The 212,828-nt window shown below is 33.6% G+C and overlaps 17 protein-coding genes, 6 long non-coding RNA genes, 2 other non-coding genes and 1 pseudogene across 39 annotated transcripts; 11 read left to right on the top strand and 15 right to left on the bottom strand.

The window, feature by feature from the left end:
• Nucleotides 1-2,155: 2,155 nt before the first annotated feature.
• On the bottom strand, nt 2,156-9,345 carry LOC146941328 (prolyl oligopeptidase family protein). Of its 2 annotated transcripts, none has more exons than XM_085755103.1 (7): nt 9,219-9,345; nt 9,092-9,131; nt 7,733-8,199; nt 6,710-6,904; nt 6,164-6,193; nt 3,652-4,761; nt 2,156-2,915 (listed from the first exon to the last, which is right to left on the bottom strand). In XM_085755103.1, the coding sequence occupies exons 3-7, from the start codon at nt 8,156-8,158 to the stop codon at nt 2,364-2,366; spliced, it is 2,313 nt and encodes a 770-aa protein (XP_085611229.1). In that variant the 5' UTR covers nt 8,159-8,199; nt 9,092-9,131; nt 9,219-9,345; the 3' UTR covers nt 2,156-2,363. The 2 variants fall into 2 exon arrangements, with proteins under 2 accessions (XP_085611229.1, XP_085611228.1); XM_085755102.1 differs by having other exon boundaries at nt 7,733-8,204.
• Nucleotides 9,346-12,333: 2,988 nt separating this feature from the next.
• On the bottom strand, nt 12,334-13,958 carry LOC146941329 (uncharacterized). Of its 2 annotated transcripts, XR_015032327.1 has the most exons (3): nt 13,684-13,958; nt 13,435-13,547; nt 12,334-12,712 (listed from the first exon to the last, which is right to left on the bottom strand). It is a non-coding gene; the product is annotated as an uncharacterized LOC146941329 (long non-coding RNA). The 2 variants fall into 2 exon arrangements; XR_015032326.1 differs by having other exon boundaries at nt 13,435-13,958.
• A 324-nt stretch (nt 13,959-14,282) lies between these two features.
• LOC146941330 (uncharacterized) lies at nt 14,283-15,907 on the bottom strand. 2 transcript variants are annotated; one of them, XR_015033523.1, is made up of 3 exons: nt 15,633-15,907; nt 15,384-15,496; nt 14,283-14,661 (listed from the first exon to the last, which is right to left on the bottom strand). It is a non-coding gene; the product is annotated as an uncharacterized LOC146941330 (long non-coding RNA). The 2 variants fall into 2 exon arrangements; XR_015033522.1 differs by having other exon boundaries at nt 14,283-15,496.
• Nucleotides 15,908-16,152: 245 nt separating this feature from the next.
• On the top strand, nt 16,153-17,368 carry LOC146941331 (uncharacterized). Its single transcript, XR_015032331.1, has 3 exons — nt 16,153-16,276; nt 16,413-16,525; nt 17,248-17,368. It is a non-coding gene; the product is annotated as an uncharacterized LOC146941331 (long non-coding RNA).
• Nucleotides 17,369-23,862: 6,494 nt separating this feature from the next.
• SOS3 (Calcium-binding EF-hand family protein) lies at nt 23,863-36,357 on the bottom strand. 3 transcript variants are annotated; one of them, XM_085755107.1, is made up of 9 exons: nt 36,230-36,357; nt 25,499-25,688; nt 25,292-25,374; nt 25,131-25,190; nt 24,830-24,938; nt 24,630-24,682; nt 24,465-24,545; nt 24,256-24,368; nt 23,863-24,155 (listed from the first exon to the last, which is right to left on the bottom strand). In XM_085755107.1, the coding sequence occupies exons 2-9, from the start codon at nt 25,581-25,583 to the stop codon at nt 24,092-24,094; spliced, it is 648 nt and encodes a 215-aa protein (XP_085611233.1). In that variant the 5' UTR covers nt 25,584-25,688; nt 36,230-36,357; the 3' UTR covers nt 23,863-24,091. The 3 variants fall into 3 exon arrangements, with proteins under 3 accessions (XP_085611233.1, XP_085611232.1, XP_085611231.1); XM_085755106.1 differs by lacking the exon at nt 36,230-36,357 and adding an exon at nt 25,920-26,058; XM_085755105.1 differs by lacking the exon at nt 36,230-36,357 and adding an exon at nt 25,920-26,046 and having other exon boundaries at nt 25,472-25,688.
• A 6,392-nt stretch (nt 36,358-42,749) lies between these two features.
• LOC146941333 (pentatricopeptide repeat-containing protein At3g49240, mitochondrial-like) lies at nt 42,750-46,542 on the top strand. Of its 4 annotated transcripts, none has more exons than XM_085755094.1 (3): nt 42,750-42,867; nt 43,767-45,708; nt 46,525-46,542. In XM_085755094.1, exon 2 carries the CDS (start codon nt 43,802-43,804, stop codon nt 45,704-45,706), a length of 1,905 nt encoding a protein of 634 aa, XP_085611220.1. In that variant the 5' UTR covers nt 42,750-42,867; nt 43,767-43,801; the 3' UTR covers nt 45,707-45,708; nt 46,525-46,542. The 4 variants fall into 4 exon arrangements, with proteins under 4 accessions (XP_085611220.1, XP_085611221.1, XP_085611218.1 ...); XM_085755095.1 differs by having other exon boundaries at nt 46,521-46,537; XM_085755092.1 differs by lacking the exon at nt 46,525-46,542 and adding an exon at nt 46,142-46,512.
• On the top strand, nt 46,538-48,578 carry LOC146941334 (zinc finger CCCH domain-containing protein 54-like). Its single transcript, XM_085749943.1, has 7 exons — nt 46,538-46,679; nt 46,860-47,011; nt 47,112-47,291; nt 47,496-47,720; nt 47,777-47,781; nt 48,106-48,196; nt 48,441-48,578. The coding sequence occupies exons 1-7, from the start codon at nt 46,677-46,679 to the stop codon at nt 48,544-48,546; spliced, it is 762 nt and encodes a 253-aa protein (XP_085606069.1). The 5' UTR covers nt 46,538-46,676; the 3' UTR covers nt 48,547-48,578.
• Nucleotides 48,579-54,998: 6,420 nt separating this feature from the next.
• On the top strand, nt 54,999-59,775 carry LOC146941335 (uncharacterized). 3 transcript variants are annotated; one of them, XM_085755098.1, is made up of 4 exons: nt 54,999-57,689; nt 58,777-58,906; nt 59,202-59,352; nt 59,451-59,775. In XM_085755098.1, exon 1 carries the CDS (start codon nt 55,112-55,114, stop codon nt 57,500-57,502), a length of 2,391 nt encoding a protein of 796 aa, XP_085611224.1. In that variant the 5' UTR covers nt 54,999-55,111; the 3' UTR covers nt 57,503-57,689; nt 58,777-58,906; nt 59,202-59,352; nt 59,451-59,775. The 3 variants fall into 3 exon arrangements, with proteins under 3 accessions (XP_085611224.1, XP_085611223.1, XP_085611222.1); XM_085755097.1 differs by having other exon boundaries at nt 59,223-59,352; XM_085755096.1 differs by having other exon boundaries at nt 58,777-59,352.
• A 4,669-nt stretch (nt 59,776-64,444) lies between these two features.
• LOC146941336 (E3 ubiquitin-protein ligase SINAT5-like) lies at nt 64,445-66,806 on the bottom strand. The gene is made up of 3 exons (XM_085755099.1): nt 66,248-66,806; nt 65,194-65,580; nt 64,445-64,967 (listed from the first exon to the last, which is right to left on the bottom strand). The coding sequence occupies exons 1-3, from the start codon at nt 66,476-66,478 to the stop codon at nt 64,608-64,610; spliced, it is 978 nt and encodes a 325-aa protein (XP_085611225.1). The 5' UTR covers nt 66,479-66,806; the 3' UTR covers nt 64,445-64,607.
• Nucleotides 66,807-73,079: 6,273 nt separating this feature from the next.
• On the bottom strand, nt 73,080-79,070 carry CLPX (CLP protease regulatory subunit X). The gene is made up of 14 exons (XM_085755108.1): nt 78,289-79,070; nt 78,058-78,164; nt 77,650-77,729; nt 77,038-77,088; nt 76,470-76,544; nt 76,315-76,392; nt 76,081-76,137; nt 75,729-75,799; nt 75,536-75,635; nt 75,327-75,431; nt 74,918-74,980; nt 74,299-74,421; nt 73,589-73,741; nt 73,080-73,503 (listed from the first exon to the last, which is right to left on the bottom strand). Exons 1-14 carry the CDS (start codon nt 78,891-78,893, stop codon nt 73,435-73,437), a joined length of 1,737 nt encoding a protein of 578 aa, XP_085611234.1. The 5' UTR covers nt 78,894-79,070; the 3' UTR covers nt 73,080-73,434.
• A 1,482-nt stretch (nt 79,071-80,552) lies between these two features.
• LOC146941338 (En/Spm-like transposon) lies at nt 80,553-86,073 on the bottom strand. Its single transcript, XM_085755109.1, has 8 exons — nt 85,965-86,073; nt 84,799-84,942; nt 84,522-84,636; nt 83,729-83,966; nt 83,334-83,525; nt 82,926-83,246; nt 82,163-82,385; nt 80,553-81,051 (listed from the first exon to the last, which is right to left on the bottom strand). Exons 1-8 carry the CDS (start codon nt 86,001-86,003, stop codon nt 81,022-81,024), a joined length of 1,302 nt encoding a protein of 433 aa, XP_085611235.1. The 5' UTR covers nt 86,004-86,073; the 3' UTR covers nt 80,553-81,021.
• Nucleotides 86,074-86,388: 315 nt separating this feature from the next.
• On the bottom strand, nt 86,389-86,460 carry TRNAD-GUC (transfer RNA aspartic acid (anticodon GUC)). The gene has a single exon. It is a non-coding gene; the product is annotated as a tRNA-Asp (tRNA).
• Nucleotides 86,461-89,337: 2,877 nt separating this feature from the next.
• TRNAD-GUC (transfer RNA aspartic acid (anticodon GUC)) lies at nt 89,338-89,409 on the bottom strand. The gene has a single exon. It is a non-coding gene; the product is annotated as a tRNA-Asp (tRNA).
• A 3,916-nt stretch (nt 89,410-93,325) lies between these two features.
• Nucleotides 93,326-97,555, top strand: LOC146941341 (protein IQ-DOMAIN 21-like). The gene is made up of 5 exons (XM_085755110.1): nt 93,326-93,547; nt 93,718-93,825; nt 95,267-95,557; nt 95,960-96,286; nt 96,818-97,555. Exons 2-5 carry the CDS (start codon nt 93,739-93,741, stop codon nt 97,433-97,435), a joined length of 1,323 nt encoding a protein of 440 aa, XP_085611236.1. The 5' UTR covers nt 93,326-93,547; nt 93,718-93,738; the 3' UTR covers nt 97,436-97,555.
• Nucleotides 97,556-101,558: 4,003 nt separating this feature from the next.
• SS1 (glycogen/starch synthase, ADP-glucose type) lies at nt 101,559-109,374 on the top strand. Its single transcript, XM_085755111.1, has 15 exons — nt 101,559-101,958; nt 102,781-103,139; nt 103,276-103,353; nt 103,451-103,575; nt 103,889-103,970; nt 105,725-105,898; nt 106,326-106,407; nt 107,077-107,168; nt 107,251-107,313; nt 107,387-107,476; nt 108,074-108,198; nt 108,346-108,454; nt 108,536-108,606; nt 108,759-108,798; nt 109,016-109,374. Exons 1-15 carry the CDS (start codon nt 101,652-101,654, stop codon nt 109,169-109,171), a joined length of 1,953 nt encoding a protein of 650 aa, XP_085611237.1. The 5' UTR covers nt 101,559-101,651; the 3' UTR covers nt 109,172-109,374.
• A 16,338-nt stretch (nt 109,375-125,712) lies between these two features.
• LOC146941343 (SNARE-like superfamily protein) lies at nt 125,713-127,060 on the top strand. The gene has a single exon (XM_085755100.1). It carries the CDS (start codon nt 125,953-125,955, stop codon nt 126,649-126,651), a length of 699 nt encoding a protein of 232 aa, XP_085611226.1. The 5' UTR covers nt 125,713-125,952; the 3' UTR covers nt 126,652-127,060.
• Nucleotides 127,061-134,794: 7,734 nt separating this feature from the next.
• Nucleotides 134,795-135,948, bottom strand: LOC146941344 (uncharacterized). The gene is made up of 4 exons (XR_015032328.1): nt 135,810-135,948; nt 135,554-135,672; nt 135,192-135,246; nt 134,795-135,091 (listed from the first exon to the last, which is right to left on the bottom strand). It is a non-coding gene; the product is annotated as an uncharacterized LOC146941344 (long non-coding RNA).
• Nucleotides 135,949-136,691: 743 nt separating this feature from the next.
• On the bottom strand, nt 136,692-137,243 carry LOC146941345 (uncharacterized). Of its 2 annotated transcripts, none has more exons than XR_015032330.1 (2): nt 137,162-137,243; nt 136,692-136,923 (listed from the first exon to the last, which is right to left on the bottom strand). It is a non-coding gene; the product is annotated as an uncharacterized LOC146941345 (long non-coding RNA). The 2 variants fall into 2 exon arrangements; XR_015032329.1 differs by lacking the exon at nt 137,162-137,243 and adding an exon at nt 136,999-137,136.
• An 11,281-nt stretch (nt 137,244-148,524) lies between these two features.
• LOC146941346 (uncharacterized) lies at nt 148,525-149,389 on the bottom strand. Its single transcript, XR_015032332.1, has 3 exons — nt 149,354-149,389; nt 149,177-149,269; nt 148,525-149,083 (listed from the first exon to the last, which is right to left on the bottom strand). It is a non-coding gene; the product is annotated as an uncharacterized LOC146941346 (long non-coding RNA).
• An 8,352-nt stretch (nt 149,390-157,741) lies between these two features.
• On the bottom strand, nt 157,742-168,851 carry LOC146941347 (protein FAR1-RELATED SEQUENCE 5-like). Its single transcript, XM_085755112.1, has 3 exons — nt 168,773-168,851; nt 167,164-167,792; nt 157,742-162,287 (listed from the first exon to the last, which is right to left on the bottom strand). The coding sequence occupies exon 3, from the start codon at nt 161,457-161,459 to the stop codon at nt 160,134-160,136; it is 1,326 nt and encodes a 441-aa protein (XP_085611238.1). The 5' UTR covers nt 161,460-162,287; nt 167,164-167,792; nt 168,773-168,851; the 3' UTR covers nt 157,742-160,133.
• On the bottom strand, nt 161,469-162,269 carry LOC146941348 (protein FAR1-RELATED SEQUENCE 5-like). Its single transcript, XM_085749944.1, has one exon. It carries the CDS (start codon nt 162,267-162,269, stop codon nt 161,469-161,471), a length of 801 nt encoding a protein of 266 aa, XP_085606070.1.
• Nucleotides 163,793-165,308, top strand: LOC146941349 (uncharacterized). The gene is made up of 2 exons (XM_085749945.1): nt 163,793-164,692; nt 165,231-165,308. Exons 1-2 carry the CDS (start codon nt 163,793-163,795, stop codon nt 165,306-165,308), a joined length of 978 nt encoding a protein of 325 aa, XP_085606071.1.
• A 904-nt stretch (nt 168,852-169,755) lies between the features above and the next one.
• LOC146941350 (RING/U-box superfamily protein) lies at nt 169,756-173,096 on the bottom strand. The gene has a single exon (XM_085755113.1). It carries the CDS (start codon nt 171,245-171,247, stop codon nt 170,168-170,170), a length of 1,080 nt encoding a protein of 359 aa, XP_085611239.1. The 5' UTR covers nt 171,248-173,096; the 3' UTR covers nt 169,756-170,167.
• Nucleotides 173,097-175,420: 2,324 nt separating this feature from the next.
• Nucleotides 175,421-179,102, top strand: TAP46 (2A phosphatase associated protein of 46 kD). The gene is made up of 9 exons (XM_085755115.1): nt 175,421-175,588; nt 175,679-175,801; nt 176,632-176,718; nt 176,857-176,961; nt 177,144-177,305; nt 177,597-177,632; nt 177,714-177,785; nt 178,139-178,419; nt 178,639-179,102. The coding sequence occupies exons 1-9, from the start codon at nt 175,493-175,495 to the stop codon at nt 178,886-178,888; spliced, it is 1,212 nt and encodes a 403-aa protein (XP_085611241.1). The 5' UTR covers nt 175,421-175,492; the 3' UTR covers nt 178,889-179,102.
• A 4,358-nt stretch (nt 179,103-183,460) lies between these two features.
• On the top strand, nt 183,461-187,576 carry LOC146941352 (Ribonuclease P protein subunit P38-like protein). 3 transcript variants are annotated; one of them, XM_085755117.1, is made up of 4 exons: nt 183,461-183,620; nt 184,045-185,202; nt 185,612-186,528; nt 186,904-187,576. In XM_085755117.1, the coding sequence occupies exons 2-4, from the start codon at nt 184,071-184,073 to the stop codon at nt 187,246-187,248; spliced, it is 2,394 nt and encodes a 797-aa protein (XP_085611243.1). In that variant the 5' UTR covers nt 183,461-183,620; nt 184,045-184,070; the 3' UTR covers nt 187,249-187,576. The 3 variants fall into 3 exon arrangements, with proteins under 3 accessions (XP_085611243.1, XP_085611242.1, XP_085611244.1); XM_085755116.1 differs by lacking the exon at nt 183,461-183,620 and adding an exon at nt 183,693-183,839; XM_085755118.1 differs by lacking the exon at nt 183,461-183,620 and adding an exon at nt 183,865-183,975.
• Nucleotides 187,577-189,888: 2,312 nt separating this feature from the next.
• Nucleotides 189,889-196,734, top strand: LOC146941353 (uncharacterized; annotated as a pseudogene). Its single transcript, XR_015030032.1, has 5 exons — nt 189,889-190,049; nt 190,158-190,259; nt 190,824-190,949; nt 191,389-191,621; nt 196,157-196,734. The product of XR_015030032.1 is annotated as an uncharacterized LOC146941353 (transcript).
• The last annotated feature ends 16,094 nt before the right edge of the window (nt 196,735-212,828 follow it).

Consider the following 212,828-nt stretch of genomic DNA (forward strand, 5'->3'; position numbering starts at 1 on the left):
CACTTTTCTCAAGTAAAAACTATAGTTGGTCTCACGAAAATTAAATTTGAAATTTGGATATGATTTGATCATGTTTTTACGGAATTTGTACAGTATCGTTATTTTTATTCATGCTCAGTTTATATTTGATTTGTGTTTGGTTGTACGGTGAAAATTAAATTTGAATGAATCAATCTTATAATTTTTATTTGGATGTATTTCGTGAGTTTTTAGTATGAGGTTTCATGTTCCATCCTGAAAATTAATATGCGTGGTGCTAACTTATTTTCTTAAGGCACATGTTAAGAAACTTAAAACAAAAAATATTCCATAAAATTGTTAAGAAACTCAAAAGAATAAATATTCTCTAAAATTTATTTAATTTATTAAAAAACTAAAGATTAAATGTAATGCACACATTACAGTAAACAATTTTTATTTTTGATTAATTAACTTGTATTTTAAGGCACAAGTTAACATTTCTCAACTAACAATCATAAACTTACTAACATTTGCTATGCATTTAGTAAGAAATATATTATATTCACATTTGATTGAATATGATATATAAAATGTGTTATACTAATCAATAATCTCCAAGGTGTGTGAAGATTGCGTAGAAATCGTGTGAGAATATCAGCGGTTAAAGTTATATGCATAATAATATCTAATAAATTATGAATCATAGATTGAAATATCAACTGGTGGTATATTTATCACAACTTTTTTTTTTATTACTTATTTACACCAATTAAGATTACTTAGTTTATTTCTTTTAAAAAAAATTAAAAAAAACTTTAAAAAGAATATGACTTACTTTATATAAAGTGAAATGTACCCTACAAGAGCTATAAACATTTTGACTAAAAAAAAGTTATGAACTTTTTTAACATGATTGTTTCTATTAGTACGCAATTTTTTAACTTTTGATTAATACGTGCATTGTTCATGTTAAGCATGACAAGAGTTCCTATTAAAAAGCCAAGGTGCTCCGAGCTTATAAAGCAATACGCAACAAACAGAATGCTTGTTTCCCAAAAAGATTAGGTACTAAAGCTATACGCAACATTCAGAATGCTTGTCTGCAAATATGCCTCATAGTCATAGGAAACCTCAATCAACAGTGAAGGTGAAATGCATATATGATCTTGGATCACCACTTGGCTTTGGATCCCTAATATACTTGTAATCCGTTCGATGTATAAGATTCATGTTATTAAAACTTGTCTCTTGTTACTAAATTTGGAATAAGTTTGTCAACATCAATGTATCTAATAATTTACCTAAAAAAAGAAATTTTGATCATAAAAAAAATGACTTTTAGCCAATATTTATTATAAACACATAAGGAAATGTTTAATACTTTCTAAAAATGAACTTATGCAAGTGGAGCACTTAATCTTACTTAATACTAGTATTTTAAAGGGGCTGAGGGAATAGGAAAAGATAAAAAAAAAAAAAAAAAAAAAAAAAAGGTCTTTGGGATAATTTTATACACCGTATGATATGGGTGTACAACTGCACACTCTAAATTTTGAAAGTTACATAACAAATAAAATTTTCCATTTCGACCACTCTAAATACTAGTTTTACAAAGGTTAGTTACTTCCCTCAAAAACAAAGGTTAGTTACTTCGTTCATATTAGTTATTTTTGAAAAAGTGGGATCTTCAATATCTTATTCCTCCTTCAAAGAAGTCATTTCCCCTCTTTCATATAAGAGAATCATGTAAAGACTTAAAGTACTAAAATCCAAATTAAATGTGAAAATATGGGTGTGATCACTTATACAGAGAGTTTTTAAGAGTGGGTTTGTCTCGACCGGGTTTATATGTGTGAATTCATTGACAGAATCAATGACTTTAAGGCGGAAAATCAACGTAACTTTAATGTAATTTTGTGTGTTTTATGAGAAAGATGAAAAAGAAATAATAGAAAGATGAGAGAAAAAAAATATAAAAGAGATAGATACAGGGTCACCAGAACTTTCCTGCCTTAAAAATCGTACGAAACATTGAAATTTCCAATCCTAGTTATACTAACCTTCGATTCATAGGAAGTCTTGACCAATCATTAAATGAAGAGAAGCCAGCAATAAAATAGAAGTACTAGCAACACACTTTACCACGAGCTAAAAGCAATGAGAGAGGAAGCATTAAAGCTAAAACAATTCCATGTGAAGACTAATAAAATGTGATGATCGGAAGTTTTTTATTTTTCCTGTATAATGAAATGAAAAGCCCCAAATGGCCAGTTATCTTGAGTAAAGTAGCTAATCAGTTATGAGACAATTGGAAATAATTGTACATGTTGTGTAAAAGAACTTAAACTACACTGGTCATTTGATTGAACAGAGAAAAGAAAGATGCATGAAAATTTATGATGTCACAGATTCCTGTCAATGAATTCCCACATCCTCTCTTCCATATAAACTCGATCGCTATATCGCCGAGGCATGTGGCGCTCATCTGGGAAAATTATCAGCTCATACGTTTTTCCAGCCGCCACAAGTGCATTGATAAGCCTTGCAGTGTGCCGAAAATGTACATTCTCATCAATCATTCCATGCACAATCAACAACCTTCCCCTCATCTTGTGCACATGGTTCATGACAGAAGCTCTTGCATACCCTGATTTATTTTCAGATGGCAATCCCATGTATTTCTCTGTGTAGAATGTGTCGTATCCATCCCACGATGTAACGGGTGCACCAGCTATAGCACACTTGAAGAAATCTGGATATCTTGAAAGGGTCATAGCAGACAGATACCCGCCATAGCTCCAACCGTACAACCCAATGTGACCAAATTCTGCAAGCCCATTTTTGACAAGCCACTCTGCTCCAGTAAACTGATCATCAGCATCAATTTGTCCAAGTTTGTGCTTTAAATAGCCTTCAAACTTCAACCCCCGTCTAGAAGTTCCTCTGTTGTCTAACTGTCAACAAGGAAAGTAATAATTAACATGGAATGATAACTGACAATGTACAAAATCACTGTTTGATTTGCGGAAATGATTTTAAATGAATTGATTCAATAAAATAGGTTCTTGCTAAAAATGAGTTGAATTTAAAGTGACTTATGTTTGGATACATTCATGTAAAAGTGAATTGGACAAAAAATTATAGGCAACTAATCAATAGCAAAAACAAAAGATTCAAATTCTAGCTTCAACTTAGAATCAATTCTACTTGAGAACATCTTAACATATCAAAATCAAATTTACACCCTTAGAATAAATTTTGCCTCCTTCAAAAGTGAAACAAAACTTAACGTAAAAGATGGGACAAGAACCTATGAATTTAAGGCATCAGAGCCGTTCAACAATCATTGAGTATACAAATGGAAATATCAAATGCAGGGGTGAACATATTCAAACAAATTCTGTCACTGTTAGGCCTGAACATTTTCCATGTATAAATATGGATTTTGCCCATCTTAATCATATTTACATCAATCTCTCCGTCTTTGAGCAAATACTTTAGTATCCCATTTAACCACATCTAAGTAAACCAAGGTTTAAAGGTTGCACAAATTCAATGTATTGGAACCATGCCAACACATGTATGTGTTTTATCATGTGAATGAACAACAAGAAGCAAGATGCATAAAAATTTAAAAGCAAGCAAGACAGACAGGAGGGATCATAATCAAGTAAAATTCAGGGAACTGACCTTCCAAACTAAGATGCCTTTATTTCTCAAGTATTGCGCTCTCAGGTCTACTGTATTAAGCCAAGAGTTAGAAACGAGCTGTACACTTGGACCACCATAAACATTAATCATGGTTTTGTAAGGTGGAGGTCCGAATCTTGAAGCATCAGGCTTGTAAAGAGCTCCATACAAGGTAGTACCATCGTCGGACTGTATTTCAACAATCTCTGGAGGCTCAAGGTGAAGCTTTTTGGATTTTGGAATTGGTATTTGCTGCTCATACAAAGGCATGATTATGCTTCCATCCTCTAACGAACATAGTAATACCCTAGGTGGACAACTAAGGGAGTCGTGTATATCAACAAATGTTCGCATGTGATGATCAAGGACAACAATGTGCTTTCCCTTGCCATGTGTTAGTCTGGTAGGGGCTTGAAGTGGTTGAGTTCCATCAATGAAAAGTTTAGCACAGTATAAGTTGGATTCAAGAGGACTATCTAAGGTCCCAGTGAAATATATTAGACCTGTGGCCTCATTCACACCGGCGATTTGCTCAACCATCCATTCACCTTCAGTGATGGGTCCTAAACAAGTCCCGTTTGCATCATGAATATAGAGATGTCTAAATCCTGATTTCTCACTAGCCCAGATAAATCCACCTGAAAACTTGGTAACTCCTTTATCAAAAGGTGTGAAACAGTCATGTATGTTGATCCAAGTTTTGTTCTCTTCTACCAATATATCTCTCCTTTGTCCTGTTCTAATATCAAACTTAATGATCTTTATTTTAGTCTGGTGCCTGTTTATGATCTGAGCAGTGAGAATGTTTCCATGCATCCAATTAACTCTTGCCAAATATTCATCCTCGTTGTCTAGTTCTTTCACACCCCCACAGACAAGATCCATCCAAGTGGTGGAGCCTCCAGCTACCGAAACAACCCCTAGGCGCATTTTAGCATTTGAAGCTCCTGCAAAAGGATAAGGATGGTCTTCCTGTGCATCTGTGCCAACTGAGCTTCTACCTTGGTGCATAATTCTGAAAAGCGGTATTTCAGAATAATCAACTTCAGTAAAAGCAATATATTTACTGTCCAGTGACCACCAGTATCCAGTTTTCCTATCCATCTCCTCCTGAAATCAGAAAATTACATGTTAAAAGACACAAACCATTCACAGGGCTGCAAAAAATGCAAGATTGTTAAAATAGGAAAGTAATGAGGATCGTAAGATCCTACCAAAATGAATATATATGTGTGTGTGTGTGTGTGTGTGTGTGTGTGTGTGTGTGTGTGTGTGTGTGTGTGTGAGCGAGTGTGTGTGTGTGTTCAAGTATCCATACATAATATGCAATAAAACCTGTAAATGACATCATCAAAGTAAACTTAAAGCTGCAATTCCATGACTAAATTATGAATCATAAGGTACAGTATCAATAATTAACGATAGAAATATATTTTCACATTAGTCAAATAAACAAGCAACTTTTTTTTTATATAAACGAGCAATTGATTGCATAAACTAAACTAAATTAACTATTTTTCATTAAAGAAAACATTTTATTTTCAAGTAAAGAAGAAAAATAAATTTTTGTAATCAAGAAAATATTTGATTTTAAATTATTTAAATTTATTGAGAAAAGATTTTGTTTTAATTAATTTATAATTGCTAGGAAATATAGGAAATTAACTCAACCATTTTTAAACCAATAAAAAAACTCTATCATTCTTTAATTCAATACTTGTTAGTGCATCCGCATGCTTTGCCTTTGTAAATGAATGTCAAAACTTAAAATTACATGATATCAATATCCTTTAAATAGAGGACAGATATATTTGCACTCAGCCTAATCTGAATAAATGAATACAAAACCTGGGGGCCTAGTACGGTGTTCCTAACATCAGATTCATAGTTATAGAAGAATTGGAAAGAATATCATTCGAAAGAAATTGATACAAAACAATGTGGATGGCACCCGGTACAAATCAATCATAAACAAATCGTTAAAAAAAATTATTAGAAAGAAAGAAAAAAGACCCTTTCGAATCAGGATATGTCATCACTGAGAGGGGAAGATAGAAAACGAGAGAAAGGGCAGAATGGAGGAGTCTGTCACACCCTAGCAACGTGACGGAGCTGAGACCATCACAAGACAAAAACTGTTATATTTCGGATCACAAGAGATCAAATGATCTCATGTTCTCTACGAACTAACACAATCTCACTCCGATCTCACCAGAATCCGATTTTGTATGCGATCCAACTCGGACAGAGGGGGAAAGATCACAAAATCATGTGATCTTATGATTTAGCTCGTGATCTTGACAACACGCCTTGGTACTACAAAACCTAGGTAAAATATTCACAAAACCAGCAATCATAGAGTAAATAATATCATCATTATAGACTGAAATATTATGCAATTTTCCCAATCAAAAGTAGAAGGAAGGACTACTTTATACACACATGTGAGACAATGCACCCAAAATAGATTAAAATACACGTAGAGAAGATATAATTTTGAAAGAAGTATCACCTGTGCTATATATTCGGCAAGCCCGTGAGTCTGCAATACACAAATACAATGTCAAATTTCCAGAAACGAGACTATCTAAAAGTAAAACATAGAAAAACTGTCATTGGATGGATAACCATGCATAACTGATTATTTAAAGCTCCAAATGAATTAACACAGTCGAGCTTTGTTTTAGAAATAAGAAAAAAGAAAGAAAAAAAGCATAGAATACTACTAAAGATTGACCCTAGAATTTATTCAACAAGGATGGAAGAACCAAACTTAATGAAATTTAGCAGGATGCTTAACCAAACACTTTTGAAACTTTTGATGATGTTAAGATAGGAATGTGCAGCTGATATAAAGTATGTATACGTCGGGATATTTCAAGATCCACAACACATCAAACAGACCATCTAACTTTTTTGTTGTTAAAAAATACACGTTAGCTACAAAGGCTACATTTGGTTGTCAGGGGCTATATAAAATTCATTAACTATTTTTCATATAACACAGATGCATTTAGTAACACAAATAAATTAACAACTAACCAACTACTGGACTTACAAAGCCATTTTCCTTTGCACCATGGGTCAACTGCTTTGATTCATCAGATAAGAGATTCATAACATGCAACTCACAGTCTCTTACATAAGCAAGCATAGATCCATCTGGAGACAGATGAGGGTCAATAATGGGCGAAGCTGGTATACTAGGAAGCTTGAGCTCTGTTTTCGAATGGGAAATATCATGGACATAAATCTGTTTGTGGGACAGAAGAATAACCATAACAAACTTGAGTATAAGATTTAATAATGAATGCAAAATACAAAAAGGCAAGCATTATGGACAACTACACAAAACACAACAAAATATATTCATTTCAGTATACATTGCTATAAATAAGACTCTTACAGTAGTATCACAGTGGCACAAGCCTAGTCACTACCCGTGGCACTGATGGGATAAAAACTACTGTAGCTGCCATGGCATTTATAAATCAGGTTGGGCTTAGGCCCTCTTTCATTCCAAAAATAAATAAATAAATAAATCAGGTACAAGAAGCTCAATGTTTAAAAAGAAATTGCTAGCAAATTATACATATTTCACAAAAATGAAATCAATTGCCAGCTGGTGTAGCAGTAAGTGGTTAGTCCCTCCTCTTTTTAATGAGGTGCAGAGTTCGATTTGTGCCAAATTCATTTTTCTAAAGAAAATACAATAAAATTCAGAAAGGAAACAGTAAGAATTGAACCATCGTTAACACTTGGTATGTACTAGGAAACATAATTCATATAAACGAAATTAACATGCTACAATGTGTGTATAAATATCTATATCTATTGAAAAGGGATAAAAAACTGGGGAGGTCATGGTGAGATTAATGGAGTAATATGTAGATATGTGTCTGCATATGCTTCGATAGTTTTCCTACCAGACTTTAATTACAAATGTGCAACTTATTTTCTTTAGAAGCTATTATCACTTCTTCTGTTCCGAATAAAAACAGAAGACAGTATTTTAATTAATTCATAAGAAACAACTAAAAAACAATGCTATAACTATTTTGCATGATAGAAAGTAACTAACCCCAGCAGGTAACGGCACCAGGACTGCTTTCCTTTTTGAGTTCGTCTTCACCCACTCGTATCGTGTCACTCCTAAACCGCGTTCCCTCAACCTCTCCCTCCTCAATTTTTCTTCCGGAGAAATATTACTCTCATCAAGTCCGCCATCAGGCGGGCTAAATAACAATTCTTGTTTATTGGTCTTCAGATCAAAAGTGAAAATCTTTCTGTTTAATGTATTATCAGGACTAAACAAATAAGAAATCAAACTATCATCTGGACTAAAACTTATTGAAGTTGGTGATACATATCCCGGCAATGGATATTGCGCAATCTCTTCAACCGGGAAAAGAATGCCGTCGTCAAGATTTTGCACATCATTGAAGTCTGTCACAGGCATTTTGAAAGGAAGTGGTTTTTGACGCTTCGGGTTCCTCTTCTCATTCATCAACTAATCGATCGCATTACACAAACACCTCCGGTATAAAACTGAACTGCAATAATAGAGCACAAAATAAGAGTGATCCCAAGACAACGCCTACCGTATTAATAACATTCATAATAAGATTCAATTACAATGAATTTAATCAAAGAAATTAAATGACTTTTCAATGCTTAATTATGATTTATGAATAATTCATCTACCATTGGACCTGACTTAAATGTGTTTGTAAGAGGCAACTTATAGGATTTTTACTTCAAAATTTATTGGAAACCTAAAATACTTAGTGTATGTTTGGTTTTGGGGTGATAAGAATTGATTGAGTGAATTGATTCTAACTAAAATTGAGTTGAATGTAAAGTGATTTTGGTTTGGATACATTCGTGTAAAAGTGAGTCAAACTATAAACTTGTGTGTAAAAATCAATTCTATAATCAAAAGCTATAAATTCTAGCTTCAAGTAAAATAAATTCTAGAGTTAAAATTAATTCTATTCGAAAGCAACCAAACATGTCAAAATCAATTTTGCTATTCTAGAAGTGGAACCAAACATACACTTAAAAGAATTTGATTCACATGAATAACAAAAATGGATGCCCAAAAAGCTAAAAAGTTCCCTTTGATATTGACAGACATATCAATTTAAACTGGTTTAAATTCTGTACATTAAATCAATAGTACATCATAACTTTTTCAAAAAAAAAAAAAAAAAAAAAGACTTTTTGGGATAATATGGTTTCCAGTTCATGCCACAAAAAAGTACCCCAAAACCCATTTCAAAGTCTCTTCATAATAACCATAAAAGAAAAAAAGATAAAGAAGTCTAATTAACCACTGCAATCGGATCCAATCGTAAACAGTTTATGGAAGTATAAACCACACGCAAAAAATTGATATTTTGAATTGAATAACGGTAATCAAAGATAATTGAAATCTAACCTGAGTTCGTGGTGGAAGATGGAAATGAATTAATAATAATCTGCGATGAAAATGAATAGAAGAAATGGTTAGTTGAAGAAACATAAGATAGTTTGATGAAAATAAAAGGAATAAGAAGATTACAGACATGTTGAATTGGATTGTCTTCAAGTGAAAGGAATGAAGAGAGCGTGAAAATGAATTTAACAAGTTATTTATTCAGTTGGTGGAGTTCAACTCTAATCGATAGATAGATAGATATGGAAACATGAAATGAAACATATGTAGAACCAAATTTCCCTTATTTATTTATTCAATTTATTATTAGTTTTATTTTTTTCTTTTTATGCGGTAAATACAATGTTGACCCCATCTTTTGAGCCCCATTCAAGGTAACAATTTGATAACGATGAATGAAAATAGTAATACTCCATAGAGATTATTATTATATTATACTAGCGTCCAGACGGGCACTCCCGTGCCCGTCTGTCCGCTCTTTCTACTGCGCTAATGTATGTATATATTTTTCTATGTTTCTTTGTTTACAATATGCTTCATACTTGAACATTTTATTAAGCTACATTAATCTATTAAATATTAACAATGAACATAACACAAAAACATATCATGAACTAATTGATAACACAAAAGAAAAGAGAGACTAAGGATATACGAAAATGAATAATTTTACCAAAGTTTTCCCTTTTACATGCTACCAAAAACTCTAAATATCTTCATTTTTTCTATAAGGAATTAAGGATGGACCATATAAGTTTCTCTTGAAGCTTCGTTAACTGTTCCAAGTAATAATTTTCAATGTTATGCTTTAGTAGAGAAATCTTATGTTGCATGACATTAGATAGAGGTACTTCTTTTGCAGGTGGTCTCAAATCTTGACGTTAGATAGAGGTACTTCTCTTTGAAGGTGGCCTTCAAAGAAATTTTAATGTGGCTGCAAGTGTTGTAGCCAACTCCTACCATAGTCTACTTAAACAAAGACTAAAAACCATCCATTTATGAATGGCAATCCACACTTTATTCAATTCAATTTAAACAATAATCAACTAAAAAGAACACATTGTTCAATCAAAGGGAGCACATGGCATAACTACGAATATTTTTTATTTACACAAAATTGGCATAGCAATACGAATTATTTAATTTTGAAGATCAATCAACTTATTCTTAAAAAGTGTAAATCAAGCAATAAAACAAAAAGATGAGCACACTGTTGAAATTGTTGAAGGGGTTTCTTACCTTTTTACCAGAACCATGTGCTCAAAGTATAGTCCTCCCCTCTCCATGTAGAGAAAATAATTTTAAACAAAAATAGGAGGGAAATGATATTTTTGCTTTTTGAGTGTGGTTGCAACAAAGAGATATCATCTCAAAGAGAGTAGTATCATAAGACCACTATAGATAAAAGCCACAAATAGAGTGTACCAAATTCCCATATAGAACATCTCAAAGAGAGTAGTATCATAATACCACTATAGATAAAAGCCACAAATAGAGTGTACCAAATTCCCATATAGAAAATATAGAATACACGAAAGGATTAGAGTCTTCATTAATGTATTAACTTTTCTAGGTTTGAACTAAAGAAGTTTTGTTTTGGGGTCTATTCACAATGTTCAATTCAAAAGGGCAACGCAACACCAAAAGTATGTGATTTGTTTAGTTAAATAGTTATACTTTAATGTTGTACATTTATATTTGTACTAGCGTCCAGACGGGCACTCCCGTGCCCGTCTGTCCGCTCTTTCTACTGCGCTAATGTATGTATATATTTTTCTATGTTTCTTTGTTTACAATATGCTTCATACTTGAACATTTTATTAAGCTACATTAATCTATTAAATATTAACAATGAACATAACACAAAAACATATCATGAACTAATTGATAACACAAAAGAAAAGAGAGACTAAGGATATACGAAAATGAATAATTTTACCAAAGTTTTCCCTTTTACATGCTACCAAAAACTCTAAATATCTTCATTTTTTCTATAAGGAATTAAGGATGGACCATATAAGTTTCTCTTGAAGCTTCGTTAACTGTTCCAAGTAATAATTTTCAATGTTATGCTTTAGTAGAGAAATCTTATGTTGCATGACATTAGATAGAGGTACTTCTTTTGCAGGTGGTCTCAAATCTTGACGTTAGATAGAGGTACTTCTCTTTGAAGGTGGCCTTCAAAGAAATTTTAATGTGGCTGCAAGTGTTGTAGCCAACTCCTACCATAGTCTACTTAAACAAAGACTAAAAACCATCCATTTATGAATGGCAATCCACACTTTATTCAATTCAATTTAAACAATAATCAACTAAAAAGAACACATTGTTCAATCAAAGGGAGCACATGGCATAACTACGAATATTTTTTATTTACACAAAATTGGCATAGCAATACGAATTATTTAATTTTGAAGATCAATCAACTTATTCTTAAAAAGTGTAAATCAAGCAATAAAACAAAAAGATGAGCACACTGTTGAAATTGTTGAAGGGGTTTCTTACCTTTTTACCAGAACCATGTGCTCAAAGTATAGTCCTCCCCTCTCCATGTAGAGAAAATAATTTTAAACAAAAATAGGAGGGAAATGATATTTTTGCTTTTTGAGTGTGGTTGCAACAAAGAGATATCATCTCAAAGAGAGTAGTATCATAAGACCACTATAGATAAAAGCCACAAATAGAGTGTACCAAATTCCCATATAGAACATCTCAAAGAGAGTAGTATCATAATACCACTATAGATAAAAGCCACAAATAGAGTGTACCAAATTCCCATATAGAAAATATAGAATACACGAAAGGATTAGAGTCTTCATTAATGTATTAACTTTTCTAGGTTTGAACTAAAGAAGTTTTGTTTTGGGGTCTATTCACAATGTTCAATTCAAAAGGGCAACGCAACACCAAAAGTATGTGATTTGTTTAGTTAAATAGTTATACTTTAATGTTGTACATTTATATTTGTATAATTGGTAATATATAAAAATATATACTTCAAATTCTATTAGGTTATTAGTAATTTTATGAAAATTTATACAAAAAAAAAACAGTAATTTAAATCATAATCAAAATTTTGCAAGAAAAATATTGTTCAAAATTTACATAAGTTAGCGCAGTAGAAAGAGCGGACAGACAGGCTGGACATTAGTGTCAGATAAAAAAAATAAAAAGCTAATTGAAATTGAAGTCACTAAATCACAAAGCATAAGCAACATATAGATAAACTCATAGCAACCAAAACATTTACAAACATCTATTTGAAAATCAGCCCAAAAACCCGACAAATGTCGGATATGATTGATAAGCAACATATAAAACACCCAATTCTTATATTATGCATGTGAAATATGTTATTCGTTTGAAATAACAAACAAAAACTGAAGGAAAAAAAAACAGAAAAGAAACATAACTGAAATCTCAACTTAAAAGAAGATAAGAAATGAGAGCAAAGTTAAAAATTTTGTACTATTTGTTGGCCTCGCACCGGCCTGATGCACCATATCCATCACAACCTTTGCTCTCTTTTGCTTTTAGTATCAATTTTGTTATCCCGTCTTTGTTTTTATTGTAGCGGCTCTCATCCATACTTCTTTTTTCCAATTGTTTTCCTTTTTTCTATTGCTGATGAAAGGACAAAGAGAAACCACTAATCTTATCCATACACATAAGTATGATTCTATTTGTTCTCAAAGATGTACATGTTTTCTAAAACGACACTTTTTGTTCAGAAAAGAGAAGTGTAAAAGTTAAAAATCTTGATTTGAAAATACAAATTAGAAGAAAAAACAGAAACAAACCGAGACATGAGAAGGGGGCAAACATAGATAATTAAATTGAACCAATGAATTCAACAATCAATCACATAGCATAATATCGCAGGATTTGAATCAACAAATGAATTGAACATTTTTTTTAATAAATCTAACTAAACAAACAAATATATAAGAGAGATTAAAAACCGAATGAGAATCATAGTCACAGGGACCAATAAATCACATGTAATTCCTTCAAATCAATTAATCAGAATCAAAACTAAATTGAATCATCAAAACTAAATTGGTGTGGCTTATTTTTGTTCAAAAAAATACCCTCAACTTGAAAGGACACGGTTGGAAAATAGGGGTGGTTGTCTTTTTTACTCTTTTAAAATCAAGTTGTTCCATTGTTTTGCTAGAGGAAAAAAAGAACATAGAACCACAGTAATTAACATAGGAAATAGAGATACATGACAAACTAATGTAGAAAATTTGAAGAATATAATCGATGTTAGTAAAATAAAAAATTTGAACAATAAAATTGAAGCATATAATTTATACCAGTGAAATAGATGGATTGAACAATACCTTAACTCACTGCATGTTGCTCCAAATTTTATAGAAAAGCTTTTGAATCCTGACCTCATTGGATACATCAATGCCAAATGCCTTCAAAATTTGAAGTGTGTGATACCCTAAAACTTAAACAATATTAAAGGAAGAAAAACATATCGTTAGGGAAAAAAACCAAACAATATATGAAGAACCAGTGTAGCATAATGTTTAAAAAAATGGAGAATGAAATTGATGAAGATAATAGAAACAAACAATTAATACATAAAATGGACAAAGAATCGTTCATTTGCATTGAAATGTTCTTCTGTTGCACATAATAGGTTTCACCGTCAAATCAATCAACCAAAAAAATGGCAGTGATCAGTTACTTTCTCCATTTAAATTTGTATGTTATTTTAGAAACCATGTTAAGAAGTGAGTCTGAGGAATTATCGATGGTTATATTATGCAGTTTAGATTTTTAATTCAATTGGTTAACTGCAATTAAAGGGTAGTTTTGGATAAAACAAAACTATCAAGGGTATTATTGGAAAGTAAAATAGGCTACACCAAAAGAAAAGTATTCCCTTTATAATAGGTATAGATAATTGGTAATATATAAAAATATATACTTCAAATTCTATTAGGTTATTAGTAATTTTATGAAAATTTATACAAAAAAAAAACAGTAATTTAAATCATAATCAAAATTTTGCAAGAAAAATATTGTTCAAAATTTACATAAGTTAGCGCAGTAGAAAGAGCGGACAGACAGGCTGGACATTAGTGTCAGATAAAAAAAATAAAAAGCTAATTGAAATTGAAGTCACTAAATCACAAAGCATAAGCAACATATAGATAAACTCATAGCAACCAAAACATTTACAAACATCTATTTGAAAATCAGCCCAAAAACCCGACAAATGTCGGATATGATTGATAAGCAACATATAAAACACCCAATTCTTATATTATGCATGTGAAATATGTTATTCGTTTGAAATAACAAACAAAAACTGAAGGAAAAAAAAACAGAAAAGAAACATAACTGAAATCTCAACTTAAAAGAAGATAAGAAATGAGAGCAAAGTTAAAAATTTTGTACTATTTGTTGGCCTCGCACCGGCCTGATGCACCATATCCATCACAACCTTTGCTCTCTTTTGCTTTTAGTATCAATTTTGTTATCCCGTCTTTGTTTTTATTGTAGCGGCTCTCATCCATACTTCTTTTTTCCAATTGTTTTCCTTTTTTCTATTGCTGATGAAAGGACAAAGAGAAACCACTAATCTTATCCATACACATAAGTATGATTCTATTTGTTCTCAAAGATGTACATGTTTTCTAAAACGACACTTTTTGTTCAGAAAAGAGAAGTGTAAAAGTTAAAAATCTTGATTTGAAAATACAAATTAGAAGAAAAAACAGAAACAAACCGAGACATGAGAAGGGGGCAAACATAGATAATTAAATTGAACCAATGAATTCAACAATCAATCACATAGCATAATATCGCAGGATTTGAATCAACAAATGAATTGAACATTTTTTTTAATAAATCTAACTAAACAAACAAATATATAAGAGAGATTAAAAACCGAATGAGAATCATAGTCACAGGGACCAATAAATCACATGTAATTCCTTCAAATCAATTAATCAGAATCAAAACTAAATTGAATCATCAAAACTAAATTGGTGTGGCTTATTTTTGTTCAAAAAAATACCCTCAACTTGAAAGGACACGGTTGGAAAATAGGGGTGGTTGTCTTTTTTACTCTTTTAAAATCAAGTTGTTCCATTGTTTTGCTAGAGGAAAAAAAGAACATAGAACCACAGTAATTAACATAGGAAATAGAGATACATGACAAACTAATGTAGAAAATTTGAAGAATATAATCGATGTTAGTAAAATAAAAAATTTGAACAATAAAATTGAAGCATATAATTTATACCAGTGAAATAGATGGATTGAACAATACCTTAACTCACTGCATGTTGCTCCAAATTTTATAGAAAAGCTTTTGAATCCTGACCTCATTGGATACATCAATGCCAAATGCCTTCAAAATTTGAAGTGTGTGATACCCTAAAACTTAAACAATATTAAAGGAAGAAAAACATATCGTTAGGGAAAAAAACCAAACAATATATGAAGAACCAGTGTAGCATAATGTTTAAAAAAATGGAGAATGAAATTGATGAAGATAATAGAAACAAACAATTAATACATAAAATGGACAAAGAATCGTTCATTTGCATTGAAATGTTCTTCTGTTGCACATAATAGGTTTCACCGTCAAATCAATCAACCAAAAAAATGGCAGTGATCAGTTACTTTCTCCATTTAAATTTGTATGTTATTTTAGAAACCATGTTAAGAAGTGAGTCTGAGGAATTATCGATGGTTATATTATGCAGTTTAGATTTTTAATTCAATTGGTTAACTGCAATTAAAGGGTAGTTTTGGATAAAACAAAACTATCAAGGGTATTATTGGAAAGTAAAATAGGCTACACCAAAAGAAAAGTATTCCCTTTATAATAGGTATAGATATACCTATTATAAAGGGAATACTTTTCTTTTGGTGTAGCCTATTTTACTTTCCAATAATACCCTTGATAGTTTTGTTTTATCCAAAACTACCCTTTAATTGCAGTTAACCAATTGAATTAAAAATCTAAACTGCATAATATAACCATCGATAATTCCTCAGACTCACTTCTTAACATGGTTTCTAAAATAACATACAAATTTAAATGGAGAAAGTAACTGATCACTGCCATTTTTTTGGTTGATTGATTTGACGGTGAAACCTATTATGTGCAACAGAAGAACATTTCAATGCAAATGAACGATTCTTTGTCCATTTTATGTATTAATTGTTTGTTTCTATTATCTTCATCAATTTCATTCTCCATTTTTTTAAACATTATGCTACACTGGTTCTTCATATATTGTTTGGTTTTTTTCCCTAACGATATGTTTTTCTTCCTTTAATATTGTTTAAGTTTTAGGGTATCACACACTTCAAATTTTGAAGGCATTTGGCATTGATGTATCCAATGAGGTCAGGATTCAAAAGCTTTTCTATAAAATTTGGAGCAACATGCAGTGAGTTAAGGTATTGTTCAATCCATCTATTTCACTGGTATAAATTATATGCTTCAATTTTATTGTTCAAATTTTTTATTTTACTAACATCGATTATATTCTTCAAATTTTCTACATTAGTTTGTCATGTATCTCTATTTCCTATGTTAATTACTGTGGTTCTATGTTCTTTTTTTCCTCTAGCAAAACAATGGAACAACTTGATTTTAAAAGAGTAAAAAAGACAACCACCCCTATTTTCCAACCGTGTCCTTTCAAGTTGAGGGTATTTTTTTGAACAAAAATAAGCCACACCAATTTAGTTTTGATGATTCAATTTAGTTTTGATTCTGATTAATTGATTTGAAGGAATTACATGTGATTTATTGGTCCCTGTGACTATGATTCTCATTCGGTTTTTAATCTCTCTTATATATTTGTTTGTTTAGTTAGATTTATTAAAAAAAATGTTCAATTCATTTGTTGATTCAAATCCTGCGATATTATGCTATGTGATTGATTGTTGAATTCATTGGTTCAATTTAATTATCTATGTTTGCCCCCTTCTCATGTCTCGGTTTGTTTCTGTTTTTTCTTCTAATTTGTATTTTCAAATCAAGATTTTTAACTTTTACACTTCTCTTTTCTGAACAAAAAGTGTCGTTTTAGAAAACATGTACATCTTTGAGAACAAATAGAATCATACTTATGTGTATGGATAAGATTAGTGGTTTCTCTTTGTCCTTTCATCAGCAATAGAAAAAAGGAAAACAATTGGAAAAAAGAAGTATGGATGAGAGCCGCTACAATAAAAACAAAGACGGGATAACAAAATTGATACTAAAAGCAAAAGAGAGCAAAGGTTGTGATGGATATGGTGCATCAGGCCGGTGCGAGGCCAACAAATAGTACAAAATTTTTAACTTTGCTCTCATTTCTTATCTTCTTTTAAGTTGAGATTTCAGTTATGTTTCTTTTCTGTTTTTTTTTCCTTCAGTTTTTGTTTGTTATTTCAAACGAATAACATATTTCACATGCATAATATAAGAATTGGGTGTTTTATATGTTGCTTATCAATCATATCCGACATTTGTCGGGTTTTTGGGCTGATTTTCAAATAGATGTTTGTAAATGTTTTGGTTGCTATGAGTTTATCTATATGTTGCTTATGCTTTGTGATTTAGTGACTTCAATTTCAATTAGCTTTTTATTTTTTTTATCTGACACTAATGTCCAGCCTGTCTGTCCGCTCTTTCTACTGCGCTAACTTATGTAAATTTTGAACAATATTTTTCTTGCAAAATTTTGATTATGATTTAAATTACTGTTTTTTTTTTGTATAAATTTTCATAAAATTACTAATAACCTAATAGAATTTGAAGTATATATTTTTATATATTACCAATTATACAAATATAAATGTACAACATTAAAGTATAACTATTTAACTAAACAAATCACATACTTTTGGTGTTGCGTTGCCCTTTTGAATTGAACATTGTGAATAGACCCCAAAACAAAACTTCTTTAGTTCAAACCTAGAAAAGTTAATACATTAATGAAGACTCTAATCCTTTCGTGTATTCTATATTTTCTATATGGGAATTTGGTACACTCTATTTGTGGCTTTTATCTATAGTGGTATTATGATACTACTCTCTTTGAGATGTTCTATATGGGAATTTGGTACACTCTATTTGTGGCTTTTATCTATAGTGGTCTTATGATACTACTCTCTTTGAGATGATATCTCTTTGTTGCAACCACACTCAAAAAGCAAAAATATCATTTCCCTCCTATTTTTGTTTAAAATTATTTTCTCTACATGGAGAGGGGAGGACTATACTTTGAGCACATGGTTCTGGTAAAAAGGTAAGAAACCCCTTCAACAATTTCAACAGTGTGCTCATCTTTTTGTTTTATTGCTTGATTTACACTTTTTAAGAATAAGTTGATTGATCTTCAAAATTAAATAATTCGTATTGCTATGCCAATTTTGTGTAAATAAAAAATATTCGTAGTTATGCCATGTGCTCCCTTTGATTGAACAATGTGTTCTTTTTAGTTGATTATTGTTTAAATTGAATTGAATAAAGTGTGGATTGCCATTCATAAATGGATGGTTTTTAGTCTTTGTTTAAGTAGACTATGGTAGGAGTTGGCTACAACACTTGCAGCCACATTAAAATTTCTTTGAAGGCCACCTTCAAAGAGAAGTACCTCTATCTAACGTCAAGATTTGAGACCACCTGCAAAAGAAGTACCTCTATCTAATGTCATGCAACATAAGATTTCTCTACTAAAGCATAACATTGAAAATTATTACTTGGAACAGTTAACGAAGCTTCAAGAGAAACTTATATGGTCCATCCTTAATTCCTTATAGAAAAAATGAAGATATTTAGAGTTTTTGGTAGCATGTAAAAGGGAAAACTTTGGTAAAATTATTCATTTTCGTATATCCTTAGTCTCTCTTTTCTTTTGTGTTATCAATTAGTTCATGATATGTTTTTGTGTTATGTTCATTGTTAATATTTAATAGATTAATGTAGCTTAATAAAATGTTCAAGTATGAAGCATATTGTAAACAAAGAAACATAGAAAAATATATACATACATTAGCGCAGTAGAAAGAGCGGACAGACGGGCACGGGAGTGCCCGTCTGGACGCTAGTTATATTATATGGGAAAATGTCAATTTCATGGTAAACAAAATTTACACGGATTTTTATTTTTACCCACACAAAACTCAAACATTTCATTCAAGATAAGTTAATAAAAGTCACCTTTCAACATTTTTTTCAACGTTTCTTCATTACTCACTTTTTTATTAGTTAAAATTGTCATGGGTCTCGCACTTTATAAATAGCAGTTCATCAATTGGTTCCATCTATTAAATAACAATGTTTGAATTGGATTCAAGGATTGTATTGTAGTGAATCTTAACGCCTCCCTTCACTCCTAGTCCTAGAAGCTGCTGCAAGATCGGAAGACATTGGTCGCTCATGTTTATCATAAAGCCAATAGCTATATAGATATGAGTCATGAATTGATGGCACCTTTGTGCGGTCCTTGTTTGGCACTGTCCCTTTATGTTTAGGGATGGGAGGGAGTTATCCACTGGCCTCTTCCGTAGCTTGTTTTCTTACCTTTTTGTTTTATCATAAAAATGTGTAATTCAATTATTTAGGACGTGTTTGGTTAATTGATGGAGTATATCGATACAATACAAATTTAAAGTTGTTAAAAACAAAATGGATGAATATGCAAACAAACTCGCAGCATCCATGTTAATATCAAAAAACGGCAGAATACGTATGCCTACGAATATAACTATATTCAAGTCTTCAGAATATTTGTGTCTTCCGATATGACGTTGTCATTAATTGAATCTGTATTTTCTCAAAGCTAATGTTTCAATGTGAATCAAATAAACACTATACTAAGATGGGAAATCAAAAACACGGTACAAAGACCGAAAATCAAAACAAATATGACAAAATCACAAAAACAAACGAGATAAATTGAAAATACATGAAAATCACTTATTTAACTACAGGAGAAAGAAAAACAATTTGGAATGGTGATTTTATGTCAAAATTGGCCTTAAATCGCCCATTTTCGGTAGATCAATAAGAAGAAAGGTAGTGACTTAATATGATTGAATTATTTTAAATTTAATTAGCTCTCAATATTCTCTCTATTTGTCTCTCTTCAGAAACATTTCTACTTATTCGACTCTTTATCTGCATGTATTAAGAAAATTATTATTGTGTTGCTTATGTGTGTGTTATTTAGGTTTTTTTTTCGCCTATTGACCTAGTGATCAATACATACCTTAAATAAATACACACAAAAAAATGAAATATGGTGACCCGAGTACAAATCTAAGATTCCACATCAAAAGTTTTTACAAGCAAACCACTATGTTGTAACAACGAAGATGTTGTGGTGTTGATTTGTATGTTACTTGATGTCACTTGATAGTATGTTTGGTTTGGTGTTACTGTGCAAAATCTCTCGTCCCAGTGCTCATAAAACGTGAAAATAAGAAAGCTCATATTTGCAGAGTTTGGCCAAATGCACATTGTTGGGTATCCCACCGTGTAAACAAACACATAGTTAGTCTTAAAAAGATTGTGTTTTTTCCATAATCAAATTAACCAACTCGAACAAGAGCAGTGTTTAAAAAAAATACGAGAAAAGAGGCTCTCAAATTTTTATGGTTAATTTAGTTTATTCTTGCATCCTTAAGAACCATTCTTTGACTAATTAGAAGTATAATTTAGTGTCTTATTTCTTCATCCCAAAAAATGTCAATCATTTATTCTATAATATTTTTTGAATAATAATAGAAATAAAAAGAGTACATATAAAGAGGGGGACAAAAGCCAAAACCCTCGAGCAAAAAAGAAAACAACAAAACCCAAAACATAAAGAACTAAATAAGAGCATGAGCAACAACATCACACCAAAAGACTGGCGTGGGATTCAGTTCAACCCACCTACCTTGAATCTTTTGTCAGCCTTGGTTTGCCGCTTCTTTAACTTGTTATTTGACTTTTTTGGAACCATTGTTGATTTGTGTTTTCAACTAAATCAACACTCTCATCATTTTGAGCCATGTTAGACCAGGATTCACACAAAAATTACATAGCTTGTTGCACCTCAGCAGGAACTAGCCCTAAAATTTGCATACAGTAAATTACATTTGAACTGAAGTTTGACAATTTAGAGTTTGTCACCACCATGGATCTACCAAAATCCTCTTGACTTGAAAGAGAATTTTGAATATAATTCACATCAATGACTGCATCACCTCAAGGACCAACAATATGGATATCTTGGAATTTGTCGTGATGTTTGTCTCCCTCTGTGTCTCAGCCAGAACATAATCATCAACCTGCAAAGGTTGCACGTGAACAACTTCAACGTAGATATTATGAACTTCTTCCTCATGGTTTAATATCAAGGACACAAAATTTGTAACTTCTCTAGACCTTATTATATCCTCAATAAGCGGGTCTATTTTTACAACAGTTTTATTGTAACCTGCTACCTTGTTTAGTGTACCTGCAGCTTGTATGATTAAAACACGAACCTTCTCCATATTTAAGGCAGTACGCTTAGCAATATGTTGCACTTTGGATTCTAATACTTGTCGTTCTTAACAGAATGTCCAACAATCTGACATGAGTTACACAATGGGGAAGTTTTTCAAACTCAACATCCACATGAAAATCAAAATCCTTCCTTTCAACTAGGATTCTTTCATGCATCTCTAAAGTTAGACCAACCTCTATTAGAACTCTAGCATAATGACTAAAAGTTATCTTGTTAGTCGCCTCGTCAAGAGGCAAAGGAGTTCATAGAGCCCTTGCAATTTCAAACAATGTTTTTTCCGCCAATATTCCCGAGCATGACCATGAAGACGAATCCATGTTTGAGCAATTGTTTGTTGCACCTTGTGAAGGTTGAAGTCAGCAGTCCAAGCAAATGTTTGGAGGAAGCCTGATGAGAGATTCCAAACACCAGTAGATCGAACTGCACTTAGATCATCCAAGAATGAAAAAATAAATTCAAAGTAACTTTTACCTAATAAAACCATGGACCATTAGTTTTCCAAAACTTTGAGATTCTTTCCTTCAAGTCCAGCATACACACCGAGGAAGAACCCTTTGGAAGAGTGAATCTCCTGTTAAGGACATTTTGCAGTTTAAGATACATGCCAAATATTCATCTTCTGAAATTATTATTGAGGTTTGCTCACCTATCAAACAAGGCTTAGGCAACTGTGAAGCAGGAATGCTGCAAGAATTGGTCAGAGATTGAGCAAACAATTTCGTTACCCTCGATTGTAGAGTGGTGGAAACCATCAACAACTCACACAACAAAGACGAGGCAACGACAAAAAAAAGCCACACAAAACGCAAACGACAAACCCAACTCGGAAATGAACAAGAATACGATCACCGTAACGAAAAATACTTGTGCAAAATTGGAGCAAACTCTGAAGTGTTCAACAGATCCACGTCGCTAGATCTTGTCTCCTTTATGATAAGTTTGAGCCACGATCGAAAACTACAACTGAAGCTTTGATTTTCTTCAAGATTTGATTTTGATTGTGAAATGGGTTTGGCGGTTACTGTTCATCTCCATTGTCAATTGAAAATTGTCTTCCCTTTTATGTTAATTTTTAATTTTCACCAACAAAAATTATATATCCATAAGTTATTTTTTTGAAAAATGTTAACTTGTGCCCTTGATGCATAAGTTAAGAAGGCAAATGTATAAAGTTTTTCTTGAAACTTGTGCATTCAATATCTTAAAAGTTGCAAAAGTTATCCTTTTAATATAAAATTTATTTTTAATTTCCTCTTTAGGCTTCTTAACTTGTGCCCTTAGGGCACAAGTTAACATGACCCTATTTTTTTTCATAAACTATGTTGACTAATAATACATAAAAATGGAAATAAATCAATCAAAAGATCTTATATTGTCATCTAAAAAACGGGGAATTAGTCACTTTAGTCCCTGAATGGGGAACAATTCGTCAATTTAGTCCCTGAATGCAGATAAATTGCAAAATAGTCCCTGAATGTAGACTTTGTTAGTCAATTTAGTCCTTGAATGCAGACTCCGTTAGTCAATTTAGTCCCTGAATGTAGACTTCGTTAGTCACTTTAGTCCCTGAAATTGACCATGCAGGGACTGTTTTGCATATTATCTGCATCAGGGACTAAATTGACGAATCGTTCCCCATTCAGGGACTAAAGTGACTAATTCCCCTCTAAAAAACTAATGATTTCGTATAAAGATGTCAAATCCCTGGTCACCATTAACCCTTTAAATCCAAGTAGCTTTATTTACATGACCCATTTTTACTGCTACAAAATTGATTATGCCGATCTTTTCTTTAATGAAGACAGCTATAGAATCTGGAGTTCTGAATTATCAACCATATCTTTTTGTAATTTTTCTTTCATTACCTCCTTTTTCTATTTCATCACATGACAAATCAGAGTTTCCTACTTTTTTCTTTTTTCCCATCTCCTTTTTTGCTGCACCTCAATCACTCAATTAGTCATTTTCCCTTGAAGATTTGTACACCCTCCGGTCACAAATATAAGCAAAAATTCATATTTTAGATTCATTCAATAAATGGTGTATGTTGTCTACAATAAAGACCACATACATCATTTATTGAATGAATCTAAAACATATGACTTTTGCTTATATTTGTGACCGGAGGGTGTATGTCGTGAGGAAGCACTAGAAATAGTCTTTTACCTTTTTTTTAAAAGAATGTCTTTTGCAATAATAATAACCATATGGTATTTCAAAATTTTGGTGCTGCAAATTCAAACATCCACACAATAGACAATAGTCTTACTTATTGTTATTGGAACAAGGTCAATATCTTACTAGCAAAATTAATCTCTTATATCTAAACTCTTAAGTTGAAAGATGGCCAAGTTTTACATTACATGGTCCCCTTCTCTTTGATAACGTCTCTCCTATATATATATATATATATACATAAATACATAGATTCGAGTGATTAAAGTGTAGTCACTATTGGCTCCTCCCTAATTAGTCAACCCTCTGAGTCTTCAACTTCTGTTCTTGCAATAAAACTGGGAAATGCTAAGGTAATATCCCTACAAAATGTGGAGGAGGCATATTTAAAAAGAAATTTATATGTTTTTGTAAATTCCAGTCAATAAAAAAAATGGATTTTCATTAAGAGGTTACACTTACTTTAGATATGGAAGGGTCATGTTCTTTATCAAAGATGGATGTTGAGAGACAAAAGCTTTCCACTCATCTTGATCAATCCTTCCATCATCTTTTGTATCAGCATCTTTAAAAGTCTTGAACAACAAAGAACACAACTTATAATAAGAAACACTAATTTCAGTAAGCTTTTAAATGTAACAATCGTAATGGCAAGGTAAAATGCAATGAACCTTATCCACAATAGCCTCTATCATATCATCTGAAAGCACAAGATCTGATTCATGTAGAAGTGCCAATACCATTTCCTTTAACTGCAAATAAACCATGATTCCAAGTTCTAACATAAGATTAAAGACCTAAAGTTTAATATTAATATAGCTAGTAAAAAATGTTACCTCTTCTCTTTCAATGTACCCCGTTTGCCTCAGATCATACAACCTAAAAGCAACTGCAAATATCATTATTCCCAATTCAATAAATAACCAGAACATATTATAACTCTTGCTTAATATAGGAAACTCCAAAAACTTAGGGAAAGGACAAAAGACGTTAATATAAATGATTTATGTTAACTTGAGAATGAATCTTATCTTACATGCAATTTTGTCTTCTAAAGCCGCATTTGGATGAAAAACACCAAGAGATCGAACAAATTCACCAAACTCAATAACGCCGTTGCGCTTAACATCAAATAAGTCAAAAATCTATAGAGGAGAAACAATTGTGAAAAGGCATTAGAATGAAATAATGCAGGTGCTAGACATGTAAAAAGAAATTATATGACTGTTAATGACAAAATATGCTATAACAAGTTATAAGCCTATCAAAAGATCCTAGAGCTAGAACAAGAAGATCAAACAAGTTTAGACCATAAAGTATGGATGAGTTATACATACCCTGTCTGCAAACAGATTTTTCTCATTTTCATTCCTGAAGAGTGCTAGCTGGAATTCTTCCTAGAAGTAATAATATTTTTGTAGAAGAGATTAGGCACCTGAATTAAGGACATTTTATCTAAACTAATTAAAAAAACTTTAAAAGAAAATACTTAACTAACCTTGTGAATAAGACCATCTTCAATAATTGAATTGCTTAACTTCAAAAAGAGTTCATATAACGCCTCTACTTCACTCACAGTAACTGTGAAAACAAAAAGAAAGATAGAAAATTTTGTTTTAATCAACTTTAAAGCTTTTTAACATTTCATAAATCTATTTATTAGGTGGAACAGAATTACCGGTTAATGATGAAGATGGATACTCACAAGGTGTTTCAGAAGCAAGAACTGTGGGATCCTCATAGCCTGGTGGTGTTTTAACATTCTTTGAAGTTGAACAAAAGCAGCCCATTATATTGAGTTACCACAAAATTCTCATACAGTTTTCTCTACAAATTAACAATATATATTCATTCATTCCAGGGAAGCTATTGGACCAGAAGTTGCATTTGTATATCTGCAAATATTGTAAAAATTCCAATCAAAATCAATTAACTTGTCATCATTTGAGGAGGGGCAAAAGGTACAATAGTAGTATTAATAAACAAATCAGTCACACATCATTAAATCAAAGAGGACACTACAACTTGATCATAACAAAAAAACATACACATATATATTAATGATTCATTTCTTTGTCAAGTTTCATATAACAAAAATAATTTAGTAATGATATCAAAATGCTTACAATACAAGACGAGTGCACCAACTTGGTTGTAAATAGCTACAACTGTATACAAATTCAGGAGTACCAAACTTCACCGGCATTCGGTTATTATTTATATGAACATGTGAAAGCAACATTAGGCCTTAAATACACGTTTGCCAAAGGTAAGTAGAGTTTCTTATATTATATGGAATTGAATTGACATGCTTATCCCTACTGACCAATACCATACAGCTCACAAGTCATACCTTAATAATAATATTTAGTTTGCAGAAAAAGTCAAAGCAAATCAAGAAAGAAATTAAAATACTGGTTTCTTCTCCCGGTTTATTTTATTTTGAAGAAAATAACAGAGAAAAAAACACGAGGCAAAACAACTTTGATGACTCAACCATGATACAATATTTTCTTTAAACTTGATATCTGATATATTGATTGATTAATAGGAGGCACCAATCCATGATGCAAGGGTCACATCTATTTCTTAAAAAAATTACCCGTGCATGTTTTGATTGATGATGAATTTAACGAAATTACGGTGTGATGAAGTCGGCTAATAACACTATAAGGGTCTTGTTATCTAGTGCCCTAAGGGCACAAGTTAAGGAATCCAAAACTAGAAGTTTTTTATAGAAAAGAACAAAACTTTGACTTTAAAAGGTTGAATAAAGTTAAATGCACAACTTTTAAGACAATTATTTCTATTTTAAATTCCTTAACATATGTCCTTGAGGCACAAGTTAACATTTGTCACACTATAAATATAATCCAAAAAACACGTCTCTGTCCGAGTCTTTAAATGGAGTCGGCTAAATTTGTTTGATTGCTCAAAATTGTTGCTATGTTCATTTTCAAAATAAATAAAAAAAAAGGACACGATAAATAGTATAAAATGTCAAGTATCACTCTTATGCAGGAGACATATATAAAAACAACGAAATTTGTTTTATTTTACTAAATTTTACTAAAACAAGAAAGGAGATCCTACTCCATGGTCTAAAGACACCATTCATTACAGCCTCGTATAATTTGGCCACGTTATTTTGTAGTTTGGCCACGTTCTTTTTTGTTTGATTTGTAGATGAAGTGAAGTGATACACATTATCTAAAGTTGACGTATAACTATGATGTTTTTTTTTTTTGACAGATGTATAACTATGATGTTCTATGTTAGAACTTTTGGTGTCCGATTTAATAATATCGACAATTACCAATTGAACTATAACTTACGGATTTCACACAACTTTTGACGACTCTATTATAAGTTTTTCTATCATGTGCAAATTTACTATTTTAAACTTTTTAATATGTGCAAATTAGCACATGAAATAAAAACCATTATATATTAAAGGAAAATCCGTCAAAAGAAAGGTTGTCATGTGCATGATTCACGCAAGAGATGGAGCCTTAATAACACAGTCTGAGAAAACTTAATTAGGTGAACAGATTATGGGCCTCCCCCACTTGTTATAAATAACACAGCCTTAATTAATAATCAGGCTTTTCTAATCAAGTACAAGTAGGAGAGGTTCATTTAGCCTTTAGAGCCGTTAGAGTACATGGGTAGTCATCCTCATTAGTCATTATCCCTACCTCATCCTACTTTGACCATATTTGGTTGGCAGAAAAGAAGAAAAAGAGGTAAGAGATGACGGATTATACTAAATAACTAGTCGAGATACCCGTGCTACAGCACGGGTAGCGCGGCCGCGTATTGTGTCTCGGCTGCGTTTGGTATAGTGATTTTTTTTATGTCTATGGTGAAAATATGTAAAGTATTTAAAGCATAATAATGTATATATTGATCGGTAGTAATGAAAAATTATAAAATAATTAAAATTTAATATGAACAAATATATATTAAATTTTAGTATTGACGATATTAAAAAAGTTAATAAATAAAAATAATCATAGTTTTTATTTACTAATATGTTTTAGTGTGAAAAATACTAATAAGCATCCCGTGAAAAATCATAATTAATGTATTATATAATATTGTTATCGTAAAATATATTTCATAAATAAACATATGCTAACATATTCCCGTAAAAAATACTAATTAAAACCGGTCACTCGTTGTAGTTACTAAAATGGATCCCGTGTTACAATTGTACACTCCAATCATTTTTTTAGTGATACATTTTCAAAAAAAGAAAACAACGAAAAAAATTGAATTATGATTAATCATAGTATATTATAATTTTTTTGTTTGTTTTAGTATTGACGATATTAAAAAAAATGAAAATACATTTCACAAATAAGCATATACTAACATATTCCCGTATAAAAACATATAGTGAGATATATTTTTATTAATATATAGTACATACACTCATAAATATTTATCAATATATAGTTCCCATTAGATTTCAGAAATAAGAATATACTAATATATTCCCGTAAAACAAACATATACTCACATATATATTTTTATTAATATATAGTTCATACACCCACATATATTTTTTGAATATATTAATAAAACTTAGGCAGTCGCGGTGTTTAAATAGAGATATTAAAAAAATACTAATTAAAACCGATCACTCGTTGTAGTTACTAAAATGGGTCCCGTGTTACAATTGTACACTCCAATGATTTTTTTAGTGATACATTTTCAAAAAAAGAAAACAACGGAAAAAATTGAAGTATGATTAATCATCAATAGTATATATATAAAGTAAGGTTTTTTATGTCACGTGTCGCTTCCACGTTTATTCTTAATATTTTTATATTTTTTCTATATTTTATATGACGTAAAAATCTTAGCAAACTTTTGATCTTATCCACTAAATTTTTTATTTAATTTTATATTTACTTCATAATGTTTTATGTAGCCAAAATATCTCAACAAACTATATATAATACTTTCAATACTATCCATTAAATCTTCCTTTATTTTTTTTTCTTTTTTTTTTTTAGGAAAAGAAGTTTCTATTAGTTTTTTTCATTGAGGAAAAAAAGGTTTCGATTTTTTTTTTTAACTATAAATAAAGGAGAATTTTTTAATCACGTAAACACATATCTTGAGCAGAAACTGAAACTCAAACCTTCTTTTGATCTAAGATTTTTCTTTCTTCAGGTTTGACAAACACCTATACTATTGTTTCTTTTACTTATGCTTAGATTTTTATTTTTATATATAATATGAGAGGGAACTAACACCTACGAGTGAGTTTACCAATTGTTTTTTTTTCTTTCAGGTCCTTGAACAATTGTTGCTGGCATCCATTACAAACACCTACGAGTTTCAGGTCCTTGAACTAACACTTATACTATTGTTTCTGTTTCAAGTCCTTGAACTAACACCTATACTATTTTTTTTTTCCTTTTCGTTTCAACAGTAGCGTTTTAATATTATTAATCACCTATACTATTATCACTTATACTATTTTTTCAGGTCCTTTTCGTTTTAATATTATTAATCAGTAGTGTTTTGATTTTAATAATAATATTTCAAGACCTGAAATATTTTTATTTAATCTTATATTTAATTCCTAATATTTTATGTAGACAAAATGTCTCAACAAACTATATATAATACTTTCAATGCTATCCATTAAATATTTCTTTTTTTTAGGAAAAGAAGTTTCAATTAGTTACTATCTCTTTTAGCACCATATTATTCAATTAGTTTTTTTCATTGAGGAAAAAAAGACTTCAGTTTGTTTTGTTTGCTTTTTTTTTAACTATAAATAAAGGAAAATTTTTTAATCACATATTTTGAGCAGAAACTGAAACTCAAACCTTCTTTTGATCTAAGCTTTTTCTTTCTTCAGGTTTGACAAACACCTATACTATTGTTTCTTTTACTTTTACTTATGCTTAGAATTTTATTTTTGTATATAATATAAGAGGGAACTAACACCTACGGGTGAGTTTACTGATTGTTTTTTCCTGGTCCTTGAACTATTGTTGTTGGCATCCATTACAAACACCTACGAGTTTCAGGTGCTTGAACTAACACCTATACTATTGTTTCTGTTTCACGTCCTTGAACTAACACCTATACTATTATCACATATACTATTTTTTCAGGTCCTTTTCGTTTCAATATTATTAATAAGTAGCGTTTTGATTTTAATAATAATATTTCAGGTCCTAAAATATTATTATTTCACCAGTAGCGTTTTAATATTATTAATCACCTATACTATCATTTTATGATAACACCTATACTATTATTTCAGGTCCTTATTTCTAAATCAATCAATCAATCAATAGTATATATATAAAGTAAGGTTTGTTATGCCACGTGTCACTCCCACATTCATTCTCAATATTTTTATTATTTTTTCTATTTTTAAAAACCAATATTTTATTTTTTGTAAAAAAAAAAACCATTATTTTATTTAACATCAATATCTCAACAAACTTTTGATCTTATGCACTCAGTATTTATTTTTATTTTTATTGAATTTCTAATATTTTATGTAACAGAAATATCTTAAGAAACTACACATCAATCAATCAATCAACAGTATCAATAATATCAATAGTATTTATATAAAGTAAGGTTTTTTATGCCACATGTCACTTCCAAATTCATTCTCAATATTTTTATTATTTTTTCTATTTTATTTAACATAAATATCTCAACAAACTTTTGATCTTATGCACTCAGTATTTTTTATCTCAACAAACTACACATCAATCAATCAATCAATCAATAGTATATATATAAAGTAAGGTTTTTTATGCCACATGTCACTTCCACATTCATTCTCAATATTTTTATTATTTTTTCTATTTTATTTAACATAAATATCTCAACAAACTTTTGATCTTATGCACTCAGTATTTTTTATCTCAACAAACTACACATCAATCAATCAATCAATCAATAGTATATATATAAAGTAAGGTTTTTTATGCCACATGTCACTTCCACATTCATTCTCGATATTTTTATTCTTTTTTCTATTTTATTTAACATAAATATCTCAACAAACTTTTGATCTTATGCACTCAGTATTTTTTATCTCAACAAACTACACATCAATCAATCAATCAATCAATAATATATATATATATATATATATATATATATATATATATATATATATATAAGTAAGGTTTTTTATGCCACATGTCACTTCCACATTCATTCTCAATAATTTTATTATTTTTTCTATTTTATTTAACATAAATATCTCAACAAACTTTTGATCTTATGCACTCAGTATTTTTTATCTCAACAAACTACACATCAATCAATCAATCTATCAATAGTATATATATAAAGTAAGGTTTTTAATGCCACATGTCACTTCCACATTCATTCTCAATATTTTTATTCTTTTTTCTATTTTATTTAACATAAATATCTCAACAAACTTTTGATCTTATGCACTCAGTATTTTTTATCTCAACAAACTACACATCAATCAATCAATCAATAGTATTTATATAAAGTAAGGTTTTTTATGCCACATGTCACTTCCACATTCATTCTCAATATTTTTATTATTTTTTCTATTTTTAAAAACCAATATTTTATTTAACAAAAATCGGGTTTTCGGGCTACTTGATCGGATTGCTCCGAAACATCCCCAGAAAATCAGAAAAAATTCAAGGACCATGACTCCCATAGAAGGTACTTCTTACGAGACTCCGCCCCTCAAAATCCAAAATTCCATCGTTTAGACCCATTTTTCATTTTTATTAATTTTTAAAATTCTCAGAAAAATCCGAAAAAATTTCCATTAGTTTTATTTGATCTTTAGAATTTTTTGGTCCTATTTTTATATTTTTATGATTTTATTTGACAGGTTTTTAGCATTTTTTACTTAGTTTTTTGTTGTTTTTAAAAGGAAAACTCAAAACTGTTGAAATGTGAGAGAGTCTGATGGCTGATTATACATTAGAATTTTCCGGATTATAAAATCCAAAATAGTAAACATGAATCCGAATTTTAAAATCCGGAATGCACAAGGGCATTTTTAGAAATTTTACAGGGCGCGAGAGAAGGCAATAGGGTGGGAAAGTAATAGTTCATGTTTAAAGGGACCCAAAACTATTACCACTTGGACTAATTCATTATTGATTTTGTTACACTTTTTATTCTTGCATTGGACATTCATCTCATCATTTATATTTATTTTTAATTTTTTTTGAAATATTTATATTTATTTTTATGATATTATTATAATTGTAAATTTAAATAAATTCAATCTAATATACTGACACGTGTATTCGTGCACACAAACTTATAAAACTTATTTAATATCTAACCCGGGCAACGCCGGGTCGCTAAACTAGTATATATATAAAGTAAGGTTTTTTATGCCACGTGTCACTTCCACTTTCATTCTCAATATTTTTATTATTTTTTCTATTATTAAAAACCAATATTTTATTTAATATAAATATCTCAACAAACTTTTGATTTTACCAATATTTTATTTAATATAAATATCTCAACAAACTTTTGATTTTATGCACTCAGTATTTTCTTTAAATTTTTATTGAATTTCTAATATTTTATGTAGGAGAAATATCTCAACAAACTACACATCAATTAATCAATCAATCAATAGTATATATATAAAGTAAGGTTTTTTATGCCTCATGCCACTTCCACATTCATTCTCAATATTTTTATTATTTTTTTCTATTTTTAAAAACCAATATTGTATTTAACATAAATATCTCAACAAACTTTTGATCTTACGCACTCAGTATTTTTTTTATTTTTTATTGAATTTCTAATATTTTATGTAGCAGAAATATCTCAACAAACTACACATCAATCAATCAATCAATAATCAATCAGTAGTATATATATAAAGTAAGGTTTTTTTATGTCACATGTCACTTCCACATTCATTCTTAATATTTCTATTATTTTTCTATTTTTAAAAACCAATATTTTATTTAACATAAATATCTCAACAACATTTTGATCTTATCCACTCAATATTTTCTTTAATTTTTTTTTTTGAATTTCTAATAATTTAAGTAGCAGAAATATCTCAACAAACTACACATAATACTTTCAACAAAGTTTACATGTATGATCTTATTTTATGATTAAAAGACTTCAATTTGTTTATTTGTTTTTAGGAAAAGAAACTTCAATTAGTTATTACTAATCTTTTAGCACTGTATCATTCAATTAGTTTTTATGTTTGAGGAAAAAAAGGGTTCGATTAGTTTTTATTTTTGATAAAAAAAAGGTTCGATTAGTTATTATGCTATCTTTTAGCAGCATATTCTAATGCAAATGTTAATTATAAATAAATAAATTTTTGTTAATCACGTATATTTACATATTTTAAGCACAAGCAGAAACCCCAAACCTTCTTTTCATCTAACATTTTTCCTTTTTCAGGTTTGTCAAACACCAATTTTATTCTCTTTCAATCGATTTTTTTCTCTCATACGCATGAGCCACGAAACAAACCCATGACCACATGTTTAAAGGGACCCAAAACTCTTACCACTTGGACTAATTCATTATTGATCTTGTTACACTTTTTATTCTTGCATTGGACATTCATCTTATCATTTATATATTACTATTTAATATCTAACCCGGGCAACGCTGGGTCTCTAAACTAGTAGTATATTATAATATTGTTCTTGTTTTAGTATTGACGATATTAAAAAAGCTAATAAATGAAAATACATTTCATAAATAAATGTATAATAACATATTCCCGTAAAAAAACATATAGTGAGATATATTTTTGTTAATATATAGTTCATATACTCATTTGTATTTTATCAGTATATAGTTTCCATAAAAATTTCAGAAATAAGAATATATTAATATATAGTTCATACACCCACATATATTTTATTAATATATTAATAAAACTTAGGCAATCGCGGTGTTTAATTAGATATATTAAAAAATACTAATTAAAACTGATCACTCATTGTAGTTACTAAAATGAGTTTCGTGTTACAACTGTACACTCCAACAGGTTTTTTAGTGATACATTTTAAAAAAAATACAGAAAAAAGTGAAGTATGATTAATCATAGTATATTATAATATTGTTCTTGCTTTAGTATTGACGATATGAAAAAAGCTAATAAAAAAAATAATCATAGATTTTATTTACTAATATGTTTGAGTGTGAAAATATTAATATGCGTTCCGTGAAAAAACATAATCAACGTATTATATAATAGTGTATCGTAAAATACAAAATCATATTTTGCTATAACAACAAACAACACTTGTTAGTTTCCTCTAAAAAAAAATTGTTAGTAAAACCAAATTGAAAATTAGTAGACAAAATGGAGTTGAAAATGAAGAGAGAAAATGAAAAATGTAAAAAGTTGGTAAGAAAAAGATAAGAGAGGAGATTTTTTTTTTGTTACAAAAAAGTTTAGGTGGATTCGGCTCCGGTCACCACCAGGGTCAGGGCAGGCCTCCGGGCCCAAAGGGCACTTACAGAGGTACTTACAGATCACCCACCAACACCGTCCTCACATCGGCAGCGAAAATCGAACACACAACCTTCTGAGGGGAAGTTGCCCGTTCCTTACCAACTGAGCCAACGTGTGTTGGCGATAAGAGAGGAGATTGAGATTGAGAGAGAAAAGTTTATTATTAAAAAATAAAGGTGAGAAAAAAGTTTATTATTAAATAAATAAAGATGAGAGAGAAAAGATTATTATTATAAATAAAGAAAGATGAGGGAGAAAAGTTTATCATTAAATAAAGAAAGGTGAGAAAGTGAGTTTTAGTAAAGTGAGTTTTGATAGTGGATATGACAAAAATAACCCTAAAGTTAAAAAGAAAAAAGTTTGGAAGAAAATTAGGTATGGGTAGTTAAGTAATTATGGTAGTATTCTGTTTTCATACATTGAGAGTGGAAGTGGAAATAAAAATGAAGTCACTCCCTTAATATTCACAAAAAAGATACGAAATTCAAGTTGCTCCTCGAGGATAGGAGACATGGCCTCAAACAAGAAGTGAAGGGACAAGTCACTCATAGTTTTTGGCTGACATCATTGATATGAGAAGGGATACGTCCTTTGATAAATATAAAAAATCAAAACAAAATACTTTAAAATACGAGCACTCAGAGGCCAGAGAAAGACCTGCTATATTTCTTATGTGTCTTTGCAACGATCAACATACAATTTTATGGATGAGGAGTCTTAAGAACACTCTATAAAACACTTTTTTTAATACTTACTCTTTTATCGAGTGAAATTTACGTGGGTTTCGTCATTTTATATGTCGGCGTGTCAGTGTCTGTATCATGTTCGGTGTTTGTGTCCATATCGGTGCTTCATAGTTTCTAACATAAGAACTAACACACGTGTAAAAGGAATTAATGTTTTTTAATTAGAGTTCTTTTAAGATCGTTTCTATCGGACCACTTAGATCATGTTGTAAATGCTCAACGAACATTGGATGATGGGTTTAGAATCTCACATTAGTTGAGATAAGACCCTTAAAATATGTGTCTTTACTTCGAGCCCTGCCTCTCATACCCCTACGCAAAGCCAGCACTCTCCATTCCCTCGACGGCTCCGCTAGTAAAAAACCGCCGGCTGTGAAGGCTGCCAGAATAGTCTTTGTCAGGCCACTTTATTCATTCACGTGAAATGCGGGAAGTACAAAAATGGGTGCTTCTTTCTTTCTATTCTTTTCTTTGTTGTTTAGTCAGCATTATAAAAAGCTGTGGGGCTCACTTCACAATTTTTGGACGAGAAATGTTATTTATATAACTAATTTTGGGATAATTTTTAGATAATTCTCTATCATATCTTTACTCTCTGTCATTCTAATTCTGTCTCTATTGTTTTTTTTTTTTTTTCTGAATATAAAGATTAATAAAGAAGGCTGTCACAAAAATTATCAAGTGTCATACAATACAATTATCATTGTTCTTCTTGATGTCCCTTTCTTTGTCAACCTGACAAACTACACACTATTCTCAGGCAGCAAGCACAATTTGAATTGTCAAATCATTACTCATATAGAAGGAAAATCAAATATGGATTTCATAGGAGAGTGAGTGTTTCTAATATTTCTCATTGTAAAATTTATGGCTAAATTTATTACTTCCAATCAACTATAGAAACAAAATGCACATTTTATTTCATCTAATTCAAAATACCTAAAAGGGAATGATACAGCACACACAGACTGAATTGTCTCTGTCCAGGGATATTGAAATTTTGACAATGCACAAAGGACAAGAACAAATGTTTGTTTTAATATAATAGATAGACAATTAAATGACAATAGTTATAGATTGAGTTAGAACTCATATATAACAAGATCCGATATTAGGTGAAGATAGTTTAATATAGTAATGAAAGTGCATGAACAGAAATAGAAAAAGGGGAAAAGGAGATACTGACCTGTACAACATAACAGGTGCCAAAGAAAAGGTGAGCTCTGGAGATATTTGCTTTCTCGTATAGGAAATGGAATTGGAGATAACGTACGTACGTAGGTCCTATGTGTTGTTGCCGGAGAAGTAGCGTCTATTCTAAACGGTTATAGACTCTAACCTCGGGCTGCTTGCCACATTTTGAACAGGAAATTAAATTTCGAGGCGCACCATTTTCAACTTTTCTTCCATTAATTATTAATTAAATGTATCTTCCAGCTGGCTAATTGCCACACATCCCCATAATTAATTAACAAAAACTCTAACCACTCCATCCTATATTAAGTGAGTTACACCTCCGGTCACTAATATAAGCAAAAATTTGATACTCCTTCTGTTCCTTTTTAATTGTCACATTTTGACTTTTTACACAAATCAAGACTACAAATACTTTTACTACTTTTGATACAACAATTTATCTTTTTCCTATAATAACCTTAATCATTTAATACTCCATTTCATACATTTCTCTCTTTGCAATAAATATATAGGGGTAATATAAGTAAAGTCACATTTAATGACACTTTGAACTTTGAAAACGACAATTATTTAGAAACAAAAATTTTATGCAAAAGTGACAATTATAAAGGAACGGAGGGAGTATTTAGATTCATTCATTAAATGATGTATGTAGACTACATACATCATTTAATGAATGAATCTAAAAATCAAACTTTTGCTTATATTAGTGACCGGATGGTGTATTTGTTTATTTCAAATATAAGAAATGTTAACAACTCTCACTTTTTATTGAATGTAATTAATGTATGTCAAGTTGTCAGTTAATTTGTGTGGATTTAATTTTCAAAGTGTAAATTCACAATTATTTAAACCAATAAAATAATAAGTATTAAAGAGTGTTAAAAAAGTGATGCTAGCATTACATTTTCACACATATTATTAAGAAAAAAAATATTAGTGAAGAAGAGAGAAATTTTTTTAAGTGCTGAGGAATATATTTTAAGTGCTCATTCATAGTTATCATTAATGTAAAGTGTAATATGTTGAATTGAAAGTGTTGAAAGTAACATTCATTAAAGTTATAAGGCTTAAATGCACTTTTGGCCCCCTATGTTTCAAATAGTTGCGATTTTGGCCCCCTAAGAAAAAAAATGGATATTTTGGCCCCCTATGTTTTGTTTCTCTTTTGGTTTGCTGAAAAGTCAATAAAAAAATCGAAAAAATCAATTTTTAAATAAAATAAATGAAAAAAATAATAAAAAAATATTAAAAAATTCTGGAAAAATGAAAAATAATAAAAAAATATTAAAAAATTCTGGAAAAATGAAAAATAATAAAAAAAATAAAAAAATTCCAGATTTTAAATTTAATAAATGAAAAAAAATCCAGAAAATCAATTTTTAAATTAAATAAATGAAAAAAAGAATAATAAAAAATTAAAAAATAATGAAAAAATTCGAAAAAAATAATGTCAAATTTTCCAGATTTTTTAAAAAACGAAAAAAATAATGAAAAAATATTACAAAAAAATGAAATAAATTCTGGAAAAATGAAAAAATAAAAAAAATTTAAAAAACGAAAAAATATTACAAAAAAATGAAATAAATTCTTGAAAAATAAAAATATTAATAAAAATGATTAAAAAAACGAAAAAATTTTGACAAAAATTCATGGACAACATTCATTTCCCTAAAGAAGAAATATGTACCAAATTTGTGGCCAAGTTGTATTCTCGTTGGTGTTTTTGTGTATACTTTTTTCGTTTCCTTGCGCCTTTAGAATGTCAAATTTTCAACATTAGAAAATTCTGGAAAAAATTTGAAAAAAAAATTTCGAAAAAAATTCTGAAAAAATTCGAAAAAAATAATGTCAAATTTTCCAGATTTTTTAAAAAAAATTCCGTATTTTTTTCGAATTTTTTAAAAAATCTGAAAAATTTGACATTATTTTTTTCGAATTTTTTCATTATTTTGTATTTTTTTATTATTCTTTTTTTCATTTATTTAATTTAAAAATTGATTTTCTGGATTTTTTTCATTTATTAAATTTAAAATCTGGAAAATTTTTATTTTTTTATTATTTTTCATTTTTCCAGAATTTTTTTATATTTTTTTCATTTATTTTATTTAAAAATTGATTTTTTCGATTTTTTTATTGACTTTTCAGCAAACCAAAAGAGAAACAAAACATAGGGGGCCAAAATATCCATTTTTTTTCTTAGGGGGCCAAAATCGCAACTATTTAAAACATAGGGGGACAAAAGTGCATTTAAGCCAAGTTATAATTAACGTACATAAAAAAGATTAAAGTTATAATTGGAAAAGGTAATTAATATTGCATTAAAAAGTGAAATATGTTGGTTACTTTTGGACAATGTTTTTTTACAAAAGGGTCACTTATTATGGGATGGAGAACGTTTTTTTTTAATGTGAATTAGTGTAGCGTACGAAGTTCAAACCTTGGTTTGATGTATAACAATATATTGTTAAAAACAATATATTATTCCTGTCAACTGAGTTATGCTCACAGTGACAACTAAAACTCTTTAGATGGGTGGAATCAAGATAGTTCCTCTTAATATACGTTAAATAAATCGTATTATCTCGTTATGATATACTTCATGTGATTTTGAATATAAGCAAAAAAAAACTAACAATTTAATCCATTGAATAATTGATGTATTTGGTTTATAACATATACCACATATATCTTTTATTCAATTAATCCTAAAAGAAAAATTGCTTATAATTTAGACCAAAATGAGTACTCTATATACCAAGAAAATACACTGCATCTTATTATTTTTGTTTTCGTTTTGACTTGGCTTTGATTAAGCTATGGTGAAACGGTCCCAGGGTTAGCCAAAATAACTTATCCACTTGTTGATTCCATCATTTTCAGAAAATGTCTTCCGATTAGTATTTGTTTTTCTCTGTGTTTGGTGTTTATGCATTGAACAATAGGCGAGATCTCAAGTTGCACCTAAAAATTATCATAAAAAGTCAAGAAAACATCACACAGACATTCATACACATAAAAATCAAAGAAACAAATGAAACGATGAGCTCACGATTTGTTTCGTATAAAATGAAATATACGTTTCTTCCTCTTTTTTCCACTTGTGTATACAATCTGGGATAATAGACTGATAGTAGTCTTCGCACTAAACTCTAATAAAAATAAAATCTTTATATCTGCAACGAGAAATGATATTTTGACAACCACTTTTTGACAACTTTTGAACAACTTTCTCTCTCATACTCACATGATGTTGTTATCCTCTCTCTTCCTTTTTCTCTCTCCATTGTTTTTGACCAATAAGAAGCGAGAAAAACAAGGTTGTCAACAAAGTTGTCATCAAATGGATGTCAAAATATCATTACTCATCTGCAACACTTAGGCTTTGTTTGGATCCGAAAAGAAAGTGAAAGGACAGAAAGTAAAAGGAAAGATTGTTTAAGGAAAGAAAATAAGAAGAAAGTGAGTAGAAAGTAAGATGATTTATTGATTGTTTGGTTTGAGTGAAAGTGAAAAGAAAGTGAAAGGAAAGAAAGAGTTTTATTTTGTAAATGACATTATTGTCCCTACATAAATTATACCATATATATTAATTTGAATACTATACATTTTCTTAAAAATAAATAATAAATACATATCATAACACATACGTATATTATATATAGATAATAAGTATATATTATATACATTTATATATTTATTATATATTTTTATATATTATAAGATAGGTAAGGTTACGCTTAGAAATAGTATTAAAGTGCAGGGTTTTTTTTGTCTTTTTGTTGAAATCCTTGCTTCCCGAGACTTTCTCTCCAATTTGGAGTTGATCAACTTTATACATGGGACCCACCAAAAAGCAATCCTTCCTTCACTGTTTGCGGAACAACCAAACGACGGAAAGATTAATTTCTGTGAACTTTCCATGCTTTCCCAATCCGTTCGCTCTACTTTCTGCGGTACCAAACAGCCCCTTAGGGTTTGTTTGGAAGATCAAAGAAAGTGAAAGGAAAGATTGTAAGTGGAAAGATTGTTGAAGGAATGAAAGTGAGTAGAAAGTGAATGGAAAGTGAGATGATTATTTAGTTTGTTTGGTATTGATGAAAGTGATAGGAAAGTGAAAGGAAAGAAAGATGTGTATTTTCTAAAATCACATATATAGCCTCACATTTAAATGAAATAATATATAATATAGTAAGAGTTTTTCTATAAATTTATGAAAATGAATGTGCATCTCATACTTTCCTCATACTTTCTGCGCATATTAGAAGAGAATGGTTTTGGACATGGGACCCACAAAGATTCTTCTTTCCCACCTCTCTGACATTGCAACCAAAGGGTGGAAAGAACACATTTCCATACACTTTCAATCCTTCCTCCTATCAATCCATTCACTTTCCTTGAAACCAAACAGCCCCTTAAGGAGAGAATAAACATATATCCGCAACACATGTGACGACGCAGCTTTTGCAACATTGACTGAACATATATTTTTTCTCTCTGATTTTTACGAGTAAAAATGTACATGTACTTCAAATATACCTATTTTTTTTTACTTTTGTAAAAAACTATAGTATACTACCCAACTAAATTTGGCGACCAAAGAATACATTTATACAAACTATACACATGTTTGGATCCACGACGGTTTTGAAAAGTTACGGCAAGACAAACATTTGTGTCTCTTTGTAATAATATTGACTTCCTCCAACACGAACAGAGTAGCAAGAGTGTCAAATGTTTCTCTTCCTCGCCAATTTTGCGATGGGAGAGCTATGAGGAGTAGATTACAAAATTGACAGAGGTGTTGTAGAGAAAGGTGGGAGAGACATCAACAAATACAATATATATATATATATATATATAGAGTCAGGATCCGTTGACACCAGGTGTCAACGAATTCGTTGACACCAAATCTCAACCATCGATTTTATTTAATCAAAAGGCTCGTAACTAATTCATATTTCTATTTTGTGGATATCCATTTTCTCAACCGCAGAATAGAATTTTGTTCAATCATTGAAAAATGTGAACTCATGACTCATGATACTCCCTATTCTCTTTTCTTGAATTCTTTTTTTACTATCTGTCAAACGCACAATAATAATAATAATATTTTTGCGTGCATCTTCATCCCTTTTGGCTTATTCCTCTGTCGATCATAGCTGGTTAAGCCAGTTTATGTCAGATTTATGAAAACGATTGCAATTGAATTACAGTGAATTTAGGATTCCTGGCGTATTTTGGATGGGATTTATTTAATTTATTTGTATAATTTTAGGTGTGACAATTGTGTTTGATCTGATCACAATTTTGAATCGTAATTTGGTGGAATAAATCATAATTGTCCCTTACTATTTCAATGCTCAAATTTGAACCCTTAAAAAACATTGAAATGGAGAAGAAGCTGTGAATTTGATTTGGGAAAAGAGAACCGATGGCAAAGAGGAGGAAAATCTGAGCATTAAATAATATTAATAACAATAATTAAAACGAGAAAGATAAAGATTGGTGAAACTTGAAAGGGCGAGCAAGAATCCGATAAAGTGATGACCACGTGAGATTTAATTAAGTAAATATGAGCCTTTTGATTAAATAAAATTGATGGTTAAGATTTGGTGTCAACCAATCCGTTGACACCTGATGTCAACGGATCCTAACTCATATATATATATATATATATATATATATATATATATATATATATATATATATATATATATATATGGGTTTTGTTACAAGCCACCCTTTGGTGGTGTCTTTTAACAAGTCACACCTTAAGGTGTGATTTTCACTTTTTAGTTGTAACTTTACTAAAAGACACCTTCATAAAAGTAAGTTGGTGTCTTTTCGCAAATGCTCATAGAGTAACTTGATAAAAGACACCTTCATAAAAGGTGTCTTCTATCATAACCCTATATATATATGTGTGTGTGTGTGTGTGTTTTTTTTTCTTAATCATTTAAAAAATATAACAAACTAGATTAGTGTATCTTTATTTACCTTTTCATTGTCCCAGTTATACCTTTAAAACAACTTTTTCTATAATAAAGATTGTCGTTGGTGTCATTAAAGAAATAAACATTTAAATTATATTTTTTTTTGTTATATCGTTGATGTCATTGAAATAGATAATCATGGTTAGTTTGATTCGTTATAACTTGAAAACAATAAACATTTATTTTTTAGTTTTAATCAAAAGCAAAATTTAATAAATTATACCGTTCATAAATTTCAATCGTTAGCGCAATAAAATGAGCGGAAAGACGGACACGTAAGTGCCCGTTTTTTATAACAAACAATATATAGTATCGCTTCACCATAGCATCGTTTCATAGAAAAAATTGTGAGCACAATTTAAATCTTCTGAATTTCTATCACCACAGCATTGCTTCTCCCCACACCCCCCAAAAGTACTAGTTCAGTTTTACGTTTGAGCCTGAGGAAACCCAATAGGCCCATTTAAGTTCACTGCATCATTATCATCACCTTCTTCTAAATTCTACAACTCTAAGCTAAACCCTCTCTGAACCCCATTTCACTGTTCATCGCACTTCTCGCCGTTAAATCTCCATCTTCGCCGTCAACTGCTGTCGATCCCCTTCTTCTTCATCGACATCAAACTCGACCGTAAAATCTCTCTTACCATTCATTTTCATGCTTACACGCTCTTAATCTCTCTGATTTTTTGTTTCTTTTTCTATGTATGTGGTCATGTATGTGTATGAATATTTTGTAAATTTAGGACTAAATTTATAAATGAATTCGTGTAAGTCTAACAATTCAATGAATTTCACTATTGGGTATCATTATTTCAATCCAATTTCTAAATTTCACTATTGGTTCTCTCCCTGTTAAACGATTGTGTCTTTTCAAATCAATAATTACAATAAATACATAAGGTGTGACTGTGATTCATAATTTTAGTGTGTTAAACATATCATTTTGTGATTCATGTTTGTAAAGAAAGGTTTTGATTTCTGAACACACTAATGTTATTTTGTTGTTCAAGTGTATAATGCAAAAGAAGAATTGCATGCTCAAAGCTTAAACAATTATTATCCAAGCTTCTTGGATTATCAGAATGAGTATACTCCCTCCGGTCACTATTATAAGCAAAGATCAACTTTTTAGGTTCATTCATTAATGTATCTGGTCAATAATATAGACCAAATACATCAATTAATAAATGAACCTAAAAAGTTGATTTTTGCTTATAATAGTGACCGGAGGGAGTATTTTCTATGTGTAGACAGGGATCTTGACTTACTTAATTTGAATGGCTGCATCATATGCATTGTTGAAAGACCATTTAATCATATTTGTTTTCCAAATATCAAACCAAATACACTCTTTCTTGTATTATAATAGTGTTTGAGTATTTTGTTATGCCTTAAAGCTTGGTGGTTTATGAAATTAAATGTTGTAACTTTTGTTGTCAAACATAACAGAATAGTTATTTATCCTAATTGTCATTTGTTTCTGTCTTTTGTTTATCCCTTGACTATGTTGTTTGTTTAAATGTGCAGGTGATTTATAGTCTATCTTCCTCTCACACTCAACAATGGCTCTCTCAAAAGCAACGTTCCTCACCCACCTGAAAACCGTTGCACAACCGCACCGCCAAATCCGAATCCGACCACCTTATTCACTCTGCCCACGCTTTCTCTCCTTTGCCTCACCAGAAGAAGCCGCCGCCGAACGTCGTCGTCGCAAGCGACAACTCCGCATCGAACCCCCTCTCTCCGCCCTTAACCGCAACCAACAACAATCACCCAATCCAAACCCTAAATCACAATCCCCACCCTACTATCTCAACCCCAGTGACCCTAACCTCCCCGAACACGCCTCTGCGTTAACCGGTAACCGTGTCAACCTTCACAACACGATTCTAAACCTAATCCGCCAAAACGATCTCGATGAAGCTGCACTCTACACGCGCCACTCCATTTATTCCAATTGCCGCCCAACCATCTTCACCATCAACGCTGTCCTCTCCGCCCTCCTCCGTCAGTCTCGCTATTCCGATCTTCTATCCCTCCACCGTTTCATTACACAAGCTGGTGTAGTTCCTAATATCATTACTCACAATCTTATCTTTCAGACTTATCTCGATTGCCGCAAGCCTGATACTGCTCTTGAGAATTTCAAGCAGTTCATCAAGGATGCTCCGGTTAACCCTTCGTCTACCACTTTCCGCATTCTTATTAAGGGTTTGGTTGATAACAATAGGCTTGATCGTGCTATGGATATTAAGGATCAAATGAATGCTTCGGGTTTTGCACCTGACCCTCTGGTTTATCATTATTTGATGTTGGGTCATGCTAGGAGTTCTGATGGGGATGGTGTCTTAAGGGTTTATGAAGAGTTGAAAGAGAAGTTGGGTGGGGTTGTGGAAGATGGGGTTGTTTTGGGGTGTTTGATGAAGGGGTATTTTCTCAAGGGGATGGAGAAGGAAGCTATGGAGTGTTATCAAGAGGTTTTTGTAGAGGGAAAGAAGATGAGTGACATTGCTTATAATTCGGTGCTTGATGCTCTTGCCAAGAATGGGAAATTTGATGAGGCAATGAGGCTCTTTGATAGGATGATCAAGGAGCATAATCCTCCTGCTAAGTTGGCTGTTAATTTGGGAAGCTTTAATGTCATGGTGGATGGTTATTGTGCTGAGGGAAAATTCATGGAGGCGATTGAGGTTTTCAGGAGCATGGGTGAGTCTCGTTGTAAGCCGGATACGTTGTCATTTAATAACTTGATTGAGCAGTTGTGTAATAATGGGATGATTTTGGAAGCTGAGGAGGTTTATGGAGAAATGGAGGGCAAAGGAGTAAACCCTGATGAGTATACATACGGCTTGTTGATGGATACTTGTTTCAAAGAGAACAGGCCTGATGACGCTGCTAGCTATTTCAAAAAAATGGTGAAATCGGGTTTGAGGCCTAACTTGGCTGTTTACAATAGGTTGGTTGATGGGTTGGTTAAAGTTGGGAAGATTGATGATGCTAAGTTTTTCTTTGACCTAATGGTGAAGAAGCTCAAGATGGATGTTGCTAGCTATCAATTCATGATGAAGGTGTTGAGCGAGGCAGGAAGGTTGGATGATGTGCTTCAGATTGTAAATATGTTGTTGGATGACAATGGTGTCGACTTTGATGAGGAATTCCAAGAGTTCGTTACGGTGGAGTTGAGAAAAGAAGGGAGAGAAGAGGACTTGTCCAAACTGATGGAGGAGAAGGAAAGATTAAAAGCTGAAGCCAAGGCTAAGGAGGCTGAGGCAGCAGAAGCTGCTAGAAATAAAAAAGGATCTGGAATTTTAATAACTTCCAAGATGTTAGGTTTAAAGGAAACAGAGTCAGAGAACACTGATGCCACTACTACTGAGTCAGAGTTGGCAGAGAAAATCAATGAAGCTGGTGGTTCGGACGAAGGAGAGGTTAAAAGTGATAGAGCAAGTGAACAACTAACAGCTTGAAGGTGCCAATTCTTGTTACTTTGACGAGTACGTGTATAATAAATTAATGATGCTTTGAAGAGGATTTTAAAGCCTGAGTTTCTTTCTCAAAATAGTTTTAGATCATCATCCTGTGTCGGCAAATATCTGAATCATTGTACATGTAGCTATGTTTGTTAAAACAGATTGTGCAATTTATGATTTTCCCCATTTTATGATATCTTATTGGGTATTGCTCTATTCCAACCCATTTCAGAATCTTGGATACGGTAGTAGAAGCGTTTGAGTTATTTATCTCATACAGATTTAGACAAGTATTATTTATTAGTGAATTGCAATTGTTAGGCTTTGGTTGTGTTTTATTTTGGATATTTTGTTGGTGAACTGCTGCTTGATTATCAAATTCTGTATTTTGTTCTGTATTGAGGTCTCTGTATATTAATATTCTTTTAACAGGTAATGATAGAAGGAAATGGGGAGAATGTGTTACACGCAGGGGCAGGGCATTAAATGCCTTCTTGATTGATTAATGCAAGGCACTGATAGAAGATTTTTTTATTACTAGGAGACGAGTTAATGTTTTGATATTAATTAGGTCACTACATTTTTTTTTTTTGCGTTAGCAGTTGTGCGGATACCAATATCTTGTCATTTATTGGATGCGTTTTTATGACCACATTTTCGGTTTCCTCTTATTTCTACCATGTCAGCAAACAATTAGGCAGTATTATCTTCTGTAAAATTTATGTTGCTGATATACAAATTTGACACTGCTTTTTTATGGTTCTCATTTGGTATAATTTATGGTTATTATGGTCATTCTGTCATGCGGTAGCCAGTACCTGTCCTAATGGTGTGCATGCAATACAACATATTTGTTCTTTCATAGCTATAGTCTCTCATATGTATGGAAACGATGCTTCTGCTAACGACGAACAAGCGATTTCGCCTGGATCACTGCCATAAGGCTACCTAGCTGAGAGCCAACGATATGGTAAGTCCGGCTATAATTTGACTAAGCTTCTTATCCGATTGAGAAATAGTATTCGGCTAATTGACAGGTGAAGACTTAGATTTAGAAGTTTCAATATTATTGTTAAGAAATAAATTGATTTGAGTTTTTTTTTTTTTTTTGTTACTTTAATTTGATTCTTTTTATGATGTGATTAATAAGCCTCATGGGCAGCATGCGGTGGTTTTGGCAGAAGATGCGCCGAAATTCATGGGAAAGGCAGATTGTCAAAATATTAGTGCATCACAACAAATTTACCTGACATTTCCAGCTGATAGCACTTTCTCAGAGGAGGATGTATCAAACTACTTCGGGTAAATTGTTATATTTTGGCTGTAATGTGACGTTTATCGCGCTTATTATCAGTTTTATGTTAGAAAAATTGAAATGCTTGAACATGTTTTCCTTTTGTAGTACTTTTGGATCTGTTGAAGATGTAAGGATTCCATGCCAGCAGAGAAGGATGTTTGGATTCGTGACATTTGTTGAACCAGAAACTGTTAAAATGATTTTGGATAAGGGAAATCCTCATTATGTTCGAGGATCTCGGGTTCTTGTGAAACCATACAAGGAGAAGCCGAAACTTATTGACAGGTGAATTCATTTATTCTCATTCAACATGTTTGTGTGAATCTGTGTATAAAGCAGAGTTAATATTTAATAGACAATTTCAAGTTTTATTTTCTTTGATACTTGTACGCGCGTTTGTGTAGCATGGCATCTACTAATAAGTCGCATTCACTATTAATGTTGTTTTATCTAATTTCATGTTCATTTCAATTTTCAATATGGATGCAGGAAGTATCCATATAGAGTTGAGCATCATGTTTGTTATTCACCGCGCTATGTAGACATCGACGCTGAAATCCCCTCAAGTCCAAGAAGCTGTGGCAATCCTCGGTATCTGACAAGGCTTCTCCTCGAAGAACAAGACCGAATCTTTGAATTGCAGAGAAGGCGTCTTGCACTGTTGCAAATCGCCCAAAAATCTTTGTTTAGTCCACCCCATTTTGGCTTCAGATGGTATGCATTGAATATTTTCATAACTACATTTTCTCCTGCCTATTATTCCCTCTAAGGCAATGTTTGGAATGATTTATTTGAATTATCTATTGGCATACACACTAGTGAGACTATTTAGTAGAACTAATGGAAATAGCTTATGACATGTCCATAAACTGTTTTCAGCTTATTTGCATAATCTCTTCAGGATAGCATAAGGAAACTATTTATAACTTAACGAAAACAGTTTAACTTCATATTATCTTTTGGTATAGAAATAGATTAAACATAAGCAGTTACATGATAAACATTTATGCTATAAGCGCTTAGGTAAGTTATTTATCCAAACAGAATCTAAGTCTGTGTTTCCTTCTACTTGTACTGATCATGATCATTTTTCCTACAGATAATTTCAATGTCCATGCTACTGAATCTTTTAGTTATCTGGAAAACGAGCAAGCCAAGTACACAGATGCCAATAACTCCGATAAGGACAGGTTTGAATCCATTCCTAATAACTTTATCTTGATTCACAACAATCTCTTACCAACCAATCTTCAATATATAGATTACATCTCTGACATTTGATTCACAACCTCTCCGCTCAAGGGGTTAAGGCTGCATACATCCACCCTCCTCAGACCATGCATTGGACCGCACTGGTCGCTCTTCTCGCATTAGAAAAATGAAATTTCTTAATTTTTCACATCTATTTATTTTGTTTTAACTTATTTTCTGCAGCAGTGAAGGACTGAATCTCCCGGACAGCCCGTTTTCGTTTCGAAACACCAGCAATAGACATCTACGGTCTGTTTGTTTAAGATTCTTAAAAAAAAATAATTTATGATGTTTTAGTTATGCTAATGTGTAGGGTTTTTTTTAAAAATCATTTTAATATATATAATTTAGATATCATTTTTCATAGATTTTTAAGAAAAGTATACAATTTAATGTTTTTTTAAAATTATATATAAAAAAAAATCGTATTTCTTTCTTCTGTTAAAAATTACTTTCCTCAAAAGCTAATCCAAATAACTTTTCATTTTTCATCATAAAAATCATTTTTAAAGAAAGCTTACACACAAACATAACTAAACATTGAAACGATTTTTTAAAAAATCTTAAACAAACAGTCCCATATAGCTGACTCAGTTTCATACATAACAGCTGACCTCTTTTCTCAACAAGCTATTCAGTTTACTCAGAAGGCTCTTTTCGCGCAACTGAATCGTTGGAATTAACAACTTATTGATGTAAGATCTTCTTACATGTTATAGTTTTTAGTTACAGAAGCAAAAGGTTTGGTTTCTAGGAGATTATGCAATTTTTAGTAGTAGCTTTCATTACAAGTTTTATCACTGGATGAATGGAACTAGGTGGTATATTAATTATCTTTATCTATAGTTTTCATTAGATATTTTAGGATATTTTGGCAATTTGTGCCTATGGACTATGGAGTGAAAGGGGTAACCAATTACTCTGAGAACATGCTTAATGATAACAATAATTTTTTCAGTAAGATAACAATAATCTATACTTAGATAGTTGTGTATTTTTTTTTATTATTTAAATGTTTTTTGATTGTTAATTCTATGTCATTGTCCTGATAAAATGCTAGGGGTTATTATTCAGAATATCTTGGCTTGGAATACCTTATTGTTATCTGAAAAGGCAGAACCGTTTTCTCAATAGACTAAATATCTTAGTTTAATTATTATATATAGAATTTGAGGTCTTGTTATATGAAAATGTGTGTGATTACTTGGGATATTTATTGTTAATGGCTTAATGCAGTGATTGCTGGAAAGTGACATAGAAAATAGAGACTTCTAAATGTATTGTAATCTGAATTAGAAAAATATTGATAAATAAATAGTGATGTTTATCGTAATATTAAAAATGTTAAATGATTGTGAAAGAGTCTATTAATGCATATGGTAGCTTTCACACAACATCGTTTTTCTACAGCATAGTATAGTATTAGGTCACCATTTTTTTTTTGTATTAGTAGTTGTGGGGGATATCAAGTCTTAACTATTAGAATGCGATAGAAGCTACCTTTTCCTTTCATTTCTGCTCTGTTATGCAAAATATTATTCTGTATCAGTGTTGGTTAGTTTTATAGCGCCGATACACAAACTTGACACTGGTTTTAATGATTTGTACAATTTATGGATTTTAAGGCTGTCCTGCCATGTGGTAACTGTCATAATGGTTTTCAATTGCATAGTTGTTTTTTAATAGCTATGCTAATTGCTAATGTAAACTCTGCGTGTGCTATATTAAAGTATAATTATGGAAAAGGCCTGGAGTCGGGAGTTCTGTATTTTGCTGTTCATGCAAATGATGTGCTGTTCGTCTTTCTTTGATGTTTACACTTTACTGGTAAAGTCTTTGCTACATGTGATGAGTTAGCAGATTAGGGGCGTGTTTGGATTGGCTTATGTAGAGCTTTTTTGGGCGTATCTACTAACATAAGTGCTTATAAAACTGTTTGGCATAACAAATCATAAGAGCTTATGGACTCTCGTAAGCTTCCTTAACAAGCTTATAAATTTGGGCTTCTCAATTGAAACAAAAGCTTATGCAAAAACAAGGAGCTTATACAAATTGAAACACAGAGCTTTGCGACCCGCGACCCGTTGTAACTCGCTTTATCTCCAGCGACTCCGCAACTTGCGTTCTCACTTAGTTCTCTCCAGGAACCCTAGCACCATCTTCGCTCTGAAACTTTGTTCGTTCTCTCCATGTATTTTGGATTGATTTTCTTGCTTCCTTCTGTTGTTATTTTTGCTCTTGTTCCTTGTATTTTTTATTGCTTGTTCACGTGGTGATTTTTGCGTTGATAATAGTTACTGCCCGATCTTCCATCCGTGTTGGATTTGTGATAATTGTTGTGATTTATTCTTGTTCTTGTATCTTGTTGATGTTGCTCGTTGTGATTTCTATTTGAGTATTCTTGCGATATACGAACATTCATCATCACTGTGAACACGCTGTTTGATATAATGCTTAAGTTGTTGCATTTGGAAGAAGAAAAAGTGCTGGTTTAAAGCGATCTTTTAGAACCATGTATGTTGTTAATGTTTTCACTGCTTTCTGATGTGGCTAGTAAATTTACCGAAGCTTAGAATTGCTAATGTTTTCACTAAATTTTGATGTGGCTAATAAATTTATGTTAAGCTTGGTTAATATTTTTCCATGCATTTGTGTGTTGTTTTATTTGTTCTGCAAAATAGTTAGATATTGTTTGTGCTAGTGGTTCAATCTTTAACATAGTTGTATTTTGCAAATTCCAGATCTCTACATTTGGAATATAACCAAGATCAGGTATTGTGATGGTTCATCATTTAACACTGATGTTGAAGCTGTTGATCCTATTGTGAAACCTATGGCTCTTTCATGTTAACGGCGGAGAGCCGTTGAAGACCACCAGAAGTTCAGCACTGGCAGAAAGAAAGAAAAGGACGAACCCGAACCGTGATGTTCGCTTCGCAATGCGTGATTTCGTCTCGCTACTGGAACCGGACGCTTCTCTCCCATGGCCGTCTTCATCAATCCCCACAGCGGTGACCACCAACAACTCACGGGCAAAGAACAGGTGCTCCTCGCTTTCCTCCTTTTCCTTCATGAATTTTATTGCTCAGCGATTTCTGTTGCTCATGTTTGTCAAAATCAAATGTGACTAAACAGATTGCATCATGACATTTTTCGTTGTTGGATCTAGTAAAAAAGGTTCTAATTCTTCGATGATGAATATTGTTTTGAAGGATTCTGGTAGTGATTCAAGTTAAACTCTGGTTTATGCTTATGTGTGTTCATTGTCCTTGATATGTGGAAAAAAGTGTTGTTGTTAATGAATGTAAAAATCATGTTTTTGTTTATTAAGCTTTTTTATTTTATTTTGGTGGGGCTGCTGAAAAAGAGAAAATTGTCTATTCCCAGAGTTTTTCTTTGCAGTTGGAGAAAACTAGCAGCTGAAATAATTAAACCTTAGAATACAAGTATAAGTGGACAGTTACAAAAAGCATTTATAGCAGATACTAGTTCAAATCTGTAAATACAAACTAGTTTTTAGCATTATTGTGTTGAATGTTGACACAACAATGTCATCTCTTGTTATGTTATCAAATGTAGGGGTTCCCAAGTTGAATAGAGCAGAACTAGAGACACCTTGTGAGGATTTCATCAATATTGTTATTAGTTTTGAAGCATGCACCATGTACAAAGGAACACTGTCCAGTGGAGTACAGCTCATTAACTACAGGAAGTGTGGATGGAGAATATTTGTGGTAATAGTGTTGGCATAGTTGATGGATAAATAAATGGGAGCGTACATTGACAAATTTAAGTGTTTTGGCACACAACAACGCCTCCATTAGTATCAGAAATTTACATGTAACATATGACTTTTGCCTACCATCATTTCTAAACTAATTGAATTTTTGCAATGTGTGCCTGTTGAGCATGGTTGAATTTTGTGCATATGATAATTTATTTATTTTTATTGATAAAGTTATATAAGAACGGTATACATACCATCTGTTTTATAGAAGAAAGGTATACATAACATCTGTTGCATGAAATTATGAATGTTTTGAAGTTTATATACCCCTGACATTTGAGACAATCGAGATTTTTCTTTATTGCATTACCAGCGTGTCTAAGTCGAATTATATGATTGTACAAACGTGTGATGTTATTTCTTCAAAGAAAAAACAAACATGTGATGTTCTGAATAATTTTGTTTTCCATGTGCTATTTGGTTTCATTTATATATCATGATTCAATATTTTAGATGGACGTGAGTCTAATGTATGAACCAGAACCTGTTAGTGCAGCTCATCAATTGCAGGAAGTGTGTTGATGACAGCGAATTGTGGTAATAGTGTTGGTTTAGTTGGAGGGAAAATACCTTTGCGATTGTTGCCCCCCGATTTGATGTTGGATTCAGAATTGAACATCTCAGAATTTAAAATGTGCTTGGCAGCAGTTAATATAGCCCCTATCTTAATTTAGTGAATGTTTTATGTGCATGGCAACAGTTAATATAGCCCCTATCTTGTTCTAGTGAATGTTTGGATTGACGGTGAATATAACACACTCTAATTCTGCTGTGTTATGCGAACAATTATGCTGTATGAGTGTTGGTTGATTTTATGTTGCCCATACACAATTTTTTTATTATTTTTTGACGGGAAGATAATTACACCATTTCATTCTCAATAATATGCAAGATACAATCAGGAGCTTGGTTAAAAACCTGAGAACAAGACTGTAATGCCCCTAGCTAAATTATGAAACTTATTTTCTTTGCCTCTTTAACATAAACAACATTGCTTTGTTGAAAAAAAATACGAAAGTAAATTTTTGCATTCCAAAACCATTGATCCAAACTCGTCATTTCGTGTGCCATTGATGCTGTCCACCATTGTTTTGGCGTCTAATTCAAAGATAAACATCGTTGTATTGCAACTTTTGTATTGAAGCCCTAGCTAAATTATGAAACTTATTTTCCCTATTAACATAAACAACATTGCATTTTTGAAAAAAAGACGAAAGTAAATTTTTGCATTCCAAAACCATTGATCCAAACTTGTCATTTTGTGTGCCATTGATGCTGTCCACTATTGTTCTGGCGTCTAATTTAAAGATAAACATTGTTGTATTGCAACTCTTGTATTGCAGCCCTAGCTTAATTATGAAACTTATTTTCCTTGCCTCTTAACATAAACAACATTGCATTTTTGAAAGAAAAAAAAGACGAAAGTAAATTTTTGCATTCCAAAACCATTGATCCAAACTCTCGTCATTTCGCATGCCATTGATGATTGTCCACCTTTGTTTTGGCGTCTAGTTCAAAGATAAACATTGTTGTATTGCAACTCCTGTGTCCATTTCAGGGATGCCAAAGAGCCAAAACCTTCCCTTTGTGGACCTCAAAAGCTTGAGCACAAAATACTGTTTTCGTGCTAACATATTGGCCATATTTGTTCCTAATGCAGATTCCCAATCCCATGCCTCCTATATCGTATGAGAATGCAACATCAGTACTGCATTTCACAAACCTGCTAGTGGCTTCTGTTTTTGCCTGTTCCAGCCTGTCCAATCTGCTAGAACGCTTCTCATAATCTGATCATCATGGTCCACCGTGCCCTGCCAGAGTTTAAGGTTCCTGTTGCGCCAAATGTTATAGCTAACCATTGCAAAATGAGTTCTGCTATGTTGTTTCAGTTTTGTAAACAACAGAAAAACTAGCTCTTTGAAACTGTTGCACCTGATCAGTAATGGTTCCATCTTGTCCCACAATTTGCTTTTGATCCAACTCTCAATACTTATTGGACATGGGATGTGATGAATAAGTGCCAGTTGTTCTCATATCCATTCTCACTAGGACAAATGATATCCTTCTCTCTCAACTGTGTTGCAATTGGTTTAACATCTCTAACGCCCTCCACATAAAGTGCTTTACCTGCACTCTCACTAGGACAAATGACTTCCTTCTCTCTCAACCGTGTTGTAGTTAGTTTAACATCTTTACACGCCCTCCATAACGTATGCAAATGACAAATCCAGTTCCAATTACCTTCAACACATAGATGATTGGAATCGACTAAGTCATTGATGCACAGTCAGTAATTTATTTTAGGCTTAATTGCAGTTTTAACCCCCTAAGAAAAAAAACTACAAAACCGCCCCCTATGTTTTGCAACTGTGGCAGTTTTGGCCCCCAAGGTCAATTTTGACTCGGTTTACGCTGACGTGGCACCCTAAGTGAGGTGCCACGTGTCATTTTTTTTATTTTTCAGTTGCAAAACTTAGGGGGCGGTTTTGTAGTTTTTTTTCCTTAAGGGGCCAAAATCGCAACTTTGGAAAAGTTAGGGGGCTGAAACTGCAATTAAGCCTTTATTTTAAGGTGTCATATTGTATTGTTGCTCAATTTAACTACTTCTAGTGACGATATCTCGAGTTTTTTTTTTTTTTTGGATGAAACATGATTTATATGAAAGTTAGAAACATCACCTATAATTCTTATTAAAATACTTTGAATTTTTCTGTAATAAATCTACTAAAGTGAAAATTAAAAAATCTTGATTGCAATTTGCAAAAAGTTTAACGGCTAGAGATTTGTGTTATACATCTTGGTTCAAACCTTCTGTCAAAAAAAAAAAAAAATCTTGGTTCAAACCTAAATTATGATAACATCACAAAACGACCACTTTCTTTTTTAATTTTTAGTAAACAAAAGTCAATTTGAAACATGATAAAATAACTTAATCAAAACTATTTTTATTTTTTGACAAAATAAAAAACAGTGACTTAGAATGTTTGTTGAATTCTAACCTCGCCGTCAGCCTCCGCCAAACCCCACCGGAGCCTCAAGCTCAGCCGTACGCATCACCACCACCGGTATGTTGTTTCGTCTCTTCAATTTCCCATCTCATTTTCTTCTCCCTCTCTTCAAAAATTCATTCTCCAAAACCAAAACCATTCACAACAATAAATTCAGGTTTTCATCTTCCACAGCACTTGCACATTCTTCTACCTCAGAAACCCATTTCACAAAACCTTCCAATTCTTCTTCTTTTGATCCTAACACCTCCCAAATCCTCCAAAAACTTCACCTTTATCGAAACAACCCTTCTCTAGCACTATCATACTTCTCTGAACTCAAAAACCAACATGGGTTCTCTCACAATATTCAAACCTATGTTGCCATCGTTAGAATACTCTGTTACTGGAACTTGAATAGAAGGTTGGATTCTCTTTTCCGTGATATAATAATTTCTCATTCTAAACAAAACCCATTATTTGAAATTCATGACTTGTTTGAGAAACTATTGGAGGGTGTTCATGTTAAGGATAAAAATCATTACTTGCTTAGAGCTTTTGATGGGTTTGTTAAAGCTTGTGTTGGTCTTAACATGTTTGACGATGCTATTGATTTCATGTTTAAGTTTCAAATTAGGAGGTTTGGGATTCTTCCAAATATTTTTGCTTGTAACTTTCTTATTAACCGTTTGGTAAAATGTGATAAAGTGGATATGGTTTTCGAGATTTTCAACCAAATCAAGAGGCTTGGTTTGTGTCCTAACCATCACACTTATGCCATTATCATTAAGGCGTTGTGTACGAAGGGCGGTGATTTGAAACAGGCGTATGGTGTGTTGTTCTATGAAATGGAAGAAGCTGGGGTGACTCCGAATTCGTATTGCTATGCAGCTTATATTGAGGGGTTGTGTAATAATCATCAGTCTGATTTGGGATATGACATGCTCCGAGCTCTTAGGGAGCGTAATGCTCCTATTGAGGTTTATGCCTACACTGCAGTTATTCGTGGGTTTTGTAATGAAATGGAATTAGATAAAGCCCAGCAAGTATTTTACGACATGGAATGGCAGAGACTTGTTCCTGATTGTCATGTTTATTCTCCGTTGATTCGTGGATATTGTAAGACCCATGATTTGGTTAAAGCTTTAGACTTATATGAGGACATGATTTCAAAGGGTATAAAGACAAATTGTGTGATTGTTAGTTGTATCCTTCATTGCCTTGCTGAGATGGGTGAGGATTCGAGAGTTGTAGATACATTTAAGGAAGTAAAGCAATCGGGTGTGTTTCTTGATGGGGTAGCTTACAATATTGTATTTGATTCTTTGTGTAAATTGGGTAAGATGGATGAAGTAGCAGGTATGCTGGAGGATTTGAAATCTATGCATATCGATTTAGATATCAAACACTACACAACCTTTATTAAAGGTTACTGTCTTCAAGGTAAACCCGATAAAGCCTATATCATGTTCAAAAAAATGGAGGAAAACGGATTTAAACCTGATGTTGTTGCTTATAATGTACTAGCCGCCGGTTTGTGTAGAAATCGTCATGTTAGTGAGGCAATGGAGCTTTTGAATTATATGGATAGTCAAGGTGTGAAGCCGAACTCTACTACACATAAGATTATCATTGAAGGTTTGTGTTCAGAAGGCAAGATTGAAGAAGCTGAGGGATATTTTAACTCTATGAAAGATGTTAACTCTATGAAAGATGAAAGTGTCGAAATCTATACTGCCATGGTTAACGGTTATTGTGAAGCTGACCTTATTGAAAAATCATATGAACTTTTTCATGAGCTGTCAAAACGAGGAGACACTGCACAAGAAAGTTCCTGTTTAAAGCAACTTAGCAAAGTATTGTATTCTAAAGTATTAGCTGAATTGTGCCAGACAGAGAATATGGAACATGCTCGCTCTTTGTTTGATTTTTTCCTTGAGAGAGGATTTACGCCAGACGTTGTAACTTACACAATCATGATAAAAAGTTATTGTAGAATGAATTGCTTGCAAGAGGCTCATGACCTCTTCCAGGATATGAAGAGCAGAGGGATCAAACCTGATGTAATTACCTACACAGTTCTACTTGATGGGCAATCAAAAAGGCATTTCTCTTCTCGACACGGAAAAGGAAAGGATGCACCGTATGATGTTTCGACTATCTGGAGAGACATGAAGGAAAGGAAAGTATGTCCGGATGTTGTTCTTTACACTGTTTTGATTGATGGACACATAAAGGTCAATAACTTTGTAGATGCAATTAGACTCTTCAATGAAGTTATTAAAAGAGGACTAGAACCAGATAATGTAACATACACTGCTTTATTTTCGGGCTTGTTAAACAGTGGGCACTCAGAGACAGCAGTTACATTGTATAACGAAATGTCTTCCAAGGGAATGACACCACCCTTGCTTATAAACCAGCGAATTTTGAAAGTTAGGAAGCTGCAGTTTAGTAGCGGCGAATTTTGAAATTGCAGTGAATCAGTTTTGACTGTTGGTTCTTGGAGTTATCCCAACAAGTTTGAAATTCTATCTGGTTGATACCTAAAGGTGAAGCATAATCACACGTGCTTTGGGTTATTTTGCTAAAACTTCTTGTATAGATATGAAAGGGAGTAGAGACACAGACTGATTACCAGAATGTCATTGTATGTAGGTATGTATCTTCTTTATACTGAATTAAAATGATATGCAACTATGAATGTGTAAGTAGTATAAATGAGACGGATTCAAAAAGGTTTTTCTTGCTGCTACTTGTTCAATATAACATGAATATTGTATTTGAACTTGAGAAGTTAAATTTTTTGCAAGTTAAATTTGGATGTCTTTTTTTAATTCTTTTGGATTACCGGGTATACAAAATAAAGTTGTAGAAATACCTGCTAACAAAACATTGAAATTATAAAAACAATAGTTTGTAAAGTCATTGAATTATTCTTACTATATATCATACAGAAGCTCTAATGCTTAATTACAGGCCATTTTTTATTGTCACAATTTATGATTTACACTAGGTAGCCTGTTATCATTTTGCTTAATTGATACTCCATCTGGGTTCAGTTATTAGCAAAATTAACTAACCACACACACATATTAAGAGTAGTGGTTAAATTCATTTAATTTTCTTGATGTAATCCAAAACTTAATTTTATTTCCCAAAATACTCTTTCTTTTCATTTAGTTTTGTATGAGAACTTATTTCATTGAAGGGTATTTTGAGAATAATAGCATTAAAAATGATAGAATTAGTTAGGTTTTGCTTATATTTAGAACCATCTGATAAGTCTTATTTTTGTCTTATATTTGAGACCAAAGTAGTAATTGAAAAGGATTTGCTCTTACTGAAATTTAGGTTTTACACTTAATTATCTCAAGCTAACTCGTCGGCTTTTTTGAGTTTGCAAATAGGAGTATCTGATCTGACTGCATATTTAGTTGCATAGCTGATTTGGACTAATGTGAAGCTGCCAAGCATTGAATGCAGTTCAATTAACATCGGAAGACTCTTAATCATATTCATGTTTCGCCTATAAATTATGTTTAATATTATTTTCACCGTTGCTAAGTGATTAGTCAGTTTTTTGTCGGTATTTTTTTTTATTAAGCCTCTATTCTTGCTAAATTGGGATTTTTCATGTTATACCTTCCATAGCTAAGTGATTTTTCAAGATTTTCTGTAATTTTTTTGTTAAGGTCCTTTCTTTCATTCCCTTACCTTCCATTAACAAAAGTTTGTTATTCAGATGGTAGCATCATTGCAGATATTAATGCGGCAAAGAAGCTTGGAAGCATGTAGTCCAAGTAGTAAAGCTTTGGCCTGTCCAGATTCCTCCCGTATCTACTACAATGGAAATGCTTTTGATGGATGCTAAGGTATGTATTATTTTTCTTTCTCCCCTCTTTTATTCCCATCAATATAATATTTTACTTTACTATTTGTGTCGTGTTTGTGTATGACACCGACATGACACTGACGCAAGTAATAAAATCACTTCTTTTTTATAAAATTATTATTTGTATCTACATATCACTGTTAGGGTTGTTTTCGGAGTCTGTGTCAGTGCTTTATGACCAAGAATATGATTACCACATTTTAAGTCTTAACTGCAACATAATATAAAATTAATGACCTAGAACAAGAAGAGACATTTATTTAGTATTTTGGCAGTTTTATGCTTTTTTTTTGCAGAGTCACAGATAAGCATCAAAATTCAAAGGATGCAGAAGGTGCTGCACGTTTTAAGAGACGACGGGTCCTGATGGAAAAACATGCGAGTAGGAGTGAAAATGAACCCTTACCTAAGCAATGCATAATAATGGTAACATTAGGCCTTATATTGAATTATAAGATGAGACTAATTACATTTTTGGCTCACTGATTTCTCACAAATGTTTCTTTATCACGATCTTGAAACAGCTATGGATAGACATCAAAGCTCAAAAGAGGATGCAGCTGATGCACACAGGTTGCGGAGAAGAATGGTTATGATGCAAAATTGTGTTGTGCTTACAGTTTAAGGTGTCAAAGTGAAAATCAATACGCTGTCGCTGCCATGCAACTCTATAATGGTCTGATTAGGCCTATGACACTATTCTAAATGTCATTGATTATATTTTGTTAAAATTCATTATCGCAAAGCTAATTGTCTATCTTCATGCCGTTTTAGTGATGTAAACCAACTTCTGACAGCAGAGTATGAACTGCTTCTTAATCAATACATGGGTGCAGATTTTGTTCTTTATTATGTTGACATTTAAATAATGTAGAAATAATTTGTAAATATACTCTAGCGCATTGTAGAATGTTTTCAGTATAGCATATTTCTTAGCACATTTCTTGGTATATTCTTTTTGTAATTAATGTTATTTATTGTAAAATTGCCTATGTAGAATTTTCTGATGTCATCCAGAAACATGGTTTCAGCATTTTTTTTTTCATACATATTTCTCTCAATATGATATTGAGAGCCTAATGAGTGACAACCCTACATTGTGCTTGCCCGGTGAACCCCTGTGTTTTAACTCTGGCTTCCCGCTTCTCTGTTGCCGCAACCTATTCCGACACTTGTTTCGAGCGTATCTTGTGAAATTTGCCATTGTCGTGGTTGTAACTACCAATCTTGTGACCTTTTCGACAAATGACTACCACCATCGTCCTCGTATCTTATTTATATGAATTCTCATAATCTTATTTCTTTTATGCTTCTACATCTCTTTTCTCTCCTTCCCCCTTTCTCTCGTATCTATTGCTCTCCCAAATTAAGCTAGATTTTTCCACCGTTTCACTAAAGTCGCGGAGTTCATAATTTATATATGTTGTAATCATGTGAGGATATCTAACTTTATTGCTCTAAATATGGTGCTTACTGTTTGTCTTTCTGTTTTTGGTGCTTTATAGGGTGGTTATCTTGACCAGATCCTGATACATATATGATAATGACTAGTTGGGTATTCATCACAAAGCTAACGAGGGTGTATGTTTGGTGAACATGAGATTAGTTATGTTTGGTGAACATGAGATAACTTATGCAATGCAAAATGGATGCTGTCATACTTTTACATAGTTGGTAGTCTGCATCCTAATGCATTTGGTGTACCGTGCCATTTTGTCTTGGCACTTTAATAGTTTATGTTCAGTGAAAGAGGAAAAAGAATTCATAGAAGAAAAGTTGGCGCCATTTCCGGTAGGAGACTTAAATAGGTCTCCTACGGTAGGTGACATTATAAAAGATTGATTTTTTTATTTTACAACAAAAATGACATGTGTAACCATTAGATTGTTGAAGAACAGTACTGTAATCCCTCCACATTGATTTTTTTTTTTCTTCCCATTTTCTTCAACCTCAGCGAAAACAAGCCCAGGAAAAGAAACATTTTCTGCCTCTTTCCGTTCTCTCATCTCTTCCGCCGACGAGGACATCCTCCGTCCCCACCACTGTATCCTCCATCCTCGTCAAATTATATACTTCATATTCTTCCTAATTAATTTATTTATCTTCACGTGTTCTTCCCAAATCCAATATTCTTTCATCTTCACCAATATGTTCTTAATAATCCAAATCTAAAATCAATCACCAATCTTTCTTTAAGGAATTTAAAAATGAGTTAACTCTTTCGGTGCATCCGACTTGTCGTTGCTTTCCACCCATTACACAAACACCAAACCCCATCATTTTCTTAATCAAGAAGACAACCTTCCCACTGAACTCTCTCAAAAAAGCCCAATATTGTTTTGTTTAATTGAATTATTTTTTAATGACTTTCTTGTTCAATTGATGTTTGTGGTATTCCTGTTCATAATTTTTTTTTCAAATATATCAATGGTTAACATTTATTTTGCAAAAAAAAAAAAAAATCTTAAATGTGTCATTAGTCCCTGCACTTTTACCATATTTTGGGATTAGTCCTTGCACTTTTTTTTGTTTGGTTTAAGTCCCTGTACTTTGTAAAAGATTTGATATTAGTCCCCTGTTAAAAAAAAAGCAAAACTAACATAGTGCTATGTGGGCCAATTATATTACGACACGTGGCACATAAAAATAATAAATTAAAATAAATAAAAAATAATCTCTGGACCAATTCCCCGTTGCTCTTCCTCCCTCCCATCTCTCTTCCAAATCTTTCTCAAAACTAGTTAGATTACGAAACCGGTAAGAATTAATCAAAAACATTCAAAATCAAAATACTCCGTCCGTTTCAAAATATAAGCAAAATTCACTTTTTAGGTTCATTCATTTAATGATGTACGTGATCCATTAATATAGACCACATACATCATTAAATGAATGAACCTAAAAAGTGAATTTTGCTTATATTTTGAAACGGATGGAGTACTTGATAATATTAGTTTGTCAAAAAATTATCTTTTCCCCTAAAACTTCTTAGAGTGGTGCAACCTGTTCCATTCATTTCATACATTCCAAAAGCCTGTTTAAAACCTTGCCCTTTATCTTCCTTGTTCCCTCGAGCTTCCACAAAGCGGGTCCGTTTGGTTCGAGAGGGGAGGGGAGATTTTTAATTTGAAGTGTTTGGTTCAATTTTTAGAAGGGGAGGGGAGGGGAGGGGAAGGGAGCAAATTTTACTGCACTGTCAAAATTATCCTTATATTAATTTAAAATCTCAATATTATCCTTGTAACAACATTTATTATTATTATTATTATTATTATTATTATTATTATTATTATTATTATTATTATTATTATATTATCCTTGAAACAATTTTTACTATTATTAGGTTATAGGTTATATTATCTTGGAACAACTTTTATTCCATATTATTAACAATTTTTCCTTGTAACAACTTTTATTACTCCTTGTAACAACTCTATTACTAATCCATTATTCTATCGTCTACAACATGTTGTTATCGATTACATCGTTATTGTTTCGTTACTTTATTATCCTTATTTAATTAAGTTTACGGGTAAAACAGTAAAATAATTTTAAAATCCCTCCCCCCCCTTGTGAACCAAACACACTTTTAATTAAAATATCTCCCCTCCCCTCCCATCCGTTAAAATTCCTCCCCTTCCATCCTCTCCCCTCCCCTCCTAATTCTCAAACCAAACGGACCCTAAGAAATTCATCAAACCCCAACAGTCCATCACCGTCTTGAAATGCCACAACCGCCTCTAGATCCTCCACAAATAACTTCTCATAGATGACCTTCAAGCACTGTTGTAACTCTGCCAACGATGTCTTCCCATCTCCATTTACATCACAGTAATTGAACAGCAGCTATATATCATGATTATTTAACATCCAACTTAGATCATTAGTTGCATGCATAATTTATTACATAATAACACAACTCTAGCTGTATAATACGTATATCATATCAGAATGCATTATATTTGATGAATAAAAATGATAGAATCAAGTAACATATATTTTAATTTATTATTTTTGTCATTAGTGTGCCACGTGTCGTAATATAATTGGCCAACATAGCACTCTGTTAGTTTTTTTTTTTTTTAACAATTTGATCAACAGAGGGACTAATACCAAATCTTTTACAAAGTGCAGAGACTTAAACCAAACAAAAAAAAGTATATGGACCAATCCCAAAATATGGTAAAAGTGCAGGGACTAATGATACATTTAAGCCTCCTACAGTACGAGACCTAAAGAGGTGGCCTACCGTAGCCTTCGCCAGAAAAGTTGAGTTGAGCAGTATGAATCAAATTCTCATAAATCAATATACGGAGAAATACTACTACAATATATACGAAGCTTTTTTTTTTTTTTTGAGAGAAATATATACGAAGCTTGTTAAAAAATTCAAAAATTGTATCGTTTATTTACATCATGAAAACCTTATAATTTACTGTATTTATTATCTTTTTTAATTCAGTCTTGTAACTTTTAATCTTTGCAAAAATTCCACAGGGTTCTTTCAAATATTATAAATTCATATACTTTGAAATCTTAAAGGTTGTGTTTTTTTTAGGGATTAAAGTTTGTGTTATAAGCACATTATAATTTGAACTTTAAATTCGTGATTGTAAAAAGTTTTAGGGTCTTCCTAACGAGTTTTTTAAAGGCATTGAATAAGAAATCTTAATAAAAACTTTATTTAAGAAATACAAGTTTTTACTTGAGAAATGCTAACATGTGCCTTTAAGGTACTACTCCCTCCGATCACATTTATAAGCAAAAAAAAACAACTTTTTAAGTTCGTTGAATACCTAATGTATGTGGTTTATATATAGGCGAGATACATTAGTAATTCAATGAACTTAAAAAGTTTTTTACTTATAAATGTGACCGGAGGAAGTACATGTTAAGAATTGTACCTATTTATTTCTCAAAAGTTTTTTTTTTTGACCGAATTTCTCAAAAGGTTGAACATTCATTTTTTCAATAAATTCTTGCAATTAATGAAATCCTTAACATGTGTTAGCATGACCCTTTTTACTGTTGTCGTAATAATAATTACATAACTGATCTCAATCCAATACACCCTTAAACTTAAACTCTATTTCATTTTATTTTTTTTGGTATAAAGACTCAATTTTATAGGGACCAAAAACATATTTAAAATTTTGTTAAATAGAATAGCGTCTCTTTAAAAAATATGATATAGACTTTCTTAAACTGCAAGTGAAGCGATATTGATATTGGGGTAAAAGACACTCTTCCAAACATCTCTTTATAATTTGAACAAACCACAAACTACCGTAGTTTGTCTAAGACAAATATCTTACAATTCAATCTATGTGAAGAGTATAACACACATAATTATAAATGGAGCAAGAGGGGACCAATCAGCCATAGTTCTATGAGTTTTTGCTTCTACTACTTGAATCTTGAAGTAATGCAATTGCATAGATGACAAGTGGCAGCAAATTTCAGTGTTTAGACCAAACAAATTTTAGTTTCCAGTAGTGTTAAATTCTGATCAGGCAAATTTTGAAAGAAGAATTTTGTTTATTAAACAGCTCAAGAAAACTGAAAAATACAATGCCATTTTAGTGCCTTAATCTATTACAACAAGCACAAAGTTGGTGTAATTAAGCTTAAAAGAGTCCACCAAATACACAAACAATAAAAAATGCTCCCCAAATAACATGTCAACTACATAGATTAGGTATGCACACTGCAGCATCTTGATTCTGTTCCTTCCATATTCTTCCGGTGACTCTAAGTTTCAGCTCCTTCCTATCCCCACCAGAGAAAAATAGTGCCATATTTCTTTGAATGATGAGACCATCATGGCTATCCCTAACTTTACGGTGGCTATCTCGAACACTTCGTGGCGTACCCTCCCAAATTAGTTTCCTGCCATTGGCCCCAACTTCCAGGCTATAGCTGTAGTTCCGAGCTTCGTTTTCGTCGCCCATAAACCGAAGGAATGCCATGTAAACAGGGGCCATGCCGAGCTGAAAAGCTTCGAAATGAAGGCAGAAATATTGGCCGAAACAATGAAATACCTACCAAACAAAAGTAAAGTCGGCAAACAGAAGAATCAGAGAAAGTGAGGAGTATATATATACTGAGATAAGATTACATGTTGCAGCGAGAGGGTGAATTGATATGAAGTTGTCCTCATCTGTCACCCGTCAACAGAAAAATAATATAAAACCATTTAACCAATCAAATGGTACACAAATATGTTCCGGCCATCTAAAACGATAAAATACTAGATTAAACACTTACTGTGAGCATCCAGGTTGCATTCTCTACTTCACGGGGATTTGACTTCACATAACGATGGTTGAATGTGCATCCGGTGTGCATGTCCACCTTATGATCATCCCTCAAATGAGCAACGAGGAAGGAAATATCGCCAACAGTGGAACACTCTGATCCAGCATAAGGACAACTATAAGGTCTAAAATTACATACTGTCTCATGCTTAAGCTTGCTGTAGTACGGAAAGATTTCTGGACATCCGAGGGAGTAGTACTTGCACGGTAACTCAAGTGATTCAGCCACCTTCTCCAGTGCTAGACACCTGATATCTCCAAGCTCTTGTCTACAAGTCGGACATCGGTTATGCACCCGTGTTTTGCATGTGGAACATAGTGTGTGGCCATTGTGACACTGCAAAGAAACTAATTGTCATATTTTATCCTCACCTTTTGGCAAACATACACTTTTTGTAGCTTAATCATGGCAAAGATCAACTTCCTCACAGCTCAATTAAAGATACTAACATGAGTTAATCAAAGACTGGCTAAAGTTTCTATGACATGAATATATTTCAACATACAACACCCCATAGATTTAATGGTTAAAATTTCGCTGGATTCACTATTGTGTGGTTGCAGTCATACGTGCACACAAATATTGACAACTGGACAATGGAAATGCACAGACATCAGAACATAAAATAGATATTCTAAGACTACGCCTTATGGTGTTGTCATTGAATACAATTTGATTAATTTCAATAACCTCTTCAACTTCACTTAGGTTATAGTTTAAGAAATAGAATTTTCCTTGAAATACACTTCTGGGGTGCATTAGGCTTGAGTGCAAAATACATTGAATGAATCAGTTTCAACATTATCAATAAAGATATCCAAACTTGACATAACCAACCTGAATCACATTACAGACTCAGAAATTTATAATTTCACAATCATATTAAAGACTAATCCATTCAAATGTACCCCCCTCTCCTAATTTTTTTTATGAAAACCCTAAAATCTTCCAATTCAAATGAAATCATGATAATTAAATAAATAATTCAAAACAAAAAACAGACCTGATGAATTGGAGGGTACATTGAATTAGTACAAACAGGACATTCAAGCAATTCATGAACACTAGTTGCAGGAGCAATGGCGGTAGGACCCAAAATATTATTGATATTTGCACCTCCATTTCTAGCCTTTGTGGAAGAAAATTCAGAGTGATGATGATGATGATGTGAATGGATCTCATCCTCATCCATACCATCAGAAGATGATACACACTCAATGCTATCCAACTCCATCAACTCTCACCAAACCGTTAAAACAAAAACAACCCACTAATCAAAATCGCAAATTTCACCAAATTAATTATCTGGGTATTCCCCTTTTTCTCAAAATTTTCTCCCCCCAATTGTCTCCCTTATTTTCTATCTTTTTTCCCAGGAAAATTTTAAACGAGAAAATAGAGGAAGATTGAAAGAGAGAGAAACAAAACACGGAGAAAACCAAACTCTGTTCTGGGGAAGAACAGAACAGAACAGAACAGGTTCTTTTCTTCGTTGTCTCTGTTTTTCTCTTTCTCTCTCTTCTCTGTGCAACAACAAGACAGAGAAAAAGAGAATGAAAGATGAACCGTTAAATTTCTGAAATTAGATACTTGATGGATTAATCCAACGGTAAGAGATTTAATATTTTTTTTTTTTGAAGGAACGTGTTTTTTGTTGTTGTTGGTTTTTTTTTTTTTGGTAATTTTTCTTTTTGGGTAATTTTGGTTGGTTGTTTCAATTTCAAGTTAGAAAATCACAATTAAAAGAAACTTAACTGACTCCGGTAGAGCACACAATTTCAATTCCAATAAATTTACCTGTTAATAGTTCCTCCACACTCTAACAAAATTCACAAATTTAAAAACAGAAACAAATAGTTTTTTGAGGGAAGAAACAGAAACAAATAGTTGTAACAATAAATTTGTTTCAAATATGGATTACTTTTATTTTCATTGGTTCTTTATTGTAAGTTTGTTGGACCAATTTCGCATGTAATAAAAAAATTATTAATGCAAGCGAAATTCTACAAGATCTTGTATTAAAAGACAAAGAAAAAGTGAAATATATATATATATATATATATATATATATATATATATATATATATAGTCTTTGTTCCATTTTAAATGACTTAATTTGAAAATGTGCATTCTTCATATAACATAATTTGATCATATTTTTCAACTAATATACTAATGTAAATTGTAAAATATAGAGTAAATTACACTCCTCTCCCCTCAAAGATGTTTGAATTACACTCTCCTCCCCTCTTATGTTAAAATATACACTCCCCTCCCCTCTTATTCAAAACATATTAGAAAACTTTTCACTCCCCTCCCCTAAGAGAAGCTTGAATTACATTCCCCTCCCCCCTTATGTTAAAATCTACACTTTACTCCCTCAATATTTATTTTTTATTTCAAATAATCTAGAAAAATAATAATAATCTAACACACTTCGAAAAAATAGTATTACGGGTCTATTTTAATAGAATAAAAAATTAAATACATATTTTTCGCTATTTTTTATTCACAATTTCATTAACATGTAGTTTTAAACCCTATTATAAAATATGAAACAACCAAAAATAAAATTAAAATATGTGAAAAATTACTAAAGACAATAAAGCATGGTTATTTAAAAGTTAATTTTATACTCTAAATTATCAAATCAATAGCAAAATATTTAAATTTAATTATTATTGACATTTAAATTATAAAGAAATGAATTAATTTTTTTTAAATGATGGTTCAAAATTATTATATATCATAAAAATATTTGTTTATGTTAAAATAGATTAAAGTGTAGTGCATATTTAATTATTAAGGGAGGGGGTTGTAATTCAAGCATCTTTGAGGGGAGAGGAGTGTAATTTACTCTAAAATATAAGATGTTGGATTTGTCTCGATAAATATTTTCAAAATATCAAATTTTTATAATTTTTTTTCCTAGTAGTATAGATAGATATTGATGGAGTGTTTGATTTATAGTGTTACATGGGGTTGAGATCCTCTTCATTTTCAAATTAAAATGAAAATGTCAATTATTATAGTTTTAAACTAAATAAATTATATAAATATACATATTTTTAAAACTGAAGACATTGATTTAACCTTTATACATCAAAACTTTGATGATGAAACAAATAGAGATAATACCAAGTAGAAAGAATCTTAACTCATTATTTAGACACAAAATTGCTAATATTGTATCTTGACGTCAGTCATCATTAATTGTGGATATTGATCTCGAAAGAAAGAGAGCATATATTAGAAGAGGAGCAATGCTAGCGACAGATGCTCAACCACTCTCTTTTAGTCACATGCTTTTTAATTGGTGCACGTCATCTAAATTTTGACTAGTTTATTTGGCTACCTGTTAATCAGGTTTTGCTTATTTTTTAATTTTATTTTTTTAACCACTTCAACTTTTCATCCTTTACGACGCCGTAAGCCTGTAACAGTGAGAAGTGCCTTCTCCATCCAACCACCGCCACTATCCACCATTCTTTCTAATTAAAACTTCATCATAACCTACACATGTTCAATTTAGCAATGGGTGACCAAATAATCACAAAATTAACAAGTTGCATAAAACCAATATAAAGCCAATTTGCACCAATTTCAATGGTTTCGTAAATTGAAAATCTTTGCTCAAGAGTCAAGGATCTGCTGAAAAACATCCTCTGTTATTTACTCAATGGAAACCATTGTTTGGAATTTCACTTAGATGGGTTTTAAATTATAAACCATTTGGGTCTTTGTTTCTACCATCAAAACCAGAACTTGGTAGGTTTGAAGATGGGTGTTTCAAAGAAAACTTATTTCATGGGTTTGATTTGGATAGTGAGGATCTTAGTGGGTTGTGGATTTTGAATGAGTTATGGATTTTGGTTTGTGACTCTGCTGAAGCGATATATGCAGTTATGGGTTTTGATTTTGAATGAGTTATGGATCAGAAGGTTTAAGATGTTGAATCTAGAAAGGTGGAGCTAAATAGTACAAGGATATGCAGTCATCTATGGAGTCCAAAGACCATCCGCAGTCGTTGTTTTTTTCTTTTTCTTTCAGAAACCAAGTCATAAAAAAAAATTACACTAACTGGTTTAGCCGGTTATCAAGTAATAGATGAAAAAAAATGTGAATACGTGGCCCTGTGAATGGGCGTGTGCTAAAAAGCGACTGTACAAGCGGTTGTTATTAGCATTGCTCATTAGAAGAGATATAAAATACTAATTGAGATATATTATTTGAACATTCATTTGTGGAACAACTTTTGTGACAATCAAGGATATACAAAGAAGAATAGACATGGACACAAAAACTAAAACAATAGAGAGAAAGTAAAAATACAGTATGAATTTAAAAAAGAAAATTATCATAAGATAGTTATACAAATATCATTTTTCAAAATAATTTAACTTAAATACCTCATTTCATGTTTAGTCTCAATCCTAATTCATTTTTTTAACTCAATGATAAAGGGTCCAAATGATTGCAAAGTGAACGAGAAAACCTAGTAGTATGAAATGATGATAGGCTAATAGCTGAATTGGTGCGAAGTGTAAGCAAATCATTCAAGCTCACTATCCATATTTTACAGGTTTTAGCATAGTTTTCAGACTCGGCTCGGACCGGCCGGTCGGACCGTGAACCGGTGGGTAAGCCGGTTCGAGCCAACATTTGGATCGGCCATGCAGTTAACTCGGTCAAACTCGGTCAAAACCAGTCAAAACCGGTCAAAACCGGTGACTCGGCCGAGTCATGGGTCATACTGGTTTTTTGCTTCTTTTTTTTTTGCTTTTTTTTTTTTGCTTAACTGAAAGTCTGAAACGACGTCGTTTTGCTCAATCAATCTTGACTCCTTGGAATTAAATGTTATTGATGATAATACTTGTGTTGGAATTATGATTTTTTGGGATCTTTTTGGATTTTTATAACTGGGGCAATCTCTGCTTACTTGAATTTATGTTGGAATTGGAATCATACTTTTTTGGGATCTATTTGGATTTTTACTACCAAGATGTATTTTGAGTTATGACTATGTTTTGAATTTGAGCAATTAGCCTATGAAATTATTATTGTTGGATAGTTTTTATCTTATTTTACAGGGGTCATTATTTTAGTTTTTAAAGTGACCGAGTCACCGATTCAATCCGAGTTAATCCGGTTAAATAACTATATAAATTTAATCTAAGGACCGAGTTATCTAACCGAGTCATCCGAGTGGTTCCGGTTCAGTCATGCGGTTCGACCAACGACCCAGTGGTTCGACCATTGACCCAGTGACCCAGTACCCCTGCCGAGTCGATGACCGAGCCGAGTCTGAAAACTATGGGTTTTAGTTTAACCACAAGCGTCGGATAAGATGACAACACAATATCTTATTTTTAGTTTAATTTTGTTTATAACGACGTTGTTGGTGTAAACGTCATCTTTATTGTTACTTTTTCTTTTTTTAAAAAATAAAAGTCGATATTTACCTTAATGACTGATTAATCCAAACTACTTATCTTGAGTTTGATTTAAAACGATAACAAAATTTCGTATGGACTAACACATAAATTAAAGGGTTTTGCTAGAAGACAATTTTTTATAAAGGTGTCTTCTAGCAAGTTATTCTATGAGCATTTGTTAAAAGACACCAACTAATTTTTATGAAGGTGTCTTTTAGCAAAGTTGTAACTAAAAAGTGGAAATCACACCTTGAAGTGTGGATTGCTAAAAGACACTTTCATGGATGACTTCTAGCAAAACGCTAAATTAAAACTATAAGAATTTTAACTTGAGACTTTGAGATTAGCACACTCTAACATCTCAAATCTACATATTACCAAATCAATCAAGGTTGGATTTGTTATTATTAATCTTTGTTAAGAAATTTGATTGTCAGCCTTTAACATAGTTTCAAGTTTATTTTTTTCATTCACAAGTCTCGAACCAAAAATTTGGCGAGAGATACAAAAATCTCAGTTATGTTTTACTCTACTCAATGTAATGTAATGGTTATATAAGTATCTCTTAATTTAACAAGAGTTTTTAACTTTACACCCTACAGATTACAAACACAACAACATTAAACATGTTTTGCGGTAGGATAGAATAGAGATACAATAAAATATAGAGTTGGGTATTTATAAGATATGATACCAATTAGATAACACCATTATTATCGTGTGTTTCAAGCCACGAGACAAATTGGATAACATTATTTTATTTCACCATGTTTTTTTATACATACCTCATGATGACACGATAAAATATATATCATGATAGGACTAAGATATGATATGATATGATAAATTTTTGGGTTAACTTATAATATATTATTGTCTCATCAAACATTTACTTGATTATGTATTTTTGATTAAGTAGTCTAGTAAATAAAAATTTTCCTTTTATAGAGAATAAATAGCGTGTTCGAGGTTCGAAACATCAACCCTATAATATTTTAAGCTCACGTGAACATCTTATTATGTATTTTACCTTGACGACCAAACTGATAGAGTTTATCACAAATGTGATCCTACCCAAATTTAAAGGTTGTAATATCGAAATCATAACAAAAATAATGATATTCTCATCAATTGAAATAATATTTACATATTAATTCTATATTTTAATTAATAACATAAGTAAAAACAATGCTTTAAGTTTTAATAAAAAATAAAATAAGACAAGAAGATAACAACAAAAAACACAAAGGCAACATGCCTCAAAAATAAAAATAAAACTTGAAAGGCAACAAAACCATTTTTTTTCTTAACAAGTAACAAAACTATTGTTGATAAAACTCGAACCGTAAGAAATCGACCAAGACAAAGCTTGGCAAGATATCTTATTCAAGTCGATGGAAGGCTGTAATCACAGGATGAAGCTCCATCTCAATAATCACTACGTACAAATTCACACCAAGAATCTGATGAGGTGTATTTATTTAGCTCTCATTTTTCCATCACTGCTTTTCTATTCAGCCACGCAACTTTTTATGGTTCTTTTTTTTTTTTTTTTTTTTTGTGTATAATTTATGGTTCTTTTCTAATACCATTAAAATATCGACATAGTTAGAGTACACATATTTCAGGTATGAAGAGCGTTAACAACATATTCTCTAATACACACTTTTTAATATACTCTTTTTTATTTGTTATATTTATATGAACCCCAACAAATCATAGATATCTTGTAAATTGCTGGAACACAAATTTAATCAATGAAAAAAGAAGTAAGTGTTAGAGCTATTACAATAGCAACTGGTAAGTTCAGTTGAAATACTTAAATGCTTAAGGCAGTGAGCTGAAAAATTGTTGTAGAAGCAATAAAACCCACGACAGCTTAAATGTGAAAAAAAAAAATAGTTTTTACAATCGCAATGTAATCAATATCCAAAAAGAGTACTGTTCAAAATTGTAAGGAAAAAAAAAATCACTTATTAAGAAAACTAAAACATAAGAATAAGAATTTGAAGTATAGTTTTTTTGTGTTTTCTTTGTAATAAGTTTTATAGAAAGACGTAAAAACAATTTTCATTGGCTATTAGTTATGAAAAAATGGAAGAGAGAGAAAATTGAATGTAATTTACATTTTTAAAAAAACAAGATTAAATAGGATAAATGTTTGCTTACATTTTGGGACAAAGAAATTGAGTTTTTCTTTTGCTTACATTTTGGGATGGAGGGAGTATATACTTGCACCCTATGATAAAAACTATATAAATATCAAATAATTGCCACTGAATCGTTAAATTGTTGGGGTTGGCCACTTATTTTAATTTTGTATGACTGAAATGCTGATGTTTTATCTCGTAAAAGAAGGCAGTGTTGAATCTATGGGCTGTTGCTCTATTGCTCAATAAGTTACGTCAAATGTCCGAGGAGATTGGATAAAATAAAAAGACCAAACAGGAATCAAATAAAGTGATGTACATTTTTGGTTCCTTCCACCAGTATTGCCCCAAAACTACATCAATGAATAAGGTATTCTCACATTTAGAAAACGTATGCGACATTTGGTTTACCTCACCATGATTTGTAATTATGAAACTGACCATGGGAAGTCACTATTGAACTACTCTTATGACTTATAGTACATTGATTTCAACCCAATCCACATGGGAAAATCTGAATCTAACCCTTTATATTATTTTAACAAATGTATCAACTAGTTATTATGTACAAAGATAAACTATAATAAATATCAGCAACGGTTTGATTACATGCTGGCCACAATGGAAGGAAGCTCTGTCTCTGCTTCCTGATCACCACCAGAAACCTCCGTAGTCTATAATACAGAAAACAAACATGATTATGAACTAATTTGATACAACAAAAAAGACAATATTCATGTCATTGCAAATTATACATACCTCCGACCCGTTCTTCTCCTTGGAAAGATAACGATCGAATGCACCCCTGCCATAAAGGATTTTAGCGCCTCTCACTGAAGCCTCACCTCCAACGGAGTCTTCATCAACAACAACAGCATCTATAACATCGTCGCCTGTTCTGATATCGGGAATCTGCACAAAATTTGACCCAATCAAGCCAATAATCTTCGTTGAGTAATATGTCCTTAGTGTAGTGGAAGTTAGGTGAAATGAATAATTAATATAGGGTAGTTGACATACAAATCAATAAGAATATTATTGAAAAATTATAATCGATATTCTAAAGTGACAAAATAAATTAAGACATGCATATATTCCAAGAAGACACTTAAATATGAGGATGAGGAGGAAGTCAATTAATTAATTAATTAATGCCCTGCTTCAATATTGGCCAGTTGTGGAACCTAAAGAAGAGCATTTTTCTGATATAAAACGGCCACCAGCAAACAGCAAGTAAACTCATGGTTTGTAGGTAGGGGTGTGAAGTTTTGAATGTCTATTCTCTATGTTATCTGATATTTAAATAAACATAAAATATAGGTTAATACACACATGTGGGTACAAAGATCCGATGGGTAATTATGTCTAGTCTTTGATGTTATGCACCCTCTGATCAGAGGCTACACCTTCACTCCATATCGCACTATGAAAAAATTGTTCATCTGAAGAAAATAAAGATAAAAGCATACCTCATACATGGCATCTACCAAAATACTCTCTATTATTGCCCGTAATCCCCGAGCACCAGTATTTTTAGACATTGCTTGTCTTGCAATTGACTTGCGAGCGCTTTCCGTAAAATGTAGTTTCACCTGAAAATGAAATGCACAACATATTGTTGTCAGAACAGCCATTTCCATCCCAAGAAAGCCTTTGCCAACAATTCAAAATCTAAATGAGCAACCAATTCCACTACTTTTTTATTTGGTTGATCCTCAATCATTAAAACTACCACAAAGGCATAAACAAACAAGAAATAAGTTTTATTTATAAGTGAAAAGACCCATAGACCTAGAGCCCGTTTGGATTAACTTCTTTGAGCTTAACTACTAGCATAAGCACTTGTTACACTGTTTAGGAGAACTTATAAAAACAACTTTGGACATTTTCATAAGCTGTTTTCAGCTTATTTCCTTAAGACCTCTATGATAGCTTATGAAAACAGCTTATATATATACTAGAACAGTTTAATTTGTGTTATAGATATAATGTTAGGTTGCTATTGTAGCTTCCCGTGCTTAAACTATTGGAGAGAAAACTTGTCAGCAGTGAAATGTACAAGGAATTAGGAGCCTTGTGGAAACTTACTCCATTAATTTGGAATGTCTTCTTGTATTGCTTCTCTAAAGCACTCTTTGGTTCTGTGAGGACCTGTAGAAATTAATGGTATCAGGTGACATTAAAAATGACTTGTAAAGTTAAAAAAACAAAGCACTTTTACGGACATAATTCGAGTAAACAGCACACTTTAACTGAATGAAAAAGGGAAAGACAAAAAACGAAAAACAATGCCAGATCCGAATGCTGTTGCACACTGAGAATCAATAGTCCCTCTGAATTCCTCACCAACCAATTCAATTTCACTATCAATAAATAAATACTCAACCCACTACTGACTACTTCATTCAATAATGAACACACAAAAAAGAGAAATGCATTTCAAGTAAAAAAAAAAACTTGAGTGACCAAGTTTAATGATCACAAATATATAGCCTACCTGAATGAGTTGATTTTCAGTTAACGCTGACAGACTAACAAGAATAGGAAACCGTCCAACAAATTCAGGTATTAAACCATATGCTATAAGATCACTGCTTTCAACCTGTCAAAAATAATAATTTTCAATGATGTACAGATCAAACTTGAAATTAGCTTGGATAGTACTAAAAGCCAGTATGCTTACAAGATTGGTCACAAGAAACTTACAGTTCCTAATAATGATGATGCAATTGCAGCCTCTGTGACACTTCCAGCCTTCATCTTTGCACGTACAGGTGCTCCAAATCCAATAGAAGAATCTTGGCGCCTGAAAGGTGATCAACAGATTGACTGGTTATAGAAACACGGCGCATACCACATTATAAAACTGCTGCTATATAATTTTCAGGATTTGTTCAACCTTTCCGAAATTGTTTTCTCTAAGTCAATGAAGGCTCCTCCGCAGATGAAAAGTATATTCTTGGTGTCAATCTACGTAGATAGCACAACACTTATAAATAAAATGAACACCACAGACAGCTCTTTGCAATTAAAAAGAATTCAAGACGTGAAATTCAACCAATCCAGAGTGCACAGATACAATGATACATATAGACATAAACTTACTTAAAGGTTTAAATAATGAACATTCTTAATTATTGAAATATAATTGCACCCATGTATCAGTTCCATGAATATATCTGATAGCCCCTACAGGCTACAAGCAAATAAATACCTGAAACTGTAATTCATGAAGAATAATGTACATGTACCTGAATATTGTCACCTCTCGGATGCTTTCGGGCTCCCTTCTCGGGAACATTGACAATCTGGATTGGAAAGAATGGAACAAGATCAACATACAAAGGACTGCTAAAAATACTAAAAATAAAATTTCAACTATCTTAGACTTTGCTGTTTCATTGTCATGTTATAAGCAGCTTCATAAAATTTCAAATCCAGCTGTTCAGTTTTTTTTGGTGTTGGTAATCATGAAAAGAACTAACCGTTCCCTCAAGCATCTTCAGTAATGCCTGCTGAACACCTTCACCAGAGACATCTCTACTGATATTAAGGCTCTCGGCCTGAAATGACGAGAAGTGATTTAGAACAGTGAAAAAATACATAGTCGGTAGGGAAAATATAGAAAATAATGGGGAACCTTTTTGGTAATCTTGTCAACTTCATCAATGTAAACAATGCCTTGCTGTGCAGCTGCCACATTATAATCTGCAGCCTGAAATAAATTTATGCAATGTTGATTCAGACTATAATTTATTATGCTATGCTTGCTAATTTATGTTTCTTTCACCGAAGAGTAGCTAGTTACATGATTTCATGAAAGAAACACCAAAAAATTCAAAATTTGATGAATCACACATTAAACCAGGTGAATGTTCTAAATAAGTTTACATCTTTTGTTCAATAACAAAAAACACTCAAATATTGGATACAGTAACATGGGTCGTGTTTGGGTTGTCTAAGGAAAAACCACATTGCAATAAAAGGGCAACCTTGTGCACTAAAGCTCCCGCATACGCAGGGTCCGGGAAGGGGTCCCACCATTTTGGTGTATTGTACGCAACCTTACCCTGTTTTTTACACAAGAGGTTGTTTCCAGGACTTGAACCTGTGACCTTCCAGTCACATGACAACAACTTTACCAGTTGCGCCAAGAAAAACCACATTGTAATATTGTCTAAATTTAACAGTTGTCACAAATTATTTACCGCAAGGAGCTTGTATAATATGGACTCCACATCTTCTCCAACATAACCAGCCTGCAAAGGGCAATGTTAGAGTTAAGACCTTAAACACAAACATGAAGCTTTCACATAACATAAATTAAGATAAAAAACGATATAAATGCAAAAAGACATGCTGAATGTGTCTTATAAATTCCAACCACCTAGAAAAGGAAGTGATAATTCCATGAGGTACTTTCGGTGCTTTTAGTTCTATCATAAAGAAATGCTTCTTATATATATCTACATTTGTTCATTAGGAATTTACATAAATTGTCCATCTATGTACATTTAAATTTGTTCTTATATATAAGAAAATGGCTTTAAGTCCATAAGATTAGATGATGGCAATGGCCCAATTATGTGCATTCTTCTTTTTTTCTGGAAAGTCTTTCAATAGAGGGGAAACAACAACAACAACAACAACAACCAAGCCTTATCCCACTAAGTGGAGTCGGCTACATGGATCAAATGACGCCATAGTGTTCTATCAAAGATCATATTTGGATCCAATTCATTGACCTCTAATTTTAAGTTATATTTATCTACTTTAACATATGATAAATCAGAAAACAAGAATAAAGTGTTCTAACTTGCCTGAGTGAGTGTGGTTGCATCTGCAATAACAAAGGGAACATTTACAAACCTAGCCAAGGTTTTGGCAAGTAATGTCTTCCCTGTCCTTGAAACAACATCAAAGAAAAACAAGTTAAACTGGTTGCCATGAGAAATGAGGCATTAACGAAATTTCAAGGAAATGATCATGGAAAAAGCAAAAGTCCCAAACTCAATTGCCTCCCCCGTCTATTTAAGAAAATGACGATTTCTGGATAGAATTTTAAACCAATGCTGAGCACAAAATTCAATAATATACTAACTCAATCCATTAGAACAATTTGTGATTTAAAGAACAAAAGCATCACACATTAACATCTTACAACACAGAAACGCGACAACACAGAACCATAAGTACGTCGAGAGTGGAAATGGTAAAAACCCGTTTACCTGATCCTGTTGGCCCCATTAGAAGAATATTGCTTTTCTCAAGTTCAACATCGTCGTCATCATCAACAACATCGGCTTTACCATCAATATTTGAATCTCCTGCATGCCTAACATTCCAGATAGTAAGAACATTAAAAAAAAATCATTTTACATAAGCAACAAAAATAAAATAAAAAGTGTACAACATGTGCATGAAAGTAATAACATAACATGCTGAGGTAATATACCAACCACAACTTTTCATGATATATTCTCTTATAGTGATTATAGACTGCCACAGATAGCACCTTCTTGGCCCTTTCTTGTCCAATTACATGTTTATCAAGCCCTTTACAAATCTCCTTCGGAGTAGGAAAACTACCTCCCATATTAGACCCACCCCAACACCAATCTTTCGAATTCCCCGAATCACCAGAGCTAGCAGCACCACCACCTCCACCACCACCAGAGACATCATAATTCCCAGGACGAACAACAATTCCACCACCAGACCAAACTTCAGGAGGATCAACAAAGGAAGAAACAAGAACCCTATAAGCGGTTACATCATAAGGAACATGATTAGGGTTTTGATTAGAGTCTTCGACAAGGGTGTTGGAAGTGGAGGCAGTAGAAGGAGTAGTATTACTACTACCCTTATGGATGAAATCGCCGCCGCGGAGAGAAAGGGGTTTGAAGGAAGTGAAGTGATAAGGGGTGTTGATTAACGGTGAACGTGGTGGAGAGTGTGAGTGACCAGCGTGGGTGTAATTGAATGCGAAGTAGCGTAATTGAGATAACGCGAGGGTTGCTTTTTCCTTTGAAGGTTTTGATCGAAACGCAGCAGCAGCAGCCATAGGGTTGAATTAATTGATTAGATTTGAGATTTCTAGAGAGATGAACAGAACATTGATTCGTGTGGGTATGTATTTTTTGTGTTCAAGGATTTGTGAAGTGAATCTATTATCTATGAATATGGTGTTGTTGTCTTATTCTGAGAATCGAGTTTGCGGTTGCGGGAAGGGATTGAACACATTTTTCATTTTCAGGGTTTTTTATTTATTTATTTATTTCCTTTTATCTTTTGGATTTTTATTTACAGTGGTTCATGTCCAAACTCGAAACTGCAATGTTGCACCACTCATGACTCAACATCAAAACCGCCACAACAACTTGCTAATTAAATAACCACTACCACAATACAATATCTTTTTTTTTTTTACTAAATAAAGAAAATATTTGGTAGACACTCAACTTCTTAGATGGTTGTATGCTTGTATGCACTTTGATAAAAATGGATGAAGAGAGTGATGGAAAAGGATAAGAAGAGTGATATAAAGATAAAATAAAGTTTTGAATTTGTGTAGAAGAAATTTGAGGTGTTTAAATATCATTGTTGATAAATAAAACAACAATGTTGTAATAATGTTTTAAATAAGGATTTTCTCCCGTCAAATAAGAAAAGGATTTTCTTTTTCCTTTTGATCTATAGAGGTTAATTAATAGGAAAAATACTAGTTCTATATGATACTGATATATTGAAGTGAGGGTTTAAAATTATAAACTCTGCTGAAGAGTTTGTGTAATTCGTTAAAATTATTTTCATTCGGGAAAATTTACTAGAAGAAAAAAACCAAAAGAGGAATGTTCTATAACTCTCAATAGTCTTACACTCATAATACTCTATATAAATCAAGTATACTTTCATTTTTATATTCAGTTTTGACAAAATTTTATATTGGTTCATACAGCATCTTTTTTTAATGAAAGTCCTTAATTAATCTAGGTCTTTGTGGATCACGTAAATCCTCAATCTATCTATATTTGTTAACGGAGGTAAAGCGTCTTAGCTATCCATCAATGTATCGGCACATTATAATCATTATTCATTGGAATATTACGTTAGAATTATCTCTGAACCAACTTTGGTGAAGGAGGAACGATCTTGTTTTCAACGATACTTGAGTTTAGAGATAAATGTCACATTTGGAGTAATACATAGATTAGTTGATGTGAACCATAGGTCCATAGCTGTGTGTGGAGCAAGTCTTGCATCCTAAAGAAGAGCATTCAAGAAATATCTACCTTTCTTGCTACAATGTTTTTCTGAAGTGTGTCGTTTGTCTCGCCAGAGGGAGGATGAGCACTGGTATCATGTTTTTGGTGAAAACAATGGAGGTCTTCTTTTGGAAGAGAGTTTCACATGCTTTGGTGTAGCCCTAAAGTTTTGTATCTTTAGAGTTTTCACATGCTTTGTGTTTTTCTACGTCTTTCCGCTCTTCATCAAAAAAAGAAAAAAGATCTGCTGCTTTATTTATCTCCAGATTATCATGATCATTTAACTATGGGAACAGGAGAAATAAGGAAAAAAAGACTCACCCTGCTTTTTTTGGTAAATTAAATTACCCATTTTTATCAAATTAATGATTTCCAATCTATAAAGATTTTTTTCCCATTTCAAATGATTCAGACTTCATGAAATTCTCAACCTAATCTCTGCGAGAAGATAAAGACGATTGTTCTCCAAAAACTGTATAGAAGAATAACTGAATTTCTACGAAGAGCCAAGGTCAAATGAAATTATAGAGCTACAAGCAAAAAAAAAAGGCTTGACAAAGATCTACAACATTAACGAGCTAATTCATGTACAGGGAACCAAGAAAACGGTTGTACCACCCTTTAAGTCTTTTGGGGAAGGGGTAATCATGCATACCATTGGATATAGCTCATATGAGTGTCTTGAAGGCAAATGTGATTTTTCTTTGCAACAGACCTTGAAGAAGAAGAAAAAAGGAAGCCTTAACTGAAGAAAGGACTCTAGCTTTGAAAAACAATGTGCTACCTTTTTTTGACCTTCATCAGAATGAGAACATTCTCCTTCCAGAGCCAGTCTACAAAATGGATATGCGCTATATGCTCAATAACATAAATAAGTTGTTAGCCACAGGCTATGTTCTTCATAGCTTTGCATCGGCCTTAATTTCATCATTGATGTAGGTAAGGAGCAGTCTGAACCTGATAGTGTCATTAGATTAAAAAAAAAATCAGCAATGGTGAATTATATCATGATTCAAGATTTACTGGAAAGCTTTAATCAATCATTTAAAAATGGTGATTGTGCCATTATATCACAATCGGCAGCAATCTTATTGGAAAGCTCCATTCATTTGAAACAACTATATGAACTAGATGTTTGCACAAGTTTGCAATTTGATAATGTAATAAGCATGCATCAGTCAGAAATTCAATTGTTGATTAATCAATAGCTCTGAAGCACGGGTACTCCAATTTGCAAAACGTACCCGTACCGGGTACTCCGCGGGTACTGGTACTCGTACTGTACGCACCCATGATGTACCAATTTTTTTTTTGTTTGTTTTTAAACCTTGGTACAGTTACGGTACGGCGGTGGTACTCTTAGGGTACGCATAACTGTTTTTTTCCTTGAGAAAATGACGCTTTTCATGAAAATTAATAGCAATTATAGTTTTTTTTTTTTGTTTTTTCATGAGAATTATGCAAGAAAGGCATGAAGGAAAAGGAAATAATGCAACCTGGAACTGCAACTATTGCAATATATCATACAAGGGTTCTTATTTTAGAATAAGATGTCATTTGCTCCGAGAAAAGAAAAAGGGATAGCTATTTGTCCAAAAGCGACAAATGAATATCTTGCTGAGATGAAAGAACTTGACAGAATTGCTAATGAAAAAGCAATATAATTTCTGCCGGTTGAGCGATATAATTTCCTCATGCTATGTTATTTTAAATTAAAAAAAAAATTATCCTAACGTACCCGTACCTTTGTTTTTTAAAAAATGTCGTATCCCGTACCCGCACCCGTGCAACACAGAATCAATAGTGAATACCCATTGCTGAGTTTGGTAATAATTTCAAATATAATTACCACAAAACAAAGTTACCACAGAGAAAAAGGATTTTCAGTGCTCTCAAGAGTAGAATAAATTCCTAAAATATTAGAAGTCATTTCAATGTAAACTGTTCTAACACAGTCAAAATGACTAGGATAAGGTTGAAACATAAAATAAATAACAAACTACATCAAACTACGCCCAATGTCTTATAAACCACCTAGGCTTAAAATTCAAATATCCAGAAAGATTACCTGAGTTGCGTATGATGAACTTGAAGCCAAATACTTAAGAAAGTCGCTCTTCTTCTTATTGAAACTGAACTTTGCCATGTCCAACATTGTCTTTTCTCTTTTTAAATCGTCAAAAACTTTGTCCTTCTTCCATTGGGTATTCATCATTTGCCTTTCCATTTCAATGTGCTGATCAAGCCCCAATGTTTTTTCTGGTCTGGGGAATCTCACATCAACAGCTTCCCTGCAGACCCCAACAGTTTTTTCAGTTTACAACAAACAGCAATTTGATGTTTTCTAAAATGAAGCTTATATTTTCTTAAAGGATTTTTAAACACTATATATATATATATATATATCAAGTCAAAAACCTACAAAATATTTTATTTCAGAAGTTACAATTATTATTCATTGAGGTGCCATTTTGTACAACATATCAAACTTACATAATTCATATGGTACGAGTTGCTATACACATTATAAATGTAGTAAAAGATTAAAATAATTGGCATTGTCAGACCCTGTTTAGGATGGCATTGTTCCAGTAAACTGTAGTTAATCTAGCAAAACCACTTGAAAGATTAATGAAAATATCTCTACATGATACAGTTTCAAGAAAAAGTATTCTCCCATTTATCTTTTCTAGCTTTCTTGTAAAAATAGAAACACATGTTATTTCCTATCCCAGGATGGGCAAAGTTTTCAACCTGTCATAATTATCAGAAGATAATAAAAATTAAGTTAATAAATAATTTATAAATAAATCGACTTTTCATATTCTTACCTATTACCCAAGGAAAATACACCACAACTCCTAATCATTCCTCCATCTAAAGAAAGAGCTCCATCACTTATGCAAGGAAGTGCTCGTATCATTTCAGCCCTTGTCTTGTATACTTGTAGACGAGAAAAGAGATTATAAAACAGAGTTTCTCTGAGGCCATAACCACTTGGCGTTAGACAAAATAGGTTCCGGTTGTCTATATTAATCATATTCACAGCAAACCCAATAAATCCAGCCGGACACTCCCCATTGGGCAATCTTGGATTTAAGATGTCCAACTTTCGTTGTGAGTCATCAACCACATATTTACCAGCATAAGGCCTAAAACAAAACAGGAAAAAAGTTTAAAAACACTAATTTATCCACAACCACAAATAAAAGACAAAAACATGATTCTTGTATTCATGCCTTAGAGATTCAAGACATATCACTAGAAATCGACCATCCAAAGGCCTTCCAATAGAGGCACCTAGCCCGTGAAGGCCACAGCTTTTATTTATGCTGCCTTCCTTATCATACAATTCAAGAGCTTTAACTCCTTCATAAGTTCTACAAACAATTGCCAACATAGTCTCCACTCCAAGATACTCCGAGAAAAGTCTGCATTCCAAATAAGTCGAGTGAAACTATCGGTATGTATACTTACAGTTCATAGATATTAACAAAGCAAAAAAATAAATCATTTTGCATCTTGCTTAGAGATAACATGACAGAGACCGAAGAAACAAAGTACCTATTACAAGACTGTGAAATAAGTGCAGGATTTCGTAAGCCAAAAAGAAAATAATCTATACAGAAAGTACCTGCTAAGATTGTCATCCTCAACTTTTCCTAGCATAGCAACAACACCAACAACATCCTGTGTTAGTGCAAGAAGAGAAGCCTGTGCTCCATGATGAGTCTTCACCTGGCACAGAATACCAGCAGCAGATTTTTCATGCTGCATTATCTGTTTATTTACCTCCTCCTCAGTTGTAATGTGGAGATCGTCCGCATTACCAATCTTGGTTGTACTTGAAGACTTTGATTTCCCAATAGCAACTATGAATAAGAAAGGAAAAGCATATAAGACACCTACGTTTGTTGATAGAGAAATATTACAGAACGACGTTTGTTGATAGAGAAATATTACAGAACGAAATGAACAAAATATCATTTCCTTAAAAAAATGAAGAGCGGCAATTTGAAGTTTATTGCATTCTTAATAGTGATAGTTAACACTTGAGATATGCACTTCCCTTTTCAGCCTATACATACGGAAACATATTAACAATGCCCCATCTAAAAACTCTGGGTCAGCCAATCTCAACCTCCAAAGCTAACTCAAGCGGTGAGGATTGGCCCAGTCTTGTAAGAATTATTCAATCTCTTGCTGATGGGGGATCTCAACACCGCATAAACTTCATAATCAAAAGATTAATGTTTCGATAAACCGATAATACTCGTGCAGCCTTCAGAATCAAGAAAGCTTAAACCATTGATTCAGTGAATGAACTCTACAGAATCGGATTGTCAATACTTTTCATGATAAGTAGCTTCTTATCTACTTACCAAACAAAGAAGAAAAGTCATCTTAAAAAGTACAAACAAATTTACCTTGCAAATGAAGAATGGCGTCATCTAATTGGCTTTTTTCAGTTGTCAAAAGACTCAGTTTGTCCTCATGCTGCTTAATTTTCATCCCAAGCGAGCGTAGATCATCTTGTAGTTTCTTCAAATATTATTTAGGTGGAAGTTAATATTGTACAAATCATCATCATTCATTTGAAATACAGAAACTTAATAAAACAAAATGTCTATATAGTATATACTATACACACACAGTTCACAAAAGCAACATTTTCTGTTTATAAAAACATCAAATATAAGCAACCTGGGACTGTCGGATGATCATATCTGCTTTTGTAAATTCTCCATTTTTCACATTGTCCTTTGTGTCCGTGAAGTTTTCATTCAATTCCACTGGCACCAATGCCGAAGACCCTTGGACAGATAATGGCTTTGTATAAACCAAATGCTGCACAAGAATAACTTATTCACACACATAATAAATACAGCTAATGCTTGCACACATGAAAAATAATTACTAGGCACTACTTCAGCAGGTAGATTTCCCAAGATACATGTCCATCCCCAAATGAATGATCATTATCCAGTCTTTAATTAAAGAGGGATTGGGATGTTTAAACACATAGAATCATACTATTGGTGTGTGCATCAATTTCTTATTCACTTTATCCTTCATTTCACTATTTCTTTTTCATTTTAAAATTTAATTGCTTCCATGTAAACCATGTCAAATTTCGAAGGGGAAAGAAGAGAAATTAGGCTAACTTTACTTTGCGAAAACATTTTCATTTTCTAAAACTTTTGTTAATTTTACTTGCTAATAAACAGATAATAGACCAATTGTGTACATTTTTCGAAAACAATGAAAATGCCGAAAAATATTTTCACAAAGGGGGTAAGAAAAGTAAAATAATTCATCAAATCATCTGACACACTCACACAGATGTATGCATCTTAGGTAGCATATTATATTATATTATATTAATAATAATAATATGATACTTTTTCAGCAGTTTTTTTTTAGTTTCCCCTAATTTTATCACGTTGTGAGAGTCTAGCCCCTTATGTTAGACTCAACCCAGTTCGTCTTGTTCCCGCAGTTCTAATGCGTACTAAAAAAAGACTGTAAACCAAATTTCTATCATAAAAGAGCTCTATCTAACATGCAATATCACATAGTAACTCCAATGCGAGTGAAATACAAAAAAAAATGTAGGTTATATGAGGAAAATTTAATTTTCTTTTTTCATGCTAAAAAAAACAGCTACAGACCCTAAATTAAAATACAACCGAGTAATTAAAATCGCTATTCCATAACAATTCTCCGACTGATAATTTCAAGAGATTTTGAACCCAGAAAAATTAGTGAAGAAAAACTCGGTAAATCACGAAGGATATGGTTAGAGAACATTGGTGTGATGAAAATAAAGCAAACGATTAGAGGAGGGAAAAATGCAGAGAGAAATTGACCTGGTTGTTGCTGTTACTTGGTGGTGGAACTGGAAACATGACTCAGTGAGTTGGAGCTACGAGTGAGTCTGTGGAAATGTGAAATTTCAGAAATGAATATGGACAATGTGAGTTTGTGAAATTAAATGAAGCATATGAATGAGAGTAATTTGACTCGTCATTTTGGAATCTGGATCCCTGCGTTCGCAATCACGTACTATTTGCTGCGGTCATGTAATCTGTACCGCTAGATTAGAATCATACGATTGACGTTTTTATTTTGTAAATTAATTTAAATGAGAAATATGAAGCATAACGGGAGTGATCCGTTGGGTTTAAGATCGGACGGTTTAAATCACTTTACTGCATATCTTTCCAACCGCAGGGAATCTTTAACCCTTGACTTTGACCTGCGAATGTGTATTTTTTAGCAAAAATAAAAAACCGCCGTTGCCGGGGATCGAACCCGGGTCACCCGCGTGACAGGCGGGAATACTTACCACTATACTACAACGACCTGCTTGATGTTAAAGGTGATTCTTATATTATTAAATACTTCAATGAAAAGTAAATAAATCAATAATTTTTGCATGATGGTCCTACTCCTATCAGTTGCGCTATCCTCGAGTATATACTAGTGCTAGTATATAGTACTGCTATTTTATTTTGTTTTTTTACAGATTGCGTTTGTTATTTTGGCTCTCTTTAGAAAATATGATACACTTTAAATTATAAACTCTGCTTAAATGTTGCAAGATTTTGAGAATATAACATTACCAAACGGCTCTAAGAAAATAAAAAAGTCACTCATGGGTTCTTCAATATAAGAACCATACGTTGCAAACGAAATTGATGCTTGCTTGACCTCACCAAAAAATATGCCTCGTAGTGAAATGATGTAGTTGATGTAGAGAATCTTGGATTAGATACACCAACGAGAAACACGACACTTGTTCAAAACACAACCCATAATCAGTAGGAAGTTTGAATCAACATCGATGGATCAAAAAAAAAATCGGTGGATCAAAAACAAACTTCAACCAACTCAAACCTTTGAGCCCTTCAAAATAGCTCAATGCCCAATCATTGTTATAGTACACACTCCAGTAAGGTCATAAGAACCAAACAATATTTTTTCATTATAATCACGACGAACACCGCCACAAGTTGGTATGTCCCCATGGTTAGTCAATGTAACATCCCCATTCAACTTGATCTAAACTAAATTATGACGGACCCAACATACGGGAGATGAATTGTCGTTAACATGAAAGATATTTGTCTTGATAAACATAGCATTCGTGATGGGAATCTTCAAATGGCTTATTTTCAAAACAAGAGTGTTGGCTAAGTTTTACTTAGTAACCAAGTAAACTTAGCCACCGAGATAGGAAACATGGTCATCAAGGATGGAAGCTTAACCATGAGGTTTGCTTATAGAGGAATGCTGGTAACACTCACTTTTTAACACTCTCTCTAGCACTCACTCGTTTATTGGATGAAATCAATGTATGTTGCACCATTTTGTGGGGGTTCAAATTTCAAAGTGTAGACCCACAATGATTTAAACAAATAAAAAGAGTGAGTATTACAGAGAGTGTTTAAAAGAGAGTGTTGCTAGCATTACTCTTACTTATAAACCAACAAGCAAAGAGAAGGGAGTTTCTTACCCATCAAAATCACTCAGTCACAAAGATACTTTACTCTCGAAGCAAGAAAACTTGATCATGAAGTAAAGAAAGATAATCACTTATAAATAGAGGTGATATATAAAGGTTTAATTCATTCAAACTTTGAGAAAAATAAGTACAACTTTGAGAAAGTCTTGAGTGACCTAAAGAGATTTTTAGTTTGTGAAATCCATGGGGTGTAATTGAGTTGTTTTCGAGAGTGAGGGATTGTGAGTGCTTGTAAACACTTGTGTAAATTTATATTTTTAATAAAAAGGTGTACAACAACTCGTAGACATATGCATATTTAGTTGAATTATGTTATCAATCTTCGTGTTTTATTATTTCACATTTATCGCCTTTCGCTAATTTGAGTACATGGATATTCAACGTAGTTTACTAAAAATCAGTACGAGATCTTTGGTTCCATTATCAAAGACTATCACGATGAAGTTGTATTTGTGTGGGAGTGATGGTCGCAAACGAATGAAATGTAAGGTAAAGATTAAGTTGAATGTGCATGTATGGGGAATGAAAAATGTCAGAAATGTTCTCGACCTATCAAAGAATTTAACCCTGGTAGACTAGTTGTCCAGTGAAGGTTGCACAACAATCTTCTACTACAATGGATGGAATATTCCAAAGAGCAAGACGATGATTGTCTGTGGTAAAAAGAGTGGTACTCTTTACAAGACAACAAGAGCATGTCAATTGATCGTAAGTACAACAAATGAAAATGTCGATATATGGCACAAAGTACCAGGCCATATGAGGTTTTTTAAGGGAAAATACTATGCCATATGAGTGATAAAGTATTCTTGGGATAATATATAAGTGATACCTTGTTGTTGGTGTATCATGATCATGGTTTGAGAATGAGTGTTTATGGGGTAAAAGGTGGATGCATTTAGGGTTAGCCTAGGTCATGGTATATACATGAGATGAGATAATGTGGTATCGAGATATTCTCGTCATGCTCATTGATGTGGCCCGTGATCTTGAGTGATTGCAACCACCACCAACTCAAGTCTTATTCATGAGCTCTTTCGAAGCCTCGAGTGTTTAAAACGTGAGATTTTGATTTTTTTTTTGGGTCAAGGTTAATTGAAAGGGTTAAGCTTCAATTTTTTTAGTGGTTGAAATATGCCACTTTCGACTTCGATTACCACTTTTGGCGTCTTAATCCTCTTCCCTGTTTATCTGTTATCATGTAGATTGTTTATCTTTTTGCGCTTAGTCCGGGTGGTTGTAATTATACCTTTATCAAGTCTACTCCGGTACAACCTGTGCTAGTTGGACTTGTTTTGATTGTATAATAACATTTCTCTTTTTGCTTGTTAAAAAAATATATATTTGCAAGCACTATCATTTTTTTGTTTGTTATTGATCTAGGTGTTGCAAGATTGTTTGCAGATTTACATTGTTCAATTTTTAGCAATCTTTAATGATCTATGTATTTGTCCAATTTTTGAATAATCTATGTATTTGTTCGATTTTTGTGTGAATGCATTTTTTAGTAAATAAAAAAAAGGCTAAAATGAGTTTGTAAAATTAAATGAAGCATATAGATGAGTATTGAAACAATCATCACATTTAGGAATCTGGATCCATGCGCTCGCAATCATCTTGCTACTGCACCGCTAGATTAAAATCATACGATTGACGTTAAACCGTGACTTTGACTTGTGAATGTCTATTTTAAAGCGAAAATTAAAAAAAAAAAACGCCGTTGCCGGGGATCGAACCCGGGTCACCCGCGTGACAGGCGGGAATACTTACCACTATACTACAACGACTTGATGTTTCTTTCCATGATATTTGTGTATTTAATTATTCAAAATTGAGTTCTATAAGATTCAAATAACTAAATCAATTAATTTTGTTTCATGGTCCTACTCCTATCAGTGGCTCTATGAATTTTTCAACCTAGACAGCGCCCAAGACCAGTGACCAATCTAAGATGTGTTGTGTTTTTTTAGTTTTTACTGCAAAATATGTGTTGTGATACTTACTTGGCTCTCTTCAGTAAAAAAAATTACGAATTATAGATAACATAAAAAATCCTCTCAAAGTTCTCCAAATCAAGTCATGCTTCACAAGATAAATTTGTTGCAAAGATCTTAATACTCATAGTCTTTATGATGAAAATTCAGTAATGGTTAATCATCATAAACAAAGCTTTCACAATTACTTGACAAACATAAAACTTTCACAATCAAACTAACATTGTTGAAAACCTTCTCATTTCGAGTCATCCATATGCAATCCATAGCCACCACATAGGTAATCAGACAACCATCAAAAAGAGGACAAATAGATGCATTAATTATTTGACAAAAATATAGACCTACGGAGAGCAAGCGAAAACTCAAAATTATGTCCTTGAGCAGTCTTCAAAACACACATTGGACAAATATTTACCTGTGGCATTTTGCGATGAACATGATTGTCATAAGTGAGGAAGTAATTGTGAATAATCTTCCATAACAACACCTTTAATCGACAAGGACCCTTCCATCATGATATAGCCGTGACAGTCAACAAACGTGTCTGGTAATACCTTCGAGAAGAAGATTAGATAATCCATCATCATAATAGTTCGAATCTTAATTCACAGTGTTGTAGAAAATTATCCCTGTTTGTTGTACTCAACATCGAGTTGATATAATGTTAACTTTATTTTTAACAGTTCCATGTTGTCTATGTCAAGCCATTATTAAATAACAATTTAGATTTTTCCTAAAATAAAATTTTATCACCAATTATTACTAAATGAACAAGAATATACTTTTAGATTTTGGATAAAAACTATTAAAAAAATATATGTTATTTACAATTGTTTTATATTTATAAAAAGAATTTTATTTATATATAGAGACACGTAAAGAATAATTTGAGATGAAATTTTGAATAATTTCTATCATATTTTTAAAATACAAAGACACATAAAAAACAATTTTAATTTGTAGATGTTGATGAGTATTTAATTTTTTTTAATATATAATAGGATAGTATTTATAATCCTGAGTATTTTGCTCAATAATAATGATAATAATAATAATATTATTATTATTATTATTATTATTATTATTATTATTATTATTTTTATTATTATAATATCACTTTTGCATTGCATTAAATTTTCTATAAATATATATCATATAAAATCTTGTCCCCGCAAGCAGGGCCATTCCTACGAAATAAGAGGCTCGACTCTCCTTTTAAAATAGGTCCAGTAAAATAAAAACGCAATTTTTTTTGTGTAGCTAAGCTTCATTAAAAAATCAGTATCAGAAGAACTTCTAATCATAAACAAAATAAAATAAAATAAAATAAAGTGAAAAAGAGGTGAAATTTACCTAACAATGTCGTTTGAAATGTCATTCCTACGCGAGAAAGAGGAACACAAATGGTTTATGCGAAAAAGAAATGATTGTTGTGATTCTTTCAAATAAATAACTTTTCAAATTGATGGTGGTTTGATAACATCAAATTTATGTCTAGAAAGTAGAACTAAAGTATAAAAAAAAACTCATACGTGTACCGAAGAAAGAAAAAGAAGTGACATGTAATTTTTTAATTTAAATGGGGGTGGGTATTATACTTAATTTTTTTTTAGGCCCATAGTTTTTAGAGACCCGGCTTGGTTGAGCTCCTTACACTTCCCAAGGTCCAGCCCTATCCATAAGTCAACATTTCTGAATCCGCCACAACTCAGCCCAAACAAAAATTGGTATGATACAAGAGGAACAATCACTCATTATTGTGGTGGTTTGGCAGATTTTTCTTCAAAGGGACTTGTCGTGGGATTATGCAAATTGATTGGATATAAAAAAATAAAATTAGACAGGGCTACAGTGGGGTATACAACGTGCAATGCAAGTAAGGGTACGATGAAGCTCATGGGTGGTGACTCGTGAGTCACATGAACGAAGAAGTTGCCAAAATAGGTTTTTCCTAATTTTTTTTCTTTGTCCATGTTTTATTTCTAGAGCACAACATCATACGGTGCATTGACCTCTTAATTGAGTTTATATGGTTTGCTACATATTGCGATAAAAATTAATGGTCTCTTAAAGATGATTCTAGTTAGACATACACTAGCACCACATAGCAACTTCAAGATGATTCTAGTTACACACATACACTTTGGTAGGGATTTTACGTTGAAGCCTCGTGAACAAAAGAAACAAAAATCAATGGCTGGCTAGTAATAGTATATATTGTACCTATCGCAGAAAAAAACATTTTTTCCATTTATGATACACACGGCTACATGAATTGTTCAACTACTACGACTTTTCTGTTATGAGTAGTAACCTTCAACCCAAATCTTGCCCAACATTGTGCCATCATAGCTAGGCCGGTAGGCCCTTCCTTTCTCCGCAAGAATAATTAATATCGTGCTAAGATCACCAAGAGTAATGTTTTTTATTTGTAAATAGGAGAATTGTAAATAACATTAAAGAGATAATTGAAAATGAACTATTGTAGCAGATTGTGAGACTAGCATCGAGTATGGATGCTCTATATAGGCTACGAGCCACTCTTCTATTTCGATAACTCTCACACTTTATTTGTGTGAAACTGTTATTAAATGGATGGATTCCTTTTGGGTCAAGTGACTACGAGAGTGATATCAATCCTTTACAAAATCAGAAGCTCGAAATGTTGATTTTTATTTTTCTTTCTAATTGTTAAAGATTGTTCTGGTACACCTTAAAGTCACACATTGCTTGAGAATCGAGACAAATGTTAGTTTATATAGAACACTCACACTTCTCAATTCAACGAGACACATTTTATAAATGACAATATTGTGAATGACTTACACCCAAAGCGAACAATATCACATAAGGTGGTGTGACGTACTTAAGGGTGAACATTGTCAACTTCAATGGTAAGGATATCCATGAACTTTCCCTTAGCCTCGACTAGGGTACACTTGTTCCGATACAATTAAAGTCTCACATTGCTTGGAAATTGAGACAATGATAATTTATATGCAACACTCACATTCCTCTTTCTAACAAGACACTTTTTACAAAGGACAAAACTATGAATGACTTGCACCTAAAGTAGACAATACCTAAGCACATGATGTGGTGTACTTAAGTGTGGAACGAAATAAATATCAACTATTTGAACTTTTTCCAATAATCTAGTTTTACTTGATTGTCTAAATTTATGATTCATTATCTTAAGGAAAATATTTAATGGACGTGCATTTCTATTCTACACGTTGAGAAGAAAAAAAGGTGATGTGATAGATGCAATATGTTTACAATAAAAATGATACATATATGATTATTGCTTAAGTAATCCAAAACTATTATTAGGATAATAAAGTGACACCCTTGAAAGGTGAAAGCGAAGTGTAAAGTGGTGGGATGAGAAATAAAGTGAAGAAATTCAAAGAATTTGACTCAAATGGTTAATGAGTTTCAACAAAGAACAAATTATTTAGGAGAATTCAAGTTTAATTTCTAACGAAACAATTCTTGATTAGATCGAATCTCAGAATTATTAGTCTCTATTCCTCTAAGAGTTGGAGGGTAAAAAAAATAATAATAAAAAGAAGAAAGAATGAGACAAATTTTTTTCTAGTTAGGAGTAAGGTTAAAATCTAAAAGAGTGAAAGCTACTTGTCACTCTAATATAAAAATAATAATATAATTTTCTATTTATATGGATTCTATTTATTTGTAGTGTACCACCGATGAGAGTTACTAATAATCAATCTCTTGACTTTATTATGTACACACGCTCTGTCACAGTATCCTCACCATCCTCATCTTCCATAACAACAATTAGGATTTCAGAATTCTCACACTTTGCTAAATGACCAAACATTACTGTCCCATGAATCTCAAAAATGCCACCACACACCATACATGAAGGACCAGTAACTACCAACATTCATCTCAGAAACAGGTTTGTTTCACAACTCATCTGCCTCAAATTTAGATACATAAACATTCTCTTCGTAACATATAAGGTGTACGTACGTGTATGTCCTAAAAGACAAGGTAACAATCCTATTTAATTTTTAAGGTTTCCTCTAACATGTTGTCTGAATTGTTGTTGATGCATGTGATGTGAAGAGACATAGCCTTTCCTCTCAGATGGGTAAGAAAGGAAGCAGTTGGTTCTCATCTGTGAAGAAAGTTTTCAAGTCTTCTTCTAAGGACTCAACTCTACAAGAGAACAAGGTATTTTTCAGAGCCTTTCTTTCTTTTTTCTTTTTGAAAACATTTATCAGGACCAATCAATGTTATTTTTCTTCCCATTCACCAAAATTTGTTTGTTTACTGAATTAGAATTTTCCATTTTGATCAAGTCTCAAAAACATAATAATCAAATGCTCATTATTTGAGTTAAAATTTCTTTTGGGACATATTTTATTATATTTCTTTAGTCATTTGCACATTAAGTGACACTTTTTTACAACAAAAGATTTTACATTTATATGTTAATTGAATTTCATCACTAGCTAGCATTTGTTTAAAAAAAATGTTTGTGTTTTAATTTATTTATTTATTTTTTACCAAAAAATAGATTTTTCTCATAGACAATAAGAATCTGGTTATCTTTGATGACTTTAATCTGCCATAATAATCAGTATTTAGTCATAATGAGTCATGCATGACACTTAATTTGTTCAATCACCAAGAAACCAAAAGAAAGCATAAATTGCTTACCTGCAGTATAAGTAATGCTACATATTATGGCAGTGTACCTTTCACAATAAAGGATAACATCTCCTACATATAAGTACAGTAAATGAACTTTTTAGTTGTAGTTGTTGTCTTTTATGGAACCACATAAAGGATGAATCTACCTTGCCTTTAGGACCAGCAACCCTATACAGTATGTAATTATATGTGTATATGGTCCCCTATCATGTGAACTTAACATGTATCACATAATTTTGTTAGTATTTGTTTCTGTCACATAGTTATCATACAACCTAACACATCACATCATTCATCTTGATTATCATGTGTTTCCCAATGTTAGATTTCCATAGTGCTAAACAAATCCATCCAGCTGGTTAATCACTTAATTATTATGCATGATGATTTTCCAAATGATTGTTAATTATGAGTGAAGGATTATTTGGATCGGTATGTTTAAGTTTATTTACTGATATAAACACTGATGAGACTGTTTGGGAGTGTAAATAATATATGATATGTTTGTATGTTATTTTCGACTAATTCCATTAGCTCTCTGGATAGCTTAAGAAAATAGCTTACAGTTTATATGAAAACAATTTAAATTTATCTTATATTTTGTTATTGAAATAAATTGTGTTCGTTCGGATAAATAGTTTAAATAAGCTCTTATAAAATAAGCACTTATCATAGAAGTGATTATGTATACGCTATTTTTATAAGATAGAATAAGTTCAAACTGTTTTCATATAAGTTGAAAGTCGATTTCATAAGCTATGTTGAAAAATTTATGAAATAAGTTGAAAACAACTTATATATCATTAGCCCATTTCCGTAAGCTCTCGCAGACAGTCTCATAAGTGTAGTCTGCAGATAAGCTCAAATTAGTCCATCCAAATAGACGACTATATGCACTTAACTAAGTTGTTTATCTAAACAATGACTTAATCTATGTTGGGACTTTTTTCACTTTCAGAAGGAAAAGGAAGAGAATTGGCAGCATGAAGCAGCAGAGGAGGTATCTATGGAGCATTTTCCTGCATATAGTTCACCAGATATCACGAATGAAGGAAGCACCACATCAACACCCTTGACTGAAGAGAGAAATCATGCAATTGCCTATGCTGCAGCAACAGCAGCAGCAGCTGAAGCTGCAGTGGCTGCGGCTCAAGCAGCTGCTAGAGTTGTGAGATTGGCAGGTCATGGACATAACTCTAAGGTTGAAAAAGCAGCAATACTCATTCAGTCCTACTATAGAGGATACCTAGTAAGTCTTCTTTTATCTGTTTTGGTAAAGTTGTTGATCATTATTTAATACTACTCACAGTGCAGCATCATATTAATTCTGTGGTTCAGTATGGTCCATAAATATGTCATACACTCATACCTACTTTCAAACTTTCAGTTACATGTATTAATAGCATATGAATGACACTTGCAATATATGATCGGTTTTATCTGCTTCCAACATTAAAGTCACATTGATTTTTATCATATCATTGTAGTAAACCTGCATGGAAAATATTTGTATTAGATTGTACGGATTAACTAAAAATTAACCCTGAACACACTCAATCAATTAAACAACTTATTTTATTCGCATTTACCTATGTTTTTCTGTCATTAGCTTTTACTTAGTTTTTCATTAGCTGTTCCATTTCGTATATAGGCTCGACGTGCACTGCGTGCTTTGAAGGGATTAGTGAGATTGCAAGCACTTGTGAGGGGACATAATGTGCGGAAGCAAGCACAGATGACAATGCGATGCATGCAAGCATTGGTAAGGGTTCAGGCAAGAGTAAGAGCTCGCAGACTCCAATTGACTCACGACAAACACGAGCGGACAGTAGAGGAACAACATCCTACGACAAAGTTAGACACAAATGGTTGGAACTATAGGCGTCAAAGTAGCCAGAAAATTAAGGACACTGATTTCAGGAAACATGGAGCTACAATGAATAAGGAGAAAGCTCTTCCATACGCTTTCAACTGCCAGGTTATTCATTTTTTCTTAGAAATCACGTTTTGTTAAATACAAGAGAATTGGGCCCATCTAATTAAAATGAATAGAGTGTAGAGTGGAAAAAAAATGAAGAACTGTTATTTCAATGCATATGTATTCATTACAGTGTACCAACTCATATTACTTGTTTTATACTCTAAAGTTAGTTGCTCAATTTAGAGGAATCGTATCGAATACCTTTCATGTAGATCCCGATGGTGTACTGATGTAGTCGGTCGTTAGGATGCTAAGGAAGTATTGTGAAGTAGGTGCAGAGATCTCTATATCTAATCAATTCCACCCCCCTAACAAATTGACCATTAATATTTGTCTGTAAAAATAAAGTAAAAAATCATTCATGTACTTTGCTTAACCTTTTAACATATTTGATGCTTGGTGACTACACAAAAACGGACTCAATTCATGCATTGCATAGAAAACCACATGCAAAGGAATCAATTCCATCTGAAGAATCATTACCACAATATATAATATAGTTTTGACTGTTTACAATTTTGTTTGCAGCAACTGCAGAAGCAATATTTGCACATAGACCCAAATGTTGATGATAGTGAAAGTTACAGCAATGAGCGTGAAAGAGCCCAATTGGATTGGAACTGGTTGGAGCGTTGGATGTTATCACAATCAAACAATGTTAGGCCTTTAGGGTTGGGGCCACTTGAGACCCCACCATATACACCCACTGATGATATGTCTGAAGAAAAAACAGTTGACATGGACATGGTTGCACCAAGAGACTCAATCCATGCAAACATGGGCCTCATGAACCAAGAATTTCATGATTTAAGTCCTATCTCTAAACACCACCAACGACACCACAGTGGAGGTGTACCTAGCTATATGGCCCCAACACAGTCTGCAAAGGCCAAGATTAAGAGTCAAGGCCCATCAAAGCATCGGGCGTCGTTTGGATCTTACTGGAGCTCGTCAGCACGGAGTCCTCCGACTGGGATGGGCTATGATTCATCTGGCTCTGGTGGGGCCACTGCTGCTCATCCAATTACTAGAAGCCCAAGCCCAAAAATTAATGGGATTCGCCTTCAATCTAAACGGATTTCGGGTGCTGGTGTTGAGGATTGGCCAATTCCCCCTGGAGGTCATGGCTGGACAAGATTTGATTGATTTGTTTATAAACCTCCTTATAATTATACTATACCATGTATTGTGTGTGGTCTAAACCTTGGGCATGTATTTGTAATAGTTTAATTATTACTATTTATGGAAAGTGTGATGTCAATGAAATTGTATAACCCCACACCAAAAGACACCCGAAAACGAATATTATGATTCCATATGTTTTGTGTCACTGTCACTTAGAAAAATGTTATAAGATTTTGTCTTTTAGTTACAAAATAAAAAAGTTAATGTATAGTTTTTTTTTCGCCCGTTGATTAATAAAATGTGCATTGCTGACTTAGCCTCTTCAATATTAACCCAAGATAACATAGTAGGTAATATTTATTGAATAAAAAAGCCTAAATTTCATATTGAAAAGAGGTGATATTTGAAAACAGTTTGTAAGTATGAATTAGTCTCTCTTGCAGACTGGACATAAGCTCAATCTGCTAATGAATTGGATCACTGCGCTGCGAAGATGCACCAGAAACACATTTTAGCGAGTTTGGTGATCACATTAGTGGTACATGATGACAATCAACCGTTGATCCACAAACATGATTGATACAACTCAACATATTTCACTTAAAAACATCACACCCTTGATCACAAATGTGTGTGTGTTTGTTGGTACACCACCACCTCCTTCAAGGAGCTACTATCGTCCTCATTCGTGCTTCCCCAACTTCAATTATTGTACAGAGTCCACTTCAGATCATTGGTGTCGTATGTGGAAATCAAACCACACCTCATTGTCAGAAGCTAAATAATATGGGTTGTAATTAGGTGACATAAACATTGTTTTTTTTGACATCGATGACATTGTATCTGTCTCTTCCATGATCAACCATTTTATCTCGTCAAAATACATTAAAATCATCAATATCACAAAAACTCAATGTCACTCAAGTCTTTTTCAGTGTCGCTTTAGCCAAAAAAAATTGTTTCAAAATGAATGTCAGTTTCAGTTTCCAATGCAATAATAACTTTTTCTTTTCAATTGTACCCTCCAATTAATACTCTGCACACATTACTTTTAAAACTAACTAATAGTTAATAAGGATAATTTGGTAAAATAACCATTCTCTTTCTTTTTATCATTGTATTTCTTAATATGTGTGTAAACATCTAAAACGACACTCATTTTAAAACGGAGGGAGTAATATATAAGAGCAATTGGGGACATTCGACATGCTCCTTCTGGTCCTATATATGAACAAAAAAAATCAAAATCAATGAGACTCATTAAATGTTGTAATTTTAAAAGGTTTTTTACTAGAGTATCTTTGACATTAAATGTTTTCACAGCCACTAAAATGAGTATTACTTGCATTTCCAATAAATATAAAAGGTTATAAGTATTTTATGAAATAAATACACCTTAAAATTTACAACCTTTTATTAGAGTTGAAACAAAAAAAAAAAATGTTATATGAGAGACCAGAAGGAGTATTATCACGCATAGGAGTATTAAAAGTCGTTTGGAATTGTTGTTTAATGTTTTTTCTTTCTTGGTAATTTTCTGGCACACGCACTTTTTATTCTAACTAAGGAATCCAAGGGTGAACTTCATACACACTCAAAATGTTTAATAGTAAAAAATTGCGCAAAATTATCAAATACAGTACTAGTATTTGGTCGTATGTCGGCACCTGCAAGTTGGCTGGCGCCTTGGCGGTATAAAGGACGCGCGTATACCAGAATAAATGAATGAATACGATAATGTTAGAAATAGGAAGCTGGGATGGGATGTGGTGGCACCGTACGAGGCTACCAATAAAAATAAAAATAATTATAATAATAAATAATACTCCCTCCGTCTCGGAATAACTGACTCATTTTTTAAAAAAAAGTGTCCCAAAATAACTGACCCATTTCAATTTTCAATACAACTTTCATCATTCCCAATACAATATAACACTAAATAATACTCCCTCCGGTCCTTATTATAAGAAACAATTGACTTTTTTGGTTCATAGAATAATTAATGTATCTTGTTATAAATATAGACTAGATACATCACTTACACAATGAACCTAAAAAGTCAACTTTTTCTTATAATAAGGACCGGAGGGAGTACTACTTTTATCATTTTCAATACAATATATTCAATTTTCCCTTTTATTTATACATTTTTGTGTCAATTAAATTGGAAATTAAATTGGAACGGAGTCAGTAATATATTTAAATAAAAAATATTCATGTCGATGGAGCTAAAATCTAGAGTTTTATTAGTAGGCTTAATTGCACTTTTTGCCCCCTATCTTTCCAAAACTTGCGGTTACTGCCCCTTAACTAATTTAAATACAAAACAACCCCCTAAGTTTGGATTCTATGGCAGTTTTGGCCCCCTGGTGCTTTTTTGACTTGGTCAGTGCTGACGTGGCACCCAAACCCCTTATGTTTGGTGCCACGTGGATATTTGTTTATTTTTTTTTTTTTAATATTGCAGGCTTTTTTTTTGCTTTTTTAAATTGGAGGAAATTTAAAAAAAAAAGGAAAAAGAAAATAGGGGTTGATCCCATCCAAAACGACGCCGTCTTCTTCTTCTTCCTCTCTCTTTTCTATCCTCCCTCAACCTAAATCATCATCTTCTTCCTCCTATTCCCTCTTCAATTCCCTCCCTCTCCCAAACAACAACCCTCCTCCGATACTCCAATCGACACACCCTCTGCTATTCCATCAAATTTCGCCGAAATCTCTACCTTACCTGTTAGATTCGGCTTGCTTATTCTTCAATTTGGAACTGCTCGATTATTGCTTGTCCTGCTCAATCCGGTTCCGATCTTCTTCTATTTCTTCAAAACCGATTCAGACACAACAGTTTTCACTTCCTCTTTCGCCATTTCAGTGAATCGGTGTTGTTGTTGTGGTTCAGTTCTATGAAGGTGAACGGCGGATGTTGTTGATGCTTGAGGCATATCCGAACCAAAAAATTGTTGTGATGAGAGTTGTTGAAGAATTTGGATTTGGCTGCTGTGCTTGTGTGAACCAAAAAATTGAATTTGGATCCGAACCAAGTGTTGGAAGTGTTGCTACATGAGTGTATTTTGTTTGGTCGTTGGTTAATTTCCAGACACGGATTTAATGGTCTTGATGAGCACTGAAAAGGGTGTTTGTGTTTGATTGAAGGGTTAATTAAGTAAATAGTCCCTATAAATATTTAGAATTTTATTTTTAGTCCCTATAAAATAAAATCACACTTTTTAGTCCCTATAAAATTTTCCATCAGCATTTTTAGTCCCTATAAAATTTTCCATCGGCATTTTTGGTCCCTATAAAATTTTACCATCAACATTTTTAGTCCCTAAAATGCTTAAGGAAAATGTCACAGGGACTAAAAAGTGTGATTTTATTTTGTAGGGACTAAAAACCAAACTGTGAATATTTATAGGGACTAAAAACTTAATTAACCCATGATTGAATTACTAAGGATTTAACAGCACCTTTTCCTGCTATTACTTTGTTGTTGGTTGTTGTGTCTTCTTCATAGGTTGTTCTGTTCCATGTTGTGATTTCTCTGTCGGATGAACCGGTGAAAAGGAATTTGCCGAAGAGAGTGAGAGAGGAGGTGTAGGAAGAGTTGTTGTGGGATTTGAGGGTTGTGACGAGGTGGGAAGTGTGGTTGATGTGGGGATTGTGACAAGGGTTGAGGGAAGGAACTGAGAGGAGGCTGCGTTGTGAAGTGAGGGAGGAAATTGGAGGTCTATTTTCTTTTTCCTTTTTTTTTAATTTGTTCTATTTTTTTTTTTAATTTTATCCAATTTAAAAATGCCAAAAAAGCCTGCAAGATTTATAAAAAAAAAATAAATAAATAAATAAATATCCACGTGGCACCAAACATAAGGGGTTTGGGTGCCACGTCAGCACTGACCAAGTCAAAAAAGCACCAGGGGGCCAAAACTGCCATAGAATCCAAACTTAGGGGGCTGTTTTGTATTTAAATTAGTTAAGAGACAGTAACCGCAAGTTTTGGAAAGATAGGGGGCAAAAAGTGCAATTAAGCCTTATTAGTATTGGCCTTTTTCTCTTTCCATATCTAATTCATGGTTGATCTCATGTGATGTGATCCGTGCATTCTGTTGGCTGTGTATCTTTTTGTTAACACCACACACACACTACTATAGACAACACAAATACAACAGTCTCTCATTTGTTTGTCTCTTCACGATCCCTTTCCTCCTGCATTGGTCTTCCTTCCTTCCTTCTTTCGTATAGTCTCATGGAGTCTCTTGAACTCCCTCGTCTCTTTCTCCATCATACCCGCACTTCTTCAGCTCCAACTCGACCTTCTCATACCAACAGTTCCTCACGATTCTTACCGCAATTGGCTTTCCCTTCTAAGCTCAAGAAACCTACCAAAAATGCCACCTTGCGTTCTATTTCCGGTGACACTGACGGTGCTTCCCCTGCTTCACCAGACGGACCTATTTCCTTTGAAGATGATCAAGATAGAGGTCGTTTATTATCCAGAGAGATTGACGATTTTGGTTCTCTTGTTGCCTTTCGCTTGACTCCTCATGATTCTGGTATCTACTATCTATGCCTTTCTTTTTTATTTCCTCTTTTCTATATTCTTACTGTTTCTGTTTTCATATGCATTACCATGTTATTGAAATTCTTTTGCTAGTCTTATTCTAATTCTATTTCATTCAAACTAAAAACACAATTAGTATGTTACTTGTTATAATGGATTAGAATCACCTTGTGTCCCCACCCAATTGCCCTGCCACAACAAATTTTAGATGATGATCTTATTGTTTTATTCAACAGGGAAGTGTTATTATATTATTTGTTATGTTAGTGTTTTCTCCTGGTTTTAAGTGTATGTTTCCATGGGCAGTAGCTTTGGCGAAATCATGGTATCTGTGGCACCATGATTTTTTGTTGATGCTTCAAACCATAGCTTTTACCAAAATTGTGGTGGCTCACCGTTATTCTGACAATCTCACTGTGAGTGTACAAACATGCACTACACAGTCGTTTATTTTCACACACAGTGAGAAATTCTCCAAACGCGCGACTACTCAAAAGCTTGGGTATAATGCAATTGGACGCAAGAAACATAAGTGAAATGCGTATTCAAACAGGCTAACTCATTCAACTTCTTTAATCCTTAGCTAAAACCAGCTGAGCTACCCAATCCTAAGATCATATTATTGTTACAGGAGTGATAAGGTGGTTTAATGGAGGGACATAGGATTTGAGACATAAGGTATCGTGGATTAGCATCAACACTAATATTTCTAATAACTAGTAATTACTAACATTTACCATTTTAGAAACAAAAATTATGCTGTTGTTATCATTTTTGTCTTGTCATGAAGATTTGATGAGAGTATTACATGCAGAGACAACTGCAGAAACTCAAGGGAATTTAAGGAGCGATGACGTTGAAAAACCAGAGATTGGGAATGCAGAAGATGAGAAGGCTCAAACTATAGTAACCCGCAACATTGTTTTTGTTACATCTGAAGCTGCACCGTATTCTAAGACTGGTGGCCTTGCAGATGTTTGTGGTTCTTTGCCAATAGCACTGGCGGGTCGCGGACACCGTGTTATGGTTATCTCTCCTAGATACGTACATGGTACTGCCGCTGATAGTAAGTTTTCTAGTGCAGTTGATCTTGCTAGCCCTATCAATGTATTTTGCTTTGGAGGCGCTCAAGAAGTTGGTTTTTTCCATGAGTATAGAGAAGGTGTTGACTGGGTGAGTACTTCCTTTTCTGTCTTTTTTCTTTTTGTTCTAGACATTTGCTACTTTTTCATTTGATTTCTTGCATCATAAAATTTACGTTGTGTCTGCGTTGAAGATACTCAGTTCTGTTCTGAATCACTGTTTTTAGGTATTTGTGGATCACCCTTCATTCCATAGACCAGGGAATCCTTATGGAGACAAGCACGGGACGTTTAAGGATAATCAGGTATAATATTACTTCTAGCTTTGATGGTAGATTAGCATTCTACTTCCATCCTTGATATATGAATAATAATAAATTTTCTTCTCCTTTGGTTTTGCAGTTTAGGTTCACTTTACTTTCCCATGCAGCATGTGAAGCACCATTAGTGCTTCCATTGGGAGGGTTCACTTACGGAGAAAAATGCCTATTCCTCGTTAATGATTGGCATGCCAGTTTAGTTTCAGTGTATGCACGCCTACCTTTAATCTTTTTATTTTCCATTGACGAGATACAATTTTTTCCAAGCAAGATATCTGTCAAATTTTCTCTTTATTAAAATGTTGGAGTAAATAATTTTCTTTATAGCCTATATTGCTTCCAATGACTCCCTGCAGTCTTGCAATTTGCTATTTATTTGGTGACCTCACCTTTCCTTATTTCCAAATACATTTTTTATTAAGCTTCCTCAGTGTTATGTGGGTTTTCACATTTTAAGTTTTATTTAAAGCTTCTTGTGATTTGTTGGGGTTGATACGGATTTACTGATACTGTATTGCAGACTTTTGGCATCAAAGTATCGTCCATATGGGGTATATAAGGATGCACGTAGTATATTAGTGATTCACAATATTGCACACCAGGTAAGTTAATCCATTTGTTTATTTATTTAGTTTTTTTGGCAGTGTTGCTAGGTAATAGCATCTATAACAGTATACTTTGATGTCCACTCTTTCCCAAATGAGCTTTTTTTTCACTAACATGCCTTCAGCTTAGCAGCCTCTCATTGAAAATTATCCAGCCACATTCTATAAATTAGATCATAGGCCCTGAAACACCTGTGATAGAAATAAATACTCTGTTAATCACGGCATTTTATAATGCTTTCGTTTTGAAATTTATGCCAACAACAAATAATCAAGGACCGTCCTGTTAGGCTCCATTTGGGAGTTTGGAGAGTAGGGAAGAGGTCTCTGGAGGGAGAGTAAGACAGGGAAAGGTATAGAAATCTTTTACCTTATTTGAGAGAGTGATTTTGTAGAGAATGATAAGAGAATCCTTATGATTAATATATTTTTGAAGTATGATAACCACGAAATATTTTTATCTAAGCCCTCCAAGACCCTCCCTCAATACATTTTTTGAGTTCCCCCAAATTAGGGGGATTTTGGCTTACGAAGAACCCCCCCAAAAGGCATTGCCCTCTATTCCTTCCACTTACTCCTCTTTTTCCAAAGCCCTTCCCTCCACTCCCAAACAGACCCTAGGTTGGATTTATTTTGAAGTTCATAACCATATAAAATATGATCTCATTGGTCCTTTTCACATTGAATTGGATTATTTGAACACGATTCGCTTGGCTGTGCATGCACATGCATATCAAAGATGCTCTTATATGCTACTGAACAGTATGGGAAGTGATTTTGTCTTTGATCTGTAATGCCACAAAGAGGATGAATAATGTTTAGTTGAATGTAACTTATATATACACAAGAAATTTGTGACGAGTTCAGGAAGAAACAATGCAAGTATTTGTGGTTTAAATTAGGCAAAAAATTATCTCAAAATACTAATCAACATATAAATATAAGCATCAATCAAATATAATCACAAGAGAGATCAAGTAAACTCATCTGTCATTAAGGTTGTTGTAATTTGATGTTGACAACCGCAAATTTAAGTAACGAACTGCCACCGTGATCAGGAATGATTGATAGCCTGCAAGAATGGAAACGTTACACAAAACCTGAGGCGTGTAGTCGCTGTCCTTAAGGATTTATCCACGCAAATCCCCCAGATTCAACATGTCCTTCCCCGATATGAATCATATTCGGAGGTTACAGAGCAGCTTGAATTTGTTATGAACACAGGAGATGCACCCAAAAAACTATTTATCAGCAAAGAAAGAAAAATATTTTGGAGTTAGTCTCTTTTTGTAACAAGTATGCTTCAGATTTTATATAGAAATATGATGACCGGGTTTTGTGAGTAAACGAAGTTAGTTAACCACCCATTATGGACCAAGTCAAAAGGCATATAATATAGACTGGCACATATTCCATAAAAATAGCCACATGATAAAACCATTTTTCAGTGAGAAAATAAGGCAATGCTTAGTTGAATAAGTAAGAAAACCAAGTCAAAGGTTAGCTTATTTTGGGAATGATAAACGTGGAAAAATTCAGTTTTGTTTTAATTAACTTTTGAAATATATAGTAAAACTCTAAAATACAACACTATTGACATGTTTAATTAGTTATAACAAATTCTGTTTGTCAAAGAAAAAAAAAGTTGTTACAAATGCTTAGATGGTATACCTTGGTACCTCACATCTTTAAATTGTTTAGTCTTGTTAAATCAGCAAAGAAGCTGATAAATTGATGTGTAATTGTGTTAGGGAGTGGAACCTGCAATTACATATAGCAATTTGGGGCTGCCTCAAGAATGGTATGGAGCACTGGGATGGGTATTCCCTACTTGGGCGAGGACACATGCTCTTGACACAGGCGAAGCTGTCAATTTTCTAAAAGGCGCCATTGTTACTGCTGATCGGATAGTAACAGTAAGCAAGGTATTTATACTTCATATCACTTATTTTTCTTCCCGTTCTTTTATCTATTCAAGCATTGGGGTATTTGTTAATTACTCTAATTTCTTTCCGTTCCTCATAGTGGATACTCAATCTACAAGTTTTTAAATCACCCACCAATTGTTAAAAGCTTGTATCACGTTGTTATAACTTGTAACAGAGATTGTAATGCTAAATTAATTTTAAAATTATTTTATAGCTTTTTTAATTTAGAAAATAAAAGTAAGCCCTCCCTTCTAAAATCCTCCATTCAAATATAGCCTAAGTGGGGTTTTGGAGTCTTTTAAGCAGGGGGTTGCAGGCCCCAGGGTTCGGCAGGGTAACTTTCTTTTTCAGGTTTAATAGAATTTCCAGTTTGTATGAGTGTGTTATTGTGTGGAATGCTTAAAGGGATGCCTTCCTTTTCCAGGGCTATTCTTGGGAGATAACAACTACAGAGGGTGGATTTGGTCTACAGGAGATACTACGAGATAGAAAGAGTATTCTGAGCGGTATGTTCTTTATCCTTAGTTTTCTTGTTCATACATTTTCAAGCTCATGCAATGAAATACTTATTATGGTTGAAGTATTTTTAGATTGATGATAGATGTTTATATTCATTCCCTTCAGTGAAAATGCTCGTCTCTTGTTAAGTTTTAGATCATATTTGGTTGGTGTGTTTGTGGTAAATATTGATATTGGACAATTTGACAATATCACTGTTTCATTTTCACCAATAGTAGTAGGTTAACTTTGAAATTAGGATTGCTCAAAAAATTCAGCTCAACCATTCCTTCTGATCCAGTTCTTATCAATTTTTCTTTCCAGAAAAAGAAAATAAGAAAATCTCGCTGCAACTTACAATTTCTGCAATATCGCACCTCTGTTCATTAATTGTTAATTGCTATGTTGTGTTCATGTGAAGTGGCTGTTTGCAGACTTTGGTTTTCGCACATGAAAATTTAATTAATTGTTTATGTGCATGTTGTGTTAATGTTAATGGATGAATTGGTCATAAGTGTAGTGGTAGAGATTAATTAATCAACTAATAGAAAACAGATTAAATTGCCTAGTCTGGCATTTTTCAAAGTTGATGGAGGATAATTGTTAGGATATTGTTAACTCTTTATTGAATGATGCACCTTAATGCTCAAACTTGTAACGGTTTTATTATTGACCAGGGATCACAAATGGAATTGATGTTACTGAATGGGACCCATCATCTGATGAACATATTGCTTCCAACTATTCTGCCGACGACATTTCTGGGAAGGTTGATTTTGTCTCTTGCTGTATCACCTCTCCCTTGTATCTTTAGCTGAACTTTTTTTACCCTAACTTTCTGCAATGGACAGGTGAAATGTAAGATTGCCTTGCAGAAGGAGTTGGGTCTTCCAGTGCGACCTGATTGTCCAGTGGTGAGCTCATGTTATCTACTGGGTAAAATTCTTGCTCACTCTTTCTTGTATTGACCGTGGCTGAAACTTGTAGATTGGATTCGTTGGAAGACTTGATTACCAGAAAGGTATTGACTTGATTCGCCAGGCAATTCCAGAGCTTATGCAAGACGATGTTCAATTCGTAAGTGATTTTGTGAATTAGTTTCATAAATACGTTTGTTGTGGCAAATAATTAAGTCCTTGGATTCCTGGTACCTATCTGCAATCTGTGATCTCTCTTGGGGTATAAGATAATATAGGGTTTAATAGGTTTTGATCCATGTAAAATTGGTAAAATATGATTTTGGTCCCGATTAATATTTTGCTTGTTTTAAATCTCTACACTTAACAAAAGTGGTGTTGAGTCCCTCATGAAGCTCTTACCCGGGCTGTCAGTTCATAATCTTGTGTTTTAAGGACTAAAATGTATAAAATGTTTATCGAGATTTAAATCAACATTTTCCCAATTTTTATAGGAACGTTAATATATTTGACGATATAACTACCTGCTAAATAAAATTTAAACACCCTTTCAAAAAAAAAAAAAAAAAATTAAACATCTTGATACTTACCAGTAACAAGTCCAGGTAAATGATCATTTTTGATCATGTGGCTTCTTTCCTTGTATTAATAATTTCATTTCAGAGTATATATGAGCCCTCTAAAATTTATAGGACTATATGTTGTATTATTGGTCTTTTATATGTTAGACAGCCTCTAATTATTTTCCCCTTTTCAGGTAATGCTTGGTTCGGGAAATCCTATATATGAAGACTGGATGAGAGCAACAGAATCACTTTATAAAGATAAATTTCGTGGTTGGGTTGGATTTAATGTTCCAGTATCTCATAGAATAACTGCAGGGTAAATCCACAATATATGTATCTTATATTGAATAATTGCAGGGTCATTTAAAATATTCTTGCCCTATAAAATAAAAATAAAAATATTCTTGCTGTTTCAATGTTTCTGCATCAATCACTCTTTTTAATTTACTTCTTGTATGATCAGCTGTGATATATTGTTAATGCCATCAACATTCGAGCCGTGTGGACTAAATCAGTTGTATGCAATGAGATATGGAACTATACCAGTAGTTCATGAAACAGGGGGACTAAGAGTAAGTCAAGAAATTATAAAGTTGTTGACTTGTTCAATATTATCTCTTTGCCTTGACATGTTTGATTTTGTTGTTCTACAGGATACTGTTCAAAATTTTAATCCATTTGCTGGAGGAAGCGATGCCGAAGGATGCAATGCTGAAGGCACGGGGTATGTTGTTGTTCAAGAACTTGGATTTCTTTTCCGTTCAAGTATTCAATTGTCGCATTTTTCTTAATAGACCTTAGTGCCTTACAACTCTATTGTCCAAGCGAAACAACTCGATTCAGATTGTTTGACATTGTTATAAATTTCATTAACAGGTGGACGTTTTCTCCACTGACAAAGGAGAGAATGTTAGTGGTAAGCATGATCTACATGCCCGTCATTTCTTGTTCATTCAAATTCATTATTTTTATATATAAGCATCCTTTGGTAGCGCCTTCATATTTCAATATATAAAATTTAATATTTGTATCTCTCTATTTTGCACATTGATTTTGACTTTTCTAGCACATGCCTTGTTATCTTTCATTGTGTCATCTTCTATTTGTGGTTAACTTTTATCAAATTTTGACAGGCTCTAAGATACGCCATTCAAACATATAATGAACACAAGTCTTCATGGGAGGGATTGATGAAAAGAGGTATGACGAGAGATTACACCTGGGAAAAGGCCGCCGCTCAATACGAGCAAATCATTGAGTGGGCATTCATGGATCCACCCTATTGCTGAAAGCAGATATGAAGTTTGCACAAAGCATCAAAGATCAGCAAAAGTTTTTCCTCCGATTATCAAGGCTAGATATGTGAATTTTCTTGTTCATGATAATGATAATCGTGACCGAGTGATAACAGGAAGGTGGCCTTCTTTCTCTGCCTCATTTGAGACCAGCTGCTTATTAATTTTTACTATTGAACATAAATTTTTTACTACCATTTGTTGAGGGTTGCACATATTATATCTTACCCTTGTTGGGCTGTATGTATTCTACGATGGTGCATAAAATCAGCCAAGTAGTCCCTGTGGAAATTTTTTGTAACTATGTATGAAGCAATGGTGAATGTAACTGTACACAAGCTTGAGCTTTGATTGGTTCATCCTATCAAAAAATTGTAAAATGTTCATCCTTTTCATAGTCTAAGGACGAGCTCTCAACGGCGGTTAGGAGATCTCACCGTATCACGTGCTTCACAAAGGTTATTATGATGTGATGCAAATACTGAATAAATGTTAGCTCACAATGTTTGTTTGCAATTTGCATAGATGGAAATAATGAAAAGATGGCTTGCACAGATGGAGAAAATAAAAATATCATGGATGTTAGCAAGGAGGGATTTGCTGGTGTGAAGTTTGATTTTTGTTTATTTTGAATATGATCAGTCTTTTCACTTGAATCTACAAAGAATTGCTTTCTTTTTGGTAATTAAAAGTTCAGATAAAATCAAGCTGGCAAATCTTTGAATAAGTAGTAGTAGTTTATTTGAATTGTTTATGCTAGCAGTTATCTCACTTATTTCTTGCCTTGGCGCAAAACATGTTTAAAATGCTTTCCATCAATAAATCAAACATATTAAAGCACTTCATCTATTTGGCAACCGACTAAATATAAGAGAATGGTGTCTTTGGAAACACTCTTCGCTTCAATTTTTTAGGGCCCATGATTATTAAATTGTATAAAAATGAATAAAATTTATCGAAATACAATGACATTGAACTATTAATGGGATCCATTGAGTAACTTTTTTTGAGGTGTTGTGTTGGATAGATTAGATGCTTATTAAATTACACAATTGCAAAATATAAAATAAAAATGTGTACGTAAGCACCCAAAATAAAACGTTTTATTATATATAGTCTTATCGAGTATTCTAAATATTAGAGGGGACGCTTGTTTCATGGATGAAAAATTTATTTCGAATTGTTCTGATGATATTGGTTTGAGGCCTTGGAGTGAGTTCCTCTCAAATATCAAGTTAGATTCTTCTTGATTTGATAAGTTTCGCATGACGATGAAAGATAATCTTACACTCCATTTTTTTTTTTTGACAAAATAATCTTATACTCCATAGATATAGGATTTAGACACATTATTTAGTTATACACTTATAAAAATGTTTATAAAAATGTATATCGTATAACTATTTTAAAATATCTATTTTATTTTTTTTTTGAACTTTTTACGTGCGTGTCTAAAACTTGTGTTCAAATATTTGTATTCATATAAGAATTATTCTGGTGTTATAATAAGGCTCTTCGATTACATCTCCATCAAATTCATAATAGAAAACATTGATGTAACATCTTTTTTTTTTTTTTTTTGAACAAATCAAAATGAGATTGACATTAATAAAGGTGAATCGCCCCACACAAGATGTGAAAGGGAAGAAATCACCCACCAATATTTATAAAGTCAAGATACTACAGTGCCAAAAAGACAAACAAACAAGATTACAAAATAGTGCCCATACATGGAAGCGGATGTTTCCACCAGTCGTGGTAACTGTAACTGAAAGAACATGCTTTGATTTTAACCACAAAAACGAAAACAACTTAACCTTTTCGATGAGCATAAAAGGAGTTGCAACCGTGTGTTGGAATACACGGTTGTTTCTTTCCTTCCAAAGAACCCAAACAGCAGCACACCATATTATTTTTAGAAATAGATAAGAGGTCCTTGGCATGCCTGCCATTTTTGTGAATTGATAGAAATGATTTCGAATATCACCTGGAGAAACGTCGTAAATACCAAGCCACGACCGCACATCAGTCCACAACCTGCTAGAAGAATCACAACTGAAGAATAAATGCATAGCAGTTTCCTGAGCATCACATCCTGTTACACAAGTCGCCGCATCTGGAAGAATAATACCCCTTCGTAACAAATTATCTCTAGTCGGAAGTCTGTTACGAAGAAGTCTCCATACCATCAAAGAAACCTTTGTAGGAATATGCTTGAGCCAAACGTCATCCGCAAGGTCCCGATCCAGAGTAACGCCATGAAGGGTTAAATATCGGTATGCCTCCTTCACTGTATAGCCCCGTGATGGGTCAAGTAACCAACTCCAAGCATCACGAGTAGTACCCTGCAACACAACGTTATGTAACATAGAAGAACACTCCCTCAGACTCTCCTCCTCCCAAGCTAACAAACGGCGACTCCACACCCACGCCAAACCCTCCTCCTCCCACCCTAACCTCGACATCTCCTCTACCGTCCAATCCTTACTCTCTGCTAAATCAAACAATCTAGGGAATTTAACTCTCAAAGGTACTTCCCCAATCCAAGAATCATACCAGAACAGAGTGTCCCTCCCATCACCAATCACCCTACGAATATTCTCATCAAACCAATGCCCCACTCCCCCACCTATCCCCTCTCGCACCCTACAGATCATCCTCCACCAAATAGAGCTTTGATTACCACCCTCCTGCAACTGCCCCCCAATCTCGCCGTAGCGAGCCTTCAAAACTCTATACCACAATCCCTCCTTATCTAACAACATCCTCCAGCACCATTTCCCCAACAAAGCTATGTTAAAAGCACCCACCCGCCTAACCCCCAGACCTCCAAACTCCTTAGGCATGCAAATAGAGTCCCATTTTATCCAAGATATTTTCCTATTATCCTCACATCCCCCCCAAAAAAAAAATTTAAAAAGAGATTCAATAGAAGAAATTATACCTGTGGGAGCTTTGAAAAAGGAAAGAAAGTAAACCGGAAGAGAGGACAGAACAGATTTGAGCAATACCAGACGACCACCGAAAGAGAGGAATTTATTATTCCAGGACGATAGGTGAGCCACTATGCGATCAAGAACAGGTTTCCAAAAACTCAACTTCCGCGAATCACCACCAATCGGTAAGCCCAAGTAAGTAAAAGGAAGGGAGCCTTTCCTACAATGCATAACCGAAGCAGCCTCCGTCAACCACGAATCAGAAACATTAACACATGTTAACATGCTTTTGTGGAAATTGACCTTCAGACTAGACACCTCTTCAAACAAAAGTAACACTGCCTTCATAGAACGAACATTAAGCCAACTTTTCTCTCCAAAAATAATAGTATCATCTGCAAACTGAAGATGAGATAGGCGGATCTCTTCTGCACTCCCAATACCATATCCCCTGAACAATTGCGCCCCCACCACTGCATTCATCAAAACATTGAAGCCTTCAGCAGCTAACAAAAATAAGAAAGGCGACAATGGATCCCCTTGACGGAGACCTCTCTCAATAGGAAACTCTTCAGTTGGACACCCATTAACTAGTACTGAAGCCTTTGCCGTACCGACACATTCATTAATCCACTTGCGCCAAAGAATTGGAAAATTCATATGACCCATCACCATATCGAGATATTTTAAATCCACAGGGTCGTACGCCTTTTCAAAATCAACCTTGAACATTAGAAGCTCCTTTTTTGCTCTCTTCGCTTCATCTACCACTTCATTGGCAATTAGAATCCCATCTAGTATTTGCTTACCCTTTACAAAAGCCGACTGAGTATCAGAGACCACACTACCAATCACATTCCTCAGCCTATTAGCAAGAACCTTAGCCAACACCTTATACAGACATCCCACAAGAGAAATAGGCCGAAAGTCATTAAACTGCTGTGGACTAGACACCTTCGGAATCAAAGCGATAAAAGTAGAATTTATACCCTTTGTCAACTTTCCGTTTCGATGAAATTCCAACAAAAACCTCATCAAATCATCCTTCAATAAATCCCAAAAATGTTTAATAAAATCAAAACTGATACCATCTGGTCCGGGACTTTTAAAGCTATCGCAATCCCATACTGCCTGCTTGACTTCTTCTAAGGAAAAAGGTCGAATTAATGTACCTGCTTCAGCCCAAGATAATTTACGGAAATGACTTGCCTCCAGCCCCGGCCTTTCCTCCCCACCAGACTTGAAGTGAGACGAAAAATGTTGATAAACTGCTGCTCGAATATTTTGAACCCCATCGACATTAACACCATTAACAGACACCACATTGATTGCATTGTGACGACGCCTTGAAGACATTACCCCATGGAAGAATTTAGAGTTTGCATCCCCTTCCTTTAACCAATTCAGCCTCGACTTTTGCCAATTAATACTGTTTTGAGCCCGAGCCAAAGAATGCATGTTTACCGCTAAATCATGAAGCTCTTCCTCCTCTTCTTCTATAAGCGCTGTCTCCTCTGCCTTAGAGTCCAAAAGAGCAATACGATTTTTCACCTCCAATAACTTCCCATCCAGGTTCTGAGAATGATTCTGATGCCACTCCTTTAAGCTTGCTTTCATTAATTTCAGCTTATGTTTTAACACATAACCACCCCAACCGGATATATCAAAAGAACGCCATTTAGCTCGAACAAAGTCATCATAGCCTGGAAAATTGGACCAACACTTTAACATACGAAGCGGATGAGGCCCCCAATTTGCATCATCTAAGTGTAACATTAACGGAACATGATCTGATAGCCCACGTTGGTAGGCAACCTGAATAGAATTAGGCCATACCGCACACCACTTCTCAGACAACAAAAACCTGTCAAGCCTACTCATAGACACACCATCACCTCTAAACCAAGTAAATAACCGGCCACATATTGGTAAATCAATCAGTAAACAAGCAGCTATAAAATTATTAAAGTTGTCTGCATCAGCCTGTCTAAACACCGAACATCTTCCTTTTCGTTCCTCTATATACCGAACAGAATTAAAATCCCCACACAAACATAAACAAATATCACTGTAATTAAGAACCATTGGGACCAGTCTCTCCCAAAGCTCCCTTTTAGCAGCCGTCTCACAGGGAGCATACACATTAAAAATAACAACCTCTTCCCCCGTCAAAATAATCGTACCCTTAATAATCAAAACATGCCCCAGGCTCGTTGTTGACCATACATCTAATAGCGTGCTATCCCACACCGTAACCAGACCACCTGAGGCCCCCACCGAAGGTTGATATGAATAACCACAAGGGGCGTCACCCCATATTGATTTAATCATCCAATCACTAACCACGCTCCACTTCGTTTCCTGAATGCACAACACGAAAGGATTTTTTTCATTAACAAACCGACGAACTTCTGCCCTCTTCTCACCACCTCCTAACCCCCTCACATTAAAAGAGACCACCTTCATTACGACCACCTACTCGCCCCACCCACTCCCACATCTACTCAACAATCTTCACCTCCATCCCCACTCCCACACAAAACCCCTCGCACTCCCTCACCGCCCCCTGCCGCACGTCATTCCTTCCTTCCCTCCCTTGTCAACAAATTAAAACTATTATTTGTATCACATCTATATTGCACACCAACTGCCTTCCCAATAACTCTGACATCATCAGCCACCTCTTTCGGTTGACCGTGCACCAACACCCAATTAGCCAAATCATTATTACCTATAGATGAAGAGTTATTTGAAGAATTAGTGGTGGAATTTGCTGCTGCCTTTGAAACACTAGACACCTTGCGAGCCTTCCTTAATCTTTCCTTTTTTTTTTTCAGAATCTTTAATATTTCATCTCTGTCCTTTACTGGCATCCTTGCCACACGCTTCATGAAGCCAACTGATCTAGTAACTGGTTTGCCTAACTTGTGTTTAGCAACAGATTTAGAATGTTTAGAAGAACAATGCTCCACCTTTAAATTTGAAGTAACGTCTGCATCATTCAGACATGGAGAGGAAAATACATTGCCACCTTCAGATATTGGAGTTTGAGAGAGCCATTCAAGGCTCCAGGGGCCCGCACCCACCTGTTTCTGCTGAGATACGTTGAGATTCTTGCTTTCATTACAAAGTTGTTGTTTGTTGACCAAACCTGAAGCCGAAGCAGAATATGCAGGATGATTCGACACCTGTTGAGACTTCTCTGGCTGCTGATGCTGCTGTAATTCACCCTCCTGCACTTGATTCGACACCTGTTGTGACTTCCCTGGCTGCTGATGCTGCTCTAATTCACCCTCCTGCTCTTGCGGTTTAATAATACATGCTGAAGCAACAACAGTTTTTGGTAAATCCTCATTGTTATTTTCATGTTGTCGCCACTCTTCTTGTAAATCATTTACTAGCTCATCCAACTCCCATTCCCCTTGCACTTCATCTAAACCTGTAGCAATATGTGGTGCCAACGCTTCCGGCATATCTTCCTGCACCTCTTCCGTCACAAACGCATCCTCCCCCAAGTTACATCCCCACTCCTCCACAATCTTTAATTCAAATTTACGTCCATCAATAAAAAATTCTGAAGACAAATTAACTATCTCCAAATTAGATGTCGAAATAAGGATCCTTGCAAAATCTAAACGCGCCTTCTCCTTAGTACATTCATCAACATGAAGAAACCTCCCTATACCGGAAACACATAACTTAAAGAACTTGTCATTCATGCATGAAGGGGGATTCCATAAACTCTCAACCAAGCCCCATGTTCATAACTCACATCTGCATCCGACCACATCTTTAAACTATCAAACAACATTCCAAAAAAGTGCACAGCCTCATTAAATAGATTCCAAACATCCTCCCCATTTTTACAATGAAGAAAAACTCTATCCCCCCCATGGGAGTAACAACCAACTGATGGAAACCAGCGTCCTCGACACGTTGTTGAAGTGCCAACGCCGAATCCCCGACAATAACTGAAGCCAACATTCCAGACTGAGCCCATGTCCTATCCTCTAAATCTGAACTGAAAGAAGGAATAAATTTAGTAACAGAGGCCCCATGCTGCTCCTTCAACACACCAGTATCCTTAACTTTAACTGTTTTACCCTGCTGCTCTTTACCCCTCCCACGAACCACCACCTTCCCTGACTTCACCACCGGCCAACCTTCCTCCAGGAACCGTCCCGTACCAACCTTCACATCTCCCACCCTCCTCACTTTTTTCTCTCTCCCCTTTCCTCCACCACTTTCTCCCTCCATCCCCACCGCACCCACAACACCCTCACCACTCACTCCCTCCTTCACAATACCGAAACTCACAGATTCTCCTCCCTCACCGATGTCCACCTTCTTCAAAGTTCCTATCCTGGTGTTTTTTACTCCCTTACCCATAGTCCGCACCACCGCCCCACCCTTAACCTCCTCCTCCTGCACCGGAATAACATACACCGTAGTTCCGACATCGTTATGCGCAAAACGATCAAACCGAGCTACCCTTGCCCACACACGACATTCCCCAATCCAGACATTATTTAAAGCTCGAAGTAATTTTTCTGAGTTCTTAACATTAGCATACCTTACAAAGCCGAACTCCTGACCACGTGCATTTCTGAACCGTGCGACGTAAACGTCGGTTAAGATGCCACACACTTCAAATGCTTGTCTAAGACGAAAAAGCGGCATGTTGTCTGGAAAATTAGTGACGTAAAATGAAGCTTCTCTGCCCTGATCATCAGCTGCACTAACCACAGATTTACCATGCCATTCTGACGTAGAAAACCGGCCTCCCACATCCTTGGAAGGACGCCTGTCTTCCTGAACCCTACTGATTGGAGGAAACCGAAGCTGATCAAAAGAAACCCTATCTGAATCGCAAAGCCGTCCCTGACCGTAACCCGTAACCTGTCCTCCGTGCCAATCTGGTACCCTAGCTCTGTCCTGTCCTCTGTACTCCTGTTCCGTCGCTTTCCTCTTCCTCGACCGCACCACAGACCAATCTCCCCTATCCCCCCAATATCTGCCACCCTGGCTGGACCCCAACCCCTCCCTATGTGCCTCTCTGCCGGAGAATAACTCCGACGCGGTTGCCCTAGGTGTGCCCTAAGGGGACCGCCGCTCCTTCTCTCTCTATCTCTCGAAGCTCTCATATTAATTTTTTATTGATGTAACATCTTGATATGACGTCGTACCTAATGTATTATCTTCTTTGGGAGTTTTATCAGATAATTTTGTTTAAGCCAAGACAAGATAGTAACTGATCATAAAGTGGTAAATCTTTTTTTTTTGGGAACAAATAAGAAAATTGTTGTTGACACGTTGCATAAGGCTGTGGCACACATGTAAAATACGTTTTTGCCCCCTCGGCAGTTAACTGCCGAATTATGAAACCGGCTGCAGTTAACTACCGAGGAAAACTTCGGCAGTTAACTACCGAGGAAAATTGAAAATTTCGGCAGTTAACTGCCGAGGAATCCTCAGACCCATTTTTTTTTTTTTGCAAAAACCATTAATTTTTTTGATTCTTTAAACCTAAATTTTATTTAATTAAATTTAATTCTTTAATCCTTTTAAGGAATTAAACACAATTTTTTTTATGATTTCATTCATGTGATTTTGTTGCCATAAATGAAGAAATATGAGAGATGAATAATATTCGGTAGTTAATGGACCTAAAATGATAATTCAATAAAAAAAATTCAACAACAAAAAACGTTACAAATGATAGAATAATTATATTTGTAATTATTAATAATTAATTATAATATTTAAGATATTTTTTTGTTGTTCACAAATTATAATATTTCAGATATTATTCATCTCTCTTTCAAATAATTATATTTGTAATTATTCTATCAATAATACCTTTTTTTGTACAAATAAAACCACTTTTCTATTCTTCAAAAAAAATATTTTTTTAATTAATAAACGTGATTGAATATGTAGCAATTTTAATATCTCATATTTTTTATTTATGGCAACAAAATCGTATGAATGAAATCAACAACTTTATAAAAAGAATCGTGTATTTAATGGCAACAAAATTCATATTTCTTCATTTATGGCAACAAAATCACATGAATGAAATCATGAAAAGAATTATGTTTAATTCCTTAAAAGGATTAAAGAATTAAATTTAATTAAGGAAAATTTAAGTTTAAAGAATAAAAAGAATTAATGGTTTTTGTAAAAAAAAAAAAGTTTGAGGATTCCTCGGCAGTTAACTGCCGAAGTTTTCAATTTTACTCGGTAGTTAACTGCCGAAGTTTTCTTCGGTAGTTAACTGCAGCCGGTTTGATAATTCGGCAGTTAACTGCCGAGGGGGCAAAAACGTATTTTACATGTGTGTCACAGCCTTATGCAATGTGTCAACAACAATGTGGTAAATCTAAGACAAACAGAAAGATAATGCATAAAAAGTTTAAGAGGTAAATATATTTTTAATCTCTTACAAAATTATGAGTTTTTAAGTTTACTACCTATAAAATTTTAATGGTAATTTTAATTTTCTAAAATATTGTAGTTTGTAAAAATAGTCCATATTTTAAAAACCTTTTATAAAAAATAGATGTCGTCCAAAATAGTCCCTATAAAATGCAAATATGAATTAAAAGTGAATAAAAAATTTGTAGAGACTAAATTTGAAATCTTATAATTTTATAGAGGTTAAAAACATATTTAACCCAAAGTTTAAATCAAAAGATAAATTCAAATTCTAGGACCTATTCGAAGTATACTAGTATAAATATCTCTCGATCGAAACTTAAATGTAAATTCCTTAAACTGTGAAAGTTTAACCATTTCTATTAAAATCATCCGGTGTTTATAATTTACAACAATAATAAAGTTCACCCAAAACATATCTTACAGTAATAAAATACATTATTAGATTATTATTATAAACAAAAATCAACATTTTAGATTCATTCATTAATATTGAGAATGAAAATAAAATATAAATTTTTACTTATAACATTTAGAGGGAGATAAAAACACACAAAAAATAAAAAATAATTAATGATGGTAGGACCCACTTAATAATAGGACCCACTACATATTTTTAAGAATATATATATTTTCAAATTGCATCTTCCATGTCAACAGTATATATATAAAGTAAGGTTTTTTATGCCACGTATCACTTCGATATTCATTCTCAATATTTTTATTATTTTTTCTATTTTTAAAAACCAATATTTTATTTAACATAAATATCTCAACAAACTTTTGATCATATGCACTCAGTATTTTCTTTAAATTTTTATTGAATTTCTAATATTTTATGTAGCAGAAATATCTCAAAAAACTACACATAATACTTTCAACAAAGTTTACATATACAATCTTATTTTATGATTAAAAGACTTCAATTTTTTTATTTGTTTTTAGGAAAAGAAACTTCAATTAGTTATTACTAATCTTTTAGCATTATATCATTCAATTAGTTTTTATGTTTGAGGGAAAAAAAGGTTTGATTAGTTTTTTTTTTTTTTGATAAAAAAAAAGTTCGATTAGTTATTATGTTATCTTTTAGCAGCATATTCTAATGTAAATGTTAACTATAAATAAATACATTTTCGTTAATCACATATTTACATATTTTGAGCACAAGCAGAATCCCCAAATCTTCTTTTCATCTAACATTTTTCCTTCTTCAGGTTTGTCAAACACCAATTTTATTATTTCTCATACATATACTTTGATATATATATATATTTCAACCACTTTCTTTCTTTTCAATCGATTTTTCTCTCTCATACGCATGGGCCACGAAACAAACTGTAACACCCTGTTTTCCCATCATAGAAATTTCATAATAAATTATCAAAGTAATTCACATAAACGGAATGCTACATCTCTTTATTCATAAAATTTTAACAAAATAGATAATAATTTATCCTTCAAAAATTCATCAACATAATATTTAAAAACTTCGCAGCGGATTTAGTTTAACAATAGAAATAGTCTTGGCACGCAGGCCTCATCATAAAAGTCTCATAAATCTTAGCTCAATAATAATTCTTAAACTTCAAAAGTAATACGAATAGTCTTGGCACGCAGGCCTCATCATAAAAGTCTCATAAATCTTAGTTCAATAATAATTCTTAAACTTCAAAAGTAATACGTAAAGGAACAGAAAATAGTATCAAAACCCCCATCCCGTTACGTATCAGAGCACCTAAGGACACAGTGAGAGATAGTCACCCACGACCAGCTAATCTTGATTACCTGCAAGTTACCCATACGAAGAGCAACATTTTCAAGCAGAAGGGGTGAGATTTCTCAAACAATAATATTAAGCTTATAAATCATAAATTACATTTAACAACTTAAATATCATCACATATCTTAACAATAATCATGTAACATCATAGGATTATCTAAACATAGTATTATCATACACATAACATTATCATAATCAACTTCATAATCAAATTCATAAACAACTTCATATTCAAATTCATAATCAATTTCATATTCGTTCGGCAACATCACTTGATAAATCGACTTAGCACTTGACTCGACAATGCAACTCAACTCGACTATGCAACTTAACTCGACAAATGCAACTCTTCACAACTTAGAACGTCGTAAACTTCTTGATATGCAAATGCATGTGGTACCATTCAGGGCACCAAGCCCCCAACATAATATGAGCGTAAATAGGCTCTTCAACAAGTGAGCATAAAGCTGCCGGGCCTCAAGCCCCCAACGTCGTTTGAGTATTAAGCTGTCGGGCCTCAAGCCCCCATCTTTAATGAGTATGCAATGGACTCAATCTTCCTACAACTTGAACAACTTGAACATCATGAACATCTTATATGACCCCAATAATTTGGACGACATCTTCCAACTTTACAACTTAGACCGACATTTACAACTTATGACATTAATGGTCAACAACAACAAACAGCAACAAGTGCAGCATATAACAACTCTTATATAACACATCTTTAAATCACACAACTTCAAATAACACGTCTTTATATAACTCATCTTAAATTACACATCTTTAAACAACACATCTTTATATCACACATCTTCAAATAACACATGGTCAATTATTTTATTATTAAAACAAATATTACACGAATATATATAATAGAGTTCACACTATAAATTAGGAAGAAAGCACATATTCAGATTCTCTCTTTTGATTTCCATCTCAGTTACTAACATATCAATTCAATTCATAATCTAAAACATATTATTTCAAAACATGTCAAGTTAAATGGTTCATCGACAAAATCAAATAATTAATAAAATTATTATGAGCCAATATAAAATCAAACTGATATAAAAAAAATAAGAGGGCAAAGCATCCCGACGCGTAAATCATAAATCCATTCTCCATTGGCTGAAACTAACTCTTTATAAGTTAACTTAAGGAATATAAATATTTTATAAGTAAACAATCCTTGTAGTTTTCAAAAATAGAATTTTTTTTTCCGACCTTATTATGAAAAAAAATTCCAACATTGCCCCCTATGAGAATTATATACAGAAATGACCCTCTTTCAGATTTTTTTTTTTACTAGAACATGCCACGTGTCACTCTCTGATTTGCAGAATTTTTTGTCAATTATTGATTACCGCCGGATGGAATGGCGGTAATGACTTTTTTGCGCGTCAGTCAAACATCAAATACTAGTGCGCCACCTGTCCAAGTCTAACTGAAAATTGGGAAAAAAAATTTACATAGGCCTGGTGGGAATCGAACCCTGCACACCTTCCACCTTAACCATTGAACTATCATGAACAAGTTGATTTTTAAGCAATCTAAAAACTATTAATATTAATATTACATACAGTTTCAATACAAAGAAAACATCCCCTTTCACCTCTATTGGGCAAGCTATATTAATATTTCTTTATCTGTTTCAATAAATATAATTATTTTTTTATTAGTTCTCGAACTCTCAAATTTATTAATATTTTTAAAACTAATTGTCTTATCTTTTAATTTTCAATTTGTTTTACAAGCATTCAAATTTTTCTTTCAATTTTTATCATATTAGTTTGACAAAAAAATATTATAATTAGTTGAAGTTATAAATTTTATATATACAATTGATTTTAAAATATTATATCAATTGGTTTAACATGAGTTAATTATTTAAATTAAATTAATTTTGTCATTTATTTTTTACGTACATGTGTTACTATACATTAAGATTTTTTTCAAATAAAAAATCAATTATGTTTATCTTTTATCAATAGTATATTAACCAGATAGTTTACGTGGGATAAAAAACCTTACTTTATCGGATACTCTCCTGATACGTATCGGGAAGTATCGGATAATTATTTTTTAAAAAATAAATTTTAAAATTTTAATCTTCGGATACTCTCCTTATACGTATCGGAAAGTATCAGGCAGGTATCAGTGCAAGATACGCAGGGGATACGATACGTCATCCATTTTGAAGTATCGAGGCTTCACAGCTCAAAACAAATAACACTATTAAAGAAAGCAATTGAAGAGTGCAGAGCGGATTCATCACTCAAACTCGAAATTACTATCAAACTATTGTTAGGTAAACAATTTGAATCGTAATCACAAATAAACCAACAAAGTCAAATTAATATAGTGCTAACAAATCTTTTTCAAAAATATTTGTTACATTTGTTTTAATATTTAAATTTATTCTTATCTATTTGATACATGTGTTATTTGTATTAAAAATTAAGGTTATTTTTGAAAAGAAAAATCCAAACGAAAATTAAGGAGTAATTTCTTTATAAATTTCTCCTATTTTGCATTGTATGTATAAGAGCCTAAACAAAGGTATATCACATGTGCAGTTGAGGTGTGGTGGTATTGCATTTTCAAAAAGCCTGGAGGGTCACGTGTTCAAGACCTCCCCTCCCTAATGCAATTTTTTGCAAAAAAAATTAACAATAAAATACACAAAGAAAGAAAACAAAAAAGGGTTAATTATGTTTCTAGTCCCTATAAAATAGCGACCTTGTAAGTTTAGCCCCTATTTAATTTTAATAGCATTTTTAGTCCCTAATTTTGTTTTTCTGCACTGAGTATTAGTCCCTACTCAATTCAAATTTCTTTAATTTATGTTTAAACTCTTAAATTTTTGAACAATTTTTTGCAGACATGTTTAGAACATTACTAAAAGTTCGTCCGCAAAAAATTATTGCAAAATTTGATTTCTACATCCAGATTTTATTACTTTTTATCTTTAACTTTTGTCGTTTTAAAAAATTCATATTTAATTCATTTCATGTCAGAAAATTCTAAATTTTAGTAAACGAACCTTTCATAGTGTTCTAATCTTGTCTCAAAAAAATCGTTCAAAAATTTAAGAGTTTAAGGATAATTAATCAAACTTTATTTTAGCAGGGACTAAAATTATAAGTAAATTTTTTTTTATAGGGACTAAAAATGCTATTAAAATTAAGTAGGGACTAAACTTACAAGGCCGCTATTTTATAGGGACTAGAAACATAATTAACCCAACAAAAAAAAATAAAAAAAAAATTGGTCATTCCCGCCGTTCCGTCTGGCGGTATTAAACAAAAAAAAAAGTCAGAATTCTGCCACTTCTGCAGTTCTACTAGTATCCACCACTATATGACTGACACGCGCCAGTCCCGCCATTCTAAATGGCGGTAATGGGCACTAGAAGACAAAACAAACAAAAAAAGTTGAGAAAGTATGTCATTTTGGTGAATAATATTCATAGGGGGTCAGACATGGAGTTCTTTTTGGCATTAGGGTCAGGTAAAAAAAAAATTCGTCAAAAATATTCTCTTCCGTTCTCAAAAGAATTCTAAACTTATGCTTAATAGTCACCAAGATAATACAATGATGGTTCATCTATAATCAATAATCAAAATTACCGTATTTTCTAATCACCTCATGGCATATATAAATCAATTAGCATGATAAATAACTACACAAAATTCAGTTTTGTTTGCTTCTATTAATTTCTTGTCCTGATCATAAAAATTGTTCTTTGAATAAAAAAAATAAAAACTTATTCAATCCATCCAAATAAAATACCTTAACCGATGAATTATTGACAGATAGAGAATTCAAGGATTCAATGCAATTAAATCAAAACTAAACCAATTACAGTATTCACTTTAGATTCATGGGTGTGTTACTTCTATTTTCACATTCATAAAAGAAATTGATATAAAAACATCGCAGATAAAGAAACATTTAGACCTTATTACTTAAGTTTAAAACTGAAATCTTTATCACAAAAAGTAGAGACCCACAATTTCATGTTAATCTAAGAAGACATGCTTCTTATCGAAAACAAAACAAAGCTTCAAGTTCATGCTTATATGCATGTATTGGAAATTATTAAACAAAAAGAATATTAAATCTTGATATACACATAAAGCAAGACACGCACAATACTGTTTGGATCTTTAAAAGAAAATTGTCACGAAATAGCACATATTTAATTGAAGGCAATCTAAATCATCAACTATTCAAAAGTATAATCACAACAAGCACGAATCTTAACATGAATTCATTAAAAGGTCATGAATAGAGACTCCCCCCATATATCAATTCAACGGTTTTTCATCACCTAATCATCAATTCTCACTCAAACCCTAATTCTCATAATCTTACAAAACTCATCCTAGAACACGTTAGATGCAATCTAATGATCTACAAACTTAATATTAGTAAGATAGTCTCACCCTTACCTTAGATTGTTTTTCTGAAATCAAAAGCAACGTTCTTCGTTCCTAGGGTTCTCTCTCTCTGAGTTCTCCTCTTTCTTCTCTTTCTCCAAAAAAAAGCGGTTTAACGTAAAAACTCTTTTTAACCTAAGCTTCCTTATTTATAATATTAATCACTCTTCCTAAATTTATTTAGGCCCAATAACTTATTATTCTTTCTATTCTAACCTCCAATTCTACTTACACTAACAATTCTCATATTCTAATAAATAATAAAATAATGCCACATAATAAAATACTAACACCTCGTATATTTATTTTATTTTCGAATCTTATTTTATTTCTAAATTAAATATATCTCTACACCAATTTAACCAATATATTTCTACACCAAATAACATATATATTATACTAGTAAATACCAACATATAACATATTTAAATAAATCACATAAATAAACTCTAACTTAATAAAAATAATTAAATAAAAAGGAGGGCGTTACACAAACCCATGACCACATGTTTAAAGGGACCCAAAACTCTTACCACTTAGACTAATTCATTATTGATTTTGTTACACTTTTTTTCTTACATTGGACATTCATCTCATCATTTATATTTATTTTTATGATATTATTATAATTGTAAATTTAAATAAATTCAATCTAATATACTAACACGTGTATTCGTGCACACAAACTTATAAAATTTATTTAATATCTAACCCGTTCAACGTCGGGTCTCTAAACTAGTTTTTTTATAAATGGAGAGGATCTAGAAAAACTCAACCTTCCACTTTCCCAAAATGGGAGTATGAGTTGAGAAGATAAAATTAGGAGAAGTTGGTAATTTAGAAGTCAAGACAGCGATAGTTGCCTGTAGTTAGGAGCAGCCAATCTCATCCCATCTCATTTTTTCTATTTGCCCACCCCACCACCTCACCCCCACCCCTCTCTGTTTTCCTTTATTTTTCCTTCTCCGTCTTCTCTATCAAATGCGATGCTCATCCATCCCTAAATTGAAACCAAAACCCTAATTCCAATCCCAATCTCAATTTCAATTCTTAATTTCAATCCAACAATGTCCACACCAAAACCCATGCAAACCACAAACAAAGATTGAATTCTGAAATCGCCATCTCAATTCATTCAACCTCTTTCCAACCCATTAATCAATAATCAAACAAATGGGTGCAGCTTCAATGATTTGGAATCCAGACCTAATCCACTATCTATGCATTGCAAAATCAACCACAATCCTTGCACATCACATCAATAAAAATCCCAAAGATTCAAACATAGAAACATTAGCATCAAAATGCTTAGAACAATCCCCTCCAAATCATTCCTTCTTTTCTCACACCGTCAACAATCGTACCTACACTTTCCTAATTGAACCCCCCTTTGTTCTCTTCGCAATCTTCGACACCCACCTTCTCAAATCCCATGCTATCACTTTCCTCAACCGTATCAGATCCTCTCTCATCGAAACCCTCAATAAAAATGACAACTTTACCCCTTTCTCCCTTCAGCCCCAATTCGATTCCGTTTTAAACGAAACCCTAAATTACTACGATTTATCTCCGAATTCCGATAACGGGAAAAGCTCCCAGCCGACTACACTTCCTCTTCTTGGAAATTCCGGTGAAGGGTTGAAGAAAAAGAAGAGAATTGTTGATGATGGGAAGGAATCTGCAATGGTGGATTTATCCTCCGACGATGGTGCCTCTTTGTGTCCGTTTAACAAGGTGAATGATCGTCAGAAAGCGAAGCATATATGGAAGAAACATGTGTGGATTGTGTTGCTGCTTGATTTGTTTGTTTGTGCGGTTTTGTTTGTGATTTGGTTGTGGGTTTGCAGCGGATTCCAATGTATGGCTTATTGAATCAATGAAGGAATTCAAAGAAGAAAAAATGGCAACTTTTTTTAATATTCATGTTTTTTTTTGTCCCTTTCTATAAAGGGATTCTTAACTTTAAGAACATGAAACCGGTTTTTCTGTATGTAATTGGAATCTTTGGGTTGCTTTTTCATAAGTTTTTTTTTGTCTTTTTTTCTTCTTATATTTTCCCTACGTTTTTTCTTTATGGAAATTGCAATCCAAAGATTTGTTATTTTCCGGTTCATGGTTTGATTATGATGTATCTCATACACTTTTGTGAGAATTTGAATTTGCATTTGCTCAACTGTGCAAAAATTACAGATTTATGATGTTTAATATATGTTTTACATATTGAGCATTATTGTAACTTATTTTTCATAAAGTTTAACATAAGTTTTATGTTGTTGCTGTAGTCTTTTCTGATTTCATTTCATGGATTATCTAATCTCTAGTTATTGAGTTAGCTTAGTAGTATTTGTTATGTCTTTGCTTGATGTAATTATAAGGTTTTATTTGAACAATTAATGGTTAAACATTTGTATTAGAAATGCTGTTGTGTTATTGAGCATATTCTGATTCTCAAAATGAAATTCATTTCCCATCAGCTTGTTACATGTAGCCTTAGGGAAATGCAATGCAGCTGCTCATGAAGTTCTGTTAGTTCTGAAAAGCTCATTAGTTAAGGCTTCACGTTTTATTGATTAATCGTGGCACCAAATATTTTATAAGAATTTAAATGTGTAAGTAATAACTTTGGTTTAATATATGTGAGCGGGGTCGGTGTTGTAGGGACTTGGGAATGAGGATTTTAAGTGTTTTAATATGAAGTTGGCATCTTGATGTGGCAAAGTATGAAGGATTCTTTGTGTGTCGTGTTTGTGTAAGGTTGGTCCTTGTTTGATAGACAGAAATTCAGTTTCAAGGGGCCAGCACATGTACAGCTAACACGTTACGGGCATAGATAGATAGAATAGAAACACAAGATAAAGATGAGATGCATCTTATTTTAAAATAGTATAAAAATACAGCAATCGTTGTGACAAGTTGGCATGCTAGCTTTGGATCTAGGGAAGGGATATTGAGTAGTAGTACTTGAAATATTATCTGGTTGATTAACGTTTCCAATAATAGTGTTTTATGTGCATACTTGTGGTTCATTTGATATGAATATGTCCAACCTTTTCTATTTTCCACTTAACCTGTTTCTCTTTTATGCAAACATTATGTAATGTAACGCAGAAAAGTTTGTCTTTGCTTTTAATAGTACCCACCTACCTTTATGTGATGTGGAGTGTCACCTTTGAAATATTTGTATTTCTAATTATTTGTATTTACTATTAGTATTTTTTTTTACAAGAAAAAAACGTATTTTATCAACAATAATGTTATGTGAAAACTAAAATCAACAACCACACTACATTCTTTCAGCTTTTTTATGCATATCAGGATGCATACTTAGAATGCATCTCAGGTTGGCATACTTAGAGGAAAGATGTTTATGACCGCGTGAAATGTTACACTGTCATATACGGTCTTCACTTTTGGTTTTACAGATAATAGTCATATTTATTGATGATGTTCAATGCATGTATATGTAGGAATATAATGATAGCGCAGAGGATTTAGTGCATATGTGGTACATTTCTAAAATATGAGTGTGTTTGTTTTCCTCTTAAAAGGATTCAGCATGGGGGTTTTTTAAATAGAAATAATGTAAACCTCTAAGATTCTCTAAAATAACACGGAATTCATACATAAACACTGGCGATGAATGAAACTATTTAGCACAAATTTGGTATCCAACTCAAAAATAACATTCTTGAAATTTAGATCCATCATCCACAAACAAGCTTGATATAGACCAAAAGCTTCCCCTTCATGAATAGTTAACCAAAATGAGCAACAGAAAGTTTTGATAGCTATGAAAGCGCTCTATGCTCACTCCTTAAACACAATGTCAATAATATTTTGATCCATGGAGAGAGAGAGAGAGAGGCATTGGTGTTGCATTTTCGGAAAACAAAAGGCGATTTAGACCATTAATCCCCACTAGAAGTCAATGTGTTAGAATTACCTGCATAATTTCCTCCACGGGCATTGTTCCATTCTTCGAGAGTAGTATTACCTCGAGTTGTAATGACAAGTACATTGTCTTGAACATCATCTCAAATCTTCTATTCTGCTAATATCAAATAGTGTACCTCACATTGCTCGATAGAAGTTGAATAGTTGTGAAGGTAAATGAAGAAAATTTGGCAGTTATCAGTCTCAATGTTTGGATATTCTCACACATTCCAACATTTTTTAAATGAAGTTTATTTCAAACCACCACTTTTAAGACAGTTATGCTTCCACCATAGCTCTCCATTGACGAAATTGAGTTGAGAAGCAAAGCCCTCTAAGGCTTTGTTTGAGAGTTTAAAGGGGAGGCGAGAGTTTTGTAAGTTTGAAATATAGGAAAAAATAAAGAAATTTTTTACATTTTTAAAAGAGAATTTTTGGAGGGAATGATAAATTAATTCTTATGATTAAAATATTTTTGATTTTAAAAATATTATAACGATATTGATTGAATTTGAATAATTCATATGAACTCGCTCACTTGCTCCCAGGGCCGGCCCTTGGCCCTAGGCCATCGCAACCCCAGGCCTATACATGTAAGGGGTCCAATTTTTTTTATATCGGGGTGTATACAACAATACGTGCTTTATAAGGGGGGAATGTATAACAAATGAATCTAAAAGGTCCAAAAGTCAACGGTGCCAAAACTTCAGCCCATACCATAAGGGAGGGAAAGTCACATGACGTTGACCAATCCAATAGCGACACAAAAGTCAATTCAACTATTTTCACACTCTCTTTCACATATCACATATTTTTTATGTTTAAAAAACTTATATTGCCACATGTCGTATTTGAATTGGCCAATGCCATGTGTGACATTATGTCGCACAAGTGCAACTCTATTTTCATCGAAAGGGCCCATACATAACAATGAAAAGGGGGGGGGGGGGGGTGTTTGTTTGTGTGGGTGGGCGGGGGGGGGGGGGGGGGGTCTATATAGAAACTCAAAGCTTTATCAAACCGAAACACAACACAACAGAAACTAAGAAACGAAAACTTTGCAGAAACACAAATGCAAAATCGGCAAAACGCATCAAGGGTGTCAAATCCTTCGTCTCCTATCTTGGTGATGATGTGCCAAATGCATCTAATACTTAAATTGCTCATTTTGATATTTATGATCCAAGAAATTAAGAGAATCGTAATAACACGTCAATGGATATTTTAGTTGAAAATGGACCTTCTAGATAAATGAATCTTAATTTTTCCAATGACAAATATTTTAGACATTTATCATATGCCGGTTATTTAGGAAAATTAAGCAATGATGAGATTAGTGATCGAAAATTGCTAATATCTTGTCAACCGCCATAACTAATGCACGTATCATTCATCGTTTATCAAAAGAGGAAAAAAAATTATGACATATTATGTAAGAGGTCATTTTCTCATATTATGTCTCAGGCGTAAAATGTTAGGACCAACCTACTTACTCCTACTTTTTTTTCCAAAGCTCTTCTCTCCAAACTAGCAAACAAAACAAAGCATTGATGTCTACGACAAAACCCCTAATTAATTTCATATGTAAGAGCAAATTTTCCGACAACCACCTCAAACCTAAAATAGCCATCTTTGACGTCGGTAAAATCATGCTCACCTTCTCCCATTTCTTTTCGTTTTTGGTTTGAATATATCCTATTTATGGTGTATTCCCCTAAAATGTAGTCCTTTCTTTAACTTTTCCTCTTACTATTGATAACAATGAAGTAGGTAAGGATAATTTAAGAACAAAGATGAAATATGAATAATATATTGTGATAAATTTATTTTTATTTTCAAACTGTTAGTGGAGTTTTAAATATTATAAAAATGTCAACAACAATCAAATCTTATATTGCTAAATAGGATCGGCTACAAAGATCAAATCGCTTCGTAAAAATGTCACATCTTTAAAATGCTTAAATTTCACTAATATATGATTAAAAGTGAGAGGATCTTATATTATAGACAAAATTTAAAATAAAAATGGAAGGAACTAAAACTAGATTGACCTCGTTTGTAAATGGTCAAGTTTCACTAATATACTAGACTTTTGATCCGTGCGACGCACGAGTCTTGTCGACTATAATATAGACTAATGAATAATCTTTATCCCATAAGATCATGGATCGATCAATAAACGCAAATTAGAATATTAGAGATACAATATTACAATCAAATTTGTCTTACTATGTCCTTCAATGACACTTGAATCTTATCAAATTTTACATTTTAGTTTTGAAAAATTAATCAATTAAAGAATGTTATTTTATTTTATCACAATATATTATTGGGGAATTATCTTCTCATTTTTTTTAAAATTATAAAGAAAAAGATAAAAAAAATACAATATTATATTGTTGCACGGGTCAACTTTATTTATTACTTTTATAGTTAAACATCAAAAATTGACTTGTAATAATTGTTTTAAATTTCTACTAACATGAAAAACAAAGTCACTTCAATTAATAGAATTTCTAAATCACACATACAACTCTAAAAAGAATAATTACACTTTGATATTTACTAAAAGTAATAATATATTTTTCCAACCAAATACATACCATATCCAACCAAATAGAAGAGATCTTATACAATGAATTAATTATTTTGAAGATATGTGCTTGGTTGAAGAGCTATGTATTTTCCAAGGGGTCTAGCAATAAATGTAATTTAATGCAATTCATGGTTCCTAACAAATTTTTTTGAATTTCAAATTGAAGAAGTGTTGGAAGGAAATGGTACATAATTGGGTTAGCACTTAGCAATTAATGTGAATCATTTGGAGGAAATTTTCTATGTTTAGTTGCTGCAAAAATTATGGTAGCGGAATTTGCATGAAAATTAGGGTATTTTGTTTGTAAATGTATTAAATAAGTGTACAACAACTTGTCAAAAAAAAATCTACAGAAACAATAAATATATACAAACGATGACACAACACGATATGAATGAAAAACTCATCAGTGAGGAGAAATATTAGGGATTGCTGCATTTTAGAGGGAATTTGTTAGGTTAAATTGGTGCGCTGCATTTTAGATGGAACTAGAACGCAGACCCGTGCGCCGCACGGGTCTTATGAGTTAGAATAATTTGATATATAATAGACCGAGATATAGTGGAATGAAATTTAAATAATTAAACTACATAAATGAAATTTATCGCCAAACAAAAGCTACAATATCGATAAATATTGTATTGCCAACCAAACATGTTACACCAAAGAAATAAACGGTTTTTAATGACAACATAGCATATATTATGGAATATTACACATTTCGAAATACTTTTTCGTACACAACATTAGACGTTACATCAATATCTTCACCATCTTCATTGGTTATCGTCCTCCTCTGGATGTAACGCTCGAGACAACAACATATAATTGTCAATGTGAAAATACTGGCGTTGAGAAATATAATCCAACATGTCACAGTAATTGCCCTTGGCTCTCGTTAATTGTCACGAAAAATGAGACAACTAAAAGAAACTGTCGTCTTTGAAACTTGAAAGATCACGATTGATGCACAGGTCTTTGTGATGCACACATGAAATGTTTGTAAAACATGTGTAAAATGTATAGTTGCTTCTAATTTTTTTTTTGTTACAAAAATAAATAGAAAGAAAAGTGGTGTAATTTTTTGGAAGAAAAGATGGTATAATTATTACTTGACAAAATACACAATTATTTTTAACCCAATTTTTCATTTTATGGATCATTGAAGCAATTGTTAGAAAGACGCTTAAAAATAGTAGCAATCACATAAATGATTTGCTATGTCATTTAATCATTCATTCATATTAGCAAAAAATAATAAATAATCATTCATTCAATAGCTTTTTCAAATGGACAATGGTTTCAATATCATATTTTTTTATAGTGATTTCAATATCATTGAATCATGCATTCATACTGTTAACATCAGTGAAAAAATGCTTTACTTTAAGGGAATAAGGATCAACAAAAAAATTACAAAAGATATTACTAAGTATAAAAAAAAACTAAAAAAAATTGAAGCTTCAAATGTGCACTAATATAATCAAACACTAAGTATAGCCAAAAAAATATCAATGTGAAAAGGATCTTAAGTGGCAATAAGTTTTTTTTGAATCAGCAAAATATTATGGATAACCAAAACACTCGCAAGACGCTAAGAGACGGTGGAAAATAAAAACAAAGAGGCCGCATATATGCGTAACATCCACCCAAACAACCAAAACTATAATCCCACACAAATTCATAACAGCCCCACTAACGAAACGAAGCGAAATAGCGTAAGATATGACACTGAAATCCAATAATAACCACCGGAATTCAGACCCATAACTATGCCACAACCTGCGGAAATCGCAACACTAAAAACCGGAACCCCCCAAGCACCTGAAGCGGAGAGATCAGTCAAAAAACAGCAGCAGAAACAGGTGCCGAACCAGAAAAAAAAAACAGGTGAAACAGGTGCTGCACTGTCATGACAGCAACAGAGCCACTGCCCACCTACATGCAATAAGTAAGAGCACATCATGATGTTCACCCCTCATTTTTAGTACAATCCACTATCAAAGCAACATAACAGAAAATTTCATTATGTACATTAATTATATGGAAGACTTAAACACTTGTCCACTTTTCCAACCCACTTTGAGAGTCTTGTATACTTATCCTTTATGGGAGCCTAGCTTCAACACAGGTACCAAAAAAACTATCTTCATTTGTGCTTGCACCTTTAATATAATTGATAAAGGTTCATCTTCACAAACCTGCAATGCAATTTCATAAAAATAACAATAATTTCAGATGAAGTCGACCCCTTTGCTTGAACTCAGCCATATCATAGAAGTATTCCCTATTAATTTCTTCATTTCTGCACAAAACTCCATCAACATCACTTGATCAATACTACACTTAATTTCTTCACATGTATTTAGAGAAATGATGAGTACTTATCTCATTGATAACATAAACCTGTGCAAGAGAAATCGTGATTGCTTAAATAAATAAAAAACTATGACAACATAGAATAGAGTGCACTAATTACATAATATGTGGTAAAACGTGCAAGCAAGTCCATTGTGTCATTTTAACAAATTGTGCAAATATCCTTCTGATAGCCTATAGCTCACATCCAATTGAAATCATAATGAATGGATTTAATTGACAGGCATCCTTATAAACACACTCAGATTGATAACCTTGCTATATAAGAGCTTGCTTGTAGATGGTAAAACCTTAACCTAATTTCCAAAAAAAATGTGACAAAAAAAAAAGGCTCAGGTATATCAGCCATTTTTATGGACATCTGGTTTAACCATGACACTATGGCACCTACAATGTACATGATTTGCGCATCCTCATGTATCCTTTCTGCATCATTCACATCAGAACATGAATGACCCTCACTCATCCAATCATTAAATTTAATGATACAACAGATAAGGACTTAATGTGATTGAAGGGTTTCCATGAATTTGTTTTGAAGAGTTTTTGTTCATAACATCTGGTATAAACTAATGAAACTAAACTTTTTTCAATGTCCTTTTCATGTATATTTTTTAAACTCTGATAAACTGCCATTCAGAAAGCGCGTAATCTCTGACCACATTCATTGATAGCTATTTTACCACATACTCATTTTACTAACAGACCAAAGTTCAACAACCATAATTTATTCAGCAACTATTACCCCTGCAACTGAGGGTAAAAATGGATAATAGTCTACCATACCATATATTCAACAACCATATACATTGACATGATCAAACTTCTAGCTTACCATAATTTTTTTCGATGCACGGCAAGTAAATGTCAACCATGTGTTGATTAAGGATTGTTAACTTAATTGGTTGTCCATCATACAAAAAGATTGAGAATCATGATAGCAATTACTATCATATATAAAATTAAGATGAAATGGATTTTCATTATTTATTTGGGTGAATATCTATCTTTTTTAAACATACAAAATATGAGTTGATATAGAAAACTCAAATTGGATGTCGCTGCTGTTCATTGAAAGATAAAATAGGCATCCACAGATTCACATGGTTTACTCTAGAGCGAATATCAAATCCATGAGATTCAAGCTTAAAAAGAAAACATCCTTCAGTAGTATCCTAAATCATTGATTGTAGAAAAAAAAAAGTATAAACTTATCGACAATACACTTTTAAGTTAAAATTAGAGATTATTTAACTTGCCTCAGAATTGCAGACCTTGTCATTTTTCACATAAAATCTTCACAATAATAGTAATAACTCTCGATGCACATTTACTGTATGCCTGATAGACCATCCTATACCAGTCTTAAACTCACAGGTTCTTGCCAACACTGAACTGAAGCATCTATGAAGCAACATTGTTACACACACAAAATAAATTAATTTTGGCATAAAACAGTAGAATGAAGAGTAATCTTGCGAAAATCATGAACAAAATAATTAACCTCAGCTGATTCAACCAAATCTTCGATAGTTGTAGAAAATTATCAGAGAGAGGGACTGTAATCAGACCAGTAAAACAAATTAGAAACTTTAGGCAAATCATTAGTTAATTTTTTAAATGCACACAAAGGATAGAATAATGGTTATTGTAAAAGCTGCACCCTATAATTTTTTCTAAATCACGGTGGCGCACCGTGATTTTGATAAAGTCACCACAGAAACCCAAAATAAGCTTGGATAAAAAATATACACATCTAAGTATAACCTTATGAAATAAGCTCCTTATAGCAGTCAAAGAAAACTACCTTAAAACTCAATTTAAATTACTTGCAACTTGAAATAATATGAAAAAGGAAGACATTACACATGTAGAGCAGACTCTAATAGATAATGTTGTTTCTTCCTCATTTTCCTTTGTCCCTAGAAGCCAGAAACCAAGCTTAGTCGCCTTAAGATTCTGATCGTTCTCATACGTCACTCTGCCTTCATAAAATGATACAGATAATGAGCAAACACCTTTATAGAAATGATTCCTAAAAAAAAACAAAAAGAAACTATAGAGAAATGAGAAAATACTCGTGCCTTGGTTGAAGTCAATAGAGAAGAACATAGCAAAGTACCTTGATATAAAGTAAGCTACAATGTGATTCCATAAGTATGCCCACTTGCAAAAATATGTAACACACTTCATATGTTCTTGCCAAATGATTAGCAACACAGAATGAAAAATAATAGCAGATTCATATGTTCCTTTCAAAAACCAAAATCATATGTTAAATAATTAAGAGGTAATTACATATTGTCAAGCAAGATACTACAACAAATATCAGCGACACACACAAAGAAGTGGAGAACAACAAAACATATATAGCTTTAAATCAAGGCAAGCCTGATGCAAATACAATGTTTCAAAAAGCAGGACACAAAAAGGAAAGAACTATAAGTGAAAAACCTGAAGGGGAAAGAAACCTGTAAAAGCATCACCTTCTCATCAAAGCCTCACTCTCCATCATCATCTTCAACATATGAACTCAAACCTAGTCACACTAACTATAAGAGAAGTTACAGCTCCTAAAGAAACAGAAGAAAAAAAATATGCTAGCATAAATTGTGTGAGAAGGAAATAGTAAAATTGAAACCACGTTAAATCACTTCTATCAAATTGCGAAGTTGGTGAGATGAAATAATATTTATAAAAAGATATTGAAGTGATACCAATGAAACAACCAAAAAATACAATTTTCGTACCTTTTTTGCTTATGATTGTAGCTAGTTCTTTGAACAATGGAATGAATAGACAACATGAACGACACAACAATTAAATCAAAACAATAGACATACAAATTTGAATGGAAAAAGTGCAACAAAATTTAGGATTTTGTTACCTCCTTTTTGTATTCCAGAACCAACTACATCCTCTTAATATACCATAAACAAATACATGTTGCATCACATCTTCAAAATGACCCGGATCTTAAAATACACATAAATCACAAAAATGATTTAAAATCAAAACACGGATTAAGATTTATATTAACTTTCTTCAGTGGAACAGAGGTGAAATTATCACAACATCCTAACCTAATTCAACCTTTATATCCATTCCATTTCTTTCCATCAGCTTTCCCAACCTAATTCAAATTCACGGTAAAACTATATCGCTTCACAAAACTCACCACAACAACGGATCTGTTGCTTGGATTCTCTATCGTAAACCTCTCTCTGAATTCAGACCTAAAAATCACAAAACAAAAATCATCAGAATCAAATCGAACTTCAACAGAACAAATTCATAACGTAAACAATCACCCTTCGGTCGCCGTCTTGGATCCATCAATTTGTGCGTTCAACAAATTGATGCGTGCAAGCGAGTAACTCGCTTAAATGATTGAAGCAGAAAGAAAAAGAAATCGAAAAGGCCATGGTCACAGCAGCAGTGTCGCAGAGAGAAGGAGAGAGGGAGAGAACTGACCGTGCGGTAATACGTGATTGCATAAGGAATGGGGGGAGAGGGTTGGCGGTGGTGACGATGATAAGAGGAAGAAGAAGAAACGCGTGATAGAAAGAGAGGAAAAATTGTTAGGTTTAGGTTTAAATTAGGTTTCGTAATTAAGATTTAGGTTAGGGTTAAAACAGGAATTTTAGTCATTAGGGTTTAGGAAAAATTAGGGCTTCAAAATTGGCTTGGGACAACTTTTATATATAGAATAGATTTGTTAGGTTAAATTGTTCCTAACCTAATGCAACATTTTAGAGGGAAACTGTAACGCCCGTCTTAATTATTCGATTATTTAAAAATATATTTATATATATGATTTACGTGATTTTCATGATTGATATGTGTGAATTTTATGATTCATGAAGTTGAGTGGGTTACATGATTTATAACTGCATAATGTGGAGTATTTTGTTGTGGTGAAGTTGCTAGGTTGTTATGACTTATTTTATTATTAAATAAAATAAGATTTGACAAATAAAATAAAAATATTAAAAATTGGGCTGTGTGGTGAGATGAGCAATTAGTAGTGATAAGAGTAATTAGGAAAGATAAATAGACAGACATAAGTTAAGAAAAGTAGTACGTACGTTTTTGGAGAAAAAGTCAGAAAGAGAGAAGAACCAAGGAGAGCTGCGATTCTGCTATTATCAGGTAAGGGTGAGACTAATTTTCAATATTATTAAGGGTATAATTCTATAGGATGAATTTAGCATGATTAGGTTAAGTTTTGGTGAGAATTGAGAATTAGGTTTAGGATCAATTTTGATGAATGAATCAAGAACAGATGTTAGATTGATGCAAAATTAGTGTACAGACCTTAGATATGACTTAAGATGATAATTAGATGCTATTTGGATGAAGGAATCATGAATATAGGTGAAAAGTTGTGATTTTTAGGTTTCTGGCCGTACTGACATTCATCGCTCGCACCTGCGAGCAAGAACACTCGCATCTGCGAGCTAGAACCCAGAACTCGCAACTGCGAGCAACACAACTCGCAACTGCGAGTGACCTGTGAGCTCGCAACTGCGAGCAGAATAACTCGCCACTGCGAGTAAATACGTAGGAACCCAGAATGCACACTTTGCTCGCCATTGCGAGTGAAGTTACTCGCAACTGCGAGTTAGGCTGTTAGTTGCCCAAAATTGTCCCGATGCGATCCTTTCGCACGTATAGTCTTGAGCTGACCTTAGAAGTAAGAATGGGGGTGATTTAGAATGTTTCCAGATGTTACAGAAGTCTGTTTATATGACTGAAATGATTAGTAATGTTGCATGAATAATGTTATGATGTTTTTATGATATTATGTTGATGTAATCCATTCCTTAAATGATGTTGAGATATTCCAACACTGTTATATGTTGTAAATCTGTTGCTGTTTATTGCTGCTGACCTTTAATGTCTTGAGATTGCATGAGTCGGTCTATGTTGCAAGAAATTAAGAAGTTGTCCATGATTATGAGTCGTATGAGTCGTTCATGATGTCGTCTAAGTTGCTGGAAGTTTGAGTCCATTGCATACTCATTAAAGTTGGGGGCTTTAGGCCCGGCAGCCTTTGTGCTCATTAAAGTTGGGGGCTTTAGGCCCGGCAGCCTTTGTGCTCACACGTTGAAGAGCCTATTATGCTCATTTGTTGTTGATTGGTACCACATGCATTTGCATATCAAGAAGTTCATGATGTTAAGTTGTCAAGTTGTTGTTGAGTTGATAGAGTTGCATGGTCTAAGATGAGTTGTGTTGTCGAGTTGTTGTTGAGTTGATAGAGTTGCATGGTCAAAGATGAGTTGTGTCGTCAAGCTGAGTGTTAAGTTGATTATGATTGTGATGAAAATTAGTAATGATATTTGATGATTGTATTTGTTATGAAATGAAATATATACTGATTGTTAATTGTTGACATGTTATTAATGTTTAAGTTGTTAAATGCATTTTATTGGATTATATGCTTAATGTATTGACTATGAAATCTCACCCCTTCTGCGTATATGTTGCCTCGACCGTGGGTAATGTGCAGGTAATAAAGATTAGAGGCGTTCATGAGTGGACTCTCAGTTGGTGTCTAGGTACTCTGATACGTAACGGGATGGGGGCTTGCTTTTACTTCTATTCCTTACGTGTCTCTTTTATGAACTAATTTATGAGATTTTCCAATAAGGCCTGCGTGCCAAGACTTTTAGATGTTGAACTATTTTCCGCTGCAACAATTTTAAGATTTTCATGATGTTGAATTGAAAAGATAATTATTATTATCCGTTTTATGATTTAAATGAAGTATGTGACATTCCGTTGTGATCAAAATACTCTGATTTTAAATGAAATTTTTATGTTGGGAAAACGGGGTGTTACAATTGGTATCAGAGCAGGTCGGTCCGTCCGGCCAAGTAGTGAGTCGAGTTGTGTCCTTAGCAGTTGGAATACCACTATTATGATATTCTAAACGTTGTGTGTTGTGCAGAGAAGAGACCTGGAGGCTGCGAATCTTATTTGCTATAAGAGGACTAGAATGGCTGGAAGAAATGATGCTGCGATTGCTGCTGCTTTGGAAGCTGTAGCCCAAGCTGTGGGACAACATCCAAATGCTGGTGCTGGTGCGAATGCTGATGTGAGAATGTTGGAGACCTTTCTGAGAAATCATCCTCCTACCTTCAAAGGAAGGTACGACCCTGATGGAGCACAGACGTGGCTCAAGGAGGTTGAGAGAATTTTCAGAGTTATGCAATGTACTGATGATCAGAAGGTGCGTTTTGGAACGCATATGCTGGCTGAGGAAGCTGATGACTGGTGGGTGAGCCTCCAACCTACCCTAGAGCAGGATGATGCAGTTATTACTTGGGTTGTGTTCAAGAGAGAATTCCTAAACAGATACTTTCCTGAGGATGTTCGCGGGAGAAAAGAGATCGAGTTCCTTGAGCTAAAGCAAGGAAAACATGTCGGTGACAGAGTATGCAGCAAAGTTTGTGGAGCTGGCTCAGTTCTATCCACACTACACGGGGGACAATGCTGAGTTCTCCAAGTGTATCAAGTTTGAGAATGGTTTGCGTGCTGATATTAAGCGAGCCATTGGTTACCAACAGATCCGTGACTTTTCTGCTTTGGTGAGCAGATGCAGAATCTATGAAGATGACAGCAAAGCTCATTATAAGATTATGAGTGAGAAGAGGGGTAAGGGCCAACAAAGTCGCCCAAAGCCTTACAGTGCTCCTGCTGACAAGGGAAAAGGAAGAGCTAATGATGAGAGGAGGTCTAATAAGAAGGATGCTGGTGCTGAGGTTGTTTGTTACACTTGTGGCGAGAAAGGCCATAAGAGTACTGCTTGTACTAAGGATATTAAACGGTGCTTTCGTTGTGGCAGTAAAGGACATACACTTGCAGAGTGTAAGCATGCGGACATTGTGTGTTTTAACTGCAAAGAAGAGGGTCATATTGGGTCTCAGTGTACGAATCCGAAGAAGACTCAGACTAGAGGGAAAGTGTTTGCTTTGACTGGTACTCAGACTAAAAATGAGGATCGTTTGATCAGAGGTACTTGTTATATTAACAATACTCCTTTAGTTGCTATTATTGATACTGGTGCTACACATTGTTTTGTTGCTTTTGATTGTGCTTCTAAGTTGGGTCTTGCTGTGTCTGATATGAGTGGAGAAATGGTCGTCGAAACTCCAGCTAAGGGTTCGGTGACCACTTCTCTTGTTTGCTTACGATGTCCTTTGTCTATGTTTGATCGTGATTTTGAGATTGATTTAGTTTGTCTGCCTCTGAGTGGAATGGATGTAATTCTTGGTATGAACTGGTTAGAGTACAACCATGTTCTCATTAACTGTTTTAGTAAAACGGTGCGTTTCTCTTCTGCCGAAGAGGAAAGTGGAGCAGAATTTTTGTCTACTAAGCAGCTGAAGCAATTAGAACGTGATGGGATCTTGATGTTTTCCTTGATGGCATCCTTATTATTGGAGAATCAAGCAGTGATTGATAAGTTGCAAGTGGTGTGTGATTTTCCTGAAGTTTTCCCTGATGAAATCCCTGATGTACCACCGGAAAGAGAAGTTGAATTTTCTATTGACCTTGTTTCGGGAACGAAGCCTGTGTCTATGACACCTTACCGTATGTCAGCTTCTGAGTTGGCTGAGTTGAAGAAACAGTTGGAGGATTTGCTAGAGAAGAAGTTCATTAGACCGAGTGTTTCACCTTGGGGAGCGCCGGTATTGTTGGTTAAGAAGAAAGATGGAAGTATGAGGTTGTGCATTGATTATCGACAACTGAATAAAGTGACTGTAAAGAATAGATATCCACTTCCTAGAATTGATGATTTGATGGACCAGCTGGTGGGTGCACGTGTGTTCAGCAAGATTGATTTAAGGTCGGGTTATCATCAGATTAAAGTAAAAGATGAAGATATGCAGAAGACGGCCTTTAGGACGCGATATGGTCATTATGAATATAAGGTGATGCCTTTTGGTGTGAGTAATGCGCCTGGCGTGTTTATGGAGTATATGAATCGCATTTTCCATGCATTTTTGGATCGCTTTGTGGTTGTGTTCATCGATGATATTTTGATTTACTCTAAGACAGAAGAAGAACATGCAGAACATTTGAAAATCGTTCTGCAAGTGCTGAAGGAGAAGAAGTTGTATGCTAAATTGTCTAAGTGTGAATTCTGGTTGAACGAGGTAAGTTTTCTGGGCCATGTTATTTCTAGTAGTGGTATTGCGGTTGATCCATCTAAAGTTGAAGCAGTATCACAATGGGAGACTCCTAGGTCAGTTACAGAGATTAGAAGCTTTTTGGGTTTGGCAGGATACTATCGGAGATTTATAGAAGGATTTTCTAAGTTGGCACTTCCGTTAACACAGTTGACGTGTAAAGGTAAAACCTTTGTGTGGGATGTTCATTGTGAGAACAGTTTTAATGAATTGAAGAAGCGTTTGACGACGGCTCCAGTTTTGATTTTGCCAAAACCTGATGAACCTTTTGCAGTGTATTGTGATGCGTCCAAATTGGGCTTAGGCGGTGTACTTATGCAAGATGGTAAAGTTGTTGCTTATGCATCAAGACAGTTGAGAACTCATGAACGAAACTATCCTACTCATGACCTTGAGTTAGCTGCAGTCGTATTTGTCCTTAAGATTTGGAGACATTACTTGTATGGTTCGAGATTTGAGGTGTTTAGTGATCACAAGAGCTTGAAGTATTTGTTTGATCAGAAAGAATTGAATATGCGACAGCGGCGGTGGCTCGAATTGTTGAAAGATTATGACTTTAGCTTGAATTACCATCCGGGTAAAGCTAACGTTGTTGCGGATGCCTTAAGTAGGAAGAGTTTACATATGTCTGCTATGATGGTGAAGGAATTTGAATTACTTGAACAATTTAGAGATATGAGCTTAGTTTGTGAAATGTCGTCTCGGAGCGTTAAGTTAGGAATGCTGAAAATTGATAACGATTTCTTGGAAAGTATTAGAGATGCACAGAAGGTTGATGTTAAGTTTGTGGACTTGTTGGTTGCTAGTAATCAAACTGAAGATTGTGACTTTAAAGTCGATGATCAAGGTGTGTTGAGGTTCCGAGGTAGGATTTGTATTCCAGACAATGATGAGATAAAAAGGATGATTCTGGAAGAGAGTCATAGGAGTAGCTTGAGCATTCATCCGGGAGCTACAAAGATGTATCATGATTTAAAGAAGCTGTTTTGGTGGTCAGGATTGAAACGTGATGTGGCACAATTTGTGTACTCTTGTTTGATTTGTCAGAAGTCGAAGGTAGAGCATCAGAAACCTGCTGGGTTGATGACACCGTTAGATGTACCAGAATGGAAATGGGATAGTATATCCATGGATTTTGTGACAAGTTTGCCGAATACTCCTAAGGGAAATGACGCTATTTGGGTGATTGTTGACAGATTGACGAAGTCGGCACATTTCCTTCCGATTAATATTAGTTTTCCTGTGGCTCAGTTGGCAGAGATTTATATTCGAGACATAGTGAAATTGCATGGTGTTCCTTCAAGCATCGTGTCAGATAGAGATCCACGATTTACTTCTAGATTTTGGAAGAGTTTGCAAGAGGCTTTAGGTTCTAAGTTGAGATTGAGTTCGGCTTATCATCCTCAGACAGATGGTCAGTCGGAAAGAACGATTCAGTCACTTGAGGATTTGTTGAGAGTATGTGTGCTTGAGCAAGGTGGAACTTGGGATAGTCATCTTCCGTTGATAGAGTTCACTTATAACAATAGCTATCATTCCAGTATTGGGATGGCACCTTTCGAGGCTTTGTATGGTCGGAGGTGTAGGACTCCGTTGTGTTGGTTTGAGACAGGTGAAAGTGTGGTTCTAGGACCAGAAATTGTTCAACAGACTACCGAGAAGGTGAAAATGATTCAAGAGAAGATGAAAGCGTCGCAGAGTCGACAGAAGAGTTACCATGATAAGCGTAAAAAAGACCTAGAGTTTCAAGAGGGAGACCATGTGTTCTTGAGAGTTACTCCAACGACCGGTGTTGGTCGTGCATTGAAGTCAAAGAAGTTGACTCCAAAGTTTATTGGTCCTTATCAGATATCTGAGAGAATTGGCACGGTGGCTTACAGAGTTGGCTTACCACCGCATTTATCAAATTTGCATGATGTATTCCATGTGTCGCAATTGAGGAAGTATGTTCCAGACCCGTCCCATGTGATTCAGAGTGATGATGTGCAAGTTAGAGACAACCTTACGGTGAAGACCTTACCCTTGAGGATTGATGATCGCAAGATGAAGACGTTGAGAGGCAAGGAGATACCTCTAGTGAGAGTTGTTTGGAGTGGAACGACTGGTGAAAGCCTGACATGGGAGCTAGAGAGTAAGATGATGGAGTCTTATCCAGAGTTGTTTGCTTGAGGTAAATTTTCGAGGACGAAAATTCTATAAGTTGGGGAGAGTTGTAACGCCCGTCTTAATTATTCGATTATTTAAAAATATATTTATATATATGATTTACGTGATTTTCATGATTGATATGTGTGAATTTTATGATTCATGAAGTTGAGTGGGTTACATGATTTATAACTGCATAATGTGGAGTATTTTGTTGTGGTGAAGTTGCTAGGTTGTTATGACTTATTTTATTATTAAATAAAATAAGATTTGACAAATAAAATAAAAATATTAAAAATTGGGCTGTGTGGTGAGATGAGCAATTAGTAGTGATAAGAGTAATTAGGAAAGATAAATAGACAGACATAAGTTAAGAAAAGTAGTACGTACGTTTTTGGAGAAAAAGTCAGAAAGAGAGAAGAACCAAGGAGAGCTGCGATTCTGCTATTATCAGGTAAGGGTGAGACTAATTTTCAATATTATTAAGGGTATAATTCTATAGGATGAATTTAGCATGATTAGGTTAAGTTTTGGTGAGAATTGAGAATTAGGTTTAGGATCAATTTTGATGAATGAATCAAGAACAGATGTTAGATTGATGCAAAATTAGTGTACAGACCTTAGATATGACTTAAGATGATAATTAGATGCTATTTGGATGAAGGAATCATGAATATAGGTGAAAAGTTGTGATTTTTAGGTTTCTGGCCGTACTGACATTCATCGCTCGCACCTGCGAGCAAGAACACTCGCATCTGCGAGCTAGAACCCAGAACTCGCAACTGCGAGCAACACAACTCGCAACTGCGAGTGACCTGTGAGCTCGCAACTGCGAGCAGAATAACTCGCCACTGCGAGTAAATACGTAGGAACCCAGAATGCACACTTTGCTCGCCATTGCGAGTGAAGTTACTCGCAACTGCGAGTTAGGCTGTTAGTTGCCCAAAATTGTCCCGATGCGATCCTTTCGCACGTATAGTCTTGAGCTGACCTTAGAAGTAAGAATGGGGGTGATTTAGAATGTTTCCAGATGTTACAGAAGTCTGTTTATATGACTGAAATGATTAGTAATGTTGCATGAATAATGTTATGATGTTTTTATGATATTATGTTGATGTAATCCATTCCTTAAATGATGTTGAGATATTCCAACACTGTTATATGTTGTAAATCTGTTGCTGTTCATTGCTGCTGACCTTTAATGTCTTGAGATTGCATGAGTCGGTCTATGTTGCAAGAAATTAAGAAGTTGTCCATGATTATGAGTCGTATGAGTCGTTCATGATGTCGTCTAAGTTGCTGGAAGTTTGAGTCCATTGCATACTCATTAAAGTTGGGGGCTTTAGGCCCGGCAGCCTTTGTGCTCATTAAAGTTGGGGGCTTTAGGCCCGGCAGCCTTTGTGCTCATTAAAGTTGGGGGCTTTAAGCCCGGCAGCCTTTGTGCTCACACGTTGAAGAGCCTATTATGCTCATTTGTTGTTGATTGGTACCACATGCATTTGCATATCAAGAAGTTCATGATGTTAAGTTGTCAAGTTGTTGTTGAGTTGATAGAGTTGCATGGTCTAAGATGAGTTGTGTTGTCGAGTTGTTGTTGAGTTGATAGAGTTGCATGGTCAAAGATGAGTTGTGTCGTCAAGCTGAGTGTTAAGTTGATTATGATTGTGATGAAAATTAGTAATGATATTTGATGATTGTATTTGTTATGAAATGAAATATATACTGATTGTTAATTGTTGACATGTTATTAATGTTTAAGTTGTTAAATGCATTTTATTGGATTATATGCTTAATGTATTGACTATGAAATCTCACCCCTTCTGCGTATATGTTGCCTCGACCGTGGGTAATGTGCAGGTAATAAAGATTAGAGGCGTTCATGAGTGGACTCTCAGTTGGTGTCTAGGTGCTCTGATACGTAACGGGATGGGGGCTTGCTTTTACTTCTATTCCTTACGTGTCTCTTTTATGAACTAATTTATGAGATTTTCCAATAAGGCCTGCGTGCCAAGACTTTTAGATGTTGAACTATTTTCCGCTGCAACAATTTTAAGATTTTCATGATGTTGAATTGAAAAGATAATTATTATTATCCGTTTTATGATTTAAATGAAGTATGTGACATTCCGTTGTGATCAAAATACTCTGATTTTAAATGAAATTTTTATGTTGGGAAAACGGGGTGTTACAGAAACTATTAGGTTAAGTTGCTGCAGACCTAATAAAATTAATAAATAAGGATTAGGGTAGCCGAGTTTGCATGGAAATCAGGGTATTCTGTTTGTAAACGTATTAAATAAGTGTAGAAAACATTGTGAAAAAAAAAGGCAACAAGATATGAATGAAATTGGTGTGATGTACTCCCTCCGGTCCTATTTACAAGAGACAATTAATTTTTTAGATCCATTAAATAATTTATGTATTTGGTTTAGATTCTTGACTAGATACATAAATTATTCAATGTATCTAAAAAGTCAACTTTCTCTTGTAAATAGGACCGGAGGGAGTATTTTTTTAGTATTAAATAAGTGTACAAAATATTTCCTTCAAGAAAAAAAGTGTACAAAATATTGTAAAAAAAAAAGGCATGAAATTGATGCGATGCATTTTTTTTAGTATTAAGTAAGTGTACAAAATATTTCCTTAAAAAAAAAGTGTACAAAATATTGTAAAAAAAAAGGCATGAAACTGGTGCGATGCATTTTTTTAGTATTAAATAAGTGCACAAAATATTGTCAAAAAAAGGCAAGAGGATATGAAATTGGTGCGATGCATTTTTTAGATGAAATTTTTTAGGTTAAATTATTGCTAGCGACTGGAAAATATTAGGTTAAATTGCAGACTTAACAAAATTAATAAACAAAGATATGATTAAATGTGAGATCATCTTGTATTGTGGACAAAATTTAAAATAAAAATCGAAGGAACTAGTAATTTTGATAGTAAATAGTAGAGAAATTCTTGTGTGCAAACGAACATAACACATCATCCTGTACAAACAACCAATCATAAATTTTTGTTTAATAAAATTAAAATTAAAATTAAAAAATAGACACGTTCTTTCCTCTTCTTCTCTCGCCGAACCAAAATCCTAGTAGCATATGCTTCCTTTTCCTTCTTTTCTTCAAACCCCACTCTAACTATGATCAATTACATGATGCTTCTTCCTCTTACAACATCCTTATTTCTCAATTTCTTATTTAAATGCAACTTGCCCATCGATTAAAATTTCAATCTTTTCTATTGAATTTTTCGTGGTACGTATATGTAGATTACTGGTGTTGGGTTTTTGCCATCATGTAATCCCTTCATGAAAATTATACTCCAACTCCCACTTTCAATTACACTTGTGCGCAAATGTAATCCCTTCATTAGGATTTTTCGATTTCTTTGTTTTTTGTTTTAATGGAATACATGCATTTTTCTTGGTTTGTTTGCTAAATAAAAGGCAATAGAAATTGCATTGGTATGAAGAATAGGTTGTACAGTAGACCATGTGACAGATGAGTATGGTTTATTAATAACAATTAGGAAAGAAAATTTGATGTGATTTTGGAGGATTTGAGGTGGAGGGCTGAAGTTGACATGAATGAAAAGCCCATTAGGGACTTTGTGTTGCTATTTCTAAAACTATTGTTTTGAAGTTGGGTCTTAGAATTGATGAGGAGGAGAAGATTGGTGGGGATGGGGATTGTGTTGGTATGACTCCAAAGGAAAACGATGGTGATGAGGAGAGCAAGATAGATTCTAATGCGTTTACTTATTTTTATCCTGAATAGTTAAGAGTGCTTGAATTTAGTTTTGTATGTGATGTCTATATTATTATGCTCATCACTGAAAATGAAAAATTGTCAGCCCTCTTAACATTGATTGATAACAAATATGCTAGTTCATTGCCAACTTATACCTAAAAGTTATATATTTTAGATTGGTTATTTCATTGTATCAAGTTTTGTGTGATTATTTAGTTAGTAATTAAATTGAAATTTTAACACATGTCATGGTTTGTTGCCACACGTGGAGACATCTTAATATTAGCAGCAATTGGATGGGTAAAGCACAAAAATATGGTCAAGTTGCTTGGATATGGTTCTATTGCCTATCATATTTTAGCTTTGAAGGAAACACATCATGATCACAATGTGTTAGAGATAAGTCATGTATCATCATAGGTGTGGGGGATATGAAGATTGAATGGTGAAGATTTAATTTAATCCACTATCCTTTAGATGAACCACTCGAGTTCTACAATATGTTACAGATTTGTAAATAACATGCTTAAAGGAATATGTTGATGAAATTGAGCTATAATTAACGCAACAATAATATACAGAGCCTCTACTTCAAAATATGTAAAAATACATTAAAGTATCATGTAATGACATTCCATTCATAAGATTTAACTCCATTTTATGACTACTCTGATGGCAAGTGAATCAGAAAGTGCAATATAATCATGTGAGGCCTCACATAATTTTTTTACAAAGGACATCAAGATTTGAATCAGAAAATATATATAGTCTGAGGTAGTAACAAAGTTTTTACAAAGCTGCATCAGTGGTAAAAAAATATGAAACAAAAGAAAACAACACAAATAAAAGATTCCTCGACAAGGAACTAAGCGATCAGCCACAACACTAATGAAAACTGATACTTGCTTAAACCATGAACGTGCATTCCAAACACAAAAAAACGATGTTGAAGCGCAACTGAACTTGAGTTATGAACGTAAAAACCGAAACCTCCCATTACAGACTGTCCAAAACCGAATTTGTAGTGAAAAAACTGCATCTTCAGCACGCCATCAAAAAACACAATAAGGCACAAAACCAAATCAGAAACCTAACGATCAGGCACAATAGCAAAACAGAAAAGGACAAGCAGCAGCAGGGCACCACTGCAAACAGAGAACACAGACCAAAACAGCAGGGAAAAACCACTTGATTGGACTCCCAAATAGTACCAACAAAAAGTATCATCTCAGATCACTTGATCATTGTCTACCTTGATAATTGCTACTTGGAGGTATCCGACCAAAATTACAAGATTCCTGCAACAATAAAATTCAATGATACCGATAAAATATCAATACTTCAGTCAAATATATCATTTAAAAAACAAGAATAAATTATAATCAAAATACCTGGCTGAAATAATTGAACGAGTTCATTCCATGTAGCAAGTTACTAAATGAAGTTGATGTAGCATTTAAACCCCAACTTGAAGGATGTTGTTGCTGTTAAGGATATCGAAAATATTGTCAGCTAAAATACAATTGTAAGAAATATTAAATTTATAATGATGGTAGAATGTGGTAAACCTGTTGAGATTCATCAAATGAAGGATAAACATTAGTGTCATACCCCAATTTTTGACCTAAGATACTACTGACACGTGTCGGTGGACCCTACCTTAATATGCCATTTAACCCGGACCGGTCTCTGACTTTTCAGTGAAAAATTCGGCAGAGAGGTATTTTAAAATACCTCATATTTGGTTCCGAGTCAGGCCCTCTTCCCTTTATTATTTTTTATTTTCTTTAGTCTTTATTTCCATATTTTAATTTTTAATTTTTTCTTTTTTTAATTTATTAATTTTAACTTTAGTTTAATTTAGTCATTATTTCTTTTAATTCTTTTTTTTCCTTTTAGATAAGTCCAAGTCTTTATTTTCTTTTTTCATTTGTTTATTAATTAGAGGATAAAATCCAAAAAATATGCATGTTTATCTCTTTCTTATTTTTACTCCTTATTTTTTATTTATTTATGTTCATTATTAAGTGTTTAAGCCAAAAATGGTCCAAGTTCAAAGGCACAAAGGCACAACCGTTCATCCTCATCCTCATCCAAAAAACAACTTCATGTACATCTGCATCCAAGTCCCAAATTCAGGAACAAACACACTTTCCTCCTCCCCAAGCCACAAATTTTTTGCTTCTCTTGAACAAACCCTAACCCTACCCAAGATGCTATAAAAGAAAAAGCCAATTCATCAAGAATAGGGGGAACCGAGTCTTATTTTAATTCCAGTTTTATTAGAAAAATCTTAGTCTTCCGTAATTTATTTTTTATTTAGGTTCTCCGAACTATTTTCAATTTAATTCACAGTTTCAATTGTGTCTTTATTCTTTGCATTCATGCTGCCATTGTTATTGCTCATTCACGTTGCTATTGCTCATTTGTTTTTAACCTTTAATTCACTATAGCTATTGCATCATTTAGAACCTTGAGAATCTTTGTTTCACGTTTATTTAATTCCAATTCTTGTTAGTTTTGATTGCCATGTTAATTCATTCCCAATCCCATTAATTCCATTGCCGCTGTGCTTTTACATATTGAGTTCGTTTGTGTTGCTGCAATTCAATCCATTCATCCAATTTCAATTTCAAGTTTTTTTTTTTTTGTTATTCCATTTAGATTCCATTATTGCTGTCACGTAACTGTTCAAATCCATTGTCGTTTTATGATCTTGTTCCATATTGTTCTTTTATTTTCCATCGCTTATGTTATATTGTTGAATTCCAATTCATTCAATCCATATTGCATTGCTGCCGTGTTGAATCAATCCATTCCATTATTACTGTTTCACATGATTTGGCTTTAATAAGATTGCTTGATGTGCATGTGTGCTACTGTCCATATATTTTCATAGCTGTAGGTTATTGTTCAGCTCCAATTGCAATTCTAATTGCTAGTTGCATCAATTCCAATTGTCCATATGTTTTTATTGTTGCCGTGTCACTATTCAGCTCTCCAATTTCAGTTGCAAAAATTGATTCTAACCGTGGCAATCATTTCAGGTTAAAGTTTCCATTAACAATGATGTGCTTAGAGTTACCTTTTATTTCAAGTTGCCCTTTGATAACAGAATTGGTATCTCCTTCAACTTCAATGGTTCGAAACTAGTAGTGTTGTTGTGGCTGCTCTCCAAAGTTAACAAGATTCCATCATAAAGAGAACTTGGTGACCCTTTTTGCATCTCATTTTTTTATCCCTCTTTCTTTATGCATTTTAATTTTTCTTGCATTTTTTATTTCCTTTTTTTTATGTTTATTAGATTAGGCTGCATATTTATCATTCATTCGTGTATATTTATTTTATGTCATTTACTTTTATCGCACGAACTTTAGAATGTATATTAGGTTTAATGTAAATACATCTTTAGTTTAGGCTTATTATCATGCATTTTTTTTTTTCCGCAGACTATAGAATGTATTAATAGGTTTTTGTAATAACTTAGGTGCATGTGTGTGTGTGTGTGTGTGTGTGTGTGTGTGTGCGCTTTACTTTTATTGCTTCGTAGTTTAGGTCAAAGGTCGTTGTGGTGGTCCAACACCACCATAACACCTACGCTTTATGTTCTCGCTCCGTTAGTTTTAATTTTAGTTTAATCATTATCATTCAAAAACAACAAAAACATGCAAATACTTCAAAAACACAAAGATATTTTTTTAAATAAACCTTGATCCTAAATCAAGTGACCGTCTTTTTTCATTTTATTTTCTTAATCAAACATTAATCAATCTAAATTCTACTTTGAGTTTTTTTCTTTCTTTAATATAAAAAATACAAACCAAATTTCATTTTGCCATTTGGCTTTTCCATTTTAAAACCTTTTTCAAACTAATAAAAAACACACAACCAATCAAACGTCAGTTTTTTAATCCCGAACTACGAGGTTTTGATCCCTCACGGGTACGTAGGCAGAGGACCATGTCCTTCCAAATCAATAAAATGTAGATAATTAGGTCTTCCCTCTTTAATTATTTCAAATACTTTTTTCCAAAAAACAAGCAAGTTATAGCACATTATTTTAAATAAAACCAAGAGGTTCCCGTAGAGTACTACGGACATAAAGGGTGCTAACACCTTCCCTTTATGTAACTAACCCCCGAACCCTAAATCTTTTCAAAATGGGGCAGTTTGAACTTTTTCTTCCCCTTTTTCTAAAAAAATAAAATGTTCAGTCGTGAAATAATTAGTGAGTCAAAAAGCTAATCAAATAGCCTTGATCTCCGAAAAATGACGCGACAGAAATGGCGACTTCACTGGGGACCCCCTAAGAGGGTTGAGCCTAACTTGGTCTTATTTAATTTTTGTGCTATAACTTGCTTAAAAAATCAAAAAATAAAAGATGGAAATTCGTGTATATATTTGTTCTTCCTTCTTCTTTCTCCTTTCTTAAACGTGAGTGGTGAGATAAGTCCTACACCCGGACTTGAGGGAAACATAAGATAGGATGGTGGTATAATCAAAGTCCCATACCGAGAGTAGGTTTCGGGATATGGCACATGTGATAACCCCACTCAACGGAGGTCTCTTGGAAGTAATTTATGTCGACATGAGTAGTCGTGATTGGCATTGCTATTTTCAAGTGACTGTTAATGTTGAGGACCTTTAGTTACCTTTAACCCATCTTGGCCTTTTGGGACGTAGTGCGGTGGCTAATCAAGAGTAGTCTTGAGTTGGTTGATACGCGATACTACACTCAGACGAGACTTTCTTACGAACGTTGTTGGACCGGAAGTAGTTCCGCAACCCGATAATGTTCGGAAGTGGTTGACAACTCTGGGAACTTGGTAGAACCCTTGTTACAAGTGAAAATAAAACCATAGTACTTACCAAATGGCGTTGTTATCCCTAAGCTCCAACATTGTATGCCTAACCTCACCATGCATACATGCATTCATTCATAAAAACTTTTTCTCATCAAAACATCGAAGGACTTAGATAAGTCGTCTTGTAAACATCAGAGGTATTGACCTTGTAAAGAGGAACACCAAGAAATACAATTTCAAAAGTCTTAAATTAGACCTTAGCTTTGTCGGGGACTTTGTCTTTGGCATTGCTTTTGAGGGAACTGTTTTCAAACATTTCAAATTATCAAATGAAACAATATTCCTTATGATGTTTACAATTACTTTGACAAGTCCTTCAAAAAAAAAATGTGTCTATTTTTGCATCATGCATCATTTGCATTTCATAGTCTCAATTCCGAGTCTCAAGATTTTTTTTCTTTTCCATAAAAGGGTCAACCCGTTTCACAAAGTGGTCCGACTGTTCTCTTCCAAAGTCGACTCGCACCTACAACACTCGTGCAAACAAAAGAGAGAAGTGTGGACAAGAGATCACAACACTCCAGGCTGAGTCAAAGCAGACGCAGTTCCAGCAGGGGCCAGAACGCCAACATCAACAACAGCCTCGACAACAGGCTCCAAAGATGCAGTTTGACCCAATCCCAATGACGTATGAGGAGCTGCTTCCCATCTTGCTCATGAAGAACCTTGTCAAAACTAGAAAGCCTCCTCGAGTGCCTAACGAGTTGCCGATTGGGTATCAACCTGACATCTCATGTGCCTTTCATCAAGGAGCACCTGGCCATGACATTGAGCACTGTCTCTCTTTGAAGATTGAAGTCCAGAAGCTGATTGAAGCCAATATATTTCTCTTCGAAGATTGAATTCGTACTTATAAGCCACATTTGGGTCGTTTTTGATGTTCCTTCTACTACTTATCTGTTCAAATAATGCGTTGGTTTGTTGTTTGCTGCTTTTCAAAAAAAAAATCCTTTCGTTCCGCCCGAGACGAAAATGAACTTGTGTAGGGCATTTTGCTTCTTGCATTGTCATCATTAATAAAAAAGTCGTTTTGATCCCGACTTTGTTTTTATTTTGTGCTTTTTTCTGGAAAAATGGTAATACAAAAAACCAAAAAATATAATCATTCTCAAATATCTGCATAATCATAATTTATACTCACTTGTCAAAATCAATAATCAAATCATGCATTAATAAACTCGTTGAACACATTAACCATGTACTCTCTTCCAACTTTGAGTTCCCTGTGTCCGAAGCTGAAAAAGAGAATGAAGAGACTCCTGATGAGATCTCTCATATACTGGGGGCATCTTAGCAGTCGAAGCCGCAAACAAAACATCAAGAAGATTGTCCAGAAGATGGCATTCATTGACAAAGACTGGCTCGAGGTGCTACCATTCGCTCTGCTCAGATATCGTACTTCAGTACACATTTCAACAGGGGCAACCCCCCTCCTTCCCCGATATGCAACATGGAGGTCGTGCCTCCCGCGGAGATCGAAGTCCCATCAATAGGAGTTCTGCTAAAGTCCAAGCTTGATCAAATTTAAACGCATGACGACCTTGTACAAACATATCAAAAGAGGTTTGAAACAAGCTTCTAACAAAATGGTTCGTCCCCATGAATTTCAAGAACGGAACTTTGTACTACTTTCCAACCAGACTCCAGGGGCAAGTGGATGCCTAATTATGAAGGTTCATGTGCAAAAACTTTACAACTACGGATGGTGACAAACTCACGCGTCCCATGAATGCCGGTGCAGTCAAGAAATACTCTGTCAAAAAAATAAAAGCTCGATAAGTCGCAAATCATAAAAAAGTGGCTTAGGCAAAGATGAGCGTCTCGGTGGACTGAAAACCCGAAAGGGCGGTCCAGGCAAAAATTAGAGACAAAAAAAAAATGATAATTATCCTGATAGGTTGAAACCCGAAAAGGGCGATCTATGCAAAAGTTAAGGATCATGACAAATAACTGCATCAGTCAGCACAATTCACTTGGGGCATATTTGCTATCAAAGGCCTCCGATTCGAAGCATCAGCAGATCAAAGACTCGGAACTGGGGCATTCAAAGTTGTCAGGGAGTATAACGGTTATTGTGTTCAATGTACCTTCCCATATATTTACCATTTTCCAAATTTTTCAAAGATCCGTGGAGCCATGCCATTGGTAGGCCACCACTCAATTCATCAAATTCGAGCATGTGCCCATCTATTTGGAACTCTCATTTATTCTATTTGCAAAATTTCTTCTATTTTTTATGGCAATACTTGAAGCAAAAATTTTCAAAATACAAAAACCTTTTTTTTACATCTTTTGAAAAGTGTGAACAACAAACGCACTCTCTTTGAACTTGTGAGTAGTCGAAGCGTACATCAGCATCCGCCTCGAGAACGGCTACATTCCGGAAGAGAAACATGTCTAAACACAATGGAGGGGACCTCTGCTTCAAGCAAGATGCTTTCACAGTCAAAAAAAAAATATACAAAAATCAATGCTCGCTAAGTCGAAAAACCTGAAAAGACGGCTTAGGCAATAGAGAGCGTCCCGGTGGACTGAAAACCCGGAAGGGCGGTCCAGGCAAAAATTAGGGGCACAAAAAAAGGAATATACTCCCGGTGGACTGAAAACCCGAAAGGGCGGTCCAGGCAAAAGTTAGGGATTTTCAAAGAAAAATACAAAAATGACTGTCGAAGCATGACAAGGGAAAAGCATTCCGCGCTGACTTACAAATGGCGACTTCTTCCAGGCTGTTGGTTAAACAATGGGCTTTCTCCCCAAGATTCATCAGTTGCTATCAGTTGCAACCTTGTGCCGGGTTTTACACCGTCAACGGCTTGATATGTTCACAATAACATCATCTCCAAGGAAGTTTGCCGAGTGTTTGTACTGCGATGTCAGTCCGACTCCCATCTTACCTGTTTTGTCTCGTTTCATTGAGTCACCTGTCATATACAGTTCATACAGTCATACAAATTACAATTCATACACTCATACAATCATGCATTCATACATTAATACTTTCACACATTCATACACTCATGCATACGCAACATATACACAACATCAATTCATACATGATCGCATTAATCACCAAAATCTTGTTTCGGTTGTGTCTCTTCAGTTCGATCTTCACTTATCATTGCGTCAATCAGCAAGTTTCTACACATGAACATCTGACATTTACCTTCTCATCATCAAAAGTGTCATCCCTAGTGTGTTTGGTCCAGAGATGTCACTCATTATAAGCCCGGTGGATTCCGGCGAACTCTTACAAAGCCCAGTGGATTCTGGCCAACTTTTTTTCAAAAGCCGAGTGGATTCTCGCATATGTTTATCAAGCCGAGTGGATTCTCGCAAAAGCCCAGTGGATTCTGGCAAACTTTTATCAAAAGCCGAGTGGATTCTCGCAAAAGCCCAGTGGATTCTGGCCAACTTTTATCAAAAGCCGAGTGGATTCTCGCAAAAGCCGAGTGGATTCTCGCAAACCTTATCAAAAGCCGAGTGGATTCTCGCAAAAGTCGAGTGGATTCTCGCAAACCTTATCAAAAGCCGAGTGGATTCTCGCGAAAGCCGAGTGGATTCTCGCAAAAGCCGAGTGGATTCTCGCAAAAAGCCCAGTGGATTCTGGCAAACTTTTATCAAAAGCCGAGTGGATTCTCGCAAAAGCCGAGTGGATTCTCGCAAATGTTTTTCTTGTTTCAAGCTGCTAGTCCCAAACAACGGACCGCTTGAGTTTATCTTGTTTCAAGCTGCCAGTCCTAAACAACGGACCGCTGGAGTTTGCTACTTTCTCTTGTTTTAAGCTGCCAGTCCTAAACAACGGACCGCTTGAGTCTACTTTTCATCTTGTTCCAAGCTTCCGGTCCTAAACAACGGACCGCTTGAGTCTACTTTTTATCTTGTTCCAAGCTTCCAGTCCCAAACAACGGACCGCTTGCGTTTATCCTGTTTCAAGCTGTCAGTCCTAAATAACAGACCGCTTGGGTTTACCATTTATCTTGTTTCAAGCCACCAGTCCTAAACAACGGTCCACTTGAGTTTACCTTTCATCTTGTTTCAGACGGCCAGTTCGAACCAATGAACAGTTTGAAATCACATTTTATCTTCTCGAGAGTGTCATCCCCAGTTTATCTGTTCCAAAGATGTCACTGATCAATTTCAGTTTCAAAAAGTGTCATCCCCAGCATTAGCTGTTCCAGTGGTGTCACTAATCAATTTCAATTTCAATGGTGTCGTCCCTAGTTTTTCTGTTCTAGAAACGTCACCAATCAATTTCAATTTCAATGGTGTCATTCCCCCAGCGTTAGCTGTTCTAGTGATGTCACTAATCAAGTCAATTTCAAAAGTGTCATCCCCAGTATAGCTGTTCAAGAGATGTCGCTAAAAAGTTTTGTCTTCATACAACCATCAATACGGTAGTAGACAATCTTTCCCCAGTGAAACTACATTCCCCCTAGCGGAGTCAGATCCCTTTTTCTTCAACGAATTTGGGTATCTCATTGTTGTTTCTCGTCTCAGTCAAGTCATCTTTGTCGTCTTGCATTCATACAAGCACTTCACGAGCATTCATAGCATCTTAGGTCTAAAATTGGTGTACTTTGTATTTAAGTCTCTTCGCTCCGATCGAATTAAAGATTCCATCTTCAAATCTCCGGACGAAGAAACTTAAATAGGGGCATCTGTCATACCCCAATTTTTGACCTAAGATACTACTGACACGTGTCGGTGGACCCTACCTTAATATGCCATTTAACCCGGACCGGCCTCTGACTTTTCAGTGAAAAATTCGGCAGAGAGGTATTTTAAAATACCTCATATTTGGTTCCGAGTCAGGCCCTCTTCCCTTTATTATTTTTTATTTTCTTTAGTCTTTATTTCCATATTTTAATTTTTAATTTTTTCTTTTTTTAATTTATTAATTTTAACTTTAGTTTAATTTAGTCATTATTTCTTTTAATTCTTTTTTTTCCTTTTAGATAAGTCCAAGTCTTTATTTTCTTTTTTCATTTGTTTATTAATTAGAGGATAAAATCCAAAAAATATGCATGTTTATCTCTTTCTTTTTTTTACTCCTTATTTTTTATTTATTTATGTTCATTATTAAGTGTTTAAGCCAAAAATGGTCCAAGTTCAAAGGCACAACCGTTCATCCTCATCCTCATCCAAAAAACAACTTCATGTACATCTGCATCCAAGTCCCAAATTCAGGAACAAACACACTTTCCTTCTCCCCAAGCCACAAATTTTTTGCTTCTCTTGAACAAACCCTAACCCTACCCAAGATGCTATAAAAGAAGAAGCCAATTCATCAAGAATAGGGGGAACCGAGTCTTATTTTAATTCCAGTTTTATTAGAAAAATCTTAGTCTTCCGTAATTTATTTTTTATTTAGGTTCTCCGAACTATTTTCAATTTAATTCACAGTTTCAATTGTGTCTCTATTCTTTGCATTCATGCTGCAATTGTTATTGCTCATTCACGTTGCTATTGCTCATTTGTTTTTAACCTTTAATTCACTATAGCTATTGCATCATTTAGAACCTTGAGAATCTTTGTTTCACGTTTATTTAATTCCAATTCTTGTTAGTTTTGATTGCCATGTTAATTCATTCCCAATCCCATTAATTCCATTGCCGTTGTGCTTTTACATATTGAGTTCGTTTGTGTTGCTGCAATTCAATCCATTCATCCAATTTCAATTTCAAGTTTTTTTTTTTTTGTTATTCCATTTAGGTTCCATTATTGCTGTCACGTAACTGTTCAAATCCATTGTCGTTTTATGATCTTGTTCCATATTGTTCTTTTATTTTCCATCGCTTATGTTATATTGTTGAATTCCAATTCATTCAATCCATATTGCATTGCTGCCGTGTTGAATCAATCCATTCCATTATTACTGTTTCACATGATTTGGCTTTAATAAGATTGCTTGATGTGCATGTGTGCTACTGTCCATATATTTTCATAGCTGTAGGTTATTGTTCAGCTCCAATTGCAATTCTAATTGCTAGTTGCATCAATTCCAATTGTCCATATGTTTTTATTGTTGCCGTGTCACTATTCAGCTCTCCAATTTCAGTTGCAAAAATTGATTCTAACCGTGGCAATCATTTCAGGTTAAAGTTTCCATCATTAACAATGATGTGCTTAGAGTTACCTTTTATTTCAAGTTGCCCTTTGATAACAGAATTGGTATCTCCTTCAACTTCAATGGTTCGAAACTAGTATTGTTGTTGTGGCTGCTCTCCAAAGTTAACAAGATTCCATCATAAAGAGAACTTGGTGACCCTTTTTGCATCTCATTTTTTTATCCCTCTTTCTTTATGCATTTTAATTTTTCTTGCATTTTTTATTTCCTTTTTTTTTTTATGTTTATTAGATTAGGCTGCATATTTATCATTCATTCGTGTATATTTATTTTATGTCATTTACTTTTATCGCACGAACTTTAGAATGTATATTAGGTTTAATGTAAATACATCTTTAGTTTAGGCTTATTATCATGCATTTTTTTTTCCCGCAGACTATAGAATGTATTAATAGGTTTTTGTAATAGCTTAGGTGCATGTGTGTGTGTGTGTGTGTGTGTGCTTTACTTTTATTGCTTCGTAGTTTAGGTCAAAGGTCGTTGTGGTGGTCCAACACCACCATAACACCTACGCTTTATGTTCTCGCTCCGTTAGTTTTAATTTTAGTTTAATCATTATCATTCAAAAACAACAAAAACATGCAAATACTTCAAAAACACAAAAATATTTTTTTAAATAAACCTTGATCCTAAATCAAGTGACCGTCTTTTTTCATTTTATTTTCTTAATCAAACATTAATCAATCTAAATTCTACTTTGAGTTTTTTTCTTTCTTTAATATAAAAAATACAAACCAAATTTCATTTTGCCATTTGGCTTTTCCATTTTAAAACCTTTTTCAAACTAATAAAAAACACACAACCAATCAAACGTCAGTTTTTTAACCCCGAACTACGAGGTTTTGATCCCTCACGGGTACGTAGGCAGAGGACCATGTCCTTCCAAATCAATAAAATGTAGATAATTAGGTCTTCCCTCTTTAATTATTTCAAATACTTTTTTCCAAAAAACAAGCAAGTTATAGCACATTATTTTAAATAAAACCAAGAGGTTCCCGTAGAGTACTACGGACATAAAGGGTGCTAACACCTTCCCTTTATGTAACTAACCCCCGAACCCTAAATCTTTTCAAAATGGGGCAGTTTGAACTTTTTCTTCCCCTTTTTCTAAAAAAATAAAATGTTCAGTCGTGAAATAATTAGTGAGTCAAAAAGCTAATCAAATAGCCTTGATCTCCGAAAAATGACGCGACAATTAGTATAAGGTTCATTTGTGCAATTTTGAACATTTGCCACTCCACCCACTTGAGAATTACTTGCATAGTCTTCATTACGTTTCTCTGAAAATAAAGCAGATATTGAATAGTTCTTACATTAAATATATATAACTATAATGTACTCTATAAAAAAATATGTTTAATCTTTCACCTTTATTTTTTTTTCTTTTGTAGTTGATCGTTTTCTTTTCTCAAAATGTCCTTTCTGGCGAACACTAGACCTTCCTTTCGTCTTTGCGAAACGAGGATTCAAAACTGTACAACTTTCATTATCCTCATTTTGTGAGAAATTGTTCTCAATGTTTTCTTCAGTTGAATTTAAGTCAGGTTTGCTGACACATTCTCGAACCCTCTTAACTCCAATATCAAGCAATTTCCACATGATTTTTTGTGCTTTTTTGTCCTCCTGGGATTCCAAAACTAAATTGTATAAAGACTTCAGAATAGCGTTGCGGTAAAGAAGACCGGAATCATCACCATCAGACATTGAATTGGAGGTAGAATCTTCTTCTGAACTCTTATTTACATGCTCATAAATCACAGACCTTGCATTTTTTGACCATCTTGTTAAGATGTATTGTTCAGGTATTTTTAAAATACCTTTAATATTGTAAATCCGCAAAGCATGACTGCAAAGAATGCCCATAGATTCGAACTTGTGACAACTGCAGCTAACCATAGAAGTGGCTGAGTCAAAAGTCACGATATACTTTTTATTCGGGATGATGTTCAACACAACTTTATGATATGACACATTATCACATCGACCAATCTCCACGGAAGTGCTTCCACCTGCCCCATTAAGATACTCATTTAAAAAAAGTGTAAAGATTTTGTGAGTATATACCAAGGATGCATGTCGTAGAGTTTCACTGCTGTTTATAACACGAGGAGGCGCACTCTGACTATTTTTGAATTCGTTCTCAACCTCTAATTGTCGCCACCTTTTCACCATCTTCTCAAATGCCACTAAAAATTGTGAGAGACATGTTGTTTTTCCTGCAATATCTCCTAAAGCACTATTTGTACTCTCACTCCTTTGAGAAGATTTGATACCAGCAGAAAATACATGATTACTATATGTCGTGCTCCATTTGCTGCGAATTGCATACATGCTTCTTAACCATTTGTGACCATGAAGTTGATATGTATTCATCATCTCATCCCAAGTGGTTTGAAATTCTTCTTCTGAGTCACAACCTGTCATGCATTTATTAAATAAGCTTTGAAACTTGTTATTAGAATTGAGAGATCCCAAATGTGAAGGAGCATTTTTTGATATATGCCACAAACACAGTCGATGACGTGTATTTGGCATTACTTCTCCAATTGCTTTGCCCATAGCTGGATCTTGATCTGTAAATATTGTTTTTGGTTGCTTGTTTCCCATACTCTCTAAAAATGCTTTAAACAGCCAATTAAAAGAAATTGAAGTTTCATCCAACAACAAAGCACAACCAAACATGACATTTTGTCAATGATGATTTATCCCAACAAATGGGGCACAAATCATGTCATACTTATTGGTACGATAAGTAGTGTCAAATATCACAACATCCCCAAAGCAATCATAATCTACTTTAGATTTACCATCTCTCCAAAAGACATTAGTCAAACGAGATTCCTGATCTAGCTGCACACTGTAATAGAACATAGGATCTTGTGCTTGTCTATTTTGTAAGTTATTTACTAAAGATTGAGCATCCCCAGCTTCAATCAATTTCAACTTTTCAGTGTAGACATAATTATGCATATCTTTCAATGTTATACCAAGATTGTTATATCCACCGACCTCTTCCCCTAAATAATTCCAAATATTTGTAACTCGTATACCAGAATTCACCATAGACTTTATGAGGTCTCCTTTGACATTTGACATATTTCTCATGGACCGCAACAAATGTCTTTGCTCAGGAGGTACAAGTTGATGATTATGATCTAATACAAACTTTGTAACTTTCCAAACTCCTTCCTTGCTAACATTAAACCTCACCATAGCTTTGCAATTTGTCCTTGAATCAGCTCTTTCATAAGCCACTTCACCTCCATATTCATTATTCTTAAACCCTTCTTTGGAACAGTAAAACTCTTTAAAACGGGTGATTTTTCTCTCATTATCATAATATAACTCCCTCCCTTTTCTTACACTAAATCCTGTTTTGAAGGCATGTGCTTGATATAAGTTATAAGCTTCATCTTTGTTATTCACAACTTGACCAAGAAAAATATCTTTGCATCCATCAATTTCAACTGATTGACATTCATTTATCTCCATTTTCTCCTACCAATAGTACTACCTTAAACAAAAATGAATAGCCATATAATAAATATAATACTGATATCAAAGCCAAACAACATTAATTAATTACTATAATAATAAACAATATATGCCAAGACAAGTACATAACAAGTATGTTGTATCAAAAAACTGTGAATATATGCCTTGACAGGAATACTTTGGTTTTGATGATTGACAAAAGAAGTCCTAGAAGAACAAAGATGCAAAAAGCGGAAAAGAAGATTCAAGCTTTCAAGTCTTGAATTTTATTTTTATTTATTTTAGGACTATTTGTAAGTAGTAGAAAAAGCTCTCATTAAAATAAATCACACACTCACAATGGTTTTTATTTAAAAGTGATTTTGCATGAAAATATTTTTGCATGAAAAGCCATAATTTATCACCGAAATTGCATAACTATTTTTGACTCATAAAAATATATTTCAGCATGCTTTCAAATTTGTAATGACTATATATATGCCTATGATAATGATACCGTTGGCACAACATCTTTTTTTCTTGATGGCTTAAAAATGGTATATTTGATTATAGTTTACAAATGTGTCAACGGCTACTAAAAATACATCATATATATCTTGCAATGTTATTTGTTTTAATTACAAAATTGATTATGCACTCATACAATTGATTATGGTCAATCAAGGTTATTTCCGTTGGAATTAATTGTTTTTCTTACCGTTGCAAATATTTTTATATGCCATAATTGGATTTCACTTTGAAAACAATGATCTTTCACAAAATGGCATCAACGGGTAATCTCATGTTTGTACAACGGCTACCTTTTCTTCAAGCTCCTCATTACCATTTTCATATAAATAAAAGGTGCCTCGTGCTATCACTTTTGAAGAACTCACATTTGCATTCAAACTCTGTGAAAAATATTATTTCGTCACTCTCATTATTTTTACACTTGCTAATTTATTATCTTGAGAGCTATTTTATACTACATAGTTGAGTTGTAGTACTTGTGCTTCAATTTGTCATATCTACACATTTGGTGTATTATTTAATTATTGTAACTCTTATTTGTATTGGGTGCGATCCCAAGGTTTCAAGAGAGGTGATATCTCTTGGTTTTAGAGACTCTTCTACAAAGGATTGTTTTGTTTGGAGAGTGCTCGTTATTTGTAAAGGTTACCGGCTTATCCTAATTAAAAGCTTGAGCAGTGAAAATCTCAAGGGGCTTTTCCTTGGGGACTAGACTAGGCCTTGTTGTTTTAGGCCGAACTAGTATAAATTTCTTGTGTCTTTTCTCTCTTCCCTTATCTCTTTTATTTTTGTTGTTGTTTATTTTACCTTAACATCTTTATTTTCCTCATTTATTAAAAACTTCTATAAGTACTTTTTTTCTACTTTGGTTAAAATATTTTTTAGTGCTTATTTTATAAACTTCTTAAAGATCACAATTCACCCCCCTCTTGTGTGTTTGAAGTCACTTGTTCAACAAGTGGCATCAGAGCTTGAACTCTTGTTAAGGACTAATCGTCTCAAGAGGCAAGATGACTTCAAACAACAATTCCATAAATTGTCCCCCATCTTTCAATGGTGAAGGGTATGGTTATTGGAAAGAGAGAATGAAAATTTTCATTGAGGGAGTTGATTGTGATATTTGGGATGCTATTGAAAATGGTCCATTTATTCCCACTCATTTAGTCAATAATGTTGTGATGAATAAACCAAGATCCCTTTGGACCAAAGATGAAAAGAAAAAGGTTCAATATAATTTGAAAGCTAAGAACATTATCACCACTTCATTAAGCATTGATGAGTTCTATCGTGTATCAAATTGTACAACCGCTAAGGAAATGTGGGACACCCTTAAATTGACCCATGAAGGTACTACCGAGGTCAAAAGGGCTCGAATGAACACATTGATTCATGAGTATGAATTATTTAGGATGAAATCGGGAGAAAGCATCCAAGATATGCAAAAACGATTTATCCATATAATAAATCATCTCAGAGCTCTTGGAAAATCTTTCAATAACGAGGATTTAATTAATAAAATTCTTAGATGCTTGAGTCGAAGTTGGCTACCAAAAGTGACCACGATTTGTGAATCTAAAGATTTATCTTTTATGTCTTTGGCAACTTTGTTTGGAAAATTGCAAGAACACGAACTTGAATTGAATCGACTCGTTGAAAGTGAAGAAGGTGAAAAGAAGAAGAATGGTCTTGCACTCAAAGCTAGGAACAATGAAAGAACTTCCTTCAATCCAAAATGCTATAAGTGTGGTGAAAAGGGTCACATAAAATCCAATTGTCCTATAAATCAAAAGAGATATACAAAAGGAAAGATGGATTATATCACTTGGGATGACAAAGACACAAACTCATGCAATGAATCAACAAATGAAGCAGCATATTCATGTTTCATGGCAAACAATGAGGAAGATGAGGTAAACTCTATTGAATCTGAATATGACTTAACTTATGATGAGTTATTTACTATTTGTAAAGAATTAAATGATGAGTCAACTAAGCTTAGAAAAATTGTTTCTACCTCTAAGAAAACTATTTCTACTCTTGAATCAAAAATTGATATTTTAAATAAGGAAATAGAAATTCTTAAAGAGAAACAAGTTTTTGTAAGTGAAGTTTCTTCTTGTACCTATTGTGAAAATAAAAAGGAAAATATTTTAAAGTGTGATGATTGCAATATTTTGAAAATTGAAATTGAGGATTTGCAAAACACACTTGCAAAATTCACAATGGGAAGAGAAAACTTGAACGTCATTTTGGGAAATCAAAAGGGAACCTATAATAAAGCCGGTTTGGGCTATCATCCAAAAAATCATGAAAAACTTTTTAGAAAATTCTTTCGTCCAAACAAAACCTCAAGTTCCCCTTTTGTTAAATGTTTTTATTGTGGAAGAGAAGGTCATACATCCTCTATTTGTAATTTAAGAAAACATTGATATGAATGGTAAATGGAAGTGGATTCCAAAGGGCACTTTGCCTAATGCTAACTCTCAAGGACCCAAAATGTTTTGGGTACCAAAAGCGAAAACTTGATTTTGTTTTGCAGGTGTGCTTGAAGGCCATGAACTAAAATTGGTACAATTATCGAGGCTATTCAAAGCACATGAATGGGGGGAGAAAAAGAAGTTCTCCTATTATTACTACAATATTGGCTATGCATCATATGGTGAGCTTTATCAAAAATTCTTCTCCAAAATGAAATTGCAAACTCAAGAGAAGGAAAAATGGTTTACTCTTTTCACATAATTCTTTTATTTTTTGCTTTAAATTTTCCTGAATATATGCCTTGCCATGATTGTTTCTTTCCCGCTTTTTGATAATGCCAAAAGGGGGAGAGTTATGTGATTTGCATGTTTCAGGGGGAGTGGATTTTAGTTGTTTGCATATAGTGAGGGGGAGCTAAACTGCGCTTATCTCTGTCATATATTTTATTATTTGATTATTATTGTACTAACCCTTTCATTGAGCAAATCACTCCAAGAGATGTTTGTCATCATCAAAAAGGGGGAGAATGTGAATATATGCCTTGACAGGAATACTTTGGTTTTGATGATTGACAAAAGAAGTCCTAGAAGAACAAAGATGCAAAAAGCGGAAAAGAAGATTCAAGCTTTCAAGTCTTGAATTTTATTTTTATTTATTTTAGGAATATTTGTAAGTAGTAGAAAAAGCTCTCATTAAAATAAATCACACACTCACAATGGTTTTTATTTAAAAGTGATTTTGCATGAAAATATTTTTGCATGAAAAGCCATAATTTATCACCGAAATTGCATAACTATTTTTGACTCATAAAAATATATTTCAGCATGCTTTCAAATTTGTAATGACTATATATATGCCTATGATAATGATACCGTTGGCACAACATCTTTTTTTCTTGATGGCTTAAAAATGGTATATTTGATTATAGTTTACAAATGTGTCAACGGCTACTAAAAATACATCATATATATCTTGCAATGTTATTTGTTTTAATTACAAAATTGATTATGCACTCATACAATTGATTATGGTCAATCAAGGTTATTTCCGTTGGAATTAATTGTTTTTCTTACCGTTGCAAATATTTTTATATGCCATAATTGGATTTCACTTTGAAAACAATGATCTTTCACAAAATGGCATCAACGGGTAATCTCATGTTTGTACAACGGCTACCTTTTCTTCAAGCTCCTCATTACCATTTTCATATAAATAAAAGGTGCCTCGTGCTATCACTTTTGAAGAACTCACATTTGCATTCAAACTCTGTGAAAAATATTATTTCGTCACTCTCATTATTTTTACACTTGCTAATTTATTATCTTGAGAGCTATTTTATACTACATAGTTGAGTTGTAGTACTTGTGCTTCAATTTGTCATATCTACACATTTGGTGTATTATTTAATTATTGTAACTCTTATTTGTATTGGGTGCGATCCCAAGGTTTCAAGAGAGGTGATATCTCTTGGTTTTAGAGACTCTTCTACAAAGGATTGTTTTGTTTGGAGAGTGCTCGTTATTTGTAAAGGTTACCGGCTTATCCTAATTAAAAGCTTGAGCAGTGAAAATCTCAAGGGGCTTTTCCTTGGGGACTAGACTAGGCCTTGTTGTTTTAGGCCGAACTAGTATAAATTTCTTGTGTCTTTTCTCTCTTCCCTTATCTCTTTTATTTTTGTTGTTGTTTATTTTACCTTAACATCTTTATTTTCCTCATTTATTAAAAACTTCTATAAGTACTTTTTTTCTACTTTGGTTAAAATATTTTTTAGTGCTTATTTTATAAACTTCTTAAAGATCACAATTCACCCCCCTCTTGTGTGTTTGAAGTCACTTGTTCAACAAAAACTACATATCGAATATCAATAGAAAGTGTAACGTAATGTAGTTGATAATGAACTTACAGTGCTATAATTGTACAATTTGTTTTTATTTGGACGGTGGATCCTTTGTTGAAATGTTAATGGAAAGTGCTTGCTATGAGGGAGAAATCAACCATCAATATGAAAGTCATATCCTGAGCACAAGAACGATAGATACAATGAAGAGATAAAAAAAGAAACGGTTGAGTTTTAATTATTATTGCGATAGAGATAAAAAATAATCTCTATCTCATTTCTTCTCACATCGCTGTTCCCTCTGTCTCTTTGAAGTGAATCCTCTTTGTTTAATTATTATTGCGATAGAACATAATGCATCAGAAATCCAATTTAGGCACATCTATGTAATATTGTTAATTGTTTAGTTTGGCGTAGTTCAATCCTATGCAAACATGTTGGTTAAAATAGAACTTAAAGGCATCAGTCCATGCATCAGAAATAAATACAATAACTTAGAGATGGATTCAGCGCAATTTTTCTTGTGAAACAAACATATCACAAGTGATTCCTTTTCCCCAGAAAATAAGAGTGATACTTGCGATCTTCTGCAGGCAAGGGTTGGTTATCTACTCTTGAAAGAGAGCGATTCTTCTTCTTTGGAGTGCAATAGTGGAAAGAATTATGAATTGATGATGTAGATCAACAACAAGCCACTGAAATCAGAGTATACAGTTAGCTTTTGCTAATTAACTAGTAGAACATAATGTTACTCCTAGTGTGTAGTATAAGCAACAACAGTGAAATAAAAAGGAAGAAATCATACAAAACAACAGTGAAATAAAAAGGAAGAAATCATACAAATAAATGAAGTATTAATGTAAATCAAATGCATTTGACATATCTTAACCTTTGCAGTTTGCAATAATTGGGACCAAAACTTTTTACCTTTCAATCCTCAATCTTTGTTAATTTTTGGTCTATCTCTGTTTTAACAAGTCATTCTCTTACATCCAAATAATTTATTTTAGGGTAGTGTTAACTTGTGTCCTTATGACACATGTTAAGAAACTCAAAAGAAGAAATATTCTTTGAAATTACGTGCATTCAAATCATTAAAAAGTTAAAAATTAAATATAACGCACATCTTCCAATAAATCATTTCCATATTTGATTCATTAACTTGTGCCTTAAGGGCACAAGTTAACATTTCCCTTTATTTTAAAGGTAGAGAAGTTCTACTCAAATAATTTGGGTATGTAGAAATTGGCTTGATGTTGATGATACCCAGTCTCAAAGCCATATAAAACTTAGACTTTGACAGAAACACGTCACACTATTAACATTAAAAAAATTAAATTATAACAGTGGTACATATATATTTTTTAACATTATTCATAAAAGATCTAATTTAACCAATCAGTTTTAAAAATAATTTCTAAAATGACAGACATATATCAGGGACGTTCTTGTTTCATAAGAGCGACTTCACAAAATGACAGACACATTATGCATTGTCTATTAACATCATTTTCTACACCCAACACTAAAAACCATTATTTTCTCCACAAAATGACAAATTTTATATTTATGTCTGGTGTTACGTGCAGGTTATTTTTTTATGCAGCAGACTTTATTGAATCATAGTATACATAAAGAATTAAAATTAACAAACTCTTTCAAATTTAACACTTACCTCAAATCCAAAAAACACTTTCAACTTAATGCCTGACGGACATGCAGCTGCCACCGGCGATCACTTCGTAGTTTACTTAGGGTCTGTTTGGTTGCAAAAAGAAAGTGTGAGGAAAGATAGTGAAAGGAAAGATTGTATAAGGAAAGAAAATGAATGGAAAGTAAGAGGATTGATTTGGTTGTTTGGTATAAGAGAAAGTAGAGAAGAAAGTGAAAGGAAAGAAACATATATTTTTAGTAATTGACATATATAACCCTGAATAAAAATAATTGATAGGTTAAAAGAAAGATGTATATTCATAATTATATTTAGTTATTTACTTCTACATATTTTGTGTAAAAAAATAAAATTTACTTCTACATATTTATTTTATAAAATTTAAATACAGTTTTTTTTTAAATAAAAATTTAAATACAGTTAGTAAGTTAACTACTGTTATTTAAAATTTAACTACCAGTACAAGCATTATATTCATAAAATTTATAATACACCACTATGTTAGTAATTTAACTAAAGAAAGATGTATATTCATAAAATTTATAGTTAGTAATTTAAATACAAGTACAAGCTACTAGTTTTTTTTTTTTGAATCGAGTACAAGCTACTAGTACCATCCTACTACACCACTATGTGGACTACAGTAATTTTTAGAAAGTTAAAACATGGTAGTAAGGGCAATATTGTCTTTTTCATTAGAAAAGTTAGCTCCCTCCACTTTCTCCTCATCCTTGAACGGAAAGTATTTTAATGTGGGACCCATGTGTCTCATTTCTTTCCTTTGCTACTTTCACTTGTTCCAAACCATGGAAAATGTTTCTTTCCACAATCTTTCTCTCCCCCTCCCAATCTTTCCATAGAAACAAACACACCCTTAATTTTGAAGATTGGTTGTTGCACATTACACAGTACTAATAAATGTGTGACTTAGCAGTAACTACATTGTGTGTAAACTGTAATTAGTACTACACAATTATCAGTAATGATTATGATTAGTACTGGGCCTATTAAATTAATGGGCTGGCCCTGGGTCTGTCCTCCTCCCTCCTCAAACTCCTTAATTACAAAAGCATCCAATTTCTTCTTGATTGAATGCACATTTGTCAAATGCACATTTAAAATCAAGCATTTATGACCAATTAATCCACCCCCACCAATGTCAGAAGATAGCCACATGCAAATCTCAAACCAATTAATCAAAATTAAATGCTCTTTCCTACCATTCAATTAATGACTCTCGTCTCGTCTCTACAATTTGCCAGACCTACACTGCACACGCCACCACAACCATTTAATACTCCCTTTCATTGACCTCTCTCACCAATCACCTTCTTCCACGTGTACGTCCTCCTCTTCCTTCATTAATAACCGTAATTCATTTCCCAACCTCTTTTTACTTCACCGTCGCCGGTTGAATCTCTCCGGCGAGAGTAACGCCTCTGGATCACCGCACCTCAGCCGGCTTGACGAAAAAACCGCCGCTGATGATCTCGAAAACATCGGACTCGCTATTGATTTACTTCTCCGCCATGAACTCCCTCCGTCGCCGGCGTACCTAACACTTGACTCTGATAACGGAAAGAATCCTCTCCGCCGGAAAAACGGTGATTTCATTCCTCTGTAATATCTGAACGAAAACACTCTAGACTTCCCTAATGAACCAAACGGCGACGGTCTTTTACTCCAGAAACTGTTACTCCCTCTTCGATACCGCCACGGTGAGGTTGTAGCAGGATCAATAACCATCCTCTCCGATGGTAAACTCCGTTCAAAACCAAACGAATAAGACCGTTTCAACAGAAAATCCTCTCGTCTGGTAAACCGATTCTCTTCACCGTTAACAGGAGAATGAGGAGTAATCTCCGGCGCCGGCGTATCAATATGAAGAACATTAGTTTGGTCATGAAACGAAGGACGAATTCTAGCAGCCATGAGAGGTCTGAAGGGAGATTCACAGAGAAGAAGAGAGCGACAGAGAGGACAGTTAGCGTGTGAACGAAGCCAAGCATCAATGCAGTCAAGATGAAAAGTGTGGGAACAGAGAGGAAGAGTACGAACGTAATCGTGATCTTCGAATTCGAGTAAACAAACGGCGCAGTCACGGCGAGATTCTTGTTCGTATTTTGTTGTGTAAATGAAGAATGGAATGGTTTTTATGATGGATTCGTCTAAGCCGTAGGTGAGTGGTGTTTCGAAGGATGTTGAGTCGTATTGAAGGGATTCAATGTCGCCTAAGGAGGAGGATGAGGGAGGAGGGCGGTGGAAGCGTTGGATGAGACGGTGGATGGGAGGGGAAAGATGGCGGGTGATGAGGCGGGAGTAGGTTACGAGGACGAATGCGGCAGCAACGACAACAACCATTGCTATTAGGGGTGGACTGAAGTCTACTCCAGATGATGATGATGGCTTTGATATCAGTGGAGAAAATGGGGGTTGAGCTTGATGGTGATGCATTGGTGGCTGAGCTGGAGAAATCATGGTTGATGAGAATGGTAACAGGGGAGGGAAAAGAATAGAGATTCAATTCAATTATGTGTGATGTTTGTGTTGTTGTTACTGAGACTGAGAGAGAGAGACTTGCTCTCAAACGTGGAAAGAGAAGAGAAGTGTATGCTGTGAAATTGGGTTTCTGTTTTATTGGATTTTTGGGTTTAGTTTCCTTAATGAGAAAAAGTCTTCAATAGTCTTTACACCTAATTTTTGGGCACACGACAACGCATAAAAATTGAAGTTTTTACTCTTTTTTCATTTTCTGATAAAAAAATCTTTTGTCGTTTTGGGATCATTTCTCCCGCCTTTTTTGTTCCATTTTTCTCTATGGTTTAATTTCAATGGCTTATTTATTCTGATTTCCTCGTCTGATTGTACGATACATCCATAAGTTGCAACAAACTATTTCACTTTCTGGTCTTTCTTTCAGCATCAACTCATTCTCCTTTTCTCTATTTTCATCATGTACGAACTTCTTTTTTCCTTTTTCATTCTTCCATAAGTCACTTATTTATTTTATGATTTTGTAGAAGAAGTTTCAAGTTATTCAATAAGTTATACTTGTAACCAAAAAAAAAATATTATTCAATAAGTTATACTATTTTTTTTTTGTCATCTAAAGATAGTTGTGACATTTTAATGCCTTTATTACATGTAGTTCCTTCACTGATTGAAATTATCATTACCAAATTGGTATGTAGAGAATTTACTTTTAAAGTTGTTTTCAATAGAACATGTTAGTATGGATCAAATTAAAACGGCAGTAAAGAGACATTTTTAATATAAATCAAATTTCTTAAGTTTTATGCAAGTTGAAATGATGACTTTGGTTTATTTGTAGGATAAATATGGAGGATAGTGAGTGTCAAGTAGTTGAAATTGACAATCCCAGAGATATTTTCCTTGGTCAATTTGTGCATAGCAAGGACGAAGTTTATAACTTATACCAAGAACATGGCTTCAAGATGGGTTTTAGTGTAAAAAAAGGGAAACAAGTGCACTATGATAATGCTAAAAAGAACACACTTTTGAAAGATTATTACCGTTCCAAACAAGGGTTTATGAACAATGAACCGGAAGAAGAAATCGTAGGTGAAATTGCTTATCAAAGGGCTGATTCGAGGACAAATTGAAAAGTGATCGTGCAATTTAATGTTAGCAAGGATGGAGAATGGCGAATTACTAAGTTGATAATGAATCACAACCATGCTTTTGTGCCGCTCGAGCAAAGACATTTGTTACTCTCTATAAGAATGGTATCAGAAAGTTACTAATATTTGGAGATATTTAGGAGAAAAAGGCAGGTGGATTTGATAAGCTTGGCATGACGATAAAAGATATGCATGATTTTATCTACACCGAAAAGATTAAATTAATTCAAGGTGGAGATGCCCAATCTTTAATCAATCCCCTGCAAAATAGACAAGCACAAGATGTCATGTTCTACTATTGTTATGGTTATGTTGTCTTCAGGTATGTAGATAGTCAAAACATAACTTCATCCAAAACTTAAACACGTGTGCTTGCTCAAGTATTCTTTTATGAGTGGACTTGGAATCCTAAAGAGTGTCTTAATAGGAGATTAAGGTAGTTGTTTTTTTGGATCTGCTAAGGGGCTTAGTTTTTCTGGCTTTTTCTGTTGTCATGATAGGTTTCTTGTGCTGTAATTTAAGTGTGCTGGGACTGGTTTTTGTGCATAGGCTTTGTTTTTGGTTTCCTGCTTTTTCTGTCCAGCCATTGCGCTTTTGTATTGGCCTGTTGTAACACTTTTAGTTTTGCCTATTTGCACATCTTGTGCTAGGCGTATTTAATTTTACTAAGCTGATTCAAAAAATAAAAAAAACCCTCCAACTAGTGGTTTCCAAGATAGGCAAGAACATAAAAGAAGTTAAAGAGAAGTTGAAATTGGCTGCTGGGTTTTTGTATGCAGTAGAAGATTATAGCCTAATTTTGGTTCTAGTTATGCAGCACTTCTGGTTTAAGAGAAGTTGAAAGCTCAAAATTGGTGGTTTTGCTTATGAAGTGGCCTGCTTCTGCATTATATTGTAAGCCACTTTAAAATTAGTCCATGACTTTATCAAATATTTCTGTTGAAAAGTGACTAAAAAATAATGCATCCTGTCTGTCAAATTCGATGGCCGAATGGTTCTGTCCGGTGGCCGAATTTGACCAGTTTTTTGTAGACTTTTGTCTCGTAATTTTTCGGTGGCCAAATTGTCGCATGAGCAAAAAAAAAAAAACAGCTTTTGAGCCTGTTTTGTTCCAATTTTTAAAAGATGTTTTCCACTATAAATATAAACCTTGTATCAGATGATTATGTGTCTAGAAAAGAGGGTTTAGAAGCCAACATACAAACTAGGGTTTATAGAGAATTTCTCTTGGAAACAAACTCTAGGGTTAGGATTGTTTTGATTCACCTTGAACAAAACACTGTTAGGATTGAGTCTCTTGGTCACGGGAAGAGATTGAGACTTGGGTAGAATTAGGTTTGAAGACTGATTCTTGTAACCCTCAATATCTCTTTGTAAAGAGAAACTCATATCATTATAGTGGAACGGAGAGCTGCTCTCTCCCCCAGAGTAGGTCATCATTAGACTGAACTGGGTAAACAGATTCTTGTGTTCTCTTTCTCTCCTCTCTTGCTGTTTATTTTTGTTTGAATTATTTTGTCACCCGCTTGATTTGATTGTTTGGTTTTAATTTGCTCCACGCATCAAGTTTATTATTGGTGTATTTTTCACAACGAATTTACAACAATTTCAAATTAGTCCTTATCTTTGTCAAAAGATTTTCAATTAGGTCACTATCTTTATGTATTTGTCACATGATGAGAGACTTAATTGAGAAACTTTTGACAAAGACAAACATATTTTAAATATTAATAGAGTTGGAAACTAATTTGAGAGTGGCGGATCGATTTAGTGGTTTACTTTTTGTTTAACATTTGGTTTGATTTACAAATTATAGCTCTTATTTTGCTTTGTGCTCAAGTTTGTGGATCAGTTTGTGCTACATTAAAATGAGCAAGCAGGCTAAATCTATATTTTGGTTGTAGCTGACATATTAAAATAGAGCTGTAATGTATATCAGTTTATATATCAATTTAGCTTTCGCTTAAACAATGAGCTATATTTCTTGTTTGAATTTTATAGCACGTTATAGTTGTGCCTTATTTCAACAAACCCAATGGTTCAACGTCCCAAAAATAAACATCCTAGTACAAACATAAAGCCATTGTTGCAAAAATACTTCATCAAATCTCATTAACAAGCATAATCCAATATGAGAAATATTTTGTCCACACCTTTAAGGGTGTATACACCCTTAAAAAAAGAGAAAAGAAGATTGATGTGTTAGATTTGGTAGTTTGGTGATGCGATAGAAGAAGAGAGATAAAGAGAAAATGATGCGTTAAATGTGTGTAGAAAAATAAAAGATGTTTATTTATCCTTGTTGAACTGATTTTGATATAAAGAAAAATAACTAAAGCCTAACACCAAAAAAGAATTAACTAAAGCATTAAGCATAGCTAAATCGACAATGTTAATATTGTTACGTTGAAGTTCAATAATTTGGCCTTGAGCGCACGACCTCATATATGTAGCTTGCCACTTTATCTGCAAGATTCGAAGAAGAAAAAAAAAACTAACTAATCTCATACAAATATTAAGAGATTGTGTTAAGGGTGAAAAATTCATATAAAGCCGCAAAAAGCTTTTCGAATACAATTTTTTAGTTCAAAGATTTTGTATTATGTATTAAAAATTAATCTCCAAAACCTTCATCTCTCAACATCTTCTATTTCTTCCAATATTTTTTTTCTTTCCAAAACTTTCATTTCCCGTCTAAACTCTCAATGGGAGCTAACTTAACATTCCACATCGTTTTCAGGTAAATTTTCTAATTAATTGCTTTGGTTCATTTTGTTGAATTTGATTTTAAAACGTCTCTATTTCGCTGTTCATTTGGTTTGGCTCTCGGTCAGGTAAAAAGATATGTTGGCAATTCACAATTTGTTTGTAAAGAATTAGACTATAATAATAAAATCTGAAGCGTTGATTAAATTTTGAAAAATGAAATCCAACGGCGAGGCGAAAATCCCAATTTCCGGATCTCTCTCTCGATTCACCTTTACTTATTCATTTTCCCCTTCTCATCGACAGTTCCAATTATTATCTTTCACCGGAAACACTACCAACAGAATCAAATCTCAGACGTTAATTTTCTTTTCCGATGGGTGAGATGAAGATGGAGGACATGCCGTTACCGGCGCTGTTTGAACAAGCAAGGAAGATCCACGCCACCGCCACTGAGTCCGGTGCCGACCAAGTACGCTTTCGTTTCTCTTCTTCCTCTTCTTCATTATTTGTTTTCATGTTTCTGTTTGATTGATAATTGAGTTGTGTGTAATTTGTTCAGGAGCTTGTCAAGAAGGGATGCGAGGCTCTCAATAAATGCGAAAACATGATTAATAGGCTTGGTTTATTCTCTGCTAATGAAACCAAAGAGGATATCAGCACAACCGATCTCAAGTACATCCTGGTACTTCTTCTTATGCTTCTTAATAACCACGCTTTTCGATTGATTGATTGATTGATTGATTGTTGCTTGTTTTACTGTTGTGATGTTCATCTTTACATCTATACATAATTTGTGAGATAGAAATTTAATTTAGCTTTATGATGATTGATATATAGTATGTAGTAAATCTAGTTATTATAAGGTTGTTTTGCTGATAGCCGCACGGGTTGGGAATGAGTATAAAAATCCAAGGCTGTGACACCATCTTCGGTGCATGTAAAATTGAGCTTGAGCATATAGAAACCGAATGCTGAAGCTTGGGGTTGAGCTTGAGCATGTTGACTTGAGCTGTGCAATTTATTGTAATGCGGTCACTGTGGTCAGTTGTGTTCTTAAGAGATGTTTGGTAGCTTCCATGGAACCGATGGTTCATGATTGTGATAGAAACTGGTACCAAACATAGAAATCTAGTAGAAATAACTTACTTTTATCGATAATAAAACACGATTACACAATGGGTTCCCAAACATCATTCATGCTTGCAACAACTAATAGTTAAGTAAACCGAGTGAGACTGGAAAAATTTAGTACATTATTTCGTCCTAAATATGTGCAACAACTAGTACTTTCAATTTAGTATTTATGCATAAATTCTATCATGCACATGCAGCTCTTTCACTTAAGAATCCTAATGTGTATTAATATGGGAAAGCTGGCTGGACAAATGCACTATAGAATATTTGTTTATCCCATATTCCCATGTGACCTTTAAGTACAGAATATTGAAGATAACTTATGAATTAATATTTATCTTTTTACCATTTACCAATTTTTTGTTATCATTCCCTCAGGTGCCGTATTATCTTGCTGAGTTGACCGAGAAAATAGCACATGATGACAGGATACCGATTCTAAAGGCTTCCCAGGCAAAACTGAAGGTGAGAGCTGATCTGTTGAAAGGAAACACCTTCCCCCAACACCCAATTCAACACTATATGCACAATCCTTGTTAATTTCTTCAATATTATTTTAATTAATGTCCTTTTATTGAAGCTTACTGAAAACATTTTTTTTAGGAATTTATCTCATTTTGTGAGGCGATGGAGCTGGTCCCAAAAGAGGAGTTAGAATCTTATATGCAAGGGGTACCAAAAGCTGTTGCTGATCAGAGGGCCAGAAAGGTGTCATGTTTTCTTTTGCAATGTTATGATATGATATTCATACAATTCATACATTATATGTTTGTATATTCATCTCTTCTTCCCATTATTCACTTGTTATGAAAATTGAACAAGCAAATTTGAATGACGAGCATATTAATTTATTTAATAATTTATTTAATAATTGTGTATCTGTTATGCAGATAGCTAGATTTAAACGACAAAAAGCTGCAGAATCGAAGTTGTTAGAAATAAACGAGCGAAAGGAACGGCGTGGGCGTTCTACTAAAGCAGCTGCCCTGTCCACCCCTGTTGAGGCAGGAGAGGAAGAACTATTGGAAGATGACGGAGAAGAAGAAAGAGAGGTTTGTATTTTGATCTGCTGAACTCCATTACTGCTACTTTATTTAGTGGGTTTCTGCTGTATATGACCGCTTCCCTGAAAATGTGTTTTTGCCTGGTGGATTTATCGACCATTAGATGGGCTTAAAAGTAGGTTTGTGGGACCTATAGCAGTCCTACATATTATTGGACTAGCTTGTGATTTATGAAATGGACTCTGGCGATTCAACACTTTCAAAAGCATATCTACATGTATAAACAATACCTGCTCAATGCTCATCATGCCATTCACTTATTTTTCTTCTCCTTTTCAGGCTTGGAATACTAGCATATCTTTGGCAATCTGTAAGGTTTGTTCAAACTTATGCAAGAGCTCCACTTTGTTTAAACTTATATTTCGATTATTCTCATGGTTGTCTTGAAATGTTCAGGCATTTGATCTTCTGGAAATGATTAAGAAAGAGGAGGAGATGCTTTCTGCTGTAAAGGATAGACAATCCAAGGTAGTAAAATGCTTAGTATCCTTCCTTACCGAAGTACCATTATTGTGGTTGAGATCTTTATATACTGCCACTGTTTTATATTGCCATAATTATGGTGGAGATCTTTATGGGATGTTGTTGAGTTCAATGTTAATGCTTAAAGAACTGTTATAACCTGGTAGAACTTAACTTTTATTAGACTTGTACATTTCACATTTCACTTGATAATTATGGAATACCAGGCTTTGAGACATATAGATGTGATGTGAATCTATGAGCCATGTTCTGCTTTAAAGAAGAATGGGAAATTGTTTTTTTTCTGCGGGATGAAATCTAGTTTTATTCATTGTTTCTTGTAATTTTGCCATGTTTAGGATGGGGATCAGGAGTTTTCTAAGGATATTATGGATGAACGTGCCAAAAAAGCAGAAGCTTGGCATCGCAATGCTGCAGTTCGTGCACAGTATACGAAGCCATCTCCACCAATCACATGTGCTACCTTCGCTCAAGATGTTCTGGAAGGAAGAGCACAAGCCTCGCAAGCACACGAACACAAACACCAACCACTGATATTTGGGCCACAAAGTCTTGTGAATGGAAGTTTTACAAATGAGAGAGCAAGAATGGCAGCTCAGGTCTTCCAACCCAGTCATAGGTACATATTTATCCCCTTTATCAATAAATGCACATTTCTTAGCTAATGGAAAGCTTTGGAATAGGGAAATGTAAAAAAGTCCATCAAAAGACTTTATGCCTGAAAGAAAATGAAGTTCAATTCCCTTGCAGTTTTGTTGTTCTAACCTAGGAATGATAGAGGATCAATAGTAACATAGTCACATTTTTTTGAGATGCTGAGTTGAATATTTTGTTGAAGGATGCCCACTATGAGCATTGAGGAAGCAGGACTAAAAGAAATGGAAATTATGAATACATGGCAAGAGAATACTGCCAGATTCATTGAAGAAGCCAATTCATCTTGGCACAATGATAGGAAGTTTAAGCCAGGTGAAGAGGAGGAGGATGAAGATGACGATGCTGCACAGGATAGAGCTAGAGCTTTGGATGATTGGAAGGATGATAATCCGCGGGGTGCCGGAAATTCGAAGCTTACCCCTTGCGGCTAATTGAATCTATTCTTCCCAGGTTGAAGAATAATGAGCAAGGGATGAATCTATAGTTGTCACGAAATCTCATTATCTATATAGTTGATTTGCTCCTAGTCTGTGTTAAAGATTTTGTATACCTGGAAATTCATCTGACTACATGTGTATATTTTTTGAGTGCAGCGTAGGGTCACACCTCATCTCACCTTCTTTTATTCTATGTTTTACATCTTCACATGGACTTAGATAACCAGTTTGTTTAATTTGCCATATAGCTCAACCAGGAGTGGGATTTCCTTTAAAATGATGACTTTATGCAACAAAACATTTTTTCCCCCTCGGGAGAGTAGCAACATCAAGAAGTTGCTTCGCTGCAGTCTTGATTACAAAATTGAATTCCTCAAATTTTACTTTAGAATCACGATGTCTTCCCGATTTTACCTCAGTTTACGGGAAGACTACAATGAAAATATGCTATGAAGTAGTAGGAAACTGATATGGAAATTATAAACCTTGTTTATCCATCTAATACGAACATAAGGAATGCGTTTTTGAATCATTGCAATATTATTGACTATTGTTGTTACAATGATAATTATATGCTTCTTTTGAGTTTTGCGCTGATCATCCTCAATTTAGGTTCCGTTCAATTTGCCATTCATCTATTAATTTTTCCAACTATCTAGATCAGTTAATTTTTTACTCGTCCAATATTAGCAGAGGTCATTTGTAACTACAAAGACAATAATGTAGAGGGAAAGTTTGAATTCCGGATTCTCGACTCCTCCATGTGTGAGTTCAGTCATTAGACTACGTTAATGATAAGTTAATTATGACTAGTTTTTTTTTTTTTTGGATTATTATGATATTGATACGGAGTTTCCACCGTTGTTAGCAATGACTAATCTTTGTTCGAAAATCTGTGGGTCACACAAAACTTGGTTCTCTCCTTCCAAAAGAATTTTTGCATACGCACGAGTCATTATTATTATTCATAAGACAAATCTACTTATTTTTACTAATTATTTTGCTTGCAATGTCAAAATGTTGGCTCAAATCAAATCTCAGACCAAGGAAGATTGCTATAGTGAAATCATCCTCCGCACAAAATCCATACCTTTTTTTTTTTTTTTTTTTTCTGATTATTTTCTTTTTAAAGAAACAAGTATAAAACTCACCAAGAATTTAAAAAAAAAAGTATGAAAAACACGCACCTTTGACAATTCCCTAAAAAAAAAAAAAGACGCACCTTTGACAATCTATCCCTCGTTCAAGTCTTAGATAAAACTAATTTATATATTAATCAGTTCAATTTTCATTTTAAAAGATAACCCAATCGCCCCTAAAAAAAAAAAATAACGCAATCTATTTATCGAAACAAATAAAAAGCAACCCATCTCTATGGCTTGATGCAACACTATAATCAGTGATGTTTTTCTGGTGAAACTACCACATGTGATATCACATCATATTGCTGTAACCAAAATAAACATTAAATTTGAGATTTGTTGTGGTGGGATCATAGGCTATGACTTTCTTCGCATAAGGTTTACAAATACAATTTTGCGTCTTCTTGTTATGATATACTCCCTCCGTTTCAAAATGAGTGTCGTTTTAGGTGTTTACACACATATTAAGAAATGCAATAATTAAAAAAAAGATAATGGTTATTTTACCAAATTATCCTTATTAACTATTGGTTAGTTTTAAAAGTAATACTTTGGAAGTAGTGTGCAGAGTATTAATTGGAGGGTACAATTGAAAAGAAAAAGTTATTATTGCATTGGAAACTGAAAGTGACATTCATTTTGAAACAATTTTTTTTTGCTAAAGCGACACTCATTTTGAAACGGAGGGAGTATATGCTTGTAACGAATTTGGCTATAACGTCTATTACAATCCGGGGGATATATTTTTTCAAAGTTTTAAGTGAGTGTCTAAACTAAAAATATTATAACTTAATCTCTAAATTTTGCAATAATGTGTAATTTGTTTATCTGGTTCAATATTTTGTAATTAGATCTCCATATTCAAGGACTTGTTATTTACAATGTATTTTTTAACACTTGTTAGCCAAAAAGTTTAAGTTAGGTATTATTACTTGTCGGTTGTCACAAGGTTTTTAAGGTATTGTCAAATTTTCTGATACATCTTTTTGAAGATTTAATTTGACTTGTTAATTTACTTATTATTTAGAGTGATCGAACTGATTACTATAAAGTTTTAACTGTAATTTATTTTGAAGTTACTTAGACATATATTTTTTTTAGAGGTTGCATAGACATAATTGTGAAGTACAAAAGAATTTTTGGATAGTCTAAAATCTAATCTAATATTTTTAATGAAAAAAACTTGATACTTATATAGCTTGATTTGGTCCTTATGTATGCTCTCGGCCATGAGTCTCACCTTCCCGGATCTCTATTCATCCTTAGCTGTCCCTTATAAAATTAATAAATTTGTGAAATTTTTTTTGACATCATTGTTCTGATGATTCTGTCTGCTGACTTTGCAATTAATTATTGAAAAATGATAGAATTAGTCTAATATTCAATAATATTCCAATGCTTGAGCATTATTTTTAGATAGGAAATGATGTTCTATCAATAGAAGATATGAAATGATGTTAGGGCTAAATATATGAAGAAAAGAAGCCTTCTCATAGGAAAAAAAAAAGTACCAAGGCTAAATATATTTTTGATATATTTTTTTTTAAATAAAATATAATTCTGATACTAATATTTTTACAAAAATAAACGCACTTTCAACGATATCAAAATAATTTTTACAATTAATATATTTACAAATTTTTCCTTTTTTGTAATTTTGAAAAGAAAAAAAAACTAAAAAATCTTACTATAAGTATAAAATAAAGAACACTAATTTTTTCTTGTCAATATATAGAACACTAAAGTCTAGAGCATTTCAAAAAGATGGTAAATGATCTCTTCTAATTTAATAAGTTAACTTATATGTTTAAAGCCAACTCTAAAAATGTAACATAGTTTAATTTTGTTGAAAGAGAATTTTGTCATTCATTGCAGTTCTATCCGGTTTGAAAAATTAATCTCTATAATTATATGCAGAAACATTCACATAAATAAAGTTAAAAAAAGAACACCACAGTGATAAGTGGCAGGTTCTTGACTATGTTTCTCATTGGTTTCCTAGATCTTGCTAATGCACGGGTTTTACTGTTTTACTGTTGGTTTGAAATCTAAATATTGATTCTTTGTTGACAAAAAATAAAATATTGATCAAACAAATAGTCAAAAGTTCACTTACTGCATAATGTATAATAATACATGCAAAGTTTTCAACAGAAAAAATACATAAAAATGTGTCCAGAAAAGATACATAAGAAAAAAAAATCAACCATAAAAATACATACAACACAAGTCGAAAAGGAAGCTTATTTAAAAGAAAGTATAGTACTAGGTTTTATTGAGACTTAAGAAAGTTCCTCCTACTTAATACTAATAGAAACCTTTTTTTTTTTGCCACATGATCCTGGCTTTCATAATTTAGTGTATGATGTTTGTATTGTATTATTTAATTACGTCACATCTTTATCTTTTACAGATCTTAACTCACAAAAGTAAGTGAGTTACAGAGAAGCATATCCTTTTAGTCTCATATACTTTGTTGCTTGTAAACTGAGAAATAAGTACTTAATGCAAGATATATTTTTGTCACTCACCAAGTAATGTTTTCTGGCTACTATGGTAGCATTGTTTGGGTATTAAAATTTCCAGTTGGATATACTACTTGTGAAGTGCGTTATGTGGACAACTCCTAGGTATAATTTCCGGATAAGATACGTGGTCCATAAGGTATTAATTTGGTGGTGTTGTTTGTATTGATTTTGTTTTAATATATGCTACAATCATGACAGGGACCAGTTTATCAAAATGGGTTAATCAAATTGCAAAGCAACCGGTACTTGTTCCCACCTTTTATACGTTTATAAAAAAAGAACAAAAAAATATAACTTTATATCACTGCTATTCATGCACTTTCAAATATATGCACTGTCTCTCATTTTCTTTTTATTTGTTAGAAGCCTAGTCCTACAAGTCTTTTATTTTATTATTACAAAAGTGTCTTTTTCTGCATTCTAATATTCAATATACAGGTAAGCAATACTAATTGTATTTAATATTTTATAGCCAACTTGATTCAAGATATCTATATCTTTGGTTCTTAGATTTCTTTTTCTTTGTCAGAAATTGTGACAAGCATCCATCCAGGAATCAAGTGCTTTTGCTTGCTAAAATTGTTAAGAATTGAAGCAAAGAGTAAGGAGTGGCAATTGAGGGTTGGTGGTGGTAGGAGAAGAAAACAAAGAAAGAAAATAAAATAAAGAAATGATTATAATCATATGGATGGTCCGAGTGGTAAATGACTCAGACACCTTAAACAAGTGGTTAGAGTTTAATTCGTAACTAGACAAAACTTACTCAGTTGATCGAGAAGAATCCACCTTACTAAATAATTTTTTTCGACTTAGATTGATTAATGTTTAACGGCGCTTGATACTTCGTATCTATATCATGATTATAAAAAATAAAAAGCTGAAAAAAGGGAAGGAGCATGTGGGGTTACCAGACATTAGGCAAGTCTTTCACTGAAAACCAGGAACCAAAATGCATAATCATATAGTACTTTTTTTTTTCTTCCATTCATTTCAGCATTATAATTCTATAATTTATAGAGTATAGAGTACACAATGTGCAGTCCAACACGTGTAAATGTAAACACCTATCTTTTTTATTTTCTGCATTCTCTAACCATTTATTTATAGATTATAGAAGATACCAATTTCACATCAGTTACATATCAGTCTTTGCTGTTTGGTGTGACTGCTGAAGTTAACTTGTCCGTTGGAAAAATACTTTTTTTTTCCTTATTCTACTTTCAGTTTCTTCAACTTACTATTTCCATTTTTGTCCTTGGATGTCAATTGCATAAGGTAAAACAAACATGTTTACTTCTTCAACATTCTTAACAGCACCCATCAATTTTATGTTCCTCAATTATGCATATTTTGTTGTCAATTATTGATGAATTATTTAGGATCTATAACACTTTATTGAATTTTGATTCATGTGAGTTGGTTGTAATGTAAGACTTATAGTTATTGGAATTGTATTCTAATTTTTTGTTTTATGTTGCAGTGTGAGGAAAAGGAAAATTAAATCTCATGGATAGAATTGTGTATAAAAAGAGTGATAATATTGATGATGATGGAATGTATCCAATATATTTTGGTGTTTCTTGTGCATTCTTAGCACTTCAAGTTATTAGAAAACCACATGTTGAAGTTGAGAAAAATTTGACTGAAATTGTTGAAACTATGCTTCAAGGAAGTGCACAGCTTTTGGGGTTGATTGCGTGGAAAGTTCAAAAGGAAGTGATAAATGGGGGAGAGGAAAAGCTGAAAAGTGCTGAGATGGAAATTGAGAATTTGAAAAAGATAAGACATGAAGATGCAAAAGCAAATGAAAAAGTTGTAGGGATTTTTGCTGCACAAGAACAAAGCTGGTTTAGCGAAAGAAGGAAACTTCGACAACAGATTGGTGCTCTATTGAACGAGTTAAGAGTGTTTGAGAAAAATAGGGACTTAGCTATATCTGAATTGAATCAGAAATTGAAGGAAATGGAGGGTTTGGTGGAGGAAAAAGATAAGAAGATTGAAGAAGAGGAGAAAAAGAGAAAGGAGCTAGAAGAAAAGGCGAAAAAAGCTGAAAAAGATGCAGAAGAATTGAGAGAATCTGCTAAACGTGAAGGTCAAGAGCATTCTTCTGATCTCAGGAAACACAAAACTGCTTTCATTGAGCTGGTTTCTAACCAAAGACATCTTGAAGCTGAACTCGGTCGTGCTGTTAAGCATTTGGATGCTACAAAAGAGGAACTTATTTCTGTCATGGAGAACAAAGAGGAGTCTGATTTGATGGTTCAGAAATTAACTTTGGAGATTGCAAAATTTCACAAGGATTTGGAACAAAAAGATAAGATTTTGTCAGCAATGTTGAGGAAATCTAAACTTGATACTGCAGAAAAGCAAATGCTGTTGAAAGAGGTTAAGTTATCAAAGGCTAGAAGGAAGCATGCTGAGCATGAAACAGAAAAGTGGAGAGAAGCTTCAGAAGGAAAACATGACAGACATTCCTTTAAAAACATGTTGTTGAACTTGAGTTCGAGAAAGGATGTTTTCCCTAGTTCAAGAGGCATGCAGCATAGTTCTTCAACAGGCTCCTCACATATTTCAAATGAACAAGAACAATTTTCGCCTATTTCTGATCACTACTTGCCACAAAGAAATGAAGACTTATGTAAGATTTATAAGTTCTACAAATTTTTGTCTCAAGTTTATTTGTTGTTAGGCCTTGTTTGCATAAACAACTTAATTAAATGTTTATAGCATAAGCGCTCATCATATAAATGCTTAAGTATAAGCTATTTCTATAACAAAAGATAATATAAATTCAAATTGGTTTTATATAAGCTATAAACTGTTTTCATCAGCTATCCTTGAGAGCTTATATAAAATAAGCTGAAAACAGCTTATGAACATGTCATAAGTTGTTTCCATAAGTTTTCACAAACTGTCTCACAAGTACTTATATCAGTAGATAAGTTCAAATAAGTTAATCCAAACATAACTTTAGTGTACAAAGTTCAATATCTAGCTACAATATCTATTTGTTGTGCTGACCCTTTTGTCTCCTATTTGGTCTCTAGCCATTCCTGCTAATGCTAAACGTTTGGAAGATTGGGTGAGAGCTGAGACAGAAAGGTATGCAACTCTGATTGAACAAAGGCATCACATAGAGTTAGATGCTTTTGCAGAACAAATGAGGATCAAAGATGAGAAGTTAGAGGCATTTAGGTGGCAATTGTTGAGAACAGAATTAGAAACAAAGCAGCTTCAGTCACACTTGGAGGGATTGGTGAAGGATGTGACACAGCTGAGACATGACAAGATGAAATTGGAGAGCTTATTGTTGGAGAGAGAGGATGAAATTAATTCTCTGAAAGACCAATTTGCTTCAAAATTGAGGCCTTCAAACTGCTTTAGAAACAACTCTAATCTGTCTCCGCAATCTTCAGAAATTACTCAAGATCCTGTCTGGTCTAGAGTCAAGATTGTGAAGAGAAAACCAGGTGAAAAACAGCTAGAAATGATGGAAACTTTGATTGAGGAAGTTTGTGAAAAGGAGGTGCAGCCCTTGAATCATGATCAATTTGACGATGAGAATTCACAAGTTCAATCTCCAGAAAATAAGATTGAAGAAGAAAAGCATGTTTGTCGGGAGGATAATCCTACTCCTGTGCAGTATCAAAGTCCAAATCACAGAGAAATTGATGCTGCTGAAAAGATAGGTTCTACTAGCAAGCCCTTTAATGATGCAAAACAATTCCAGTGGAAGATGGATCTTCATGCGCTTGGAGTATCTTACAAGATCAAGAGGCTTAAGCAGCAACTAATTCTAATTGAAAGGTTGACAGGAATGCAAAACAATGATGAACATTCAGAAATTAGTGAAGATAGCAAAGTTGGTATGAAGACTTATCTTTCCTTGATTACTTTGCTGAATAAACAAATTGGAAGATATCAATCTCTCCAAGAAAAGACCGACGATCTTTGCAAACGAATGGTAAGCATTGTTCTTGTATATTTTTATGCCTTCTGCATTGGCGTCTAATCATATATATTCTTGTATATTTTTATGCCTTCTGCATTGGCGTCTAATGTCATGTTATAATATTTTTTTTCTTAAAATATCTCCATGATGAGATATGATTTAATTCTATTTTTACTAGTTTTCTTATGACACTAGAATCCATTTGCAATATTCTAAAAAATATTCTGAGTCGTGTGAGTCCTTTTTGGCTTCTTTTTAATGTTCATTTATGATATTGAAAAATGGAGCAATGTTGCATTAATTGCAATCTAAATTCTACTTGTGTCCAACTTCATTTGGTATTGCAAAGTTGAGCATGAGTCAATAATTTGTTGCACATTATTTCAGCAAGAGAATGTCCTCTATGCAAATCGCGGAGAATTGAATAATGCAAGAAAAAAGGAGAAAACATCAACACTAGAGCATTTTTTGGAGGAGACATTTCAATTACAAAGATATATTGTTGCAACAGGACAAAAATTGTTTGAAATTCAATCAAAGATTGTTTCTGGATTTGTTGGAGTGGCAGAAGAGATGGAGAAAAGTGCTGGAATTGACATGAAACGATTTTCTGACAGTATAAGGAATCTATTCCATGAAGTTCAAAGAGGTTTAGAAGTTCGGACAGCCAGAATTATAGGTGACCTTGAGGGAACATTGGCTCGTGAAGGAATGATATGTTTGAGAAGGTAGCAATAATGGAACTTAAAAGGGATCACATTAATCGTCCTTTCCTCAAGTGTTTATTTGTCTATACTCTATAGTCTATATATAGTATACTTGTTACTGCAGTTAATAACATAAATTTGTATATGGAAGTTGCACATGAAAATAATTCAAATGTGACTGGTGAAAACAAAAAAAAAAAACTAAACAGTGAATAAGACTTGTTATTTTTATGTCTACAAAGTCAACAATGTGAGATTTTGATTGGTTCTTTGTCATGTTATCCAAGACACTTAGGAGAAGTGGTCCATGTTTGGTTTTTTTAACAAGTAATAAAAACATATGTTTTGTTCAATCTTCAGATTCAACTTCAACATCAAGATTTTATTGTTGAAATATAAACTATTTTAGATTGGTTTAGATATTTGAGCACATGGTAGGACCATTTAGACTCTTTTAGATGAATGGTATTCACAAATGTTAAATTTGTAAACTTTCTTAAATGTTATTTGAATTAGTATTTTCTAATCCAGTTTGAGACAAAAGCCATATATAATATATTTAAGGGTTAATCGTTGAAATAGTCCATGTAATAATATATGTGAAGTCTAGAAATAATTCTTGTAAAAATAAAAATAAAAATCGAGATTCTACTTCTGTTATTTGAGGTTATTCTTACTGCGATCCTTCAACAATCTAATCACATAGGAGGCGTTGATGTGGCACAAAATCTTGTCATGTGAATTTTTCTATGATGTGGCCAAAACCTCGGAATAATAAAAAGTGAAAGCCCAGTTTCAATTGGTTCTTCCAATGCATGTCATGTCAATTTACTCACCACTCACTGCAACAAAGTACCATTGACATGGAAGCTGAAAGAGCAAATAGATCATTCATTAACTAATTTCAAGAAGGGATTAGCTGGGTTGTGTTTAGGGCTGGACAGATGGGTCCGCCCCGCCCGGAACCGGCCAACCCGTGAGCAAGAAAAGGGCAGCGGGCGGGTCAAACCGGGTTACACGGGTTGGGCGGGTTAAATAAGCGGTTTGTGTTGGGTTACGGTGAACGGTTTCGGCCCACCAATTCACACCCACTTATAACCGAACCCCGCCCGCCAATGCTTACAAAGTGACAGTGGATGGGAATACATAGAGCAGTGTACCAGCTGTGTTGTCCTTTCCCTTTCCCTTTCACGTGGGAAATACTTCAGTGACTTAGCTTAGGTGCCATTGGTGCCATTGGAGAAATCCTGGCCGTTGATGTGTGTGAATGTGTGTGGGAATGTGTGTGTGTGTGGTGGAGATGTAATGGTATGGTGGCATTGGTGCCATTAATGGCACCAAAGTGGTTCCCCTTTCACGTGACTTGGAAGGATAATACACATATTCCTATGTAATTTTATTAATAATTTACTTACTTGCCATTTACTTACCAATGAATTCTAGTTATTATTACATTTATTTCTTTTATTTGCATTTAAACCATTTGTTTATACTTTCCATTTGAAACATAGTAGCCTCACTCTCTGAGTTTGGAACCTCACTGCCTCTCTCTCTCTCTCTTACGAGCCTTCTCTTCTTCTTCTTCTTCTTCTTCTTCTTCTTTTATACACAATCCTCATTTTTTTTGTCACATGTTCAAATACTTCCCTTCTTAATAAAGAGTCATCATCACTCTATTACAAATCTTGTTGGCTTCTCTGTATCCCCACACTTAAACGCCATGCAAATCTCAGTTCTTATTGTTCCATTTCAATGAAAAGCTGCTTCCTCCACATCTTGTTTCACCTGCGTTTTTTGATGTTTTTTTTTTAAAGATTTGGTTTAACAACCGACACAGTCCGGCCGGCCACCCGCGATAACCGCCAAACCGCCACACACAGAAACCGTTGACACAAATGGACGGCTGCGGACTGGGATTTTGGAACCGCCGGTTTGATCGGTTTGCCATTTTCAGCCCGAAAACCGGTCGGAACCGTCCGCTGTCCAGCCCTAGTTGTGTTGACAGAAGTGGGTGGGTCCAGAAGTGGAGAAAGATAGTTAGAGCACCCACATCCATGCCACCCAAATGGGTGGTATAAATGGGATCCACATAATATATTATACTCCCTCCCTTTCAAAATGAGTGTCGCTTTAGCCAAAAAATTGTTTCAAAATGCATGTCGCTTTCAGTTTCCAATGCAATAATAACTTTTTCTTTTTAATTGTACCTTCCAATTAATACTCTCCACACTACTTTCAAAGTATTACTTTTAAAACTAACCAATAGTTAATAAGGATAATTTGGTAAAATAATCATTCTCTTTCTTTTAATCATTGCATTTCTTAATATGTGTGTAAACACCTAAAACGACACTCATTTTGAAACAGAGGGAGTATTACTTTACACTTCTCAATTATTTAAACCACTCAACTACATTTTCTAAATATCCATATCACTCCTCTAAAATTCTAAAATGGGTCCCACTTATCTTACAATTACATTATACTTTAATAATATAAATATTATTTAAAAGAAAAGAACTCAAAAGTAATGCAACCTCTGACAAATTCTGGAACAGAACACCACTATGGTTGGTTTAGCTACTCATATACAATGCCAACTATCCAAGACACTATGACACAAATGCATTGGTCAGTGTGTTACCACCCAATATTTCAACCGATAATGTTGCTCTTAAGTTCCCTTCTTCACACACTGAATTGGGTTGGTTGCATTTCATTTCAAGATGTGGCTTCCTTTATGTCTCTCTCAAATGTCTTTTATGACCTCGGCGTTTTAGACATTCAAGCTTCTGATTCCACTGTGCTCTTCTCCCTTGCTAATAGGTCTTTCATTTTCAACTTTCTTTTACTAATTTTTTATTTTTTAGTTAAACCCATCAATTTTCAGCTTCATCATCCTATTTTTGCTGTTTTCTTTTTTCATTGTTGCAGGCTTCAAAACCTTTTTGGAGGAAAGGTTTTTGTGGGTCTTCCAATTCCTCATGCTGATTCTTCTTCACCACAAACCATTGATCTTGTTCTCCTTACTAAAAGGTTTTTTTATTTACTAGCTTGTCCGGTGTTTGACACGTGTCAATGTCGACACATGTAATTTCATTCAATTATGTCATTTTTACAATTTATTATGGTGTCTGGTGTTCATGTCTTTGTCAATGCTTCACAGGTACAAATGTGGTTGAGATTAAGGTGTTGCAATTTCTTAAACATGCATGAAACAACATAAACATTAAACCACATTGATGGAACATCCATTTTTTTTCCTTTAGTTGTTTGTATGTATGTTTGTAATCTAGGGGGGTTTCAAATCGTGATTTCATTGAAACTCCAAAATGCAGCTTTTGCAAAATCATGGTAAACCACCGTGATTTTGCAAAGCTCACCGAAAATCCAAACAAGCACTTAGGTTAGGGTATTTATCATTTACTTGCTTTTTTTACTATTCTGATTAGGTTAAATTGAGTCCAATTAAGCTCAGTTACAATTGAGAGTAATGAATGGTAAATTTGTTTTTTTTTTAAATATTTTTTTTACTTTAATACTGCAGAGAGCTACGACTGATATCGGTGAAGAACTTCTTTCATTAGTCATTTTCTGAACTTGTATAGAGGTGGAAGAAGTAAGAAAGCAAACTTCTATTCTTGAATCCTATCTTGAACAGAGAGGGGCTGTTCTACCTAGAAAATTTCTAACTTGTAAAATTATACTACCAAATCCTAAACTATGGTATGTTTCTGAATCTTCTGTAAATATATGTACTTTATGCAAATATTGTCAATTTCTTTAGAAGATACTCTTTTAATTCATGATTTTGCTACAGACTTCAAAATTTGCCAGATTTGGTTTCATATATATTGACATGTAATGGTCATTCTTCCTATTCACGTTTCACGCATTCTCTTTTAAATTGTTATTGGCAAGAAATGAAGAAATTAATACTCTGTAATTTCTAGTTGGAATTGCGTTGTGAATAAGTTGGAAATACGTTGAAAAAATTGTTAGCATCAGTTTACAGTTTAAACCCTTGCAAACCAGTATTTATGACGTAAAGAATGTATCGGCCCATCTGGTTTATCCAGTCAAAAGCTGAGTAATTTATTTATTTATTTTTTTTACTTGTTTTGTAATATAGTATATGTTAATATTTTTCTCTTTGTATTTGCAGTACCATTTCTGCTGGTGATTTTCCATCTGAAGTTGTTACCCTTACCCGTGAACAATTGGTGCAATTGAAGCTAGGAACAAAGAATGTGCTCTCTTCCATCAAAAACAAAATAAAAAAGAGGTTGCTCTCTAGTTGGGTAAAGAGTGCACTTCTTAGCTGGAAGAAGGATATGAAAGAATCTAGTAATCAGAATCTTGAATTTGTCCTTAGCACAGCTCCAACATATGGGATAGGTATTTTAGTTACCATTTGTTCTTATCTTTCGAATGTTCTATTCTTCTAGTAAAACCTCCTGCAATCAGATTTTGATGCAGTTGGATGTAGATGCTATTAATTAGGGCTGGACATCGGTCGGTTCAGGTCGGTAGTCGGGCCCAAAACCTCAATCCATCCAAGCCCACTGTTGAGAACATGTGGCCCAATTCCGACTGTTATAACAGTCACTTTGTTCGGTTTGTTCGGTTAAGACGGATTAACGGGAGGGTTGCTCGGTTAACCATGTGGCCCATAATACAAATCCAAAAACCATGGTCCTTAGGGTTTTGTTTTTAGTTTTTTTACTTTGAATCTTTTTAATCTTGGGTGTTTTAGTGCTAACTTTTTTTTCCCTTTTTTGTGTGTATTTGTACGTGGTTTGACAAAAGATGGAGGCAGTAACCAGAGAAGCTTTGGCTGGAGTAACTTTGGCTGGGCAACCTTTGGACACTTGTAAGTTTTGTGGTGATTTGTATTTTTTTTCATGAAAATCTATGAAGTTGTTTGCTTGTATGGTGTGTTCATATCTATGGAATTTAAGAAATTATGAGTCATGTGTATAATTATTTGTGTGTATGTGTTTGATCAAGTGTTCATTAGGCCTTCAATGTGGTTTAATCCTATGTAGATTGAATCTAGCTTATGTCTGGTATGTTTATTTGCATTCTGTTTACTACTATTAAAATTCTACATTATGTTTATATTAAAGTCTACATTATGTTTACTACTATTTTCATATTTTGGCAGTTGATAACACTCAATTTGCTACCCAAAATACTTCTCTAGATCCACATACAATGACATCTTTATTCATGCCAGTAGCTATTTCAGCAGCAAAAATTTGTTTCCAAACCGTGAGTATCTGTGTGATTTAACTGTTTTTTTCTCTTAAAATCAGCTATGGAAGGAGTAAATGGAGTTACAACTAAGGAGGGGGTAACTCAAGTTGCAGCAGCTACTGAGGAGGTAACTGGAGCTGGAACCAACAGTGAGTTTTAATATGCTTATCTGCCTTTAAGATATGTTCATATGCTCAACAATTAACATGTGTTATTAAGTTCTGTTATGTGTAAAAAATGTATTCACTTAACAGTAAGTTTTAATATGATTATGGTGCAGCTACAATTGTTGAAACTAAAGCAGCTGCTGCACCCTTGCAAGGTGATGCTTTTAGTAAGGCTATTGCTAGATTTGTTATCCTTTCTAAACTTCCTTTTAGAGTAGTTGAGTCGCATAGCTTCAAGCGCCTGTGTAATCATTTGCAGCCCCATTTGAATACCCCTTCAAGAAAGATTGTGTTTAGGGATTGTATTAAGATGTATCTAGATGAAAAATTGAAGCTCAATTTGATTGTAGTAAGCTAACATTCACTAACGACCGCCGGACTTCTATAGTAAACTTTAGCTACATTTCCCTAATTGTCCATTTCATTGATACTGAATGGAAATATCAAAAAAGGATTATTAGCTTTAGTTTAGTTCCAAACCACACGAGTGACACGATAGGTCAAAAAGTTGAAGAATCATTGAGGGATTGAGGTCTTATGAATGTGTCTACAGTCACCATTAACAATGCATCATCCGATATGGCTGCAATGGTTAGAGATATTTTGGCCATACATGTTTTGTCAGTAGCTTTAGAAAACATTTTCAGCACAAGTGTTAGAGTGTTGGACACTTATAGGAGTTCCTTGGGCCCGAAAGTTGAAAATGCTCTAACTCCTATAAGTGTTAGAGTGTTGGACATTTTCGGACCCAATGAACTCCTATAAGTGTCCAACACTCTAACTCTTGTGCTGAAAATACTCTCTAAAGCTATTGATGAAACAAGTATGGCCAAAACATCTCTAACCATTGTAGCCACATCATTGGACGAAGCATTGACTGTAGACACATTCCTAAGACCCCAATCCCTCAATGACTCTAAAACTTTTTGACCTATTGCGTCACCCGTGTGGTTTGAAACTAAACTAAAGCTAATAATCCTTTTTTGATATTTCCCTTCAGTATCAATGAAGTGGGCAGTTAGGGAAATGTAGCTAAAGTTTACTATAGAAGTCCAGTGGTCGGTAGTGAATGCTAGCTTACTACATTCAGATTTAAAATAAGCTTTGAGCTTCACTTTTTCGTCTTGATACATCTTAAAACAATCCCTAAACACAACCTTTCTTGAAGGGGTATTCAAATGAGGCTACAAATGGTTACATAAGCGCTTGAAGCTATGAGACTTAACTACTCTAAAAGGAAGTTTAGAAAAGATAACAAATCTAGCAATTGCCTTCCTAAAAACATCACCTTGCAAGGGTGCAGCAGCTGCTTCAGTTTCAACAATTGCAGCTGCACCATAATCATATTAAAACATACTGTTATGTGAATAAAAAATTTACACATAACAGAACTTAATAACACATGTTAATTGTTGAACACATCTTAAAGGCAGATAAGCATATTAAAACTCATTGTTGGTTTTTGCTCCAGTAGCTGCTGCAACTTGAGTTACCCCTCCATAGTTGTAACTCCATTTACTCCTTCCATAGTTGATTTTAAGAGGAAAATCAGTTAAATCACACAGATAGTCACCATTTGGAAACAAATTTTTGCTACTGAAATAGCTACTGCCATGAATAAAGATGTCATTGTATGTGGATCTAGAGAAGTATTTTGGGTAGCAAATTGAGTGTTATCAACTGCCAAATTATGAAAATAGTAGTAAACATAATGTAGAATTTTAATAGTAGTAAACAGAATGCAAATAAACATAAGCTACATAGGACTAAACCACATTGAAGGCCTAATGAACACTTGATCAAACACGTACACACAAATAATTATACACATGACTCATAATTTCTTAAATTCCATAGATATGAACACGCCAAACAAACAACTTCATAGATTTTCATTATAAAAAAAATACAAATCACCACAAAACTTACAGGTTGGCCAGCCAAAGCTTCTCCGGTTTCTGCCTCCATCTTTTATCAAACCACGTACAAACACTAAAAAAAGGGAAAAAAAAAAAGTTAGCACTAAAACACTCAAGATTAAAAAGATTCAAAGTAAAAAAAAACTAAAACAAAACCCTAACCTTCAGTGGGTGTTGAACAGTTAGAAGATTGTTGATCTTCGTACCTAAGACATAGTTATAACAAGTAATAGATGAGATAAAACACATTTATAGCATCAAAACCCATGAAACAGAGAATAAAAATTCGAGAAATTAATTAAATCTCACCAGGTGACGAAATGGGAAACAAATTTCTGAAACCCATTGATGAAACAACACAAACCAAAGTTTTAGCAACAGGAAAGTGTGAAGAATCCAGTTTATGTGACAAAAAGGAACCGAAAGAGGACCATGGTTTTAGGGTTTGGTGTTTGAATCTTCTTCTCAGATCTGAAGCGTAAGAACAAGAGAGAAACAATATCTGAACTGAAACGGCGCTAGGGTTTCACTAAGTGGTTTTCTTGTTTTGTGGAGTTGTGTCTGGGCTTGGGCCTTCTTAACTTGGATAGCAGGTAGCCCAATACTAGTATAGCAGCGGTTCGGGTCAGTTTTCGCTGGTCCATTTCCCACCATCCGCATCCGTCCATTGATGTCCAACAATGTTCATACATGGTTTACCCGAGTAAGCTGGTTTATCCGTTTTAACCGACCGCGGGTTAACGGGCCTTCCAGGTCGGCCGGATTGGGTCAGTTAACACATTTCAGTCCAGCCCTGTTATTAATGGTGCCTTGACAATACTTTTGTTTAGGGGTGGAAATATATCAACCCGTTTCTAAATATTGGTAGTAGGATAAGGCTTTGCTTTATGAGTCAAAAACCAATTCAATCCCAGAACTCTATTTGGAGAAGGCTCGAGGTTTTGATTAATGTTTGCCTCTAATTCTGTCACAAATATAGATACTCCCTGACTGAGTTGAACACTGTGTACACAAATTCTGTTTGACTGAGTTGGCAAAAGGAGCATTTTGGGGTTATCTGTTGTTGTACACTGTGTTGAAGTTATGAATCAAATCAGAAGTTCTTTTTCTTCCCTTTTTCATATTATTGATTAAAGGAGATTGCATAGCTAATATTGATAGGGACCCAAATTATGAAAGAACAGAAAAATAGTATTATTGATTGCTAAAAGGAACAACGGCCTCCATCCCAAATTATAAGTCGGTTTGCTAAAAGGAACAACTGCCTCCCTCCCCATTTTGTTATAAAAGGATGAGAAGAGAGAGAGAGAGAGATCTTCACTCTTCACATCCGAATGTGTCACAGACTTTGTTCAACTGCTTATAAGAGAGAGATCTTCCCACCCATTTTTCTACATTCTCATAACATCGCTCCCTACATAATAGGCTTGGGCAACTGCTTAGATATTTTCCTATTTCAGCCCACACTCACCCAGGTCCTAACAGATGTGCTTGCCTTTGGATTAGTGTACTCTTGGAGCATTGTTGGCACTATCTAATACCACCAAATCTTAGTTTTTACTCACGGAACAGATTGTTTGGCTTGCAGGTTGGAACTGAATGGCAACAATTATGTATTGGGAGAGTTCCTTGAATTTAAGGGCAAGGAGGAAGATGTTGAGGCTTTAAGACATATCAGAAGATCAAAAGTTGGTCAGATGATAATCCAAAAGGGAAGGTTTCTATAGTTGAGGCTTTAAAATTGTAGTTTTAACTGATAATTACATGTTTGATGGAAGATAAACCATTCAAGGGAAGGTTTCTATAGTTGCATTGTTATTATTGTCTAATAGTATGTTGTTTCTTAAACTAACATGAGATTGTTTACAGCTCCGTCTACGCTTCAAGTTTTATACACTTTGTGTGACTATAGAACCAAGCTAGTATCAGCACCAGAGTGGAAAGAAGTGACTGTAAGATCAAGTACTGAGATCATCTTTCAGGTCAAAAATGCTTCCAAGAGCAGAAAGTTTAAGCTGTCTTCAGTCTGCTCTATGCATCTTAGCGCATAAAGTTACTCAACTGAAACGTTGGAAATGTCAATAACAGTAGTAGTAAATTGTCCCCTTTTCTGACATACAAAATACTATTCCATGCTTGCATTATACATATAACATATTATATAGATATAGATATAGATATAGATATAGATATAGTTGACAGTTTTATTTTATTTACATGATCATCCTGTTATATCCTAATTTTGGACCTAAAAATACTTGTTCAAAGTTTTCTTTCATCTTTGATGTATATCTATTACTTTTGAAGAATTGCCAATTTGCTATTGTTTACACTGACATTTTACTCTGCTTTATCTCTCAATTTGGCTTCAAAAATCTTTTCAATTGTGTTTTTGTCTATGTTTTTTTGCATTTCAAGTCATTTGAATTTGTCTCTGATCAATTGCATCTTTCCCTGCATTTTATTTCAAAGTTGTTTGCAAAATTCATGAAGAAGGGTATTTTAGTCATTTCCTGCATTCAAACTCATTTTAGTCTTTGAAAATTGTTTGAGTCTTTTCATTTGGTTTGTATAAGTCCTTGTGTCAATTCCATGTCAAAATCCATTTCAAAAAAATTGCATTTGAAGTCTTTGAGTCAGTTTAGCCCCTAGGGGCATTTTAGTCATTTCCTGTGTTAAGATTCCTTTTAATCCCTAAAAAAATTGTCTCTGAGTCTTTTAATTTGCTTGTATAAACTCTTGCTTTAATTCCTTGTTAAAAACTATTTTAAAATTGCATTTGAGTCGTTTTGAGTCATTTTAGTCCCCAGGGGCATTTTGGTCATTTCACACGAAATTTTGACAGAGAGAGGTTACTTTGAAGTACCTCATTTAAGTAGTTGGTTCATTTTAGTCCGTTTTGTCATTTTTAATCGTTTCATTTTACGTTATTTTCATTTACCAATTTTAATTCAATTTTCAGTCCTAAAATTTCCAAAATTGCATTTTTAGTCCTTGTTTTCTTTTTTCTTTATCTTTTCTTTTTCGGTCCTTCAAATTTTAAATAATTGCAGAATGGTTTTTTTCTTTATCAAGTTTGTTTTTATCTTTTTAAGTTTTGCAGGTCAGTCCTTGAATCTCAAAGAATTGCAAAAAGGTCCTCAAGTCATTTTTCAAGTCAAGGCCGAATAAGTTACAGTCCAGTACAGGTGTTACAAGCTCATTGGTCTAGAATATCACACCTGGCCTATAAATAGAGGCCAACTCATCAATGCACAACAGAATAATCAATCATCAAGTGCCAAATCATCACAAACACCTTTCCCATTTCTCTCTCTTCTCCAAGAGAATCAAAACTGTAACCGTTTTCCAAAACCATGAAGAACACGATGAACAACTCAAAACCCTAAAAATTTCCAGAACTCAATTCAACTTCAATTCATCACAAATTCGTACCAGTTCCACCACAAAAAAATTCAATTCAACAATTACGACACAAAATTGGTTCGAATTCATAGAAGATTCTCAGAAAGACTATCATCACTGAATCTTCACCTTCGCAATTCAAGCAAAGATTCGTCAAAGACGAGTTTGCGATCACGAAGGATTTGGTAGGGGAAGAGAAGAAGAGAATCGAAGTAGAAACGAAGAAGGATCAAGCACCAGAAAGGTTTGAAAAGACGAAGAGTGAGAAGACGAAGAAACTTCGATTTATTTTCGAAGTTTGAATCAAAATATACATCAGAGACGAAGAAGAAGCTTCGACATCTTTCTCACCTTCCTTTCGGTTCGAACCTCCAAGTTTCTAACAGGTAAACACATAAAAAAACCTTTTCGTTTCATCTCAAATCTTCATCGAAGGTCCATAAGCAAAAATAAACGGTGAAACAGAGTAGATCAACAAGTTTTAAAACTTGTTCTTTCGAAAAAGTTTGAGAAAGTTTGAAAAAGTTTGAAACCGAAACCCTAAGATGTAGATCTACGAAGATTCACCGTTTATTTCTTGAATCTGAGTTCATATTCGTAACTAGCACAAAAAATAGAACAAGTTAGGGTTTAGATCCAAGCAGATCAGAGAAGTTTGAGTGTCGCCGGAATCTGGAATTCACAGCGGTGACAATGAAGATTCCGATGAATCTTCATCGTCTCCAGCCGTTTCATTCCAGAAACCGGCGGTGGAGGATGAACGAAGAAGAAGAGAGAAGTGAGAGCTTCTCTCACTAGAAGGAGAGAAGAGAGAGAAAGAGAGGTGAAGAATGAATTGGACCGGTCTCCAGGTGTAACGCCCCATTTTCCGTAACGATAGAAAATGGTGTTACGTCTTAATACTTGAGTGTCTAAAGCGAATTAAGTTCATAAGTCTTACTTTTACTAGTAAATTAATTTGGTTACTAAAAATTTAATTTAAATAAATATCTTTCTTGCATTTTTTTTTAAATAAAAGTTTTAGCTCTTGATCGTAAAACATAAAAATAAATAAAACACAAGGATATAAAATATGCATCAATATATTCTACACGACGTTAATTATCTTGCCCTTAGGCTTACATACTCAGGCTTGTCGGGGTTAGTTAGATATTTTACAAACACCTGCAAGTTAAAGTACGTCATACTTAAGTCAAACTAATTAAACATAAGGAGAGATAACTAGTTTTTCGATTCCTATGGTTGTCCTACTTATTCCTGTGCATATCAGTGTTTGGGACACCATATCCAATTCCCAAACTGCATCTCCTATTTCCTCCAGACCCTCAATCCTTTGGTTCCCCGAGTGACTCAATGACTTCCCCGACATTATCTGCAAATTGTAAGGGTGAAATACTCGCACACAAGGTTAACTAAATGCTAATAATATTACATGATGATATATAATATTTTATAGTTACATATAATGTTTTTCAAATAAAGAAATATATAAAATTATACATGTAATTTCTTTCACTATTAAATCCTACAAAAATTTAAATAACCACATAGAAATTAAATAATCACAAGAAAATATAAATCAATTGAGAACACAAAAATTTATGGCAACCACACACATCAAAGTTAGTCAAAACAAAGATCACTTAACACTTTATCATAATCAATACAAAGGTTATAGTTTTGACTTGTTAGTAGCATCTTGGTTAAACCTACTCCATGGAGACCTCTATTATGAGTGTAAGGCCGTCTCAACTGCCATAACATGATTGTTTGCAACGAGTAGATATATAATCTCTACTCCAACCATTCTGGCCCGATCGCTGCACCTTATTATAGATAGTCCTGCACAGTCAGGTATCACTGCGTCGGGTATTATGATTTCCTCCAGTTAGAGAAGCTATCACTAACTATTGGTAGGAGTTCAAAACGCCTGTGATCCCCAGAAGGTCTGTAGTCGACCCAACCGAACCTATCCTCAGTCTTATATACGTTATCGTATTATAAGAAACAACCTGTATTACTCTTTACAAAAATTATTAGTTATGTAAATCTTCAACACAACTATTTTCATCAACAACCAATTTATTGTTATTTATTTTATTTCATTATTACTCATATAAATTAAGTAATTAAATTAATAAGAATAATATTATATTATGCGTATAAGACCATGTTAGAAACATAGCGTTCTGCACCAAGAAACATAGCGACACTAGCTTAGTTTGTAAAATTTATTAATAGGTCACGATCAATATTTAGTACAAAATAAATATATGATAACACACAGCATAATTATAAATACATAGTAGTATATTACAATTATAAAGACACACATGGATTTAATATGAACGTAATACACTAATAACCTGTAACTCAAAAGTCGATTAGTTCGGTACATGCTATAAATAATCAAATTTTCTCATTAATAATATATATTTAAAACAGATTAATACTACAATTAAATACACAAATTTTCTTAATCTCATGTGATAATATACATATATATCTTGGGCGTTCTCTAAAGTATATCCCCTTACCTTTCAGCTTTTCAAATCTATATAATATAAATTTACGACCTGTTTCATAGCTTCTTCTCTTCTTTTCATGACAAGTGTCACCATATTTCAAGGTTTTAAGATTTCTTTCAAATAGCGACATGTGGCGCTCTAATGTTCTTCTATTCTAATTTTTTTTATGGAAATGTTATAATTCAATGTTTTTTTTTTGGAAGAGCAATTATATTGTGTTATATATTATATGTTATTTTTTTATGGAAATGTTGCAATTCAATGTTTTTTTTTGGAAGACCAATGATATTGTATTATTAAATTATTTGTATAATCGTGTAATGTAGTGTTTAATTATCATATATTTTATAGTTGGTATTAAGGAATGAAATTTTAACGAGATTGTTTTATATAATATGATATTTCAATTATAACATGAAAATATGTGCAGAATAAATAAAAAATATCGTTGAAAATAAAAGGTTAACTCACGCTGATATTTATCCCTGTGCCAAAAATATAAATATTGTTTTATACTTGCGCCAAGTATAGTGACCGTGATCCACCATATTTTTTTGTTTTATCCCTGGGCCAAGTATAGTGACCGTGATCCACCATATTTTTTTTTAATAAATTTCGTTGAATATTTATTTTAGGAAAGGAAAAAAAATCGGATACTTTATTTTAGGACAGAAAAAATATTGGAGTTTGAGGTATTTAATTGGAATTAAAATCATAAATGGGTGATTGGCAACAAATATGAAAAATATGGTTACAATATGATATGAAAAAATAGTTTAATGAGCATATATGATCGGAAAAAATTAGCTTTACATAAACTGACACCCCATTACAGTAATTTCTTTCTTCATATTTTATTGCCAAAATCTAAAAACACGATTATAAAAGTGGCACGATATAGTGATATAGCAAAAGAAAATTGGATACTTTATTTTAGGACAGAATTTTTTTGGAATTTGAGGTATTTAATTGGAATTAAAATCATAAATGGGTGAATTTGAGATAATTTAAATGTTTTTTTAATATTACTTAAAATTGTGATAATAATGAATTTGTATCTCCATTTAACATAAAGATTTTGAAGGTGTATTGAGTTATTGAAATCGTTATTATGAATTAAAAGGCCATAATATTTATAACCATTTTTGTCAAATTTTTTAATAAAATATGATTAAATGTGGAATGATTCGTAAATGAGTATATTATTGTATTTATTTCTAGAACAAGGATAGAATGGAATGCCCGTTTGGTTCGAGAATTAGGAGGGGAGGGGAGGGGAGGGGAGGAATTTTAACAGAGGGGAGGGGAGGGGAGATATTTTAATTAAAAGTGTGTTTGGTTCACAAGGGGAGGGGAGAGATTTTAAAATTATTTTACTGTTTTACCCTTAAACTTAATTAAATAAGGATAATAAAGTAACGAAACAATAACGATGTAATCGATAACAACACAATGTAGACGATGAAATAATGGATTAGTAATAGGGTTTTTACAATTACAAGTAGTAATAAAAGTTGTTACAAGAAAGAAATGTTAATAATACGGAATAAAAGTTGTTACAAGATAATGTAATCTATAACCTAATAATAGTAAAAGTTGTTTCAAAATAATATAACCTAATAATAATAAATGTTGTTACAAGGATAATATTGAGATTTTAAATTAATATAATGATAATTTTGGCAGTACAATAAAATTTGCTCCCCTCCCCGCCCCTCCCCTCCCCTTCTAAAAATTGAACCAAACATTTCAAATTAAAAATCTCCCCTCCCCTCCAAAACTCTCGAACCAAACGGACCCAGTTCAAATCTTTTGATCTTCTTTTTTTTATGTGGAAAAAATTGTGTTTAAATACATTTTACATAAAAAGAATTATACATCTGGTTTTTGAACACATTTACAATTTTTTTATGTATTTATATAAAAAAATTAAATAGAGATATGCATCATGAGTATTTGTTTCCCCTAAAAAAAATCATCAGTACTTTTTTTTTCTTTCTAATTTTAATCGTATAAATTGTTGATAATTAATGTACCATTTTATTTTCAATTACTACATCCATAAATTAAGGGAAATTTTTTTGTGATTGTTTCATACATATTGGCTATAAATATTATGTTTGAGACTCACACTTTTCACACCATTTTGAGTTACAACTCACAAATTTCACATCAGTGCTATAAATTGTTCTTTTTGAAAATTTTCTGGAGATCATTCTTTTAATTAATTCATTATTACTTATTATAATTTTTTTCTTAGATCTAATTCTCATTACCAGTTCAATTTCTATTTTTTTTTTGTCAATTCATTTTTATCTTTATTCACCTTCTATTTTTTTTGCTGTAGAAGTGCATCTCAAACGACGAATATGATGAAAGAATCAGCATATGGTGTGAACTTTGAAGAGATTGGATTGTACACTTTGATTAGAATGAATGTATTTTATTAGTTTTTTAAGCGATGATTATTCTTTTGTACAATTATTCATCTAATTAGCTTTAGAAATACAATTTGTGTTCTAAATGTTATTTTACATTCTAAATAGTAGTGTTTCTATTTTGGTTGGTATGATACCTTTTTTATGCCGATATTTTTAGATGATTATGAGCACAAAAAAAAAATAGACCTCTATTGCCTATATCCTCTATTGCCTATATTATATATATATATATATATATATATATATATATATATATATATATATATATATATATATATATATATATTTCTCAAATGTATATATGAAAACAAAGTTCTTCAAAGCCTACTCTTGACACACGACACCATGGACCAAACCAAACATTTTCATGCATTTAACATATGTGGCGGTTATTTCTTTATTATAATTTTTTTTATTTGGTCATGATGTATGCATTGAAATAATTTTACCATTCTAAGGTTTTTTCTTTTCTCATTATGTAGGCACTAATTGGACCAAACAAAAATTTAATAATTATAACTAAAAAAGAAAATTGAATTTTTTATAAATATAATTGTTTTAATCTTATTTTTTTAAATAAATTGAAACAACATTCATCTTTTTTGTCGGTTTCTAAACAACATTCATCTACTTTAATAATTGTACCACTAAATTAATTTTTTATATGTTGAAAAAGTATAAATAAAGATAATTTGATTTTTTTTAAAATTTAAATCATTTTTAATCTACAACATGGTTAAAATAATTTTGTTATCTTTTAATTTTCTTAAGATTTTAAATATTATAATTAAATTCCTAAAAAAAATTATTATAGTTATATAATTTTTAAGTCATATTAAAAAAAAAACTAATGAAGGTAGACAAATATCTAAGAGAATCAGAAGCAATTTAAATTATAATATTGTGATACCAGCTTTCTAAACAAGTTATCAATTTGTAATATTTTTAATAAATTTTAATGAAGTTTTTCTAATAAATCATCTCAATATAATATATAACAGAAAATTGAATATTAATCAGGACATTCTCTTTACCGTCGAATTTTAATAATTATAATTATAATAATAAATAAAAAATTTAATTTTTTATAACTACAATTATACATTAATAAATTAAAATAATAAGTAATATTAAAATAAAAAGGGAAAACCAGTTCATTTCTTTTTATCACATGTTGATGTAATTTATTGATCTGTCTTTAATGTCCAAGATCTTATCTCTTTACCACTAGACCAAACATTTACAAATGTATTACATTAATATTAATATATCATCGGTTGATTTTAATTTTTTTTTTTTTATATTTTATCTCATTCTTATGAGTGTGTTTCCATGGGTGGATGCACCATATGGATTTGGTGTGGCTATAGTCACACCAAATTTTTCCTAAAAATAAACTTACATGTGAAAGATGTCTACAAGATAACAGTAGAATTGCAAGTTTAAAAAAATTGGTCAAACCATTTGTGATTATATACTTGGTGTTGTTATAAATGCTTTTGCATCGACACCTACATGTGTTCATAGGATGGGTCACTTTTCATTGTAATATATTACCCGATGCAATGAAGTTTCGTTAGGTTTGATCAACAAATCATTACATATAACTTTTTTAAAAAATATTTAAAATATATATATAATTAAATGACATTCTATATTATAAAAACTTCAAGACTTAGACTAGATTCTATTGTTTAAAATTTGAACACTTGAATACAATTAATTGAAACACTTTGAATCTCTATGACATGTGTTATACCCTAATTTTGGACCTAAAAATACTTGTTTAATTCTCCTTTTCTTGCATTATAAGTCATTTGATATGTCTCTGATCAATTGCATCTTTCTCTGCATTTTATTTCAATGTTATTTGCAAAATTCATGTAAAAGGGTATTTTAGTCATTTCCTGCATTCAACCCATTTTAATCTTTGAAAATTGTTTGAGTCTTTCCTTGTTTTAAGCTCATGTCAAAATTCATTTCAAAAAATATTCAGTTGAGTCATTTTTTAGTCATTTTAGCCCCTAGGGGCATTTTAGTCATTTCAAGTGTCAAAACCCTGTTTAAATTCTAAAAATTGTCTCTGAGTCTCTTAATTCGCTTGTATAAGCTCTTGCTTTAATCCCTTGTCAAAAATCATTTTAAAATTGCATTTGAGTCGTTTTTAGTCGTTTTAGTCCCTAGGGGCGTTTTGGTCATTTCACGTAAAATCTCTTGTCTGCTTCGTTGTTTTTAATCGTCTCGCTTTACGTTATTTTTCAATTTACTTTTTTTAATTCAATTTTAGTTTTAATTTTCATTTTAGTCCGCGCACTTTTGTCATTTGCATTTTAATCCCTTTTTAAGTTTGTTAGAGTCCAAGTGCCACGTGTCCAAATGCTATTGGTCCTTAAGAGTTTGTTACAAGTCTAGTGCCACATGTCTCTATCCTATTGGTCCAAGGTCAATGACTTAGCCTATATAAGTCAAACTAGTCATTTTTTCAACACCAATCATTTTACACAAAAATCCCCAAAAAATTTCCAAAGATCATTCTAATTATTTTCCCTCCCATTTTTCTCTCACTTTCATCCCTAACAACCTCTAACTAACTTTCTCCACCTCCATCACCACCCTAACTAATTTCCTCCACCACTTTCTCCACCCTAACTAACTCATCTTCATCCATAACAACTTGCTTCCACCACCTTCAACCACCACAATCATCCTAAACCATCTTCAATCTTCAACCACCACAATCCTCCATAGCCAAAACCTTCATCATCACCTTCAACTAACAACAATCATCATCACCATAATCCATCACAATTTTCCCACAAATCATAACACAAATTCATCACCAATTCACAAATCAATCCAAAAACAAACAAACAACACTCACAAATTCCAAATCGGTGTCGAAGAACAACGTTCACTGTTCACGCGAATTCACTATTCACGCGTCACTGTTCACGCGAATTCACTATTCACGCAGAAGAAGAAAAATCACGAAATCAAAGCGGAACCGTTTTCATTCAAATCTGAACCGTTTTCAGCTGAGGTAGCGAGGTGCAGATCGAAACAAAGAAGAAGAGTTGAAGCTTTTCTCACCTCTCAAGCTCGGTTTCTCTGTTTCAAACAGAGGTAATTCTTCCCTCTTTTGTGTGTCACGTTTAATCATAGATCCAAGGCGTTTGTGTTATGTTTTGAAAATTTCAGTACCGGATTTGAGTTTAGGAGAGGAAAAGACGTTTGAAAGTGCAAAAAATTTCGAAAAAAGGTGAAAGTAAGTAACTCCGGCGGCGGCGCCGCCACTTTAGGGTGGCCGGCCACCGCGCCGGAGTGAAAAGGTTCACCGGAGAAGATGAAGACTCATCTTCTTTCTTGTTTTCTTCAGAATCATCTTAGAGAGAGAAGAGGGAGCTTTTGTATTTTAGAGAGATGAAGGTTCTAATAACATGGGGTCTTATGCAGCAAATTCTATTATATACTACCCTCCTATTGTAATCTGCTCCATGACCCATGCTAGGCCCAACGTTTTTTGCTCATTTTGTCCAGTCTTGCTATGCGCCCCCCCCCCTTTCCTGCGTGTTTTGTTATTTTCTTGCTGTTTACACCCCTGCTTGATTGAAAACCTCTTGAAAAATTCTATAAAAAATTCCTGTGTGTTTCTTTATTTTTTGTGACTCTTTTATGATAGTAGTTGTATTGGAAAATTGATAGAAAATAGTGTGGATTTTTCTTGCTTTAATTGTATGATTTTATGTTAAAAACTTGTGGTTTTCTTGCCTAGTTTCAATTCCATTTCTTGATAGATGCTAGTAATTCATGATATGTGATGTTGTGAGGATTTTTGCTACTGTGAGTATGTCTTTTGTTGAATGTGTGTCTTGTGCCTAGTTGCTTGCTTTGCAAGATTCGTTTGTGAATAAATAATGTAAAATATGCTTAAATTCACTATTAAAATGCATGGTCTATCACATCCCTTTGATCCCCATTTTACAATCTGAGTTCATGTCTTCAAAATGTGTTAAAATGTGAGGATTATAAGTCATGTGAACCTTGCATTTGTAGTAGGGTTTTAGCTCTATTTTGCATCATTTTTGTTATGTTTTTTTTTTTGTGGTAATTTCTTTGCTTTTGTTATAGTAATTTTTACTTGATTTTACTTCTTGATATTGTCATGTGCTACTAACCCTTTTGTTTCTTGTTTCATGTATCCCATAAGCTCATCTCATTTCATATTCTAGTTTAACTTTCTTGCAATTTAATTTGTACCAAAGTTAGAATGTAAACATTTAGGAGTTTTGTAATATTTTCCTTTATGCACTTTTAATTTCTTGGCAAAGAGGCCATAGAATGTATCTAGGGTATGATGTAAAGGACAATGGACTCTAATGATGTACACCGACACAAGCACCGACACATGCACACACACCACTATATAGCTAGAATATGCATGTTTAGATGTATGTTTAGGATTGTATGTTTAGATGAATGCCTAGGACTTATACTTAGAAAAAACCCAATTTTCCAAACAAATGTGAACAACTTCACTCAAATCTTTTCCAAATAAACCTTGGGATCCAATATCCCATTGTATTTTCTTTTCCATTTTCTTAATCAAATTTCAATGAAAATAATCAAACTTTGACTTCTTTTGCAATTCACTAATCCAACCTCACTATTTCCTAATCTCATGCCCTTGAGGCCTCTTTCTATTCTTCAAAATCCATTTTCAAACTTAAAATCAATCAACAAAAACAAAAACATTTTTGAGAGAGAACTACGGTGGATTTGATCCCTTAAACGGGTACGTAGGCAAGGAACAAAATTCCTTCAATTCAACTAAAATAAAAATCCAAAAACATTCTTCTCCCTCCAATTCTTCATTTAGTAAGTTCTTAGGTGTAAATAACATTTCAAAATAGCATTTAAAAATAAAGCGCGCACGTAGAAATTAAAGACGGTTCCTATAGGTTACTATAGTCGTTATGGGTGCCTAACACCTTCCCGTAGCGAAAACAACTCCCGGACCTCGATTCTCAAGGGTTTTGCTTACTTTTTCCCTTCCCAAGAAAAAATAAGATATCACAGGTTTAAAAGGTTCAAACGTAATCAATGTTTGACACCCGAAAACCAAGATAAAACAGCTGGCGACTTCACTGGGGAGATTCGAGAGTTACGCCTAGTTTTTATTTCCACGTTTGCGCTTGTATTTTTACTTGCTTCTTTTACTTGCTTCTTTATGTGAATAAATGTTTAATTTCTTGCAAACGTGTGGGGTGAGAATATCAAAAGTCCTGCACCCGGGCTGAGTGAACTTAGGATTTAGGGGGGATATAATCGACAATTCATTCCGGGGGTTGCCTCGTGTTTTGGATTATGCGATCAATCCCACATAGCTGAGGCATTTTGGGGGTGATGTTGTCGGCGCGAGTTGTCGCGTTTAGGCACTTTGCTTCTAATTGTTCTATGACGCTATGAACCGTAGATAACCAAACCCATCCATGGCCATTTTCTAGGATGTAGTGCGGAGGCTAAACCGGGTGTTGTCTCGAGTTTTAGTCGTCACGCGATACTACACTCAAGTTAGACCTTCCACGTATAATCATGGAGCGAGGGTTGTCTCGTGACACCATGAGATACGTCGGAGAGGTTGCAACTTGGGAACCTTTTTAGAACCCGGTTACTATTATCCTAAAGCCCTAGATTCACCGGACACCGTGTCCACCCATGACTCCTCGAATTTGAACTTCAACCCACCATGTTTTCTCCGAACTTGAACATAATCATGCATTCATGCATACATGCATAAACTTTTTTCCATACATTTATCGGAGGACTTAGACGAGTCATCTTTTGAACATCACGGATGTGAACGCCAAGTGATACCATCTCAACTAAACTTTTAGTTTTGCTCAAGATTTTCAAATAAAACCGCGTTTCTCCATGATGTTCACAACCACTTCGACAAAGTCCTCTGACAAAAAGAGTCTTTTCGCATTTTCATATCATGCATCATATGCATCATTCATCGGTCACAAATGGCTTCCCGTGCTCATTGTCTCCTGGTTTTTCCGCCGCAGTCTGAAAGGTGGCTCGTGCTCGTAAGGTTTACCAACCGGCTAGAATTCATCAAACAAGATTGTACAAGAGAAGAAACATGGCTAACCTTGAGGAAGAGAATGCCAGCCCCTCGGGCCAGCCCGTTGAAGAGTCTAATCTGGATGAAATTTTGAGGCTTATCAAAAAGAGTGACTATAAGATTGTTGACCAGCTGCTGCAAACTCCGTCAAAGACATCCATCTTGTCTCTGCTCTTGAGCTCAGAAGCTCACAGGAGAGTGTTGATGAAGGTGCTTGAACAAGCTTATGTTGACCACGAAGTCTCTGTGGATCAGTTTGATGGGATAGTGAGTAATATTACTGCCTGCGACAACTTGGGATTCGGTGATGATGAGCTCCCCGAAGCAGGGAAACACCACAACTTGGCTCTACATATCTCAGTGCACTGTGGGTCTGATATGATATCCAACGTATTGGTGGACACTGGATCGTCTCTGAATGTAATGCCTGAATCCACACTAAGGCAATTGAGCCGTCATGGAATTTCCCTGAGGGGTAGCAGCTATCTGGTTAAAGCTTTTGATGGATCCCGCAAGGATGTTCTTGGGGAAGTAGACTTGCCAATTACCATTGGTCCAGAGACGTTCCAAATCACTTTCCAAGTCATGGACATCAATGCTTCCTACAGTTGTCTCCTCGGAAGACCATGGATCCATGATGCTGGAGCAGTAACTTCCACTTTGCATCAGAAGCTCAAGTTCATGAGGAATGGGTCCGCTGAAGGGACATCATTTCAAGGATTGACTGTTGAGAGTGCGGAACCCCGGAGGGCTGGTGCTAGCATGACTTCATTGAAAGACGCCCAGAAGGCTGTTCAAGCAGGACAAGCTGCTGGCTGGGGCAAGGTAATTCAGATTCTGGAAAACAAGCGTAAAGAGGGCCTTGGATTCTCCCCGACATCTGCTGTTTCAAAGGGAACCTTCTACAGTGCTGGGTTCATCAATGCTATTGCTGAAGATGCTGCTGAAGGTGGTTATGTGCCTGCATTTGTTATACCAGGAGGCACTGTGAGAAATTGGGAGGCCATTGATGTTCCTTTAGTCATGCATGCTTCCATGTAATGTGTTTTGTTGCCCGTGTTTCTTGTTTTCAAAATAACAATCCTTTCGCTCTGCCCAAGGCGAAAGTGATATCTTTGTAAGGGCGTGTTTGTTTCGGCATTGCCGTTAATCAATAAAAAGTGGTCGTCTTTCTCACGACTCTTTGTTTTTTACTTTTTAGTGCCTTTTTCTTGGAAATAATGGTAATGCCAGAAAAAACCAAAACATCTGTATTTTTCTTATTAATTTCAAAAATCTGCATGAAAAACATTTTTCTAAAATCATCCCAATCATATTATGCAGATTAAACCATAATAAACCCGTTGAACACAGTGACCCTATGGTTCATCCAAATTTTGAATTCCCTGTATATGAAGCTGAAGATGAGGATGATGATGAAGAGATACCATATGAGATCACTCGACTGCTTGAGCAAGAAAGAAGAGCCATTCAGCCTCACCAGGAAGAGATTGAGCTTATCAACCTGGGTACTGAAGAAAACAAGCGAGAGATCAAGATTGGTGCCGCACTTGAGCCAGAAGTGAAAAGGAAGATTACTCAGCTTCTCCACGACTATCCAGATGTCTTTGCATGGTCTTATGAAGATATGCCGGGTCTAGATCCCAAGATTGTGGAACATCGGATACCGACAAGACCTGAATGTCCTCCTGTCAAACAGAAATTGAGAAGGTCTCATCCAGACATGGCTCTTAAGATCAAAGCTGAGGTGCAAAAGCAAATTGATGCGGGTTTCCTCATGACAGCTGAATACCCTGAGTGGATTGCCAACATCGTACCAGTACCAAAGAAAGATGGGAAAGTTCGAATGTGTGTTGATTACAGAGATCTGAACAAAGCCAGTCCAAAAGATAACTTCCCATTGCCTCATATTGATGTGCTTGTTGACAGTACTGCTCAATCCAAAGTGTTCTCCTTCATGGATGGTTTCTCTGGTTATAATCAGATACGGATGTCACCTGAAGATAGAGAAAAGACGTCCTTCATCACTCCATGGGGAACGTTCTGTTATAAAGTAATGCCGTTTGGCTTGATAAATGCTGGTGCTACCTATCAAAGAGGTATGACAACTCTGTTTCATGATATGATTCACAAAGAGATTGAGGTATATGTCGATGATATGATTGTGAAGTCAAGTGATGAAGAGCAGCATGCTGTGTATTTGAAAAAGATGTTTGAAAGATTGAGAAAGTACAAGCTGCGGCTGAATCCTAACAAGTGCATATTTGGTGTAAAATCCGGAAAGTTGCTAGGCTTCATTGTCAGCCAGAGAGGCATTGAAGTTGATCCTGACAAAGTCCGAGCCATCAGAGAGATGCCGGCCCCTCAAACTGAGAAGCAAGTCAGAGGTTTCCTCGGACGTCTGAATTATATTTCAAGATTCATATCTCACATGACTACTACTTGTGGTCCCATTTTCAAATTGCTCAGAAAGAATCAGCCTGTTGTATGGAATGATGAATGCCAAGAAGCTTTTGATAGCATCAAAGAATACCTGTTGGAACCACCTATCCTTGTCCCGCCAGTGGAAGGAAGGCCTTTGATTATGTATCTGTCAGTGTTGGATGATTCAGTGGGCTGTGTTCTCGGGCAGCAAGATGAGACTGGTAAGAAAGAGCATGCTATCTACTATCTGAGCAAGAAGTTCACTGACTGCGAGACTCGGTATACAATGCTTGAAAAGACCTGTTGTGCTTTAGCCTGGGCTGCCAAACGCCTGCGTCATTATATGGTGAATCATACAACTTGGTTGATATCCCGAATGGATCCAATCAAGTACATCTTTGAAAAGCCCGCTGTTACTGGAAAGATTGCGCGTTGGCAAATGTTGTTGTCTGAATATGATATTGTGTACAAAGCTCAGAAAGCAATCAAAGGAAGTGTCCTTGCTGAGCATCTTGCTTGTCAACCTCTTGATGATTACCAGCCAATTAAATTTGATTTCCCTGATGAAGAAGTTATGTATCTGAAGGCAAAAGACTGTGAAGAGCCACTGATCAATGAAGGGCCAGACCCCAATAGCAAATGGGGATTGGTGTTTGATGGAGCTGTTAATGTTTATGGTAAAGGAATTGGAGCCATCATTGTAACTCCGCAGGGGCACCACATTCCTTTCACCGCTCGAATAACTTTTGAATGCACGAACAACATAGCTGAGTATGAGGCATGCATCTTGGGCATTGAAGAAGCCCTTGATCTGAGAATTAAGCACCTTGACATCTATGGAGATTCTGCACTTGTTATTAACCAGATAAAAGGTGAATGGGAGACTCATCATGAGAAGCTGATCCCGTACCGTGATTATGCAAGACGTCTGTTGACATACTTTACCAAGGTCGAGCTGCACCACATCCCTCGGGATGAGAATCAAATGGCTGACGCTCTTGCTACTCTGTCTTCCATGTTTCGTGTCAACCACTGGAATGATGTGCCCGTAATCAAAGTACAACGTCTTGATAGACCCGCTCATGTGTTTACTGTTGAAAATATGCCAGATCAGGCTAATGAAGATGTGAATGATAAAAAGCCTTGGTATTATAACATCAAGCAATTCTTGCAGAATCGTGAATATCCACCTGGTGCTTCCAACAGGGATAAAAAGACCTTGAGACGATGGGCTAGCAAATTCCTTCTGGACGGAGAAATCCTATACAAGAGGAACTATGACATGGTCTTGTTGAGATGTGTTGACAAACAAGAAGCTGAGAAATTGATGCATGA

The sequence above is a fragment of the Medicago sativa genome, chromosome 3 (genome assembly GCF_051527215.1).
Source record: "Medicago sativa cultivar Bolivia chromosome 3, Bolivia_mono, whole genome shotgun sequence".
Taxonomy (NCBI): Eukaryota; Viridiplantae; Streptophyta; class Magnoliopsida; order Fabales; family Fabaceae; genus Medicago; species Medicago sativa.

Excerpts from the sequence above, each read along its gene's own strand:
- LOC146941328 (XM_085755103.1), bottom strand. The coding sequence starts at position 8,158 with ATGAATGAGAAGAGGAACCCGAAGCGTCAAAAACCACTTCCTTTCAAA. Across the intron at positions 6,194-6,709 it reads GTGCAAAGGAAAATGGCTTT|ACTCACGGGCTTGCCGAATA; the intron begins GTAAGTCCAGTA and ends TGTGTATTGCAG. Across the intron at positions 2,916-3,651 it reads AAGGCATCTTAGTTTGGAAG|TTAGACAACAGAGGAACTTC; the intron begins GTCAGTTCCCTG and ends CCTTGTTGACAG.
- SOS3 (XM_085755105.1), bottom strand. The coding sequence starts at position 25,583 with ATGGGCTGCTTTTGTTCAACTTCAAAGAATGTTAAAACACCACCAGGC. Across the intron at positions 25,375-25,471 it reads TCCATCTTCATCATTAACCG|TTACTGTGAGTGAAGTAGAG; the intron begins GTAATTCTGTTC and ends TTGTTTTCACAG. Across the intron at positions 24,156-24,255 it reads ATGACCCTTCCATATCTAAA|GGATATTACCTTAGCATTTC; the intron begins GTAAGTGTAACC and ends CACATTTTGTAG.
- LOC146941333 (XM_085755094.1), top strand. The coding sequence starts at position 43,802 with ATGGCTCTCTCAAAAGCAACGTTCCTCACCCACCTGAAAACCGTTGCA.
- LOC146941334 (XM_085749943.1), top strand. Across the intron at positions 47,292-47,495 it reads AAGCCGAAACTTATTGACAG|GAAGTATCCATATAGAGTTG; the intron begins GTGAATTCATTT and ends ATATGGATGCAG. Across the intron at positions 48,197-48,440 it reads AATAACTCCGATAAGGACAG|CAGTGAAGGACTGAATCTCC; the intron begins GTTTGAATCCAT and ends TATTTTCTGCAG.
- LOC146941335 (XM_085755096.1), top strand. The coding sequence starts at position 55,112 with ATGTTGTTTCGTCTCTTCAATTTCCCATCTCATTTTCTTCTCCCTCTC.
- LOC146941336 (XM_085755099.1), bottom strand. The coding sequence starts at position 66,478 with ATGGAGTTGGATAGCATTGAGTGTGTATCATCTTCTGATGGTATGGAT. Across the intron at positions 65,581-66,247 it reads TGTACCCTCCAATTCATCAG|TGTCACAATGGCCACACACT; the intron begins GTCTGTTTTTTG and ends GTTTCTTTGCAG. Across the intron at positions 64,968-65,193 it reads ATGCAACCTGGATGCTCACA|GTATTTCATTGTTTCGGCCA; the intron begins GTAAGTGTTTAA and ends TTTGTTTGGTAG.
- CLPX (XM_085755108.1), bottom strand. The coding sequence starts at position 78,893 with ATGGCTGCTGCTGCTGCGTTTCGATCAAAACCTTCAAAGGAAAAAGCA. Across the intron at positions 76,545-77,037 it reads TATTATACAAGCTCCTTGCG|GCTGCAGATTATAATGTGGC; the intron begins GTAAATAATTTG and ends AATTTATTTCAG. Across the intron at positions 74,981-75,326 it reads CTGAAAATCAACTCATTCAG|GTCCTCACAGAACCAAAGAG; the intron begins GTAGGCTATATA and ends TAATTTCTACAG.
- LOC146941338 (XM_085755109.1), bottom strand. The coding sequence starts at position 86,003 with ATGTTTCCAGTTCCACCACCAAGTAACAGCAACAACCAG. Across the intron at positions 83,967-84,521 it reads CGCCATTCTTCATTTGCAAG|TTGCTATTGGGAAATCAAAG; the intron begins GTAAATTTGTTT and ends TCTTATTCATAG. Across the intron at positions 82,386-82,925 it reads GTATTTTCCTTGGGTAATAG|GGAAGCTGTTGATGTGAGAT; the intron begins GTAAGAATATGA and ends TGGGGTCTGCAG.
- LOC146941341 (XM_085755110.1), top strand. The coding sequence starts at position 93,739 with ATGGGTAAGAAAGGAAGCAGTTGGTTCTCATCTGTGAAGAAAGTTTTC. Across the intron at positions 93,826-95,266 it reads CAACTCTACAAGAGAACAAG|AAGGAAAAGGAAGAGAATTG; the intron begins GTATTTTTCAGA and ends TTTCACTTTCAG. Across the intron at positions 95,558-95,959 it reads CCTACTATAGAGGATACCTA|GCTCGACGTGCACTGCGTGC; the intron begins GTAAGTCTTCTT and ends TTTCGTATATAG.
- SS1 (XM_085755111.1), top strand. The coding sequence starts at position 101,652 with ATGGAGTCTCTTGAACTCCCTCGTCTCTTTCTCCATCATACCCGCACT. Across the intron at positions 107,477-108,073 it reads TGCAAGACGATGTTCAATTC|GTAATGCTTGGTTCGGGAAA; the intron begins GTAAGTGATTTT and ends TCCCCTTTTCAG. Across the intron at positions 108,455-108,535 it reads ATGAAACAGGGGGACTAAGA|GATACTGTTCAAAATTTTAA; the intron begins GTAAGTCAAGAA and ends GTTGTTCTACAG.
- LOC146941343 (XM_085755100.1), top strand. The coding sequence starts at position 125,953 with ATGGGTGCAGCTTCAATGATTTGGAATCCAGACCTAATCCACTATCTA.
- LOC146941347 (XM_085755112.1), bottom strand. The coding sequence starts at position 161,459 with ATGTTTGGTTGTGCTTTGTTGTTGGATGAAACTTCAATTTCTTTTAAT.
- LOC146941348 (XM_085749944.1), bottom strand. The coding sequence starts at position 162,269 with ATGGAGATAAATGAATGTCAATCAGTTGAAATTGATGGATGCAAAGAT.
- LOC146941349 (XM_085749945.1), top strand. The coding sequence starts at position 163,793 with ATGACTTCAAACAACAATTCCATAAATTGTCCCCCATCTTTCAATGGT. Across the intron at positions 164,693-165,230 it reads CAAACAATGAGGAAGATGAG|TGGATTCCAAAGGGCACTTT; the intron begins GTAAACTCTATT and ends GGTAAATGGAAG.
- LOC146941350 (XM_085755113.1), bottom strand. The coding sequence starts at position 171,247 with ATGATTTCTCCAGCTCAGCCACCAATGCATCACCATCAAGCTCAACCC.
- TAP46 (XM_085755115.1), top strand. The coding sequence starts at position 175,493 with ATGGGTGAGATGAAGATGGAGGACATGCCGTTACCGGCGCTGTTTGAA. Across the intron at positions 175,589-175,678 it reads CTGAGTCCGGTGCCGACCAA|GAGCTTGTCAAGAAGGGATG; the intron begins GTACGCTTTCGT and ends TAATTTGTTCAG. Across the intron at positions 176,962-177,143 it reads CTGATCAGAGGGCCAGAAAG|ATAGCTAGATTTAAACGACA; the intron begins GTGTCATGTTTT and ends TCTGTTATGCAG.
- LOC146941352 (XM_085755117.1), top strand. The coding sequence starts at position 184,071 with ATGGATAGAATTGTGTATAAAAAGAGTGATAATATTGATGATGATGGA. Across the intron at positions 185,203-185,611 it reads ACAAAGAAATGAAGACTTAT|CCATTCCTGCTAATGCTAAA; the intron begins GTAAGATTTATA and ends TTTGGTCTCTAG. Across the intron at positions 186,529-186,903 it reads ACGATCTTTGCAAACGAATG|CAAGAGAATGTCCTCTATGC; the intron begins GTAAGCATTGTT and ends ACATTATTTCAG.